This window comes from Zootoca vivipara, chromosome 14 (genome assembly GCF_963506605.1).
Source record: "Zootoca vivipara chromosome 14, rZooViv1.1, whole genome shotgun sequence".
NCBI classification, from domain to species: Eukaryota; Metazoa; Chordata; class Lepidosauria; order Squamata; family Lacertidae; genus Zootoca; species Zootoca vivipara.
The window spans coordinates 26,634,269-26,917,904 of NC_083289.1; the positions used below are offsets into that span (position 1 = coordinate 26,634,269).

Below are 283,636 nucleotides of genomic sequence, written 5' to 3' on the forward strand. Positions count from 1 at the left end.
ATTCTTTTTTCAGCCAGAACTCACCAGGACTGACTTTTGTCACCTCTTTGGTGCATTGCGTCACCTCTGTAGCTTTGCGACACTTTGGCACACCACTTTGTGTTGCATGATGGAGGTTGCGTCCAGGGGTGGCACGGCAATTGGTGTGGTGTAGTGTGGGGGTAGTGTGGTGGGTGCTCCCCTAAAAGAAGCTCAACAAGTTCTATCATCTCTTTTTCTAGAAAAAAAAGCCCATATGCTGCGAAGAGCCACAACCAATCAGGCTATACAGCTAGAACAGGCTTCCTCAACCTCGACCCTCCAGATGTTTCAAGACTACAATTCCCATCATTCCTGACCACTGGTCCTGCTACCTAGGGAGCATGGGAGTTGTGGGTCAAAAACATCTGGAGGGCCGAGGTTGAGGAAGCCTGTGCTAGAAGGACTAAACCTTTGACTCAGTATAAATCCATTTCATATGCTTGTGGAGCACTGTCCTTTTAGAAGCATGGCTGGTACAAACACATGGCTCTTCAACTAACTTCTACAGCTATTTTCTCACCCCTTGAAGGTGCTGATGTTGCGCCGATGTTTGACCTGGTTGCGGGCTACCTGGTTAGCCAGGCTTCTGCCTCTAGACCAGAATGTCATTCTGCACCAGCTAATGGGCTATGCAGTGGCGGTTCTAACAGCGATTCACACAGGGGCCCATGTGGCCAACTTTGGTAAGTGACAGTGTTCTAATTATTTTTAAATATATTATATACCCGGTATATATATGGCCTTTCAATCCTACCATGCCTCCTTTGAAGTAACAGGTAGGCCTCACTGCACCCAGTGGCAGGGGGTGTTTTGGGGGGAGAGGGGTGGAAGGAAACCCAGACACAAAAATGGAACCTTTTGACTGCTGAACCCCTCGAGTTACCCTAGTGGCAGGAGGGGACTCAGAGGGGGGCAGCATGAAGAAGGAGGAGGATTAAGTTAATATGATAAGAATAAGATTTTGAATTAGAACAGAAAACCCGCCATAATTAATTGAAGAAGTTAAGAAATCCAGGAGGAAGAGAACCGGGGAAGCCGCAAACAAACTGTGATGAGAATAAGATATTGAATTTATATATTTTTCTTTTCCCTTTTTCTTTTTTCATGTTTTTTCTTTTTTTTCCCTATCTGTTGTTTTGTTGTTAAGCAAAGTGATATTGAAGAATTAGCTGGGGGATAGACCAAACCCCAGAGATCCTCCGCCTATGTCCTCTCAGTGGCAGGGGGGGAGGAGGGAGGGGGGAGGTCAAACCCAGCTTAAAATGGACCCCTTTGTTTCCCAATGCCCATGGGTATCACTGGTGGCAGAAGTGGCCTTGTGGGGGGAGGGAAAATGAAGGGACTGGGCTTATTTTGTATGTGTTGTATGTTTTGTCTTTACAAAATTAATAAAAATTATTATAAAAAAAATGAAGTAACAGGTAGGCCTGGGGGCTCTGTGGACTTTCCACTTCCACCATAAGGACATAACAATGATTTTAGCCACCCATGGGCCGCTCTCCTGTGTTTTCCCTGTGGTGCTTGCATCTTTTTATAGGCTACAGAAAAATTGACTTTTTTAAAGAGTCCAATAGCACAATCTCCACAGGTGTAAATGACTTAGCACTAATTTCTCCCTTCCTTTTTTTAAAAAAAGAAGTGTGGTTTTTACTTGTGCAGTGATGCCTATTGCCATGCATATCCACATAGGCACACTTGAACTACTGCCTTTGCCCATGGTGTCATTTTATCAGCATGTTGCTCCCCCCCCCTTAATCAGGATTTTAATTTGCGCTAAAACACCTATTTTTGAAATCTGAAATATTCACACGCAATAGTGCGTAAATCAGAATTTGTGTATTTTTTTATTGCATACATTAATGTATCGTTGTGTTTTGTTTCTAAAGGCTGCCTGCTCTGGCATTTCTGGATGGTATCATTTTATCACCTCGTTCGCCTACTCCAATCTTCCAAGTTGCTCTAAAACTCTTTGAAACATCTGCTTCAAGTTTTTGAAGCAACTGTGCTATAGCAGTTGTCAGGGGGTTGTTGCGGCTACTCTCGAGGAACGACGCTCCAGTCTGTGTTGTCTTTAAGAGTTTTATTGTGCATACTATTTACAGTGCAGAGACATTAGAAAACATGACCGCCTAGTCACTTTCAGAACCCAGCAATGGCTTCCATCTGCTTTTCGGGCAGCATAAAAGCCTGGGCACCCCAAAACGCCGCCCCTTCGCCCTACGTGTGGGTGCGTGCCTCAATTCGGGCGCCGGAAGGCAAGGTCTCCCCTCTTGCTGGCTGGGGCGGCGCCTGGGCTCCGACGTCTCGCTGAGCCCCTCATCTGCTGACCCTCGACCAGAGCGGTGTCAAGGCTCGGGCATGTCTCTGAGCCCCTTCTGCACGCTCTAAAATGTGCTTTAGTGCATATCTGGACAGTTGTTTAAAATGGAATTGTTTAAAGGTCTAAAAGAGACATGCTCTGGTCCTTCTCCAACACCTTGCTCCTTGCTCACATGCTTTGATGTGGGCAGAACGGATCAGGATGTTCCCATACAAAAAGTGCTATCTGCTTGAAGAAAGTGTGTGCACTCCCTACATTCCCTGCCTACACAAACAGACATACTGTCTGCTCCAACATGCCAGGGGTTTATGGGAGTTGTAGTCCAACTCTCATCTGGATGATGCAAGTTTGGCGAAGGCTGTCTTAGAGCTTCACGGTTCATATCATAACACAGAATGCCGTTATTGCGGTGCTAGTCCACTGCACGACTTGAATTCTCTGAGTGGAGGTCTTTCTCTCCCCCCTGTAGTGAGAATGTCTCAGATCAAAGGCACTTATCAGCTTTGGGAATACCTCTTCACCACCCGGCCTGGGATTGGCTGGATTTATGGAACTGCCTCCCTCACAGGTCTCGTGCTGCAGCTCCTCATCGCCCTCATGCTGGTGTGCTCTAGCACTTTTGTCCGCAAGGGTGGCCATTTTGAGGTGATGTACTTGACTTCCTCCTCCTTTCTGTTGCTAACGTCAAATAATAATAATAATAATTTATACCTCGCCCATCTGGCTGGGTTTCTCCAGCCACTCAGGGCAGCTCCCAACAGAATATTAAAAACACAATAAAACATCAAACAAGTTCCCTAAACAGGGCTGCCTTCAGATGTCTTCTAAAAGTCAGATAGTTGTTTATTTCCTTGACATCTGACAGGAGGGCGTTCCACAGGGCGGGTGCCACTACCGAGAAGGCCCTCTGCCTGGTTCCCTGTAACCTCACTTCTCGCAGGGAGAGAACCGCCAGAAGGCCCTCGGAGCTGGACCTCAGTGTCCGGGCAGAACAATGGGGGTGGAGACGCTCCTTCAGGTATACAGGGCCAAGGCCATTTGCCTTTCAAGTCAAGCAACTCCAAGTGTCAGTAATCTCTTTTGAGCTTTATTTATTTTAAATTATTGATGTGCCCTTCATCTGATTTTAACTTTGGGCTCACCCACATTTCCTCTTGTCCAGTGGAAACTTCAACCCACAGAAAAAAAAAGATTGACATTTGAACTGATTCAGTGGTACACAGCGGGTTTTCCCAGGGAGAAGTGGTGGGACAAGCAGAAGTGTAGACAAGCCCTTAATCATTCAAAACACCTCCTTGCTCTCTTGAAAAAGGAATATGCTCTTCTTTGTCGCCAGCAGGTCTTCTACTGGACTCACCTTTCTTACATCTTCATTTGGGCTTTGCTAATTGTCCACGGTCCTAATTTTTGGAAGTGGTTTGTGGTGCCTGGATTTCTTTTCCTCTTAGAGAAGATCTTCGGTGTTGCCATGTCACACGTTGGAGGACTGTACATAGTAGAAATCAACCTCTTGCCCTCAAAGGTTTGCTTCCCAAACAATGGTGAATTAAACGGGGAAATGTGTGAAAATACCTAATTTTCCGAACAGAGTAGAGGTGGAAGTGGCTTGAGCATCTGATTTGATTTCCCCGAGCTTACAAATCATTCTGATTTGTTTCAGGGAGTTTTATAGGATGCTGTGTCAATCCCAGAGTTTTCCGTGCATTTTTAACATCAATTTCCTTACCCAAGAAATTCATAGCATCCTAGAATTGCAGCGTTGGAGTGGACTCCAAGGGTCATCTCTAGTCCAACCCCCTGCAATGCAGGAATCACAGCTCAAGAATCCCCGACAGATAGCCATCCATCCTCTGTTTAAAATCCTCAAATGAAGGAGAGTTCACCACCTTCCAAGGTAGTACATTTCACTGTCAAACAGCTATTGCCGTCAGAAAGTTCTTTCTAAGGTTTAATCGGAATCTCCTTTATGGACATTTGAATCGCTTGGTGTCAGGTCGTACCTTGTAGTGCAGGCGAAAACAAGCTGCTCCATCTTTCATGTGAATGCCTGTTCAGATATTTGAAGAGGGCACTCATATCACCTCTCATCCTTCTCTTCTCCAGCCTAAATGTACCTAACTCCCTCAATTGTTCCTCATAATAACAAACATTCTGAATAGAATTATTGTTGAATGGATTTGCATAGAACAGGCACGTCCAGCAGGTAGATCGTGACCTACCAGTAGATCACTGGACATCTGTGGTAGATCACTGGCAGATCACTGGCTCCCCTCAAAGAAGCTCAACAACTTTGGCTCCCCTTAAAAAAGCTCAATTTTCCCCCCTGCACCCACAAAAAGCACAACAACTTTGACCTGAACCCCAAAAAAGGGAGTAGGTCACTGCCAGTTTTTAACTCTGTAAGTAGATCGCAGTCTCTTGGGAGTTGGCCACCCCTGGCATAGAACATGCACAGCCTCATTGTGTAACCTGAATTTGCTGACATGCGACAGAATCCCAACCCGCTAAATAGTGACCATCTAGAAGCCTCCTATGAGCTGGGCATTGTTCTTCCAGGTCATATGCAAACAAGATGTTGCCTTAGTTGACAGCATTTCCCCTCTTCACATGTGCCCCATCTTGCTCTTTTTGATCCAGGTAACTCATCTGGTGATCAAGAGACCTCCGTTTTTCCACTACAAACCTGGTGACTACGTGTACCTGAATATTCCAGTCATAGCCAAGTATGAATGGCATCCATTCACCATCAGCAGTGCTCCAGAGCAAGCAGGTAGATCCCAAGCCAACCAGAAAGCAGCCTGGGCTGGGGTTTAAAGGCAAGGGCATCAGTCAACCCACACCAACCTGGCACCCTGCAGGTGTCGTGGGAATGGTTGCACTCAGGTCCTGTTTGCGTGTTTCCCATTGAGGCACCTGATTGGCCACTGTGAGGACAAGGCATTGGATTAGATGGATCCACTGGTTTGATCCAGCAGCCAGGGTATTCTTGTGTTATTATTATTATTATTATTATTATTATTATTATTTATTGAATTTATATACTGCCCTATGCCTGGGGGTCTCAAGGCAGTTCACAGAATAAAATCAAGATATAAAACCACAAAATACTTAATAAAAATAAAAACAGCAACCCAATACCCTCCCCCCACCCAAAAAAACCCCACATTTTTAAAGGGCATAGGATGTAAACTGATCAACAAAATGCCTGGTTAAAAGGAACGTTTTTGCCTGGCGCCTAAAGGTGAATGAAGGTGAACTTCTCTGGGGAGAGCATTCCGAAGATGGGGAGCCACTGCAGAGAAGGCCCGTTCTTGTGTTGCCACCCTCCGGACCTCTTGAGGAGGCGGCACATGAAGGAGGGCCTCAGAGGATGATCTCAGGGTCTGGGTAGGTTCATATGCAAAGAGGTGGTCCTTGAGGTATTGCGGTCCTGAGCCATTTAAGGCTTTGTAGGTTAAAACCAGCACTTATGCCAAGTCCTCCTATCAGTCCCAGCCAGACGCTATAGTTGAAAACATCTGGAGGGTATCAGGTTGGCAAAGGATGGCATAAAGGGTGTAAAAACCTTGATATGTAATCTGTCTGGTCCCACTGTCTGTCATGCCAGGAAGAAAGAGTCCCATGCTATTGTCCCAGAGCAGCAACTCAGGGCTGTGCAGATATAGTGAAGCAACCCCCGTCAATGCTGCAATGGATTTCTCTCTGTAGAAACATTGATAAAGTCACTTCTCTCCCTAATCCCCTTCTTGTGACCCAGGCTTGATATTCCCATTGGTCTGTATGTGCTATGGAATTAACATTGGTCCTGTTCCTCCTTTTTTTCAAAAATCAAGTTTGCAATATTCCAAAAGGCTTGCAAAGCTCAGATCAGGCTCAGCACGTTTCAGGTAGAATCCCTTTCCTGGTGTCTCCAGCCCACCCAAACCTTGACACATCATCCCTGAGGCTGCTGTAAGTAAGTGGTGAGTTCCTGCCTCTTAATTTGGGAAAGGTGGCCTTGAACTGCTTCTTGCTATGAGGTGTGTTAGCTCCTGGCTCTTGACTCAGTTTAACAAGGACTGCTAAGGATGCTTGTGTTCCTCACTGGGTAACCTTCTGCTTTCTCTCCAAAGGGACCATCTGGCTGCATATACGGTCCCTGGGACAGTGGACCAACAGGCTATATGAATACTTCTGGAATCAACAGGAGTGTCGTGGCCACAGGTCCGAATGGCTGGACAGAAAGGCAAAGAAGAAAAACAGGTCCCAGAAATGGGTGCAGGTTTGCTATTAAAACAACTCAGTAACCATGATTGTGGGGTCTTCTATAGCATTTTTAAAATCTTAATGGGTTGATTCTAAGTTAAATTCTTTGGCATTGCACTGGATGCAGACGGTACTGGGGGGTTATGGGGTGGGGGTAGAGGCAAAGCTGAGGCTCTGTGCATGCTTGGACATTCATTTTTAGAGAAATCATTTCCATATGGAGCAAGGTCTTTTGTGGGGAGGGGGGTTACAATTTGTGTGGGCAGAATACTGAGCACAACCCATCACGGACTCACCCAGCCCTTGTCAAGTTGTGGACAGCAACACAGAGCTGAAGCAAGGCCAAGAGGGCCGCAGGTCAGATCCTGCAGCTCACCATGAACTTTTGTTCCAGAAATGTCTCTTTGGCTCCTCTGACCTGGACCAGCCTGTGGCCAGCAGTTCCGACGAGATGGTTGAGATCTTATCTTACATGCCCATCAGGCATCCCAGCTGGGAGACTGCGAGTGTCGGAGCAGCCAGCCAGTGCAAGGAGGGGAACACACAACCCAGAAGAGGAAAGGTCTTGCTTCTCCTGGCAAATATGTATACATTCCATCCTTGATAGACCTGCCCCTCTCCTGCACCGAAAGGCATACTTCAGCTCTTGCTATATGGCAAGGAATCCAGAGGCTGTGCGGCAGGGTTTAGTTTCCTTCAGGAGTGAGGCTACAGGAGGCTTAGGTCCTTTCTTGAATCTTGACAAATGTGCAAGGAGAACAGAGCGGAAGCAAACAGACTCCTAAGACAGACATGAAAATTTTCACCAGTCCCCTTGTGCTTCCAGGCCAGCATCTATATAGCACTAAACTCACAGCCCTATTCCTCTGTTTCTGAATGAAAAAAGTGTGCATGCACACGAAAGCTCATACCAAAATAAAAACTTAGTTGGTCTTTAAGGTGCTACTGAAGGAATTTTTTTATTTTGAATGAAAAAAGTTCAGCTTCTTTCATCTCTCCTTACAGTGCTGGTTTCAGACTTGCAGGTGAATTGCCCTCTTAAGGAAACTTGCACAGTCATTAGGGAACATCAGCACTGTGAACTGGCAGGGTATATTGTTGGTGTGCTTTTTCTGTCCTTTAACATATGTTTCCTTATTCTTTGTTAAATAATAATAATAAAAAAGAGAAAGGGGAAAATGAGAAAGCAAAAGAAACAATAATTTACAGAGCCACCCACCCCTAAATAGGGCTCTTCTTTCTAATGGGCTATGGTGGAGCTTTTGCTAACAAGAACATATTTGTTAACAGATTCCTGGCAGGCTTATTGAGAATCAGAGACTCTGTAACATCAAGGTAAGATCTGCTGCTGCTCTATGAAATGCCCTGAGCACCCACAAGCAGGCTCTGTACAGGTTCTGTACAGAGTATAGAAACATCTCTTCCCCAGAGACATAAGGAGGCCCTATTTTGGGGGGTGGGGGTGCAGGAGGGAGCAACCAGGTATCAGGAGAAAGCAGGTAGGCAGTTGAGGGGAAAAGAGGTGGGAATGTGCCCTGGACAGAGACAGAAGCATATTAGCACCTCCAACACCACAGTTTTCTTAGCGTGTGCCAGGAGGTGATGCTAAGCTAAAATGTGGGAGAGGGCTTTGGGACAATGTCCCCCCTCTTAAAAAGATGTCCCCTCACTTTTGATGCAGTTTAAATCTCTCTCTCTCCCAGAGTGAGAGGAAAGTGAAAGCTTTGCTTGCCCTCTGTTCTGTCACGTAGCCAAATCTAAATAAATAGGCTATATCTGGTGCTGTGGTGACATCATGTTTGTTACACAATCCCTGATGGGCTGGGATCATGCAGGGAAGAAGCCCTTCCGAGAGAAAAGTTGGCAGCAAGACAGCAACCGACAAGAAAAGCGATGGCCACATAGAGGCATCCCAGAAGGGAGGGAAAGTGGCGGCTAGTGGCAATAGCAGGGGGGTGGTGAATCGCTAGGCAAGCCAGGCCCAAATGCAGGCCAGTGTTCTGAACTCCCACAGTTGTGAATTCTTCCTTATCACTAACTAAGAAGATTGTTCACTGAAAGCTCAGTTAACTCCTCTGCGGTCTCCGAGGACAAATGGTAACGTAACAGATTTACCACGAACAGGATCAAATGAGTGTCGTGCCGTTACCTCCCTAGTGTTACATCGATGGTCCTTATGGGACTCCCACGCGAAGGATCTTCACATCAGAGCATGCTGTTCTGATAGGAGCAGGAATTGGGATTACACCCTTTGCCTCCATTTTGCAAAGCATCATGTTCAGGTTGGTCTGCTGCAGATTAGAATCAATTCTTTTGTCAAAGTTGCAGAACCTGCATTCCCCCCCCCTTTCCAAAACTAGTTTTAGAATGTGCAATCTTTTATTTGATCAACATCTTCTGCAAGGGTGAGGAAACCTTTTCAGTCTGAGAGCTATATTCTCATATGGGTACCCCCTAAGGGTCAGGGCAAAAGCGGGTGTGTCTGTACCCTTGTACAGCAGATTAAATTCCAGCCCCCCCCCCAAAAGCCAGAGGTCACCACAGATGGTGCATCTCTACAGTCTTCATCCAAGTTAGCAAGAGGGAGTATCAAGGACACATTCCAGCCTTTCCTAAACATTCAGGAAGTGTAGCTCTGGGGAGGAAGTGTGGCTTACTGAGAATCTTCATGGATCTGCCTTTGGTTCTTGGAGGTCTGCATCCCACCCCAAACCCTCTCCTAGCCTGAGGTTTCCCAGGTCTACTGTCAAAAAGGCAGTATGATTCAAAACCTTGTCTACTTCTTGTAAATCAATACACGCAACTTTTAAAAATGGTTGCCACTTTTTAAAAATCACCATTGAACTTTCCAAGTAATAAGCAACAGCCATTCCTGGTTGTATTTGTTAATGCCAGCTGCTTAGAGAGGCTGGCAATTCTCTGCTCACCTCAAAAGATACCCTATAATTTTTCCTCCTTTCTAGACACCGTATGCGAAAGCAAACCTCTTCTAGCCAGGAAAACATGAAGCTCCTGAAGGTGAGGTGACGTCCTCAGCTGTGGCTTGGATGTTTGTGCAGAAAAGCATTTTTTGCTACAAAAACAATGAACAGCAGTAGCAGTAAGTAAAACCTTCTTGTCTTTAGGTTGACTTTATCTGGATCAACAGAGACCAAAAATCATTTGAATGGTTTGTAAGCCTGCTGACCCAGCTGGAAATCAATCAGGCCGAAGAAGACCCTAGCAGTAGGTGACCAATTTTTGTCCTTGTCTTTGTTTAACTGTGACCCAAACTGAACACCATCCTCAAGAGGATGAACCAGAATGGTGCCCCCTGATGCTTCCAAAGTGCTTAAACTGTAGGTTGGATATATTTTGATGGGAAAACTGGACTGAATTCACACATGAACCATTCTACACCCCCAGCACCCTCCCCCCCTCTCTCCCTTTCTCTTAGTGGGGTGCCAGAAAACCTGAACTGGCTCAAAACACAGAATTTCTCCATTCTAACATCCAGGCTTTTCCTTGTTGAAATTAATGTTAAAAAACCTACCATGTTTCAGTTGATCTCTCAATATGATTTCAGAGAAATGTGTGATGGATCATTGGGTGGAGTGGGGGGGGGCTGCGCAAGGTATGCCCACTGCCTGCCACCGCCAATGCTCCTGGCAGCCATGCCACCAGCATGTTCAGCATGCATGAGGTGGTCCTCTATGTGTGTACCAATGTACCAGCACAGAACTTCTCTACATGCGGTTAGATCCTGGGCCTACCGAAGTGGCGCATGCTCTAGTTATCTCCTGCTTGGACTACTGCAATGCACTCTATGTGGAGCTGCCTTTGAAGGTGACCCAGAAACAACAGTTAATCTGGAATGCGGCAGCTAGACTGGTGATTGGGAGCGGCCGCCGAGACCATATAACATTGGTCCTGAAAGACCTACATTGGCTCCCAGTATGTTTCTGAGCACAATTCAGTGTTGGTGCTGACCTTTAAAGCCCTAAATGACCTTGGCCCAGTAGACCTGAAAGAGCGTCTCCACCCCCATTGTTCAGCCCGGACACTGAGGTCTAGCGCTGAGGGCCTTCTGGCGGTTCCCTCACTGCGAGAAGTGAGGTTACAGGGAACCAGACAGAGGGCCTTCTCGGTAGTGGCGCCCGCCCTGTGGAATGCCCTCCCGCCAGATGTCAAGGAAATAAACAACTACCTGACTTTTAGAAGGCATCTGAAGGCAGCCCTGTTTAGGGAAGATTTTAATGCTTGATGTTTTATCCTGTTTTTAATATTCTGTTGGGAGCTGCCCAGAGTGGCTGGGGAAACCCAGCCAGATGGTCGGGGCATGTACCATATGTATGCATGTACGTATTATTATTATTATTATTATTATTATTATTATTATTATTACCAGGACCTCACCCACCTCTTATGTGGAGGAGCTTTATGCACATACAGTGGTACTTCGGGTTGCAGACCCAATCCGTTCCGGGGTGCCATTCGCACCCCGAAAAGTCCGCAACCAGAGCGGCAATAGAACACATGCATGAAAGCATGATAGAGCGCTTCTGCACATGCATGAAAGCACGCAAAACGCTTCTGCGCATGCGTGAAGTGTGCAGAATGCTTCTGTGCGTGCATGCGTGGCGGAACCCAGAAGTAAGCACTTCCGGGTCCGCCACGTTTGTATCCTGAAAGAATGCAACCCGCAGTGGATGCAACCCAAGGTATGACTGTATTTGTTGCCATGCCCGTGTTGAGCCACATCTCATGAGGGCCAAAGATGGGAAGAGGCTGTAGCTCAATAGAAGAACCCCTGCTTTGCAGTCCCCGATGGCATCTCCAGGCAGGGCTGGGAGAGGTTTCCTGAAGCCCTGGAGAGCCACTGCTGCCAGTCAGTGTAGACAATACTGAACTAGATGGACCCAAGGGTCTCGGTCCATATAAAGCAGTTTCCTCTGTTCCTATGCAGCTGGTGGATTGAGGGGAGGGTCACAAACACCTGAACCCACAACCCCCACGCTTCACCTATCTTTCCATGTTCTTTCTGATGTGCAGACTGCTTCTTGGAGATGCACTTGTACATGACCTCTGCGCTCGGCAAGAATGACATGAAGGCTATTGGCCTGCAGATGGCGTTAGATCTCCTAGCCAAAAAGGAGAAGAAAGACTCCATCACGGGCCTCAAGACAAGAACCCAGCCGGGGCGCCCAGATTGGAACAAGGTAGACTTCACAAAGCTACTTTTAACACAGTTTACAACAGCTTCCCACCCCCAAAACCCAGTGCCCCATGTACGTATTTGAGCTGCAGCTCTCACCAGTCCCTGACACCAAAACAGCTGCCTGGTACCAGGTTGGGAAGACTGATTCCCAAGCATCTTTGTGGCTGTGGTGTGAGCTGCTTTTAAAGAACAGATTCTAGGTCAGTATTTCGGGGACTCTGGGCTCATCCATACTTCTGCTTGTCGCAGAATCTTCTGATTCGAGAGCCCATAAATCTGAATCAGAAGAAACATCTATCGGGTTTTCTGTGGGTTGGTGGGTTTTCCCTGGTAAAGTGGTGGGGCAAATGGAAAATCACTCAGGCAGTGCTGGGAAAGCGGAAAACTTCTCGGATGCATGCTTTCTAGGCACCAGACAAGCAGAAGTGTGGACAAGCGCTGGTACAGGGGAGGGACCTCAGGTTCAAATGCCTGCTCAACCTGCTCAGTGGGTTCCCTTGGGCCAGGCAGCCTCAGCCTAACTGACCCCACAGAGCTTGTTGTGAAAATAAAATGGGTGCGGGCGGAACCTTTGGAGGAAGGGCAGAATAAAAATGCAATATTTTTTTTAATGCATTTGAGATGTATCGGGGGAGCCCAAGGTGAGGCCATTACCTTCTTCTGAAACTTGAAAAGAGAGTTGTTAGAATTCTGTCTTGTATCTCTTCCCGGTACCCCCAGCTTTTTCAGAAACTAGCGAAAGAAAACAAAGGCAAGGTCCACGTCTTCTTCTGTGGCTCTCCAGCTCTTGCCAAGGTCATCAAAGCTCATTGTGAGCAGTTCAACTTCCAGTTCTTCAAGGAGCACTTTTAAGCAGCATCCCCGGGGGCCATCCTGGACTGAGATGTTAAGGCTGCAAGTTATGCGTGAGTTAAGTAGGCATTTTGATTTGTGGGGGGGGGGGAACATTTGTGGAATAGTTCACCAAGACCCCCAGCAATTTTCAAGTGGTCATTAGAAATTTTTTTTGTTAACTGCTGTCCTAGAGATGCTTTGTGAATCAACCCTTCCTTTGTGTTTGAATGGGCCAAACAACACATTGTGGTTCATCATGTAGTTTACCATTGAATAAAAAGACCTTTCTTTTCTGAAATAGCCAGCATGAAAGGCAGTTGTCTGGATTGGGAGGGAGGTCAGCATGGGGAGGAGAGGGGGCTTGAACACTTTGTTCCCTGCTGTGATCCCAATCTGGATCCCTCTACACACGCACACACACACACCTGGGTTCTGGCCCTTTCTCTTCTCTCTTGCAACTGTATGCAAGGAGGAGGAGAAGGGAATGTCTCCTGCAGAGTCACGATTGCAATGGGAAAGGACAGTGGGGAAAGCTCAGCTGACCAGGCTCCTTAGGGGCAGAAGAACATAGAATCATAGAGTTGGAAGAGACCACAAGGGCCATCCAGTCCAACCCCCTGCCAAGCAGGAAACACCATCTGAACATGTTCAGTTCAGGGTGAGGAACAGCAGTTGGGCTGACTCGGGATGCTTTTGCCAGCTGCGTAGCGCAACCCGTCCCAGAATTCCTTGCAATGCCACAGAAGACACTCCGAGCTCACACATGCATGACTGGCTCATTTGAGAGCCCCCGCCCCCAATATTGCCACTCTAAGGCCCTGCTCTCTGTGTCTTTCCAGGGAGTCTTCTCTTCTCATGAGGTGGCCAAAGTATTGGAGCCTCAGCTTCAGGATCTGTCCTTCCAGTGAGCACTCAGGGCTGATTTCCTTCAGAATGGATAGGTTTGATCTTCTTGCAGTCCATGGGACTCTCTCAAGAGTCTCCTCCAGCACCATAATTCAAAAGCATCAATTCTTCGGCGATCAGCCTTCTTTATGGTTAGCTCTCACTTCCATACATCACTATTGGGAAACGCCTACTACCACCCAAAGACAATTTCATGTTTCCAGCTTATCTGCATCTATTTGCCCAGCGCTGGCACAGCGTCCTGAGTAAGACACTGGGAGGCAGATCAGGAAAGTGCCTGGTTCAAGTCTTTCCTTAGCTGTGACAGCACCAAGTGGCCTGGGCCAAACCTCCCCTCCCAGCCTGCAGCCTCAGCCTTCCTCTCTGTAATACAGGGAAAATAGAGATGGATAACAAGTGATGGCAGCAAGGCACTGGATGTGAAACACTTTGGACATTTGAAAGTGCCATATAAATGCAAAATACATTTTAAATAGACTTTTTAAGCACAAATGCCTCCAAAAGTGGTTTGCAACCATTTACAATACAAATCCACGAATTCCAGAATAAAATAAACATTTAAGTATTCAAAGTGCACATTACCAGCATTATATACAATTAAAATTTATCAATCGGTCCCCCTCAAAATACTATCTTTTTGAAAAACTGAGGCTTTAAGACCTGTTTAAAATTAAATTATTACTTCCCTGTGCCCCTTTCCACCTGCTCAAAATGTAAAAACGTTCAAGGTGTGTTTTAGCCCTCCTCCCTCTGCCAACATTAATTTTCTTCGCCACCAGAGGGAGCCAGCACCTCACCATCCAAAATATCCCTCCTTGAGAGAGAATTCATGTGGCTCTATCAGCAGATGTATGAATAATTGGAAGGAGATTTTGCTTCCAACCAGGGATTTTCACTGCTACTTTCACAGCATAAGAAGCAATTCTTCTGCAGAAGCAGATTGTGATTTCCCCCACCCCCCCAAAAAAGCAGGGGATGCAGAAACCAGGTCAGACAGCACATCTTGCCTGCCACTTTTACCTGTTCTTCCCATATTCTCATTGCAAGCAGCTGCCAGGGCTGGACTTTGATGGGTGCTGCTAGCACAAATCAAATTCTGTCCAGCTGTGCCAAACTTTCCAAGGAAGTACCAACATCTCCCTTTGTGAGCCACAGAACAAAGCGGGGGCCTTCTCTGCTTTTGGTCAAGTTAGCCAACCTTGGCCACAGTCTCTTCCGGCCAAGGGATCCATCCTGCCCTGTCTTCTTAGTTCAGAGGCCTCATATACCATGGCAGAAAAATCACAAGAACAGCTGGTTTCTGTGGCTCATAGAAGTAGCCAGGGGGGCACCCCCCATCAAGTGCATAAAGAAAATACTTAACTAAAAGTGGAAAGATTTTTCTGAACACTTGGGGTCAAAAGAAAGTACTGTACAGTCATACCATGGAAGTCGAATGGAATCCATTCCGGAAGTCCGTTCGACTTCCAAAACCAAAGTGTGGCTTCTGATTGGCTGCAGGAAGCTCCTGCAGCCAATCAGAAGCCGCAGAAGCCCCATCAGACGTTCGGGTTCCAAAGAACGTTCACAAACCGGAACACTCACTTCCGGGTTTCCAGCGTTCAGGAGCCAAAACATCCAAGTACCAAGGCGTTTGGGATGCAAGGTACGACTGTAATTTAAAACAACTGTTGTTGAGACATTTCATTCTGAATATGCTAGATAGAGCCAGACAGAGGATGATGGCAAGTGGGTGTCCTGCCCACTTCTAACATGAATCCCAGCTACGCACATGGGGCTGGCAGCTGTTTGTACTGTAATTAAATTGGTGTTAGATTAAATATCCCCCACCAAGAACACTGTGACTCTCTTGGTAAAAATTGGTTCAATGGCCTTGACAAACTTAACTTGGATGTCACAATCTTTTTGTTTGGGAGAATGGGCCTTTGCATAACCAAAGAGATGGTCAAGTACAAGTGATGTGTTGCCACAGAAACTAAATAGCTGGAGATTCTTCTGGAAGGGGAAGTATATTTTTATTCTTCCCTCACTTTCTGGAGGCGATGTCATCAAAATGCCTCCTGTTTGCAGGGCAGCCTTGAAACTGGGCCTGAGAGAGACATAACAAGAGGCTTGACTTGCTCTTGATAAGAATCATAGAATCATAGAATAGAATCATAGAGTTGGAAGAGACCACAAGGGCCATCCAGTCCAACCCCCTGCCAAGCAGGAAACACCATCAAAGCATTCCTGACATATGGCTGTCAAGCCTCTGCTTAAAGACCTCCAAAGAAGGAGACTCCACCACAATCCTTGGCAGCAAATTCCACTGAATTAAATAAAAATAATCCTTGCTCGTCCCCCAAGAAACCTAATGGGAGCAGGATCCACTGGAGTGTCGACACTGTGAACCTTCCTTCCCATGCTGAGCTTGTATAAATGGGTATATAAACCTCAAATCACAGAAATCTGCATTTCTGTCCTGAAGTCTGTTGGGTCATATGCAAATCCTACCCCACCTGTGGCCTTGCTGGCTGCTAGCTGTGGGGGAGAGAGAAAAGGGGGAACTTGCATTAGAATGCAAAACCCACAGACATTTTACATGAATGATTTGTGATCAGAAACAGCGTCCAGACCTCAGAGTTTCCATGCAGACTTCTCTGCAGGCCGCCTTTCATTGCAAAGAAAATAGTGGGCGGCTGGGCAAAGGGGTGGTGGAGAGCTGGGCTAATCTTTGCTTTTGTTTTTTTTAAGGAATTAAATAAAAATAAAATGAAGGCATCCACCCACCATATTCAGGAGAGCAACTCAATAACATGGGCACAGAAAACAGGGGCTCTGGGACTCTGGCTTCTCTACTCTGGCTGAGGTTCTCTTTTTATTATCAATTGCCCACAAGGGACCGATTGCATCCCTACACAAATACTCCTGCTAAACCACATTTCCCGGCAGATTTATATGCCGTTTTTATGATGGGCCTGTGCAATATGCTGACTCCTCTGTTTGCAAGAAGGGGGCAGAAAATCATTCAGAGGAGACGTTTATTTTATGGCAAAATCAGCCATGAGTAAAAAAAAGGGGGGGAGGGTTTGCAGGTTTGCATGTTATGAGAAAAAACTGCTCCTTTTCCTTTATGGGGTACCCAAGAGCTCATCTAGAGTCCTTTTGTAGGTTCTCCATCGGTAGGAGAAAACCAACCAGAGAATATTGAGAAGCAAAGCAGCTAGGAAACCTGATCTTTATTAAAGCTGTTGCAACAGGGTCCTCCCCTACACATACACAGGAGGAAGGGGGGACCCAGAACAAAGGTGTGCCCACCCTTATATAGACTTTTTATATTGCCCACCCTCAAACTCCAGAACACCCCCAGAAACATCATACCTACATCGCAGAAGGGGTGTATCCCAGGACCACCTCCCCCAATGCCTCATACATACATACATCACAGGAGGGGCGGACTACAACAGAAATCAGAGTGCGTTGCTTATTTCTCTTGTTTGCTAGGTTGCTTGGTTGGTTACCTGGGCATCCTGGCCACTCTTGTTATTCAATTCCTGAATCCAGGTCACAGGTCACAGGCTCATAGAATTCTTATAACACATGTGTACATGTATATCGAATAAATTGAAAATGAAAGCCTGCAAGGGGGAATGTGGTACAACCCGAACCTGCCCACCATGCTCCATTTGCCACACTGAAGGATACATGACTTCTGCTAATGGGCACATCCTTGTTGGTTCACAGTGGCTCTGCTTGGCAGGGCCTCCTTGGAGTGGAAAGAAGGTGGAATATCTACTGACAACCAGGGAGAGGGAGAGGGAGAGGGAGAGGGAGAGAGGGGGGGGAGAGAGAGAGAGAGAGAGAGAGAGAGAGAGAGAGATGGGCTTTTTAAGAACATAAGGAAAGCCCTGCGGGATTGGTCCAAAGGCCCATTTAGTTCAGCATCCTGTTCTTTCAGTGGCCAACCAGATGCCCCAAAGGGACCTGAGCACAAGGGCACTCTCCCCTCTTGTGCTCCTCAGCAACTGGTGTTCAGAGGCAAACTACCACCAACAGTGGAGGGAGAACATAGCCATTATGGCTAGCAGCCTATGAGAGCCCTCTCCTTCACAAATATGTCCAGTCATCTTTTAAAGCCAGCTAGGTTGGTGGTCATCACTGCCTCCTGTGGCAGCGAGTTCCAAAGTTTAACTATGCACTGCATGAAGGAGTACTTCCTTTTGTCTGTCCTGAATCTTTCAGCAGTTTTTATTACTTGGTATCTTTTTTAAAAGTTATTGACATGAATAAATTACATTCATCACACTGCCTGTTCTTCCATCATCATCATCATCATCATCATCATCATCATTGGGTGTTTGTTTTTTTTAGAAAAGTGAACTCAAATCACTTACAATGCAATGCAAAAATTAAAACCAGTACAAAATCAAACAAAATAAAAGCTAAAAAAACATTCATATACACTCCCTGCCCATCCTAAAGGAGGCTGCAGTATTTAAAACTCTGGCTGAAAAGAAATGTTTTCACCTGACACCTAATATGTTCAGCAGTCAGTCACTGAGAGATGATGTACCAAGGGATGTACATTCATGTGTGAACAAGTAACTTCAGGAAACCTAGCTAGCAAAAGCTTTTCGTCCTGGTGACGGTCTTGGGCAGAGGAACCCATCTCGCTACTCTTCCCAGGACATACCTGGGGCTGCGGTGGATGCATTTCTTTCTGCCTGCAACAATCCTGTTTTCCTGGGCTCTGTGTGGGCAGATAAAATAGGGCGAAAACTGATGCGTGAAACGGGCTGGCATTTCTTAAGGCTCTCCACGTACATCTGGCTCCAGTGACGCATCCGTCTTGCTCAATTGCTTCCCATTCTTGCTCACAGGGGAGCCCTGCTCTGTTCCTGGGACGGTAATTGGCAAAGCTGTGTGTGTGTGTGTGTGTGTGTGTGTGAGAGAGAGAGAGAGAGAGAGAGAGAGAGAGAGAGAGAGAGAGAGAGAGAGAGATGTGATTCCATGTGCATGGATTTGTCTGTCCCTTTCATCTCCAGAAGAACTGAAAAGTCCTTCCGCTCAACACACCTCACAGCAGCAGCAGCAAGATGGGAAGGAGCAATAAGAGGCCTTTTCCTTGCTGCACAAAATAGTGTTACATGCCACACCAAATCGCCAATTGGTGGGAGACTCCAGGGGTTCCAGACTCTTATTCAGGGTTCTGTTTCTTTGGAATGAGGGTCAGCGGAGACTGTGGTGTCTTTAGGATATATGGGCTGGATCTAGACACATCAAAAAAGTGTTTCGGGAAAACACGTTGCAAACCTCAAAGTGGGAAATCACATTGGCAAAAGATGGGAGTCCACAGTGCCATCTGGTGTCACAGTGTTATAACACATATAAAGCAGTTTTATTTACACATATATACAACCTGAGCATAAGATGGAGGGGCTCCCAGTGTTAACACCCCACAGATCTTGCTTCTCCTTTAGTTGCAGCTTTGGATCCAGCACAAAGCAAGCATGTATCTTGTGTATCCAGCTTCCAGGCTGCTTCCAGCTCAGCTCACATACTCTGCCTCTCCTACCTACTATTTTCCTCCTACCTAGCAGCTAGGTTCGTGGAGTCACCTTTCCCACTTGCTGAGTTAATGCTGTTGTTGTTTGGTTTTTTATTGTATTACCTTTATATATTGCCTACAAAATCTAATAAAAATACCTTTTAAAAAAATAATAGTCACTTGTGGAAAACCCGCTCTTTAGCGCTAAATCAGATCAAACGTCAATCTGGATAAAATCCAAATTGCCCTTTGCTCCGATCTAAAGCGAAGGAGCAGGGAAAGGAGTGGAGCAAGGGGGAAACTGCTCAAACCATGCCTAGAAACCGTGAGACGAGGAAATGTGAATGAGCCCTAACTGGAAGCAGAGACACATTTGCAGGCACAAACAGTATTGGAAGCGTATTTCCGTTCCAATATCACAATTCATGATCCAAAAATCACATAATCATGAACATACAATGAACACAACATCTAGAGGGTCCCCATGTCTGGTCTTTACTGAGCATTTGTTTTGATTTGTTTGCAGGACAACAATCATCCACCCAACCTTCATCCTGATTTGCTTGTGGGGTTTTCTTACAACTTCCTGCTAGCAATTTGTTCTTCCCACACTTTCCAATTCATTTCACTATCTCTTTCCAAACCGCAACAAGACGGACTCTTTTTAAAAGCGGATCTGGGCCCATTCATATCTCAGCTTGATGTGGGCTATAACGCCCTTGTGCCCCTCTTTAATTCCCCCTCATGCGGTGTTCTTCTCCAGCTAATTGCACAAACCTAAATTCCATGATACACACTTGAATCCTGCAAAATAACAAGAGCCTGGAGGTACCACAACATTTGCTCTCCAGTCCTAACAGAAGCTTCCTGGTGAAATATCTGCATACAGAGGTCCCAGGTTCAATCCACAGCCTCTCCAGGTAAGGCCGCCAGGATATACTCCTGTCTGAAACCCTGGAGAGCCACTGCCAGTCAGTGTATACGAGACTGAGCCAAATGGACCAAGGATATGTCACAGCATTCTACACTCTTTGTCACAGCATTTTACACTATGCTATAGGCATATTTAACTATTTACATATCCAGCCCTGAGTATTTACGGTGTGCATAAACTTCTAAAAAATTCCAAATCTCCAGGAGGGAGCAGTGGGAGGTGGGATCTGTCTCCATCCATCAGTCATATTTTGCCAGTGGGGCGGGAGGCACTCCCTGACAGGCTGTTGTGATGTGAGGAAGACTTGAGTTGTCGCTCCACAGACACAGCTGGGGGCAGATGAAGGCAGTGAGCTAAGTGGCTGATGCATAATTGATGCTAATTGATCTGCCGGCCTCCAAAGGGCCACACATGCAATGCAAGGCCAGGCAGCAGCCAGGCAGAGCAGCAGGGTCTGGGCTCACCTCCCTGCTCTTCAGCTGCAGCTGCCAGCCTTCTGAGCATGCTCCGGAGAGGGCCTGCAAAAGAGCATTGTGCCATAGCTCTCTTTTTTTGGAGGGGAGTGTTCAGACAAAAGTGCATTCCTGCTGCCGTGCTTTATTTAAGAATACAGAAGGCTGCCTTATACCAAGTCAAACCACTTGCCCATCTATTTCTAATTTTGCATTTAGATTCCACCTTTTTCTTTCCTCCAAGGAGCATACATGGTTCTCCCCCACCTCATTTAATCCCCACAGCAACCCTGTGAGGTAGGTATGGGTGACAGTCAAACAGCAACTGACCCAAGATCTCCCAGAAAGAGCTTCCTGGCCGAGTGGGGATTTGAGCCCTGGTCTTTCCCAGGTCCCCGCCTGACACTCTAACCACTGCGTCACATCTAGCTCAACAACACTGATTTCAGCCAAGGAGTCCTACCTGGAGGTGCTGCCCAGGGTTGAACCTGGCACCTCCCGCATGCAAAGCAGATGCTCAGCCACTGAGCTATGACCCTTGCCTTTCATTTATGAAGTTTTATTTCCCTTGAGAAAGTGTCACCCTCCAAATGGAACTGGGAATGCAGGGCACACACAGTGTCTTCATCTGTAGCTTAGGAGAGAGGAACCGCACTTCTCGTGTCAGAAGCTTTCACGGGCTGGAGGGAGTCCCTTGGTGAGATGAGGCTTTATGTGTTGGACTCAGCTGGCAGAGACAACTGGGCACCTGGGACTCCCATCAGCCCCAGACAGCACAGCTGGCATCCAGATGATCTTTAAGGCTGAGGTGGGTGGGTGTGGAACGGATGGAGAAATCCACATCACATGCCAGAAAGAGACTTTGCCTGCAGACAAATGGTCTGTGTTTACTTTCAGAGAGTTGAGGGTCTTCTGAAAGAGGGATCCTTCTGCTTAGATGTGGGCAGACTAAGCAATCAGGTCCGGCAGGTTTCTGTAAGGATTCAAAGGCCTGTAAAACTTGCTGGACCAGATAACAACAGCGGGGGGGGGGGGGGGGAAGGGAAAGGCATTCTTGCAGGATGGACAACAATGCCTTTGTTCATCTTACCACTTTTGACTCTTAAAAAAAAAGATTGTTTCTGTTGTGACGTGGGGTTTGTGATTTCAGCTCTCTTGACATAACATGCTGGAGACAGTTCTCTAGTAACAGCTCTTTATTAAAGTGAACAAGACTGAAGACTGAGGAGCGGAAAGCTACATTTATAGGGACAGGGGACTAGCTAGGAAGGGATACATTTTGGAGGGAACAATATCAAGCAATCACAGTGCTGCCTTTTGGAGGAAACCAATAAGACAGAGGATCCAAATACAGCAGCTTAAATGAACCAATAGTAGCTGTACCCTCTGGAACCAAAAGGCAGTTACTTTATCCTAATGCAAATACAGGCAATAATAATACAGATATAAAATCCTTTGACTCAATACACAACACCCCTCCCCCCCTAGTGAGCACAGCAGACGTAATCCCTCAGGTACTGTGGGGTCCTACAACTTCTACCTGATCTCCTGACAATAGGTGTTGCAGGTTCTGGATTGGGTGTTACCTGTGGTGGAGGGGCTGCTATAGGGGTTTCATCAGGAACAGATGGAGTCCCAGACATCTCAGGGTCCCCTACCTGTACCTCGTCATCCTGAGAACTAGCAGACCCTGGTTCATTTGCTGAAGCCCCTGGTGACTGCACCTCTGGGCCATCTTCACTCTGGTCTCGCAGCTGTGCGTCATTAGCCAGGGATGAATTATCTGGCTCCTCCCTGCTGAGCGCCCGGCGCCTCAGCTGATCTATATGTCTCTTCCAAACTTGCCCATTTTCCAAGGTCACATAATAGGACACAGGTCCACTAGCCCGGGTGATCACACCGGCCACCCACCGCGGACCTCGTGAATAGTTCCTCACCCAGACCAGATCTTCAGGGGCGAGATACCTTGTTGTGTCAGTCTCAGCCTGGGGGGTTGCTCTTGAATTACGGTTTGGCATTTTATCTGGGTGGACATAATCCAGCACCGTTACCAGTCTTCTACCTAAGAGCAGCTCGGCTGGCGACTTGCCCGTCGCAGTACACGGCGTCGCATGCTGCAAAAATAACATTCGCGCAATGCGAGCCGACCAGTTACCCTCCATTAAGCGCGCAATGGATTCTTTGGCTGTTCTTACCATGCGCTCAGCCTGCCCATTGGAGGATGGGTGAAAGGGCGCGGATGTGACCCCTCTTATAAAGTTATCAGCCAAGAATGCCCTGAATTCTTGGGATACAAAAGCTGCCCCATTATCTGATACAATGGTCTCAGGTAACCTGTGGGTAGCAAACAGCTGCCTCAACACCTTGATTACGGCAGCTGATGCCATGCTAGGGACCATCACCACTTCTAACCATTTGGAATATGCATCAACGATAACCAAAAAGACCTTCCCTTGGAATGGCCCAGCAAAATCTATGTGCAGCCGGCTCCAGGGAGTCCTGGACTGCTCCCACCAGTGGACTGGTGCTCTGGCCACTTCTGGCCGCACCTCTTGGCATGCCTTGCATGTTCGTACCCATTGTTCTATGTTCTGGTCCATTCCAGGCCACCACACATAACATCGGGCTAGCGACTTCATCCTGACCATTCCCGGGTGTCCCATGTGAAGCGTCTCAGAACCCTGTTTCTCAGTGGTGCTGGGATGATCACCCTATCTCCCCATAGGAGACAACCCTTATGCATGGACAATTCGTGCTGCCTTGTCGCATAAGGCCTGAATTTTTCTTCATGCGGACCACCTGGCCACCCCCTCCCCACCCAAGTGAGCACACGGGAGAGAACAGCATCTTTCCTAGTTTTCTCAGCTATATCCGTAGCTGTTACAGGAGCCCCCGGAAGTGTTTCTAGCATCATAATGTGCTCCGCCGGAGCAGGATCCTCATTGCTCCCGCCAGGAAGGGGCAATCGACTCAGTGCATCAGCATGGCACAACTGTTTCCCCGGCACATGGGTCAAGGTGTACTGGAACCCATTCAGGAATATTGACCAACGCAACATTCTGGGGGAGAGAATTTGTGGCGTTTGTTTGTTTGGGTTGAACAACCCTAACAGTGGTTTGTGGTCCGTTTCAATGGAGAAATGGCGACCGTACAAATAATCATAGAACCTTTTGATTCCGGACACAATAGCCAGTGCCTCTTTATCAATTTGAGCATAGTTGCGCTCTGTGGGCGACAACGTACGGGAATAGAAAGAGATGGGTTTTTCCGACCCATCCAGTTCCCTATGACTCAGCACAGCCCCCAGACCGTATTGAGAGGCATCACATGCCAGGACCAGCGGCTTTGACTCATCATAATGAGCAAGGACGCTCCTGCTACTCAGCATTCCTCGCAAGGAGTCAAAAGCCTTCTGCTGCTCCCGCCCCCATCGCCACACATTCTTTTTCTGCAATAGTCTATGTAATGGTTCAGCTACCGAAGCTTTCTGGGGTAAGAACGAATGATAAAAGTTAATAAGTCCCAGGAATGACTGCAACTCCGTCTTGTTCTGTGGTCGTGGTGCCTCGATGATGGCCTTAATCTTAGCATCTGTGGGGTGGATGCCTGATGCATCAATTTTAAACCCCAAGAAATCCACAGTTGGCACCCCAAAACTGCATTTTTCTTTTTTCAGTTGCAACCCCACCTCCTTGAACTTGAGCAACACTGCACGGACACGCGCAACCAGTTCCTGTGGGTCTTTTCCAGCAATCAAAACGTCATCAAAAAATGGCAAGACCCCAGGCAGACCTCTTAACAGGCGTTCCATGAGCCCTTGAAAAATCCCTGGGGCCACACAAACTCCGAACTGTAATCTGTTAACTCTGAACGCCCCTTTATGTGTGACAATAGTCTGTGCTTCCGCTGATTGTGGGGTTACTGGCAGCTGTTGGTAAGCTTGTGCCAGGTCAATTTTGGCGAACACCTTGCCCCCAGCCAGTTTAGCCAACAGATGTGATACGACTGGAATGGGGTATGAGTTTCCCCTGAGTGCCTTATTGATAGTACATTTGTAATCTGCACATATCCTGACTTCCCCATTTGCTTTAAGGGGCGTGACGATTGGAGTCTCCCACTTAGCAGAGTCCACGGGTGAGAGAACTCCCTGCTTGACCAATTTATCCAGCTCTGCCTCAATCTTGGGTTGCAGTGCAAATGGCACTCGCCTTGGTTTGAGTCGGATTGGGGCCACCCCGGGGTCCAACTCGAAGTCAACTGGGGGCCCTTTATAACAACCCAGTTTTCCATTAAAGAGACCAGCAAATTCCTTGCATAATGCCTCGCTCATCTCAGGGCAGGTTTGGATTGAATTAAGCCCTGAGATACTCAGTCCCAGGGCGGGGAACCAGTCAGTGCCCAGGAGACTGGGGCGACTGCCCTTCGCAATCACCAGTTTGAGTACAGCCTGTTTGTCCCGGAACTGTACTCTCACGGCACACATTCCCATAACATGGATGCGGCCTGCTGAGTACGACTGCAAGGTTGCCGGGAAGGGCTCCAGAGGGGGCAACTTACCCCTGAGGAAGAATGTCTTCGCGGTCTGGTCCGACACGATGGTGAATGCAGATCCGGAGTCCACCTCCATGTCGCACTGCTGACCCTCAATCTTCACCTTGACGTGTGCCTTGCCTTGCGCTGGAAACTGCACGGCCCTCCCGTTGATCTCCGTTACGTAGTGGCAGTCCTTTAGAAAACGAGTTGCTGTGGGCGGTCTGCGATGATCCAGTCTAGGTGCTCCTGTTGCTCCCGACACCGCCGATCTACAGACCCTGGCGATGTGACCCGTCTTTCCGCACGTCCGGCACATAGCATCCCTGAAACGACAACTCTTCCGCTCATGGTTTCCGCCACAACCTGGGCAACTGCCTCGGCGATCTTTGTGCACTGTGCAGGCCTGACGCACCAACTCGACCCCACGGACTGGGCTCTGGCTCGGAGTAGCCTCTAGCTCGTCCATGGCATGCGCAACTTCTATCTGTGGCTTAGTGGCCTTGCGACTGGCATCAAGCTCCTCTCTTTCATAATTCTCCGTGGCGGTGGCCTCCTTCAACGCTGAAGCAAGGGTAACCTCTTCTTTAGCCACGATGCGTCTTCTGGCTTTCTTGCTGCTCAGACCACCAATAAACCGATCCAGGAGAGTCTCTTCCAGATTTTGGAAGCCGCAGTGCTGAGCGAGCTTCCGGAGTTCAGCCAGAAATGTGGATACAGACTCCCCAGCATGCTGCTGCCTCTTATGGAACTCCATCCGCCGGGCCATCTTGGTCTCAGTAGGCGCCAAGTGGCTTGTTAGGCAGGCAATAATATCTTTGAGAGATGTCTCACTCAGCTTCGCTGGAGCAAGTAATGCCTTGGCCAGCTTGAAGGTCTCGGGCCCACAGTAGCTCAGGAATGTGGCCCTTCTTTTGCTGGCATCGGTGATCCCTTGAGCCACTGCAAAGAACTCGAAGCGTTCGACGTAGTCTTCCCATGTGTGGGGCTCTGATGGCTGGAAGGGCTCCAATACCCTTGGACTCTCCATTGTCCTAGCGGGCAGGGTCGTCTTCTCAGCTGGCCAGTGAGTCTTGTTCTAAGCTGCAATCCGGACTCTGAGGCAGGGCTGTGTTTAACCGCTCCTCAGCATTCCGGATCCCATCCTCGTCGCCAGTTGTTGTGACGTGGGGTTTGTGATTTCAGCTCTCTTGACATAACATGCTGGAGACAGTTCTCTAGTAACAGCTCTTTATTAAAGTGAACAAGACTGAAGACTGAGGAGCGGAAAGCTACATTTATAGGGACAGGGGACTAGCTAGGAAGGGATACATTTTGGAGGGAACAATATCAAGCAATCACAGTGCTGCCTTTTGGAGGAAACCAATAAGACAGAGGATCCAAATACAGCAGCTTAAATGAACCAATAGTAGCTGTACCCTCTGGAACCAAAAGGCAGTTACTTTATCCTAATGCAAATACAGGCAATAATAATACAGATATAAAATCCTTTGACTCAATACACAACAGTTTCTACTTTCCGCATCAAGATTTCCAAGCATGCCCGGATTGGTGACCCATTGCTGCTGCAATCCCATTTAGCACACCTCTTCCGCATTAACCTTGGCAGAGCAGCGCAGCAAAACAGCCGCTGGAACTCTCTGGAGAGCCAGCTAATGGACAAGGAAGGCAAAGGGCAATGGTTTTAACTGGGCCGCCTTTAACATTACCCTGAAGTCTTGGCTTTAAAACTTTTGCCTGGAGTCACGAATCCGTGCAGTTTCGGTTGACGGCACCCGACTCAGGGTGCTGGCATTGCTCTCTTTCCTGTAAGGTGCCAAGGGGGCAGGATCACACCAGGGCATCCAGTGGCCAGCCCTTTGGTGGCTCTCCGCTTGCGCCACCAGCAACTGTTGGGGGGGGGATTTGTAATTTAGAGAAAAGGGGACGAAGAGGGAACAGGATAGAACTGTAACAAAAACTGCATGGTGTTAAAAAAAAAAAGTGGCGAGAGAAACGTTTTTTCTCCCTTTCTCCCAACTCCTAGAACTCTTGGACTTACAGTGAAGCTGAACACTGGAAAACACACCCCAGTAATGGCCACCAACTTGGATGGCTTTAAAAGAGAATTGGAAAAAAAAATCTATGGATAATAATAACAACAACAACAACAACAACAACAACAACAACAACAACAACAACATTAATTTATTTTTAATACCCCACCCATCTGGCTGGCTTTCCCCAGCTACTCTGGGCAGCTCCCAACAGAATATTGATAATAATAAAGCGATAAAACATTAAAAACTACCCTAAACAGGGCTGCCTTCAGATGTCTTCTAAAAGTCAGATAGTTGTTTATTTCCTTGACATCTGATGGGAGGCCATTCCACAAGGCGGGCGCCACTACCGAGAAGGCCCTCTGCCTGGTTCCCTGTAACCTCACATCTCGCAGGGAGGGAACCACCAGAAGGCCCTTGGAGCTGGACCTCAGTGTCCGGGCTGAACGATGGGGGTGGAAACATTCCTTCAAGTATACTGGGCTGAGGCTGTTTAGGGCAGGGGTCAGCAAACTTTTTCAGCAAGGGGGCCGGTCCACTGTCCCTCAGACCTTCTGGGGGGGGCCGGACTATATTTTGAAAAAAAAATGAATGAATTCCTATGCCCCACAAATAACCCAGAGATGCATTTTAAATAAAAGGACACATTCTACTCATGTAAAAGCATGCTGATTCCCAGACCGTCCGTGGGCTGGATTTAGAAGGTGATTGGGCCTTAGTTTGGGACCCCCTGGTTTAGGGCTTTAAAGGATGGGGCTATTGATGGCTACAAGCCACGATAGATATGGGACCCAGGTGGCGCTGTGGTTAAACCACTGAGCCTAGGGCTTGCTGATCAGAAGGTCGGCGGTTCGAATCCCTGTGACGGGGTGAGCTCCCGTTGCTTGATCCCAGCTCCTGCCAACCTAGCAGTTCGAAAGCACGTCAAAATGCGCACGTCAAAATGCAAGTAGATAAATAGGAACCACTACAGTGGGAAGGTAAACGGCGTTTCCATGTGCTGCTCTGGTTTGCCAGAAGCGGCTTTGTCATGCTGGCCACATGACCTGGAAGCTATACGCCGGCTCCCTCGGCCAATAATGCGAGATGAGTGCGCAACCCCAGAGTCACTCACGACTGGACCTAATGGTCAGGGGTCCATTTACCTTTAGCCATGATAGATAGGCTCTGCCTCCACAGCTGGAGGTAGTGATACTCTTGAATACCAGTTGCCAGGAACTTCAGGTGAGCAGGCGGCTGTCATGCACTCATTTCCAGCTTGCAGGCTTCTGGTTGGCTACTCTGAGAAAGGACCCCAGGTTTTGGATCCCCCTCCCCACTTTCTCTCCCTGTCCAGGCCTCTTTTTACAATGTAAGGAAGCCATAAAGACTGAAGGGACTGTGAATGCCTTAGACTTGACAGAAGGTCTCCCCTTCCTCTTTGGGACACCCATCCAGACTAGCTTCAGGTATTGGATTTTTGGGTGGTTCCCTTGGGCTCTGCCAACATCCCAGAGGCTCTTTGCCAGTGCAGATCATCTGTGGGGGAGATGCATTTAGGCTCCCTCTTCCGCATCATTAGGGCGCACTGTGTGCAGCATTATGACACATGAATGGCTTCAATTATCTGAGAAGCGACACAATGGCCCCATAAGAAATGCATGTTGTGGGTGGCGCAGCTCTGCTCCAAAGCCCCGGTGCTCTCCGCATCATATTTTATTGATAAATCAAAACAGTCAGGCTAATAATAGCCGCTCTGAAGGACAGCTTCATTCTGAGCTGCCAAACCCATCCCCAGGAATCAGCTTTGAGCCCAAGCAGTGACACGGTCAGATTTCTAAATTCCCTTTTGCAATTTATATCTTTTCAGCATAGACCAATAATAGTTTCTGGGGTTTTTTGTTTGTTTGTTTTTGCCCTTGAACCTAGACAATCAACCCAAAGCGCCAAATAACGCATTGGTTATGGGACTCCAACATCAGTTTCACATCAGAATTGTGTATAAGCAGGATTATGGGTGATGGATGGGCAAAGGACTATGCTTGGACCACATCTGAGAAAGAACTCTAACTAATGAAGGGATCGAAACAAAAAAATAAAAGAAATTCCTTCCAGTAGCACCTTAGAGACCAACTAAGTTTGTCATAGGTATGAGCTTTCGTGTGCATGCACACTTCTTCAGATACACTGAAACAGAAGTCACCAGACCCTTATATATAGTGAGAGGGTGGGGAGGGGTGTTACTCGGAAGGGTGGTGGGAACGGGGTAATGAAGGGATCGAGAGATCTCAGAGGAAAGCGACGAGCGGAGGCAACAGTGATCCCTGGCGCCCAAAGTCAAATGTCAATTCTTCTTCCCCTTTGGCTAATGTACTTTCTTTGCCCGCTCCATTAACTGTAAGATAGAGACATAATACAAGCTATTTAATTGAGCCTGTGAGAAAGCATTGACTTTGTCAGGTAATTCCATTATTCTCTGCTTTTCACCAATTCCAGAGAAGAGAGTTATCAAACGGTGCACAGAAAGCTGCACAAAACATTGTCTATTAGTTCACCACCTACTCTGACCCACCCTAACCTATTCCAAAGAAGGGCAGTGCCAAAGAATGCTCAAACTACCGCACAATTGCGCTCATTTCACACGCTAGCAAGGTTATGCTTAAAATTCTACAAGGCAGGTTTAGGCAGTATGTGGATCGAGAACTCCCAGAAGTGCAAGCTGGATTTCGAAAGGGCAGAGGAACCAGAGACCAAATAGCAAACATGCGCTGGATTATGGAGAAAGCTAGAGAGTTCCAGAAAAACGTCTACTTCTGCTTCATTGACTAGCATTCTGCTTCATTGACTAGCATAAACTAGCATTTCATGGCAGAGGGCAGAGGAACCAGAGACCAAATAGCAAACATGCGCTGGATTATGGAGAAAGCTAGAGAGTTCCAGAAAAACGTCTACTTCTGCTTCATTGACTATGCAAAAGCCTTTGACTGTGTCGACCACAGCGAACTATGGCAAGTTCTTAAAGAAATGGGAGTGCCTGATCACCTCATCTGTCTCCTGAGAAATCTCTATGTGGGACAAGAAGCTACAGTTAGAACTGGATATGGAACAACTGATTGGTTCAAAATTGGGAAAGGAGTACGACAAGGTTGTATATTGTCTCCCTGCTTATTTAACTTATATGCAGAATTCATCATGCGAAAGGCTGGACTAGATGAATCCCAAACCGGAATTAAGATTGCCGGAAGAAATATCAACAACCTCAGATATGCAGATGACACAACCTTGATGGCAGAAAGTGAGGAGGAATTAAAGAACCTTTTAATGAGGGTGAAAGAGGAGAGCGCAAAATATGGTCTGAAGCTCAACATCAAAAAAACCAAGATCATGGCCACTGGTCCCATCACCTCCTGGCAAATAGAAGGGGAAGAAATGGAGGCAGTGAGAGATTTTACTTTCTTGGGCTCCTTGATCACTGCAGATGGTGACAGCAGTCACGAAATTAAAAGACGCCTGCTTCTTGGGAGAAAAGCAATGACAAACCTAGACAGCATCTTAAAAAGCAGAGACATCACCTTGCCGACAAAGGCCCGTATAGTTAAAGCTATGGTTTTCCCAGTAGTGATGTATGGAAGTGAGAGCTGGACCATAAAGAAGGCTGATCGCCGAAGAATTGATGCTTTTGAATTATGGAGGAGACTCTTGGGAGTCCCATGGACTGCTAGAAGATCAAACCTATCCATTCTTAAGGAAATCAGCCCTGAGTGCTCCCTGGAAGGACAGATCGTGAAGCTGAGGCTCCAATACTTTGGCCACCTCATGAGAAGAGAAGAATCCTTGGAAAAGACCCTGATGTTGGGAAAGATTGAGGGCACTAGGAGAAGGGGACGACAGAGGACAAGATGGTTGGACAGTGTTCTCGAAGCTACGAACATGAGTTTGACCAAACTGTGGGAGGCAGTGCAAGACAGGAGTGCCTGGCGTGCTATGGTCCATGGGGTCACGAAGAGTCGGACACGACTAAACGACTAAACAACAACAACAACCTGGGGCTCCACACCAGCCCCACCCACCATTAACAAAACTAACTGGGGCTGATGGGAGTGGTAGGCTAAAATATCTGGAGGGCACTATGTTGACAAAAGACAGATCTGAAACCGAGCTTTATGAGGAACAGGAGGAGGAGGTGGGTAAGAATGTCTAGCCTGAAGAAGAGAAGGCTGAAATATGATATGAGAGCCATCTTCCAATATCTGAAAGGCCCTCACGTGGAAGATGGAACAAGCTTGTTTTCTGCTGATCCAGAGGGGAAGACCCAAATCGGTGGGTTGAATGACAAGAAGGGAGAATCCAACTAAACATTAGGAAGAACTTCCTGGAGGTAAGAACAGTCAAAAGGATGATCGGGGAAGGTGGTGGACTCTCCTTCACTGTTCGTTTTTCAGCAGAGTTTGGATGGCCATCTGCCAGGGATTCTTTCGCATTGATTCCTCCATTGCTGGAGATGGACTTGATGACCCTTGAGGTCCCTTCCAACGCTACAATTCTACACTTCTAACGGACCCTCCAGACATTCTTTTTATTCTGCATCAATGAGTCAGGAGTCCAGGTTCCCAGCTTGATAACACAGTAAGTGTAGGTAATTAAAAAGGAGAATTTGTTGCAAAAACAAACAGATAACTCCGGACGGCTCTAACAAAGCCTCTGGCATCATTACTCAAGATGACCCTTCTGAAGATTCCTTCCAGTGTTTACAGAATATATTGAACTTTCGCACCTTACGTCTCTTGTTTTGCTTCCTGTCTAACAACCCTCCCATTTGCCGACTGTGTGAACTTATTGGATCAGCTCCAACCTCTTCCTGTTCTGAGCTGTCTCTGAGTCTATTCGCTTGTGTTTGTGCTTCCAGCAAGCCTGCTCTCAATTACTGCCTTATCAGCTTGCATGTCAAGGTCAGGAAGAGCCAAATTCTGCAGCTGCTGGCTCTCCCGTCTGACTAATATCTAAGCCTCTCTGTTCCTGGCTGCTTTCTGCTGTTGGCTGCAAACTTTCGCTTGGAATTGGCTCATTCCTGACACCATGATTATTGGTGCTCATGACGGCACATGGCACAGTTATCTACAATCCCACTTCCAATACTGCTTGTGCCTGCAAATGTTTTGTGGCAGGCCCACTCCTTTGCATCCAGCCAGGGTGCACCCCATCACCTCCTGTGGAAATCCCTTTTCCTACCACAAGTTTTCCAAGTTTGGGGTTTTTTTTGCCCTGCTTTTGTTACATTATAGCACTAGTGCACAGCCCACACCCTCCCCTGGGGCTTCCTGGATTCACCTTGTTGGCCTCTGTAGGTCTCAAGGTGCTGACCAAACTGGAACCACCTGGATCCTCTTGCACGAGAGCCGAGTAGGAACTTCACAGTCGTTGCCTGGAAAGACCCTTTGCAGGAGCCTAAGAACAAATATCCCAGGCAGCTGGGGTTTTGTTTTGCTAGGCATAGTCCGTGGGAAGATAATAGGGGTTCAAATGTGTGACAGGGAGTGGGGGCTGCAGCGGGTGGGGGAAGCCAGAGCCGCTCATCTCCGCTGGTGTGCAGAGTGCGTGGGAGTCCATAATTATGCTTCTCTTTATGTGTCAGAGAAATTACAAACAACATGAAACATTTATGTCTTTGCTGACCATGATTCCCCTAGAATTTCAGAGCTCGGCGTGGGCGACTTGGGGGTGGAATTCCAAGCAGCCAGATCTGCTGCAGATGCAATACTAAAAGCCACTTCTTAACTGTGGATGCAGGTGGAACACATTTTCCCAAACCTTCCCCAACCTGGTGCCCTCCATCCAGTGTCGTAGCAGGGGGGAGGGGCCAGGGGGTGGTTGCAAAATTGTTAGGGGGCGCAAAATTCCGACACCTGGTTCGACCTCCATACAGCCGCATGCTTCTGTCGCTGGGCTCCGTTGAAAACGGCTTCTCCATGCAAATCAGGAAGTGACCTCTCCAGACAGTGGAATGACTGATCTGTTCTCATCTCTGTGGCCACGATCTCCTAAGTGACACAGACGCCATTAGGCAGTTGAATACGCATGCATACCTCTGTTTCCCACTCTCCCATCCACCCCTCCACACTGCCCCGGACACTGGCAACCCATGCTATGCCACTGCCTCCAGCTCTTTTGGATTACAACTGCCTGCCTCTTCCTGACTGGAGTTGGGTCAACCTGCATCTGGTCTGCAGCCAATGAGGTACAAAATGGGGAGATGGGTTGAGTGGTGTCACTTCTACTTTCATGTAACAGTGCTGGTGGTGGAGAGCTCTGGATTTGATCGCAGCAGAGTGGAAGGTGGTGGCAGCATTGTGGGACTCGAACCAGGCACTCAAGCATCTTCTGCCCAGGGCCCCCAGGGCAGCTGAATTTGCAGGAGGAAGAAGCATACGACTTGATCGGTCCTGTCTGGCAGCAGAACCCATTGAGTGGCCGGAAAGATGGGGCTGCAGTTCACCCTTCCAGATGCAGCAGGAACACTTAGGAACCAGTCTTCAGATTGTCCACCACACCACAGGAAATCCATGTAGCTCTGCTGCAGAGCCACAGCCCTTCCAGGCCATCCTTTGACCAGAGAAGCTAATCTGTTTCTGGCTTTTGTAGGTTGTTCGGCTTTCTTCATTTTATTCATGTTTTTGAAACGTCGTTGTTGGCAGCCGCCTGTCTCGGGAGTCAATGCAGGAGTACGCTTTTGGGGGTGAAGTCAAATCGTTGGAGAGTTACAGCACTTGCTGTGGCTATAGAGACAGCAGCAGGAGCAAGCGTGGACAGTGTGTTATCTCCTACAATATTTTTTATTGTTTTTCATGTAAATAATAGAACAGGCATCCCCAAACTGCGGCCCTCCAGATGTTTTGGTCTACAAGTCCCATGATCCCTAGCTAACAGGACTAGTGGTCGGGGAAGATGGGAATTGTAGTCCAAAACATCTGGAGGGCTGAAGTTTGGGGATGCCTGTAATAAAACTACAGTAACTTCCTTTTCCAACAAGCCCTTTAAATGGAGAATATTATCATTTTTATCCCAGTCTGTACTGGACTTGAAATTGCCTTTAAATATTATTTTATTGTTTGTGTTTTCTGATTCTTAAATCACTTCAGGTCGTGCTTTATAGGCAGTGATTCATAAATAAAAAACAAGGAAACAAATAGTTCTCTTCCCACTGATTTCTGCAATCCCCTTTTCAAGCACCCAAGAAACAACAGGCTGTGCTTGGATTTCACGTCAATCTTGCTATTAGGACTGTAAACCAGAAATTTGAAATTGCAGCCCTCCAGAAAATGCAGCCTTTGCAGAAAGGTGCAAAGTTCTGTTTACCTCGTGCAGCACTCTGTGCCAACCCCCCCCCCCCCGGTTCAATTGCAGCTTTCTTCCCATGTGCTGTGAGCCTGTGTGGCTGAGTAGGTATGCCGGGTTGAATTGGAAGGGCCTGGGTTCAAATCCTTACTCGGCATCAAAGCTTCCTGGGTGGCCTTGGGAAGCCACCCTACCTGATAGAAAGAAAAGCTTGCCCACCCCAGGCTAGGGAGAGCAGGGATCTGTCTCCCAACGAGGCAGCTCCCCGGTTGATTTGCTTCGTTTTGTCAGACTGCCAGTAACGTAGCAACGGCTAATTTTGGGCTGGTGGCAAAGTGCAAAGCTTCCTTGCATGAAAATTTTATGGCAATCAAATTGGATTTGTCCTTCTGCCAACTCATTCCTGGATGTGCAGCTAGCTACGTCTCTCTCTTCCCCTGCCCACCCCTAACCTGCCCCCTGCTTCAGCCAATTTTTCCAAAGAAGGATCTATAAAAGGAAGCCGTGGAGACCACTTTAAATGCCAGTGTGAAATTCTGCAAAAGATCTTAAGGTGTCCAAATGAAACAAGCAGGAAAGGCCCATAGCAGAACATCTTCCTTGCATGCAGAAGGCCCCAGGTTCAACCTGAATAATAATAATAATAATAATAATAATAATAATAATAATAATAATAATAATATACACCCTGCCCATCTGGCTGAGTTTCCCCAGCCACTCTGGGTGGCTCCCAACAGAGTACTAAAAACACAAGAAACGATCAAACATAAAAAACTTCCCTAACTATCTCTGGGTAGGGCTGGGAGAGAATCCCTATTGGCAACATTGGAAAGCTTCTGCCAGTCAGTGTGGACAATACTGAGCTAGATGGACCTATAGTCTGACTCATTGCAAGACACCTTCCTCTGTTCCTTCACCGGTGTCAGTGAAGCTAACTCTTTACTCAAAGAAACCCAAACTACGCAGGCCTAGTGATCCCAGCAACTCTTCTCAGTACGTCCTGCCCCAATTGCAAGGACTGAAGGTCCCCTCACCACTTTCCAAGTCTCCTCCTCCCCTGGTTCCTTCCCTAGAAACCTGAGACTCTGCCACCTTGTCTGTCTCTGCTCTGCCCTCTTCATACCTCTGTGGGTGCTGGGAGACCAGCGGGAAGGGGAGTTGATTGCAGCAGGAGCAGGGGACCCCCTGGCTTCTTCAGCAGCCTGCCTCAACGCTGCCCCTTCTCCAGCCTCTGCTTCTCTGATTCTGGGCTTCTCTCTGTCACAGCCTCTTCCTGCTCGCTAAACCCTGTTACCTCCTCCCCCCAGGCTTCTGCCTCTGGCCACTCATCATCGCCCCACCACCAGTCCCCTGGCTCTGAGCCTTCTTTATCGGGAAGGTCCCATGTAACCCAGGACCCAGTGAGGACAGGACTCCAGTACAGCAAGACAAAAATACAATCCAGGCTGAAACAGCAGCTGAAACCCTCTTGTTAAAAAGGCAGCGCAATGGCACTCCTGTCCCTATTGTCTGTGAGCTGGTGCAGCCCAGCCAAAGCTATTCCTTTGTTCGTCTGAAAACTTAAATACATACATAATGAATTTCTCAATAAACCATATTCATTACCAGTGTGATCTCACATGACATATTCTATTACTAAGTGGTCCTGCTACATAGATATTATTCACTCAAGTGATCAATCACTGTCACCAAATTACAGGTTGCAGGGAATGAAATTAGCAAAATGAACTATGGACGTAAAATTCATTTGAAATTCAACTTAGAGGCTATATTAGCTTTCAATTAGCCTATCCAACAGTTTGAATGAGCTATTTTCCCTATTTTATTTTCATTTTTTAAAAAAGAAATGTCTTTAGCTTTTGAAGCAAAAATTTGTTATTTGCTTTTTTGGCATATCCTTCTGTTCAGCATATTCTTGTATTTATACTTGGAAGGCATTGGTTTAAGGTGGCAAGTTTGAATGAAGCAAAATGGATGTCTAGCCTTTACGTACAGTATCTTCATTATTCTGGTGCTTTGGAAGGGGAAGGAAGTCTGGGTCGGGGTCAAAAGAAGACAGTGCCACCTTTTTCTTGGATCATTGTGAGGCTGTTCTCCTGACCAAAGTGACCTTGCACTTTCCATGTCAAAACTTTGCCAACACTAGGGCAACCTTCTGTGTTCAACAGGGATCTATAACTTATGGACTATGCATACTGACACCAGATCCTGCACGACAGCGCTGTATTTTGCAGAATCTTGTACAGTATACCATTTTCCCAATAATAATAATAATAATAATAATAATAATAATAATAGAATGGAGGCTAAGCTGCCCACCACTTCTCTAAGTGAGGTTGTCGGGTATCTCCTCCCAGTCCTCCTCATGTGCATAATGGGTACAGTGGAACCTCGGTTGTCGAATGTAATCTGTTCCGGAAGACCATTCGACTTCCGAAATGTTCAACAACTGAGGCGCAGTGGGCTGTCAGGAAGTTCAATGGGGAAAATTGAGAAACGTGCCTTGAAAGCCGTTTGACTTCCGAGGCACCTTTGAAAATGGAAGCAATTACAGTGGTACCTCAGTTTATGAACACAATTGGTTCCGGAAGTCTGTTCCTAAACTGAAGCGTTCATAAACTGAAGCGAACTTTCCCATTGAAAATAATGGAAAGTGGATTAATCCGTTCCAGACGGGTCCGCGGAGTACTCAACCTGAAGCGTACTTAACCTGAAGCATGGGTGTAATTGGTTCCAGAAGTCTGTTCATAAACTGAAGCGTTCATAAACTGAAGCGAACTTTCCCATTGAAAGTAATGGAAAGTGAATTAATCCGTTCCAGATGGGTCCGCGGCATTCGTAAACCGAAAATTCGTAAACCGAGGTGTTCCTAAACCCAGGTTCCACTGTACTTCCCAGTTTTCGGCATTCAGGTTCTGAATCATTCGGCTTCCGAGATGCTCGAAAACAGAGGTTCCACTGTACTTGAAATGTCTAACTGAGGAACTTGCGGTACCTGGTCAGAAAGATCCAGGGGTCACACACACACACCCATGAAGCCAAGGTGGGAAGAGTTTTAGATAAGAAGCTGAACTGCTTTTTGCAGATTGTTTCTTTCCCAAAACCAGGGGATCTAGTCCTCTTTCCACCACTGGGGCTCCAAGAAGGGATCTTCTAAGAATCTGACCAGCCTTGCTGATTCCTTGTGAGTAAACATGGACAATGTGTATGGGGAAAAGGCCAGGATTGATGATGGTGGTCGTGATGAGGATGATTTTATTTTCCTGTCTAGTTGGAATCTTCTTTCCTGTAATTTGAATCCATTGGTTTGGATCCCGCCCTCTAGAGCAGCAGAAAACAGGCTTGCTCCGTCTTCCATGTGACAACCATCCAGATATTTGATGATGGCTATCATATCACCTCTCAGTCTTCCCTTCTCCAGTCCGAACATACAATCAAGTGGCTGCCCAGTGTGCAGATTTAACAGCAATGGGACCAAAATGTATTTCACAGGGCTGAGAGCATCAATAATTTTTTTCTTGGGGCTTCACTTCAAAAAGGCATCTGCCTCTCTTGGACCATGAACGCAGGGCAAGCTGGCTGGTTGGCCGGTGCATCTTAGAACACCAGGGATTGATTAGCTGTCTCGTTGACTTAAGTTTTGCTTCCTTGCCAACGATCCCTGTCAAATTGCGAAAGACGGTGTTGAATAAATGCAGGCCACTTAAAAGCTCCTGTCTGATGCTGGTGAGCTGGGACCTTCCACTGTCTCCGGTTATTACACCATTAGCCATGCTGTTTGAAAGGAACATCATAATATTTCGCTGAAGATCAATCTGGCCCTTCATCACTGCGCTTGTCTGCTCATTTGAATTAAGTCCGTCTCCCCCAGCCTGGCACCTTCCGGTGCTTCAGATTACGACTCCCATCAGCCCCTGTCAACACAACTGTGGAATGCTGGGTCGGATGGGAACATGGCTGTGCTGGCAGGGGCTGATGGGAGTTGTAGTCATTTTGGAGGTGCCAGGGGGCAGCTTCATTGGATGGCGCCTGAGTGATGTGTGATGATCATATAAAGTTTTTATCTTTGGAGAGACAGAGACAGTACAGTGATGACCATAAGTACATAAGAACAGCCTGCTGGATCAGGCCAATGGTCCATCTAGTCCAGCATCCTGTTCTCACAGTGGCCAACCAGGTGCTCCAATGGGAAGCCAGCAAGCAGGATCTCTGACCATGGAGGCAAAGCATAGTCACCCTGGCTAGTAGTCTTCAAAGCCCTCTCTTTCACAAATTTGTGGAATCCTCTTTTAAAGCCATCTAGATTGGTGGCCATCACTGCCTCCTGCAGGAGAGAGTTCTATAGTTTGATGTGCTGCATGAAAAACGACTTTCTTTTATCTGTCTGGAAGCTTCGAATATTCAGCCACAGGAGGGGAGCGTGTTCTTGTGTTCAGGTCCTGCTTCCGGGTCCCCCCCCCCCCGGTATCTGGTTGACCACTGTGAGGACTAGATGGCCAAGCAGGCTCTTATCTGTGTCCCTGGCCCAGAGTTGACATGTGCAAAACAGTGGCCTTAAATGTGTGGTGCGTGCTCATGTTCTCAGGGAGGATAATAGCCAGCCTCTGAGAATAAACCACAGGCAATAGCTATTACAATGTCCAGTTGGCGGACTGCTCACACCCTCCAAGGCTGGCTCTAGACATATCAAAAAAACGTTTCAGGAAAACGTGTTGTAAACGTCACAATGGGAAATCACATTGCCGAAAGACGGAACTCCACAGTGCCATCTGTGTCACAGGTGTCACAGTGTTATAATGCATTTTAACCTTTTTTTTTTAAAAAAAAACAACAACAACAAATATAGCTGAGTTCCAAATGTCCCTATTTTCCAGGGACAGTCTTGAATTCACAGAACCTGCCCCAGTTCCCGATTTGATCCTGGAATGTCCCGCTTTTCTTTTGTTGTTGTTGTTGTTTAATCGTTTAGTTGTGTCCGACTCTTCATGACCCCATGGACCAGCGCACGCTTTTCTTTAGGATGTCCCTATTTTCATTTGAGGGTATGGAGTTATGTGACCCTTGAGCCATGGAGATAAGTAATTCTACAACCTTTAGAAGACATCCAAAGGCAGCTCTGTAAAGAGAAGTTTTAAAATGTAGTGTGTGTGTGTGTGTGTGTGTGTGTGTGTGTGTAGAGCAAGATGAGCGCCGCAACCCCAGAGTTGTCTGCGACTGGACCTAATGGTCAGGGGTACCTTTACCACACACACACACACACACACACACACACACACACACACAGGAAGCCAACTAGAGTGACTGGGGCAACCCAGTCAGATAATAAAGTAGTAGTAGTAGTAGTACCAGTAGTAATGAATAGGATGTCTCTATTTTCATTGGAGAAATGTTGGAGGCTGGGCTCTTGACCACCCCGGCGCCCCATGGCATGTCAAACAGAAGGGTCTTCTTTGGTGCCTGCCCCAGCATAACCACCATGCAGCATGTCACCTTTTATTATGTTCTGCCTTCGCAGTCCAGCCCGGGAGGGCAAAGGGGGATTCGGCACGGTATTTCCACGTTTATTGCCGGAATAAAATATTAACTGCTCTATTATTCCTTTTATTGCTTGGCCTTGAAAGTCAGATCTTTTTTCCCCGGGCCAATCAATGGAGAGGCAGAGGCTCTTTATGGCAGCAGAATCAATTAGCAAGTCTGAAGTGTGCGGTGCCAGCCGGGAGAACCCAACAGGACTGGGCTTGGCTCCAAGCAGGCCTCTGCTCTGGAGCTGACTCCAGAGGAGGCGAGTTTGGGGTGTTCCTGCATTCCCTCCCTACGGCAGCTACAAAACGCATTGAACTTGCAAAACACAGATTTCCCTTTCAGACCCTCCAAGGAGGAAGCATTATCTGCCACGCAACTCTTGGCATTGTGCTGGGCAAGATGGCCTACTCTGGGGGCCTCCAGCAGAACAAGAGCCAGTCTCCGGGATATTCATTGGTTTGGAAAGGAATTGTCATCCCTCATTCAGCAGCTGTTGCCTCCCCATTCCCCCCTTTGGCTAGGACAGCCAGGAGCCACCTTCCATGGGAAGCAGACTCAGGATTGCCTCTTCATGGGTCAGTTGCCTGGAAGCAAAACTCCGGCAACATGGAGAGGAAGGGGAGCCTGTCATTCCCTCCACTTGGCATCTCTCCAGCTTCCCTTGCTGTGCTAAGCGCCAGTCCTGCTTGCCAACTGCTGCGAATCAGCTTCTTAGTGAGGCTCCCTTCCTTTCCTTTTCAGTGGTTTCAGTTGCTCAAGGACACGGGGTCTTCACTGAGCAGTGTCGAACAATCTTTTGAGAAAAGGTTTATTTCTGCCCCCCAACCTGGGGACCTCCACTTGTTTTGGACTCCCATCAGCCTCAGCCAGCATGGTCATTTGAGGCTGAGGATATTGGGAACTGCTCTAGAAGCTGGTGGTCTGGAAGTGACTGAAGTCAACGTTTCCTCTTTGTCACGCCACAAACCCTCCTGTTGACACACAGAGTCAGTGGCTGTTGACTGTTGACAACAGACCTTGCCTAAACCTTGTTGTTTCTTCAGGGTTTTTGGCAAATGGGTCTTATTTTTTTGTTCCCTCAGTTGGCTCTCTAGCTGTTTTTGGACTACAACTCTCATCATCCCCTAGCTAGCAAGACCAGTGGTCAGGGATGATGTGAATTGTAGTCTGAAAGCAGCTGGAGACCCAAGTTGGGGAAATAATGCCCTATAGTCTGTGGTGTCACAGAACTGATGCTGCAAAGACTCTCGCTGACTCTGCATAAATTTAATCAGAACATGTGAAATATATGCAAATTGGTGATGTGTAAGTGGGCAGGGCATAGTTGTGGGCATCCTTCAGCTGCTGAATAATGGTGCCAGAAGTGGGCTGGATTGTATCCCAGTGATCCTTTGTGTTTTCCTGGAGTGGGGTGATTGATGTCTGATACCCCAGCTGGGCGTAATCCAGGGCAGTCAATGGATGACAACTTGATCAGCCTCTGGCGGCAGGTTGCCCAGGAAGCCTGGAGGCTGCTTTGAGGGGGTTTTTGAGTTGCAAGTTGTTGAGCAGCAGAGCTTGGGGAAGGGGGGGTCAGTGCCAGGAAAACAGCTGATTCCCCTCCACCCCTTCTCTGCTTTGCCAAACCAAGGGCAGGGACAGATGGCAAGGAAGCCTGGGCTCTAGCATGCTTCCCATGGCACAGAAACACCCTCTCTCTCTGCAAAGAGAGCTCTGACCATCTCTCTGGCAACGGGGACCTAAGATCCTGCTGCAAATCTGCACATCACTAAGTGATTTGTAGGTTTGGCCATTTTTGCTTGGTGTAGCAGCTTATTCCACTAACCACAGGAGAATATCAAGAAAACAGTATCATCTCCAGCTAGCTGGATACAACCAAAACCTATTATCTATGTATATCCCAACCCCCCTGCCTCTTGTACAAATAAATACACCGGGTGCTGCTTCAGAGATAAGAGCCAGTTTACACATTATGAAAACCAAGCCAACAGAGTTCTGGATGCTCCCACTACAGTCGTATCTTGGTTGTCAAACGCCTTGGTACTCGTCCGTTTCGGCTCCCGAATGCCGCAAACCCGGAAGTGAGTGTTCCGGTTTGTGAATGTTTTTTGGAAGCCAAATGTCCGACGTGGCTTCCGCAGCTTCCGATTAAGTGCAGGAAGCTCCTGCAGCCAATCGGAAGCTGCGCCTTGGTTTTCGAACCGTGCCAGGAGTCAAATGGACTCCTGGAATGGATTAAGTTTGACAACCAAGGTAACACTGGATAGTCTTGCAGGTAGTGGAGGTGAACCCTGCTGAATCTGTCTGAAGGCTCATCCAATCCAGTATCCTATTCTGATGGTAACCAATTAGTGAGTTGCTAGGAATGTAATATGAAACTGGCTGCTGGATCAGGCCCAAGGGGGTACATGAAGTCCAGCATCCTGTTCTCACAGTGGCCAACCAGATACAGGGCCCAAGCACAGGAGCACTTCCCAGCCATCTTGGCGAGTAGCTGTTGAAAGCCTTGTCCTCCATGAAGTGGTCCACTCCTTTCTCTCCCCACCCCTTATCTTCCACTTGAGATGGGAATAGTAAGAAGTAACTTTTAACACATTATTAGGAGCGCACAGTAACTGCTTCCAATCCTGCCAACCTAGCAGTTCAAAAGCACGAAGTGCAAGTACCTAGATAAATAGGTAGGAAGGTAAACGGCATTTCCATGGGCTGCTTTGGTTCGCCGGAAGCGGCTGAGACATGTTGGTCACATGACCTGGAAGCTGTACGCCGGCTCCCTCAGCCAATAAAGCGAGAGGAGTGCCGCAACCCCAGAGTCGTCTGCAACTGGACCTCACGGTCAGGGGTCCCTTTACCTTTACCTTTACCTGCTTCCAAATGCCATGTTTGTTTTCCCCCTCTCCTTTCAAATTATACTGCTTTTCTTTTCTTCTGTATTTGTAGATCTATTATTTTTATTTTGCTGCTTTGTTCGATATATATGTGTGTTCATTCTTGATCAGCATTCTAATTTCCCTGCTTTCTGCTTTGCTTGAGGCGGAACATGAAGGTTAATAACAAATACCAGAGTCGGATGTGTTGAAAAACCGTGCTGCTGGTGCTGCTACATGTCACAAACCAGCAATTATAAACTCTTGCAGAATCCCAGGCTGCCTGGGCTGACAATCCTGTGGCTGAAGACCGGCCATAAGCTCTGTCCTTCATTCATCCTCTGACTGGCAGGGATGCAAAGACGGGCTGACCGACAGGAGGGTCTCTCCCAGCTTTACCACAGAAATAATAATCTACAGCACCAGAAAAACACCTTCACTGCGCTCAACGGGGGCCGTGGGTGCCATGCAGCGTGCATGGCCCTGGCACCGAAATTTGTGGGTGATCGGGCACCCAGGGCCTTGGCACCTCTATTGCTTGGTTGTGATAGGAAGCTGCCAGATGGAGTCAGCCCCGCCCACGCAAAAAAAACGTAGGCCCGCCATTGACCCCGCCTAGTCCTGGTATTTGCAATCAAGAAGCGTGGCCACCCAAGCGGGGGAGGAGCGTGTTGCTTCCCTCGCGGACGCGCTGAAGTTTTTCTTGGGGGCGTGGCTATGCAAACGAGGTGGCTTCCCGCGAGGGCTGCCGGGAAAACAGCTGACACTGCTCCCGCGTGAGCGAGCCGCGGCAGAACAAGCAGGTGAGGATCGCCTTCCCGGGCAGGGGGAGGGGGCTGGATCTGAGCGTTGCTCCGGCAGATCCTCGGGCTCCAGAAAGCGGAAGGAAGTGGCTGCGGGCTGCAATGGCCCGCAGCCCCTGCTAGGCAGTGGCGGACCTATGGGGGGGGGGGGGGGGCTGAAGCTCGAACTGGGCTGGGGGAGCCCTTAAGCAAAGAGGTCTCCCCTGTGACCTTCTTCAATGGGGTTGTTCCACGACAGATCGCTGCATTATTATTTTTTAAAATTAACTACAACATCTTAGATTTTGATTAAAATGGCTGTTCTGGATTATCTCACTCGCCAAAGTCACTGGGGTGAATGAAAGTTTTTAAGCCCCACGTTGGGCAAAAAGTTCCTGCCTTGAGGAGGTTGGACTAGATCAGGCATCCCCAAACTGCGGCCCTCCAGATGTTTTGGCCTACAACTCCTATGATCCCTAGCTAACAGGACCAGTGGTCAGGGATGATGGGAATTGTAGTCCAAAACATCTGGAGGGCCGAAGTTTGGGGATGCCTGGACTAAATGACCCTCGGGTCCCTTCCAACTTGACCATTCTATGATTCTACCATTCTTTTTTCTGCTTTTTCGAGCTGCTTTTTCACATCCTGATAGCTCCCTTGCAAAGTCATTTTTCTGGAGACAATATGCAGAAAGAATTTAAGCACTCTTCAGCACAATGGCCAACTTACCGCCTTTACGACATCTGTGCTACTGACTCTCAAACTTAGGGATTGTCCAAATAGATATCACCCAAAATTAATGGATTTGAGTCATGTGACTCAAATCGGGTCAGCTGGACCCACTTTTTAAAAGGAATGTGGACTCAAGTCGCTTCTGGGGCTCTTTCGGGATTCTAGGGCCTGCAGCTCAAGCTCCATTCGTTTTATAAAAGGTCTGCTCCTGCGACTTTACCTGGGAGGGAGGTCAGCTTCTATAACCAGGCACTTCTGTTTTCCTTATTGCTTCATACATGCGGCCCAAGGCTTGCTCAACGTCTCTCCGCCCCTCCCCTTATGCATTGCATTCTCACAACAGCCCTGTGAGGTGGGTTAGGCTGAGAGAGGCAACCACTCCCTCCCCCACACAACAAGGTCACCTAAGGAGCTTAAGGACTGGTTTTGGGGAGAGGGGGCAGGATCTGAACTCGGGTTACTCCCAAGTCCTAGTCCTCATTAAATTGTGAGTTAGGTTAGGCTCAGAGAAGGTGTCTGGAGCCCTAAGGTTCCAGGAGTTTGAACCCCCTGGGCTGGTTCCCTTTATAACATTTTCTGCAGAGAGCCGCTTTGTGCTCGTTGAACGTGAGATCAGCTCTCTTGCAATGCTCAAGCTCAGGGTTGAGCAGATCCGACTTGGTTCCAGGCACCCAAAGGAGGGACTTTTTTTTTACGCAACACAGTAGTGGCTTACAGAACTCCTTGCCACAATACCTGGTGACGGCCACTGCCTTAGGAGGCTTTGAAATGCACGGAGGAGGGGAGATCTGCCGTTACCTACCCTGACCGCTCAGTGAGACTTACATGCTCAAGTCCTTGTTACCTTTATGGCCTGCTTAGGGCTTCCTGGAAGCCCCTGGTTGGCGGATGTGTGGAAAGGGGGCCGGTGGGCTGCGTGGGCTTTTGGCCTGATAAACCTGCTGGGCTTTTACTGCCTCTTGAACTGAAGCCCAAAAAAGAGCCCTCCTCCACCGGGATTAGAGCCCTGGCTGCCTTTTTGCTCTTGCCTCTGGCAACCTGCCTCTCCTCCATGTCAAGCGTGGGCCAATTGCACCACCCAACCCGTTTCATCTTGCTACGGAGGAATTTGCCACCCTCACATGATAGATTATTAAGCGGCCTCTTCTCCCAGGCTTCAGGGTGCCAGGAGAGATATTGTCTTCCTCGTTTTCAGAACCACCGACAAAAATCCAAATACCCCTTCAAAGTAGAACCTCTGGTTTTTAATCCCTAAAGCAGGCATCCCCAAACTTCGGCCCTCCATATGTTTTGGACTACAATTCCCACCATCCCTGACCACTGGTCCTGTCAGCTAGGGATCATGGGAGTTGTAGGCCAAAACATCTGGAGGGCCGTAGTTTGGGGGTGCCTGCCCTAAAGCATGCTCTTTCATGAGAACACAGGAAAAGCCCCGAGGCTCTTTGGATCAGGCTGAAGAGGACCCACCTAGCCTAGCATCCAGTTCTACCAGGGGCCCCAAAGAACCTTATAAATCCAGATAGACTGCCTCTGCCCCTAGAGGTTCCATAAGAAGAGCCTGGCCCCAAAGGGACTCAACTCATCCAGCCTCCTGTTCTCACAGTTGGCAGGCCATGTGCTCATTATGGGAAACCCACAAGCAGGAACTGAGTGTAAGGGCAGCACTCTCCCCTCGTGCAGTTTCCAGCTGCTGGAACTTCAGATTTCCCTCTTAAGTTATGTTGTCCTTCCTTGCACCCAGTACCAGGCATACTCAGACCAATTGTGGCTGATCAGTGGGGTGGGATAGGGTTGCGCTCTGCACTTGCTTGACGTCACTCTCATTTCTTTGCATGGCGCTCACCAGGAGTTGGGCATGCATAGGGGGCATCTCCCAGAGTCCTCTGCGGTGCCTGGGCAGTGGCACCCCCGGCAGCATGAGAAGTCACCCCTCTAAAACTGCCGCTGCCTCTCTGCTTCCCAGAGCCCTTTCCTCCTGTGGCCCAGCGGCTGGCGAGACCTCGAGATGCAGGCCGAGTCCCTCTTGCACAGTGGCTACTTTCACCCCACCCTCCGCTTGTGGCAGGCGACGGCCGCTAGCTTCCGCGCAGCCAACCTCATCTACCCCATCTTTGTGACGTGAGTTTCTCGGCCATTTCCTAACTGGGGTGTCCGGCTTGGGTTAGTTGGGCCCTGCTGGGTCTGAGCCAGTTGGGTCTTTTCTGACGTCCTCAATATCCGCCTGGTATCTTTATGGTACACCTTTAGGCGCCAGGCAAAAATGTTCCTCTTTAAGCAGGCCTTTGGCTGACAGGCATCTGATGCCCTTTTAAATCTGTCATGGGAAAGGGATTATTGGTTTGCTTTTGTTCTTATTTTTATCATGCAGTTTGCATTTTCGTGTTGCAATTTGGTGTTGTGAACCCAACCTAGAAAACCCCCTATTCCTGGTTTGGGAGGCGATTGGCAACCCTCTGTTTTCCTGGGGGCTGCAGGGTTCCCACAACGATGGCACTGTCAGGTGATGGCAAAGGAATGTCCCTTGGCGCTGAGCCTGTCTCTGGCAGTCTCTGGCTGCCAGGATCCTCTCCAGCTCCCACTTCCCCTGTTTAACTCTTTCAGGGACAGCCCAGATGCCGTGGAGCCCATTGCCAGCCTGCCTGGTCAAGCCCGGTGAGTGAACACGTCGAAATGTAGGGAACTGCCTTACGCTGAGCCAACCCTGGATCTGTCCAGCCCAGCATTGTCGATTCCTGAAAGCGTCGTGGGGAGGCACCTCCCCAGTCCTACCCGAGAGCCCCTTTATGGAGGTGCTGGGGGCTGAAGTTGGCACTTTTTGTATACAAACCTCAGTTCATCTTTTTCTTCCCCATATTGCCTGCCTGAGTCAATGCAGCTCATTGCAGCTCGAACCCCAGCGGAAGGGCAGGCATGTGCTCCTGTTTCCAGCTGCCTTTGCCCCAGACTTCTCTGGGCCCCGCAAGATAAAAGCTCCCGATGGGCAGAGCCAGAAGCTGATGCTTGCCTCCACCCCACCGTGCCTTCCCAAGATAAAAGCACTTTTGTTGCGGTTGCAGCTTGGAGATGAGAGATAACAAGGTCCACCCCAGGCCTTGGCCCACTCATGGGGCTGGGGGGACAGAGTGCTGTGCCCGACCCGGCCTTCTCATGGCTTGGGAGCCTTTGCTGCTCTGTGGGGCTGTGGCTTTGACCTGAGAAAGTTTCTCCAAGGGAAGCAGCTGGTCTGACCAGGGGTGGACTTTGGTAATATGGTGCCCTGGAGGAGGACAAAATATGGTGCCTTCCCTCCCTTCCCTTTCTTATTTTCATACAATAATTCCTTTTGGTAGAGTTGTGTTTCTCCTCAGTAAAGGTAAAGGGACCCCTGACCATTAGGTCCAGTCGTGACTGACTCTGCGGTTGTGGTGCTCATCTCGCGTTATTGGCCGAGGGAGCCGGCGTATAGCTTCCAGGTCATGTGGCCAGCGTGACAAAGCCGCTTCTGGCAAACCAGAGCAGCACACGGAAACGCTGTTTACCTTCCCGCTGTACCTATTTATCTAATTGCACTTTGACGTGCTTTTGAACTGCAAGGTTGGCAGGAGCTGGGACCGAGCAATGGGAGCTCACCCCATCTCTGGGATTTGAACCGCCGACCTTCTGATCGGCAAGCCCTAGGCTCTGTGGTTTAACCCACAGCGCCACCCGCGTCCCTACCAGTAAGTCCCCTTATAAACATAGGTATTACTCAGTAAGTCCCCTTATAAACATAGGTATTACTGCTATTTTGATGGTGGTGGTTTTGCGCCCCCTTGGCTTATGTGGAGAACTGCCCTAAACCTCACACTGTCCTGAGGAGGAAGGGATTTTTGCTATAGTGGTTGTGTGTACCTTGAGGGGGGGACGGGACACAGCAGTGTAATGCAATGGAATTGGCCTACTTAAGCCAACGGACAACTTCTCTGCTTCTGCAGTTGCTTCTTCTTGAAAACCTAATACAAACTACCGTATTTTCAAAATGAAGAAAAAGAGAAGAATGCAAGGGGCTATCAGTCACTGCGTGACACAACTTGCAGCTTCAGGATCTGGGTTCCAGTGATGCCACTGGCTGAGGAGCGGGGAGCCCAGGGATGCCATGCTATCCTGCTTGCCAGGCTTCCCATCTGGTTGCCCCCTGGTGCCCCTCTTATCTGTTTGACCTGACATGCCTGATAAAAACTAAGTGGAACATCCACGTCCCGAGGCAGCATACCTTAAAACTGCCAGGTGGTGGAGGCAAATAACTGGGGTGGAGGGGGCTTCTGCCCTCATGTTCTGCTTTTGGGGATGGGGTTTGGACATCTGCCTGGCCTCCATGGCAGAACCAGACAGAGGACTAGATCAGGGGTCAGCAACCTTTTTCAGCCATGGGCCGGTCCACCGTCCCTCAGACCATGTGGTGGGCTGGACTATATATTTTTTTTGGGGGGGGGATGAATGAATTCCTGTGCCCCACAAATAACCCAGAGATACATTTTAAATAAAATGACACATTCTACTCATGTAAAAACATGCTGATTCCTGGACCGTCCATGGGCTGGATTGAGAAGGCTATTGGGCCGCATCCGGCCCTTGGGCCTTAGGTTGCCTACCCCTGGACTAGATGGAGCCACTTGGGGCTGATCCAGCAGCCTTGCTTTCCTTACTAAGGCAGTGGGCTTGATCCATGCCACATAGGGTCCCACCGGGGGTGGGGGGGAAGCAGCTTCTCAGTGCCTATGTGACCCTATTGCTTTGCTCATCAACCTCATTTGGTCTCTCTCTCTCTCTCTCTCTCTCTCTCTCTCCCCCCCCCCCCCCCGCACAGTTATGGGGTCAACAGGCTGGAGGAGATGCTGCGTCCCCTTGTGGCTGATGGCCTGAAGTGCATTCTGATTTTTGGGGTCCCAAGCCGAGCCATCAAGGTGGGTAAAGGGGGTGGAGGCACCTTGGCAGTTTCAGTCATATGTTAAATTAGATTAGCCTCCACCCGCGAATCGTGCACCTGGCTGCAGTTTAACCATGTTGACAGCTGCAGTTTAACCACCTTCCTCCTGCCTGCCTGCCTGCCCCCCCCCACCGCAGGACGAGCGTGGATCTGCGGCCGATGCCAAGGACACCCCCGTGATCCAGGCCATTGCCACGATCCGTGCCTTGTTCCCTGAGCTGCTGATCGCCTGCGACGTCTGCCTGTGCCCTTACACCTCCCACGGGCACTGTGGTAAGTGCTGCCGGAGGGGAGCAGGAGCTCTTCTTGTCACAGGGCCTAGGGGAGAGGGAGAGCCCCTCAAATTCTGCCGTGTATATTGCATTAAATCAGGGTTTCCCAAGCCTGGGTCTCCGGGGGTTTTTTTGTGGAATGTAAGGGAAGCAAGATCTTCTTCAGTGCATTGATGCTGTGCCTCTTGCAGGCTGTATCTCCTACTCAGGCTCCTAAGGCTCCCCCCCCCCCGCCTCTCTCTCACACGCACTTTTTCTCTCTTGAGACAGCAAACATTTTCAGCAAGGGGCCGTTCCACTGTCCCTCAGACCATGTGGGGGAACAGACTATATTTTGAAGGGGGGGGAATGAACGAATTCCTATGCCCCACAAATAACCCAGAGATGCATTTTAAATAAAAGGACACATTCTATTCATGTAAAATCACGCTGATTCCCAGACCGTCCGCAGGCCGGATTGAGAAGGTGATTGGGCCGGATCTGGCCCCTAGGCCTTGGGTTGCCTACCCATGCTCTTGAGCAGTCATCCCCAAACTTCGGCCCTCCAGATGTTTGGGACTACAATTCCCATCATCCTTGACCACTGGTCCTGTTAGCTAGGGATCATGGGAGTTGTAGGCCAAAACATCTGGAGGGCCGAAGTTTGGGGATGCCGCAGTTTGCGGAGGACTGGAAATATGGCTGCTATTATGTCACTACAGCATACTTTTTAAACAATGCATGGGTGAAACGAGGTTTTCCTGGTTTGCTTCTGGTGTTTGCTTCGAAGAGGCGTCGTGGACACCAGTGGAATTTGGGGGGCAGTGTGTGTGTGTGTTGGGGGGTGGAATAGGGAGAAATTGGACCCCCAGAATCTTGACCGCTGCCCTTGCCCTTTCAGGCATTCTTCGGGAAGATGGCACCCTCCAGAACGAGACCAGCTGCCAGAGACTGGCTGAGGTGGCTCTGGCCTATGCCGAGGCAGGTGAGAGCACAGGTGGCTGCCGAGCCCCATCAAAGGCACTGCACAGGTGCTGCAGGAATGACACTCCCGACGGACATGAGACTGAACGACAGATCTCTCTGCTGCAGGAAGTGGCAGTGGCTGCTTAGCTGAGGGAGTGTAAAAGTTGGATTAGTTAGGGCAAAACTCTGAGGGGGAGGCAACTCTTGGTTATGACATTAAGCAGAACCTCCAGGTTCAGGGGCAGTCTACCTCGGAATGGCAGCTGTTTGGGGGCTGTTGCTAGGTGAGGAGAGAGGCCTTTGCCCTGATTGAGCATGGCTCCTCTGAGGTTGCTTGGGCTGGGTGGCTCCTTTTGTGTGGTGGGTGGGCTCCTGGGGGAGCTGGCGGCCAAGGGAGTCCGCCTATCAGGGCTGGAGTCAGATGCAAGACACCAAGAAAAGATGCGGATCTCTGATGCCAATGAAGTTAACTCTTTATTCTAGGAAACGGCATACAGCAACCCTTTCCCAGCAGGTCTTGCCCCTATGGAGCAGGTGCCAGGACTGAAGGTCCCTGCCTTCTACCACCTTTAAGGCTCCTCCTCTCCCAGAAGTTTCCCAGGCAGTCTCAGACTGTGTTTGCACACCTCTGGCCTCTGTTCTGCCCTCCTGCATGCTATTGGAGACCAGCGGGAGGGGAGCTTGTTGCAGCAGGAGAGGGAGACTCCCTGGGTTCTTCAGCAACCTCTTGACGCCCCTCCTCTGCTTCAGCCTCAGAGTCTGAACTGCTCCCCGTCACCATCTCTCCCTGCTCACCAAACCTTGTTGCCCCTTCAGCTTCTGACACCTTCTCCCACCAATCTTCTCCCTCCGACCTCTCCTCCATGTCCCACCACCAATCCCCCTGCTCTGAGCCTTCCTTCTTTGGGGGTTCCCTGGCTGGTGGCTCCCACCACTCCTCTTTGCCAGCCCGTTTCCGGCGGTGGCCCACCCTCAGCTCCCCTGAGCCACCACCCGTCTTCCTCCTCCAGGATGCCATATTGTGGCCCCCTCGGATATGATGGACGGGCGCATCGGTGCCATCAAGCAGGCCTTGGTCTCCAACGACTTGGGCAACAAGGTGAGCCAGGGACGAGCCCGCACCCTCCCTTGGCAGACCTTCTTACAGAGCCCATTTGCAGTGCCCTAGAAGAGAATAATTAATTCACACGCAGTGGTGCCTCTGAGCATGGGCGGAGTGTTCCTGTGGCTCGGCATGCCTGTTGTCCAGCAGGTATAACCCTTGAGGGTCATGGTGCCATTACTAGGCCGACTGGAGGCCCTCTGAGGTTGCCATGGCAACGACTTTACCTTGATGGCCCTGCAGGGCCGCAGATTGGGGGGTGGAGGGGAATGGATGTGATTCCCTCCCTGTGCCCCCTCAGGAGAGATTGTGAGGGGCCTGGCAGGCAGGGGGCAGGCAACCCTGTGTGGGTTTTATTTATTTTTAAAGCCCTTTAGACAGCAAACCACCCTCAACTTTCCTCCGTGTCGGCTGCAGGTTTCCGTCTTGAGCTACAGCGCCAAGTTTGCTTCCTGCTTCTACGGCCCCTTCAGGTGAGAAAATGCGAAGAGCCGTGAGGCTGGGTCAGGCCAATGGCCCATCTAGTCCAGCATCCTGTTCTCACAGTGACTGAAACCCACAGGCAGGATTTGAACACCAGGACATACTCCCTACCCATGGTTTCCAGCAACTGGGATTCAGAAGCATGGCTGCATTCAGCTGCGGAGCCTGAGCTTGTAGCCATTAACAGCCCCCTCCTCCATGAATTTATTAATCCTCTTTTAAAGCTATCCATGTTGGTAGCCCTGGCTGCCTCCTGTGGGAGGGAGTTCCACAGACTAACTACGGAACTTTCCTTTTTCCGTCCTGAATCTTCCAATGTTCAGCTTTGCTGGATGTCCACCCATTCTAGCGCAAGGAGAGAGGGAGAAATAACTTCCCTCTGTCCACACCAGGCCTAGATTTGCAAAGTTCTGCCATATCACCTCTTCCCCGTTTTTTCTCCAAACTAAAAAATCCCAAAGGCTGCGGCCTTTCCTCTTAGGGGAGGCACTTCATCCCCTTGATTGTTTTGGCTGACCCTTTTCTCAGCCTTCTCCAGATCTGCAATATCCATTTTGAGGTGAGGCGACCAGAACCGTACGCTGTATCAGCCCTGGGGAGGGGAGAACAGGGCGAATTGCAGGAGTTTGTGGCCCAGCAGGTGTTGCTGGGCTGCAAGTCCCACCCACCCTGGCTAATGGGAGGTGTGTTCCAGTGTACATCACTACTTGGAGGTCTACTGGGTGATTTCACAGGCTCGATCCTTTTTGTCCTTCTTTCTGGTTCCACGCAGAGATGCAGCCCAGTCCAAGCCTGCTTTTGGAGACCGACGGTGTTACCAGCTCCCTCCGGGGTCGCGGGGCTTGGCCTTGCGGGCTGTGGTGAGTCGTCATCCCCCCCCCATTCCCTGAAAGAGGGAACAGACCCCCCCAGGAGGAGGTGAATGCTTCTTCCTTGGACGTTTTTAAGCAGAGGTCGGGTGGCCATTGCACAGGGTTGAACTCGGTCACCCTTTGGGGTCTTTTCCACTTCCCATTGTACGATTCTGTGCAAAATCACTAGCTGTGATTCCCTTTTTTCAGAGGGTTGGACTAGATGAACCTCAGGGTCCCCCCTAAAGACTCTATACAGCTTTGTGATTCTTACCGTCTTAGCTTCCAGCTGTGAGCACCAGGGGGAAGGCACTACTGGGGGTGGAAGAGGAGAAGGAGGCTGCTGGTGGGATGAACCCAGACTTCCCTGCAACTCAACACAGCGATCCTCTTAGTGGATTTAGTGTGTCTGAGAAACAAAGATTAAGGCTGAGCCTGCTGCTTAGGGGGCTCTACCTTGGCTCCAGCGACCTCCAGGCCTCTCTGCGTGTCCTTCGTTCCTCCCTGCCCTGCCCCAGTTCCTCAGGAACAGCCCACCCCGCCTCGAGGTGCCGCGGCAAAACCAGACGCTCGCCGGGCTCCGAAATAGCCTGTCCCTGGCTCCTTCCTCAGCGGTGGGCTGCGCTCTGGACCTGTTATCAAGTCCCAGGTTCGACCGAAGTTCCCTAGAGAGTGCCTGGAAGCCGGCCAGAGCGAGCCGCCCTTGGGCAGCCCAGTGCTCCGGCTTGATCTGCGTGCAGAATCCGCTTTGGAGGACAGTGGCTTGGCTTTCTTCTCCCGTGGCCCCTCTCTCCCTCCCCTGTGATCAAATGGTAGCAAATAAAAAGCTCCTTGGACTGTAGCCCCCAAAGCTGGCCTGCATCAGAGGTGCAGCACGGATGGCTCCAGGGTCTGACCTGGTTTGAAGCAGTTGCCAGCGAGGCCTCCATTCTCTGTCTGCCATAGCATAAGAAGAGCCTGCGGGATGAGGCCAGTGGCCCCTATACCCCAGCACCCTGTTCTCACAGGGGCCAATCAGGTACCTGCGCGAAAACCTGCAAGCAGGATCCGAGCACAAGAGCCTTCTCCCCTCACTGTGGTTTCCAGCAACTGGTACCATCTCATCCAACCCCCTGCAATGCAGATGGCCATCCAACCTCTGCTTAAAAACCTCCTGTGAAAGGAGAGTCCACCACCTTCCAAGGCTGTCCATTCAACTGTTAAACGGCTCTGTTTTTTCTCCATCAAAAGCTCATTTCTTGTCATTTGAACCCATTGGTTCAGGCCCTACCTTCTGGGGCAGCAGAAAACAAGCTTGCTCCATTTTCCATGTGACGGCCCTTCAGATATTTGAAGGTGGCCCTCGTATCTCATCTCAGACTCCTCTTTACCAGGCTAAACATCGCCAACTCCCACTTGGTTTCCAGACCCTTGTTCATTTTGGTTGCCCTCCTCTTCACATGCTCCAGCTTTTCTACCCTCCTTAAAGCCGTGTGCTTTTAAGTCATGTGATTTAAATGTAGAGTTTGTATGCAGGGCTGGAATGAACCGTGAACATACAGGAATGAGCTAGATCTATATCCTTGAAAATGTGTTTGGATGTAGCCAAATAAGCTTACTTTCCAATTCAAGATATTCTAATCCTAAACGTAATATGAAGCGTGGGGGATGGGGAGGTAACAGCCTTATTTGGAAACTCAAAAGGAGCTTTCCCCAAGCCATGTACAGTTTTGTAAAATTCTGTCATGTTGCCTCTTCCTTGCCTTTGCTCGAAACTCAGAAGTCCCCAGCACTGCAACCTGTTGATTGTTCGACCCCTCAATCATTTTCGTTTCCCTTTTCTGAAACTTTCCCAACTCCCTCTCTTGTGTGCTTTTTCTCTGGACATGGCCATCCCCTTCCAGGACCGAGACGTGCGGGAGGGAGCAGACATGCTGATGGTCAAGCCAGGAATGCCTTACCTTGACCTCGTGCGGGAGGTGAAGGACAAGGTAAGCTCCCTGCTCCCTGGAATGGGTGGGAGGGGAGACCCCCCACCCCCACTGGGTGGGCCTTGGCAGCACCTTGGAAAGGCATCTCTCTTGGCTGATGTGCACCTGTGTCTTCTCCAGCATCCCAACCACCCGCTGGCCGTCTACCACGTCTCTGGAGAGTTTGCCATGTTGTGGCACGGAGCGCAAGCTGGGGCCTTTGACTTGAAGGCTGTGGTGATGGAGGCCATGGCTGCGTTCAGGAGAGCAGGTGAGAGAGGAAGGGAAATGCCACAGGGAAAGACGTCCCCTGTGGCAAAAGGGGTCTTTTCCCTGGCCCTCCCTCCCAGGTCTCGAAACCTTCCATGGGACGCCCTTAAGCGATTTCCGTCAGATAGGGTTACAGAAAGTACTGAAATCAGGAGTGCTGGGCATATGGGTGCCATTGATTCCGCTCCATATTGATCCAGAGCAGACCCCAACGTACAGAGAGCAGAGTAAAAACTTAAAACACGTTGCAGGATTCCGAATAATAACTCAGAGGCAATGAACTTCATCCAGCAGAGTTTACTACTGAAGGCAAATGTGCATAACAGTCACAAATCCATACATCTTCAGCACAGTCAATAACAATCCAGTTGCAGCAGACTTAACTTAAACTTACAAAAAGATAAAACCTTAATACTTAGCATAGTATATAGAGAACACCACACCAGAAGGATAGAGAGACAGAAAGTGAAACCCAGGCTCCTTCTGGCCTTATTATTCTAGTCAGCATGACCTTGAGTGAAAGAGTTAACAGAACCACTTTAAACCAGCTGCTCAGCTTCTCTGAAGAAATAACCCAAACATCAGGGACCTTCTTCCTGTTTGCAGGCAGAATAGAAGCTTGCTTGTTAGCTAGAAACTTCCAGCTTGTATCACACAGAGAAGCTTGTCGAACCCTCTTGAATCAATTGGGATAAACCAATACTTTCTGTACCACAGAATGCAAAACTGACAGTAGGAAGGGCCCTGCAGCTGGATCAGGCCAAAGGTTCATCCGTGATCCAACCACATGCCTGCTTGGCGGGAAGCCCACCAGCACAATACAGCCTGTGCAGCAGCAATTTTGCCCCTTGTGGAACCGCCCCCGTCCCTGCAGCAAGTGGGACTCAGAGACCTGCTGCCCCTGATCCTGGAGGGACACACAGCCACCTCCAGTCACTTTGTGCTCCCTGGTGCCACAGAGCCTGTTCAGGAGCAAGTGGAGAAAATGGGCTCTCCATCGGATTTTTCGAAAGCAAAACCGCATCGTCCACAAATGCTCTTCATTTATAAGCTTGAGGGGAAAATATTCATACAGTATTCTGCAAATAGTTGCTTATGGGATACAGCAGCCACTCTCTCTTCCTGTGGTTTCTAGCAGAGCACAGCCATTGTGGCTACTAGCCACTGATAGATCGCCTTCCCCTCTACAACTTTTCTGATCCTCTTTTAAAGCCACCCAAGTTGGTGGCCATCACTGGCTCCTGGGGGAGCACATTCCAGAGTTTAACCCTGCCTTGCCTGAAGAAGCGCTTTCTCTTATCTGTCCCCAGTCTTCCAACTTTCAGCTTCATTGGATTTCCACATGCAGTAGCAGGAGGATAGAGAGAGGAAATGAAGGAGACTAAAAGCAGATGAGTTAAGGGGGGCTGCCCTCGGAACTTTGGGAGGCAAGCAGAATAAATTGAGGGAAGGCATTTGCAAATAAATTGTGGGTCCTTTTTTAAAGTAAGAAACTATTCTCTTTCCAGGGGCTGATATCATCATCACCTACTACGTGCCTCAGCTGCTCCAGTGGCTGAAGGAAGAGCAGGCCTGAGCAGTCTCTTCCCTGGGAACAAAGAATAAGAATCCCGGAAGTGTCTTGAAACATGTGGAACAGACCATGCAGATGGTTGTGTGGGGACAACTATAGTACCAACCCCCCTCACATGCTTTTACTCTAAGGGTGGCCATCTCCAAGAGCTGTTTCAACCGAATCCTTGGTCCCTTAGCATTCCAGGGCCGGAGCCAGGATTTCTTTTAATTCTCAACCAAGATGACTTTTAAAATATCTGTTGCTGGGTTGTTGTTTTTAAAAAAATGTTGCTGGAAAAGAATATTTGAACATAAATCAAGTTAGATATTCCATAAAACGATTTATGCTTTGGGAAAGAACACTTTGGTGAAAGATCCCCCAAGGAGGTACCCTGGAGCCCTAGGAGGTGACAGGGGGAAGAGGGAAGGGCTTGTTGGTGCTGCAAGGACCCTGGGACACTGTCCCAGCTGCTTCCCCACATTAATGCTGCGGGGTGGGGGTGATGTCATGCCGTCCCGCAACTGTAGGTGGGGGCGGGAACCAGCCACTACTCCCCATGCCTCTCCCAAAAGCCATGATGTATACCCCCCCACCTTCCCAGCAGCCTCAGCTTTTGTAGCTGGAGTCAGTCAGGATCCCCACCCTCCTGGGCCAGATGGAGACAGGCAGCAAGGCAACAGAGAGTGCAGATCCTCTGGGACTCTCAACCAAGGCGGCATCTTCTTTAACTTGATGCAGGACAGGTGAAATTCACAGGCAAATCTTTACGTGTATGCTTCCTTCCCATTCTGGAAATAGCAATGTGCCTATACCTTGTGGAGCTCTTTAGGGTGCAGGAGCCCCACCAGGAAAAAAAAAAGCAAAACAAGAAAGGAGCCTGGTTTGCAGTCTCCCCCCTCTCCTGATTTGCACAGGTAACAGTCACTAGCTGCTCAGGAAGAGTGGGGGGGGGAACCTGTGCTTTGGCATAACAGGAGGCTGTGCCACTTCCCGACGGAATGCTTCTCCTCTCCATCGCCCACGTCTTGCTGCTTTTATCAGCACAGGAGCCAGACCTGCTGACATGCATGGCAACCCTCCTGATTTTGACCCGTGAAGCTGGGAAGTAATCATCAGTACACCTCTTGGAGCATAAATAAACTTTCTGACGTTTCCTGGAAAGAAATGGTTACTTGGTGGTGCTGGAGGAGGGGGGAATATTAGAACAAAATACATTGGCTACAGAAGAAAGGGGGTTGCCTGAGGGGGGGACAAGCAGGGAGTGCTGCCAAGCTGGTGTTTTTAAAGGAATGTCCCCTTCAGTGTGCAAATATGTGTTGAATGTGTTTCAGCCACATGTTAGCCCTTGCCTTCCCTCTCTCTGTGGTCTGTGTTGTAGAGAGAGTCTACAAGGCGGCTGGCATGAAATCAGTTTGATATAAAGCAAGGTAGTAATGGCACAGGGAAAAGTAGACGGATGTTCAGGCAGGACGACCCCAGCAGCAGTTTTTAAGGAGGCAGCATTGGATGATAAACACAAGTTTGTACCCTGCCAGCTTTCAAGTGCTGAGCAAGCCAGAGAGCCTCACTGCAGAGAGGATCTGAAGGCAAGAGGACCCTGTTGCCGTGGGGGGGGGGGCATAACACATCGTTGTGGAATCCTGCCACTCCCCACACCCACCAGTGCTCTACATTAGAACATAGCAAATTTGAAGGAGGGGGGGTTTAATCTTTAAAATAATAATCTATTTTGAATAGCAAAAGAGGCTGAGCCAGGGGCATAAAGGTCACTGGCATAAACCACATTCACATGTGCACATGACATGACAGTCCTTAAAGCAGTTGTTCTCGAACTTTATCTGGGCCACAGAATAAAAATTTGCTTGCACCATACCCAATTTTGTATTGATAAGACATACATTGGAAAACAAAAAGAATGCCTAGCTGTGCTTGATTTTGGGGCGGGGGGGGGGGATTGCAAATAAAAATTGCATTTTGATACAGTACGACAATGCACTGAAATGTTTAAATGTTTCCTTGATTGTTCTTGAATCTTCCTGCCACACTTGCCATCCTCTCCTGCTGCACAGGTGCTGTATGCTGCAGAAGAGGGGAAATGCAACTCTGCACTTCTTCAGAGTCTCTTAATTACTTGACACGTTCCGGGCATGAAATAAGTATTCAAATTACTTTGTTTACTTTCTCTGGAAACTGAACTTTTTAAATAAAAGGAGATATGGTTTTGGCAGCTGCGTGACATAAGGCACTCCAAAGTGTGTGTTGGGGAGGAGTTGCACCTGCTGAATTTCTGGCTGCCTCACTGCTGCACTTTAACAAACCTCTGCTCCAGCCTCAGGCTGGTCGTTCAAAATCACTTTTCCAGAGCCAAGTCTTCATTCACAAATCGGTGGAGGGGGGGTAGGCTGCAAAAGACCCTCACCGCCTGCCCTGCAGCTGCTGTTGCTGCAACCAGTGCAGCGCCCAGAAAGCGGGCAAAGTGAGGGCGCAATTAGCTTCGGTAGGCATTTACTGAGCACGCGCATTCCCCCCACCCCCTGAGTTGCGCTTGCGCATTCAGTCCAGGTGAAGCTACGGAGAAGAGGTAAGGTGGCCGCTTTCTTCCCTTCCTCCTCCCCCCCCCAGCCTGAGCTCTGCACGACTTCGGGGGGGCCTCTCCGGCCACCAACACGCGCAACCAAAGTTGGGGGTGGGGAGCAGTTAGGGCTACGTTGGGCCATGGCCCCTCCCCTCTCTGTTTTTTATTATTATTGCAAAGCAGCTTCAAAGCCTGGAAATAAATAGCCAAAGCAGCGTGCAGTAAAATAAGATGAAATATAACATTCAAAAGTTTACAAGCACTGTAAACCAAAGACAATGAGGACAATTGTAGTTATTATTTTGAAAAATAGCTGGATCACAGTTTTGGAGAAGACTGTTTTTAATGTCTCCACTCGGTTCTCGTCTGGTTGCAGCTGAGACCTCGAGAAGAGGCTGGTTTCTGGTGCATAAGGACAACAGAGGGCATTGCTGGATCAGGCCGATGGCCCATTTAGTGCAGTATCCTACTTTCACAGCGGCCAACCAGATGTGGGAAACGAGCAAGCAGGACCACAGCACGAGAGCAAGGTTGTGGTTCCCAGCAACTGGCAGAGTCCCAAATACTCCCTCTTAGCAATGTCCTCTTAAGGAGTGAAGTTACTCTCTCGGATATATTGTGGGTGGGGAGTAACTGGGTCCCAAGTAAATGCTAAAAGCAAAATTAGAATGGGCAGCCAGTGCAGCTTGTCTGGCAGAGAAGTTACATGGGGCCCCAGCTGCTGCAGTGTGCCCCAGCTGCACCTTCTGGGTTACGTTTGAGGGGAGCACCCCCCCTCCCCAGTCCACACACACAGAGCTCATTGCATTAATCCTCTCCAGAGTTCCAGGATGCATAGCTGCCAATTTATCCCTTTTTAAAAGGGATTTTCCCTTATGCTGAATAGGCTTCCTCGCGAGAAAAGGGAAAACTTGGCAGCTATGCCAGGATGGCATGACATAGTAGGCGAAGGGCTCCTTCCTGGTCCAGGAACAGCTGCAGCTGCCTTGCCAACCACAGCTGGCCCAAAGGCACTCATAGCCACCTGGGCTTCTGGTGGCAGGAGTGGACCCAGGAACAATCCATTGTGTAGAAGATAGTCAGCTGTCTGGCACAGTTGGAGGTGGAAATTCCCTTGCCAGAGGAGGCTGCGGATGTGTTGTCTTGCTTGCCGGATTATGGCCGTTGGGTGACTCCTCCAAGATCCCCCCTTTGATAGCAACCCTACCGTATGTATTATACGAAGAATGTAAGGGGGGGGGTATTTTTCTGCAACAGTTTGGAGGAAGGAGTGCAACCCTGTTTGGAGCAAGCAACACACCTCCCACCTGGGCGTGGGTCTTGCTCACCTAGCAACTCACCACTGCACTCAGACTTTCCCGCAGCAAACACCAGGCAGGTGGCACAACGGGCAGCAGGGAGGGCAGGCGATTCCCAATCCCATTCCCTGGTACCCACTGCCAGGAAGGGGATCCTGTCGGCATCCTCCTCCTCTCCCCAGCCCAGCAGTGCCCCCCCCAACTGCCCACCCCATCCCCTCCAAGGGAGGTTGTTTCCTGGTGTGACACCCAGGAGAGGCAAGAGGAGGAATGCCCCCCCTTGCCAAGCCACTAACTCATCCTGCCCATCCATATGGATGGATGGATAGATGAGGTGCTGAGAGCACGTTACATGCTGAGAAGCTTTGTAAGCCGCTTTGAGGGCCTCTTGGGGCTCTGAAGCAGAATATAACAAGCATTCCAGATAATGCCCTTTAATCCTAGAAAAAGGGTGGAGAGAGAATTATCTACTCTCCAAGAGCAAAGCCAGAGAGCTAAATGACCCCAGGTAGTGCCTTTTGCTTTGAGGTCTCCAGTGAAGGGTGGCAGGCATGAAACCAACTGCACACCCGCCCCCAGCCGGGGTGGCCAATGACTTCTTATTCAGCACCCCCCCCCTGCCACGGGAAAGGCACAACCTGGCAGTGCCCGAAGGGGTGGGAGCTGGGCTGGATGGTTCCTTGTACAACATCACCCTTTGTGTTCATGTCGGAAGGCCAGCCAAGCCATGCCCACACCCAGTTCCACCTCTACCATGCCCCACCTGCCTCTCAACTTCCTGCCCAACTGGTTCTGCTGCCTTTTTCTACTCCTGCTGCCTCACAAGCAGGAAGAGGGGCAGCCAGGCACCAGGCAGGGAGAGCGGGGGGGGGGGGGGGGAGAGAACACAGGTTGTGTGTGGGAGTCTCGTAAAGCAAGGGAAATGGGCAGCAGGAAAGGGAAAGGGATCTGATGGTAGAGCTTTATTTGGCAGTGGATCTGCAATTGTGGGTTTCTGGACACACACCTGAACCCATCCTCTCCTCTCCCCCCCCCCCAAAAGCTGCTGGCCATATCTAGGAGTGCATTTTTTGCGTGAAAGGCTTGTGAGCTCAATTCTGGCACCAAAAGCAAATTCTCAGGCTGAGAACGTGCTGAATTTTAGGTGGGTCTCCCCCACTCCCCGCCTCACCCTGCCTGCCTGTCCATTTCTTTAAGCGTGTCTTTCAGATGCTCCTCGTAAAGCTCTGATCAGGGTGCACAGCCAAAGTTATGTTCCTGCCCTCTTTGCTTTCATTGTTTCAGGGTTTTGTAACTTCATTAGTTATTATCATCAGTTGGTGATTTATTTCTTTTTTAAGCGTGGGCCACGTTAGAAACCTTTGCAGAAAAGTGCGATGAAAACGGTTGAAAGCACTCAAAAGTCTCCCTCCTTCAGCCGCTGCTTTGCAGTACATCATCTGCGACCGCCTGGGATTAGTCATTAACCTGTTGCTAATTCTGCCTCCTGAAAGCACGCTGGTCAAAGGTGGCCGCTCTCATTTTCATTCTCTGGCCTTGGACGTCGGAGCAGCAAGTCCACCCCTCCAAGTGAAAGTACCATTTGCAGGGCAGCCGGAGTGGCAGATGACAAGATTTTCCTGTGGGGAAAAAGGACCTCCTCTGCTACAGCTTGGAGACACAGAAACCAATTTGCAGACCTGCCAGGACAGAGTTTGCAAGGTCACGCTGGCGGGAGGCTGCTGGGTCTCCCTCTCGAGACCTTGCTTGCATTGGGGAGCCATAAACCAAACTGCGCCAGTCAAGATTTTGCCCGTGATAAGATGTGTTGAGGCCTAGTTCCCCTCTCTTGTTCCCCTTGCTTTCTAGGCTAGCACTGGCAGCATGCTGAAGCTTCGGCTCTTGACGTGGGACGTGAAGGACACCCTCCTACGCCTCCGTGTCCCCGTGGGCGAGAGCTACTCTGCTGAGGCCCGGGCCTATGGCGTCCAGGTGCAGGCCGAAGCCCTCACCCAGTCTTTCCGCCAAGCCTACAGGGCCCAAAGCCTGCGTTTCCCCAACTATGGCTCAGACAGAGGCCTCAGCTCCAAGCAGTGGTGGATGGATGTTGTCATGGAGACGTTCCGGCTCTCCGGTGCCCACAGCGAGGAGGCCATCCAGCCCATTGCGGAGAAACTCTACCGGGATTACAGCAGCGCTCGCAACTGGGAGTTGCTCTCGGGCGCCAGGCACACTCTGCAGCAGTGCCAGAGGATGGGGGTCCCCATGGCCGTCATCTCCAACTTTGACCGGAGGCTGCAGGAAGTGCTGACCCACTGCGGCCTCCGCCAGCACTTCGAGTTTGTCCTGACCTCGGAAGAAGTGGGCTTTGCCAAGCCGGACAAGCGGATTTTCCTGGAGGCGCTCCACATCGCAGGGGTGTCTCCTCAGCTGGCAGCCCACGTGGGGGACGACTACGTGAACGACTACAAGGCAGCGAGGGAGGCAGGGATGCACAGTTTTCTGTATACAGCAGGTTGCCAGCCTCCCGAGAAGGATGCAGAGGTGCCCAGTGCCCACATCCTACCATCACTGATGCAGCTGCCGTCCCTTATAGAGAAGGGCTAAGAAGAGGAGTTTTGTCAGGGTTCAGCTAAATCACACATGGTGTCCCTCTTAGACTGTAGCACTTCAGTTGGCAGGTGGAAGGTGAGAGAGGGAGGAAATATTTTATGTCATTCTACATTAAAAATAGTAATTAAATCAATAATCTAATTTAATTTTTTTAAAATAAATAAAAAGAAAGGAGGTAGCAGGATTGGGGAGAAAGATCTTGGGCCTGCCCCCTGACACCCGCGAGTTATTTATGCATGTAATTACTTTTGAGTCGGTTTGTGGCCCCCAAAAAAGGACCTCTCCCAAGTTTAAAAACTTGAGCTTATATTATTTAGCACAATTTCATAACAAACAGATAATAAAACGTCCCTAGCTTAAATGCCTAAAGTATTTGTTTGTTTATTTATATACTTTTGTTTGTATGTGCCTTTTAAAAATAAATAAAAATGCTGTTAGAATGCATATCCTTGTGCCCCTGTTATATAGTCTTGGGAACAAATCAAATGTGCATGTGGAGGCCTGGCTGCTTTTAAAAAGGCAGCCTATTTCTGTTATATGATGCAGTAGAGAAAGACTGGTGAATGCTTTGTGATTCTTGCATTGCTGGGGGTTGGACTAGATGACCGTTGGGTCCCTTTCAAATTCTACCCTTCTATTACAGTATTCTAAGATCTCCCATTTTATTGCCCCGCGTTGTGTGTCTGCCACTCTGGCAGAAAAACAGGAATCCAATGCAACATTCTGCATGGTTCAGCTTCCTAAGAATAACACATTTTAAGAAGAAAAACAAGTTTCTACCCCTCATGGTCACAAAGGTATGCTAGAAAGTACCGGTATGTGGGAAGAGAACAAGGTTGCCAAAATCACTGAATGTGCTGGTGTCGGTTGGAGGAAGACTGAATGAGATTCTTAGTAAAGTGGACTGAGGTTCCCAGCAAAAACCAGGGGAAAATGTGCAAAACGGTAGCTTTAAATTATGCAGCTTTAAATTCACAATTCTAGTGTTTAAACAGTAGCTTTACATTCATAATTATAACAATCGGTGATGACAAAAGAGCAGCAACATGCTCCATACATTGTGTAATTTGCACAGGTTGCAGAATTCTGTTTTCCTAGTCAGATAATTTTTTTAATCGCCGGCTCTGTCCCTTTCCCCTCAGGGACTAGTACAGTGCAATTGTCTTTTCTGACTGGACTTGTGGTGGCGCAGTGCTAAGGCTAAATAAGACTGAGAATGGCCATCTTGGAGCAGGTGGTATGTCCCTCTCAAGCCAAGCCTTTCAGCCCCTGTCACTGACTCCTTCATGGCCTCCTCTGATAAGATCCTTAGCTCCCATCTGCTCTGAACGCAGAGCCAGCCCGTGAGTTGCCCCAGAGCAAAGCCCTCTCGCTTCCTGGCACAAGTTGGCATCGTCCTGCCAGAACCACAATGCTCATCTTGCTGGAATATAAGGTGGTCCAGCCCCGCTCAGCTTTAGGAAATAACAGCCTTGGTGAAGAAAGCTGCAACCTTGCAGTGCTGGCTCTCCTCACATCAGAGAGAGGCTCTGATCTGCCACGGCCAAGGCTGGGTAGATGGGGCCGGCAAAGGCTTCCTGGTGCATGTGCAGAATGGCGCAGGAATCCGGGTCAAAAAACAGCACCTCTCCAGCATCCAGGTCCACCAAGACTCCGATCTCAGCTGGGCACTTGAGCATCTCCACTGCCTGGTGTCGGCCATTGTGGGAAAACTGGAACTCGGTGCCATAGCGGGAGAAAACCCAGGAGGAAGCGTTGCAACCCAGGCGGGCTTCGGGCCCAGCCCCCTTGCGCTCCAGGGAGCCATAGGAGATGCCCAGCTTGTAAGCGCCGCTTTTGGCCACCCGGACTCTCCAGGCATGGACCCCTGAGCAGAATGATTCCTCGGCCAAGGCGTTGGGCCAGTGGTCAAACCGCGCCGGGCCACCAGGGTCAGGCCTGCTGGCTTTCCTGGGGCTAAAGGTCAACGTTCTCTTGTCCTCCGAGAGCCGCAAGAGGGGGCTCACTGTTTTCTCATCCACGTGGACTTCATCTGTTCTGGGTGGAGAAACAAACCGGTCACCACACACTCGGCAGAAAGGTGTTGAGAACGTAGCCGACTGAAAGGCAGCAAAAGCAAACCTGGAAGGCAGGTGGAGGTGGCCTGAATAGTGACCCCCACCCCACAAGGAAAAGACACTGACCTGAGGCCCGACAGAGAACAGCTAAGGCCCACAACCGGCTCACTAATGGACTCTGGAGGCACCATGGGTTAAAGTCCAGCTTTTCTGACTCCTGGGGCTTCAGTATTCCTTCAGCTTCCTCTGTCCTAAACCAACACAACAAAAGCAACTGGGGTCAGTTTTCAATTCATTCCCAGTAAAATACACTGTTACGTACGATATATATCAGTATCCTTAGCACTTTAGGGTATTTATTTTTATTTTACTTATTAAATTTGTAGACCGCCTTCTACCAGTAGATCTCAGGGCGGTTCACAACATATAATTACAATATAAAAAACAAACATGATAAAAATAAGAACAGAAAGGCGGCAAACAATAGATTTCTCACCAGGCCTGTGAACAAAAGCCTTGCCCAAAGGAGTAGAACAGAAAGAAACACAAACTTGCACACATAACACTGGGAGGAGGCAATGAGGAATGTGCTTTTAACAGCACAAAATGCATTTACCGCATTTTTTAAAAAACGCATCAGAAGCAGAAAGCCCACTAGGGAGGCAGTTGACCTGTTGGGTAGGAAGGGAATTAAAGGGCTGACAGAGGAGGGTATTGAGGTAGCAGAAAGGGAAAAAGGGGCAAGAGAGGACATCCTAGACAAATTAAAAACAAATAAATCATTCAATGTAGACAGTTTCCATCTGAAGAGTTCTTAAACAACTCAGAGGGTGAAATTGCTGTTGAGCCTAACAATATAAAACATTTTTTTTAAAAAAAAAAGGTATCAAAAAAAGTGCAGGCCAGTTGATATCATTTCTGGGTAAACTGGTGGAATGCATTATCAGCAGCAAAATTAGGAAGCATAGGGAAGAACAGGTCTTGCTGAAGGTAAATCAGCATGGCTTCTGCAAAAGCAAGTCCTGTCTGACTCCCCTTTAGAGTTATTTCAGAGTGTCAGTACAGTAGGCATCTAGACAGGGGTATCAAAACCACCAGAGGTGCCTGAGCAAACAGCTGTCCTGAAACAAGAGGACAGATCTTACATCTCAGCAGTTAGTTAAAGAACAAGAAGCAGAGAGTACGGTAGGAATAAACGGCCAGTTACAGGAAACCAGGCAAAGGGCCATCTTGGTAGTGGTGCCTGCCCAGCGGAATGCCTTCCCGTCAGATGTCAATAAGATAAATAACTATATGAATTTTAGAAGGCATCTGAAGGTAGTCCTGTACAGGGAAGTTTTTAATGGTTGATGTTTTACTGTGATGTTAATATTTTGTTGAGAGGGGCTGAGACTGGATGAAGCCCCTTTGGTCAGGCTCCTCAGGGCTATTACCATGTTCCTATGCTCCTATTTATTGCTTTTTTTATTGGTGGGGGAGGTAGAAGTAGGAATCAAAGATGTCTTCACTCACCTCTCAAAGATTTCCTCCTCTGCTTGCTAGACACAAAGAGAGAGAGAAAGTTACCAAAAAGACCTCTATGAAAACAGACAATTACGACTGCTAAATAGATGGAGGTCCATTTGACTCCATGGATGGGAGCCCCAGGGAAAGAGTGGAAAGGGGCCCTGGCTCAGCACCAGGGTCCCTGCAGTTAAAAGGGGGGGCTCAGGTTGATGGGGGCAGGGGAAAGACCCTCCTTGGTCTGAGAAACCCTGGAGAAGGGCTATCAGACAGAGCCCACCTGACTTCGACAGACACAAAGCCTGGCCTGGTACAGTTCAAATCTTGGTTGTCAAACGTAATCTGTTCCGGAAGCCTGTTCGGCTTCCGAAATGTTCAACAACCAAGGCGCCGCTTCTGACTGGTTGCAGGAGTGTTTGGCTTCCAAAAAACGTTAAAAAACTGGAGCATTTACTTCTGGGTTTTCGGCATTCAGGAGTCGAAACATTCCAAAATGGAGGCGTTTGGGAGCCGAGGTTTGACTGTACAAAGTTGCTTCTTATATATTGAAGCAAGGCAACTTTTTAATTTGTTAAGAAAGGCCCAACATGTTTTGTTTTATTTTTAGCTCTTGCAATTTGACCACAATCTCAAGACGTGTTTCAATATAAGCAGGCAGGAAGCTGGAGACTATGCTTGCCCTTTCGTTAACCACAGATGACTTCACTTCTTTCACCCACCCCACCACCCCACCCACTTTTCCCATAGCAAGACTGGCTAACTGTGGTGATGGGGGCTGCCCTTCCAACTTCAGCCTGTCCACCCGCCCCTGCCTGCTAGTCTTCTTTCTCCCATCCAGTCTAGCGGTGGGTGGTGGTGGGCCTCGCCTGTCAGCTCCTCTCTGCCTTCATGCTGATTCTTCAGACCTCAGCAGGGAACAGAAAAATGGAGAGGAGGGGACAAAATTAGAGTGAGCTGGCTCATCCTCCTCCTGGCTCTGGCTCCACCTACTGTTAACTCTGGCTCCGCCCACTGTGGGGCTCCCTGCTTTTTGCCCTACCACTTCTGTCAGGCACCAGCCACCACTGGCCTTAGCTATGGTTGGCCATCATGCTGTGCTATTCATGGATAAGGTGAAGCAGGGATTGCTCTTAACCAAGGTCTAGAACCAGATTTTAAAGGTTCACAGCCAACCTTGGTTCATATGGATATAGTAGGTGGGCTAAGTGCAGCCAACTGAAGCTGCCATGGGGGAAATCTCATACAACCGGCCTAGGGTATGTGTGTGCAGTTTCGTCCTACTCTCATAACCTAAAATCACTGTCAGAAACTATTTTGGTCAATTCCCCCCTCAATATTCATGCTTTATGCTTTGAGGTTGTTTCTGCAATCATTTTATTTATGAAATAAATAAACCAAATAAACAAAACGGTGGGAAGGGGCTTTTGGATGGGCATCAAAGGTTTAATTCTATCGCTGTTGAAAACGTCTCTGGGGAAATAGTTATATTTGGATGTATCTATTTATAATAACAACTCTGGGTGGCTTCCAACAAAATATTAAAATACAGTACAATGTTCTGTTGAACATTAAAAGCTTCCCTAAACAGGGAATTTGTTAAGCTCTTTCACCTTTTATAATTCAACGCAATTTTTTAAAATAAAGAAATATATTTTAAAATTGATTTCTGCTTTGATACTGCATTTTTAAGGGAGTGCTTGTGTAATTGTCATTTTGTTGGAGCTCCCCAAAATTCATTAGTTGCTTATGCCTGTCGACTAAGAGCCAAAGAACATTTATATCTCTGTCCATTTCACAGCTCTCCATAAGTGAGAGAAGAGACTAAACCGGAGCACATGCAAACTGAGAGGTGAGGGTGAGCCTCACCTGGGACCAATCGCCAATGCTTACCACCAGGCCACCATCATCTGTGCTGGTGATCATGGTCACCATGTAAGTCCGGAGGGCGTCCAGTTTCCGCAGTGATTCGTTCCAGTGGACCTGCTGGGTGAGGATGTTCTGGTGGGCACGCTCCTCCTCTGAGTGGGCCACATCCAGCAGCCGCTGCTCCTCGCTCTCACACACGCTCCTCACAAGGTTCAGGCGCTGGATCAGGACTTCCCGGGCACTGCTGGCCACAGTCTGAGAAAGGAGGACAAGGTGAAATGGGAAGCTGCATGACGCAAGGTTGGGACACCAGCAGGGCCGTCTTAGACGCCCCTGCCGCTGTGGTGCGCCGGATCTCTCCGGCGCCCTCCCGCCCCGTTTCCCAGCGCGGCGGGCGGGTGGGCGCCGCGCGCAGCGCGGCTCCCACAGGCGGTGCTGCGCGGCGGACCGGCCGGCCAGCGGACGGGCGCAGCTCGCGGTGCCTTTCTGGCGGGCCGGCGCCATGGTGGCCTGCGCCACCGGGGGTCTACCTAGAGCCGGGCCTGGACACCAGCCCACCCAAGCCCCATGTGGGGAGCAGCACTACAATTCCCATCATCCTCAACCATAGAATTGTAGCATTGGAAGGGACCAAGCGGGTTATCTAATCCAAACCCATGCAATGTAATAATCTTTGGCCCAATGTGGAACTCGAACCCACAACCCTGAGATTAACTGTCTCATGCTCTACTGACTGAGCTGTACCAGATCTTCTCTTTGGACTGGGTCTTTTCCAACCACCTGCTTTCTGACACCCCACTGGAGGTGCCATTGGGGATGGGGCCTGGGAAATGTCTGCATGTTCAGCCAGTCAGACTTTCCCATGGACTAAAATGGGCTGGAGAGCGTCAGGGCAGAGTTCCCAGAAAAGGAAACTTCCCACAAGAGAGTCATAGGCCACAAAGGCTGTGGTTATGCAGAGACAATGGGCTGCAGGAACTACCGTACTTTCCTTTTCGTAAGCCTGCTGGTGGTTCACTGACACATTTCAAGCATACAAAGGAAGACGAGCCCTGCCTTTGTTCACTGCTAAGGGCCGGCCCTCAGGTGGCAAGATCCACAGGGGCAGCAGATTTTTAAAAATTAATATCAAATATCTTTGTACCAAAAAGTCAATCTAAATAAAAACACAGGCCAGAAAAGGAGAGAGAGAAATAGATAGGGAGATAAAAGGTAAAGGGACCCCTGACCATTAGGTCCAGTTGTGACTGACTCTGGGGTTGCAGCGCTCATCTTGCGTTATTGGCCGAGGGAGCAGGTGTACAGCTTCCAGGTCATGTGGCCAGCATGACAAAGCCGCTTCTGGCGAACCAGAGCAGCACACGGAAACACCGTTTACTTTCCCACTGTAGTGGTACCTATTTATCTACTTGCACTTTGACATGCTTTCAAACTGCTAGGTTGGCAGGAGCTGGGACCGAGGAACGGGAGCTTACCCCGTCACGGGGATTCGAACAGCCGACCTTCTGATTGGCAAGCCCTAGGCTCTGTGGTTTAACTCACAGTGCCACCCGCGTCCCAGATAGGAAGATAGAGAAAGGATAAAGGGAAAAGAGGGGGAGGCCTGGGGAAAAGAAAAAAAGAGAGAACTTCCGAATCTTCATCTGTCATCTATATATGAAAAATATTCAACATATCCACTCCAAGATTACACCCAACAAATCCACTTTATACAAACCAACGTTATTGCCAATTTTCAAAACCAAATAGCATGAGTTCTTTTTCATACAAAAAGTCTGTAAGACATTTCCAGTCTTTAGTAAATGTTGACAAGGACTTTTCTCTGATTAAAAATTGTCGACTTCACCATCTCAGCTAAATCCAGTAATTTTAGCAACCACTCCTCCACGGTTCCTGACATAGATTTTCTCTTCCCCTTTCTTCTCTGGTGTGGGGGGGGGGGGCGTCATTTTGCGGTTCGCCTCAGGGGCGAGCAAATGTCTTGGTCTGGCCCTCCTGCTAAGGATTCCTGCATCTGCTCTCATGCTTAAGCACCAAGCAAGGTCCAGGAGGACAGCAAGGGGAAACCCAGCAACCAGCTTTAGTCTCCAGGCTCTGGCAGAAATCAAACATAAATTCCTGCCCCACATATACCCCGAATCATCTGGTCTCCATGCCAGAGGCAGGTTTCATCCCCTAAGTCACAGTCACAGGTTAGGAGGGGGCTCCGTAAGAAGAGACACCCCTCCAACTCAACTCCCACCTGTTAACCAAGGTAAGGGACAGGTTGAATCTGCCTGAGATGGTTGCTACCTTTTTCCTAGCAGGGCTCCCAAGCCTTTAACAGCTGTACCACATAATTCCAAGAATTAATGAACTACCGGTATGTCTCAAGACAACTTATTGACATTTAAAACAGTACAACCTCCCGCCACCGCCACACACGCAGAGGGAGAAAATGGGTTTAAAAACAAACTCAATACAAACACCTGAGACAGAGAGACCATTTCGTCCAGCAGGAAAAGCCAGTTGGAGCGAAAATATCTCCCATGGTTTCTGGAAAGCGCAGAGAGCTGGCGTATCTCAACAGGAATGCTGTTTCACACCGAAAGCGCTACTCTGAGTCACTGCACAGCAGGTAACTGGTTTTTTTGGGGGGGGGGCAGACAAACTTGAAGGAGGAACTTTCTCACAGATCACCTGTATTTCATGTATCCTGATCCTGACCTGTATAGGGCCTGTTAGCACCAAAGCCTTCAACATGGCCTGATTGATAGCCAGTACTGTACAGACCTCGCAAACCAGAATATCCAACACATGGAGCAATCCAGCAGGTGCAGTTTGCAGACAGAAATCCAACAGGTACAGGGTGAATCTAGATCAGGAGTCGGCAAGGGGTCCAGCGGAGATCCCTCTGTGGGCTGGATTGTGTGCGCGCATGAGAGCACACGCCCACAATTTTCGGCATCTGCGCCTGCGCATACGTGATTTTCGGTGCTGCGGAAGCGAGCCCCCGTACCACACTGTGCCAGTTTAGCACAGCGCGCGGGGACTCACTGAGCAGGTGGCTCGGTTCGGGGGCAGCTTGTGGGCCGGTTAAACGACCCTTGTGGGCTGCTTGTGGCCTATGGGCCTTAGGTTGTCGACCCCTGATCTAGACCTAGCGTATTTCTGCCTGTTCACCAGTTGCAAAAGGCACAAGAGCCCCACTAGATTGCACCTGTGAAAAATTGCTCCTGGACCAGAGGGAGATATCACACAGCAGCCTCTGCCAATATTGCGTCCTCCGATGTTGTTGGACTACAACCCACATCATCCCTGATCTAGCTTGCTGCTGGCAGTGGATGATGGAGTCTGTAGTCCAGGAATATCTGGGAACTCCAAGTTGGGGAAGGCTGTTATGGATGGGGCAAGAGACCCCAAAGTTATGTGCACTAGGGGGTTAATATTTCAAGCTGAACCCCAGCTGAAAATTCTCCCCAGACACATTATTACCACAACACGCTTCTTCTTCTCTGGCAACACCTCTGTGGCAAATTTGGCAATTGTGGCACTCTGGAGCTGAAGCTTTTCACACTCGTCCACTATTTTGTTCTGAAACAAAGAAAGAAAGAAAATGAGCAGGGGAAAAGTGGGATGCTGAAATCTCTTTTTTTTTCCTGCCTCTGAGTATGTGCATTCCCTGCCCAGCTCACCCCAAAACAGGTCTGGGGAGTTCTAGGAAAGAGTTTCTTGGCCAACTTTATAAGATGAACTCTGCCTCTCTCCACTCCAGGCTGGCACCAGCTCTAAAATACAAAACTCCACCGGGGCTCAAAGCTCTGAAATGGGGTCCCTGGGCCTCTGCCGGCATGCCCAGACTTCCCATTTGCTGACATTGGGGAGGTGGTGATGCAATGCAAAGGGAGTGCAGTTTGCATATGCTCAGATGCACTCTTAATAATTCTACGAATACCCGCCGGCAGGGCAATTCGACTGGGGGATGTGTGTGGAGAGGGCGAGGGCTTTACCACATTACCCCTAATAGAGCCACCCCGTCCCCAGCAGTGCCCTCCCCGTCGAGGCTCACCCTCCTCTCGGCTGCCTCCTCGGCCAACGGGCGCACCCTGTGGTCCTGGCAGCCGCCCTGGACGGGGCACTGGGCGCAGACGAGCCGCCTCTCGGTGCAACAGAACCAAGCCAGATCCTGGGCGTGCTCCGGGCAGGCGCCTCCAGCCTGGGGACGCCGCTCACCGGGGCTTGGGGTCTCCCCGAGGGGGCGGCGTTCCCCCGCTCCCGGTGCCTGAGCCATGGCGGAGAGGGAGGAAGGACGGAGGGCGCGCCGGGCCAGGCACCTGTTGCGGCTGCGGCTCAGGTGGGCGGGCCGCGCCGTCGGAGCCTCCCTGCCCTGGGGACGCCCCGCCCGCAGCAGCAGCAAGCAGCAGCGACGGGGAGCGCCCCTTCCGCCTCCATCCGGCTAGAGCCTCCACGGGCAGGGGCAGTCTACCGGCGCAATGCCCGCTTGCTGCTAAGGAGCTAGCTGGCTGTTCGACGGGTGCGGAGAGACACGACGGCGAGGGACAGGAAGGTATCAAACGGCTTGGCTCGACCCGGCTAAGCAGTTCCAAGGAATAGCGGCCACACTCCCGCCGGTCGTGTGGCTCAGGTGCTGAACTGCCATGGGCTTAATTGGAACTTAGCCCCCGGAGTCGATTTGGGACGGGAGGGGTTTGGGGAAGCAGGCAGAATAACAAGAGCGGCCCGAGCATGTGCAAAGCGCCACCCTCTCTCTCCAGCGCTAGAACAAACCCTCCACGGTACACGTGCACTTTGCTTTTGAGAAAATGGAACCTGCTCCAGTGGTTTTTTTGGGGGGGGTCTCCAGGAACGATGGCCAAGGGTCTCTCTGAGCATGTGAAGAGTCTCCGCCACTCTTCTCTGCAGGCGTATCACCTACCAATTCGTTTATCATGATGCAAGAACCGCTGCCTATGTCTCAGTATTGTCCTGGGTGGAGGATAATCTCCCCGGTAATCCCAGTCAAAGCTCCTCACCAGGAAGGGAACCACTCTGGAGACAGGGCTTTGCAACTGATTTTGTGCCACAGAAGCACTATTAATTAATGAATAGCACCACCACCACCACCACCACCACTACTACTAATAATAATAATAAAGGTAAAGGTAAGGGGACCCCTGACCATTAGGTCCAGTCGTGACTGACTCTGGGGTTGCGCGCTCATCTCACATTATTGGCAGCACATGGAAACGCCGTTTACCTTCCCGCTGTAGCGATCCCTATTTATCTACTTGCATTTTGACGTGCTTTCGAACTGCTAGGTTGGTAGGAGCTGGGACCGAGCAACGGGAGCTCACCCCGTCACAGAGATTCGAACCGCTGACCTTCTGATCAGCAAGCCCTAGGCTCAGTGGTTTAACCCACAGCGCCACCTGGGTCCCACTACTACTAATACTATGGTTTTATTATTGTTCCTGAGAATTTCACGGTGCCCTGACATTCATAAATTAAGCAGGCTAAACTTTCTCTGACATGTGCCTCTGAGCATGGACAGAGTATTTTCCTCCACAGGAGGCCGCTTCAGATTGGGCAGGAGAGATTTAATGGCTTTCAGGCTTTCAGGCTTGGGGGGCTTCTTAGGGGAATTTAGCCCCACCCATCTGCCCAGCCACGCTTCTCAATTTAGAAACTGACCCCTGGAAGCTCCAGGAGCCCCCAGCCAGACCACCCAGCTGCGAAGGTGGGAGACTCCCGGGGGGGGGGGAGGTGTCTCTGCACCCGGCAGGGTGGGGTGAGGGGCTGGACCGGAGCCAGGTGAGCTTAGCTCCAGACAGGGGCAGGTCCGAAGGGGCCCCAGAAGCGACTTGAGTCCATGTCGCTTTTTAAAAAATAGGTCCGGTCGACCCAATGAGTTGCACAACTCAAATTGATTAATTTTGACAATCTTGAAGTTCTGGAGTCAATAGCCACAGGTGTTGTAAAGGCGGTAAGTTGGCTGTTCTGCTGAAGAACGCCTAAATTCTTTCTGCGCGTTGTCTCCACAACATGACCTTGCAAGAAAGCTCTCGGGATGTGAATATGTTGCTCGAAAAACCAGAAAAATAATCACAGAATTGCAGAATGGTTTAGTTGGAAGGGACCCTGAGGGTCATCTCTAGCCAAATTCACTGCAATGCAGGAACTTTTTGCCCAACATGGAGCTCAAACCCAATGTCCTGAGATGAAGAGTCTCATGCTTTACCGTCAGAGCTATTATTCTGCAGACCAGGCAGGAGTCGGTGCTTTCTTTGCCCCCTTAGACAGGCATGGTGTGCCCCTGGAAGTTCTGGAGTCTCCCCACTCTCTGCTGTATGCCTGAAGGATCGTCTCCACCCCCATTGTTCAGCCCTGACACTGATGTCCAGCTCCGAGGGCCTTCTGGCAGTGCGCTCCCTGCGAGAAGTGAGGTTACAGGGAACCAGGCCGAGGGCCTTCTCAGTAGTGGCACCCACCCTGTGGAATGCCCTCCCGTCAGATGTCAAGGAAAAAAACAACGATCTGACTTTTAGAAGACATCTGAAGGCAGCCCTGTTTAGGGAAGTTGTTTAAAGTTTTTCATGTCTGATGTTTTATCGCTTTAATATCATCATTATTATTAGTGCTAGGGAAACCCAGCCAGATGTGTGAGAAATAAATAAATAAATATGATGATGATGATGATTGATTGATTATTATTATTATTATTGATGATGATGCTGTTCCCCCAGGGAACAGCACAGTCCTGAACTCATCAAGGGATAGGCATGAATAGTGGACCAACCCTAAGCCAACTACTGTACAGGTGAAACTTGGAAAATTAGAATATCGTCGAAAAGTACATTTATTTCAGCAATCCAACTTATTATTTTTTCTTTTTCTTTTAATTTTTACAAGTGTTTTCTTTTGGAAATTCCACAGTAATAAAACAAATAGATACAATAATACAAAAATAAACATCGCTATCACATTTCATTAATTCCATTCCATTTATAATTGACCCGCCTAATGACAAATAATTACAATTACAACAAATAAAGGCTTGACATATCTTGCTTTGCATGTCATGCATCTATCTCATATATTGGTTTCACCTTTTAAGTTGCATTACTGAAATGAATGCACTTTTCGACGATATTCTAATTTTCCGAGTTTCACCTGTATAATGGATGTGATAGCTTTTCTATATATAATCCTTATTTTTAATTTTACATCGGCCTGCGTTTCCTGCTGGTTTATAGCATCCCCCCCCCCAACAGCAACAATGGAAGATACGAGCAATGCTGTCACAGGTTTGGCATCTGCACTAGCATACTTCTGGAGCTAAGAGGCGGGAGGAGGCTGGGAAGGTGGCCAGCAGATGAGAGGGGCTTGATCAGAAGCTGCTGAGATGTGTGTAAACATAAGGCACTAAGTTCCTTCCTTTAATTCCTTCCCTGTCCTTCTGCCAGGCTAAGCGCTTTCGTCCAGCGAGTGCGTTTGAGATCATGGGGAAACTGCAGAGCAAAATTAGCCGAAACTCCTCCAAACGCAGGTAAGGGGTGGGGGTGGGGAACCAAAGTGGTGATTTGGTGGGAGAGCATTTCCCTTTTGTGGATTTAGATGCTGGCTTTTCATCTCGCTCTTCTCCCAGGGGGGCAGCCTGGCATTTCTGTCTCCTAGCAGCAATCCTGTGAGGTTGCCTGATGACAGAGAGAGGAAGAGGGCCGGCATAGCTTGCTGGGTGGAGGAGCAGCTGCCTTGGGTGCAAAGGGTCCCTGGTTCAATCCCTGCCAGCACCTCCAGCTAAAAGGAGCAGCAGGTGGTGGGAAGGACCCTCCCCTTCCTGAGACCCCAAAGAGGCTTGGAGGAGCCAGTTCTTGCTGAGCCGCTCTGGTGCTCTGAGCCAGGAGTTTCTTAATTAAAGGTGTCTTATAGACATGCAAGCAATTATTTTTTTAAAAAAAATGTCAACTTAGAAGGCTTGCTGGAAGAGGGAGCACCAAAAAGGCAAGAGATACAGCGCCTGTCTGATTTACGTAGTGGGAGGGAGTTCCAAAGGGTCACAGAAAGGATCACCTGGTGAGATGGTATCTGCAGCAAACCCTCTCTTGCAGAGCATAGTGACCGGTCGGTTGTAGCAAGGGGCGAGGTAATCTTTCAAGTCTCCTTAGCCCAGTGATTTAATTGGCAGCCAGTGCAATTCTTTCAGTACCACCGTCGTAGTGCCAGGGCATTATTCTGCCCCGGTGAGCAGTTGAGCATCTGCATTTTGCAGTAGCTGCACCTTCTGGGACATCCTCAGGGGCAGCCCCACGCCAAGCACATTGCAGCAGTTCAGCCTGAAGAGTAACAGTGCATGGATGACCGTGGTCAGGTTATCCTGGTCCAGAAACTGACATTGCTGTTTTACCAGCTGAAAGCTGGTTGATACAGAGGTCACTTGGCCCTCTAGCCACAAAGATGGATCTTGGAGCACCTCCAGAATATGAACCTGCTCCAGAAGTGGGAGAAGGTCCTTATCCAAAGCAGGCAAGTCTGGGCTTGGGAACCTGCTCATCCACAGTGCCTCTGTTTTGCCAGGATTCAGACAGGGGGCCTTCTCGGTAGTGGCGCCCTCCCATCACATGTCAAGGAAATAAGCAACTATCCTACTTTTAGAAGACATCTGAAGCCAGCCCTGTTGAGGGAAGTTTTAAATGTTTAATGCTGTATTGTGTTTTTAATATTCGATTGGGAGCTGCCCAGAGTGGCTGGGGAAACCCAGCCAGGTGGGCGGGGTATAAATAAATTATTATTATTATTATTATTATTATTATTATTATTATTATTATTATGGCATCTCAGCTCTGACTCTCCAGTCCCCCCTCTCTTTGCACCCCCTGCACCCCCTCAATAACTCTTCTCCCCATTGACCACCTTGTCCTTTCTCTCTCTCTCTCATCCTCCCCCTCCCCGTTCCTTTCTTCTTTAAATATAGCCTTCATTATTTGCAAGAATTGGAATAGCACTTGTTTCAAATGTGGCATTAGGCTGTCTTCCCATTTCTTTTTAATGTTTTTTATTAAAAGATTTCCGTGAGTATCAAAAGTACATTCAGTGTCTCTGCTTTCAAATTGTGGAGTCCTTCATGCAGGCCGGTTACCTTCAGTTTGAGACATTTTTTATTTCATTCCCTCCATAGCCACCAAGTTCCTGGCTTAAACTTTGGACCCTCCTGGCCAGAACAGACTCTGAAACAGGAAACGACCTGAACAGAACACAAAACGACGGAGCAGTCCCTGGCTCCATTCCCTATGAAATCTTTGCCACAGTGGAAAGTGGTTGTTGTAGTGGGGTGCAAGGTGGCTCCTTTGCCATATCCTGGGATCTAGTGTTAAGGAAACCCAAGTGGGTTTCAGTGCCTCATATCATTTCTGGCTGTTTACATTTGCCTTCTCCTTTCAGGGCTGACAGGTATGAGGAAGAGCCCTCTCCTGCCAAGGTGGTGCAGCAGCCCTGTCCGGCTCACTGCGGCGCTGTGGCTTCAGTGGCGTCCCTCACGGCTGACCTGTGCATGTCAGGCGGCAAAGACAAGGTAGCTTGCAGGAGAGCAGCTAGCTGCAGCTAGCGGGAGCATCTCACTGGTCCCAAGGGAAGGGAGTGTGGGGACTTCTTGGGTCCATCTCTCTCCCCCAACCCCCTCCCCACAATCCTGTGTTGCTGCCCCCCTGATTTCTAATGCCAGCTTCATGAAAGAGAAGCCAGGGCAGAACATCGCCTCCCTCTGTGGCCACATTGCGGCCCCTGGTGGTCTTTCAAGATGGCTGCCTTTAGGGGCAGGCAGCCCAGGTGAGCTGCTGGAGCGCAGAGCTCAGCAGGCAGCATGCCATGGATGCTCCAAAGAGTCCCCTTTCCTCCGAGAATCTGGAGCAACATTGAGGTCCATTTCTGAGGGCCTTCGGGCGGTTCCCTCACTGCAGGAAGTGAAGTTACAGGTAGCCAGGCAGAGGTCATTCTCTGTAGTGGTGCCCTCCCTGTGGAATGCCCTCCTGTCAGATGTCAAGGAGATGAGTAACTATACTGTATAACCTTTAGAAGACATCTGAAGGCAGTCTTGTCTAAGGAAGTTTTTAATATTTGATGTTTTATTGTGTTTTTAATACTTTGTTGGGAGCTGCCCAGAGTGGTTGGGGCAACCCGAGTCAGATGAGCGGTGGCATATTATTATTATTATTATTATTATTATTATTATTATTATTATTATGCATGGGTGGCTTTGTGTTAATACTGGTGGCTCCGCTTCTTGTTTTCGTTTGAGGGGAAACTTTCTATCATGGTGCAACCGCTATGGTGCATGTGAGTGACTGGGATATGATACCTGCATACAGGTTTATTGTCCTTTGACCAGAAATGGAGCATATGAGCAAATGGTGCTGCAAACTCAATTTAAAAATGAGGCCTCTGAAAAGTTGAACCAGTTCCCTGTCTAGTGCTGGCTGAGATATATGGAGTCGCAGACAAGCTCAGTTTTGATAGGCCCTTCCAGTTTAAAATTGTTTGAGAAAGAATGGAGAAAGGTTAAGATATATATGGATAAGTCAATTGGGTAATGAAAATATTGACAAACGAATACACCTCATAGTTGGAAATAAAAACTCTTTATTGGGCTAATTCCAGGAAAAGACAAAATACAATGTATATATAATAAAGAAAATAAGTGATAAAAGGACATATATTTACAAATTAGAACATAGTAAACAAAATATGAAAGAGACTATTGTAACAATGAAGAGTAACAAACTGCATAAAACTTAAAAATTTCTTTAAAAAACAGCAAAAGGTAGTGTGGAAGTCCACTATTTGTTGTTGTCCTTTTTTCCTTTGTTTGTTTTGTTTGTTTGTGTGTTTCCCCCCCCTCCCCCCCATTTTTCCTTCCCTAAGTAGCTATGGACATGTTGGAAATTTATATATGTATATTATGTGAAAAGGTGATATAATATTGTGGAAACTGTAAAAATGGCTATTTCTTTTAAATGTGGAAAATGAATAAAAATTATTGATTAAAAATAAAAATAAAAATGAGGCCTCTGAAATGTTGAACCAGTTCCCTGTCTAGTGCTGGCTGAGATATATGGAGTCGCAGACAAGCTCAGTTTTGATAGGCCCTTCCAGTTTAAAATTGCGCTCCCTTCCCGCTCTGTATTTTAACACAAAGTTTTCCCGCCAGAGGAACGCCACATCCAGACCCCATACTTTTAAAGCACTCCTATTCCACCTTAACATCCATGGGGTCTGTAGCTTGTTAAGGGTGCATCTGCTTTACTGCAGGGAAGAGTCGCAGGTAAACCATATGTGGAACGATCCTGCCCCTGCGGTATGTCGGAGGTAGAAACTGCCTCCCACGTTTCATTGCGCTGCTGTTTCTACAGTGACATACGCTGGGTTGTCATTTCCCCTATCCTGTTATGCAAAATTTCTCAAATGAATCCGAATCCCAATGCCTAAAATTCCTTGTAGAAGATAAGGACCCTGAGATTACGATAAAAGTAGCCAAATTTTGCGCGATTGCCATAAAACTCAGGGAACAAGCGGTGTCACCACAATGATTAAGGCCCCTAACGGCAATTTTAGGCTATATTTTAGCAACCCAGTTTTAATTTACATATTCTAAATGCTATAATATATGCACGTGTACTGTCCCTGCCGTGTAAATTTTAATGCTACATCATTGAGTTTTATGATTTTTGATTCTGTATGTGAGCTGGTCTGTGACCGTAAATAAAATAGAATTGTTAAGGGTGCCGAGAGTTGTTTTGAGACTCTTGGGAGCTTTAGTTCCCAGCGCCCTTAGCAAACTACTGTTCCCAGGAATCCTTGCACAGGTGGTGCTTTCTGCAGGGATCTGAAATATTACATGAAAGCTTTCCCCCACTTTCTCTTTCTCCAGACTGTTGTCGTGTACAACTGGTGTCGTGGCTCCTTGGTTAGGAGGTTCCTTGGTCACGAGCGTGAAGTTACTAAGGTAAAAACTGGTTTTGGCTGCAGAAATGTTTTCTTTCTGCCCCTCCCCTGGCAAGCATAGACAACAGAGACTAGGACCCCATCATGCACCACCAAGAGCTAAGCGACATGCAACCTTAAGAAAGGGAATGGGACATCTGGGAGGGTGTGAGAAGGCGCTAGGTTCAGTCTCTCAAGGAAATAAACAACTATCTGACTTTTAGCAGACATCCGAAACCAGCCCTGTATAGGGAAGTTTTTAATGCGTTTTACTGTGGTTTTATAACTGAGGTCCAGAGCTGAGGGCCTTCTGGCGGTTCCCTCGCTACAAGAAGCCAAGTTACAGGGAACCAGGCAGAGGGCCTTCTCGGTAGTGGCACCCACCCTGTGGAATGCCCTCCCACCAGAGGTCAAAGAGAACAACAACTACCAGACCTTTAGAAGGCATCTCAAGGCAGCCCTGTTTAGGGAAGCTTTTAATGTTTGATGGATTTCTGTATTTTAATATTTTGTTGGAAGCCGCCCAGAGTGGCTCGGGGAACCCGGCCAGATGGGCAAGGTATAAATAATAAATTGTTGTTGTTGTTGTTGTTGTTGTTGTTGTTGTTGTTGTTGTTGTTGTTGTTGTTGTTGTTGTTGTTGTAAGCCGCCCAGGATGGCTGGGGCAACCCAGTCAGATGGGTGGCATATAAATCATAAATTATTTTTATTTTATTTTATTTACATATTATATTTGTATACTGCTCTATACCCGTAGATCTCAGGGCAGTTCACAACATGAAATTACAGTATACAAAACACAAAATGCATAAGAAAAATAAAAAAGACAACCCAATAATTCATCATCATCATCATCATCGTCATCATCATGGGGGGACAGGACAGCCCTCTCTTTTTCTGCCAGAGACCTGGGAGGGTGGCCACTGCCAGTCAGAGTAGGCAGTGATGGGTGGAAAAACAGTCTGGGGCAGCTTCCATGTTTTTTGAACAACCGGTGTGGAAAAGGATGGTTGTCTGAATCCACTTCTCTTCTGTTCTGCCCCAGGTGACCTGCCTCCCGGCCTCCAACTGGCTCTTCAGTGCTTCCCGAGACAAGACAGTGCTGATGTGGGGGCTCCAGGGGGGCTCTGGGGCAGCCCAGGGCTTCTCAGGGCATGACCTGGTGGTCACTGGCTTGGCTGTCAGCCCAGGTGAGGCGGTGACTCTTGCTGGAGCAAGAAGTCTGTGTCTGGATTCCTGGTGGGTTTCTTCACGGACTCTCTCTTTCCTTGTTAAGTTTTCCAACAGCTTTGCACAGGCTCCCGTGACAACACTGTCTGCACCTGGGACATAGAGACAGGGGACTGTTTGCACAGAGCATCCATTTCCAGGAATCTGGTAAGGGCCAGAAGACCTTGGAAGGGAGAAGTCCTACTATATATCACAGATGCCAAAGGCACAAATCCCTCGCCCAGTTTTAAAGTGGCCTCTTAACCATTTATAGCTACGTGGAACTTCCATTTCTCTCTCTCTCTCTCTCTCTCTCTCTCTCTCTCTCTCTCTCTCTCTCTCTCTCTCTCTCTCTCTGTGTGTGTGTGTGTGTGTGTGTGCGTGCAAGCAAAAACAGAGTCTGGTTTATACTGGAAATAAAATACCTGCACCAAATGAAGGAAACAGGAGGTTGAAGCCCTTCCTATAATTTTGAAGGAAATGTAACCAATCCACTTTAAATTCTTTAATTACAATGCTTCAGCAACCACCCATTTTTAAAGGAAAGGTGTGGAATGTTTATTCCTGTATTGTAAATGGAGCCTTGCACTGTCTGCTCAGAAGTAAGTCCCACTGAATGCAACAGAGCTTAGTCTCTCAGGTAACTGGGTAAAGACTGGGCAGCCTTACACTGCAATCCAAATCATTTTTGCTCAGAGCTCAGGCCCACTGAGTTGAATAGGATTTACTCCTTGGTATGTTCCTTATCATTATTATTATTTCTTCTTCTTCTTCTTCTTCTTCTTCTTCTTCTTCTTCTTCTTCTTCTTCTTCTTCTTCTTCTATTATTATTATTATTATTATTATTATTATTATTATTATTTCCCGTCTTTTCCCTCTGACAGGTAGACAAGGCAGCTTACAGTTAAAAAAATTATTTCATTCCATTTATCTGTGGAAGGTGTTGTACACGATCCCTTCCCTCACACATTATTTCTTTACAACAATCCTTTGAGATAGGTTTGGTGTATATGACATCTATGTGTGCGGCGAGATCAAACGCCAGAGAAGCTTCTTGATGTAGAATAGGGTGTCCCTATTTTCATCAGAGACATGTTGGAGGTTATGATGTTTTTGGCTTTCTTATATACGTCTGAATGGCTTTTGTCAGAAAGTGGTCTGGATGAAAGCTTGGCCCCATTTCATGTGGGCTTCTCTGAAATTCTAAGGGCATTCTGAGCTGTGCTGATGTTGCTGAGACCGCAAATTAGGTTGTTTTAAAAACAATAGATGCTCATAAAATCCTCTGCTTTCCGTAATTTAACCTTGAAGGAGTAGGCTTTGGAACCTGGTTATCAGTTTTCACTGCACACACTGATATGGGACTGCCTTTTCCCCCCAGAGGAGATTATTTTGTTTTGGGTTCAAGAAGCTGTACCTCTCTGTTTTATTCTATCTTTTGTTGTTTTCATTTTTTAATAAGATTTTCATAATGTATTATAATAAAGAAAAACAAACTGATCTAAACAGAAACGAAGGAGGGAGAGAGAGAGAGGAGGAGTGAGAGACAGGGAGGGAGAGATAAAAGAAAGAAAGAAAGAAAGAAAGAAAGAAAGAAAGAAAGAAAGAAAGAAAGAAAGAAAGAAAGAAAGAGATAGGGATAGAGAAAGAGAAAGAAAGAAAGAAAACAAAGTCCTCTTTCACATGTAAATCTTAACTTGTCCCACACTGAGAAAGGTGATTCCTCACAGCTCTCACCTGGGAGCTTCCCTTTCTTCTCCCATCCTGGGAGATTTTCCCTTCCCTGCCTCTCACACAGGGGGACCGCTTTCTGATATGGCTAGATGAGCTGTCCATTAATTGTTCTCTCCCACAGGTAACTCATCTGTGCTGGGTTCCCGGAGAGCCGTATATAGTCCAAGCATCAGAGGATAAAACAATTAGGTATGTGAGCACATGGGAATGGAGACCAAATTGTGCACAAATCCAGCATTTCTGGCTCTGAACCCAACTTTCTGAAAATTTTGCTTTTGAAATTTGAGCTGCGGGATGGAGTTGTGTGTGTGTGTGTGTGTGCGCGCGCAGGAGAGGCTTTCCCTGTGCACACCTGGTGGGGCTAACCAGGGTCCCCAAACTAAGGCCCGGGAGCCAGATGCGGCCCAATCGCCTTCTAAATCCGGCCCACAGATGGTCCAGGAATCAGCATGTTTTTACATGAGTAGAATATGTCCTTTTATTTAAAATACATCTCTGGGTTATTTGTGGGGCCTGTCTGGTGTTTTTACATGAATAGAATGTGTGCTTTTATTTAAAATGCATCTCTGGGTTATTTATGGGGCATAGGAATTCGATCATATTTTTTTCCCAAAATATAGTCCAGCCCCACCCCCCCACAAGGTCTGAGGGACAGTGGACCGGCCCCCTGCTGAAAAAGTTTGCTGACCCCTGGTGGCTAACCTTTCCCCCTAGCAGAGCTGAGCCCCTGGACTACCACAAGATGTAGTGATGGAAAGAGTTTATTTGCTGCAGTGGAATACAGATGAATAAAAAACATATTTGTAGCTGAAAATTTCCCCATCCAAAACCTTTTTTACCTGTAGCCATCAGTTAAAATCTGTTTTGATTTCTTTAATGCCATAGTTTATGTTTGTAATTAACAAAAGCTTCCGTGTGTGTGTGTGTGATCCAAATCCCCAAGCATCCAACCATCAAATCCCACCAGGGAACTAAACACTTTTTGGGTACCAATAACCAAGCTCATCTATTCTGGCTAAGTAAAACTGAGCTGGTCCATAGGCTGCAAGGGTAGTTGTTGTTGTGGCGGTTGTGGTGGTTGTTACATGCCCCAAGCCTTCCACTGGCTTGTGCAAAAGTCTTTTTTTTTTAATTGCCAGAGGTTATACAGGGGAAGGAAGATAAGTTTTAAAATGAGAATAAAATAGCATCCCAGTCATTTTAATCTGTTTTGGTGCCACTCAGCATTGTAGGGCAGCGGGCAGCCTCTAGCCAGACATCTTGGGCCGCTTTGGTGGGACAAAATGTGTTTGGGCCAGCCGGCCACCTTGAGCCCTTTTCACATGCCCATAGCTGCACTTTTTGTTTGTGGCAGGATCTGGGACAGTCGGGAGCTCCGTGTGGCTCATGCCTTCCCTGCCAAGCAGCATATCCAGACGTCCTGCGATGTCAGCTCAGACGGGCGGTACTGCGTCAGTGGCAGCAGTGGCTGTGGCGGCGAAGGCTGTGAGGCCACGGTGAGGACACCACCAGCTGTGGGCTGAGGCGGGAGCGCTGAGCAGCAGTGGGGGGTGGCATAGCTTGAACTGTAGAACTGGAGAGGGGGACAGGACCCAAAGGGTCATCTTCCTAGCCCAGTCCCCCACCGAGCCTCCCTCTATGGGTCTATCGATATGGCAAACTTCCCAAACAACCCGCAATGTAGCCACCATCGCTTCCTCAAAAGTATCCTGCTCATTGGCGAGGATTCCGGTATCAGGGTTGGAGCCAGATGCACAAAAGAGTATAAATTTGTTGCATAGCTTCCAATAGCTGGCCTGGTCATTGTTTGTTTCAACACTTTCTCCCGTCAGTGAAAAGAGAGGGAGAGAATCCCCTCCCTTAGGCTTCCAAACATAAAAAGACAGGGCGGGCGCTGTCGGTGGGGAAATGGCTTGGCAGTGCCAGGCCAAAATGGGTGGCAAGGCTGAGTTTCCTCTGAGGAAGGGTGTTGCTGCTGCTGACCTGGTGATACTTTGCAACGCGCCGGTGTCTTTTCCCTTTTGTTGCATTGTGTTTTACTCATTAAAAGCCGCCTCGCAGGGGGGATGTCCCTAAAGGGCACCTTGAACATCTAATTTTTAAAGGTAAATATTGCCCCTCGGAGAGCGAAGTGGGTTTTCACTCCAGCTTTGCTGCCCCGGAGCAACAAGGGAATGCTCGGTGGAGACAGGAATGAGATTTGGGAGGGGTTTGCCTTCACCACTTTGCTCTTCCTTCCAGCTCTGGGACCTGCGGCAGGTCAAGTGCCGAGTGCGAGAGTTTTGGGGCCACTCCCAGACCACGGCATCCTGCATCTTCCTCCCTCGGGGCCTCGGGGCCTCCCCGGCCATTGCCACTTCGTCACATGACTGCACAGTGAGAGTCTGGAGCCAGGACTCTGGAGGTAGAGTGCTCAGCTCTTCTTGCTGGGGGAGAATTGGCTGCAAGGGCTGCCTTGCTAGAGCAGCAGAGCTTGGAGGGAGCAAACACGTTCTCTCACAGACACTTTGCTTCAAGAAGTGAAAGCCTGCAGTAATGGCGAGGTGGCGGAAAAAAATCTGTAATTCACATTCTCTATCTGTTAAGTCCATCTATATCTATGCTTTGATTTTTGAAATTTCCTATCTTGGATGGATGAAGATACTGGAAGGTGATGGATAGAAGAAAAAGGCCCCTTTGTGAGGGGCAGGGCAGAGAGGATCTCGCAGGGTGGGAGACTGAGGGAAGAAGGGGAAGCTGCCAGGGGAGAGCTCATTTTTCTGTGTGGAATAAGGGTTAAGATACGATATCATTGTGATAGAGGGCCTGGTACAGTGGTGCCTCACTAGACGAATTTAATTCATTCCACGGGTCTTTTCTTATAACGAAAAATTCGTCTAGCGAATCCCATAGGAATGCATTGAATTTTTTTTGAATTTTTTTTTGCCCATAGGAACACATTAATTGAATTTCAATGCATTCCTATGGGAAACCGCGATTCGCTAGACAAATTTTTCGTAAAACGAATTCGTCTAGCGAGGCAACCTCCGCTTGAAAAATCCTTTCGTTAAGCGGAAATTTCGTTAAGCAGGGCATTCGTTAAGCGAGGCACCACTGTATTTCTTTTATTTTCTTTTTTCTTCTTTATTTTCTTCTGCTTATTCTTGCTTCTTTCCTATTCGCCTTCTTTAGATTAGTTTGGCTTTTATTGTAGAGTATGTTCAAAACCCTTAATAAAATTGATAAAAAGGAACCAACCAAAAAACCAGCAACTAATGCGCAGACGGGGCGGGGGGGATTTGCACGAGGTATAGAGGAGGGTATGACTGAACCCTGCATAATTTTACCATGCACAATGTTACGCACTTCTATAATGCCCTCCCCTTACTTGCCTTTTCTTGAAATGAGAAAGTCACAAATGTTGCAAGCTTTCCTCACAGGGGAGTCTCTCCACCCCCTTGGTCTTTTCGGTCATACTTTTCTGTGCCTCCCCCAGATCTACAAAATCCTTCATGAGGTCAGGTGAGGTGACTAGAATTGGACACAGTATTCCTAGTGTGAATGGGGCGAGGGTGATCCCTGCACCTTTTGACAGTTCCCTGACTGGCCAGTCTTGAAGCCCCGCATCTCATCTCCACGCTGTGACAAATGTCACCTGTTGAATTTCCACTTTTGGGGTGGCTTTTTGCACAGCCCACCCAAACATTTTGTTTGGCATGTGAAGGAAAGCTGGCCTGACCCTCCACCGAGAGAGGACGAAGGCAGATATTCTCTCCCCAAACACCAACTGACTGCCTCTTTCTTTCTTCTCCTAGCCTGTGTGGCTACAGCCTGCCTTGAAGGAGCCGGGCCTCTGCCTTCGCTGGCCGCCTTCGAGAGCGGTTCGCTCCTCTGCGCCAGCTCCAACTCCGGGATTCACTTGCTGAAGTTTAGCTCTGCAAAAGGAACGGACCTCCAAGAGCTGGCCAAGTTCTGAGCCCCAGAGACCTGCTTCCATGGGGGTGGGGAGCAGCCTTCATGAGGCTATTTGGCTGAAAGCCTTCCGGGCCGCTGTGTCAGGGCAGAAGGAAATGGCACATAGATGGGGGTGCCTGACCGGAAGACTTTGCAGGAGCTGCAGCAAAAGGACACACCCAGGTGTATAAATGAGCAAGGAATGAACAGTGGAGCTCCTTTACTCACTATTGTGTGGAGAAGATGGACCAGATTTTGTAGAAGCACTTTGTGTTTGTGCATTTGTCATCTGAGCCAGTTTTATACACACACACACACACACACAGAGAGAGAGAGAGAGAGAGAGAGAGACATACACACACATGATTCCAGTAGTTCTCAGGGCAAGCACATGAGTGTTTATTTACCCACCCGCCAATTTTTATATATAAAAAAATCTCACTCTTCAGACCCCAAAGGTTCCCAGAACAGCTTATGGATCAGAACAAACAAAACAGTCACTGCCCCTCAGGCTTACAGTTCTTAAAGGCATGGTATAAAAGGAAAACAGATTTGGGAGGGAGGAGGAAAGAAGCAAGTTCAGTTCTTCTAACAACCCATGAGCGAAGGGAAAGCTCAAGGCCAGGAGGCAGAGCCGCAAATTGCTCCCTCCTCTTCCCTCCTTCAGACCATGCAAGTTGGCACCCATCTCTGGTGGCCACATGGTCCCTGCCTGCCTCCACCTCTCTGCAGCCTTGCCTGGACTCTTAAGAAAGGAACGAGGCATGTGTGTGGTGGCGAGGAAATGCTTTCTTCCAAGGTCTTTCTGTGCGAGGTCGCTGCCACAGTTTGCTATTGCAGCAGCAGGAAAGCTCTTGTAAATGTTGACCTGCAAACTTCTGTGGCTCAGGACCCCCAGTCACAGCTTGGTCTTTCCTCAGAGCCTGGAGCTGCAGGGAGGTGGAGGCAGCTACGTGGCCACCCAAGATGGGAGAAGCATTTGGCACCCATGGGTGTCTGCACGCCACTCCTAGGCAAGTGGCCCACACATGGAGGGAGAGGACACAGCAGCTCAAGGCAGGGAGGAGTCCTTTGGGCTGGTGGCTGCTGACTGGCCTGTTTCTAGCCCTCAGGGTGGAAAAGGCTTAAAACAAGTGGGAAGGAGGTGGAAAGACTGAAGAGGCTGGAGGGAGTGCTCTGAGCATAACTTCCAGGAGCCTGAGGTGAGGGGCCCAGGCTGGAGGGTCCTGGAGTTTTGACACCACCGCAGAATCACAGAAAAACACACAATCTGCCTGTTTCCACAGACTGCAGAATCCAGTGTTTTTGGGTAGATTTTTAAATGTGCCCCTTTTTGTTCCTCTGGTGCACTTGCATCTGTAGGGCAAAGTGTTCACTTAACCTGCTTAATCTTAAACTTCACCACTCACTTATAATGAGAGAGAGAGAGAGAGAGAGAGAGAGAGAGAGAGAGAGAGAGAGAGAGAGAGATGTGCTCATTTGCATATGCAAATGGCCACCCTACCCAAAGCAAGTGAGCAGCCTTGCACTGGAGCTGATAGAAGGCAGGCAGCCAAGCTCAGCTCAGCGCTGCAACCTCCAGCATTAGCGCTGCAATCCGAACATTAGGGCTGTGGACAGCAAGACCCCCAAGACCATCAGGGCAGCGGCACAGAAGAGTCCAGGGTAGTGGTCCCACAAGAGGCAGCACGTTTCCCAGCATCTGGATACGGGGTGGACGACAACGAGCTCCCTGGGGTCAGACCCTCGGGGCGCGGCAGCCTTGAGCAATTCCACGGTCACGAGCACCGCAAAGGCCTCTTCTTCTTTTGCATTCCCTGGCAGCTTCCTGCGCCAGCACAGATGGAAGCCGTCCAGCCAGACCTCCTGAACCTCCCTCATCCACGGGGGGAACTGCTGGATGATGTCCATGTTGACCGGAAGCCTGGGGACTCCTCCGTAGGGTAAGGGGACGCTCCCCCTGCAGAGCGGGCACTGGAATCTCTGGCTTGGCTTGAGGAAGACGCACAGCCTGGCCAGGCACTCCAAGCAGAAAGTGTGGGAGCAAGGCAGGAGGCGAGGGGCCCTGAAGACATCGTCAAAGGAGAGGTAGCAAATGGGACACTCCGCTGCAGATGCCCCTTCTTCCACTGTTCGGCTTGCAGCGGTAGGCGAAGGGTCCATGGCTTCCGCCTGCCCCTGGCTAGACCTGGAGCCACTTTCCAGAGAGTCCAGAACCTCCATAGGGATAGACTTCCCCACCACACAGGTCCGTGATTCCTGGCCTCCTTGCTGAGGGTGGCCTCACCAACCCTAGTTTGATGATGGGCTCAGATGAGAACTGGAGCCTCTGGAGTTTCTCATGTTGGTGGGACCCTGGCCACAAGAGTCCTCCAGGCTGCTTGAAATCCTGCAGCCACTCCAGACTCAGAGGCCGCCTCTGGGACCCTTTCGAGGGAGTTCTTAGCCCTCCTCCCAAGATGGGCTCTTGTGCATCTAGCCAGTGAGGCTGGGCAACCAGCCTTGTGTGTGGCACCTTTCCTTCCCTCCCTCTGTGTGGGCAGAGAGTCCTGCTTGCTTAGCAACTGGGGCTGGGCAGGGCTGGCCAGCCAACAGCAATGGGGGTATCCCTTTAAATGCTGGCACTCCCAGTATTTGTGTGTCCCTCCCAGCCATTCCACCTCTGATGCCAACCTGTTCCTATCTGCACACCTCCATGAACTACGTATGTTTAATCTGCAAACAAAAGCTTTGTCAAGGAAGTGACTGCATGCTTTCCAAGTTTCCCAGGGAGAGTCCCGGAATTATGAAAGCCAACCCAGCTTCTGATTTGATCCCAGAATGTCCCTATTCTCCCCTGCCAGCGCTGCCACTGCCAAAATCCAGGAGGAGGAGGAGGAGCTGGCGCTTATCCCAAGGGACAGTGGATGCAGCAGCAAGGGAACATCCCATGACCTCTCCATGGCTGCTGCTGTTGGCCTCCTTCCTGGGCAGCTCATAGTGGCTGCTGGAGAGCGGGCAAAGAGGAGAGGCTGCCCCTTTCTAAAATATATTTATTGGTGTGTGCTTTTCCTAGATTATCTCATGAGGACCATCTAGTCCAGGCTTCCCCAAACTTGGCCCTCCAGCTGTTTTGGGAGTACAATTCCCATCATCCCTAACCACTGGTCCTGTAAGCTAGGGATGATGGGAGTTGTAGTTCCAAAACAGCTGGAAAGCCGAGTTTGGGGATGCCTGATTCTACTCCAGCCCCCCTGCACTGCAGGAATCTTTTGCCCAATGCAGGGCTTAAAAACTATAAGGTATAAAGCATTTTTTCCACCCCCGTGACTTGGACAGGTGAGAAAATACACAACAGCCATTTTAATCAATATCTGAGATGTAGTAGTTAATAAAAAAACCATATGTGGCGATCTGTCATGGAACAACCCCATTGAAGAAGGTCACTGGGGCAACCCAAATCTTGTTGCTGGTTGCGAAGGGGCCCTCATAACAGTTCAAGCTTCTACTGACTCAGTAGAAAGCAGCTTCCTTTGCTCATATATTACTCTTGCATTAGGACACCTGCATTTTCTGGGATTGTGCTATGTAAAGAGTCTGAGAGGTTTTCTCAGGCGTTCTTTTTAAAACTTGAAATGATGGGGATTGAATTTGGGAACTTTAGCATGCAGAGCTGATGCTGTACCACAGAGCCAGCACCCCACCTAAATCCTAAAAGGGAGATTAAAATAAAATAAAATAAAGGCTTTCTAATATTTTGTGGCACCTGAGCTTTGCCATGTAACACTTCCTGAGAATTTTTTATGTGAAACGCACTGAGTACAAAGACTGCATTGTGTATGAACTCTTACATCTCGCAAGGAATGTAGAAGCATCATTATAGCTTTGAATCCATTTGCAATTGTAATTCATGGAAGTGACTTGCTGTGACAGCCGAGGTTATAAGTACCTTTTATGCTCTTAAAAACTGATTGCCTTTCATATCCCTAAATCTCTTTGGAGATTTTCCACAAGCATTTTATTCTTGCTGTGTGTGTGGCAAGTTCTTGACACTGCAATAGCATATGTCGCCATAGAAACCACCTGCGGGACAATTGGGGGGTATTTTTTATTTTTTATTTAGTGATGTGGACGTAGTTGCATTTGATCTTGTAGACCGCTTTTGGTTAATGAACAATGAAGAGAAACAGCCTATAATTAAAACACATTCACTGCGACATTTTAATGATGGCCAATTAAAATGATGGTTTAATTTTGGCTCACATTCATGTTAATTTGCTGTCCTATAAGGAAGGTCAGCGTGCCATTGGTTAAGACTGCGATCCTGCAGCCAGTGACCTAGGAGTAAAACCTACTAAACTTAAATGAGCTTAGTCTGGAGTAAATATGTGGAAGACTGTACTCTTGGTACGATACCAAGGGAGAAATACTACCCTGCAGCAAAAATTACTGGGAGATTTTGGATGCCAGGCACACCAAATTTGTGCAAGCAACCTTCTCCAATGCAGTGCCCTCCTTTTTTTTTTGAACTACAGCTCCCATCAGCCCCAGCAAGCATGGCTGTATGGCAGACGTTCCAAGTGACTCTATTTTCCAGGGAGAGTCTCGGATTTAAAGAAGCTGCCCCAGTTTCTGATTTGATCCCAGAATGTCCCGCTTTTCCTTTTGATGTCCCAATTTTCCTCAGAGAGATGTGGATATTATGGAGTTATCTGACCCCCAAGCCATCTGAAGGCAGCCCTGTATTGGGAAGTTTATTAATATTTAATATTTTATGTTTTTATATACGTTGGAAGCTGCCCAGAGTAGCCGTGGCAACCTATGGGCTGCAGCCAAAGTCAGCCGCACTCAGAGTAGCCCCACTGACATTAATGGATGTGGTTGACTTGGCTCAGCTCTGATTACCGCCCTATGCATTTGCTGTTTTTAGTTCCACATCTTCAGAACGAAGTAAAATGACACTTTTTGCATTAAGAAGGACTGCATGCCTGCTGCCTGCACCCCACATTTCGGCTGGTCCCTGACCCTTTAAACCCCCCTTTCCCCCCCAATCCCTCCCCCCTTTGCACAGGTGAAAATGAAGCAGAGCATCACTTTGCGGGCTCCAAATCAAGGCGAGAAAGAGAGAAAAGAAAAACGCGCAGACCTCCGCGTCATCCGATTGGCTAAAGCGCCTCCAACCGCTCTCACGATTGGTCGGCTGTCCTACCCTCGGCCCGCCTCTCTCCCCCCCTTTTGCCCTGGCAGAGGCGGAGCAACTCGTGATTGGCCAAGCGGGTTGGCGTGTTGTGATTGGGCTTCCGTGCAGAGGAGCTGCAGGGGAGGAGTAGAGAGCAACCCATCCCTCCATCCCTCCCATCCTTGCACACGTCAAATAGACGAGTGCCTTGGTTTGATTGACGGCGCGAGAGCTCTCGCTTGCGGCCCCGCCCTCTCCTTCCTTGCCTGTGTGGCTCTCGCGGGAAGTCGGAAGGGGGCGGCGTCTCCTCGCCGAGTCTGCTGCTGCTGCTGCTGCTACTACTCTCCCCGCGCGCTCATTCACTCTCTTTCTCTCCTGCTGAGTGGCTGCCTGGGCCGGGCTGCCCCAGAGGAGAACGGAGGGGAGCGGAAAAAACCCTGTGTTTCAAGGACCCGTCCGCGCAGGTAAGAGGGTGAGGCGGTAGGGCAGCCAGTCAAAAGTGGGGTGCTGTGTTTGTGGATGCGGCGCCCTTTTCTCCCCGGAAAGAGCCAAATGGGGTGGGTGGGTTGGAAGATGGAAAGGGGTGGGTCTCCCTGTTGCCTCCTGGGGGGTGTTTCCTCATTTGGGGGTGTTTGGGAAGGAAGGTCTTCTCAGTATTTGGGGGTGGGTTTAGAGGAGGCCAGCAAGTCCAGGAAAGGATTGGGGGTGTCTGTGGGTGACTTGCTCTCTCCCAATAACTTTCCTACCTTATGTATTTAAGGGACAGTCCCCCCTTTTTACTGTCGGTGGAAGTTATGGGGGTCCTCTTTCCATTCCCTCCCCTAAAATTATATATACAAATGAGGGAGGGAGAGGGGGGTACCTTTTCCTGAGAAAAGGGGGCTTTGTTGCTGAGGTGTGTTCTGTCCCCCCCCCACTTCATAACAGACAGGGTTAGGGTATGGCCTTACTTCAGGGACTGGGTTGAACCCATGGCTGCCCCCCAATGCACAACAAGCGCAGCTGGCCTTTGTTGAGCTCTTCCCTTTTCTTGCCCCAGGAGTCAGGGGTTTTGTTTTTTTGGGTACTTCTGGATAACACTTTTTCTTCCCCTCAGGCAACATGGTGGGTAACGGCTGTGTTAGTGTTGGCTGTGTCAATGTGCAGATAGCCCTTTGCAAATTGACTTTGGCAAAGGGAGGCAGGAGTCTTCCCCAAGAGGCTTACAATGTAAAACAACAACAACAACCCTGACTCTAGCACTGGGGCACCCCAGCTTTTCTCAACCTGTTGCCTGTTAGCAGTTTTGGACTACAACTCCCATCAGACGCTGTGTCATACGGCTGTGCTGGAATAGACCTTATGGCTGTGCAGGCTGACACTGATGGGAGTTGTAGTCTGCAACTGCTGGACAGCATCAGGTTGGGGAAGACTCGTCTAGTTGTGATTGTTCTGAGAAGGTGATCAGTGGCTACTAGCCATGATGGCTATGCTGTGCCTCCAAGGTTGGAGGCAGGAATGCTTCTGAATACAGTTGCTGGAAACCATAGGCGGGGACGGTGCTCAGGTCTTGCTTGCCGGTTTCCCTTTTGAGTCATCTGGTTGGCCACAGGATGCTGGACTGGAAGGGGCAATGACCTGATCTAGCAAAACTCTTACATTCTTAAGGTGACTGCAGAGATAACAGTTTGGTAACAGCCAAAAACTTGCAGGTTTTTTTGTGTGGTGTGTAGGAGTGCTAAAGAGAAGGAGATATGTCAGGGTTCAATATGTCTGAATGAGAAAATCCAATGGCTAGCAAGATTTCCATCCACTGAGTCCTGGCCTTGTATGATTCTAGCTGGAAGGAACACTTCAAAGTTTGAGGTTGCCTGGGACTTTTTTTTTTGTAGTCTCAGTTGCACCCATTGCACAGTCTTTGAGTAGATACTGTACTCTATCTGTTCCTTTCCTTTCGCATGTGAAGTTCACGTTTCTGTGGCTGCAGTCTCTGAGAATCTAGATTTGAAATGGAGAGCAGACTGTTTGGAATTTCACAGAGTGAAAAAGATGTTGTCCACTTGGGATGTTGATGCTCGCATCATTGTTAAACAGCTGGGTTTGTTGCTGGTGCATTGTGTGGCCTAAAGGATGAAAATTTAGCAACCCTGAGGAAGGTAATTAGCAAAGCATATGGAAGAATTTATGGTGCGTTAGTAAACTGGAGTGCAGATAATTTGCAAGCCTGACTTAACTAGGTATGAAGTGATGGGCACTTTCAGGGGGATGTTAACTTGCAGTCTCCAAGGTTGCCCACCTGGCCAAAAGAGCTGTGTCTTTGTGTTTGTTTCACTGCTGTGCAGGTGCAGTCTGGGCTTGGGAGCAAGTTTGTGAATAGCTCTTTGTGTGGTGCTAGCACCTGCACTCTCAGGACCGAGGCAGCAAAGCGAACCTTGTGGAAAAAATGGTGTTGCAAGAGTTAGCTGGAGAGGAGCTGTTTGAAAAACAAAGGCAGCTCTCCTGACCTTAAGTTAGCACCTATTACCAAAAACGATGCCAAGTATTCTTTGGGGAGCCATGGGTGTCACAATGTGGGGTGTGTGGGTGTGTGTGCTTTTATAAAGTGGCGCTGCTGTCATTTGACGTAACCAGTGTTGGAAATGCTGTGAATAGTCTGCATTGTAGGTGACGGCAAGGTGTGCTTAGGTCTTGCGTCTTTCCAGACTCCTATGGGGAAAGTATTTCTGTGTAGGAATAAGAATTCCTAGAACTGGTTTGGCGTGGAACAGTCTTCATCAACCTGGAGCCCTCAAGATGTTTTGAATGACAACTCCTATTAGATGCAGCTCAGCACATCCATGTTCCCGTCAGATGCAACATCATACAGCTATGCTGACTGGTGGTGTTAGAAACTCAGATATATAAGCTAATTGCCAAATGGCACTTTAAACCTAAGTTATGGTCACCACAATGAAATGTCTAGACACCTTTTTTTCCTGTGGAATGTGTTGTTATTATTTCTATACCACTTCGTATTTTAAAGAAGAAAATCTCAAAGCAAAACAAAAACAAAACAAATTCAATCTTCAAGAAAAATATTTTAGACCCTTTTTAAAGTGACATTTTGCTTTCCCCATATTTATTTACCTACTTAATTTATATAGCTGCCCCATAGCGGAAGTACTCTAGGAAGCCAGTATGGTGTAACAGTTAGAGTGTTGCACTAGGATATTGGAGATCAGGTTTAAATCTCAACTGAGTCAGGAAGCTCACTGGGTGACCTTGGGCCAGTCACAGCCTCTTAACCTACCTCACAGGATCGTTGTAGGGATTGATGGGTGTGGGTGTGGGTGAACCATGTACTCGGAGAAAATGATGGGATATGAATGCAGTAAATACGCTCTTCTGCTTACCTAGGGTTGCCATATTTCAAGAAGTGAAAATCTGGACACAAAAGTTTTTGTTTTTATTTTATTTTTAGCCAAAGTTGCTTCCCCCCCTTCTTTTTCAAAATCTCAAATTCAAATTTCTGACTGCTGTACTCCGGCTATGTCTGGATGTATGGCAGCCTTAGCTGAAAGGGCCAGCCAGATGGAGATGTCAGTCGCCAGCACAGCATCCAGAGATCCAGTTGGGCCCATGCCCATTGCAAAATGTGCCTGGCAGCTAGCTAATTTCTAACCAAGATACTGACAGGGGAACCTTAAGGATCCCTAGTTGAAATCTTGCCTCTTGCATTCATGAGCTTACTAGGTTTATGAGAATAGTAATGCCTGCAGTACTCTTGAGGTCACATGTGATAATATACACACAGCACTTTGAACATGTTCAACTGCTGTATAAATGCCGAGTACGATTAATAATGTGGCACCTATGTGTTGATGGCAGCGCATTATCATTCTGCACCAGAGAATCTCTGAATTTGGGCATTTGTGGCTTCTCAACACATGTGCGAAACAGCAAGACTAATCAGAGGCAGTTTCATTAATATTTCTTACACGAAATTGCCGCTGCAATTTGAGAGTCAGTGTGGTGTAGTGGTTGGAGTGCCAGACTATGACCTGGCAGACCAGAGTTCAAATCCCTGCTCAGCTACAAAGCTCACTGAGTGACCCTGGGCCAGTCACTGCCTCTCAGCCTCACCTACCTCACAGGGGTTTGTGCGGATTAAATGAGGACTTGGAGAAAGAACCATGTATGCCACCTTGAGCTCCTTGGAGAAGAAGGTGGGATATAAATGTAGTCAATAAATTTGCTTAAGCAGTTTGCTCACATATTGAGCGGAGCCCGAATCCTTATCCTGGATGGTGGGAAGCACATCCTGAAGAATTCAGGTCTCCTCTTCCTCCAGCCAAAATGGGTCAGTGTTGCTTTGGTATTTCTGGAAATACTTGCTGCTGTGTTCTTCTTGCACAGCTGATTGATAAATGCAGGGCTTTGTCCTGGAGAGAACTGACAGCAAGCAGTCTATTCTCTTGTCGCTGGCTTGAGAACTGAACAGAGCACCTTAAGAAATATATAAAATTTTGTGCTAGGTGTGATGTCGTTTGCCGTGATGCTAGTCTAGAATCCTGGCCGAAAAAGACAATCTCCTTTAACTAGGCATGAAGTGAACAGTGGTTTGATGACTGATTTAGCCCATTGATTGGCAGCAAATCATGCTTTTTATAGGGCGAAGAAACAGCGCCACAATACTGCATTATGATAAATGTGTTGTGCTAGAATTGCACTGCCTTGTGGCACCCAGCATTAACTCCAAGGTTCTTACCCCAGATGTTACAGCCCATCGTCCCCTATATTTCTGATTCAAGTCTTACTGTGTTCACATTGTAACGCAGCCAAAACTACATCACCCTAACACAAGGGAGGCAGCACTGAAGACTCTGGTTAACCTCAAGGTTTCCTTAATAAGGAAAGTCTATAAGGGGGAACCCCAAAACAGCAGCATAAGGCAGGGTAGACAATGTGAAGCCCTCCAGGTTGTTTGGACAACAGCGCCCATCAGGCTCAACCAGCACAGCCAATGGGCAAGGATGATAGGAGATGTAGTCCAAAATCTCTAGAGGGCAGGACCACCTATGGCATAAGGACTCCATGACGTGGAACATTGGCTGACTGAGAGGGTAAAAGATGGGAACTGGGTAGGAGGGAGATGTAGTGGAGTAGGCTGGAAAAAGGAGGAGAGAAGTTACCTGGATATTAAACGGATAAAATAGACCCCCTTTATTGTCTAGATAGGTGAACTCTTCCAGAGGTGGAAGTAATCTAAATATTTTAATATAGCTTGGGCTGGGCATAAGGCTCAACCTCACAACTTAAAGCCTCCCACCAACCAATGAGTACCAGCTCTGTCCCATGGGTATAGAATATTGACTGACTGTGGGGAGGAGCAGGGATGCAATGAGGCAACTGGGTCTCTGAACAAAATTATGGCATGCTGCAACATTTTGTTGCAGGATCCAGCTTCACTTCTGTTTCCCCAGTGTATGTGGTGCAGTGTCCCTCCTTAGCAACCCTCCTTGTTCCCTCTACTGCACACAGACTCCATGACTGCCTTTTGACATTACAGTGGTGCCTCGACTTACAAATTTAATACGTTCCGAAGGCACCTTCGTAAGTTGAAAAATTCGTTAGTCGAAAAACGCCATTGGAAACGCGATTTCCCATAGGAATGCATTGAAAACAGAAAAATTCGTAAGTTGAAGCAACCCTATCTAAAAATTCGTAAGTCGAAAAATCCCTATCTAAAACCGCCACGGTTTTTTTCCGGATGTCGAGACATTCGTAAGTGCGCGGCTATTACCCCCATTCATAAGTCGAAAAATTTGGTTGTCGAATCGTTCGTAAGTCGAGGTACCACTGTATTTATTATGATGATGCATTTATTTCCAAGGAGTTCAAGGTGGCATACATGGTTCTCCGCCTCCTCCTTTAATCCCCACAACGACCCTGCGAGGTAGGTTAGGCTGAGAGGCAGTGACTGGCCCCCAAGATCACCCAAGTATGGCTTTGACCACTGCACCACACCAGATCTCACTCTGCTTCTCATTCTGACCATGTTGCTTGTATTTGAGTCACCCCCCCCCAAATAGTTCCCAAACTGCTTCTTTTTCCTTCTCACTTCTTGAACCAGTCCTTTTATGAGCCACACTCACACTTCTGTTTCTGGGCCTCCTGTGACACCTGATTCTCTCTTACCACTGTGGACCACTCTCTCCATTCATCTCTCTGTCTGGCTAACATAGACTGTGAGTTCTCTTCCGCCCTTCACTGCAAGGCTTGTGTGTGTCTTATGCACAGTGTGTAGCACATGGTGCTGTATAAATGTTAAACTGCAGCAGCATTAGAAGGTTAGCAAATGGGCTTCTTAGTCTCTTAATCTGCGCTCCGTTTTCTGCCCGTGGCGTGAGATGCGAGACAAAATTAATGTACTGCCTTCCGTTTTTCAGGAGGAAAATACACACCAGTCGTGTTAACAGGTGTGTCTGGTGAAGCTTCAGTGGCTCCTTGATGTTTGCATTAATATTGCAGCCTCTGTGGACAAGCTGTAGGTTAGCTAAAGCACACAGCAGGGTTTAATAAGACGTAGTAGGAGAGAACTTTGCGCAGGCCATGGTGTTGTGCAGTTTATTTGCAGAGCTCAAAATTAGCCAAGGCCCTATAATGATTAGCAGCTGGCCGATAGCCCAGAAAGACGCACAGAGCCTGGATCTGGCAGCCCTTGGCAGTAATTTTCTGCAAGACAATTGTCCCTTAGCTCTTTTTATTATCGGATCGATTCTTTGACAATAGCACTTCTGTTTACAATGCTGATTCTATCAGGGTGCTTTCTGTAGTGTGGCCGGGTGTGACCTGGTTGCTCTCGTTGCTGCACATCTGTTTTCAAACCTGGCCACTTACCTTTCTCTTATTAGACTCCCCTTTCTCAACAGTCCCCACCCCCACCCCCTGCAACCCATCTGAGCTGAAATGGAATGTGGAGCTGTGTCAGTTTGCTATGTTCCATATCCACTTGCAGGCAGACGTTCTCTGGGTCATCCACTCTGCTGCAAACAGTGCACTGCCCCCTCTAATCAATTTGGAGTCCTCTAGGCGCTGGTGGAAACAAAGCCTTGCATGATGCAAAACAAGCAGAAGGGTTGGCTATACTGGACTGGATCAAGTGCCCATCAGGTTCAGCACTCTGCTTCCCAACAGTGTCTAGCTAAGGATACTCCTGGAGAGCTCTCAAGGAGAGCATGATGGAGATAGGCACTTACTGTGAGTTCCTAATAAGGCTGGGTGATACCTGGTTTTCAACAGCATGATATATCACCAGCTAAAAGGTAAAGGTAAAGGGACCCCTGACCATTAGGTCCAGTTGTGACCGACTCTGGGGTTGCGCGCTCATCTCGCATTATTGGCCGAGGGAGCCGGCGTATAGCTTCCAGGTCATGTGGCCAGCATGACAAAGCCGCTTCTGGCAAACCAGAGGTATCACGATATACTGATATATCGCCATGTCTGAAATAAGGATGGAACGATGTAGAGGCATTGGCTGGCTTCATAGTTTTCCCCACATTGTGTTTTTTTTGCACCGCGTGTGCATGCACACACTGTCCCCCATGATTTGCAATATTGCCAGGTCAAAAATAATGAAACTGATATCACGATTTGGGACGATACCCAGCCCTAGCCCCTAACATCCATTGGGCAGGGGTGTACTACCTCATATCTGGGAGTTCTGCCTTGCTATAGTGGCTAATTACTAGACTGCTTTTGTGCTTGAATCCTGCTTTTGGTTTCCTACAGGCAGCTCGTCTGCCACTGTAAGAACATGATGCTGGACTAAATGGGTCATTGGCTTGATTGTAAAATAAAATAATAAAAAAACCTTCAAAGTGGTTTACAAAAGATAAAACAATAAATCAAGAAAAAATTACAACCCTGCTTTAGATTGATAAACTCAGAGGAATCGGTTTGCTAGCTTCAGTTTTGTCCAGTAGCCAGTCAAGAGAACCTGTGACCAACCAGATGTTGTTGTTCAAGGTACCAGGTGTGTTTTGCTGCTAGAGGGCTGTGTTCAGTTGGCGGTCTCAAGTTGTGTTCTGCAGTAACTCTTCTTTTTGTAGTCATAATTTCTGCAGGAATAATAAGGTCAAAAGAAAAACTCTGCAGAGAATGGAATTACAAACTAAGCCAAGTAGCAGAAATAATAAGTGATTACTTTTCTGGTGGATTTTCCTTTAGTGCAGTAAGCATGCCTAAGAATCTGTGCTAAAGATAGCCTTCCACAATCCTTTTGGATGGAGATAATACATACCGGTATATTAATGATTGCAAGGATTATGTACGTGAGGAGCTGGTGGGGGAATACAGGGAAAACCAAATAAATTGGATGTACAGTGTGATCACAACTTACGCACATTTAACTTGTGCGATTGCAACCTTGCACGGTAGAAGGCCAGCTGGTTGAAATTGTGAAAATTAAGTGCACACAATACAGAAACCTTAAGAGCTAGTTACAGGTAGGTAGCCGTGTTGGTCTGACGTCGAAACAAAATACTGTAAAAAAATTCCTTCCAGTAGCACCTTAGAGACCAACTAAGTTTGTCATTGGTATGAGCTTTCATGTGCACGCACACGAAAGCTCATACCAATGACAAACTTAGTTGGTCTCTAAGGTGCTACTGGAAGGATTTTTTTTGGTTTTTTTGTTTCAACCTTAAGAGCTGTTTTGTGTTGGGTGCAGAAAGAGCTTTTAAGCTCTCTGGAGGTTCCAAGGGGAAGGGCCCTCTCTACAGATTAGATGGCTTCCAGTGGCTCCCTCTTCTCTCCTCCTCTAGAGATGAACCAGCAACAGTGGACAGGGGACAGTGCTGGTGCAGTGGACAATGATGATAAGCCCTCTTTATCAGCCTTCTGGAAGTTCCAATCCTTCAAAACAAAGACAGTTTTTGGCACCCAACCGATCTCCCCAAAACAGCTTTAGCAAATAGCTTCTTGGTTATACTGTAATGCCTTAATGCTTCCCTTTCCCACTTCCCTTTCTCCTTTCTGTTTAGTCCTATCCGGAAGTCTGTGTTATCTGCCCTCCACATCTCAATCTATGGGACTAATCTCCTGCTGCTCTCTGCCCAGCATTGTCTTTGAATTGTAAGAAGCTTTTCTCCTTTTTAAGGCATAAATCTCCTCTTTATGTTACCTTCTCAGATGAGGATGCTTTTCCAAACAACATGCAAGGAGAATAAAATGCGAGAATCATTTTCTTACCTCTGTGTTTTCCACTCTCTTGCCAATAGAGAAGCGAAACCACTTTATTTTACAAGGAACAACTAGGCTTCATGGAACCGTAGAGTTGGAAGGTACCCCAAGGGTCATCTATTTCAACCCCTTTCAATGCAGGAATCTCGACTAAAGCATCCAAGACAGATGGCCATCCAACCTCTGCTTAAACACCTCCAGTGAAGGAGAGTCCACTCCACAGCCTCCCGAGGGAGTTGGTTCCACTGTTGAACAGCTCTTACTGTCCTTCAGGTTAACTGTCTGTGAATTGTAATCAAGAGCTAAATCTGCCCTCTTTCCCACTACAGATATTAAGGGACACCAACTCTCCTGGTTAAGGATAGGTGATTCTGTGTAGATTTGTCATAATGAATGTGAATCTTGGCCAGACTGAACACTTTACAAATCTGCTTTCTTCCATATACCGTGAGTACTCTCAGAGCCTTGGAAAGCTCAGAGAGTTGAAAGAAGTGGGAAAGAGCATCACTCTTCCAGCTTTCTCTTTCAATCCCACATACAGTTCAAGGGAGAATAATGTAACTACTCTCCCCACCTCAAGACCAAGAGGATTAGGGGGAGAGAGCGAGTAGGGGGAGCTTAGAGGCTTCTTGGACATCAGAAGGAGCCTTCAAAGGTGCTGTTGCACCCACAGAATCCACAGTGGTGGCCTTGGGCTCTGGATTTGAAGCAAGCAAAGATCATGCATTAGTCAGCTCTTGCAATTTCTCTTAAATCTCTGTGCAACCAAACGGTGACTGTTAGAAAGAGCTGCCTTGTTAGTGGAGCTTTGCTAGAGCCTTTCATTGAGGTTGGGTGACTTGTGGAAATTTGTTTGGGCCAACCTTTATGGTGGCATGTCCTGCTGTCACACTTGCCCAAGCCCTGCTTTTTAATTATAGATGCTTGGGACATCTTTATGCTTGGACAAAATTCATAACGCTAAACCTATTTGATATCTTACAAAACTGAATGCCGGAAGATCCAAGGCAGACAAAATTCATGCAGAACATAGTTAAACTATGGAACTCACTTCCACAGGAGACGGTGATGGCCACCAACTTGGATGGCTTTGAAAGAGGATTAGACAAATTCACAAGAGAAGGCTATCATTGGTGACTAGCTATGATGGCTATGCTCTGGCCACAGCCATGCTTCTGAATAGCAATTGTTGCAAACCACTACTGTACTGTATAGGGGAAGAGTGTTCTTGTGCTCAAATTTTGCCACAGGCACCGTGCTGGTGAGAACCGGATGCCGAACCAGATGGGCAATCTACAGCAAGCCCCAATTATATTCTTACAAGCGTGTGTTTCTGACTTCTGTATGCCTGGAGTTGCCACTTCATTATTAATTATTATTAGTATTTCTAACTGTCAGGTAAGAGTCAAACTCCTAATCTGCAGCAACCTCTTCTTTAGTATCCTGGGGATTCTTCACTGTGTTCTTGCCCCTCTAGCTACGGCAAACCCGAGAAGCCCCCTGGCTGGTACTCAAAAGAAGTGCTAAGCTCCATTCCAACACAGATGCTGCCGCAGCTTTTTATGAATTAAATAGTAACATGTCTGCGATGGGCTTGGACAGCTGGCTCTGGGCTTAGTTGGGTTTGTGAAGCTGCCTTAGCAAGTGAGGAGGAGCGAACTCCCAGCCTGCCACGGGGGGCATGTCCTGTTGGCGCAATGATTAATGCACGATGGTGGATGCCAGCGCATCTTGAGTCCTAGGTGGCTGTATAAAGTAGGTCAGCTATTTTTTAAGTCATGATTATTTTATCAATGTTCCTTTGTAAGGGGGGGATAGTGTGTGTGTGTGTTTGAAAATGGCAACTTCATTAGCGATCAGCACAACAGCAGCGCTGCTTAAATGGGAAATGGGTGCTTTCCTGTCGCTCCATTTCCACCTGTGCTACCCAAGCATTTATTTTATTTATTTGCTGCATTTAAAGCCCACCTATTCCTCTTAGGGGTTCAAAGTGGCATACCTTTTTTCCACACCCATACACCCCACAACTACACTGAGAGGTAGTGACTGGCCCAGGGTCACAAAGTGAGCTTCATTGCCAAGTAGGGGTTTGAACCCTGGTCTCCCAGGTCCTAGTCCAGCATTCTAACCTGTACGCAACACTGTGGAGCTTGGCACTGAAGTCTTAGAATCACAGAATCATTATTGTAGAGTTGGAAGGGACCACAAGGGTCATCTAGCCCAACCCCCTGCAATGCAGGAATCTTTTGCCCAATGTGGGGCTCAAACCTATGACCCCGAGATTAAGAGTCAAGCTCTGATTGAGCTATTCATGAGCCATCTTACGCCTGTTTACTCAGAAGCAGGTCCCCACTGTGCACAGCATCAACCACAGCAAACATGGCCAATGGCTAGGGATGATGGGAGCTGTAGTTCAGCAACACCTGGAGGGCCAAAGTTTCCCCACACCTGGTGCGTAGGATTGCAGCCTTAACCTCCAAAAGCCTTTGAACAATTCAGTATTTATTATTATTATTATTATTATTATTATTATTATTATTATTTATTTAGAGCCTCTGTATCCCATTCTTCAGCTGGAAAATTGGCTCCTGGTATGATTTACATCAGGCACCCCCAAACTGTGGCCCTCCAGATGTTTTGGCCTACAACTCCCATGATCGCTAGCTAACAGGACCAGTGGTCGGGGAAGATGGGAATTGTAGTCCAAAACATCTGGAGGGCCGAAGTTTGGGGATGCCTGATTTACATGCATGGTTTGTGGAAACAATACAGTCTCTACGCACCGGCTTAACAGTCTAAAAGACATGGCATACAAGGTAAGAGGGACAGGGAGGGAAGAGGGGAAGAAAAACGCTGGTATCAGTCCTTAAAAGCTAGATGGTTCTTATAATCAGCAGGAATGGAAACCGTTCAGTGGCAAGAAGCCCAGCATGATTGAGCGGGCCTTTCAGTGGCACAGATGGAGGTCAGCCCTGCTTCCAATCCTTCCCATTGAAGGCAGCCTGCTGGGATGGCAGCTACCAGCTCCTGCCACCACAACCCTCTGCCTCCGATTTCGGGAGGCTTTCTCGCTGAATTTTCAGCAGGCAATTTCATTCTCTCACCCTGCCCTGAAACCTCCTCCTCCTTCTGGGCTATGTTTAGAGGAGTGGTTTTCTCCCCCCCTCCCCCATTTGAGGCAGAGGACTCATTAAAAATGCAGCGTTTTCTAGGCCACGAAGCTTGCTGTTTTACTCTGGAATTAGGCTTCTCAAAGCAAATCCTTTTATCTGTTCCAGCTCAGCAGAACAAGGAACGTTGGGTGCTCTCATATTTTGGGAGTGCTCAGGACTCTCCCCCCCCCCCGCCCTCCACTTTTTCAGATGGCAATGAGATTTGCTCAGCTTGGAGATCAGCTGATGCCTTGTCAGGCTTGGTATTTAAACTAGACAGCAGCCTGGCATCTGACTGGCTTCCACACCTCCTGCTTCTGTCTGTCATGTGTGAACCTGGACACATTTCCTGTTTAATAGATGCACTACTTAAGCGATTAATTCTCAGGAGTGACTGGGTATGTTTCCATTCGTTTTCTTTCCCCAGACTCTGGAGGACACTGACTTTTCGGTTGTCTGCTCAAAACCTTATATTCAGGGCTCAGTGCAGAGTTCTACATTTTATTCAAGAGCTTTTGGTTCTTGTGGCTGTACCAGGGGGCTGAGGCATCCGCTTCATGGAGGAAGAGGGCTATCAATGGCTACCAGCGACAATGGCTATCCTCTGCCTCCACAGTTGGAGGCAGCAATGCTTTTGAATACCAGTTGCTAGAAACCGCAGGAGAGAAGGGTGCTTTCTGCTCAAATCCAAAATGAGCCACCTAGTCCAGCATCCCTTTCAGGTGTCCATTATGAGAAAGCAGGACCTGAGCACAAGAAAAACTCTCCCCTCCTGTGGTTTCCGGCAACTGGTATTTAGACGTTTTTAGATAGATGCATTACTGCTTCCCAGCTGTGGAGGCAAAGCATAGCCATCATGGCTAGTAGCCATCAATAGCCATCTCCTCTATGAATTTGTCCAATCCTTTTTAAAAGCCCAGTTAGGTTGGTAGCCATCACTGCCTCCTGTGGGAGGGAGTTCCATAGTTTAGCTATGCACTGCATGAAGAAGGACTTCCTTTTATCTGTGCCGAGTCTTCCAACTTTTGGGGAAGCTGTTTTGGGTGGGTTTTAAGTAGGCAGTGTTCGTCAGCTGTGAGGATCTTTTTCCGCGGACGTTTATCGACTATGTTTTTACAGAATTTGTTGGTGTTCTTTGGGAGCGCGCGCAGAAACACACCCCCTCTTTAACTCTGTTGGTGTCCTCTTTATTTTAATACGTAAGCTGCCTTGGAGGAATTTTCATCTGGAAAGGTGGCATAGGATTGTATTAGATCTGAGCCATGAATATTTGTGCAGGGTTTTGCAGAAAATTCTTGAGATGGGCTTTATGGCTTATTTGAATGCATAATCCTGGGCTGCAGATGTAAACTCTCCCCCCGCCCCCACTTCCTCTGTTCTAGAAGACATTAATGGGCTGGCCTTTAGCCTCTGGTAGCTTTTAAGAAGTTTGGAAGGTATTAGCTCCTCCAGTTCTTTTTAATGGTGTTACACTTTGAATTGCAAAAAAAAAAGTGCATTCTTTAAGTCTTAACTGAGACCCGAGCTTCCATTTAAAAAAGTAAGTCTATTGTCTTCCTAGGAAGGAAGTTGTGGGGTTTTTTGTTAGTGATTTTTATGGTGCATTCTTACTAGATTTGATTTTTGATGAATTTTCCTTTTATCATTACTTAGCTTGAGGAACATTCTGTTGGAATGGCAGGATATAAATATTCTAAATAATCCTTTGTGTGCCCTTGCATGCTGGCACGGAGCTTGGTAGATTCTACATTCTACTTCAGTGTGTTGTAGAGCCAGTGTGCTGTAGTGGTTAAGAGTAGTAGACTCATAATCTGGTGAACCGGGTTCGCTCCTCCACATGCAGCTGCTGGGTGACCTTGGGCTAGTCACACTTCTTTGAAGTCTCTCAGCCCCACTCACCTCACAGAGTGTTTGTTGTGGGGGAGGAAGGGAAAGGAGAATGTTAGCCGCTTTGAGACTCCTTTGGGTAGTGATAAAGTGGGATATCAAATCCAAACTCTTCTTCTTCTTCTTCTTCTTCTTCTTCTTCTTCTTCTTCTTCTTCTTCTTCTTCTTCTTCTTCTTCTTCTTCTTCTTCTTCTTCTTCTTCCTCCTCCTCCTCCTCCTCCTCCTCCTCCTCCTCCTCCTCCTCCTCCTCCTCCTCCTCCTCCTCCTCCTCCTCCTCCTCCTCCTCCTCCTCCTCCTCCTCCTCCTCCTCCTTCTTCTTCTTCTTCTTCTTCTTCTTCTTCTTCTTCCTAGAAATAGCCTAGATGCATTTTTGTGGCTAACGTCATTACTGTGTTATCTCATGCTTACTAATTTAAAGCAGGTTGTATTTCAGTTGATTGCTTGAACAACCAGATAGCTCTGCTGTGCTATACTGCCCTGTTAGAATTCTGGAGCCTTTCCAATCTAGGTTCAGGCCCAATTGAGACAGCCTTGGACAGGTGGAGTGTGCCGGTTTCTGCTGGACCCTTCAATAGCTTTTTAAAAAATGGCTCCTCAGTTGGCAATGGGGGCCAATGGCCCTGAGAAATGGGGAAGCAAATTTTGGACCCGCATTAGAAAATACAGCTGGTGCCAAATGTGTTTGCTTCATAGACCATTGCATTCCAGATCTGTATCATTTGCAATGGCTTCCTGTTCATTTCTGGGTTCTATTAAAAGCATCAGGACAAGGAAATTTGGAGCACCTGCTTCCTCCCACATTGTTGCGTGTGGCCCTTATTGACGTAATGTTTTACTCTGAAGATCAGTGGGGGGCACAGGCAGAGCCTGACCAGCCATGGGTGCCCTGCTGCCTCCACCAATGGCGAAGAAGTGCTGCACATTTTGGGCATGTTCATGTCCATTTGGAGCAAGATATCACCCCAAATCTGTGCAATTTACCCAAAACCTCTTCCAATGGCAGTGCTGCTTCTCCAGTGGTGGGTGCAGCAAGGGCTCGCAGCAATGGCAGGAGCAGGTAGGTGGCAACACTTTGTTTCACTTCCAGTGGTGAAATGGGAAACACTTCTCCAGGGCACAGGAGTGGGTCTTTTGGTTGGCCTTTTTCTAGAGCCTTGGTATTAGTTGCATCCATTGAAACTTTTCTGTAAGCCATCTTCTGTGCTCTTATAAGAGCTAAAAGGGCACGGGGTATGTCATTTAAACAATTGCACAGGTTTCTCCTCGTGCCTTAGTCTGGAATCCAAGCAGAATTAATGCTCCCTGAAAACTCATTGGCCATTTCATGAATTGCTCAAGAGGAACAATAATTACAACTCCTTGGGGTTGATATATGATTCAACCATTAAGGGATGACAAGGATTCTCTCCCCTAAGAACATAAGACAAGCGTGCTGGATCAGACCAGCAGTCCATCCAGTCCTGTTCTTACAGTAGGCCACCACAGTATTAGAAATTAGCCAGGCGCCAGGCACATTTTGCTTCTGGTGCTGCTACAATTGTGACTACGTGGAGATTTCTGGGCACCAGGTTGGCAACCACAGTTCAAAAACCTCTGCCTTAGTCCATAGTTAATTCCATTTCCACTGTATGTTTCTTCTCCTTGCGTACAAGGACAAGTGAATTGTTGTCAGAACAAGCTACAGTCAAGCAATGTAGTTCAGACCATTGAATCGTAGCGTTGGAAGGGACCCCGAGGATCATCTGGCCCAAGCCCCCTGGCAAATAGGCATTCCATTATGGCAACCATAACCTAGATTTAAGCTGCCATTTGGCACCATACCTTATTTTCTAACACTGCCCACCGAATGCCAATTATGGGAAACCTACAGGAAGGATCAGAGGGCAGTGGCATGCAACTGGCATGTAGAGGCATAATGGCTCCAACTTGGAGGCTGGACATAGCCATTGTAGCTAGTAGTCACTAATAGCCATATGGACCCTGAATTTGTCTCTTCTTCTTAAGTCATCCAGGTTGGTGACTGTGACTGCCTACTCTTGGAGAGACTTCCGGAGTTTAACTGGGCAGAGCGTTCAGCTTCATTGGATAGCCCTGAGTTTTAGCATTATGAAAGAGAGATGAATTTTTGTTTTTGTTTTTTGGCACTTCTATCGTGTCTCCTTTGACTCTCAGAAGATCCCTTCCTCCTCCCAATAGGGCCCCTTTTTAAAGATCTTTGACATTTCTCTTACAAATGGAGTGGTTTTAGTTTAGATGGGAAATGCAGGCAGGGGGAAAACAACTCCAGTTGCATTTTGCTGTACTGTATTAAAATTTAAAGCGCTTTTTGGGTTCTTACGGTTGGAAGGATGCTAATTAATTCATGATTTCACTAACAGCTAAAGTGTTCGAAAAGTCAGCATGTTTATAGTTTCTAAAACCTCATAGACTGTAAGAAGTTGAGTGTCAATTGCAGCATGAAGTTGCAAGTGGTAAAAACTAGTTGAGGCTTTGGGGCACTTCAGTTTCTGACTTAAAATAAATACCGACCCATGATTTGTTTTTAAAACTACGTTTCTGGATTATGGGGAAAGAAGGTTGCTGGAGAATGTCTCCTCCAAAAAAGTAAAGGAGCTGGATTTCTGGAAAGTGTCAGCTGTTTCTGAGAATGATGTATGTGCAGCTTTTAAAGCCATTTCTAACACATCTTGGAATGCCTCGCTTAAGTGTGATATATGTGGTGAACTCTTCTCTTAAAAGCCTTGCGCAACGTGGCATTCACACCAGTAACAGGCACGACCTCCATTTCAACTCCAGCTGATTTTCAGGCACTCAGACAAAATGTCTTTTAATTATTGCGCTTTCTACCCTGGTGCTGGGGACATTTTGGATCTCCAGATGTTGCTGGACTACAACTCCCATCATCCCTGACTATTGGCTGTGCTTGCTAAGCCTGATGGGAGTTGTAGTCTGGCTGGCAGCATCTGGGGGTCCAGAGGTTCTCCACCCCTGCTCTGTACCAAATTGGGTTCCATGATGGATGAAAGGTGACGTATTAATGTACGGAAATAAGACATTTTTGAAAACCAGCTCCCTCTGATACGTTTAACGTTCACATTGTGGCACTGTATTTTCAGGTTATATGCCGCCTTGTGATGTTTTATATGAAAGCATGGCTTTAAAATATTAAAATAAATAAAATTTTGCTGGATTCGATCTGGCCCAAGGGTAAGCTGTGACTAGTACCAACTTGGGCAAGCAAATTGGGGAGTAGTTTTTCCTATCACATGCCTGTGATTCCTGCGTTGGTCTAGATGACCCTTTGTGACCCTTCCAACTCTACCATTCTATTATCCTATGCCCAAATCCACCCAAGCCTGCTTAACTTGTCTTTCCACAAGTCTTGTCTACTCTAAAGAGTTTCTGACCCCTGCCTCACAGCTGGTCAACCAGAGCTGAGTAATGTAACAGTGGAATCATATCACATTAACTCTCCCAACAATGCCTAGGAGCTACCTACATTGGGCACTGCGGATCCAGATGGAATTTATCTTCAGATTTCGCCCCGAGTCTCCCATTGTTAACACGAGAGTATAAAGAGCCTAGCCGAGGCATAAAGGAAACCAGGGCTTACAAGATCAAGGGAAATGAATGTTCTTCTTGGTAGAGAAGCCATCTTTGCTGGATGAATATCCAAGCAATTATGAACTCTGCTTCTCCCTTTGATATATTTTTCATGGGTGTGAAAGCTACCTTCTACTTAGAAGATTTAATTGGATTCTGTCCATACAGACTGCTTGAAACTGAACTCTCTAGTTGAAAAGAAACACATCGTTGCCCGTGTAATAAAATAAAATAAAACCAATGTATTTCAAAGTAAGCTAAAACCAGTAACCTCCTGGCTTTATCTACCACGCTGTGATCTGATAAGTAGATCTTAATCTTTAGCTGCACAATTGATTGGGAACTTGGTTCCTTTGCAGGGCCTTTTAAACGGACGGGACGTGTGCAGGAGATGTTCCTGATGGATTATGGGCACAGTCTTTCCGTGTCCTGTCCCTTGCCTTGTAGATGAAAGGCTTTCCCTCTCTCTCTTGCAAAGTTTCTTCCTTCTAACAGAAAAATGCTGGGGACTGGACCAGCAGACAGAGTCACTCTTTGCTTCTGATGGCTTCACAAAGCGAATTGTTTCTTCTGGTCTATGTGCGTATCTTCCGACAAAGCAAATCCTAAATTGGATTAGACCCGAAATACTGCCTTTCCCCTCATTTTCAGGGAGAAATAGAATAGGCAGAATCAAGCTGAACATGGAGAAATTGTCCTCTTTCCTTTCCCAGTCTGCCACCCAGCCATTAATGGAAACTGTCCCAAGGCACCTAAAACATTATTTCTATTTTTTCAGCTGCTTGAAGGCAGAGGGAGCCTAAAGGTTTTGATTCTAGTTGTTTGGAGTCTTCTAGCTCAGTATTTTCAACTCTGCCTGGCAGCAACTCTCCAGGGTTTCAGACAAGGTTCTCCCACATTTCCCTACCTGGAGATGCCAGGGAACATTTTGCATGCAATGCAGGCACTCTAGGACTGAGCTCCCCCCACTGAAAAAAAGGGGGGGAAAGCCTTCAGGTAGGGAAAATCTGTGGCCCTCCAGAGGTTTTTTGACCCCTATCATTCCCGGCCAACCAGACTGGTGGTCAGCAATGCTGGAAGTTGGAGTCCATCACTATCTGGAGGGGCCACAGATTAGCTAGGGAATTCAGGTAATCTTGGTTTAAGGTGTCTTTTTTGGAGATGGTAGCAATTGATGATGTGCTTCTCTAGTGATGAATTTTTCACTGAAAGCTAAAGATGGTTGAAAGAATGGGAGCATGTTGGAGGAATGCTTTCTTAGGCAATGGAAAGAGGACTCCTTTTTAAAAAAAATAACATTAATCACAATTGTGTGTCTTTGGGGAAGATGTTATACTGCTGGGCTGTAATCATTAAAAGCCCACATATCAGTGTTTACAGCAGCTGAAGCCTCTTTTTCATTGGTTCTGTTTCTTTGCTCCAAATTATATAAGAAATGCTGTAAAAAAAAGTACAAAAAACAAACCACCAAACACTTGGTTGTGAGGTTTTGTTTTTTTTAATGGCTGTAGCTTTTTCTTTTCTCCAGCCCTGGAAGAGAAACTTACCGTAACAATTTAATGGTGCCTGATGCACTAATAAAGATGCCTGCGTGGTTACATTTAATCCTTTAAAGAGCAGAAAAGAACACTGAAGTTATCAGCATTCCAAAAGCAAGACACACAAACTTAAATATATGCAAAGCCTCAGAGAGGCTGGAGAAATGTACTGTGTTGCAGAAAGATCCTGACAGCCCGTTGCATCTTTTTGCAAAGTGAGATCTGAATTATTAAAGCTGCCTTTGTTTATTAAATTGAGCCTCTAGCAAAAGGGTTAAAGCAGAGAAATGGCACATAGACTTTGACTGTATCAGGCATAATTTTTAATGGGTGTTACACTTCCCCCCCCATCTATTACTACCTTAGGGATGTTTCAACAAGATTAGAAGAATGCATTTTGCATATTGGAAAATGGCAGCAATTTTGCCGCCTCGAGTGGGGCAAGATGGTGAAAAAAGACTAAAAAAAGAGGAGGTTTTGTGAAAAATGCGCAAACCCATCCAGGTTTTTGGAATGACATTACTGAAAGTTTGTTTTCCAGTTCTGTGCTACTTTAGAGCACTGGGCTGCCTTCATTTTCCTGTAGTTTCAACACTGGAGCATGGAACTCTCTTTTTGCAGTCGTGACATACAATTTTTCCTCTCTGCTTTGCACCCACCCCCTTCAGTTTTCTGCCCTTATGCCTGGTATTTATGAGAAATATGCAGATGATGGAAAATCTTGGCCAATGCAGGGGCAGAGGAGGGACCTCTCCTTTACTTGGGATCTGCAAACCAAACTTTTTCAGGCTCCATCTGTTCCTGTGCTCAGAAGTATAAGAGATGAGGATAACTTGTTCCAAGAGCAGAGAGCTTGGCCCGACAGGCTTGTGTTAGTTTTTTCTTTGGCTTTTAAATCTCTCTTCCCCACCACCCACCCTTTTTTAAAAATAAAAAATGTAGACTTTTGAGTGGAACTCTGTAACTGTTTACTTAAAGCAAGAATCCTTTAAATATGGTGGGGGATTTGAATCCAGTGTCTCCCAAAACGTTTAATGAAAGCCCTGCCTTTTATGACACCACCAGGCAGCTGCTGGGATTAAATCTTCAATTAGGTAGGATTGCGGCAGGCCAAGCAGATTAAACTCCTTTGCAGCTGAAGCAGCTGCCTTGAGGAAATGACATTTATGCGCTTGATCCCTTTTTGAGTTCCCCGTGTCAAGCCTTGAAACATATCAGCGGGGCTGCCTTTGAGAGCAGAAGGGAGCCGCCGCTGTTGCCGAGGAGGAGCTGTTGCAGACAGCAAAACACATATTCGGGGGATCTTAACTATCTTTATTTATTTTTATTCCCCAGATGGTTACTGGAAACCTTCTTAAAAGCTTGGATTCAGAGATGCATTAGCGTTTAGAGGCCTCCTTTTGACTTAAGGTAAGATGGTCTTAATCAAATCATCCTCTGGTCGTCTCGTTTTTTGTCTGAACTCCCCACCACCACCACCAGAAGGGACTGGAGATGCTCTGAAATCACATAGGATGCCCCCTCCTGCTGCTTGGCATTTAAACAGTTAATGTTCATTCCATGTTAATAAAACTTTCCAGCTGCTCAGGTCATGTGAGAAAGGAGCTTGTGGTGGAAGGAAGGGCATGCTGATGATCCACAAGGAGTTATAATAATGTGATGATACTTTTGAGTTGGGGGTCCGTTGTGCATATAATTCGGAATCGTCTTGTTTGCTCAGTAAGCAGATTTGCAGCAGGGAGGGAGAGAAGCACGGTTTGCAACCCCCCCCCCTTTTTACATCTGCTAACTGGTGAAACTGAGGGTCTAGGCAGGTAAGCAACAATTACAGGTACGTTGCAACATGCAATTCCTGATTTCCCTCTTGCGACCTGAGAGCCTCCCTGAACCAAACGTGAATCTACTTGTTCAGGTTAATAAGTGTTAACTGTCCAAAATCTCAATTTAATTGCTGCAAGGCTAGCATTGGGATTGCAAGGTAATGTTCCCTTTTAAAAGTTGAAAATTTTGTAGGGCCATCTGTATTAAAATACCACCAAATTAAACAAAGCTAAATGTAACAAAGCATGAAGATTCTTGAAAGCGTATGAGCTGTGATTACCATTTCTAGAGAATTAGTCGTCTTTGGCAGTTTTTTAACCACAGGGCTTAACTTGAGAGATCTGCTCATAATGGTGTGTGGAGGAACCTTCCCCAGAAGAGTCTAGGAAGCAAAATTAAAACACTGAAAACTAGGCAGTGTAGTTACAGATGTCAGTTCAATTCCCTTCCATGTTTATAGCTTAATCGGAGGATGGGGTTGGAAGCAGGAATTAAGACTGACAAAGAAACTCTTTAATCTAGTGTCCCATATGATAGCTGTGTCATTTTCTGTTTAAAATCTCCCATGTGTTTATTTTTCTTTTCAAAATGGAATATTATAACTTTTTAACAGGGCATTTTAAATAGTTGACCTTGCGTGGGCAGAATCTATACACTTTCTGTGCCCCGTGAAGCTGTATAGAATTGCCAGATAACTTAGGTTTTTTAATGTTCCAAATTCCTTATTTTCAAAAGGAGAAAAGTGTGATACATTTGTTCATCTTAACTGCTTGGCTAAAAAAGGAAGGTTGAAGTTTTTTCCTGGAAAAACAGTAAATCGTTGTTAGAATTAGAATTATGGTGTTCACCTGCATTCCATACCTGAACAATTCAGCCAATATTTTGGAATTTTTCACCAGGTACTTGCTATGTTCTTTACGGAAGAATCTGTTTAGGTTCAGACTTAGAATAGTTCCAAAACATCAACTGATCATAGGCTTCATATTAACCTGCAACAAACGAAATTCCAGTATGTGTATTTAATCTGCAGACAAGCTCCCCGCTCCCTTCTGCTGTAGGTTTAAAATGCATCCTATAAATTCATTTTGTAGCCTGCTTATGGAGCCTCAATTCTGAGGTGTCTTTTGTGGATGAAAGTGCTTGCTGATCTGAATTTCGAAGGTTGATGAAATTAAACTGCAGGAGGACTGATGGCAATCTACAGAGCTTTAATGTTATGGCATTATACATATTTAGAAGCGGATTGGATTGAATCCCACTGAGGGAAAGCAGTCTTATTCATAGACCCCTGTCCTGGGCATGCTTTTTTTTAAATAAAAAAGCCTGATGGATATGCTCAACATTATGACGAACGTGTTGCTTGCTGAAAATCATTTTGCTGTCAAAAGGACCATATCAGAGACTTGATTGCCTTAAGTGTAGTCTTGCGGGGCTTCTTTGAGGGTGGGGGAAAGAGAGAGGGGAGGGGAGGGATGATTGCAAAATAGCAATGCTTTGTGTAAACTGTTCTTGCCTTCATGAATTATTCATTTAACCCCCACCCCGAAGCATCAGACTGCTTGCTATATTGCAGAATTTAATACATCTTAAGTGACACTGAATTTGTTAATATGGTGAAGGACGAGATCACGGGCTAGTTAAAAGTATCTGTGCTGCAGCAGGGAAGAAGGGGTTGTTGACTTGAACCAAAAAGGGTATAAATATGTACTATATTTGTGTGTGTGTGTGTGTGTGTGTGTGTGTGTGTGTGTGTGTGTATGATATATCTGCATGCCTAATATTTTGCCACAAGCAAAAGGATAGATTGGATGCTGTTCTTGAAAGCTTTGAACAGACCACTTGGATGGCTTTAAAAGAGGATTGGGCAGATTCATGGGAAGACAAGGCTACCCATGACTATTGTTTGGCTCATGGCTTCCCAAAGGCATCTGGGTGGCCACTGTGAGAACAGGATGCTGGCCTGGACAGGCCTCTTATAGCCTCGTCTTTGGCAAGGCCAGTGCTTCAGTGAGGCGAGGTGAATAAATTTGCCTCAGGCGGCAGATCCCATCCCCGCTGTTGTGCCGTTGCCAGCTCTACCAGGGCTTTACCTGTGCCGCAGATCCCTTGCCCTCGCTGCTGCTGCTGAGCCCTCACCGTTGGCATGGCAGCAGTGTGAGCACAGCTGTGTGGGCAAGGATGCAATGGGAGGTACAGAGCTGGCAGCAGGGAGGGAGCCCGGATCTACTGGGTGAGGGGGCTGGCAGGGCATTTTGCCTGTCCTGGGAAGGCACCCCTGGTCTTATGTGATGGTACAAGTGCTTGATGGATGGGGGGGGGGGGAGTCAGCACTGTCCTCATCAATGTGGCCTTGGTCAGACCACACCTGGAATATTGTGTCCAGTTCTGGGTGCCGCAGTTTAAGGAGGATATTGACAAGCTGGAACATGTGCGGATGAGGGTAAGAAAATCATAGGTCTGGAAACCAAGCCTGATGAGGGACGGTGGAAGGAACTGGGTATGTTTAGCCTGGAGAAGAGGAGGCTGAGAGGAGATAGGATACCCACTTTCAAATATATCAAGAGCTTTCACATGGAAGAGGGAACAAGCTTGTTTTCTCCTACTCTGGAGGGTGGGACTCAAACCAATGGCTTCTAAGTTACAAGAAAGGAGATTCCGATGAAACATCAGGAAGAACTTTCTGACAGTAAGAGCTGTTTGACAGTGGGACAGGCTCCCTTGGGAGGTTGTGGACTCTCCTTCACTGGATGTTTTTAAGCAGAGGCTGGATGGCCACCTGTCCTAGATGCTTTAGTTGAGATTCCTGCATTGCAAGCGGTTGGACTAGATGACCCTATATGATCCTGTGTTTTCAGAGTACCACGCTCCCCATCCTTGATGTTGAGTCCAAGTACAGAGAAATGGGTCTCCTTGCCTCTTGGGTGCCTTCATGTTGCAGCTGTTACAGTCAGCCAGAGGCTTCTCATGGCGTGGGGTGCCATTCACAGACTTCTGTGTCAAATGGGGCTTAGGAAACAAGCAGCTGTTGATGTGCCAACTTGCAGCTTGTCATTAGAATTGCCACTGGAGGGAAGGTTATCAAATGACTTTTCTTCTGCCCCCAAATGGGTAGTGAAGAATCTTCGCTGGGTGTTTTTAGTCCTAGTTGCATTTCAGTGGTTAATCCACACTTTCCCGTGCACTGTGAAATTCATGCTTTGCTTAGGCTTGTGTGCAGGGGATGTCTAAATCCCTTCCGATTGGCTCCAAAGCCCGGAACGTCCTGTGGGTGGGGCGGCTGGGTTGGCGCTTAACCTGTTTGATCCTGTTTTGGAGTTCCGAGATTCCAATCTTGGTGTCCCAATTAAAAATAGATTTATTGGAAGAATCTATTAGCATTGGTGGCATAAGTTTCTAAATAAGCTCGCCCACCTGTCACGAGAGCAGAACAGACTGGTAACTGGGCAGTTGGCCTGGATAGGAAGGCTGCTTCACCAGGAAAAGCTGTGCTTTGAGTCGGGTGGCCAAGGGGTCGGGAGTCCATCACAATCCTCCTTAAAAGGGAAGGATTTCACAAAGGTAGGAATATAAGAAGCTGCCTTATTCCAAGTCATGCCAGTGATTCATCAGATGTGTCTTATACCCGTGATTCCCATGTGAGCAGTACTGACCCACAGGGGTCACCCAGAGAGGCATTAAAAAGCAAGCGGGTAGCAGGTGGGCTCCAGAGGTATGACCCACTGAGTGCATTGTGCACTTTTTTACAATTGACCAAGCTAGAGCCTAGAGCAGGCATCCCCAAACTTTGGCCCTCCAGATGCTTTGGACTACAATTCCCATCTTCCCCGACCACTGGCCCTGTTAGCTAGGGATCATGGGAGTTGTAGGCCAAAACATTTGGAGGGCCGCAGTTTGGGGATGCCTGGCCTAGAGCGAAACACATCCCTTGCTTCATATTTAAAGTTTTAGTGCTGTTGGCAATTTCCAGGCTACAGTATTTCCTTTGGTCACACATTTGTTTGCATTCACAATTCTGAGTTTGTTGCAATTCACAGCGAGGTCACAAGATAGGGTAGTGGAGGACGAACTACCGGTAATTGAGCTACAAAATGACATTGAGCTGAAGCCAAGGTTTAAGAGTTTTTGTTGCAGAAGGGGAATTTCTGAATGCAATCCCGCACTATGGTTAAGAAGCTCCTTGTTGCATTTCCAACATCATATCTGATGAAATGTGGTTTTCGTGTGGTCATCTGACTTCTCTTTAAGCAAAGAACTCAGCTGCCAATTACTAAACATGGTGATTTAAGACTCCTGCTAAGTTACTTTAAACCAGACGTAGGGAAACCCTTTATCACTTCAACAAGCCAATCCTGCACATTAAGAATTTACTGAAGTAGTTACTAAATGTGGTATCTAAGATTCTTGCTAAATAACTATCAGACTTGGAAATGCTGGTATCACTTGATCAAGTTCATCAGTTTTGTTGAATTCAGTAAACCAAATACTTTCAACTGGATTTTAAATAAATGTGCAATTAATTGTTACTCTTCTGAATGGTATTGTGTATTATCTTCTTAATGGGTTGTGCCAACCACTATTTTGAATGATGTTTTTTATAGGGTAGGGCAGGAACTGTTTATGGAACCAAGGGTGACAGGGTTGCCCTTAAAAGTTTGGGAACCGCTGCACTAAATTACAGTGGCTTTTCAAGATTTCGGGCAGGAAGCATTCTTACCCCTACCTGTTGATGCTGGAGATTGAACCTCTGCCACTGAGCTGCAGCCAGGTGCAGATGGGGAGGATAGACAGGTGCAGGTGAAACAGTACTGGCGATGTCTGAACAAGTACAGGCCAAGGAGTTAGCTGTGTGCCAAGAGGAAGTGTGCTGTATGGGGCAAAAGCAATTGGCAGTTGTCAGCCCCACCTGCCCTATAAATGTAAACCAGTATCATATCACTCTAAACAGCCATGGTTTTCCCCCTATATAAAATCCTGGGAACTGTAGTTTGCTAAAGATGCTGAGAGTTGTTGCGAAGCCCCTGTTCCCCTCACAAGAGTGACAATTCCCAGAGTGGTTTAACAATCAGTCCTCTTCCCCAGGAAACTCTTGAGAACTGTAGCTCTGGGAAGGAGGAAGAGTGCCCTGCTAACAACTCTCAGCATAAGATAGTCCGGAGAATTGCAGAAATGAGGCTCGTCTCCGTGAGCTCAGCTTCCGTTTCCAGCAACCCCTCACTCTTCTTCTCACTTTCCTCATCCTACATTGTGAAATCCCCGCTTCTCTCCCTGCCACACTCTTAAAAAACGGTTGTTTCTTTTCCAGGCTTGCAGATCGACTCTTTGCAAACGGTTTAGAACACATCACTCATTTTCTTTCCTTCAGCATAAAAAACAAGTCTAAGCAAGACTGTTCCAACATGTGTGCCTGGAAATTTCCACAGAGACTAACTCCTCGTCTTGCCTCATGGCTTTGGCTCAGCGGTTTCCCTGCGAAGGTGGGAGCCTGTCTGGATTTGCAGGGGCAGCGTCCAGGCTGACGCTCCTCCTGCAGTTCTTCTGGAAACTGCCACGCCACTATATTTCTGGGCCCTGTTGTAGGAACGAGAGATTCATAGCACAAAGACCCTGAAAAGAGCAGTATTTGAATTGGGGTGGGGAATCCTGCCTTGGTAATGTAAGGCAGCGCTGCTTCTCTGAGAAGAATGGAAGCTCTTGCAGTTAGTCAGAGACTGGGGTGAGGACCAAAGTCCTCTGCATTATCAGCCCACGTAATGGGGGCACCTAACAGTTCAGACGCTTTTAAGAATGGAGGCCCTGTTGTAATGCTGTAGAATTTCAAAGGAAACAAAATATAGCTGATCCTATTAGGAAAGACCAAACATTTGCTATGATGGTGGTCCTATATGGAAGGACCAAAGGTTCGCCCACACATAACTATGGTGGTGATGGTTCCTAACACCAAGGGGAGAGGAGGGAGGGAGAACCAACTGATGAAAAGCTCCCTTGGCTGGAGGCTATTATTAACTTTCTGCATAGCAGCCGTTTGCAGGTTCGTTGTCACTTGTCGGAAGGCAGGACACATTTTGAAAGCAACTCTGCTAATATTAACTCCCCAACCCCAATATCATTTCAAGGCTCTTCAAAGTAGTCCCCCCCCCACGGGTACATTATGAAATGAAAATATTTATGTATTTATGCTTTCTGAGTTGTCAGCAACTCTCTCCATGCAGTTCTTTTTTCTTTTTCTTTTAACAATCAGCATTTTTCTCTTTTGGAAGGGTCATCGAGGCCAGCATATTTATTCACACTTCCCTAAGGACTTGAAACTTATCTGCCCCGTTTTGGAAAACCTAGTTTGTTTTGCTGGACCAGGCAAAGCTCAAGCCAAATCCTGCATCTTCCATAGGAGTCGCCATTGACTGCCAAGTGCAGCAGGTAGTGGTGTCCAGCATTTCATTTATTTATTTATACATACATAGCATATTTTTTGTACCACGCCCTTTCTGGCATAGAATCGCAGATGGCCTAAAAATACTTTTTAAAATTAAAATAAAGCAGCTGCACAAATAACCATAGTTTAAAAACATATCAGATGCCATCGAACAATTTCATAGTAGCAGCAGTGGCAGCAGAAACTATACAGTACTGGAACTGCTGACGTTCTGTTTGGTAGACAGGAGCTGGCTTCTCTCTCTCTTAGGAACATAAGGTGAGGTTGGCTGCTAGAACCAGGGGCGTCTCTAGGCCCAGGCTGGGTGGCACAAGGCGCCAGGGCAGCTGGCCACCAGGGGTGCTGAACGGCTGGTGTCTGGGAGCAGCTGCTGCCGGCGCCCCCCATCCCCCACGGTGGCAGTAGCGTGCGGCCATTGAGCTCCCTCCATGAAGCAGAATCAGTGAGACACCTGCCTAGAGTGGCACCATGCACCTGCTGCCACTCTAGGCAGGGGTCTCGCTGATTCTGCTTCATGGAGGAAGCTCAATGGCCGCGCGCCACCGCCGCGTCCCGGAGCAGCCGCTGGAGGGAAGCACCAAGGCGGGGCCGGTCCAGGGCGGGAGGCCGAGCAGCCTCCCCTGTGGGAGGTGGGGTCTGCGCCCAGGCCAGTCCCCTGCAAGGTGGTGCGCACCGTCCAGGCTCCACCCCCCTCCATCTCCACCCCTCAGCCGCGCGCTACTGCCGCCGTGGGTGCCGGAGGATTCTTGCACCACAGCGCTGGGTACCTCTAATGTTACTGGCTAGAACAGACCAATGGCCCATCTAGTCCAGCATTCTCTTCTCAGAGAGGCCAACCAGATGCCCCAATGGGAAACCCACAAGCAGGACCTGAGTGAAACAGCCGTCTCCCCTCCTGTGGTTTCCAGCAGTTAGTATTCAGAAGCATTGCTGTCTCCAACTGTGGAGGCAGAGCATAGCCATCGTGGCTAGCAGCCTTTGATAGCCATCTCCTCTGGGAATTTGCCTGGTCCTCTTTTAAAACTGTCCAAATTGGTGGCCATTGCTGCCTCCTGCGGGAATGAGTCCCATAGTTTAACTGAGTTGCATGATTAAGTCCTTTCTTTTATCCTTTCTGAATCTTCAGCTTCACTGGATGTTTCTGATTTTTGGTGTTATTTGGGGGCGGGGGAACCTTGCCTTTCTCCACGCCGTGCATAATTTTACAAACTTCTGCCATGTCTCCTCTTCTCAAACTAACAAGTCCCAATCGCTGCAACCTTTCTTCGTCAGGTCCTTTAGGTCGCCCTTTTCTGAACTTCCTTCTCCTTCTGCATGCCTCCTGCCACAGAGATCTGCCTGTGGCTCTGCGGTTTGAGCCTCGCCCACAACAATCTGAGCTCCAAAGGGCTCGTTCTCAGCAAGTGGTTAAACTTTAAACTGCTAAATTTTAATGCTCCCAGATTCTTTTCAGCTGCACAGAGGAGCTGTTCCTACAAAGTCTGGGTGTGTCAGCGGGCTGGAGCTCAGCTTACTCCAAGTTTGGTGCACCTTGTCATGGTTGTGGTAATGTAGAGTTCATGACTAAATTCTCCTTTTAACCAGTTGGCAGTTGATCAAGACCCCCCCCCCCCTGTATGTGTGTGTCTGTGTCCCAACCCTTGCTTAATTTCATAGTTATTCCTGGAAGTAGTCCTTTGGCGTTTGCATAACTCCATGTGTGTCGCTGGTGGGCATATTTGCTAAACGGCAAGGCAAGCCTCTTACTAACTTTCTTAGCTGGAGGAGTTTTAATTAAAAGCTGCACACAGTGATGGATATGGTGCATGCACGATGGATAAACTCCTGTATAATTTCTGAGAAGTTTTTGGGCTCTCCTGCCAACAGGCGCATTTATAATTTCCCTCTTCCTTTCTTTTTTGCCCAAAGTAATATTTATGTGATCAAGATTATCGGATGGAGACGTCGTGTTGTCTGTTCCAGCACATATTTTTGGATGTATTTTTGTTAGGCTAATGATGCTCTTGCGGGGGACTATAGGCTTGTCTGTAGAGCGGTCGTTAGGCATTGGTTTCCGACACGCTTGCAATCCCCTCCAAGCTTGCAAATCGATGAGCACTAAATACAGTGCAACACTTTGCCTCCTCGGGGGGGGGGAAAGGGCAGCAGGCTTAGAAGTGATCAGGTTAGCTCTTTTTCTTTTTTGCCAGTAAGCAGTGGTAGTCAGGAGCAGGGTGCCAGTTGTTCTGGGAAGAGGCATCGTACTGTGAGCAAGTGTGTTGGCACAAGCTCTCGAGTTCTTCCTCCCCTCTGCATCATTTAATATAGATTATCCACAAGACAAATAAAACTGCCTTCTTTCGTTGACAGGAAACCTACCTTAGCTTGGCACTGATCTCTGCAGATGCAAGTGGGTGGGGCACGTCTGGATTTTGCTTTTTCTCCACCATTTTGCCAGTCCTAAGTTCAGTTCTCCATACTGCCACATCAGTTTGCATTAAAAAAAACTCACAAAAATTCATCGGTGCCAATTTTCCCAAGTAGAATTTCCCTATCAACATTTCAGTGCAAATTATCCTAATAAATTTTTTATATGCAGCTTTGCCTAATATTCACATTGTTGCACAGCAATTTCCACCCAACATTTCTGCATGTTATTTTCACTAATATTTGCATTTTGTGCACAGTTTTCCCCCCAATTTATTTGCATTTTTGAACTATATTGAATAAAAATTGAAAGTGTGAATTCTGAAGGATGGCAGTGTTTAGGGTTGCATAGTGATTCAGAAAATGTGAATGCAGACTGAATCTGTTTTTTTTCTCCCATCCCTACTTTGTAACAGAAGCATTCAGTGACAAATAGCACTCAATCTCTTTCAAGTAGAGTTCCTACAGGTGTCAGAGATGCTGGAGAAGGACCATACAGTAACTCAGAGCACCTGCTTTGCGTGCAGAATGTCCCCAGCGTCTCCAGGTAGGGCTGGGAGAGACCTTGCATAAAACTCCGGAGAGCTGCTGCCGGTCAGTGTAGACAACACTGAGCTAGATGGACTAGTGGCCTGACTCAGTAAAAAACAGCTTCCTGTCTTCTACATTAACCTTGGCACCTTAACCTATGTGAACTCTTGGCTACTGTGTCATTTACGGAATTTCTGTACTCACCCTTCAACAGTGTGTGTATTTTTGTAAAATGCCTCGGAAACAAACGATCATGATTTCATTGCAATGATTTAAAATGGTTAGGAGGTTGGGAAGGCACTCACACCAAAAAATTACAGCGGATGCCCATGCCTTTCTCCACCCTTGAGGTGTCTGGATACTCAGTGGTCATCCAGGAGTAACTGAATGCCTACCATCGGTTTCAGCACCTTGCCCTAAAATAGGCATCCCCAAACTTTGGCCCTCCAGATGTTTTGGACTACAATTCCCATCTTCCCCGACCACTGGTCCTATTAGCTAGGGATCATGGGAGTTGCAGGCCAAAACATCTGGAGGGCCGCAGTTTGGGGATGCCTGCCCTAAAAAGAGGATATTGGGATCCTCGCAAAATCTTCTGGGTCTAGAGATGGCTTTTTCAGGAATGGCCTCCCAGTGCCCCCTGTTTCAAGGTACCTGGGACCCCACTATCCCTCCCATTTTAGCAGAGACTCCTGGACCAGATCTTATCCCGCTCCACCCCTGCCCAGCGAAATAAAGCAAGCCACGATTTACAAGGTTCTTTATACTGGCTGTAAATATGTATTTAGAATTCTTAAACAGCTACAGTATTTTAAAAGATCTGCTGCCTGGCAAAGAGAGACGGCTCTTGGATGCTCTGCCTTATGGCTAATTTCTGGATGTATTGGCCTATAACGGATAGTGGTAATTATTTGCAAGTTCCAGCGGTATGAATTATAGCAGCTCTTTTTATTAAAATGACACTTCAGTCATGAAAAATAATCATTCCATTGCTGGTGGAAAATTTGGAACGCTTTTAATTGTTCCCGAAACCTCTGCGATTACTGCAGAAGCAAATCTCACCGTAATGTAAAAATCAATAAAAATAATGCAATTTGTATCTGAGCGGAGTGCTTTAAGAATTCTTGATGCGCAGAGCACTTACCCACGGGGCTCTGAATTAAGCGAAATCCATGGGCTTCGGAGGAAAAGGGGGCCTGAAATGTATCAATTCTTCCAGCAGTTCTCTTTCTCGTGCCTCTTCTCTTCCCCCCCAGCAAAAAAAAATACTTTCTTAAAAAAAACCTCCCAGAGTGCAAACAGTGTAAAGAAGTCTGCAGGAAGAGATAATTAAATGCATTGGTATGAAACGGTGGATTATTTTTCTTTTAAAAGATTGGCTTGCTTAGGCTTCGTAACCCTTCCTTCTCCAAAATCCTCACGGCGGGTAACAGTGCCTAAAAGAAGGTTTTAAAACATCAGATTTGAAAATTAACCAGACCATAATAACAAATTGACCGGGTGGTTTTAGCTCACCCGCTTAAAGTATTTTGGAGAGGATATTATGAATGCTTCTCCTACAGCCCTGTAATGTAGCCCAATATTATCCCCATCCTTCTGGGTGGCAGGAGGATGCAGTTGGGAGGCAAGCCTTGTTCAAATGACCACTCCTTCCCTCCAACCCGTATGGGGTGGGACACAAGATTGCCCCTATCAGTGCAATGTCAGAACGTGTATAGCTGCTTGTGTGTAGTTCCTCCCTATTTTCTGAAATTGTACCAAATGTGCAGGTGTTGTGAATGGGCCTGAAAGGTGCTGCCTTGCTTCCTTCTCTCCCCCGCCCCCTTTACCGACTACATGCAAGCAGTCCTTGGCTGCATCAATAGCAGTCTAGTGTCCAGATCAAGGGAAGTAATAGTTTCACTTTATTCTACCTTGATCGGACCGCATCTGGAATGCCGTGTCCAGTTTTGCGTGCCACAGTTTAAGAAGGATATTGACAAGCGGGAATGTGTGCAGAGAAGGCTCACCGGTTGGAGGCTTTTAAACAGAGATCGGCTGGTCATCTATCAGGGCTTTTTTAGTTGTGATTCCTGCATTGCAGGGGGTTGGACTAGATCATGCATAGGCAACCTTGGCTTTTCAGATGTTTTGGAACTACAACTCCCATGATCCCTGACTACTGGCCCTGTTAGCTAGGGATCATGGGAGTTGTAGTTCCAAAACGTCTGGAGAGCCAAGGTTGCCTATGGCTGGACTAGATTGACCTTTCTGGTCCCTTCTACTCAACAATCCTATGATTCTGTGCTTTGTCTCCTGGGCCACTCACAGGCTGCTGGTGGTGGGAAAGGGATCTCATTGTGATTTTATTGGTATAGCACACAGATGATTACAGGGAGTATCCAACAAAGTACAGCCGTACCTTGGTTCTCAAATGTAAACCATTCCGGAGGTCCGTTCAACTTCCAAAACATTCAAAAACCAAGGTGCGGCTTCTGATTGGCTGCAGGAGCTTCCTGCATTCAAGCAGAAGCTGCGTCGGACGTTCGACTTCCGAAAAACGTTCAAAAACCAGAACACTTACCTCCGGGTTTTCGGCATTCAAGAACCAAAGTCTGACTGTACCTCTGTTAGCACAAACATTTCTGTTTATGTTGCTGCCTCTCCTCTCCCTGTGTGCCCCTCCTCAGATTTGTTGGTGGGACAACCTAGAACAGATTTTGAGGTTGTGCAGCAAGAGAGAACGGGGCATTCCTTTGTGTTAACAGAACTACTTCTGTGGGATCCTGCCCTTCTTAATCTCCACTTTATTATTTTATTACTTAATGCATTGATATCCCACCACTGTCTCCAAGGAGCTCAAGGCTATGTGCATGGTTCTCCCCCTCCTCATTTAATCCCTAAGACAACCCTGTGATGTCGGTCGAATGAGAGGTAATGAATGACCCAGGGTCACCCAGTGAGCTTTGGAGCTGAGGGGGGATTTGAACCCTGGTCTGTCCCAGGTCTTAGTCCAGTCCTCTAATTGCTACAACACAGTGACTCTCACGCTTGCACAGCCGTGGGTGAGGAGGTACTGTGCCTTGGTGGCAGAGTACAGTACAGGATTTGCACAGAGAATGTTCCAGGCTAAAATGTCTACATTGCTAGCAGGGGAAGACTTTGCTCAAGACCCTGGGAGAGAGCAGATGCTGTTCTGACACAGGAGGGATTTGCATATGAAAGGTCTGAAGCTTGCTCCGCAGCATCTCCAGGTAGACCTGCCAAAGTCCCTTTTCTTAAACCCTGAGAGTGGCCGCCACTCAGTGTACACAGTACTGAGCTAGGTGAACAGAGATTCAGTAGAAGGCAGCTTCATCTGAATGTCATTTTTCAGCGGACTTCAGAGGGGCCCTTAACGCTGGACCAGCTGCTCTTCAAGGAGTTTGTCTCCCCATCTCTCTCCAATGGGCAATGGAAATTGCCACAATGGAGGTGACTCCACCCTGTAGTTTACGGTACTCATTCTTAGGAGGCTTCTGTAACCTCAGACACGGGGCTGGTTATTGATTGCTTTTGATGCTGTCTCTCCCTCTCCCCCCCCCCACCTCAAATGCAGCAGGACGTGCTGCAGTATCACAGCTGAGCATCTTTTGAGCAGCCTGTAAACAAGCCTTTTGTTTCCAGAGATTTCCAGGCAACTTCAAGGTTAAGATATTGAGCTGCTTAAGTAACTCCCACACATTCGATAAATGCCACCTGTGTAATATTCCTGGAGGCAGGCTGGAACCTCCAGTAACGTATTCATTCCCCTTCCTTTCTGTTTAAGTGACAGCTGTCATTGCAGGGTGTGTGTGCCCATCCCAAGCAAGCCCATGATGCGTTGAGGTTACCTGAGGCCACAATGCTATTCCCCCACCCCCACCCATCGTAGCGGCTGGCTGTTGCTCCTTGAGTAATTCTTGGCGCTTTGGCAGCTGCTGCACAGAGAATGTAGTGGCCTTATTGTTTGCAAGTGACTAGATCCCCATGGAGGTGTTTAGAGCATGGGGTGAACTTAATCAGAATGTAAGGAGAGCCCTGCTGGGTCAGGTCAGTATCCCATCTAGTCCAGCATCCTGTTCTCATACTGGCCCACCAGATGCCCCAATGGGAAGCCCATAAGCAGGATTCGTGCACAAGAGCCCTCTCCCCTCCTTTTGGTTTCCAGCAACTGGTATTCAGGGGCGCTGCTGCCTCCAGCTGTGGAGGCAGAGCATAGCCATCCTGGCTAGTAGCCATTGATTTGCCTTCTCCCCCCTGAATTTATCCAATCCTCTTTCAGAGCCATCCAAGTTGGTGGCCACTGTGTGAGTGAGTTCCATCATTTAACTCTATGCTACGTGAAGGGTTTTCTCTTTTGTATTATTATCTGTCCTGAATCTTCAAACATTCAGCTTCATTGGATATCCACGAGTTCCAGCGTTAAGAGAGGAGAATAACTTTCTCTGTGCAGTGCATATTTTTAATAGATTTCTTGCATGTTGCCTCTTGCCCTTTTCTCTCATGCAAAAACTCCCCAACGCTGCAACCTTTCTTCACAGGGAAGTTGCTCCACCCCCTTGGTCGTGTTGGCTGCCCTTTCCTGAGCCTTTTCCAACTCGACAATATCCTTTTTCTGAGGTATGGCAAAAGGAATTTCTTCCCATCAGCTGTTGTTTAGATAAACCTGGAATGAAGCCAGCCTTGCCCCTTGCTGAAGAGGAACATACACCAATGTGTAATGCCCTCGAAATGCTTTGATTTACCATTCCTGTTACCCCAGCTGCCCTATGGGTTGGGGGGCTTGAATCTGAGCTCCCTCAATGGGCCATTTTGGCAGGCGAATGGAACACCCCACTCCTCAGTCACGTGATGTCATGACGACGCCCCCTTAGGTTCCACCTTGAAAGGCAGGTGGTATGGTATACGTTGAAGAAAGCACAGCTTTATAAATAGGAATAATAGGTGCAGCTTTGCACCCCTTGGAGGGCAGTTAATGAGGTTTACCAAGGCGGCTGTTTGGGGACTTGCGCCTGGTCTATAAATAGGGGTGCAGCGAAGCTGACGAAACAGCGCTAAGGTCTTTCATTCTGTTGCAGAGACTTCCTTCATCAATCTCTGAAGCAACAATGTGGTGCTTTGCCGGCTTCAAGGGGGCCTTGTAATGCATTTGCAAGCAGCTGGCAGAGTTTGGCGTTCTTGTTTGTGCCATTAGCAAAAGGGGGTGGGGGGCTTAATAGTCTAATCCATCTGGAGAGCAAGTAGATTTATTAGGCTCCACACTAAATGGGCTCATAATTACGACAGCCATTTCCGCTCACTCCCATTTCCCCCACCCCCCAGTACAGGAACCAACATGGTTCAGAATCCCAAAACAAGGAGAAAATTGTACATACTGTAATCTGCCATTTTGACAAGGATTAGAACCTCCAGCCACTTTTTATATGATTTGGCTTTTTTTTATGACATATACAATGGAGCCATCATTTTCAAGACGGCCCTGGAAAATCTGGAACCATATTTGCTAGCCAGATAACACTGATACCGTGTTTCTCCTAAAATAAGACGTGCCTCTAAAATAAGCCATGGCACGATCTTTTACAAGCAAAAAAATATAAGACATCCCCCGAAAATAAGACGTCTTGGGGGGGGGGGTACCTACCAGACCCAGCAGGAGCTGGCAAACGCAGCAGCGCGCCCCGCGCCGCGCCCCAGCCCAGCGGGAGCCCCAGCACAGCGACGCACCGAGCTCCGGCTGAACGGGCCCCAGGACCTGGCAGCGGGCGGTGCGCGAAGCCGCAGCAGCCGGCAGGAGCCGGCAGCAGCCCCAGTCGCGCCGCGCCGCACTGCGTCAAGCCCAGGGCCCCAGCAGTGGGCTCAGCGGGCAGCGCGCGAAGCTGCAACAGCCGGCAGGAGCCGGCAGCAGCCCCAGCCGCGCCGCGTCAAGCCCAGGGCCCCAGCAGTGGGCTCAGCGGGCGGCGCGCGAAGTCGCAGCTGCCGGCAAGAGCCGGCAGCAGCCCCAGTCGCACCGCGCCGCGCCGCGTCAAGCCCAGGGACTCAGCAGTGGGCTCAGCGGGCGGCGCGCGAAGCAGCCGGCAGCAGCCGGCAGCAGCCCCAGTCGCGCCGCACCGCGCCGCACCGCGCCGCACCGCGTCAAGCCCAGGGTCCCAGCTGTGGGCTCAGCGGGCGGCGCGCGAAGCCGCAACAGCCGGCAGGAGCCGGCAGCAGCCCCAGCCGCGCCGCGTCAAGCCCAGGGACCCAGCAGTGGGCTCAGCGGGCGGCGCGCGAAGCCGCAGCAGCCGGCAGGAGCCGGCAGCAGCCCCAGTCGCGCCGCACCGCACCGCGCCGCGCCGCACCGCGTCAAGCCCAGGGTCCCAGCTGTGGGCTCAGCGGGCGGCGCGCGAAGTCGCAGCAGCTGGCAAGAGCCGGCAGCAGCCCCAGTCGCGCCGCGCCGCGTCAAGCCCAGGGACCCAGCAGTGGGCTCAGCGGGCGGCGCGCGAAGTCGCAGCAGCTGGCAGGAGCCGGCAGCAGCCCCAGTCGCGCCGCACCGCGCCGCGTCAAGCCCAGGGACCCAGCAGTGGGCTCAGCGGGCGGCGCAAGAAAGCCCCGTACCATACTTACCGGTAACAATGCTGTACCATGCTTAATAAAAAATAAGACATCCCCCGAAAATAAGCCGCGATGTGTTTTTTTATAGGAAAAATAAATATAAGACGTGTCTTATTTTAGGAGAAACACGGTACGCTTTACTTGAACTTTATTCTTTTAACCCATGTGCAACTGTACTCATTCTGTGTGCTTACAGTTTTGTTTTTCACCTTTTAATTTTCACCTGTTGTTATCCCTGTCCTCTTCTGTTTTCTATACGTTATAAAACAAAATAAGAAAAACTCGCAACATAAATAAATAAATCTCACAGCATGTTAGATAGGCAGCTACTGAGTTCTAATAAAGGAGTCTCCCATTTGTCTGAATACATTGTGCCTCTGTCTGCACAGAGGTCCAGTTTTTTGAGCTGGGGTAGCTGTTGGGCACCCCCGTTTTGCACTTTGTGTTTCTCAAGGTGGCTGGATTCTAGCTGTGGTGGTTTAGAATTGTTCACGTTCAGTTTTAGCAATAGCTCAAACCACCCCTTGAGATCTAGACTCTGGGAAAAGAGCATTTCAATAGCATTGCAGATTAAAAAAAATTTTTTTTTAAGATGCCTCAGACAGGAGTTGGCAACATTTCACTGGCCCTGAATTTATACACCTCGGGCCTAATGTCTGTTGCAGTGCAATCTTAGTGCAGTGTTAATGTGTCCCATGCTGGCTCTGCGTGTGTGTGTGAATGAATGAATGGGCTCGAAATGGGCATTCGGCAGAGTGCTTTGACAGAGCAGGTGGAGGTTTGCCAAAGGAGCAAAATGGGTCTACCTGGGAGGAGGGAATTTTTCGCTGTGGAACAAGGTTGGGCAGTTTTGCATCTTATGCAGGGGCTCCATTCCCAGGGTTTTGCATATATGTAAAAATTTGCATATATGTAAAAATTTGTGTAATCAAACCACCCCTGGGCAAGCATCCCTCGCCTTCCAGAGCCAGCCACTGAGTGGGCCTTGCCCCCCCCCAGCAAGGCAGAGAGTTTAAAAGCTCTTTTTTTGTGTGCACTGGGTGTTGTTGTTGTTGTTGTTTAGTCGTGACCAACTTTTCGTGCACTGGGTAGCCCTGGCACAAAAATAGCTTTTAAGCTTTCTGCCTTGCTTGCATTTAACTTGCAGAATTTCAGCCAGCCTTCCACCACATATGGTTGAAAGTACACGAGTTAAATGCATGTTAGAGGCGATCGTACTGTACTCTTTATTTCTGGCAAAGCAGTCTCAGTTCAGTCTTAGATCTATGGTCTCGTTTGCCAAACTTCTGCCGCCCAGATGTTTAGGAGTACAACTCCTAGCAGCGCCAGCATCAACGGAGTGTGCTGGCTGGGGCGGGGGGGCTGATGAGAGTTGCAGTTCAAAACATCTGGAGGGCACCGGGTTGGGAAAGTGGCATGATTCAGTTCAGTTTTCTGAGGTTAGTCCTTCCACACTGAGTGCCAGGCACACCAGCCCGGGTCACATTTCTCTTCCTGCAGCCCCTTCTGTGCCCATCAGTCCGCCCCCTCCAAGCTTGCAAAAAGAGACCAGATTATTCAGAAGGAGAGGAGGGTGAACAGAATCACCAGGGACTGATCAAGATCAGCTTGAGTTGCTCCTCTTGGGTTTTCTAGTACAGTATTTAGCAGAAGGGTTTAGAGAAAGCCAAGATTTTTCTGACAAATCGGCATCTGACTTTAGGAAGCTGCGTGTATGGCTAGGTCACCAGCAACAAAGTCTGGGTACTTGGGAAAAAATAAAAAATGAAGCCCACACTCGCCTGCTGCTTGTTGATAACTTGTGATGTAGGGACTCAGTATTGAAATTCACAATGATTTCTATTAAGGGGGGAAATTCAATATTTGGTAGAGATCTGCTGATGTTTCACTTTTAAATTAGGTGCTCGAAGGGACCTCTTGCTAACGACTGCGTTGGATTGCCATCACAAAATCGCAGAACCATTCCTGGGCACTCTGTCATTCTGCTAAACAACTTATGGGTGTTTCTTTCAAATGCTACACAGATGGAATATGGCTAACAGCCGTAATTAAATAGTAAATCTGTTCTAAAGAGTCAGGCAGCACAGAAAGCCTCTACGTAGATTCAATTATCGTAACACTGTTCATTTGTATTTGTATGGTATTATAACTTTTTTTCTTCCTCCACTGCACAAAGAAAATCAGTGCATTGTTTAAAATTCTGCTCTGGGTCTTTATCAAGTCAAGATGCATTTAAAATGCTAGCTGCATAAAGATTAAAAGGCAGATTAATTGTAAATAAGCCATTAATTAGGCATTTGCATTCAAATCAGCGTTTTTTCCTTTGCAGAGAGAAACAGCTGAACACTATTTGGATATTTTAATGCCGCGGGAGTTCATGCGAAATCATTACATAATCTTGCCTCCTTTCTCAAGCTCTGGGCCAAGCTGCCCCAAGACACTTTGGTACCTGAGCAGGACCCCAAAATAGTGCCCCCCTCCCTACCAGGGAAGAAGGAGGCAGGGAAGAGCTACCTCAGGAAAAGGGGACAGAAAAATCTGCTGCTGGGGGCATTGGTCTCACCTTGTCTCAAGGGTGGGTTGGTCCTTGCCCCGGGGCACTGCTTCCAGTTAGTGTGAACCAGGGTGGGGAATGTTTGGCCTGCCTGATGCTGAATTACAATTCCTATCAGCCACACCAAATGTGGCCAGGGATGATGGGTTTTGTAATACAGCAACCCCCGGGAAGTCAAAGATTTCCCATAGAATCATAGAGTTGGAAGAGACCACAAGGGCCATCCAGTCCAACCCCCTGCCAAGCAGGAAACACCATCAAAGCATTCCTGACAGATGGCTGTCAAGCCTCTGCTTAAAGACCTCCAAAGAAGGAGACTCCACCACACTCCTTGGCAGCAAATTCCACTGTCGAACAGCTCTTACTGTCAGGAAGTTCTTCCTAATGTTTAGGTGGAATCTTCTTTCTTGTAGTTTGAATCCATTGTTCCGTGTCCGCTTCTCTGGAGCAGCAGAAAACAACCTTTCTCCCTCCTCTATATGGCATCCTTTAATATATTTGAACATGGCTATCATATCACCCCTTAACCTTCTCTTCTCCAGGCTAAACATACCCAGCTCCCTAAGCCGTTCCTCATAAGGCATCATTTCCAGGCCTTTGACCATTTTGGTTGCCCTCCCCTGGATACGTTCCAGCTTGTCAGTATCCTTCTTGAACTGTGGTGCCCAGAACTGGTCACAGTATTCCAGGTGAGGTCTGACCAGAGCGGAATACAGTGGTACTATTACTTCCCTTGATCGAGATGCTATACTCCTATTGATGCAGCCCAGAATTGCATTGGCTTTTTTAGCTGCTGCATCACACTGTTGACTCATGTCAAGTTTGTGGTCTACCAAGACTCCTAGATCCTTTTCACATGTCAAGCCAGGTGTCACCCATCCTGTATTTGTGCCTTTTATTTATTTTTTGCCCAAGTGTAGTACTTGGGCACTACCACCCCTGGTGTAGACAGTTCTACTGAGCTAGCATTTCTTTATTGTGTTTATATCCCACCATTTCCTCCAAGGAGCTCAAGGGTGGTGTACAAGGTCCCCCCACTTCTCATTTAATCCCCACAACAACCCTGTGAGGTAGGTTGAGATAGCAGTGACCAACCCGAGATCGATCACATGATGAGCTTCGTAGCCAAGTGGGGATTAGAACCCTGATCTCCCCAAGTCCTGGTGCAGCCCTCTAATCATGATGCTGCATTGGCTCTTTATGGGGAGACACACACACACACACACACACACACACACACACACACACAGGAAAAGCACAGGGAGGGAAGAGGGAAATTGCAAACTCAGATGCCAATTCTTGAAATGACCAGCTGGCACAGTTCAGGGGTGGGAAATGCCTGATGGAGCTGGGCTTTCTGCAGAGCTGATGGTAGGAGCCCTGCATTGTGGTGCTTCCAAAATCCAGTTGCAAATAACTTGGGAGCATTTCTAGGTGCTGGTGTAAAATGAGTCCCTTTCTGTACAGTGGTACCTCGGGTTACAGACGCTTCAGGTTACAGACTCCACTAACCCAGAAATAGTACCTCAGGTTAAGAACTTCACTTCAGCATCAGAACAGAAATTTCGCGGCGGTGGCACAGTGGCAGCAGGAGGCCCCATTAGCTAAAGTGGTACCTCAGGTTAAGAACTGTTTCAGGTTAAGAACGGACCTCCAGAACGAATTAAGTTTTTAACTCGAGGTACCACTGTACTCGTTTTTTGTTTAAATCATCCATGCATGTGCGAGTTGCTTGGCGAATCCCTTAATACTCAGGCTTGCTGAGAGCAGTGCAGATAGTGGGAAGATGAGGAAGGAAACGCTGCTTTGGACAGACCCTCCAAGTGCCAATCTCCTGTTCCTGGGGCTTATAAAAACACTGCTTCTGCATGTATCTCTCCTTTGCCAAGCCCCCGGCTTGGTGGCCTCTGTGTTCATTTCCAAGCCAGATTAGACTGGCCCAGATTCTGGAGAGTAAACAAGGGCCTTATCTAGGTGTAGCAGAAATCCCTGATCTTTATGTTTAAAGGCTGGTTTTTCCCCCTCCCTGCATCCAAAAGAACATTGTGGTGAGGTGCCTGCAGAAACGTAGACTCTTTTGGCTGTTCATTTTGGAAACATGTTTTAATGTCTCCCTTTATTTTTAGTCTTGAGAAGCTGCTCTGGTGTTTTGCATCACCTGAATTGCCTCCAGTGGATCACTGATAGGTGATGAGGGGAGTGGAATCTTTTTGCCCAATCTGTATAGCCCACTGTGATCTGTAGGGGAGCAGAAGAGTTTTACAAGGCGGAGTGCATCTAACATTCATTCTACTCACAGTAAGTCTATTGAAATTAACTGATCTACAGGTGAAACTCGGAAAATTAGAATATCGTCAAAAAGTGCATTTATTTCAGTAACACAACTTAAAAGGTGAAACCAATATATGAGATAGATGCATGACATGCAAAGCAAGAAATGTCAAGCCTTTATTTGTTGTAATTATTTGTTGTTAGGCGGGTCAATTATAAATGGAATGTAATTAATGAAATGTAATAGCGATGTCCAGTGAGAGCTGGACCATAAAGAAGGTTGATTGCCGAAGGATTGATGTTTTTGAATTATGGTGCTAGAGGAGACTCTTGAGAGTCTCATGGACTGCAAGAAGATCAAACCTATCCATTCTTAAGGAAATCAGCCCTGAGTGCTCACTGGAAGGACAGATCCTGAAGCTGAGGCTCCAATACTTTGGCCACCTTATGAAAAGAGAAGACTCCCTGGAAAAGACCCTGATGATGCTGGGAAAGATTAATGGCACAAGGAGAAGGTGACGACAGAGGACAAAATGGTTGGACAGTGTTTTCAAAGCTACCAACATGAGTTTGACCAAACTGCGGGAGGCAGTGGAAGACAGGAGTGCCTGACGTGCTCTGGTCCATGGGGTCACGAAGAGTCGGACATGACAACAACAAAATAGCGATGTTTATTTTTGTTTATTTTGTATTATTGTATCTATTTGTTTTATTACTGTGGAATTTCCAAAAGAAAGCATTTGTAAAAATTAAAAGAAAAATAAAAAATAATAAGATGCATTACTGAAATAAATGCACTTTTCAATGATATTCTAATTTTACGAGTTTCACCTGTAAGTTAGAAGCGAGACCCCGTCAGCATGTAACACCTCTGCTCAGAGATCTGAACTAGTTACCTGTTTGCTACCAACCCATGTTCAGGGTGTTATTATTAGTATACAAAGCCCTTAACTTGGAGCCGAGATCTCCTTACCCCAGACAGGCTCACTTGACCACTCTGATAAAGGCAACTGTCACTGTTCCAGGTACCTCATAATATTGGTTCCTCATTTGTAAGAAACCAATCTTGTTACTGGGGCAGTGCAAAGACCTTGGAACTCCCTGCTTGCTGACATCAAACAAGTGTCTTCATTGCACACTTTCAGGAAAAGCAACTACCGGTACCCGGAGTCTGCAAGTTGATTTTGAAAATGGAGGCACTGGTTCAGCTATAACCAGGCACATCGCCCAAAGGCCAACATCTCCTTTTCTAAGTTAATTTCTGGTAAATTCAGCATTAAAAAACCCAAAACCCTTGCACAGCTTTTGCTGACTAAACACCTTTGCCTACAATTCTGGCATGGCTGTGACATACACACAACCTGGTGATGAACTTATAAATTCAGCAAGCTCGCTCTCTGTCTGTGATATATGCTAAGGAGAGCAATTGCCTCTTTCTTTGAAGTGCTAATGTAATTCTGACAGTGGCCGCACATTGTACAAGCTGTTCACCATCTCATTTGCCATTAAGGATGCAGGTGAATGAGCCTTAAAAAAGAAAGGGGAAAAGCAGGGTGAATTGTCACTGGCGTGGGTGGGATGGTGGCAATAAGCCTGGAGTTGTTGGATCTGGAACTAGATGAGAGCAGAAAGCCAGCTGCAGCAGTGAAACACGGAGGTGTGGCAGGGGCTCCTCTCCCTACCTGTGCCGAGTGCCCCTGCGTTGTAGCAGCCTTGTACCTGCAGACTGCTGGTCCATTGACTAGTGTCTCCTACTCTGAAGGGCAGCACCTGTCCTGCATTTCAGACAGGAAGTATTTCCCAGCTGAACCTTGAGATGCTGGAAGCTGAACCTGGGACCTTGTGCATGCAGAGCAGATGCCCAGTGATGACCCTTCCTGCCGAAGGAGTCCTAGTTCATCTCCTTCTTGTTGTTCATGTATATAGCACCATCTGTGCACATTACTCTGTACACAACTGGAATAAGACATTCTGTCCTAAAGGTCATGCAGTCTGCATAAGAAACTAAGAAGAACCTGCTGGATCAGGCCAATGGCCCATCTAGGCCAGCATCATGTTCTCGCAGGGGCCAACCAGGTGCCTCAATGGGAAGTCTGCAAGCCCTCTCTCCTCCTGTGGTTTCCAGCAACTGGCATTCAAAAGCATTTATGGCTCCAACTGTGGAGGCATAATGTAGCCATCAGTAGCCCCCTCTGCCATTTGTATAACCCTCTTTTAAAGCCATCTAGCTTGGTGGCCATCACTGCCTCTTGTGGGAGTGAGTTCCATAGGTTAGCTACATGCTGTGTGAAGATGGGCTTTCTTTTTTATCTGTCTTGAACCTTCCAACATGCAGCTTCATTGGATGCTTCCACCGGTTTCTATGTCTAAAACAGTTGATCTTGAGTTCTAGGGAAATGCACTGGCCACAGAACCGTAGAGATGGAAGGGACCATGAGGGTCATCTAGCCCAACCCCCTGCGATGCAGAAATCTTTTCCCCCAACGTGGGTCTCAAACCCACAGCCCTGAGATTAAGAGTCTTATGCTTTATCGACTGAGTTAACCATGCTGTCAGTGCATTCTGGGTTTTTTCTTCTTGATTAAAGACTGCTAATGCCTGGAACGTATTAGGATAGCCTTGCCTGGCTGGTGGGAATTATAGTCCAAAACATATGGAGGGCACCAGGTTGGGGAAACCTGCTCAGAACCCTTCCAGGCTCCTCCAGGAAACCTAGAAGTCATATTTCTTATTCCTTGAGTGTCTGAATTTTTTTTTTATATGTGAGCATACAGTCACATGAATGTGGAAGGACATCCATTGCCCTTATATATTATACATTAAAAGAGAAGACTCTGAAAGTGCTATTCTGATGCCTGTCTCTCTGAGTGCTTTCCCTGTTCCTTCAGTTCTTCATCTGTGTTTACACTGCAAGGGTCTTAACTTATTTAGGGGTGGAGCGAAGCCAGTGGAGAAACAGTGGGCTGTTTGTTGCCTGCGTGTAGCTGTTTCCTGCAAACAGAATAGTTAAAGAGGATCTGTTCCTCCTCCTCCTCCCTTGAGCACCACACCACACACCTCCAAACAAGAACATTTCTCATCTCTCTTCAGCAGTCATCACAGCTGGATGCTGGAAAACAAACAAAATCCCAGAAGCCCGGGCCTCTAAGTGGGATAAGTAACAAAAAACAACAACTCAAGCAGTCTTCAATATTTTAAAAGCAAGCCCTGGGAAAGAAAGAGCAGGGCGGGGGAGAGAGAGGGAGAACAGGCCAACTCTAATGGAGAAATCATGAGGGAATCAACTTAGGGAAGCTTTGTCAAAGTTTTTTCTGCTTCCCGTCTCTCTCTTTTTATCTTCTCATGTGAGCAACGAGGTTATAGAGAATTGCACTCAAGGCAAGATGTGTCGTAAAAGGCACATAACGATATATAGAAATCTGACAGTGCTCTCTCCTATAATGTAGCTCATGTAACTAAATTCAAAATGTGTTTTATATTTTCTTTTCCTTCTCTGGAGGTGGGATGAGAGACAGCAGCAAATTTTTGAGTGTTTTTAATTTTGCAGAAAATGTGTTTATTCTTGTTGGCATTTCCATAAGTGTGAAATTGGTGGTTTTTGTTGTTGTTTAAAGAATTAGATGTACCCTGTATTCTTCAACAATATGGGACGTTTTCCTTGTTAAGACAGTTAAGTGTGAAAAGGCCGGGTGGGAGCCAACAAAGTGTGGAATTGTGAAATGAATGAAGGGTAAACCAAGGTCCCATCAACTTGAGGCTGGCAAGATGTTACCTGTCCAATGGGGGCAGGTATATATCTACTGATGTCATAGCCCGAACTTCTCCTCTTCCTTTGAGGGGAAAGGATAGCATGTAGATGGTCACTTTCATCACTTTCTGTCTTGGGTAGCAGGTGGTATCAAACCTGGCTTCAGTGTCCTAGCTGAGACAGTGTAGAGTAGTGGTTAGAACCCAAAGTAGGTGGTACTGCCCCCTGGCCCTGGCAGGCAGTGGGATTAGGGGGCAGTAAGAGGCAAGGGGATGGCAGCACACAGACACAGAGGGGGGGGGGAGAGCGCAAATTATGCAATAGCCAGCTTGCCTGAAGCAGTGCATTTTCTTCCAACACCTCCTTCGTCACCCTTTCCAAAATAGCTTGCCAAGTTGTGTCCCAAGTACATATTTTATAGCTTGTGTTGAGTTGATGATGTCCAATTGAACCTTATTTGATACCACCTGCTACCTATTTAAGTCTCTAGTGCCTGCACTGAGACAGGCCAAATGGGTCAAGTGGGGAGATTTAGTTGTCGGCATGGCAGAGCTCAAACAAGGCTCCGTCCAGAGGGGCTCTGGTTCCTTTCTCAACTCAAGGCCACCAGCACAAGAGTCCCTCTTGACCTGCCCAGCATCCTTGGTGTGAATTGGCAAAAGCACAAGCCAGCTAAGTCCCCTCTCCCCCCCCAGATGACTGCGAAAACTCAAGGCTGGAGAAACTATTTTCATTGCGGGAATGGCATTGAGGACAATGGCGTTTCTGTCCAAGCAGCCTTCTTGTTTGCCAAAGAGAGGGAGCTTTTCTGGGCATGCTATCGTTTGGTTCAGCCAGTTACGGTGTGTATCGGTGCTTTTCAAATTCCCTGTGCTTGAGGAACCTTTTCTGCCTTGATGTGCCTGCCATGTTTGTTTGCCATGGAACATCTGTGCATTTCTCTTCCGCCGATAGCCAGCTGTGCTATAGCCTTTTTAGAGTCTTGTAATGAGACCTGGGAGAGACCAGGGTTCAAATCCCTACTCGGCCACGGAGCTCACTAGGTGACCGTGGGCCATTCATTCACTCTAGCGCTAACCTACCTCGCAGGGTTGTTGTGATGATAATTGGGGGGGGGGCTATGTACACCACTTTGTGTTCCTTGGAGGAAAAGTGGGGTATAAATGCAGTAAATAAATACTGAATTTAGGGTCAGGTTCTAGGCTTCATGGACTACTTGTGCAGAAAACTGGACACATACACACTCATGCATCCCTAGTACAACTCCAGCTCACTTTGCAAGGGAAGTTGGGTAACAGCAAGCTGCCTCTTTCCTAGATAAGCTTCCCTAATAAATTTCCTGTTAGGAGCATAATAAGTGCCCTGTTAGATCAGGCCAACAGCCCATCTAGTCCAGCATCCTGCTCTCACAGTGGCCACTCAGATGCCCATGCGAAACTTGCAAAAAGGACTTGAGTTGTTTCCAGCAACTGGTATTCAGACGTTTTGCTGCCTCTGGCTGTGGAGGGTAGGACATCGTGGTTAGCAGTTGCTGATAGGCCTCTTCTCCTCCATGAATTTGCCTATTCCTTTATCAAAGCCATCCGAGTGGGTGGTCACCCCTGTCTCCTGCAGGAACACTATGTGATAGCTCTCTTGGTTAGAGCGTGGTGCACATAACGCCAAGGTTGTGGGTTCAATCCCCGTATGGGACAGCTGCATATTCGGGTTGGGACTAGATGGTCCGCAGGGTCCCTTCCAACTCTATGATTCTGTGAATCTGTGGAGGAGCAAGTTCCATAGTTTTAGTTACACACTGTAGCTCTGTTGTCCCTCTCCTTCAAAACGTTCAAAGTAAGTGACCTTATATGTACTGGCTGTGGCTCCCCTTTGTCCTTACCAAATATCGGGGAGGTGTCTAGGTCCCCGTTGGCAAGTCCTCAGAATGTAGGGTTGCCATATTTCAAAAAGTAAAATTCCTGACACTTGCAGAATTTGTTGAAAACATCAAAATTGTTGAGCTTTTTTTTTGAAAACCTACCCCCCAAATAGTAGGTTTTAAGCTGTTTCCGCTGCTTTTTCCATCATGTTGCCAAATACCTGGGTTTTCCCTGACATTTTGCTGGTTCGACAAAATTCCCCCCAAAGCCATTTTTGAACCTCAAAACCAGGACATGTCTGGAGTTTTCCTGACACATGGCAAGCCTATCGGAATGAAACCTCTGACCCTTCTTTCTTTGTTTCAGGTATGGTGTGAATATGCGCTGCTTGGCGACCCGGGTCAACTATAAGACTTTGATCGTCATCTGCGTTCTGTTCACCCTGGTCACAGTCCTGCTGTGGAATAGATGCTCCAGCAACAGGGCAGCCCCACCCTTCCTGCGTAGCCCTAGCAGCGCCTTCCGAGCGGACGGACCGGAGAAGCGAGTGGCCGCTTCGGAGAGCAACAAGGATGTGAACGGCCTGGCCAAGCAGCAGCAGCAGCAGAGCGAAGAGGCCTCCCCACAAGAGCAGCAGAAGGCACCCCCTGTGGTCGGGGGCTTCCATGGGAACAAGGCACTGGGGCTGAAGTACGAGGAGATCGACTGCCTGATCAACGATGAGCACACCATCAAAGGCAGGAGGGAAGGGAATGAGGTCTTCCTGCCCTTCTCCTGGGTGGAGAAGTACTTTGAGGTCTACGGGAAGGTTGCCCAGTACGATGGGTACGACAGATTTGAGTTCTCCCACAGCTACTCCAAAGTGTACGCGCAGAGGGCGCCTTACCACCCGGATGGCGTCTTCATGTCTTTCGAGGGCTACAATGTGGAGGTCCGGGACAGAGTGAAGTGCATCAGTGGCGTTGAAGGTGGGTCTTTTATTGCTCTTCTTCTTTGCAGGGTGGGGGGGAGGGGAGCTTGTGGCCCTATAGATGTTGGACTGCAATTTCCATCATTCTTGATGATTGGCTCTGCTGGCTGGGGCTTATGAGCGATACTACACGGTTACTCCACAGTTACTACATAGTTACTACATATCTGTGAGTAGTAGAACCTGACATTTCAGGACATGATTCAACTCGGCCAAAAAAATTCACATGGTTCCGATTATGTTGCTTTTCTGAAAACAAGCAAACAAAACAGATAATATCTATCTTTCCTATTACCTAATAGCATTCCTAGACGATAAAGCCTATCTTGTGCTTTAGTAAATTGTTTTAAATCATTTTCCAAATCTGTTGCCTTTAGGGGGGATGTCTTAAGATCCTCTTTCATCAGGTCCTTTTCAATGTAGCCTGTTATCTGTCCTGCTTATTATTATGAATCTCCTTTTGCTTACATGTCTCAAGGCAATTTGCAGACATATCTTAGGGACCTGGGAAGCTGCCTTGTACTGAGCCCAGACCATTGGTGCTCTTAGCTCAGTATGGCCTACACTGACTGGCAGCGGCTCTCCAGGGTTTAAGGGTTCTCTTTCCGCCCTACTTGGAAATGCCAGCAAGAACTGAACATGGGGTTTTCTGCAGGCAAAGCAGATGCTCCTATCACTAAGCCAGGGTTATTACCAGTAACATAAAATGATGCTGAAAATAGGTTTAAAAACTACACAGAATGAACACCTGATCTTAAAAAGCTTGTTGAATCAAAAAGTTTTCACTTCCCCCCCCTCCTAGAAATTAGAGATAGAGGGTGCCTGTTATATCTCATTAAGTGTATAGCTAATAGATAGGATTTTACACCGGGAACCTCTTAGAAGCTAGCTTGGCAATTAAGTAGTACTGTATATAGTTTTATTATTATCAATATTAATGTATATAGCCATAAATAACTAAAGAGCAAACTTTTCCAATAAAAAAATTAAAAATTCCTGGCCTGGTTGCCTGCAGGAGATTTCTTATTCACCCCAGGCGACTACTTGCAAGCCTGGTCTGGTGGGATCACTTCTTCAGCGGAGAGCCTCTCCTGTCAAGTAGATTGGAAGGCAGTGAAAGAGTTCATTTTAGGTTTCCTCCTGTCTCATTCCCGCAATGTCATTGTGTTGTCTGGTGTCCTGTGACCTGGAGAATTTAATCATGTCATCTTTCTAAATTAACAGCTGCAAGCGAAGCTTTTATAGCAGGCGTAGGGCTGGTGCCTCTCTCCCGGATCCCGAGGCCTGCGCCTCTCGTAGAGACCCCTCTTCATTAATAAGCAAAGCATCTTTTAGCATTTGAGATATTACATAGCGCTCTTTAAATAGTTCCCCTGGCGCTTTTGCCCTTCAGGCAAACACATCCATCAAGTGACTATCACAGACACTTATCGGCATTATGAAGTGCGGATGATACGTGGAAATGCATTTTCTTTAATTTTGTTTCGGTAATCTTTCTGTCACGCTCGGTTTGAGACATAACCGCTCTCCAAGCTAGACGCTGCTGTGTTAAGGGGAGAAGCCATTGTTAGGCCTAAGCCTGCAAGCGGGTCCAGCTGGTGGAGCTGACAGTGGGTGACACTAGATCTGCCTTGAGGGGAAAGGTCTTCGTTCCTCTGCAGTAGACCACCTGCTCTGCATGCAGAAGGTCCCAGGTTCAGCCCTGGCAGCATCTCCAGGTGGGGCTGGGGAGAGACTCTTGCCTGAAATCCTGGAGTGCTGCTGCTGGTCAGTGTAGACAATACAAAGCTGGATGAACTAATGGCAACAGAAGGGTAAATTGTGTGGGGTTGACTCCTGAGTAGGCCTAGAATCATAGAATCATAGAGTTGGAAGAGACCACAAGGGCCATCCAGTCCAACCCCCTGCCAAGCAGGAAACGGCATCAAAGCATTCCTGACAGATGGCTGTCAAGCCTCCGCTTAAAGACCTCCAAAGAAGGAGACTCCGCCACACTCCTTGGCAGCAAATTCCACTGTCGAACAGCTCTTACTGTCGGGAAGTTCTGTCTTGCTGTTTTGGGTTCCAGATTAATTGGCACTCACTTGCTATTTTATCAAGCAAGCTGGGCAGGATTCTTCCCACCGGACTATATTTTATTGTTTATTGCATTTCTATCCCACCTTTTTTCCAGAGATACAATTTAAATAAAAGGACACATTCTACTCATGTAAAAACACCAGGCAGGCCCCACAAATAACCCAGAGATGCATTTTAAAGAAAAAGACACATTCTACTCATGCAAAAACATGCTGATTCCTGGACCGTCAGCGGGCCGGATATAGAAGGCGATTGGGCTGCATCCGGCCCCCGGGCCTTAGTTTGGGGACCCCTGGTCTAGTGGAGTGGTGGTGGTGGTAGGATTCTCTAGGGGACCACTCAGAGGCAAGGGGGTGGCGGTGTGTGTGTGTGTGTGTGTGTGTGTGTGTGTGCTGGAGGTGTAATTGTCAACAAAATGTGAAAATCTGGTATCACCGGATCCAGCTCATCAGTTTTGTTGAATTAATTAAACTAAATGGTTTTAATTGGTTACAGGTAGGTAGCCGTGTTGGTCTGGATCGAAGTAAAATAAAAAAATTCCTTCAGTAGCACCTTAAAGACCAACTAAGTTTTTATTTTGGTATGAGCTTTCGTGTGCATGCACACTTCTTCAGATACCAAAATAAAAACTTAGTTGGTCTTTAAGGTGCTACTGAAGGAATTTTTTTATTTTGGTATCTGAAGAAGTGTGCATGCACACGAAAGCTCATACCAAAATAAAAACTTAGTTGGTCTTTAAGGTGCTACTGAAGGAATTTTTTTATTTGGTTTTAATTGGATTTTGAATAAATGTGCAATTAATTGTGGGTTGTGCAGACCTCTATTCTGAGTAGTGCTTTTTATAGAGTAGGGTAGGGGGGCACAAAGGATGGGTTTATGGAACCAAGTGGCCTGAGAAAATTGGGAACCACTTTGAAAGAGGGGAAATAAATGGGAGGCAGGACTAAATCTCAGGATCAACAGAATCCCACATGTTTTTAGTTGGTAGCCTTCAATGGGGCTTATTCCCAGGAAAGTTTGTACAGAACTGCCCAGTTCTTGGGTGCAGTTCTATATTTGTGGATCGTGGAAACCACTGCTCTGAATTAAGATTTAAGTAGGGTGAGGGGCACTGGGGATTAGAGCTGGGCGATATATTGGTAAATTGTCTGAAACCGGTATGGCGTTCAGGTCGCGATGTATTCCCAGCTCAGATTGCCTGCAGACAGCCAAAGGCGCAGGCAGGCAGACGGAGGAAGAAGCAGCCGAGACACATTCCAGAACATTGTGATAGATCAGCATACCGTGGTATTTAGCTGCTGATATATCACAGTGTTGAAAACCAGATATCACTGGCCCTACTGGGGATGAGTTTATGGAGCCGATTGTGGGAATGTTAGGGATGTGGATTAGGATATATTATTAGATAGATCCTATCCAAGCTTGTGTTAGCAAGCTTCCAATATCAGCAGAGTGACATTCCCCTTTTGTGCGCAGCAAAGCATGTGCGTTAGGTTCGCTAGAACCTCTATAACAATATTACACTCCCTGGCAAAAGTCCCCTTTGTCCCTCTTAAAAGATATACACAACACAGTGTTTATAAAATAAGATAGAGTTTACTTACAGTTTCATCCTGAGTTACAGCATAATCTCAGAAAGGCAGGCTTGTTTAGAAAAGTTACAAATATATACATGTGGAGACTACTTGCTAAAGTAAGGCTCCATTTGGTCTCACTCTTGGCTGCAGGCCAAGAGGGAGAACCATCCTATCTGTAGATTCTCTGAAGATGTGTCCTCATCGAAGGAGGAAGTAGCTAAGAGAGCAAGTGATTGCAGGCTAGGGGCTTAAATCCCAGCTAATCTCATCTGCATATCAGGAGGGGACAGGAACTGACCTGTAGTCAGGTGTCCCTCCAGGTGAGTTCCTGTTAGTGGACACTCTAGGAACTGTTGTGACTTGTCTGCCCCAGTGTTCCATCCCACACCGAAGGGGTGGTGGCCCAAAAAACATTGGGAGCCACAGGGTTAGTCTGACCCCACAGGGCTCTTCTGCTGTCCTCACATTCATATGCTGTGTCTTCTGCCCCCGTGTCACAGGCGTGCCGCTCTCGACGCAGTGGGGGCCGCAGGGCTACTTCTACCCCATCCAGATTGCCCAATATGGGCTCAGCCATTACAGCAAGAACCTGACGGAGAAGCCTCCTCACGTGGAGGTGTACGAGACGGGCGAGGAGAAGGACCAAAACAGCCACACTGCGGACTGGACGGTACCCAAAGGCAGCTCTGTCACGACGGTGCTGGACAAGTCCAGGTTCACAAACGTCAAGGAATTTGTTGTCCCAGGTGGGTCAGTTCAAAGGGAGGCGGTAGGTCTGGCTGGATCCTGCAGGGCTTTTCTTACATTCCCGTCACATAGGGTGTGGCTTTATATAAATACACACAATCACTTCTCCTTTATCCCATTTCTTTTCATGCTGAAAGGTGTGTGCGGGGGAAAACATCCCCCCCCCACCCAGAAAATTAATGATTATATGCAACATTTCTTCTCTTTCCCCCACACCTAGAAAATTAATGATTATATGCAACATTTCTTCTCTTTCCCCCACCCCCCACCACCCCCGGTTTGCTTTGTATGAAGACAGCCTCATTAATAGGGGCATAATGTATTTCCCCCAACTAATCAATAGCCATTAGAATTAATGAGTCCATTACTTTAAAAGGCAACGAAGTAATTTTGGTCAGCGCCTTAGGCTGGGGTCTCTAAGGCGAAAGCTGTAAAAGTCTCCCCTGGTGGTGTATCCAGGAAGGCTAGATCTCTAAGGTGTGCTCCTCTCCCGCTTCATCAGCCGCGGAGTAATCCTTGGGCTTCCCAGAGGCCAGTGTGGGAGCAGGATGCTGGACTTGCGGAGGATCCAACCCAGCAACCAAGCTGGACTCGATGGGCCACTTGCCTGATACAGCAGGCTCTTATTCGCCAGTAACATCTAACTGGTTGTTGTGGGGAACAGGACCTTGACCTGGACAGAGCTCTGGCTTGATCCAGGATGCCCGTACTTGCATTTGTTACTAATTAATAATGAACGGATTCCGAGATGAAATGCTAATTTCATGCTATTGATTTGAATGTCCTTGGCAGTGCATGAGAACGGGCGTTGTGGCTGGCAAGCTGCTTTCTTGATGCCTGTCTGTCAATACTCAGGGGAAAAAGAAAGATCCGCCCTGTGTTGTAGTTTTGCTCGGTAACCAACCCCTTACCCTTTTTATTCCCTTGTCAGAAAACTCCGAGGGCGCCTCTCTGCAGCTGGGGGACACGAGGGACTTCATTATTTCCTTCGACCTCAAGTTCATCACCAACGGAAGCATCTCGGTGGTCCTGGAGACCACAGAGAAGAGCCAGCTGTTCCGCGTGCACTACATCTCCAACACCCAGCTGATAGCTTTCAAGGATAGAGACATTTACTATGGCATCGGGCCCAGGACTAGCTGGAGCACGGTCACCCGAGACCTTGTGACTGACCTGAGGAAGGGGGTCGGCCTCTCCAACACGAAGGCCGTCAAGCAGACTAAGATCATGCCCAAGAGGGTGGTCCGCTTGGTGGTGAAAGGGCACGGCTTCATCGACAACGTCACCATCTCTGCCACGGCCCACATGGCGGCCTTTTTCGCCGCTAGCGACTGGCTGGTGAGGAACCAGGATGAGAAGGGCGGTTGGCCGATCATGGTGACCCGGAAGCTGGGGGAAGGCTTCAAGTCCCTGGACCCCGGGTGGTACTCTGCCATGGCGCAGGGCCAGGCCATTTCCACCTTGGTTCGGGCCTACCTCTTGACGAAAGACCACACGTTCCTCAGTGCGGCTCTGCGGGCCACGGCGCCTTACAAGCTCTCCTCAGAGCAACGTGGCGTGAAGGCCGTCTTCATGAACAAGCACGACTGGTACGAGGAGTACCCCACGTCGCCTAGCTCCTTCGTCCTGAACGGGTTCATGTATTCCCTCATTGGGCTGTACGACTTGAAGGAGACGGCGGGAGAGAAGCTGGGGAAGGAGGCCAAGCTCCTGTACGAGCGGGGCATGGAGTCCCTCAAGGCCATGCTCCCTCTCTACGACACGGGCTCAGGAACCATCTATGACCTCCGCCACTTCATGCTTGGGGCAGCCCCGAACTTGGCCCGGTGGGACTATCACACCACCCACATCAACCAGCTCCAGCTCCTCAGCACCATCGACGAGACGCCCCTGTTCAAAGATTTCGTCAAGAGGTGGAAGAGCTACCTGCGAGGAGGCAGGGCGAAGCACAATTGAGCCCAGCTCACAACCAAAATGGAGTTTCCCCCCGTCTGCGGTGCTTGGCAGCCGCCATCTTTGAAGCAGAGCAAAGGTGGTGCCCAAACCCTCTGGGTGTGTGCGTGTGTGTGTGTGCGTACTTGTGTTTTGTTTTTTCGAACAGACTCTGTTTTCAAAGAAGTGATCCTTAAAACTCATCTTTTTTAAACAATTGCATTCCAGCGGATGAATCCTTTATAGAGTGGGGAGGTAAAATTACGAAGCAAGCATCTGATCAAAGGACAAAGTTTAGCAAACTTGTTTACTTTTCCACAGTGGTCCGTTATGGTACTTGTGCATAATATAAAATGTTTTCTGGGGGGTGGCGGGAAATCACGAAAGCTATAATGGTTTTCATAGCCCAGTATTGGTCAGAAAAAAGTAGAATATGGCCTCTCTCTCTCTCTTTTTTAAATGGATGGGTGCAGAAATGGGATTTTCACTTGGGGGTGGAGTGGAAAATAGTGTGCCATGCCAGAAATCTCTCTTAACTCTTATCCCAGAGAGTGGGTGACGTCTTTATTTCATTCTACATACATTTCCCTTTGGTGGGAAATTTCAGAGCTGTTTGTGTTGAAATTCTGTATATTGCGAAATACTTCAAATGTCCAGTTTCTTTGAAGGTGTACAAATGGGATTAAAAACAACAGCACCGCACTTAGTGGTGAGGATTCACTGGGAATTTCTGTGAAAACTCCGTGGCTACTCGGGAGAGCTGGTGCAGGGGATGTCTATGCCTCGGTGCCACCCCCATTTCCTTGCACAGGGACCTCCCAGTGGGCAAGTTCAAATGTGTGTTTTGCTAACTCTGTTCCGTAAGCAACCTACCATTACAAGCAGGACCAGCTGTCAGCACAAAAACGTGGCCACCTTCTCTCAAACTGGTTCTACTGCCACCTTTTCGAGCTTGGCCAATCCCTTTCCTTGCTTCCAGGTGAGCTGAGACCTCTTTTGGTGGGAGCAGGAGGGTCTTTCCCTCCTGATCATTTACATCAGGTGCGGGGATCCTTTGGCCCTCTGGGTGCTGCCAAACTACAACTCCCATCAGCCACAGCAAGCATGGCCAGCGGCTCAGGGACGACGGAAGCTGTCGTTCAGCAACATCTGGATGGCCGAAGGTTCCCCACATCTGGTTTTTGCAGGGTTTCCTTTCCATGTAAGCCATTCTGTCCCTTGCGGAGGGGTTCAGGCCCTGCCCTTCTGGTGCTTGGGGTGCCACCCCCCCACCATCCCCAAGCATAGGTTGTGCTGGCTGGAGGTTTTACCCCAAAACATTTGGAGGGCACCAAGCTGAAGAAAACTAGTCTAGGGTACTGTTGAAACCAGGTACAATTCATGTGGGTGAGGGGGGCCGGAAATAGCCCTTTTTAAATGGCATTATGTTTGAACACTCTGTAAGTTTTTCTGCAGCAACTTGCTTTTGAAACTGCTACTGGTGGTGGGAGGGGAGGGCTTGTTTTTTTAAGGTTTATTTTGTTTTGAGGAAGTGAAATGAGAATGTATTTATATTTGTCTGTCTATAAGTCATTCCACTTCTGCCGGCACCATGGTCAACAGCACTTGTTTTGAAAAAGTCATTTCCCCCCCCGTTGGGATCACGGATATTTGTTTCGCATTTTTTCACCATTGTAACAGGCACAGTCTGCTGGGAAGCTGCACTTGAGAGAGATGGGAATAGATGCCTTTTTCTCCATGGACCAGCCCTCTCTTTCCAATCCTACTGTATCTTGCAGACTTGTTCAGTGGAGCTTCCATTAAGGTGAGCTCTTGGAGGCTCAGGAAGAGCTCTAATGAGGTGGTGGCTTGATTCTGGCTTGGAAATCCCCTTCCCAGGCTTAGAAACTACGTCTCTCGCAAATGTCTTGTGCTGTGTGGTAGACCCTGCCTTTGGCAAACCACACTCCCGGTTTCCAATTGCTGAGAAGTTGGTAGTTGGTAGATATCCAAGCAGGGGAACCTGCAGATTAGGGAGGTCTAAAACAATGGGAAGGGATCCTTCCAAGGATGGTCCAGACCAGAGGTAGCCACTATTGGACTCCAGTTCCCATCAGCCCCAGCCAGCATGGCCCAATGGCCAGTGATGATGGGAGTCAGAGTCCCAACAATACTCAGAGGGCACCACGTTGGCTACCCTGGATCCAGAGGGGCCATGCCTTACCAACCCTGCTGTGGCTTTTCATTTCAGTAGGCACAATTGCCGCTGGTAGATGCTTTGGCAGACTGCCTGAACTTGCCCAGAATCCCATGTCATTGGCAGCTTGCCCCTCTGCTCCTAATGCTGCCCTTGGATATTCAAATCCCACACTTGTGCATTTCAAGGAAACCAGGCATTGTTTCAGCTTGGCCATTTTTCTTTGCTCGCCTTGCAGTGTATACAAAAGCACGGAAGCCTGCACTGTCACTTTACTGGGGAGAGATGTGGGGCGTGGTGCTCTCAGATGTTCTGGGCTGTAACTCTCCCCCCAAAAAACGTCTGCATGGCACCAGGTTGGTGAAGCTTGCCCTGGGGCACGCTGGTCTATTGGTACATTAGAAGAACATTTGAATTCCTAGGTGCTGGCAACACAGTTTTAAGAGCGAGGGCTCCTACATATGTCCTGCTCCACTTCCACTGATCTTGGTAAGAAGTGGTTCTAGAGGGGCCCCCGGGTTCTTACAGAGCAAAAGTTTGGGTACAGCAGTTGCCGACTGCATGTGTTTCTGAAGTGGGGGCGGTCTGGAGCATATGCAAACTACCAAGAGAAAAATAGGGGCATCTGAGGAGTCAGGAGTTAAGTGGGGAGGGAGTAAATTCAAGTCCCAGAAGAGAGAAGCCTTGGAATTCCAGTTCTCTTTGAGAGCGTTGCTTTCTGTGCTGATAGCCAGCATATTGAACTGCGCTCCCCAAACCAGTCTCCTCCAGATGTTTTGGACTACAGACAGCCTCAGCATCATATGACTGTGCTGGCTGGGGCTGATGGGAGTTGTAGTCCCTAACCTCTGGAGAGCACCAAGTTGTGGAAGGGCTGGTCTGTGTTGCGATGATACCAAAGTGGTCGATTCCAGGACCTTTTTCCTCTCTAGCAATTGCTTCTGGATGTGAGAGTGTGACTCAAACTGTGGCCAGCCAGATTTGGAGCAGCCAGCGCAGACACCTTTGGGGTACTGTTTGGGTGGAGCGTTAGTGCCTTGACCATGTGGCCATAACTTCCTCTTGCAATAGGTAATGAGTATACTTTGTGGCTGGTTGATGGTTCTGTGCTTACGACTCACTGCGGCACTCCCAGGGCTTCCAGATTTGTGTAGGCTTGTGTTCGTTGGCCTGAGATCTGCAAGTGGAGCAAGCTGGTATTTGGGAAACGAGTGCTGTTCTAGTCCGCACTCAAATTGGCAACTGCCTGCTTTCCCCATGACGGACCCCTTCACCAGCTGCTCACGGTGGGTGTGATAGAGGTCGGTGAAGCAGAATCACAGGTAGGCTGTGTTTAGTGGGAATTGGCTCCTGAGAAATAGGGATCTTGATTATTTTAGTACATTGTCTTTGGCCCAGTATGGACAAAGCGGGTTGTATCCAACTATGTCATACTCAAGAGTAGACCCTTTAAAATCAATGAACTTAAGTGAATCATGCCTGCTGCTTTCAGTGGGTCTCCTCTTGTCGCTCAGTTGGATACAACCCAATCCTCCTGAGCATCTAAGCATGGCCAGGTGTACCTCTCCCCAACCCCTCAAAATGCAGAGTGGTCTTCATTTCCTTTTTCAGAGCCATGAGCAGCTCGGCTTCTGAACATACAAAGATTTATTTCAAACCAGAGTTTGGAGCTGATCAGCAAACTCATTCAAGATTATGTGCTAGTTTTGGTGCCGATCCAACATACTGCACCATGGTTAGCTCTCAAAAGGGAAAAGTGTTCACGCATCAGGGTGGGAAGTTCGCAAGAGAGCAGGGAAGGGGATTACAAGAGCCCCATCAGCCTCCCAGTTTCCTTCCTTTGCAGGTGCCACATCTGCATTGGGCCCCCGGGCTATTTCCTCCCCTCATTTGTATAGGGTGGTGGTGGATGTCCAAGTTGCTGTGTCTGGAGGCCAACTGTGAGCGACGAGGGAATTCCAAGGAGGCAAAACCGAAGTTTAGTATTGCAAGTTCTCTATTTTTTAATTTTAAAAAGGTAGGGGACAAGAGATGTCATGAATATGGAGGCTAGTGTGTTGCAGTTCACAGAGCGAAGCCAATGCCTTTTGTTCCCGAGTAGACACGACCCTTCCCCCCCCCCTTTGCATTATTGTGCGACACACAAGCACAACTGGTGTCAATTTTTTCTTTCCATCCTTTTGAGGCTTCCACTGAAAATTGCTGCTTTTCGTCCACCTTGCAATTGTATTTCTGACCCCCCCTTTTCTTTTCCTTTTCCTTTTCTTCTCTTCCCTTCTTACATGCGGGGTTTGAACCATGGGTTTAAATATGCAATAAATTGTTTACAGGATGCCCTTTGGAGGGCGACGAGTCCTTTGTAAAGCTGTACAGACTTTGTGGGTTAAGCACAATGTGCACAGGTTAGTTTTATATGGGGCAAGACATGATTTTTTGCAGTGGGAATGGTCCTATTATGTTTATATATACATATACATATATATATATATATTAAAAAGTAAACCGATCAACTTTGTGCTTCATGTAAAGCTGCTTTATAAAATTGTAAAATAAAGAGTTTTTAATCTTATGCTGTCACTTGGTGTGCATTAGTTGCGTCAAGAGAGGCAAAAGCCCCAGACTCAATAGAGTCTTAACGGGAAAGCAGACTTCGGAACCAGACGCTCCAACCTTTATTAAAGGGGTGCATTTAAAATCCCGTCATATTTTGCAGCATAAAAGGGCTTTTTGCTAGACTCAAGAGAATGTCTTGTGTAGACACAGATATCTTAATTCTAACCCACTGGGTCTTGATTGTTTGTAGCAGTCTGAGGTTGCAGCGGTTCAAATATGGGTTGTTATATCTGCAGCAGGGTCTCTGTCTCCAGTGTCCTAGAGCCAGACGTCTTCTCACCCTTGGTGCTGATGGCTGCCAATCACAGTCAAAGGAGGTACTGTATATTCCGGCGTATAAGACGACTGGGCATATAAGACGACCCCCAACTTTTCCAGTTAAAATATAGAGTTTGGGATATACTCTCCATATAAGAAATACGACCCAACGTATAAGATGACCCCTGACTTTTGAGAAGATTTTCCTGGGTTAAAAAGTAGTCTTATACACAGGAACATACAGTAAGTCTGAGGATCAACTCCTAGGATCACCCTGGAGAAAGCACATGGGAAGATATCACCGAGGAGGAGTTGTGCATCCTCCAAAGCTAAGCCTTTAGGAACAATGAACACTGAAAACATGGTGCTTCCACTTCAAGAGAATGGCATGCAAGCTCTGTTATGTGCAGAGGAACTTCAGGGAAAACACAAATCAAGTCATTCCAAAGTAAGATATTTGAACACGCCCAATCAGTTGCCCATGTATGTGCAGAGTGAATGGTTGATCTACTCAAAGGCAACGCAGGCAGATCTGCGTTGATCGAAACAAAATTTTTAAAAAATCCTTCCAGTAGCACCTTAGAGACCAACTAAGTTTGTCATTGGTATGAGCTTAAGTGTGCATGCACACTTCTTCAGATACAGTGACCGATCGATGCAGTGCAACCCTAATTATTATTGCATAATTAAAAGATTACAGTAATCTTAAAAGGTCATATAATCTTATAAAGGGGGCATGGCAGTGAGGGTGTGCGGCTGACTATTGTGAAGGGACCCTGCATTTCTGAACTTGACACTAGGCTACTGACCACGGGATCGTACTTGAGTAGCATTGTGGATTGGCTTGGGTGCTGGACTATGACCAGAAACATGCATTTGGCCCTGAAACTCACCTAGTGGCCTTAGGCCAGTCACTATCCTTAGCTTAACGTCTTCTCAGGAGCAGCCAAAGTGGTGTCAGGGTACTTGGGACTACAATTCCCATCAGCCTCAGCCAGCACGCCCAATGGTCAGAGATCATAGGACTTGTAGCCCGCAACACCTGGCAGATCCAATAATGTTGGCTACCTCTGCTCCATAGGGTGGTTTCGAAGATAAAATGGGGGTAGAGAGCCATTGCGTGCTGGTTGCACTGAACTCTTTGGAGGAAGGGTGCAGATAAAAATTTAAACCCCAAATATTTAGGAGTTCTTTGCTCTGCACAATGGAGCTGACAAAGTGAGCATTGTACTTTGGAGGGGCCGCCATTCTGCTTTGTCTGAAACCTGCCTCCACGACGAGAACACAAATGCCTCTGCCTCTCTGGGTGACAATATTGATTTTCATCACTCTTGGCAATTTGTTAAGGTCTGCATGGAAAATTGAAGAGAATTTAAATATGTTGTCTTGGTGATGAATCTGAATGTTTGCTGCTCAATTTGTGGTGAAAGGAGATACATTTGCCATCTGCTGGGAATGATTGATGGCTTCCATGACTAGCTTTGGTGCTGCCAGCATGTTAAGCAGCTTGTCTGTTTAATGAATTGCTGCCCCAACTGGAAAAATGGGAGGACTTCTTTAACAGAGAAGAAGAAGAAGAAGAGTCCTCATGCTTAGGATTTGGGCACGGCTAGTTTTATGCACACGTTTTCAACACATCTGCCCAAGCTTTTCCATATCTTGTTCAGATGTGCCCTAAAAATGTAGTAACTACCCAGGTTCCCCTAGGGTGGGAAATTTGCAATGTAGGGTGAAGCAAATCATAGAGTCAGAATTGTAGAGCTGGAAGGGACCCTGAGGATCATTGATCTAACAATGCAAAAATATGCAACTGTCCCATAATGAGGATCGAAACTGCTACCTTGGTTATAATCAGCACCATGCTCTAACCAACTGAGCTATCCAGATGATGGATTTAAAGTGGTTTAATGATCTCCCTTCCCAGAGAACTGGAGGTTTTCTGTGAGGTTGATAGGAGGGGTCTCCTAACAGCTCGGCCTGAGAGAGCATGAGACTTCAATTTCAGGCTCGTGGGTTCGAGCCCCACACCAGGCAAAAAGATGCATGCATTGTAGGGGGTTGGAATAGATGACCCTTGTGGTCCCTCCCAACTGCCACTCTAGGAATTCCCATCACATGAGCCTAAGGGTCTCTTCCAATTCTATGATTCTATGATTCTATAGTTCCCAGGGATTTTTTTGGGGGGGGGAACCTGAGCGTTAAATCACCCTTCACTTTTGCCCACCTGGCTTGCAATGTTGGTGGCAGAGGCCAGCGAAAGGAATATTGGAAGCTTCCATTATACTGAATCAGAACTTCATTCCAGTAGTTTCATTCATTCCAGTTCAGTAGTTTCTACACTGGCTGGCAGCAGCTCTCCAGGGATTTGCACAGGAGCCTCCCCCAGCCATACCCGGAGGCGGGGATTGAACCTTGGACCTTCTGCATTCCAGGCAGTGAGCTGTGTCCCTTCCCTAATGGCTCTACCTGGATTTCACTGCCGGAGGCGGTATGCTTTGGAACGCAAGCTGCCGGGAACGGCAAGCGGGGAGAGATGTTTCACTGTGGGCATCTGGTTGGCCACTCTGGGAACAGGATGGTGGGCTAGATGGGCCTCTTTGGGACTGATCCAGTAGCCAGGCTCTCCAGTTCTTACCAGGGAGGACAGCAAAGCCCCTCCAAGGAGCAGCCGGATTATGTACATTGGTTGCTTCTGGTCAGGTCATCGTCTTGGCCAGTCTTCCCCAAACTGGTGTCCTCCAGCTCCCATCAGCTCTGCATGGTGCCATGGCTGGTGGGAGCATGGCATGGCCCACTGGCACCTGGAGTCTGCCACACTGGCTACCCTTGCAATGCATTGCCCCTTTTTGCCAGCATAACCTTATGCTGTCATCGGTGGCAGGACCAGGGGCTGCAAGCGTTTAGCATCTTGCCAAGCTTTCTTCACCTTTGATGCTGCCTACTTTGGTCTCCTCTCCCTGGCAGAGTTGTGCCGGTGATATGCCGGCGTAGCGTCGTTCTCCACCCCACCCCTCAAGAATGGCACCTCTTCAAGACTCGTTGGCACCAGACACGACTTTGCCAGCTGGGATCCTGGAGCTCCCCAGCTGGGTGAAATGCAGCACACGGTTTTCTTTCTTTATTGGTCGCTCAAAATTTATATCCTGCCTGAACCATGAATAGAATTAAAGAACCACCAGTGTTCTGTTTGCTTCCAGCTCGGGGAGCTGAGCCAGTTTGTTTATCTATCTATCTATCTATCCATCTATCTATCTATCTATCTATCCATCTATCCATCTATCCATCTATCCATCTATCTATCTATCTATCTATCTATCTATCTATCTATCTATCTATCATCTATCTATCTATCTATCTATCTACCCTGTTTCCCCTTTTTTAATACATAGTCATAAAGTAAGCCATGGCAGGGTTTTTAAGGATTTGAGAAATATAAGACATACCCCGAAAATAAGCCATACTTCTGCTCCGCGGAAACCAACCCCCACAGGCACCTCCACTCACAGAGTCACTCCATGCGGCCGGCACTGCAGGAGCGCGATCAGCTGTGAAGCGGCGCTCCAAGAGCGTCGCTTAACAGCTGATCGCGCTCCCGCCTTGCTGGCTGCATCCCCGCGCTCCGCCTTCTCATCCACCGCCGTCCCTACTGCTTCCGTGCTTGCCGCCACCGCTGGGCTCACTGCTTCTTCCTTGCCTGGCCCAGCCAAGGAGCTTGGAGCACTCTGCAGCAGCGGGCCGAGTGCCTGAGCCAGCGGCCTCCGCCTGGCCTGGTCAAGGACGCCTGCCGCCCCGCCACCCGGAACCAGTGGCTGCTGCAGCACCGAGCACTCAAGAGAGCCCAGCGGCGCCCTGAGCCATAAATACCATACCGGCAATAAAAAAAATAAGACACCCCACCGAAAGTAAGCCACCCTGTGTTTTTTTGAGGAAAAAAGTTATAAGACGGTGTCTTAAAAAAGGGGAAACACGGTATCTATCATTTAGCATCTTTTAGGTTTGCCACATCTTGAATGAAGGACATCAGTGGGTTTCTCTTTGCAGGGGTGGGGGGTGGGGGGAGAGAAGGGATTGACATAACTGGCGATTTTCCAGGCCATTTGAAGTTTACAAAACCAGTTTAGGAAGCGACTCCTTCTCTCTCCTCACCCACCCCAACTTTCTCATCTGCCTTGGATTAAAACAGCTGCGCAAGCAGACTGAAGCCAAATGTATTAAATGCATCTTTCCATAATATTTTTAATACGTCACCATCAATGTGTGCAAGCAAAAGAGATGGGTTTGGGTTGCATTTATGGAATTATGGAATTGTAGAGTTGGAAGGGAACCCAGTGGCCATCTAGCCCAACCCCCCGTCATACAGGAATCGCAACTAAACAATCCCTGACAGATGGCCATCTAAGGCCTGTTGAAATTCACGATCCTAAGTTGGTTGTGGTTAGCGACTTCAGTGGGCCTGTTCTGAATAGGACTGGCCTTGAATAAGCACTCTTAGGAGCTTGAAATCTAAAGTTTGACAGCAAGGAGAAGCGAAGCCATTGCAGCCACCTGTGGGATGGAGTTCCACAGTTTAACTATGTGAAGAAAGACTTTCTTTTCTTTGTCCTGAATCTTCAAGTGTTCAACTTCCATTGGCTGTCCACAACCTCTAGTGTTGGGAGAATGGGAGGAAAGCTTTTCACTTTCTCCATGCCACGTATAGTTTTACTCTCATGTCGCCTCTCACTTGCCATTTCTCTAAACTAGAAAGTCTTGAATGCTGCAACTTTCTTCTTTTTTGGCCATATAATATTTTATTAATTTTTTACATTACAATGATCATATTCATCTCCTTATTTTCCATATTTTATCACTTTGGCTTTTTCAAGCCTTGACTTCCATCAAACCCTTCTTAATGATTTTCTAACATTTATCTCTAATATCTATATTTCTCTTTATCAATCATTATTACAAAAAATTATCACTAAAATCCAAATTAAAATGACTTTCCTATTTTATAATTTACAAAGCTTCTTGCAATCCTACCAACGTCTTTATTTGAATGCAATTGTCTTTCAAATAGTCTGTAAATTTAATCCAATCTTTGATGACCTTCTGGTCCCGCTGTTCTCGGATTCTTCCCGTCATCTTATCCAGTTCCGCATGCTGCAACTTTCTGCCTTCTGAGGGCAGGGGAATCGTTCTAAGGTAAGCACCTGTCTTCAAAGCATAAGTGATGCCCTTTCAGCTTTTGCTTGGGGCCCAACAGAGACTGCCTGGCCCTAAATGTCAGGAGCTGGTTGCGTTCCATGCCCTTTCCCTCCAGATGCCACAGGGCAGAACTCTGAGCTACCAGACCTGGAAGCTACCCAAGGAAAACTGGACCACGCGGATGTCATTGCTGCTCAACCCTTCAGGTCAGGAATGGGTGTGGTCAGCACACCTTTTTTAAAAAAAGTCGTGGTTATTGAGTTTTCAAAAAACAACATGCAAACAAGACAAACAGTAACAAGAAAACTTAGCTGGGATTCCTTCATTGCAAGGGGCTGGACTGGATGAGCCTTTGGGTCCCATTCCAATGATGTTATGACCTGATGCAGAATATTACTGCAGTTGGGATAAAACAAGCAGAAGCTGCAGCACACTCTTGCAGGCATCAAAATGGAATAGATTCAGGTAAGGGGCATCGGTAACGTTGCCTTGCCAGGCAGCACCCAACCCAATTTATATATACAGGTGAAACTCGGAAAATTAGAATATCATCGAAAAGTGCATTTATTTCAGTAATGCAACTTATTTTTTATTTTTATTTTAATTTTTACAAATGCTTTCTTTTGGAAATTCCACAGAAATAAAACAAATAGTTACAATAATACAAAAATAAGCATCGCTGTTAAAGGTAAAGGGACCCCTGACCATTAGGTCCAGTCGTGACCGGCTCTGGGGTTGTGGCACTCATCTCGCTTTATTGGCCGAGGGAGCCCATGTACAGCTTCCAGGTCATGTGGCCAGCATGACGAAACCGCTTCTGGCGAACCAGAGCAGCGCACGGAAACGCTGTTTACCTTCCCACATGGAGCGGTACCTATTTATCTACTTGCACTTTGATGTGCTTTTGAACTGCTAGATGGGCAGGAGCTGGGATCGAACCACGGAGCTCACCCCGTTGTAGGGATTTGAATCGTCGACCTTCCGATTGGCAAGCCCTAGGCTCTGTGGTTTAACCCACAGCGCCACCCACATCCCAACATCACTATTACACGTCATTAATTACATTCCATTTATAATTGACCCGCCTAATGACAAATAATTACAATTACAACAAATAAAGGCTTGACATATCTTGCTTTGCATGTCATGCATCTATCTCATATATTGGTTTCGCCTTTTAAGTTGCATTACTGAAATAAATGCACTTTTCGACGATATTCTAATTTTCCAAGTTTCACCTGTATAAGGCATGTAAATGGAGGCCATGCAACAACAAAATGGCTTCATTTGGTAACCCCTCTTGGAACTCTGGGAGAAATGTTCAGGCAAGGCAACGTCCCAAATTGTGGTCAGCTCATCTTGAACTAGCCCATGCCCAGAGCCCCCAGCCAATCTGGGTACGCAGTCGGGAGCAAAAATGGCCCCTGCAGGCCAGGCAACTTTGGCAAAGACCAAGAGGGAGAGTTGTTCTCAACCCCTCTGGCCCTGATGTAGAAACCAGCTCCTGTTTCAGTATTTGAGGCAAACGAAAGGATCTATTTTTAAAAGGCCCCTGAATTGCTTGGGGGGGGGTCAGAGGTTTTTGACTCCTATACTTGGCATGCCCAGTCTTTTAGGCTCAGTGTTTCCTGCCTCTTGCCCCCACCCACCCCAGCCAAAAAATAAAATCCAACCTGGGGGGGGGGGGCACAGTTCATTTGACAAATCTCCACCCTCCCCTAGTTCTGTCCTCCCATCTTCGACACCTCCCCTCCCACCAAACCTGTCCTCAGCTTTTTATCTCTGGCAAACTCTGAGCGTGACAAAGAGATTGCTGGCAAACAGCAGTTGCGGGTATTTATAGGCCCTTGTTGGTTGCTTGTCTCACTTTGGCTTAGTCATGCTGGCCACATGACCTGGAAGCTGTACGCCGGCTCCCTCGGCCAGTAAAGTGAGATGAGCAAAGCAACCCCAGAGTCGTCCGCAACTGGACCCTAGCGGTCAGGGGTCCCTTTACCTTTAAGAGCCAAACCAATCTTGGAGCTTTGCTGCCCACAACGAGGAGGATGACTGTCTCATTTTCACCAAATTCATTGGAACCTTCTTGTTGGAAGATTCCAGACGCAGAGAAAGGAAAATGCTTCTTTACACAGCAGATAGTTGAACTGTGGAATTCCCTCCCACAGAAGGCAGTGATGATCACCAAGCTGGGTGGCTTTAGAAGAGAAGTTGACAAATTCCTGGAGGAGAAGGCTAGTCCATGACGGCTGTGCTCAGCCTCCACAGTGGGAGGCAGCAGTGTTCCAAATCCCAGTTGCTGGAAACCACAGGAGGGAAAAGGGCTCTTGTGCTCGAATCCTGCTTGCGAGCTTCCCATGGGGGCATCTGGTTAGCCACTGTGAGAACAGGATGCTGGGCTCGATGGACCACTGGCCTGATCCGAGCACAATTCAAAGTGTTAGTGCTGACCTTTAAAGCTCTAAACGGCCTGGGTCACCTGAAGGAGCGTCTCCACCCCCATCGTTCAGCCTGGACACTGAGGTCCAGCACCGAGGGCCTTCTGGTGGTTCCCTCACTACGAGAAGCCAAGTTACAGGGAACCAGGCAGAGGGCCTTCTCGGTAGTGGCACCCACCCTGTGGAACGCCCTCCCATCAGATGTCAAGACAATAAACAACTATCTGACTTTTAGAAGACATCTGAAGGCAGCCCTGTTTAGGGAAGCTTTTAATGTTTAATAGATTATTGCATTTTAATGTTCTGTTGGAAGCCGCCCAGAGTGGCTGGGGAAACTCAGCCAGATGGGCGGGGTATAAATAAATAAATAAATATTATTATTATTATTATTATTATTTATTTATTTGTTAGTTTATTTGTTTATTTATTATCCATAATAAATAATATTTTATCCTTTTTTCCCCATATAGGAAGTTACATTTGTTACTCAACAATTATATTCCAATTCAACAAAACTAGTGGCTTCCTGTTCACCCAACGTCAACGTTTATAAATCACATACAATTGCTTTTTAAGGTTCCATCTTATCTAATTTCACCCTCTCTAGCGTGTCTCTTAATATATTCTGCTATTTTCTTATACTTCAAACCCGGCTGTGATCTTCTCATATGGGAAATAACTTTCTTTAATAGGCTAGAAAGGGTTTTCCAGTCTTCTTTAAAAGATTCGGAGTTTGTGTCTTTTATCAGTGCCGTCAAATTTTTGCCATCGCTGCATATTCCAAGATCCTTCTTGCCCAGCGATACTAGACAGCAAAATCCCAAAGGAAGCTTCAACCGTATTCATGTATGGGACTACAGCGGCCCGGTTTCTCTGTGCACAAAAATGGAAGGAAGAATGGTTGATGAAAATCTAGCAATATGCAGCAGGAGTCTTGTTATGTTGTCCTGAGGATGCAGGAGATTTTTTTTTAATAAAAAAAGTGAAATATTTCTACTTTTTCAAGAGGTGAGCTGGCCTGGACCTCCTACATAAACCTCCAGGCTGTGGTTGGGGTCGGCTTGCCGCTCTTCCTGGGCGACTGGCCAGCTGTTGGTAAGCGAAGACCACCTTTGGGCTCCCTGTTTGTGTCTATCCCAATCAAAGCACCAGGCAGGCGTGCTAATCTTCCCCCTTTGCCTCTGCACCGCCGTTGCCGAGGGACCTTCTGCATCGCCTGCCGGGTGCTTAAGCAAGAGATGAGCTGCTTAGAGCAAATTAAACATTAATGCTGTGTCTCTGGCTCCCTTGTGCAGCAAACCCCATTGATGCCGTGCAAAGTGCCAAGCAGATGCGTCCCCCCCCCCCTTCCTGGGGAATGCTCTACATCAGCCACAGAGGGTTGGGAGGGGGGCTGGGGGGGGAAGGTGGCTTTTCCAGGAGACAAAGGGGATTGTGGTCAAAGTTGAGCACACCCCAAAGGGCCTGGGGAGGGGGGAATCTGCCAAGAAGTTCTTCCCCACAAGCTCCAAGGACACTAAGAGATCCTGTTGCTCTAGAGGGGAAGGAGAAAGTTTGTTCATTTCACATTTTAATGCAAAACGCAGGTATCCTTTGAAATTCATACTTCTCTAAATTTTGCAACGCAGTTCCCCAAGCAAAAAGTGTGCACCAATTGCATATATTAGGGGGAAATGTTGTGCATAAATGCAAATGTGTATTATAATAGGGGGAAATGCTTGTGAAAATATATATATCAAAACACTAGCTAAAATGCTGGGGGATTTTCATGAGCGTGTGTGTGGGTCTGAAACTGATGCAAAAACATGGTAAGCAGAAGGTTAGAAAAATGAGGAAATTGGAGAAACTGAAACAGACAGAGGTGACACGATAGAAGTGAATAAAATGATTAAACGGTATGGAGAAAAAAGACAGTGGAAAGCTTTTCTTTCTTTCTCATAGCGCTAGAACTTGAGGATGTTGAATGAAGCTGAACGATGAAGGATTCAAGACAGACTAAAGCAAGAAGTACTACTCACAGCACAGTTAAACCGTGGAACTCCCTCCCACAGGATGTCCAACAACTTGGCTTTCAAAGAGGATTAGACAAATTATTGGAGGATCAAGTTATCAATGGCTACTAGCCACAACGGCTATGTTCTACTTCCACTGCCGGACATAGTATGCATTGGAAACACCAGTTGATGGGAATCCTGAGTGGGGAATGTCCTTTTCAAACTGCTCTTACGCTTGAGTCCTGCTTGCGGGCTTCCCTTTGGGGCATCTGGTTGGCCCCTGTGAGAACAGGATGTTGGCTTAGATGGGCCACTGGCCTGATCCAGCAGGCTCTTCTCTATGTCCGTAGGCTTCATGTTCCATTTTGCTCACTAGAATGTTTCTGCTTTTATTCATGGACATGAATTAAAAGCGGCTCGCAGTTCGCACTACAGAGGAGAAGCCTTCCGAACAACCAAAATCAGTTCTGTACTTTAATCACCTGCAAAGGAAATTGAGCATAAAAACAGGGGAATCTGAAGCCCCACAATAAAGAGATTTTGTTGGGCGGAAAGGGTCTCAGCAGCTTGCCCTGAGGGGCTACAAGGTTCCTTGCTTTGGTGGTGGTCCGTGGGCTGGCAAAGGGCCATAGCCCAGTGGCAGAGCATCTGCCTTGCAAGCAGAAGGTTGCAGGTTCAAGCCCAACGGCAACAGAGATGGATTTAGGGCAGGCACAGGCAAACTCGGCCCTCCAGATGTTTTGGGACTACAACTCCCATCATCCCTGACCACTGGTCCTGTTAGCTAGGGATGATGGGAGTTGCAGTCCCAAAACAGCTGGAGGGCTGAGTTTGCCTATGCCTGATTTAGGGCATCTCTACTGGTCCCCCTGCACTGGATGCAGAAGCCAAGGGAGGATGCCTTCCTACTTCCTTCCCAAAGCCTATTTAGTGCTTGCTCCGCTTTGGAAAGGAAGAGGGGGAACTCTAGAACCTTTCCAGGTTCAATTCCCTGGCAGCATCTCCAGGTAGGGTTAGACTCCTGCCCGAAATCCCGGACAGCTGCTGCTGCCAGTCAGTGTAGACAATACTGAGCTAGATGGACCAACAGTCTGACTTGGTGTAAGGCAGCTTTCTCTGTTCCTAGGAAGGAGACTCCCCTCCAGCGAGCAGCTCGGGTGCCTGCTGAATACCAGGCCAGGACAAAAGAAAACGCCTCTGCCGATCCCCCCCCCACCCATGGAGGAATGACAAGAGGGAGAAGTGGGGAGGGGGAGAGGCTATTTCAGGGTCGCTCTGCATCCAAACTGCTGGCCTGTGCCTTTTTTGGAAGCTGAATCAAACTGCTGACTGGGCAGGAGCCGGCAGCCCTCGCCTCAGCAACCGGGCAGCCATGCAGCAGCAGCTCTCAGAGAGGAGAAGAGGGCCAGCAGGCAGGTCTGCAAAGCAGCCTACCCTGGGCATCTGGGACACGACAGGAAGGGGCTGCTCCGGAGGATGGGAGGTAAGGGGGCACAGGGGGCCTAGGGATTGGAGAAGCACCACAGGCCTCTCCCAGGACTCAGCTGGAGGGGATGGGGGAACCCCAGCCAGGGCCCATGTCACCAGTGCATGAGAGGCAGCGTGGTGCAGTGGTTAGAGTGTCAGGCTAGAACCTGGGAGAGACCAAGGTTTGAATCCCCGCTCAGCCATGAAGCTCACTGGGTGCGATCTTGGGCAGGCCAGCCATGGCCTTGCTCAGCTTAACCTACCTCACAGGGCTGTTGTTGTGGGGATTAAATGAGGAAGAGAGAACCATGTACAGCCCCTTGAGCTCCTTGGAGAATAAGGAGGGATATAAATGCAAGGAAAAAAAACAAATAACTAGGGAAAAAGCCCCCCCTCCACCTGCAAAGAGAGCTGAGACGCCCCCTCCCATCATGACGTTTCCCTGCTTCTTTGAGGCTTCCCTCTGCATAGGCTGTAAACCTCCTTAGAGTTATTTATTAAATTTATATGCAACCTGTGTCACCAAGAGACCACAGGAAGAAGGCAGAAATTCTGGAAGTGAGGTGTGCAAAAAACTTCACCCCACCCTCGCATATCTGGGGGGGTGAGATATGGATCTTCAACTTGTCAGCTGGTTTGAATGAAACCAGGGCCCTGCACTGTCATTTAGGGCTGTTGCTAGGGATTTGCAAGACTCAGGTCTGGGGGGGGGAGGAGCACATGCCCACCAGGCCTATTTACATAACATATGCCTATGCTGATTTCTATGTATAGATGCAAATTTCAGCCAATTTCCAGAAGAGTTGGGGGGGGACCCCAAGCTGTGGCTCTTAGTGCTGGGTATCATTCAGAGAAGCATAGAAGCATATTGTTGAGCTATGAGCTATTAATGTTTAATAGATTATTGTGTTTTATCTTTCTGTTGGAAGCCGCCCAGAGTGGCTGGGGAAACCCAGCCAGATGGGCGGGGTATAAATAATATATTATTATTATTATTATTATTATTATTATTATTATTATTATTATTATTATTATTATTATTATATACTATGAGGTGTCAGCCAGGTTCTCTGGGGCCAACACCCTTTATGCGGATTGGACATCCACAAAGTAAGATGTTGGGTGGGTCGCTGGGGGTCTTACCAGCCCTGCACTTTATAGCGTCTATCTCTCAAAAAAGGAGGAGGAGGAGGAGGAGGAGGAGGAGAAGAAGAAGAAGAAGTTGAAGAAGAAGAAGAAGAAGAAGAAGAAGAAGAAGAAGAAGAAGAAGAAGAAGAAGAAGAAGAAGAAGAAGAAGAAGAAGAAGAAGAAGAAGAAGAAGAAGAAGAAGAAGAAGAAGAAGATTTAAAAGCAGGGGAGGAAGGAGCAAGCAAGTGATATGGGGGCCAGAGACATCTGCTAGGGGTGCTTGGGCCTGCTGAACCCCTCCCCAGCCATGCACCCCTGTTGGCTCAATGGCACAAACGGGAGAGTGGGCAGGGGCGCAAATGTCGCTTGGCACCAGCTCAGAATTTTTGTACACAACACCTGAGTTGTGCAAGTGGTTGCTTTAGATTAGAACCACAGAATCGCCGAGTTGGAAGGGTCATCTGTACCCACCCACCAACCCATCCCCGCCCGCAAAAGTTGTTGCACCACCGGGGGGGGGGGAGCGGAATGACGCAATGGGCAGCTGCCCCTCCTGCTTGAAAGAGCCAGATCAGCGTTGGAAGCTAATGCAGTCCTGCAAAGCCCCGCGATGCCCCCCAAACTCCACTCTCTTTGGGGTGGGAAGGGAATGTGCTGCGCAACGGCGCCACCTGGAGGGCGCCTGGGTGGCGACACGGTCCCAGAGCTAGGATTGCAAACGGGGAAAGAGCCGGAGTCTGTGGCAATGCGTGATGGGTGGGCAGGCTGGTGGTGTGGGTGTCACGTGAGCAGACCCCCCCCCTTTGCAATGCCGCGGGGTATTTTTTAACAGAAAGGTGGCATAATAATTTAAGAATAAATATTGAATGGCAAGGGCGCACAGGGGAGATTTGTTAGGCTTTGAAGCGGGCACCCCCTTGCCATTACTGCCCGTGGGTCAGTCCAAGGCTCTCTCTCTCCATCACCTTGAGGACCAAACTAGGAACAACAGGAAGCTGCCCTATACCTGTTGGTCCACCTGTTGGTCCTTCCCGAGTTTGTTTGTTATTTATTACATTCAGGGCCAGCCCACCCATGAGGCAAGGTGCCTCGGGCAGCAGGATTCACCAGGGTAGCAGATTCTGATGTCAGTCTTTCTTCCCTCCTTGTTCCAGATGCAGATCTTCACTCACCCCTTCTGTCCTGCCAGGGAGGGGTGTGTGTGTGCATTTTGGAATCTGCCTCAGGTGCCAAAATGCCTTGGTTGGGCTGGCCCTGATTACATTTATATTCCACCTGTTCTTCCAAGGAGCTCAATGTGATGCATAAGGTTCTCCAACTCCCCATTTTATCCCCATAACGACCCTGTGAGGTAGGTTAGGCTGAGAGTGAGTGACTGGCCCCAAGCATCACCCAGGGAGCTTCCTGGCCGAGTGGGCGTTCAAATCCTGGTTGCCCAGGTCCTAGTTCAACACTCTAACCATTACACTACACTGGTGTGATGTTGGTGGTCTACATTTGACAACAAGAAGAAACCAAGCCTTCGGTGTCATCAGCCTGGCCCTGTGGAACTCTCTGCCACTAGAGATTCAGCAGGTGCATCTTCTGCTTCTACTTTTAGGAACCTGCTGAAATGTTTTCTATTCCATCAGGCTTAGGCAAGCAGGCAATGGAGAATACATCTCTCCATAAGCTTTAGCCGGTTTCTGATTTAAACTTTGTTATATCTAAACTAAAAGTCCTGCATGGATCTCCTTGGGAAACCAGTTTCAAGCAGCTTCAGAGAGGCCCCCATGGCTGTTGTGGAGCAGGATCGGTCCAGGCCAGCCTGGTCTGGCACAACCGAGTCTAGCTGAGCTCAGCTGGGGACTATGATGCTTTGCCTCAGGGTAAATGATTGATTTGGCCTCCCTCTTATGACTTTTCTCCCAGGTACCCGACAGGTAGAGGCTGTTTCTGGGTGCACTTGGAGGGGGTCACTCTAGGGACAAACACAAAAAAAACCACAAGATCACTGAATATGGATTAGAAGCTCTTCAGGCCCTTACCCTGGGCACACACCGAGTAGAGGCTTCAATACCTTGCAGAATTCCTTATTCTTCCCCACAAAGGAGAAGGTTGTGTGTTTGCTAGCCTATATTTCTTATTCGGATTGCAGAATTTGAATTTTCCCTGACATAACCTTGGTATGTAATGTAATGGAGACCACAAGCTGCCAATTAGCAGCGGTGGTGTCCGTCCCCCCGCAAAAGAGTGAAGTTGATCCCTGTAGGGTGACCTCAAATTCTCAGCAGCTGAGATTGAACCTGCAAAGATGTCAAGTCATTAATCCCTCCTAAAAATATAGGTGTTTTTTCTTTGGCTATGAGAAAACAAACTCGCAACCGAACTGGGTATTGGGGTTACAATCTCACATTTGCAAAAGCATCTTGTTTATTGATTTCAAAACATTTGCCTATCATGGGATTGTAATAAAACCTCTAAGCGCTTTACAAAACAAAAAACACCCCAAACTTTAAAACTATCAAGGAAACACAGTTCAAAACAAGCATTTATAAAGTTTCAAAAGATAATTAAAATCCATAGCAAACGGAAAGGATTGAAATGCATGCCTGCATTCTCCATGCATGGACGGGGTTTGCTAAATGAAAATGCTTTTAGCAGGCACTGAAAAGAGTACAGTAAAAGCACCTGCCTGGTGTCAAGAGGCAGGGAGTTCCAGAGGCTATGTGCTGCTACACTAAAAGAACAATTCCTTGCAGGTGTGCTATATGCCTGAGAGCCTCTCCCTCTTGAGAGTGAGCATACTCATCATGCTGGCCGATGGGTGGTGCGGCTGGCAGATATAACAGCAGCGGTCTACCCTGCAATGTTTTCATTTGCCACCGTGACTAGTTGCACAAAGCAGTCCAGAATCAAGGTTCAAATAATCCTGAGCAATGTCACCAATATCAATGCAGGGGTCCATTGCTCTGATTGTTGCAGGGCATGTGGGTAGGGAGAAGTGGCCTCCACCTGAGCTGAGCCGAATAAGACACGACCACTCCACCACCACCACCCCGCTTTGTTTCATGATACCTATGATGCCAACTGTTGCTGCTGCCTCTAATTGCTTCCTGTGGATTTGTCTTGAGTCCTGCTGATCCAAACAGCCTCAGGTGTTTTGCTTTAATTGAACCATCCTGAAATCCTGCGCAGGTTGCAGAAGTCTACGAGCCACGCTTTGCACCCCACTTGGGGTTAGGACGAACAAAGTGGCTGGCTTGCCAGGAGACGGACCAGGAAGACAGCCTGTAATTGGCAGCACCTGATCCCTTGCTTTGGCGAAGGTGGAGGGATCTGAAGGGAGATGCAGAGGGGAGAGAAATATCTACTCCTGGATTTCTCCAAAATAGATGACTGGGATCTCAAATGCATAGAGATTTCTACCCACCCACCCACCCACCCACCGCAGCTGATGCCTCCCTAGCCATGTTCCCATAGAAGCAATTACCACTCTCTCTTTATATATATATATTCATTTTTATTGTTTTTCCGTTTACAAAGCAAAACACCCGGAAAAAAGTATCACAAAAATTCCAAAACATAAACAAGTCCATTTTGTACAAATATTATCATAATAGTACAATCAAATATATACAAATGTTCTGCCGAACATGACTTCCTTCCTTCCTCTCACTTGGTTTTCCATTTTCTTCTCATCCTTTATGCGCTTTCTCCATTTTCTCTTAAATAGGTCTTATTTTATTCAAAGACATGGTTTTCTGTCTTCTATGTTGCAGTTTTTATGTTAATCCTACCAGTGTTTTCACATTTTTACAATGTTCCTTTAAATAATCTACAAATTTGCTCCATTCCTTTTGGAACCTCTGGTCTTTTTGTTCCCTTATTTTTCCCGTCAACCTTGCCAATTCTGAGTATTCCATCAATTTAGCCCGCCACTCATCTACTGTTGGAATTTCTGTTGTTTTCCACCTTTGAGCTAATATCATCCTAGCAGTGTTAGTGGCATACATAAATCATAGCTGCCAAGTTATCCCTTTTTTTAAGGGATTTTCCCTTATGCTGAATAGGCTTCCTCGCGAGAAAAGGGGAAACTTGGCAGCTATGTCATAAATAATCTTTGATCATTTTTGTTAATTTCACTTCCCATTAGCCCCGCAATTACCACTCTCAAGTGCATTCCCTAGTAGAATCATGGAATTGTAGAGTTGGAAGGGACATCAAGGGTCATCTAGTACAACCCCCCTGGCAAAGCAGGAATCTCAGCTCAAGAATCCCTGACAGATGGCTATCCAACATCTGCTTTGAAAAGTGCTGCACCAACAAGCACAAAACAACCCCTCTGCAAGCGCCACAAATCCAACTTATTGTTGGAAAATGTTGATCACTTCTACCTGGGCAGCTATCTTTCCACAAGGGCTGACATTAATGCCGAAATCCACTGGTTGCGCTCCCCGAAATCTGCCTCTGGTGGGGCATGGAGAGGGGGGTATGTCCAGATTCTCTTTTCTACACCACTCTTTGGGGTGCAGCGACAGTAGCAGCAACAGGAAAGGACTCCCTTTGCAGCTGGAGGATACTGTTGTGAGGTGAGCAGTGATTTATGGCATCATATGCAAGGCGGGGGTTGGGGGGAGATATTTTCCAGCCCGAGCAGCCTACTGAGAGCCGCACTCCAGTGATGTCTAGAGCCAGAAGCAAGAGGTGCGACTCAGAACTTTGTTCAGCTAAAAAGCCAGAGGCTTCCAGTGCATACACAACTCTCCATCTTCAGTTCAGGCAGGACAGAAGCATGAGTGCAAAAAGGCCTGGGTGTGCCCTGGGAAGGGCCCCGGGGACCAGGTAAAGAGGTTTGGAGGGCCACAGTCAGCTCCCATTCCTGAGCTTTCCCACCTCATATGTAAAGATCCAGCACCGAGGGCCTTCCTGGCGGTTGCCTCATTGCGAGAAGCGAGGTTACAGGGAACCAGACAGAGGGCCTTCTCGGTAGTGGCACCCGCCCTGTGGAACGCCCTCCCAGCAGATGTCAAGGCAATAAGCAACTATTTTACTATTAAAAGACAACTGAAGGCGGCCCTGTTTAGGGAAATTTCTAATGTCTGATGCTGTACTGTTTTTAATATTCAGTTGGAAGCCGCCCAGAGTGGCTGGGGAAACCCAGCCAGATGGGCAGGGTATAAATAATAAATTATTATTATTATTATTATTATTATTATTATTATTATTATTAAGGGTTCTGCTGCTATCCTAAGCCCACTTACTTGGGAGTAAGCCTCATTCAGTTCAATAGGACTTGCTTCTGAGAAGAAATGGTTGGATTAATGCCCCAGTTTCTATTTGTGGTGAGTGAGGTGGGAGGATCCTTGAAATACGTTTAGGTAGCTCTGACTTTTTTTTTAAAAAAACCAAACAAGCCACAACCATAACCAGGAGCAAACCCTCTGCTTTTGCAGCTTAGCATGAGACATCCCATCTCCCCACTTCTTGTGAGGCCAAACCAACTGGTTTTCAGCTCTGAACTGGAAAGACTTGCTTTCGCTTGTTTACGCCCTGAATGCAAGTCCTACCGCTGCAAGCTTTGGCTAATTTGCTGGCCTGGGGACTCTTTAACGGAAGGAGCATTTGGGGTGGGGAAACCCCAGCACGCTTTTTTTTAAAAACCAACCCAACCCCAAAAGCTGTCTCTTTCCTTTAATTGCAAATGCAACCAGAAGAAAGGAGTGGCTTCTGGAAAGATCTGGTCACATTCTTCAACCTGTGGAGATGCCCCAGCTGCTGCCAAGCCTCCCTCCCCTGTCTAGGCTAAGACGTGGGGACTGACTTTCCTTTCCATCCCACGAGAGCATCCCTCTGAAGCTGGAAGCCAGAGAAGGAGCAGCGGTAGCAGCAGCAACAGAAGCAGCCTCACCTCTCTCTCTCTCTCCATGCCTTTGACAGAGCTTGGCTGGCAGAGGTAAGTACTGGACTCTTAAATTTCTAAACTGGGATTATGACCTCCCAATCTCGTTCCTCCTAACCCTAGATTTGTGGGGGTTCGGTAGGGGGTCTACTTAGGGTCACCAGATGCAGCGGTGAGGAGGAAGTGATAGTCTGCACTTGCCTTCCTGCAGATACTGCACTGGAAGCATTGCACAGGAGCCAGCTCCTAGGAATTGAGGTTCCTTCACCCTCACCCCAATAAAATATTTGACGGGGGCAGCCTCCTCCAAAGTTGATGGCCATTGCCATTCAAATGGTGTGCATACACTGTGTCTTGTGATCATTTATGCAGGGCTGCCCCCCCAAATATTTTATTCAAGTTGGCACCCCTGAGGCATTGCAAAGTGCTTAAAGAACTCAGAGCACAAATCCAGGAATGTGAATTTATGCAGGGGTGGCCAACTCCCAAGAGACTGTGATCTACTCACGGAGTTAAAGATTGGCAGTGATCTACCCCCCTTTTTGAGGTTCAGGTCAAAGTTGTTGAGCTTTTATTGAGCTTTTAGGGAGGAGGAAAGCCCTGTTTTTGGGGGGCTGCAGGGCAATAATGTTGAGCTTTTCTTAGGGGAGCCAAAGTTGTTGAGCTTCTTTGAGGTGAGCCAGTGATCTACCACAGATGTCCAGTGATCTACTGGTAGATCACGATCTACCTGTTGGACGTGCCTGCTATATGTATAGATGCTTCTGGGGAAATGAAGGTGGTGAGTCAGTGACTGGGGTCACCGATGTTTTGCGGTCTGTCCAGTTTACAAAAAGGGGTAGGAGACATGAAGCCCAGGGAGTAAGACCTGGGTCTTGATGCCCTCTTAACAACACCCATATATACCACACCTGCTGAAGTTCCTGTTTCACCTGTCGAAGGCACCTGTTCCCCTCTTCTGCTATACTGACGATTCACCTGGTGCCTTCATTAGATTGTTACAAAAGTTGGGTGCCTCTCTCGGCCAAGCGGTGGCAAAAGCCCATGGCGTCCCAGGCACAGGGTCCGTGTCCCTTTGGAGACTGTTGTGCTTTAAGAAAGAGGGTTTGTTCACCTATTTACAACTTCAGTCTGCATGGAGGAAGTCCAGAGGCAGCAGCGCAGGTAAACCTTCAGGCTGCCTCTCTCCAAGATGGATCCCCCCCTCTCCTTCCTCCTTCCTCCTCCCAGAAAACCTCTGCCCAAAACACACACCATCATCTTGGCAACCCTTTAAACCCCTATCTCTCTTCACACCTCAGGGCAGGGGGGGGGGAGTTCTCTTGCAGTACCGCTCAGTGGGCCCCTGTTGTTCTCTTAAGGCAGCCATGTCCAAAGCCCGTTTTGGGGGTGTAATCCGGCCCGCTAGGTGGTTTAATCAATCCTAAAAAAAGCTCAACAACTTTGGTTGGCTCTCACGCAGGTTCACTTCATCAAATCTGGCCCTCTTTGGAAAAAAACTTTGGGCACCCCTGCCTTAAGGGACCTAGCTTGGCCAGGCTGGTTTGCATAAGCCAGCCCAGGAATCTACTGTCCGGCACAGCTCTGCAATTTGTGTTTTAATCCGTATCCCACAATCAAAATCTTAGCATTTATGTATTCCTATGGTTTAGGGGGACCCCCTCTACCAATCTATAACACCATACTTTAGGTGCCAGGCAAAAATGTTCCTCTTCAACCAAGCTTTTGGCTGATTAATATTCTACAGGCTTTTGAATGTGTCTGTGGGAAGGAGGGGGAGTTATTGTTTTGCTGTTTTGTTTTAATTATTTACTTGTTTCATCCTGTATTTTATTCAGGGAACCACCCTGAAATCTTACGATGGAGGGGGCAGTATATAATTATTATTATCATTATCATTATCATTATTACTACTACTACTACTATAGGAAGAACCCTTCTGTAAATTGGGGCTAGCCCGTATCATACTGCAGTTATACAAATCTATGGCACAACAACAATTGGCATACCAGTCACCTCAGCTGAAAAAGGATATTGCGGAGTTGGGGAAGGTTCAGAAAAGCGCAACCAAAATGATCGAGGGGAGGGGGTGACTCCCCAATGAAGAATGTTTGCAGCGTTTGGGGTTTTTTAATTTAGAGAAGAGGCGACATGATAGAAGTTTTTAACATAATGCATGATACAGTATTGATAAAGCTGAGACAGGAAAGTTTCCCTCCCTCTCTCCTAACACTAGGACTCGCAGACATCACGCAAAGCTGAGTGTTGGAAGATTCAGGGCAGATTACAGGAAGGACTTCTTCACGCAGCGGATAGTGGAACTATGAAACTCTCTCCCACTGGAGGCAGTGTTGGCTGCCAGCCTAGATGGCTTTAAAAGAGAACTGGACAAATTCATAGAGCCAAAGGGCTATTGATGGCTTCTAGCCACGATGGCTGTGCTCTGTGTCCACCACCAAGCCAGATTTGAGATTGTAAGCTCCTTGGGAGCAGAGACCTGTGCTCTGGTATTGTTTAAAGTGGCAGGCATGTTGTAGGTTCTCTATAAATAATCAAGGACAAGAGAGGCTAAACAGGAAAGAGCGTGTAGCAGACTGTTTGCGGGGAGAGGAGAAAGAGAGTCAGCAACAGCAGACAAGAGAAAGAGACAGAGGAGAATGAAAAGGAGAGGCGCCTCAGCATCAGCACAGCCGTCCCTCACCTGGTGCCCTGTTTTGGACTACAATTGGGGGGGCTGATGGGAATTGTAGTCCTAAACATCCACAGGATACCAGGTTGGTGAAGGCTGCTCCAGAGTCTCTCAAAACCCTGCTGTGAGTCACCTTAGAATCATAGAATTGTGGAGGTGGGAGGGACCCAAGGGTCATCTAGTCCATCCCCTTGCAGTGGTGATAAGGGCAGGTTCAGACATGCAGGCCACTGTTTGATGATGGCTCGACCCTAAGTGTGTGAACGGACTCGACTGAATGAGCCTGAGAATATTCTTGGTGGTGGTGGATTCTTAAATCACGTAAGTCGCCCCAAGCAGGCAGTCCTCAAGGGACAAGCGTGAAGGTGTGAACCAGCCCCGAGTCCCTTGGGTGTCCGGAACAGAGGCTGAGGGTTCCAGCCTGAGGCTCCCTATCTCTGGCTAGTGGAAATGCAGTTCCTCATTCCTTTGGCATGCTTAATCATTGGTGTTGCCTGGGCAAAGAGGACAGGAACAAAAGTAGCCTTTTTTCTTTCTTTTTGGAAAAAGTTTCAGTCTGCGGTGCTTTAATTGGGCTGTCCGTCTTGTTTTCACTGCATGTTAATTTCGTGCTGTTCTTGTTTTGCAACTTGCGGAATGGTTAAAAAATAAATATTGAGCTGTCTTTTCACAGCATCTGTAAATTTCCACTTCCTTAGACTAGCCAGGCCAGTTGCTGCAGTATCTGAAGGCTGGTCAGGGAGCGGGGCTGCCTCTGTGGCTTCCAAGTAGCTCCTTAATTCCAAAGAGGACTTTCGAAAAGTTAAAATAACAATAGACTAAAAACAGATCAAAACTCTCCTCAACTTTTGAAACATCTGGACAGACTGAGCTAAACAAAACATTTTTAGCAGGGGTGGGTGGGTGGGGAAGAGTCCAATTGAAGGCGCCTGCCTGATATCAATAGGCAGGGAGTTCCAAAGTTCCACCACTCTAAAAGATCAAGTCCTTAGAAATGTGGAATGGGTAATATTGTGACAGTGCCAGTTGTGTTGATTAAAGTGGTCATAGAATCACAGAATTGTAGAGTTGGAAGGGACCCTGGGGGTCATCTATTCCAACCCCCTGCAAGGCAGGAACCAGGTGGGCATAATTGGTGTAATGCCACCTCTCCCCTGTTTCTGGGGAAAGCTGCACTTAGGACTCAGCTAGATTGGTAAAGAAAAAGTGTTTTATATGCATTGTATTTGCAGTATAACACTGTGACACCAGATGGTGCTGTGGAGTCCCATCTTTCCCAACTGGATTTCCCTGTATGAATTTACAATGCATTTAACTGACATGCCTCTTTGATGTGTCTCGATCTAGCCAGGGCGAATCCCCTTCAAACAATGAAATTTCATAGGGACTTCCATGTATTGAGTTAGACCTTTGGCTCATCTAGCTCAGTATTGTCTGCACTGACTGGCAGCGGCTGTTCAGGATTTAAGATTGGGGACATTCCCAGCCCTACTTGGAGATGCCATGGGGAATGGAGCCTGGGACTTTCTGCAAGCAAAAGCAGAAAGCTCTAAGCGCTGGTCCTCAGCCCCTTCCAGAGGGACCTTGGGCCAGAGAAGCAGATCCTGTTCTGTTGAGCCATGCCAGGGAGCCTCAGGTTCAAATCCCCACCCGGCCATGATTCTCACTAGGTGATCTTGGGGCAGTCACACTATCAAGCAAACCTACCTCAGAGGGTTGTTGTGGGGATTAAATGAAGACTAGGAGCTTGGAGACCTGGGTTCAAATCCCCCACTTGGCCATGAAGTTCCCTGGGTGACCTTTGCAGCTGGTCACTGCATCTCAGCCTCACCTACCTCACAGGGCTGTTGGGGAGGAAGAGACCTATGTATATCACCTTGGAGGTAAGATGCAATATACAAAAAGTACATTCCTTTTTCTCAACAAGAGATAAGATACCCATGTTTTTACTACACCCCAAACATTATCTGGTAAGGCTGCTGGTGGCTGGCCAGTCCACACCAGATCCAGTCTGTGGGAATTAGGATGCCAGTCTGGATAGAACTGATCTGTTCTTCTGTAATCCTTGTAATTCCTAGGGGTCTGGATTATGACCCTTTGGGTCCCTCTCAGCTCTACAATTCTATGATACTCATTGACAGTTGCTTGGGGAAATCACTTAAGGTCAAACCTAGGCAAGGACTCTTTTTAAGGTTTTGCAAACCCTTGCAGTTGCAGAAAGTTCTGATGCAACCAGAATCCTATGGGTCTACTAAGACTTGGTTAATCCAGGAAGGAACAAACTGTTTACGGGGCAGCCGAGAGCAACTCATCTCTGGCCTGTTGTTTTCCTGGCTCCTTCTGCCTGTTGAATAATATCCCCGAGAGAGCGAGGGGATATTGCTAAATAACCTGCATTATGAAAACCTGCATTATGAAAACGGGGTTAGACTGTGTAACTTGGCAGAAGGGACAGCAGTTCTGAGCAACGCGAGCTGGCTGGGAAAGTATGTCTCCATAAAGCGGCCTTCCCCAAACAGGCGCCCGCCAGATGTTTTGGATTTGCAACGCCATCAGTCCTAGTCAGCTGATGGAGCTGCTGTTCAAAACATCTGGAAGGCACCAGGTTTTTTTTTTTGCATCCGAGCATGGATGGAGGGAGAAATTCACAGCAGTTTGCCTTGTACAGCGAACCTTTCTGAAACAATACATGAAGCAAAACACAGCCACTTCTCTGAATTTTGCAAGGCGGTTTTCCAGCCAAGCCATGTGAGCAGAACAGTGCATCTTCGAGGATAATGTTCATAAAAATGCATGTACGCTACGTGGGCAGCATCAGTGGAAAATGGTGATAGGCCTCCAAGAACACATGGCAGATTATGGGATGATATCTTTGTACAAAAACCAAAATGGCATAAAAGTGAAATGTAATTAAATAGACATTTGGTGCTTCTGCTGGGGGCGGGAAGGATTGTTGAATATTGATCTTTGCTTCTCGTATAAATAAGTGAAAACAATAAAACAAATTTTGGGGGGGATTGCATATATATCATAAAGATAGCATACCTGAATGCAATATATTTTGGGAAATTGCTTTGCCAAAATGTGGACATTAGGAGACGGTAGAAGGGAAATGCTGGTGCCTTTACAAGAGGGCTTAAGAAAAAATGACAGACTGGTGTGGAAAGGGAAGAACTCAGCTTGAGATTGCAAAAACTGAGAAACCGGAGTGGACAGCTTTACCTGGAGGGGCTTAACCCTGGCAGCGCCAGCAGAAGGCTGCGAGGTATACATAGTTCTGTCCTTGAACCACCTCGAAGCAGCCGCGCCCTGAGAAGTTGCCCCAGAGCTCTTCCTGGTTTCTTTCTTTCCTCCCTGCCCTTCCTCTCTCCTGCCATTCAGGGAGGCATTTGTAACCAACAATGTTTAAACTCCTTAACCAGACTCTCTGCAAACTGCTGCTGGAGGGGAGCGCATCTCAGGGAGCCTTGCCAGGAGTGACTCAGATCGCCCAGGAGTACAGTGTTTTCAGCGGCGTTTGGGAGCCCATCTGGTGGCTTGCAGCATAACTCAAGAGAAGATCTAAGGGGCTGCTGGATTTGCAGAGCTGGATTTGCACAACGGCACACAGCATCGTCAAGTAAGACGTAACCTGGTGGATTTGGGCAGGTGCCTGGCAGTGGCCTCGATCAGCTTTCAGGCAGGCCTCGGAAACATTCTTGTTTCCGACTGTGTTTAATTGAGGGGGGGGGGTTTAGCTTAAAATGCCATGAGGTTGTTCTTTTTCCTCATAAAATTGAGGAACTGGAAGGGACTCAAAGGTGCATTTCGTCCAACCCTGCCCCTGCGAGGGTGGTAAGGAAGTTACCTTTCATTGTCAGCCTTATTTATATATCCCGTAAAATCACAGACTGTAGGAATGTAGAGTTGGAATAATAATGATGATAATATTATTTATACCCCACCCATCTGGCTGGGTTTCCCCAGCCACTCTGCGTGGCTCCTAGCAGAATATTATTATTATTAATAATAAGAAGAAAGTGATAAAACACCAAACTTTAAAAACTTCCCTAAACAGGGCTGCCTTCAGATGTCTTCTAAAAGTCAGATCGTTGTTTATTTCCTGGACATCTGATGGGAGGCCGTTCCACAAGGTGGGCGCCACTACCGAGAAGGCCCTCTGCCTGGTTCCCTGCAATCTCACTTCTCACAGTGAGGGAACCTCCAAAAGGCCCTTCGACCTGGACCTAAGTGTCCAGACTGAATGATGGGGGTGAAGACACTCCTTCAGGTATACTGGGATCCCGAGGGTCATTTAGTCCAACCCCCTGAAAAGCATATTTTTTGCAAAGAAATTTCTCCTCAATGTGATGCATTCCTCTGTTCCCCCCATTATATGCATCTTTATGCATGCTTTACCCAAGCAAGTATATGGTTGCATATATAGGGAGAACTGTGCTACAAAATTTGGAGAGCTGTGAATTTTGAAGGAGTGCGGGGTTTCTATTCTGATATCGTTTTGCAAATTGGGGAACTTTGTCTTTACATGCAAACTGAATCGAATCCCTACCAGCAGTCAACCTAGATGATGTTCTTCTGCACCAGCCTCTTTGGAATCACAGGGAGTTGTGTGAGATTGCGACTGCTTTTTCCCCTGCTTTGCAAACCATTTTAAGCAGCCTTCCCCACCTTGGCACAGCTGTTTGACGTTGTTTGGCATTGGTGGGAGTGCAGCTGTCCTTGCTGGAGCTGATGGGAGTCCAGAACATCTGGAAGGGCACCAGGTTGGGGAAGGCTGCCTTTGAGGGTGTGCACAGCAGGGTTTGGTCCAAGGCTGGTTCTCCGCTTGAACAATCTCATCTTTGGTGCCACATGGGGGAAGTCGTAAAAAGTTACTCATTAACAGCTCCATTATTTACCCAGAAATGTTGAACCTCCTTGCAGGTGCATAACATTCTCCTCTGGTTGGGGTGGGGGGGATGGATGCCTGAATCCTTGGTTTATCCTTGCAGGGCAGGCAGGCAGGCAGGCAGGCAGGCAAGCGATCCTGTGTCCTGAACGACCTGGCGGAAATATTTAGCATCCAGAAGGGGTGGGGAAGGCGGTGTGCTTCAGCAGTCGGGTGGGGCTTTGTGTTGCTGTGTGTTTTGCAAGATTCACACACTCTCTTGGAGACGGGGCGTACGCTGCCATGTTGAGATAAGCCGGGAGGGGGCAGCTGCACGGTCCCAAGCCAAACATGAACACAATGACCTGCAGGGATGTCTCTTGCCAAATGCGGCAGGGAAGGTATGTGGCTGTGCCAGGTAGAAGCTCCTGCAATTTATTGGGGAAGGGGACAGGAGCCCATCGCGGTGCAAAGATCCAGACTTTTGCCAGAGTTGGGGTGGGGCAGAAAATTTAAGGAGCGGTGGTGGCCTTGCTCCAGACCTCTGTTGCCTGGCCAGGAAGGAGTTAAGCCGGGAAAGGAGTTAATTTATTTCATGAAATTTATACATCACTGGATTGTTAAAATAAAAAAAGCTAAAAAAGAGAGAGAAAGATAAAGCAAGACAATATCCACAAGAAAAAATAACATTAAGGATTTAAAACTTTCAGAAAGTTAAAATAACAAAAGGCTGAAAACATTGTGTGGGCTAAACAAGAACGTTTTTTAGCAGCTATTGAAGAGAGGACAGTGAAGGCCTGATATCAATAGGCAGGGAGTTCCAAAGCCTAGGTCAGGCATAGGCAACCTTAGCTCTCCAGATGTTTTGGAACTACAACTCCCATGATCCCTAGCTAACAGGGCCAGTGGTCAGGGATCATGGGAGTTGTAGTTCCAAAACATCTGGAGAGCCAAGGTTGCCTATGCCTGGCCTAGGTGCTGCCACATTTCAGTTGCAGTCTCCTGTCTGTGTGATAGGGGGCTTGTCTCACTCCTTATACAGGCGTCCCACCCCCTTACGGGTGATTGATTCATGTGCGACCGTGTATATGCAGGGCGCTGGGGAATAGATAGATAATTCAATTCAAACCTGGGAATGGCAGGAGAGAGCTGGAGAGTCCTCGTGGCTTGCAAGGAGACCCTTCCAATAATAATAATAATAATAATAATAATAATAATAATAATAATAATAATAATAATAAATTTACCCCACCCATCTGGCTGGGTTTCCCTAGCCACTCTGGGCAGCTTCCAACACAACATTAAAATACAATAATCTATTAAACATTAAAACCTTCCCTAAACAGGGCTACCTTCAGATGTCTTCTAAAAACCAGATAGTTGTTTATTTCCTTGACATCTGACAGGAGGGCGGGTGCCACTACGGAGAAGGCTCTCTGCCTGGTTCCCTGTAACTTGGCTTCTCGCAGCGAGGGAACTGCCAGAAGGCCCTCGGCACTGGACCGAGTGTCTGGGCTGAACGATGGGGGTGGAGACATCAGTGAGGGCAGAGCAAGCCCTGAAGAGACCCGAGGTGCAGCGCAGCTTTGTTTAGGCTGCTCAGCCACCCCGCCTAATAGCTGCTTTCCCATGCATCCTCCAGCCTCCTGGGGTATTTTTGGTTACGAATTGGAGAGGGATCGGCAGAGAGGGTGCTCTCCACTTACGCGATTTCTGCTTATGGGGGGGGGGGGTCCAGAACGCAATCCCCTTGTATATCCATCTGATCACTTTGCTCTGCAGGAGAGACTCTCTTAACAGGGACTATCTCACCAGGAAGCCTAGTCTGTGGTGGCTCCTTACCTTTTGGGCCTCTCTCCTGGCATATATCCAACAGGGTCCATTTTTACTGTCCTTTTTGCACCTGGTAAAGATGTTCCTCTTTCAATGAACCATTTAAGTGGATTTTTTAAATAAAGAAAACCCTCTCTCTTGGTCTTGGTCTTAAAATTGTTATATATAAAATCATTTCAACAGTCCAAGTTCAAGGTGTTGCTATTAGGATATCAGCCCTTAACAACTTTGGACCAGTTTACCTGTGAGATCACCTTACACCCACTTGACCACTGGTGGAACTAGCTCTGTTCCGCATTTGTAAGAACTTAGTATTTGCTGCAGCACCTACACTTTGCAACTCCCTGCCTGTTGATATCAGGTTAGTGCCTTCGCTGTCCTGCTAAAAACGCTTTTGTTCAGACAAGCTGACCCAGATGTTTAGAAAGTCGATGTGAGTTTTAATCTGTTTTTAGTTTAACTCTTCCATTTCTTAGCGATAATTTTATTGCATCTTTTTTGTAAGCCGCTTTCAGGATTTATTTCTCTTTTCTTATTTTACAATCAAGCAGTATATAACTTGTACGAAATACTGTCGTACCTTGGAAGTCGAACGGAATCCATTCCGGAAGTCCGTTTGACTTCCAAAACGTTTGGAAGCCAAAGCACGGCTTCTGATTGGCTGCAGGAAGCCCCTGCAGCCAATCGGAAGCCCCGTCAGACATTCAGCTACCAAAAATAGTTTGCAAACCGGAGCAGTCACTTCTGGGTTTGCGACATTCGGAAGCCAAAACGTTCGAGAACTAAGCTGTTCAAAAATCAAGGTATTACTGTACTAAAATGAATAGAATTTGCTGTTATCGTGCAATTGCTTTGAAGTGGTTGGTTGTTTTTAAGTCAGCGATTTTTAAATGAAATAAATATTAATGCTGACCTACTTTCCTGGCCTGAGGTGGGATTGAGATGCACCTCGAACTTGGCTGCCAAAATACTGGCATCTGCTCAGGCTCAGGTTACTCAGGAAATTCTTGACTGGTCACACTTACAAGAAGAGAGGTGGGGTAAATGGGTGCAGGCGGCCATTATAGAAAATGGGGGCGGGAGAAGAGGAAGGAAGTGGGTTAAAAGAAATAAAAGAGCTGAAGGATAATAGCAGGCTGAGAAAAGGTGTGGCCAAGTTATGCATTTTGTGGATTCTTTCTGCAGTGAATCAACACCTCCCTTTTTAAATAGTCCACTTCTGCAAGGAATTTCTCATTGCCTAAGGAGAGTTCAATGCAGACTTCAAGGGCTCATCCAGGCTGCGTTTTGGTCGCTGTATGTGAGAGAGAAGAGTGACTCGTATTGCTCCTTAGCATCCTGGGGTAGTAGCTTGCCAGGCAGTGAGCTAGAGCAAGAGGAATCCATTTCTACAGCAAATCGCAGCTCATGTGCTACAGAAATTCAGGGTAGGTAAGAAGGCTGAGCTAGGTTTTCACTTATGGAAATTTTGGGCAGGCAAAAAGAAGGGATGGGGGGGGGATAGATTTTCCACATGCTTTTTGCAACTAGTTCTTGGGAGTCACCACCCAGCCTTCAACATACAGCTTTGATGTCATTTTCTTCTTTAAAGATGGGCTTCCTCTTGAGATGATCCCAGACGATCAGGAATCCTGTTGGCAATAAAATACCAATAATAATAATAATAATAATAATAATAATAATAATAATAATAATAATAATAATGTATTATTTATACCCCGCCCATCTGGCTGGGTTTCCCCAGCCACTCTGGGTGGCTTCCAACAGAAAAAGAAAACACAGTAATTTATTAAACATTAAAAGCCTCCCTAAACAGGGCTGCCTTCAGATATCTTCTAAAAGTCTGGTGGTTGTTTTTCTCTTTGACATCTGATGGGAGGGCGCCACTACCGAGAAGGCCAGCACAGAGCAAGGGCAGTTCTTCCCGCCCTCATTCTGAATAGCCTTTTAAACCCAGTTTTTCTGGCTCTTCTCTAAAAATCAATCTAAGGAGCGGTGGGTGGGAAATGCATTTTGCACCGGGTGTTTTGATTTGATTGTTTCTGCATCTCGTGCACCCGGCGCTGTTTCCATTCTGCTGCAGTTCATCTTCTACCCAAAAAACTACATTAGTCCGTCTGCTGCGGTGAAATTATGTAACTTCAGCCCCCTTTTCCATTTTTGTCAGAATTCTCCGACATCTGTACTGTGACTGAGGGCACGTATTTGTATCTCTAAAGAGGCTCAGTGATGTCAGGATATATAGCCCCATCTGAACGCCTCTCGCAACAGGAGAGTGGTGAGAAGTGAAGGAAGACTGGTTTGAGAAAGGGTGGTTTTATTGTTTTCCTTTGTAAATAAGGATTTGGGGGATTCTCAGGCTCTCACAATCCCAAACGCCTCATTTTGGAGGGGCTATACAGTGAAGTCCTGACAGCAGTAGGCAGGAAGTTCCAAAGTGTAGGTGACGCCACACTACAAGTTCAAGTTCTTACGGATGTGGAAATGGGTATTAAAAGTGCCAGTTTCGCAGATTGAATCGGCAACCTGTGCAGGTCTTTAATAACCCCACAGACGAACTGGCAACGACTCTTCTGAGATAATAAAATAATTTGCTGTGACCTGACCTAACTCTGGACCTGGTACACTATAGGCCATGTCTGTAACTGGATTCTGTTACGTAGGTTGACTTGAGGTTCATAATTTTTTTTTATATTGTATATACAAACAGAATTCTGTGACATGAAAGCATGTGTTTGTACCTTTCCTTCTGTGTAAAGCCATGCCTTCAGACTGTGAGTGTTCATGGAGCTCCACTCCCTGAATCTAAGCCTGAGGAGAAGCTGCCATGTTTGCAGAGGGTCAAAATATGGAGTCTAGAAATTCTCTGGGAGCCTCTGGGGCTGCGTGCAGATCGTGTTTGGAACACATTGCAATGTGCTAGTTGGGGAGAGCTACCCAGTAGCTTGAACCCCCTCTTTAAGTAGTGGGGCTGCTGCCACTTGAGTTTTCTGCCTGGGGCAGTGACTTTTGGGGGGGCACCAATCCCGACCCTCGTGGGTTCCTGTACACTTGCTGAGGCCCACCCCTGGATCATTTTCATTCCCATAGCAACCCTCATGCGCTGTTTCTTTCCTTAAAAAACGCCCCAGGTACCTGTGGCAAGTCTGAACGGAGGCGCCGATGAAGACTTAATCCAATCTGCCTGTCCCTCAAGCGGGAAAGTTCTTCCCGAGGAACACTCTCCGCCCAGATCAGCTCGTGACCATGAATACCACCCTGAGTTTGAAGCTTCCTCGGCTGCTCAACACTGACCAGGTTCCCAAAGTGAGTAAAGGGGGTCTTTGCAACATGGGTCTCGTGCAAGGCGAATGCCATGCTGGGTTCGAAACCCCTCGCTCGGCCCTGAAGTTTGCTGGGTGTGTGACCTCGGGCCAATCACTGCCAGTCTAATTATTATTATGATAGGGTTTTTTTTATTAGAATTGAGTGTGATAAATAATAATTATAATGTTATTATTTGTACCCTGCCCATCTGACCGTGTTGCCCAAGCCGCCTACACCACAGGGTAGTTGTGGAGATTAAATGATGGGGGAAAGAACTATGTGTTCCGCTTCAAGCTGCTTAGTTGAGTGGGCTCCTATGGGGCAAGGCGACCTCAACAGTCTTGGGCCAGTCGTGAGAGGAGGGGCACCTTCTGACCATCATGTCTGAACACATGCTGTGCTCACTGAAGGTCACAGCCCTCACTTGAAGGAAGGTGGGCGGCAGGAAGACTGGGCTGGACCTCTGCCCAGGAACCTGGCCCAAATACTGCCGGAGCAGGCCCTCCAAGTGTGCCTTTTTACAGGGACAGCCCCAGATTTACAGAAGCCATCCCGGTTCCTGATTTGATCCTGGAATGCCCTGGTTTTTCTTAGGATGCCTCTATTTCCATTGGGAAAATGTCGGAGAATATGGAGTTATGCGACCCCCGAGCCAAGGAGATAAGTAACTATACAGTGGTACTTTGGTTCTCAAACTTAATCCATCCCGGGAGTCTGTTCGACTCCTGAAACCATTCGAAAACGAAGGCATGGCTTCCAATTGGCTGCAGGTGCTTCACTCAGGCGCAGGAGGCAGCAACCTTTTTCAGCCGTGGGCCGGTCCACCGTCCCTCAGACCATGTGGTGGGCCAGACTATTTTTTTTTTGGGGGGGGGAAATGAACGAATTCCTATGCCCCACAAATAACCCAGAGATGCATTTTTAATAAAAGCACACATTCTACTCATGTAAAAACACCAGGCAGGCCCCACAAATAACCCCGAGATGCATTTTAAATAAAAGGACACATTCTATTCATGTAAAAACACACTGATTCGCAGACTGTCCGCAGGCCGGATTGAGGAGGCGATTGGGCCGCATCTGGCCCCCAGGCCTTAGGTTGCCTACCCCTGCTCAAGTAGAAGCCACAGAAGCCGCGTCGGACGTTCGGCTTCCTAAAAGCGTTCGCAAACCGCAACACTTACTTCTGAGTTTGCGGTGTCTGGCAGCCGATTTGTTCAACAACTAAGCCGTTCGGGAACTGTGCAGCCTTTAGAAGACATCTGAAGGCAGCCCTGTTTAGGGAAGTTTTTAAAAAATGTTTAATGTTTTATTGTGTTTTTATATATGTTGGAAGTCACCCAGAGTGGCTAGGGCAACCCAGTCAGATGGGTGGAGTATAATCATAATAATAATGCTGTAATAATAATAATAATAAATTTTTAATTATTATTAATTTAGGATGTCCCTTGTTTCATCAGAGAAATGTTGGCACATATGCCAGAGCAGGCTGTTCCAGGCCAGAAGGAACCCTGGTTTGGACATAGGAAGCTGCCTTGCATGGAATCAGACCATTGTGTCTATTTGGCTCAATATTGTCTGCACTGACTGGCAGCAGCTCTCCAGTGTTCCAGGCAGGAGTCTCCCCCAGCCCTACCTGGAGCTGATGAAGATTGAACTTGGGGCCCTTCTGCACGTGAGGCAGATGCTCCATGACTGAGATACTGCTCTTCCCATGACTACGTGAATATTAAGATCAATGAGCGGTAACTCTTGGAAGAATTTCAACCTCCCAGGACTTTTGGAGGCTGACATGAAAGTCACTGCAGTCCACCCAAGCAAGTTCCAGCATGAAGCGAAGTTGGCACTGTAGGCCTTAGGTCCCAGCTAATCCTGGGAGCGGCTTGCTCGTGACAGAAAAGACCTCTTGAGGTGTTAGTCTAGCTAGCCTATTGAACTTGCTTTGCTTATTCATCGGGGGTTGCTAGGCAGGAGAGTCTCACACCCATACAGACTGAATTCTGTACAGTGGTACCTCAGGTTAAGTACTTACGTAATTGGTTCCGGAAGTCCGTACTTAACCTGAAGCATACTTAACCTGAAGCAAACTTTCCCATTGAAAGTAATGGAAAGTGGATTAATCTGTTCCAGACGATGAAAAGCACCCCTTGAACAGCAATTTATCATGAATTTTACTGTCTAACGAGACCATTGATCCATAAAATGAAGGCAATAATCAATGTACTGTACTATAAAATAAATAAGGCAGTATTGTAGATGAAAAAATTAACATTTACAGTGGTACCTCGGGTTAAGTACTTAATTGGTTCCTGGGTGCCATTCTCACCCCGAAAAGTACTTAACCCGAGTGGCAATAGCGCGTGTGCGTGAAGCGCCAATAGAGCGTTTCTGCACATGTGCGAAGCACGCAGATCGCTTCTGTACATGTGCGCACGGCGGAACCCAGAAGTAAACACTTCCGGGTCCACGGAGTACTTAACCTGAAAGTACTCAACCTGAAGCGTACTTAACTCGAGGTATGACTGTATTCTCCATTTCTGTTCTGCAGAGTACTAGCTGCCACTCAGATTTGCATTTGCCGTGGCTTTATAAACAACGCCTTTCTTCTTCTGAGGGTCTCATGAGGGCACACAGCATGCCTACAGACCTGGGTGGCTCCTTTGTAACTGAAAGTAGGGTCTGGAGAGGAATGGACACATCTGTCCTTTTCAATTTTAAGTTGATATTATCTCATTTTTGAATGATGATGATGATGATGATAATATACCATAAATTATTTATACCCTGCCCATCAGGCTGAGTTGCCCAAGCCACTCTGGGTGGCTTGCAAAACTTAAAAACTTAGGAAAACATCAAACATTACTAGTAACAATCTAATCCAACATAAAAGTCACCATAACTTTAAAATAAACAACTTATATCAAACAAAGCAACATTCAACAATCCATCAGAATCTAACAGTAAACAGTAAAATTAAACATCAGCAAATAATAATTAAACAGTTCAAACACAGTAAAGAATTACCTATCTATAATCAATAAAAGTAACAGCAAATCACAATGCAAAAAAATACCACAAAACATACAAAACCATGTAAAAGGATCAAATTGAGAAACAAAAAAGCACAACTTATAAAACTACATACCCCTGGTATCTGAAGAAGTGTGCATGCACATGAAAGCTCATACCAATGACAAACTCAGTTGGTCTCTAAAAGGTGCTACTGGAAGGAATTTTTATATTTTTATACATCCCTGAACTCTTTCCTCCTGCTCCTCCTCCTCCTGCTGCTCTTAAAGTCATAGTCTGGGAAAGGCTAGGTGGGGCAAGGCAGGGGGGACGCCATTGCCTGATGAGGAACAGAAAGTCTCTCTCCCCTCACAAGTTGGCAAACTTGCCTTTTTAAAGCCTACGTGGAAAATGGTGCAGATTTCTGCATGTATTTCCCCTGATCCAATGCATTTTTTTCAAAGTCATTTTCACTAATGCACTTTCCCTCTAATACTTGCTGTTTAAAATATTTTAATGGCTTGTGGATTGCATTGTTCAAAGTGTTGGTGCTGACCTTTAAAGCCCTAAACGGCCTCGGTCAAGTATACCTGAAGGAGCGTCTCCACCCCCATTGTTCTGCCCGGACACTGAGGTCCAGTACCGAGGACTTTCTAGCGGTTCCCTCGTTGCGAGAAGCCAAGTTGCAGGGAACCAGGCAGAGGGCCTTCTCGGTGGTGGCGCCCGCCCTGTGGAACGCCCTCCCATCAGATATCAAAGAGAAAAACAGCTACAGATTTTTAGAAGACATCTGAAGGCAGCCCTGCTTAGGGAGGCTTTTAATGTTTAATAGATTATTTTATTTCATTTTTCTGTTGGAAGCCGCCCAGAGTGGCTGGGGAAACCCAACCAGATGGGCAGGGTATAAATAATAATAAGAATAATATGTTGTTGTTGTTGTTGTTTGTTGTTGTAACATTTGGATAGCTTGAGACTTCAGAAGAAAGCTACATTTTGGTTCAGGAAGCACAGATGAGTAGATTGCTATTAAAAATGTGAGCCCAGAAAATGCCACCCAACTGCATGTTGGCCCACAAAATTTTATGCTGTGAACAACGTGCCAGACTTTTCATGTGCCAGGAGACTCTTTGCTGTGTTTTCTTCAACAGAACTAAAGGAATCCCTCTCAGGGATTAAGTGCCCCCCCCCCCCGGAAATCTACAGCACTTACCTGTGAATACCACTACGGTCTTAATGAGCGATCACTGAGTCCAGCAAACAGAAAGAACTTTTATTATAAGTTGTGTTCATAATTGTGGTGGTGGAGACATCTGGTGGACATTTCCAAAGCAAAACCACAGCAGCAAGCTTGAAACACCTGGCCTGCATTTTCTAGGCTCTTTACATCGGTGGTTCCCAAAGAGGGTGATACCGCCCCCTAGCAGATGCTGGGATTCCCCTGGGGGGGCTGAGGCGGGTTGTGCTAAGAGGCAAGGGGGCGACGGGGGGGGGGGGAGGCACTGGAGGTATAAATGACAATCAGATTTCAAAAAGCTGGTATGACTGGGTCAAGTTTATTTTGTTGAAATTAAAGTAGTTTTAACTGGGTTTTGGAAAAAAATGTGCAATGAATTGTTACTCTTTTGACTTTTATTGTGTTGTTATCTTCCTTGAAGGGTTATGCAAACCACTATTCTGAAGAGTGCTTTTTGTGGAGAAGGGTAGGAGTACAGTTTATGGGACGGGGGGGGGGGGGGAATTTGGGAACCACTGATCTGCACTGCCCTGTTCACTCTGCATGCAGGGCACTGGTTACACAATGTAAGCAGCAATCTGGATCTATTCTGTTGTTTCTTACGAAATGCTGCATTTTCATGTGTTTCTACCCAAACCAGCTGTGATCCAAATTGAGACAAAGGATGCCCAGGCTGCATCTTAAGTTGGGAATGAGTGCACAGTCCTAGTTTATGTTCTTTGAAAGCTTTTAACCAGCCTTCAAGAACCCATGAAAGTTTCAGAATTAATCTCCTGAGGTCCTGTTTGCAAAGCAGGCATCACAGTGCCCTTGCCGTTGTTGCTGGAGCTCCCTAGCCCTCCTCTCCCGTTTAGGACTATCGAGGTTGGCTGTGAACGATGCAAGTTGTAGTAAATTTGGTTCATCTCCAGTTTGTTGGCTGTCCTCCTGCAGGTTTTCCGTGAGAAGGGCATTCTTTTTGGGTACCGTCACCCGAGAAGTTCCGCAACAGATTGCATCGTCAGCCTTTTCCAAATGACAAATGAAACTGTGAATATTTGGACGCATTTTCTGCCTGCCTGGTATGGGATTATCTGTATGTGCACTTGAAATATATAAAAGAAGGAACTGCCTTCCTTGACAATGGCCTCAAAGGAGCTGTGGGCTTTTGATTTAAGGCTGTGTACCATTTCATAAACTCATAGAATCATAGGATTGTAGAGTTGGAAGGGACCCTGGAGTTCATCTAGTCCAACCCCCTGCAGTGCAGGAATCACAGCTTAAAGAATCCCTGACAGATGAGCCTCTAACCTTTGTTTAAAAACAAACCACCACCTTCCATGGGGCTCCACTCCACTGTCAAACAGCTCTTACCGCCAGAAAGTTCTTAATGTGTAGTTGGATTCTCTGTAATTTTAATCCATTGCTTTGGGTCCTCCCCTTTGGAGCAGCAGAAAGCAAGCTTGCTCCATCTTCCGTGGGACAGCCCTGCAGATATTTGGAGATAGCTATCATTTCTTAGGACTCATCCACACTTCCTTTTGTGCCGTGCTAGGCACAGCTCTGGGATTTCCAGGTCAGTGTCTGAGCGGGGGTTCCCCCTCCCTCGCCACTTTCCCCCAGAGACCCCATGTTTTACTGCTGAATCGGAGAACCACTGAACTTTGCTCCATTCAGTGGCAAAACATGGGTTTTCCTGGGGAAGGCAGCGGAAGAAAAAACCCTGCTCGGACACAGAATTATAAAATCCCGGACTTGTGTCTAGAAACGCAGGACAGAATGCAGCTGCCCCCCTATCAAGTAAATCAGTACAAATATTTAACTAACTGAGATTCCACCCCCACAACATACACCCATGTGGATGAGCTCTTAAAAGGTAACCCGCAGTGGCATCTCTCTGGGCCCCTCCGGATGATGAAACCTCCTAATTATGGACAAAGTGCATGGAGAAAAGTTGCTTTCTCTCTTTCATAGCACTAGAACTTGTGGACACCCTATGAAGCTGAATGTCGGAAGATTCAGGCAGAGGAAAAAAAGAAAGGTTGTCCCCACACAGCACAGAATTAAACTATGGAACTCTCTCCCACTGGAGGCAGTGATGGCCACAAACCTAGATGCCTTTACAAGAGGATTGGACAAAATCACAGGGCTATTGAAGCTGCTAGCCATGATGGTTGGCAGCGATGCTTCTGAATGCCAGTTGCTGGTAACTGCAGAAGGGGAGAGGGCTCTTGGGCTCAGATCCTGCTTGCTGGTTTCCCACCGGCATCTGGGTGAGCATTGGGAGAACAGGATGCTGGACTAGATGGGACATTGGCCTGAGCCAGCAGACGGCTCTTATCTTCTTAAGGTAAGCTGCAAGACTGTTGCCACTAGCTGATTGGCTTGTCTGCCTTCCAGGTACTTCCTATGGAAGCTTTTGGCCTTAATCTACGCCTTGGATGTCTGGAGGGACTCGTACACCTGGCCCTTTCTGGCTTACATGGTCACCTGCTGCATCTACCCGCTGACGTCCAGCATCGCTCACACATTCAGCACCATGTCCAGCAGGGCCAGGCACATCTGCTACTTCTTTGATTACGGTGCCCTCACCCTGTACAGCTTAGGTGAGGGTGCTATCCAATGTATCAGAGCCTTAACTTGAGGTGTGTTCCTTTTGCAGCAGGGAGATTATTGCATTTTTCCGAACGTGCAAACCGCAGCGTTTTGCCACCAAGAAAATGTGTCGTCCCCCGCAGAGGGCACCACAGCTATGGCGCCGAGTGCTGCGGGGGATGTGGTTGCCTGTGGATCATAGGAACAGGGAAGTGACCTTGTAAGGAATCAAAGTACTGTAATTCGGGTTTGTCCACACTTAGAAAGCACGGGGCCGAGTGGATTCCTTTTTGCCCCGCTCACTCCCCAGGGAAAAGCCATTCTTTGGTGGTAAGTCAGAGCAAACATCAATCTGGACAAAACCCAAATTGCTGTTTGTTTCAATTGAGCTCTAAAGAGTGGTTTTTCCTGGAGGAAAGCAGCGGGACAAGAAGAAGTGAGGGCAAGCCTTTAGTCCATCTAGCTTGGGACTGTCTGACTGGCAGCAGCTCTCTAAGGTTTCAGGCTGGGGTCTCTCCTAGAAATGCTGCTGAATTGAACCTGGGACTTTTTAGTTTGTGAGTGGTCCCATTTTGGTTAGAAAATGATTGTCATGCACCACACAAGTTTAGCATTGGGGGGGAAGCGGTGAGGTTTCCGTGGAAACGCAGGTTGTCTGATAAAGTTGCGGGGTCTGCTTTATCCCTTTAGGCTCCGCCATTGCTTATTCTGCCTACGTTTTCCCCGAAGAATGGATTGGCAGCACATTCCACCATTACTACGTCTCCACTGCTGTGCTCAACACAGTCGTGGGCACAAGCCTCTCCTGCTATTCCAGGTATTGACGGCTTCCTCTCTGCGATGGGAATGCAGTTTGGAATGTGCGATCCTGGGTTGGGGAGAATAATATTGATTCTGGAACTGAGTCAATCACACTAGAAAGCAGCCCCCCCCCAAAAAAATATTGTTTTCTATTTCAATAGCACTCTAAATATCAGACCACAATTCCGATCAGCCTGAGCCAGCAACCTTTGCCAACCTGGTGCCCTCCAGATGGCATTGGCCTCCCATCAACCCTGATGGGCTAGAGCTGAAGGGAGTTGGAGACCAACAACATCCGGAGGTGTCATGTTAGCTAACCCTTATGTAGATGGTGATTTCCTGAGCAACACAAGGAAATAAATATAGGGCGCCCACCTCAAGGGATTTTATGATATGCGAGTAGTGAGGGAGGGTGGTACCTGAATAAATTCAACATTTTGGGCTGGACTTGATGCTGCCTCTCCCTGATCCACGTCATACATGTCAGGGGAATGACAATCAGCTTCTCCCCACATCGTCTAGTGTGCACACCACATCTCTGATACACCCGGTTGAGGGTGATGGAAGTAGCATTCAAACACAGGGAGGGAGAGAGATCTCGGCCTGGTGGTGAGCATACTGAGTCAGGTGATGCTTTGTTAAGATTGGATCAGGGAGAAGCACTGATATATAGTCATTTTCAAAATGCTGAGGCTGATTTGCAGGTGGTTGGAATAGATGGTGCTTTGGGTTCCTTCCAACTCTCCAATTCTATCATTTTAAATAAGGGGAATGTACCTTTTTTAAAAAAAGAAAAAAGTCAATACTTGTGGACATTGTCTGCATAATCAGAACATTAAAGCCAACTAGATGGCTTTAAAAGGGGATTAGACCCATTCATGCATGGGGTGCCAAAATATGGGGGGAAGGTAAGCCCCACCCTGCATAACTGATCACATTACATGGTGCACACACCCCATTTGAATGGCAATGTTCATCAACTTTTTGAGGGCCTGGTCCCCTCAAATATTTTATGGGGGGTGGGGAGCCTATAGGAGTTGGCTCCTACGTTCACGGAGAAAGCTGTTGATGGCTATTAGCTGCAATAACTATGCCTCCACAATTGGAGGCAGCAGTGCTTCTGAATACCAGTTGCTGGAAACCGCAGGAGGGGAGAGGGCTCTTGTGCTCAGATTCCACCTCTGGGCTTCCCACTAGAGCCTCTAGTTGGCCGCTGTGAGAACAGGATGCTGGACAAGGTGGGTCATTGGCCAGATCTGGCAGACTCTCCTTACGTATGTTCTTATTCAAAGCGCTGAGTTAGGCTAGACTGGCAATAAGATACATGCCGTTTATACTGTGAAGTCAGGCAAGCATGTCCAAGTATTTATTTCTGTATCCAAGCGTTTTTCTCATGTGAACTTACTGTGTGTAACCAACAGGCTCGGCCTTCCCTATTTCCATTATAACAGTGGCGGCATAGAAAGGTAACATGGGCCTCTCAATTGAGGTGTAGATTGGAAAGCAGGCAGGAGACACTAACAACCAAAACAGTGATTCCACCTACGTAATTGATGACACTTGGTGGCCAATAGACAATATGTCACCCATGTCAATACGGACTTTGAATTGGGAACAAATCAGTCTTCTTCCGATACTAACCCGGGTGCCTAACCAGTGATCACAGCGGTGGTGGTGATAGCTAACATCAGCAGCTGCTTAAAGGTGCAAAGGGAAAATTTGACGTTGATAATGATACATTTTGGAAGGCTTCCTTTTGGTCCAAGGGTCAGCTGGCTTTGCTACATCCTCTTGGCATGTGCTTTTCACTTCAATTTTCACATTCTTTGCCCACATCCTGCTGGTGACGCTCTCTTCAGTGTTTTCCATGCATTCTGCCAAACAGATGACCTAAATCAGGACGAAGAGGCCTTGGTTCAAAATTCAGGCTTCATAAAGCAATGTCCAAGCTTGCATTAAAGAGAACAGTGAAGTGAGGATTTTTCTGATGCTACATGACTTTTGGACCACCCTCAGTGTGGGGTGGGGGGTGGGGTTTGGATACATCCTGTAATGTAACATGTTTGGGCAATTCATCAGTTGGGAAACTGCTCACAAGTTCCGTGATATGCCAAAATCGCACAATTGAAGTGGCTGTAGGGTTCTTGCACAATAAACCCACTTTTTCTTTTATTAAAAAAAACAACCATAATTTTTTTGGCTAAGAAAAGTGTCAGGAGACCACACTAGAAAGTGTGGTATAACAGCAAGATCATTTAACTTCTGTGCAATAAGATCAGAATTAACGTTAGATTGACAGTGTTGTTGTATAACCTCCACACAAATTTTATACAAAAGAAATCTGGGCAAAGGCTCAACAAATGGGTCATCTGTAAGAGCTCAGTGTAAAATGAAAACAACCAACCGCGCCCACCAAGAATTAAAATTATTTATTTGAGTTCCAAGTATTTTCTTGTGCTTTAATTCTTCCCTTCTATAAGCTTGAATCAGTTGAGTTGAACTAAGGTTTCCTAACCACCTGAGGGGGGGGGTCATTGGGTCTGTGCACAGTATGGATTGGTCTGTGCCTAGGCAATGCCATTCTGGCCCCAAAGCATGCAGGTCTTGGTGGGATACACATCTAAGTATAAGTAAATTGCAGAAATTCCCTCTGTGTCATGTGAGGATATGGAAAGCTTTGATAAGAATGGGAGACAAAGCCAAGACCCCACCCACCATGCCTTACACACTCTGTGTTCTGCAAACCAGACTTGTGCACTGTGCTTATTCACATACTGTATATTTTTTGAAAATTTATGCAGGTTCAATGAAATGGAGCAGCCAAAGTTCAGCAAAACAATTCGCACAATCGCCTTTGCTCATCCTTACGTGTTCGACAGCATCCCTCTCTTCTACAGGGTATGTATGGCTTTAAGAACAGTTTCCCTCAGTCTGCTGTGTTTTTCATAACATACAATAATGTATGGCTGCTGTATAGGTGTTCTAGGCTGCCACCCTTTCCTGGGAATAAGGGGACTTCCTCATTATTTCCCATTTAATCTGAATTTGTCCTTTCCATGGAGAATCTGATAAGAAAACAAGTTAAGAAGCACACATACAGAAACAGTAAATCCAGATTAAAAGAATAAAAATACTGTATGGAATGACCTTTCAGAGAGAACAACATTATGTGGGTGCTGGGAACGACTTCCATGCATGAACAGTCAGCACTAAATCCACAATAAGCTTAGTCGTTTAGTCGTGTCCAACTCTTCATGACCCCGTGGACCAGAGCACGCCAGGCACTCCTGTCTTCCACTGCCTCCCGCAGTTTGGTCAAACTCATGTTCGTAGCTTCGAGAACACTGTCCAACCATTTCGTCCTCTGTCGTCCCCTTCTCCTAGTGCCCTCAATCTTTCCCAAAATCAGGGTCTTTTCCAGGGAGTCTTCTCTTCTCATGAGGTGGCCAAAGTATTGGAGCCTCAGCTTCAGGATCTGTCCTTCCAGTGAGCACTCAGGGCTGATTTCCTTCAGAATGGATAGGTTTGATCTTCTTGCAGTCCATGGGACTCTCAAGAGTCTCCTCCAGCACCATAATTCAAAAGCATCAATTATTGGGCGACCAGCCTTATTTATGGTCCAGCTCTCACTTCCACACATCACGACTGGAAAAACTATACGGTTTGTCGGCAAGGTGATGTCTCTGCTTTTTAAGATACTGTCTAGGTTTGTCATTGCTTTCCTCCCAAGAAGCAGGCTGCTGTGCCCCAATTCCTATTAAATTCAGTGGGGTTTACATTGTGAGTAGACAAATATAGATTTGTGATTATGCTGGAACTTCGACTTTCCTATAGTGTCTGGAGGGAGGGTACCATGTTGGCTATAACTGGGCTAAACAAGGAGTTTATATTGGCCCTTCCACAACTTGGTGTTCTCCAGATGTTTTGGGCTACAATTCCCATCAGCAACTGCACCTTATGGCTGTATTAGCAGGGGCTGAAGAGAGCTGTAGTCCAAAAAGCCTGGAGGAAACCAGGTTGAGAAAGGTTATCTTCTATGTATTCCCCCCCCCCTTTCTTCAGCATCTAAATGCTTTCCTTTCTATGCCACAGCTGTACTTATGCGCTGCAAGAAGTTGCACGGAGAGCGTTATTCCAATCCACCTCAAGCACACTGTCTTTGCCTGGCTCACCTGTTTCCTTTTTGCGACACACTTGCCGGAGCGGCTGGCCCCTGGACTCTTTGACTACATTGGTGAGAACAACAAGGGGCTGCTCTCCCCCTTGCAGGCCCCGCTGAAATGAACGGGGTGGGTGGGTTGCGCAGCATCAGAATTTTGGTGGATTCCAGCAGATATTGGCAACTGATAACATAAATGTGGCTGTTTTAATCAGCTGTTGTGGCCACACCTTAAAAAAGGAATAACAGCTGCAAGGAATTGAGAGCTGCCCTGTTGGAGGAGGGCAACTTGTTCTGGATTCAGAGAAACAAAGGAACCACTTCAGAGTCATTAGGATGCTTGGTTTGTAATCTCCCATCCATGGGCAAGTGCAAAACCCCAGGGTTGGGCAGCAAGACACTTTGTATAATAATCCTAATTATTACAGAACAACCACCACCACCACCAGCAGCAGCGCAATGCATTATTAAATCTATTACCTGCCCTTCGGCAGTAGGGCATGTTACAACAATTTAAAATTCAGTAATAACAACTGTAAAAACAAGCTGCAGTCACAGGAATAAGTCATACCCTCCAACATTTCTCTGATGAAAATAGGGATGTCACATTCCATAATGATATTTTTACCATTTATACCCCACACATCTTTTTGGGTTGCCCCAGCCACTCTGGGTGGCTTCCAACATATATAACAACATAATAAAACATTAAACATTTAAACAACTCCCCTATACAAGGCTGCCTTCAGACGGTTTGGGGGTTGGACAACCCCATACCCTCCAACATTTCTACATTGAAAATAGGGACATCCTAATGAAATGCGGGACATTCTGGGATCAAATCAGAAACTGGGATGACTTCTGTAAATCAGGGATGTCCCTGAAAAATAGGGATACTTGGAGGGCCTGCTGCAATTCACAGTAACACTGCATGCATCTGATGAAGTAGCCTGTAGTAGCCCACAAAAGCTTATTCCATAATAAACTTTGAGGGACCATAAGACTCCTTGTTGATTTTACTGCACAGGAGGGATTGTGCTCCCCCTATGGAAATACTGAGTGTTGTATTCTTTTGATCTCTCACAGGGCACAGTCACCAGCTCTTCCACATCTGTGGTATCATTGGGACCCACTTCCAAATGGAAGCCCTTCTGGTTGACATGGCCAACCGCCATGAGTGGCTGCTGGCTCCATCCTTCTCTCAAACCTTTGGGTCCCTTGCAGCTGCCATCATTGTCAATCTTATCATCATTGCTGCTTTCTCAACGACGCTCTATTCCATGCCAAAATTCTGCAGGAAAGGAAGCAAGCACAAGGACTAACGTCTGTTAAAATTGAAATGAAATGAAATGAGATTATATTGCAGTTAACAGTAGCAGTACAACACAAATTAGAAACTACTTCAAATGAGGCTTGGTGAATATTATTTGAGAAGTGACTTAAATGATTCTTTTTTATTATGAATATGATTTTGTACTGTGGTTTTTCTACAACTTGAGCTGGAAGACTTAACCAATTTTGGATGTAGCTTTTCATTTGTTGATCCTGATTGACCATTTAGAATACCAGGCTGCAATTCTGAGGACTCTGTGAGAACTCTAAATAACTTCAGCCACTTAAGTTTGTGCCAGATTATTATTATTTAAATAGTGAATGCAATTTAACTTGATGTGCCAGTTTGCACTGATAACATAGAAATGTTGGCCACCTTTCATGCCAAAGCAGCCACAGTGGCCTTTTAACATAATTCCATGCCTTTTTATGCTTTATTTGAAATGCCAAGCACATGTAACATTTCTAGCACAAAATACTAATGTACATACCTTTCTAATTCAGAAACTTGCAATGAAATAATATGAGGTTTCTTTGAAATTATATATATTAAGAAGTTTATATTTTTGTAAATAGCATCTGCTGGGGTATCACACGAGCACTTTTTGGTAACAGTAAACAAAGTTATTGTGGAATAAATGCCCTTTTGAAAGGTACATTCAACTTGCACCCAAAGATTTTGCTCTTTATTTTAAAGCATCCTTTACCAAGCTAGTACAGATGAAACATTTAGAGCAGGCATCCCCAAACTGCGGCTCTCCAGATGTTTTGGCCTACAACTCCCATGATCCCTAGCTAACAGGACCAGTGGTCGAGGAAGATGGGAATTGTAGTCCGAAACATCTGGAGGGCCAAAGTTTGGGGATGCCTGATTGAGAGGGTTCCATATCAGCAAAGTTGGGAGCTCACTTTAAGCTCCTGATTGTCCCTGTGCAGCTGTTTCTATACCCGTGTCACATGTGATGTTACATATGATGTCAGGTATGAGACTGGTGGATTTGTGGCAATGACCTCACAGGCAGAATTTAAGCTTAAGGTGGAAAATTATTTAGCTGATAACAACATGGAACAAGTGTGGCGAGGACTGCAGCACCTAACCAACTACAAGGGCAATACGAGGAACATGGTTAACACTGATGATTCATTGGCAGAGAAGCTGAACATCTTCTTTGCTCACTATGAGGTTAAAAAATTGAACACTTTAGCTCCTGCCTGCCAGCCTTCAAACTCTCTGCCCCTCATTCTATATAATCTTCAAGTGAAAGTTGCATTGAAGTCAGTGAATCCCAGTAAAGCGGCTGGCCCAGATGGGGTGCTGAGGATAGTGGTCAAAAATGGTGCTGATCAAGTTAACAGGGGTCCTGATAAGGATTTTTAACATCTCCCTGCAAACGGCTTGTGTTCCATCATGCTTAAAAGCAGCTACTATTGTCCCAGTTCCAAAGAAAACGGCAATTACCTGCCTGAATGACTACAGACCCATTGCATTAACATCTGTAGTGATGAAATGCTTTGATGTGCTTTCGAACTGCTAGGTTGGCAGGAGCTGGGACTGAACAACGGGAGCTCACCCCGTCACAGGGATTCGAACCGCTCGGCAAGCCCTAGGCTCTGTGGTTTAACCCGCAGCGCCACCTGCGTCCCATGCTTTTCCTTAGGATGCCCCTATTTTCATTGGCGAAATGTTGGAGGGCCTTATCTGATCATAGCTGTCAAGTTTTCCCTTTTCTTGCGAGGAAGCCTATTCAGCATAAGGGCATTTCCCTTTTTTAAAAAAAGGGAGAACTTGACAGCTATATATCTGATCCCCAAGCCATCTGAAGGCAATCCTGTATAGGGAAGTATGTTTTATGCTTTTATATATGCTGGAAGCTGCCCAGAGTGGCTGAGACAAACCAGTAGGAATGTGTGGGTTTTAAAAAGTAAAGTTATCATTGAGACATCCCTATTTTCATCGGGAGAAATGTTGTTTATATAAGATGGAGGGAGTTGACTTCTTCATCGTGGCAGCAGTCCCTACTGTTCATAACCAGATTTGCACATCTGGGGCCTAGCCCGCTTCGTTAAGGCCTGAGCTCGCTTGGCTTTCCCGTTTCCATAGAGACGGGGCGGTTGGTCTCCCTCCCTTCCCGCGCGCTGCTTTGTGAGGTAAAAAACTCGCGCCACGACGCACACAAAGAAACGGGCCAATAAGCAAGGAGGCGGTGAGAGCAGAGGAGTGAAGACTGAAGGCGGCGAAGGGCTGCTATCCTGTCCCCGCCCCTTCCCTCCCTAGCTCTATTCTGATTGGTTGGATTTGAATAACAGCGGGCCGCGCAATGGATGCTGGGAAGCGGGAGGGAACGTTCAAAACGAACCTTCGCCAAAAGGGCTGCGAGAGGGAGAAAAAGAAGGACGAGCGGGGCTGCCTCGGCGAGATGAAGGCGGCCGCGTGAGTGACCCGGGGCGGGGTGGAGTGGCGCCTAGTTAGAGGGTCCCCCAGCCCTCCCTTTAAAGTTCTCCCTCACTTGCTCTTTCCCTTCCTATTTTCCTCGAACAAAAGCGCCCTTATATCGTGCAGATTCATGTCTGAGATACTGTACTTATCTGCATTTATTATCTCTCTCTCTCTCTCTCTCTCTCTCTCTCTCTGTATCTATATTTATGTCATAAAATGTATATGCTGCTTGATTGCAAACTTTGTGAAACGATCTACAAAAAGAACAAAACAAAAAATGGGTATAAACAGTTAAACAACTACTGTATTTAAAACGTTGAAAAAAATTAAAAAGCAGCCACAAACAGATTAGAATACAGACCACTGTTTTATGTATCTGGGTAGACTTGTCTAAATTAAGATGTTTTAACATATACACACATAAGATTATATAGATATTTGCCTATTATTATTGTAATTAATTAATTGCCTTCTAAAGCACTGTCTCAGTGAGATTTACAGATATGATGGCTAGCAGCAATTTGAAACACAAAATAATGAACACATTTAAAAGGCTAAAAATTGTGTGTATATAAAATCTCGTGTGTGTGTGTGTGTGTGTGTGTGTGTGAGAGAGAGAGAGAGAGAGAGAGATACCCAGCTGCTATCTGTTTTAGATTTGAATTGATTTATATACCGTATGCAGTTATTTTAGCACTATTACCTATGTAACTGTTCTGCTTAATTATATTGAAAATTGCTTTGGGATGCCTTGTGAGAAGTGCTTCATAAATGAAATAACACTGAAAAAAATTCTCAGATGCGTATGCATATAATCTCTCCCACCTTCTTTATAACCTGTATATCAGTTTATATAAATAGGGTAGATTATATATGAGAGATTCTCTCTCTTGTATTTGTATTGCTATATTGCTTGGTAGCGGGCTGTCTTAACAGGAGAGATTGGAAGCTGGGCTGTATCTGGCCCTGAAGTGTTTCTGTTCTAGCTAGCCATAGTAGGAGCTGCTAATAGACTTATAAGAATTGGTGCCTGAGTTTGTTTTATTTCCTCTCCTGTCTTTGTTCCTCAGTTCCTTTTGTGACATGTATTTAATACTGTAAGCTTATAGGCAGAGACTCTTGTGTTTTCGGTTGACCATGTAAGCTGCTGTAGGAGCATTTTTGGCTGAAGAGCAGGGTACAAATGCTCTAAACAAACAACTATATATTCTATGCGTGCTACTTAACAAAATCAGGGGCATATCTCTAAACTGTGTTACAAAAAATGTTACTAGCTTTTTCCACAGTGACAAATGGCAAAGGAAAAGAAGGTTAGATTCTTATACAGTACAGTATTTGTTGGGTTTTTAGTGTCTACAGTGGTACCTCTACTTACGAATTTAATGCGTTCCGAACACACATTTGTAAGTCGAAAAAAATTGTAAGTCGAATCCCATAGGAATGCATTGGGAGAAAAAGTTCATAAGTCAAAGCAACCCTATCTAAAAATTCGTACAGTAAGTAGAAAAAATCCTATCTAAACCACATCCAAGATGGCGGACAGAGCTCCATTCGTAAGTAGAGTTATTCGTAAGTAGAGGTACCACTGTACATGCAATTCTGCAGCTACTCACATTGAACACTTAAGAGTTGGCTTACAGCCGAGAAAAAGTAGGTCAATACAAACTCATGGGTTGATAGTGGTTGGAGAAGGTTGTATAGAGAGAGATAGTAATAGGAAAAGTGCTGGTTTATGTACTGTTTGTTGTTTTTGCAAAGATCCAAAGTCTGTATATAGTCTGGAGACTGCTGTATATAAATAAAGCTGTATATAGTCCAGTTTCTAGTGGCAGTGAGTTCCTGCGTCTATTCTACTTGTCAACGCTTTGCAGCCAAGAAGCTTCCTGTGTATGTGCGCATACTCTGCTGTGTCCAACTGGATTTAGTTGGCACTTTACATCAGGTTCAGCCTTGCTGGCCTCAACAGTAATGACCTTCAACTTTATGCACTTTTATCATTTATTAACTGGCCAGGCCACGCGTTGCTGTGGCTCATCGCTGTGATTCCCCCCACCCTGTCCCAATCCCGTCCCCTCCTCCCCCCAACCCACACCCGGGCGAGTCTCCACCTCCATTCGGACTAGTCTGTAAAGGCGAGCCTCCATTCGCCTAGTACCGTAGCTGCAGTACCAGTGTAGCCTCCGATAGAGGGCCAAGGTTTTCTAGCTGTACAGTGGTGCCTCGCTAGACGAATGCCCTGTAAGACGAATTTTCCGCTATACGAATAGGTTTTGCGATCGGAGGTTGCCTCGCAAGACGATGAGGTTTTTTATGGCCACCGCTTCGTCTTGCTCCGAAACTGCACCCCATGCCGGCTTTGCGCTGCGAGAAGCGGCGGCAGAGGAAGCTTCTCCCGCCTGCCTTCTCTGGTGTGGGGTGCAGTTTCAGAGGCTTCCGAAACTGCACCCCATGCCGACTTTGCGCCGTGAGAAGCGGCGGCAGGAGAAGCTTCCTCCGCCGCCGCTTCTCGCAGCGCAAAGCCGGCATGGGGTGCAGTATCGGAGGCTTCCGAAGCTGCACCCCACACCGGAGAAGGCAGGCGGGAGGCGGCGGCGGGAGAAGAGAGCTTCTCCCCCAGCCGCCTCACACACAGCCGGCATCGGACGGGGCTTCGGAGACCTTCTCCGAAGCCCTGTCGCTTGCCGCCGCCAGTCCCCCAGAGCCTATAGGAACACATTGATTAAGTTTCAATGCATTCCTATGGGAAACTGGGACTCGCTAGACGAAAAATTCGTTACACGAATTGACCCGTGGAACGAATTAATTTCATCTAGCGAGGCACCACTGTAGTACCAGTGTAGCTGCCGCTAGAGGACGCTGTGTTGCAACCTCTTCTGCCCTCTATATCCCAGCCCTCTGAGTTCAGCGTTCCAAAACAGTGGGTTTGACCTGGTTTTCCTGCCACAGATGTGAGATGTAGGCAATCTAAGCGCATGGAAACTGTGAGGGACAAGGGATACAGGGAAGTCCCTCCCATCTTAAGTTCCAGCCCATCCCCAAGCGCTGGAGAGAGTAAGGAGAGCTCTGCCTCCAGCGGAGAGTCAGGAAGTGGTGTCCGAGGCTCAGGCAGGGTTGTGGAGCCCATGCCTCAGGTGGGACAGGAAGTTGGACGCACGGGGGGGAGGCCAATCCCCCCAACTCCCGAATTGCGACGCAAACGTAGGGGGAAGAGGTTGGGTCTGCCAAAGCTTTGGTGCTGGAAGAAAACGCGCCAATCGCCATTCGGAGGTTCTGACACCTCACCTTAAGGATGCATTTTTACTGCTCTGAACACTGTAAATAATCAGCACTTAATAAAAGCCTTAAAAGACCATGCTGGAGTCGTTACTCTAGAGTAGCCATATCAGGCCCTCTGACAGCAACCTCCGAATCTTTTTTTGGCTACTTTGGAGTGCAGCGATGAGCGCTCAAGAGGCTGAGCAGTGGAGGCTGGAGGCCGAAGCAGGAGCTACGGAACCTCACAGCGCAGGCACAGCAGCAATTGCATGCCGCTCAGGAGGAAGCGCGAGGGGCGCAGGAGGAGCTGAACAAGCTGGTGGACCAGGTGAGGACAAAAGAGGAGACTGAGAAACAGCTAAGGGTGATGGTATTGGACCTGCAGAAAAAGTTGGAAGAGGAGAAAGCCGCTAGAGGTGGGGGGGCGCCCCAGCCGCAGCTAGTCCAAGTGAGAAGGGGACAGAGCCTAGTCACCAAGTTTAGCGGCGACCCTAGGGAGTACCTAGGATTCGAGACAGAAATAAATTATGCGCTGGAATTGCATGCAGCAGAATTCCCAGATGACGCGCACAGAGTCTCCTTTATCATAGAGCATTTGACGGGGGCCGCCCGGGAATGGGTAAGACCGCTCATCGCGCAAAAAAATCCTTGCATGAAGAACGCAAAATTATTTCTAGAAGCTTTAAAAATAATGTACGCTAGTGACAGTGAAATGGAGGCCACTAAACAGGAGCTTCATAACTTAACACAAGGAAAATCGACAGTGAGGGACTACTGGGCGAGATTCACCATGCTGGTGCACAAACTGGGGTGGGATCTGCAAAGTGAGCCAGTGAAATCAGCCTTCTACCTGGGTTTGCATGCAGATGTTAAGGATGAGCTGGCAAGAGGTCCTAGACCGCGGACTATGGATGAGTTAAGCAAAGCGGCGCTAGCGGTGGGGGTGAGACAGGAATCCAGATGGTATGACAAACAGGCGACGCGCGCAGCAAAACCTTGGTTCCCACGCTCCCAGGACAGACCACATCACCAAACCCCACCCCAGGGACCACCCCCAGACCCGCCCAGACCAAGCCCAGAGCCAGAACCGATGGAGATCGGTGGAGAGAGCGCGCGGGCTTTTCAAACCCCGGCGGCGCCAAGACGCAAGGAGGGAAGGGGCGGGAATTGCTTTCTCTGCAACTCCCCCCGGCATCGCGTCAGAGACTGCCCTCATCGCAGAGAGTGGCAAGGAAAGGCGGGAACGGTTGTACCTTCCCCCACTGAAGCAGCACCACAGCAGGGAAACGAGACAGCCTGGCTGCAGGAGACAAGGGGCAGCAGCCAGGCACAGTCAGCAGACAACAGCCCCAGCCCGCCCACCCGCACAGAGAGGAGCAGAGCCAGCCCACCCCTCCCAGAGCAGGAGTGGTTCTAGAAGTCACGCTAACGCTCCCAAATGGCTATCCCCTGACTGTCCTCGCCTTAATTGACAGTGGTGCCTCAGCCAACTTCTCGAGAAACTTTGCAGAAGAGCACCAGATCCAGCTTCTGCAGCTGGATTTTCCCCTGCACGTAGCCACCATTGACGGCAGAGAGTTGCTGGGAGGGGCCATCACTCATCAAACCCCCCCCCCATGAGAATGACGGTGGGAAGGCACTCAGAGACACTGGCTTTCAACGTCACAACCATCTCAGACCCCCCCATCGTTTTGGGAATGAGCTGGCTGGCGCGCCACGACCCCTCCATAAGTTGGCACCAGAGATGCATCACGTTTGGGTCGGACTTTTGTCTGGAACATTGCATGCAGCACCAACCAGGGGAGGGGCCTCCAATAGCCACGGTGGCCACCATGCATGTCAAAGGGGGTGAGGCGATACCCAAGCAGCACTGGGACCTGCAGGAGGTCTTCAGCGAAGCGGAGTCCGACCACCTACCCCCACACAGGTCTTTTGACTGCCAGATCAACCTGGTACCAGGGGCAACGATACCCCCAGCCAAGCTGTACGCCATGTCAGATCAGGAACTCGAGGATTTGCGTGCGTTCATAGACAAGAACCTCAAACGGGGGTTCATCAGAGAAAGCAAGGCAGCAGGAGGCAGCCCGGTCTTCTGGGTGGACAAGAAAGACACGCAACAGCGCCGTCTTGTGGTGGATTTCAGACGGCTCAACTCAGTGACAGAGCCAGTGGCTTTCCCCATGCCCAGAGTGGACGATCTCCTGACAGCGGCACGCAGGGGCAAGATTTTCACCAAGCTAGACCTGAGGGGGGCGTACAACTTGATCAGGATCCGGGAAGGCGATGAGTGGAAAACCACGATGTTCACGCCTCTGGGCTCTTTTGAATATCTGGTGATGCCCTTCGGGTTGCAAGGGGGCTCAGCATGCTTCCAGGCCTTCATGCACCACGTCCTGGGGTCCCTTCTCTTCAAGAACTGCCTGGTCTTCCTGGATGACATCCTTATCTATTCCGCTGACCCAGTGCAACATGTGAAGGATGTCAGGGAGGTGTTGCAACGCCTGAAGGAGAACCACCTGTATGTGAAGCTGGAGAAGTGCAAGTTCCACACCAGGGAAGTGGACTTCCTGGGCTACAAGCTGTCAGACAAGGGGCTGGCGATGGACAAGGACAAGGTGCAGGCCATCCTGGACTGGCACAGCCCCAGGACGCGCAAAGATGCCCAACGCCTCCTAGGATTCGCCAACTTCTACAGGAAATTCATCAAGAACTTCTCGCGGGTTACGGCTCCCATCACGGACTGCCTGAGAGGCAAGCAGAAGTTCAGGTGGACGCCAGAGGCGCAAGCAGCGTTCGAAAGCCTCAAAAGGGTGTTCGCGTCCGACCAGAACCTGTTCCACGTAGTGCAGGATGCGCCCCTACGCATTGAGACCGATGCTTCGGACCGGGCTTTGGGAGCGATCCTGTTGCAACTGGACGCCAACAGAGAGTGGAGACCTTGTGCCTTCTTCTCCAGGAAGCTGACACAGCCTGAACGCAACTACACGGTGTTTGATAGGGAACTTCTTGCGATCCACGCTGCTTTCCAGCACTGGCGACACTTCCTGGTGGGCGCCAAGCACCCCATCCAGGTGTGCACAGACCACAAGAACCTGGAGTTCTGGAGAACGGCCAGGGTGCTCAACCAGCGACAGATACGGTGGGCAGAGTTCTTCTCGAACTTCAACTTCTCCATCCACTACATCCCGGGGGAGCAGAATGTCAGGGCGGATGCCCTCTCCCGCAAACCAGAGTACATGGAGCAGGAGTTGCCACCAGCGCCCAGGCACATTTTCCCCCCATCAGCATGGTCCTGCGGAGCAGCAGTGGTGAGCGAGGCAGAACTCACCGCACTGACGGCAGCAGATGAGTTTGCCTCCCGCATCTTCAGAGAGCTGCGAGGGGGGAGGGAGCAGGCTAAAGACTTTGAGGAAAGGAGGGGTTTGCTTTTTTACAGGGGAGCCCTGTACCTGCCCACCAAACAGCTGAGAGGTAAGGTCCTCAAGCAGATGCACGACAACCCAACGGCGGGTCATTTCGGAAGGGACAAAACCACTCACCTAGTTATGAGACACTTCTGGTGGCCAGGGGTGCGGGAGGATGTGAGGGATTATGTAAGGGGCTGTGACACCTGCCAGCGAGCAAAGGTGGTCAGAGCGCCACCAGCAGGTTTGCTGGAGCCCTTAGCCACACCGCACAGGCCGTGGGAAGTAGTGTCCATGGACTTCATCACAGACCTGCCGTCGTCCAGGGGCAAGACCGCAGTGTTGGTGGTGGTGGACCTCATGTCCAAAATGTGCCACTTTATACCGTGTGCCAGGGCGGTCTCGGCAGAAGAGACGGCCAAACTGTTTGTTGACCACGTATTCAGACTGCATGGATTGCCTTTAAGAGTTATTTCGGATCGTGGCCGCCAATTTGTTTCCAGGTTCTGGAGGCGGCTAATGAACCTCCTGCAGGTGGAGGTCAGTTTGTCTACGGCTCGGCACCCGCAGACCAAAGGACAGGCGGAGCGGGTCAACGCCATTCTGCAGCAGTACCTGAGATGTTACGTCAGCCAGAGGCAAACGGACTGGGTGGATCGCCTGCCACTGGCAGAATTTGCCTACAACAATGCGGTGCACGTCTCCACAGGGGTGTCGCCCTTTAAGGCCAACTACGGGCGCGACCTCAGATCTTTCCCGGAGATGGAGGGGGAGGAGGAGGAAGAGGGCCCACAGGCAGAGGATTGGGCAGAGGACCTGGAGACGGTGCACCAGCAGCTCAGAGAACACTTGGAGAGGGCCAAGGAAGCGTACAAGAAGGGGGCAGATCGCCACAGGCGACCGGGAGAGGTCATCAGGGTGGGGGACAAGGTTTGGTTATCCTCGGAAGGTCTTCCCACCAGGGGGCGATGCAAGAAGTTAGCACCCAGGAGGCTGGGCCCCTTCACGGTCACGCAACAGGTCAACCCGGTAGCCTTCAGGCTAGCACTGCCTGAGGACATGAGAGTGCACCCAGTGTTTCATAGATCGCTGCTGTCGCTGTACAGAGAAAGTACTAGGTTCAGGGACAGCGATCAGCCTCCAGAGGGAGGGGGGGAGACGGGAAACGCCCGTCAGCTCAATGAGGCAACTGAGATTTTAGACTCAAGGAGAGGGGTGAGAGGGCTGGAGTACCTGATAGCATGGGAGGACACTCCGCCGTCCCACAATGAGTGGATACCAGCCACGGAAGTACCTGAGGAATTTTTAGTAGAAGAGTTCCACGCCCTGTTCCCCCACAGGCCCAAGCCCTGGCACATGGAAAGGGAGGAAGAGGGGGAGGGGCGGGAGGAAGGGATCGCAGGCAGCAGCTCTCCATGGAGATGGGAAGCGGAATTTGAGGATACGGAAGAAGAGGTGTGGGTTTCACCGAGGTCGACGACGTCAGAGGCAGGAGAGGACTGGCAGAACATTTTTACTCCCACCAGCTCTGACGCCACTGACTTCTTGGGATTCCCGTCTTCTCAGGGGGAGGGGGAAAGATCGCCGCATTGGGGGGAAATTTTTACACCCACAGGCTCGGATGCCACAGACTTCTTGGGGTTTCACTCGTCCCCAGCAAGCAGAGAGCCCCTAGGGAGGGGGGGGAGGAGCCTGGGAGGGGGTGGATGTGAGGGACAAGGGATACAGGGAAGTCCCTCCCATCTTAAGTTCCAGCCCATCCCCAAGCGCTGGAGAGAGTAAGGAGAGCTCTGCCTCCAGCGGAGAGTCAGGAAGTGGTGTCCGAGGCTCAGGCAGGGTTGTGGAGCCCATGCCTCAGGTGGGACAGGAAGTTGGACGCACGGGGGGGAGGCCAATCCCCCCAACTCCCGAATTGCGACGCAAACGTAGGGGGAAGAGGTTGGGTCTGCCAAAGCTTTGGTGCTGGAAGAAAACGCGCCAATCGCCATTCGGAGGTTCTGACACCTCACCTTAAGGATGCATTTTTACTGCTCTGAACACTGTAAATAATCAGCACTTAATAAAAGCCTTAAAAGACCATGCTGGAGTCGTTACTCTAGAGTAGCCATATCAGGCCCTCTGACAGAAACAAATTTGGCTGTGGCCAAATTTGAACATGATCGGGCAAGCGGTTTCGGAGAAGCGCATGGAAACAAATTTGGCTGTGGCCAAATTTGAACGCAATCGGGCAAGCTGTTTCGGAGAACGTTGCGGCCTAACAAACTTCTACATTGATAGATAGATAGATAGATAGATAGATAGATAGATAGATAGATAGATAGATAGATAGATAAGCACTGTGATACTAGGATCATACAATAATTAAAAGCAACAGGTTCCTGCCATGAAATGCTAGTTTAAAATAAATGATGCTTCTCTCCAGGCATAATCTGTGTCATATGAAGGCAGAAACATTCCAGAGTCTGACTTCTTTCCTCTGTGCAACAAAACTGGGAGCTGGGGAGGAACAAAGCTTTAACATGGACTTCAACTCTAGCAGAGCATTTAAGACTGGCCTGAAGTCCATTCTAGATTGCTATTAGCTGAAAGCAACAATATTGGAGAAGCAGGGGTATGTGGGATTGCATATCTTCTAAACTGAAATGCTCTGCATGTGGTATTTTGTTTAAGTAGCATTAGTAGTGCAGTGCCTTTCTGCCTTAGCTGTTCTTATCAATGAAAACTATTTCACATGGCTTGGGGATGACATGGTGACTTGAATCGCGCTCCTGCATTGTTGTCACACTGATCCCAGAGCAGTCAGGTTATTTTTCCCCTGTGTGCCTTGGTTCTTGGTTGACTTGCCTCATGATTTTTCCTTACTGTTCTGTTCTGTCTTTCTTTTTTGTTTTGTTTTGTTTCCAGGAAAACCAAAACTCCAAGGAAGCCTGGGCAGAAAAATGGATCCAGCAACAATTTGAAGGACCCTGTTGGGGTAAGTGGCTGATGTAGGGGGATGGGCATGGGATGTAAAGGCAAACCTCATATGATGTGTATTTTTCTAGATGAATAGGTGAGATGCTCTGACAGCAGACAAGCATAGGCAGAGTCTGTAAGCAAATAAGGGCACAACTTCATGTTTCCCATGAATATTCTCTCTTCCTCCCACTCCTTATCTTCTATGAAAATTAATTGGGGTCTCAGTCAGAGGTTCCCTTCACAGCTTTGCTACTTTTATTTACTTTTATTTCTATCCCACATTTTCTCCAAGATACTCAAGGTGGCATTCTTGGTTCTCCCACTCTCCATATTGTCTGCACGTCTACCATATGGGGTAGGGTAGGCTGAGAGGCAGTGACTGGCCTAAGGTCACCCATTGCATTTCCTGATCAGGTGGGAATTTGAACTTTGTTCTCCTAGGTCAGGGAGATCCCACCTTGGATCCTTTCACATAAATACATCAATGGTTAGACTGGTTTAGGTATATAAACATTTGCTAAAAGAATAATGGCCTGTGATGACAGCTGACCTTTAACTTGGCTGATCTTTCTGATGCTACAAGATGCTCGCTAGTTTTGTCACACAGTCCTTTGTGAGAGCAATAAGTGGAAATATGTTTTAGGTTTTTTGCCTGTGGTAGAGACTGATTCCCAGCTACATTAAAAATCTTGGATTTCTGTCTGTCTCTGTGGGAAGTCCTCACTTCCAGCCCTGAGGGCAAATTTATTGGGTCACTGAAAGAAGTTATTTTAATGATAGATCCAAGGAAGTCGGTTTTGCTGTTGCCTCTTCTCTTTCCAGCATTTTCTGATTTCTCGTATTTGGTTGTCAGTTCGATGTCTGTCAGTCAACATTACATGTCCTTCAAGCTGTTGGAAGCTATTTTTGTGTGGTCCTCTTTAGGGTTCTTTCAGAAACACCTTTTATATTTCTGGAAACCTTGGGTGTCCCCTGCCCCCCCCGCCCCACTGCCAGCCTGCTGATACCTTCAGCCTTCTGTGTTGGTGCTTCTGTTTTGGTTACCTAGTGGTGGGCTCTTTTCCTCCTAAAATGGGGGCTAGTGGTGGATGTTTCATGTATCTCACCTGCTAGGCTTATTAAGACTTGGAATCTGCAAGCTGACATTTCTAAGCACTTTTTCTTCAGGTGTACTGCCGGCTGCGCCCACTCAGTGTCCCAGACCAAGAATGCTGCGTAAAAGTGATCAATACCACGACAGTCCAGGTTCACCCACCAGATGGATACCGAATTTTCCGCAATGGGGAGTATAAGGAGGTAAAGCCTGCTGGAAAGTGGCCAGCAACCAGAAGCTGAAAACTGAGGTTCTGTTGAGTTTAGGTTTGGATCTGCTTTATCCTTTAACGTTCGCAGGGAACTTTCTTCCTGTATGTTATTACAGAGGAGGACAAATTAAAGCTTTGTAAGAGGCAAAATTTGTGCCCCTTTCATGGGATATAACAAAGAGCTCTTCTGGACCAGACCAAAGGATGTCCTAGTCCAGTAGCCCACAGTGTACAACCAGATGCCCCTGGGAAGCCTGCAAGCCATGCCTGAGAACAATAGTAGTCTACCGCTTTTCCCCTGCAGCTGTAGCCAGAGGCTTACTGCTTCCCTTGACTGCTCCACTACTGCTTGAGATGGGGAGCTAATAAGATCTTGGGGGAAATTAAGAGTAAAATGTGGAATTAATATGCTGAAGAAAGGTCAGACATCCTCTATCAGACATTAGGCAGGAGCCCCTAGTATCTATTTTTAGATGTCTACTGAAAACCTTTTTTTAGTTCAGCAAGCCTATCTAGATATAAATTATGTGTATTTATTTTTAAACATTTTACTGCTTTTATCTCTGTGTTATTGAAGGTTATTTTAGGTTTGCTTGTTTTTCAAAGAGTTTTGTTGATTTTATCTGCATTTTAGTGATACTTTTATTACATACTGTGCTTAGAGTTTTCTGAGTAAGCAATCAATACTTTTTTTTCTAAATTAATAGAAGCAAGACATAATTTGAGGTCTAGAAACAGCAGCAAAGTGCTTGCTTGTTGCTTCCTAACAGCTTGTTTTCTTCCTCTTCAGGTTCAATATTCATTCAAAGAGGTTTTTAATGTCGGCGGGACTCAGAAACATGTGTTTGAAGTTGTTGCCAAACCTCTAGTGGATGATCTGATTCATGGGAAAAATGGTACGACAGGATAAAACATTTCATGCTCTAGCTGATATCTAACCACTGATCTCTCTTTTTCTGAACTTGCTTCATTTTCTCCTGCAGGTTCTGCTATAACTGCCCAAATATTGATTAGGACCTAATTTATTTTGTACTTTATTTAGAGAGCCAGCATGGTGTAGTGGTTCAGAGCAGTGGACTCAAAATCTGGTGAACTGGGTTCTCCGCTCCTCCACATGCAGCTGCTGGGTGACCTTGGGCTAGTCACACTTCTCTGAAGTCTCTCAGCCTCACTCATCTCACAGAGTGTTTGTTGTGGGGGAGGAGGGGAAAGGAGATTGTTAGCCGCTTTGAGACTCCTTCGGGTAGTGATAAAGCGGGATATCAAATCCAAACTCTTCTCTTCTGATTAAAAGCATATGTGGTTTGGAGTATCTTCAGCCCAAGTACAACTTTAATAGATCATCCAATCCTAATTGAATAAAATACTTCATTTTGTGGAGGTCGATGAAGTTTAAAAGGCTTTCTCCATAGCTGCACCTAGATTGAGGAAATCTTTATTTGAAATTGTCATCTGTTAAGTTTGTGTTTTTCTGTTCTGCCTGCCTCTGTTGTATTGTTTGGATAGTATGCACTTTTGGTACAGTTTGATTCATTGTTTTTTTGTGTGAAACAGAAGGATGAGGTAGACATTTGCCTATAAAATATGTTCTCTTTGACTCCTAGGCCTCCTTTTTACATATGGTGTCACTGGGAGTGGGAAAACTTACACCATGACTGGTTCTCCTGGTGATGGTGGCCTGCTTCCTCGCTGCTTAGACATGATCTTCAACAGCATAGGATCTCTGCAGGCCAAACGATACGTAAGTCTCTTCCTACCAAGTCTTGGTGTGTAAACCGTTTTGTTACCATTGCCAAATGCTTAACTTATAAATCATTGAATGAACAGGTTGGGATGCATTGCATTTAAAGACACGGTAAAAAGGTAAAGGGACCCCTGACCATTAGGTCCAGTTGTGACCAACTCTGGAGTTGCGGCGCTCATCTCGCGTTATTGGCCAAGGGAGCTGGCGTACAGCTTCCAGGTCATGTGGCCAGCATGACAAAGCTGCTTCTGGGGTAGCCCCCTGCAAACCGCTTGGGTGGAGTTCAAAGGGTCTTTTTTGGACTTACTGCTTACTCTGTAGCTAATAGAGTTTGTGCTTCTTTTGGTAAAGGTCAAACTGAGATGAAGGGGAAACAATCAACAGCAAAAGTTCAATGTGTAGATCTCAACATATTTTCTGACGAGTTCTGAATCAGTGCTCCCCATCATGAATGTTAGAAACTTTCATTGTTAGTTGGACAGGCTTGATTATTAAATTTCTATCTTGCCCTTCATCATAAATGTGAAGATGAGAGCCAGCACAGGGTAAGCCACGGCTCAAATACCTCAGCTACTTGAAGCTCACTGGGGAACCTTGGGCAGTTGCTATCTCTTACCCTAACCTTCCTCACAAAGGGAGGAGTCAATGTATGCTGCCTTGAGCTCTTTGAAGGAAAAGTGGGACCTAAATGTAACAGATAAACATCAAATCAATGAGCTTGGGATTTGTAACAACAATTTAAATAAAATGCAGTAAGATCAACTCTTCCCATTCCCAACTCTTCCCACTTTTAACCCATAATTTAAATATAAAACTACCAATATCTCACATACCTGCCTCTGTGCAGACCCAACAGAATGACAAAGTATGACAGAAGTGTTCCAAAGGTGTGGGGCAGGGCCACCACTGTGGTGGGTCATAGCCCCCTGGCGTCCTTCAGAGACTGAATCAGCATTGCCCTTCCCCACCCCAGCTGATCTTAAGGTCCAGGCATGTGAATTTTGAAGGATGTGAGTTTGAGTAGAAATCTTCAGGTGGTGTTGGCTGTCCTTCCTGCTTCTCAGGTTGAGAAGGTCTGGTCTGAGATAGCAGAGACCACTGGCCAATAGCCTAATTGTGACACTATTAGTAAAATAAAGTTGCTGCTTTCCTCTTGGAAAGACTCGCCTTATTTCTGAAAACCTTTTACCTCAGGTGTTCAAGCTGGATGATAAGAATGGGGTTGAGGTGCAGTGTGATGTCGATGCTTTACTTGAACGTCAGAAACGAGAAGCTTTTCAGCCTCCAAAAACTCCATCTAGCAAGTAAGTAGCAATGGGCGGCTGGGACACCCTCATCCCATCATGGACTGCCATAGATCCGTTGTTGGAATATATCAAAATTTCAATTGGCTGTGCTATTTTTTTTTATTTTAAAAGCAGGCGGCAAATTGACCCTGAAATAGCTGATATGATCAATGTCCAAAACAACTGCAAAGTGGAAGAAGTTGATGAAGACAATGTTTACAGTGTGTTTGTCTCCTACATTGAGATCTATAACAACTACATCTATGACCTTTTGGATGAAGGCCCCTATGACCCCGTCAAACCAAAGTGAGTAAACTTCCTTCAACCTGTCTCTCTGAATCTGACAGCTAACCAGATTATAGCTATGTGGAATGTAAGTGGCAGAATTGTGGCCTGGTGTTTCAGATTCCAAAAAGTAAAGTGCGAAATAGATTCCAGATCTGGTGGTTTATGCCTTGGGGAACAAATGGATTGTGTCTGTTTCCAGGACATTGGGCTGAGGTGGTATCGAGGAAATGTTTCTGTAATCGTGAACATTACTGTGAAGCAGTGTCATGCTTACAGATGCATTGCAGAAGTCAGCTTTAGTACCAAGGTGGGTCAGACCTAGCCTTGGCGTAGGCACTATTCTCTTCGTCAACTTTTATTCAACATCTTTGGTCCAGGGTTATGCGGAAGCATCACTGAACACACTCCTTTTTTTTCTGAGGCTGGAATTGCCCACAAACAAAATGTCTTCCAAACTCTGGTGTTTGCTGGCTTGCCTACATAGGAAGTAGCCTCCAAACAGACTTTTAAGAATGTTCCAAAAACATACAAATTCTGCCACAACTTCACCTAAAAGTCACAGACATACCTTCCAAAAGCAGAAATGTTGTCACAACGTATCTTGGAAAAATGCTCTGAAAAGGATTGTGTAGTGGGAGAAAGGCGGTGTGGGCTTGTAACACTTGTAATTTCTTTGCTAGGTGGAGCAGCTGTGGCACTCCAGTGCGAAGTACTGACTTTATGTATGTGCACAGGTTATATTTTCCTCTTGATAATGTGCAGTTGGCTGTTTTGCACTTAGTGAAACTGGTGTGATGTCTCCCATTGGCTTTTCTTCCCTACAGCTTGTTGATAGCTGACATGTACCTGAGTGTTTCCCTCCCTATATGAAGTCTGAATGGCCTGACCTTCCCTCTCTTTCCCTTCTTGCCTGAATAAGCTAATCCTGCATGGCAGCTTGTGCTGTAGCTGACCTTGGCGTGGTTAGTTTTTGACTTCCCCTTGCTAGCAGTAAGTATGTTGGTGCTGGTCGACTCTCATTGACACCCTCACTCTTACAGACTTCCCCAGTCCAAAATTCTCCGCGAGGATCAGAACCACAACATGTATGTTGCAGGATGCACGGAGGTGGAAGTCAAATCCACAGAGGAAGCTTTTGAAGTCTTCTGGAGAGGTAGGAAACTCCCTGGGCTCCTCCAAAGAGCTGCCCTTGTGGCAGAGGACTGCCACAGAGGAAAACATCTGGCACAGAGCTTCCTGTTCCTGTCTGTTAGAGCCCTGATAGGACAGAGGATTCATAATGTCCAGTTCTTTGTCTTCTAACAGCAGCCAGGCAGGTGCCTATAGGAAGCCCAAGCAGCAGGGCACAAATGCAACAGGACAAGCCCCCCCCCCCAAAAAAAATTGGTTGCAGAGGGTGGGGGACAATACCCAGTCCTTGTGAAAGCACAGTTGGCATAACTAATTGCCATTGATTGCATTATCCCATGAATTTGTCTCACACCTTTTAAAAACCACTTGAGCTAATTGCTCTGTTTTGTGTTCATGCATATTCCATAAGTCTCACATTGTGTCTAGCACTTCCTTTTTTCTGTTCTGTATTGACTGCCATGGAAATTCATTGATTTACCCCAACTTCCTGATACAGGAGAGGGCAAAAATCGTTTCCATGTCATTTGCAACTTGATAAATCCCCCATGTCCTCCTTAAGCTGTCACTCACACAAACAAAACACCCCTCCCCAAATATACAGTATTGACTTTTTCTCCTGGGGAAAAAGGGTGCTCCAAGTCTTGCCCCTTTTGGCTTCCTCTTCCTGTATGTTTTTCTAGCTTGGAACACCTTGAGCTATGGCTTCCAGAACTGTGTACACACCACAATGCAGCAACACCTGGAATGCTATTGATTGCTATGTGTTCAGTCTCTGCTAGATTAAAGGACTTTTTCCTGCTTTCTATCAAACAGGCCAAAAGAAGAGGCGTATTGCAAACACTCAGCTCAATCGTGAATCCAGCCGTTCCCACAGTGTGTTCCTGATAAAACTGGCCCAGGCGCCCCTTGATGCCAGTGGGGATAATGTTCTACAGGTAAAATCGAGAGGGGCAAAGGAGAGCACAGCTTCTCTTTTCTCTCCCCCAACCCATTCCCCAAAGGTAGATCCGTTAAATGACTCCCATCTGATAGCCAAGGTATGGGATGTGGAGCTGGTTGCAGGTCTCCCAACCAAGGCCTTGAAAGAGCTACTGCTCTTTCCAACTTGTGGAGGAAGATTCTTTTCTCTCATTGTGGTTGTTTCTTTATTAAAACTACGACTCCTTCCCTTCTATTGCAGGACAGAGAACTGATAACCTTCAGCCAGTTATCTTTGGTTGATTTAGCAGGGAGTGAGAGAACAAACAGAACGAAAGCAGAAGGGAACAGACTACGGGAAGCAGGTAGGGGTTGTGACTTCCTTGTCCAAGCTTTGCCACCGTTTTCGGGCATGAAAACAAAATCTAGACCCATTCATTAAAGCTTTCCATTGAAGCCCGGTGGGAAACTATTCTCTGATAGAACAAGGAGGGCATTTCAGTTCCTTTGGGGTTGCCCTTCCCACCAGGAGTTGTTGTTGTTGTTTAGTCATTCAGTCGTGTCCGACTCTTTGTGACCCCATGGACCATAGCATGCCAGGCACTCCCGCAGTTTGGTCAAACTCATGTTCGTAGCTTTGAGAACACTGTTCAACCATCTCACCCTCTGTCGTCACTTTCTAGTGCCCTCCATCTTTCCCAACATCAGGGTCTTTTCCAGGGAGTCTTCTCTTCTCATGAGGTGGCCAAAGTATTGGAGCCTCAGCTTCACGATCTGTCCTTCCAGGGAGCACTCAGGGCTGATTTCCTTAAGAATGGATAGGTTTGATCTTCTAGCAGTCCATGGGACTCTCAAGAGTCTCCTCCAGCACCATAATTCAAAAGCATCAATTATTTGGCGATCAGCCTTCTTTATGGTTCAGCTCTCACTTCCATACATCACTACTGGGAAAACCATAGCTTTAACTATATGGACCTTTGTCGGCAAGGTGATGTCTCTGCTTTTTAAGATGCTGTCTAGGTTTGTCATTGCTTTTCTCCCAAGAAGCAGGCGTCTTAATTTCGTGACTGCTGTCACCATCTGCAGTGATCAAGGAGCCCAACTAGTAGGCGTAGTAGTAGTAGGAGTAGGTGGGGCTAACTTGGCCCAGACTGGTCCTGCCTTGTGACTACAATGGAGGGTCTCTGTTCCCCCCACCTTTTCTCTCTAGTTCCCCTCCTTTAGCAGGGATTTGGGTCATTTTCACAATCAGGGGGTGGGGATTGTTTCCTACCCTCTTATCAGGAAGAGAAACGGCAGCCTCTGCTGCAATGGCTTTAAACCATGAGCACTGTCTCTAGTGCCGGTGGGCTGGCTCTCTTCAGATGTCCCAAGCAACAACTAGAGTGAGGCTTGCGTGTGTCAGCCCCACTGAAAGCGCTTCTAAATCCCCAATAAATGTCTTCCTTACTCTGCCAGAGAAAACAGGCTTTTCTTACTGTGCTTAGGAGAGTGAGCAGAGCATTTGACCCACCCTGCTAACCTCTGATTCTGCTTTGTCCTCTTGGATGATTGGCAGGTGGCAATGATGGGCAGGTTAAGGCCATCAGGGACGTTTTTCCTTATGCCTTTCTTAAATGGAGTTTAACCAGAATAATGGCTTGTCACAATAGCAGCCTGTGATAGATTTTCTGTCTTGGAGAAGGAGCTGATAAAAGGTTTTCCAGTGAACTTGAGATCCCACACCCTCTGAGGGGAAACACTTGGACAATAACAATGGACTGAAATAAATGAAACTGGGCTTTGATATATTGGCTGATTAATGCTATACAAAAGGTTCACTTCTGAGTTTCAGGAAGAGGAAGCTGACAGTTCAATCCCCTGAACTGGGTGTATTTAAGAAGACAGCGGGGGCTGGTTCAGGACAGACAGATTGTGGGGCAGTTCCACATTTGCCCAAACTGGCTAGCCTCCACTGCAGTCCAGTCTGAGAGGGCCTCCTGGTGGGCAAAATACATAGAAAGTGCCCTTTCCTGCTCTCCCAAGAGCAGGAAATTTACAGTACAAAAATGTCCTTGTTTCTTCAAACCATGTCTTGTGACCAAGGCATGGTTTGGGGTGAATAATGGGCTACATCTTTCCCTCTCCCCTCCAGGCAATATTAACCAGTCCCTAATGACGTTGAGGACCTGTATTGAAGCTCTGCGGGAGAACCAAACTTATGGGACCAACAAGGTGTGTGGTTGCTCCCCATTTCTGTGGGTCTCCCTCTCCCCTGGCAGTCTTTCTTCCTGATAACTTTTTTCTTCTTTAGAACTTAATGACTTTTTTCTTCTTTAGATGGTCCCTTACCGAGACTCTAAACTAACCCATCTCTTCAAGAACTACTTTGATGGAGAAGGCAAAGTGCGCATGATAGTCTGTGTGAACCCAAAGGCTGAAGACTACGATGAGAGTTTGGTAATCTAAATCATCTTTGAGCTTCCTTGCTCTCATCTAGCTGAAACTGGGATGGAGGGGAGGACTACCTTTGTTTATAAGAGCTTTACATCTGAGGAGGCTGATAGACCCAAACAATGAAGCACAAACCTGCTCTGTAGTCAAACTACCTTTTAGAGCAGAATTAACTTGCGCTGCATGTTACCGGGTGGGTGGGAGGGAGAGAAAATAATGTGAAATCCTTAGATCTTGCATACACAAATCTGTTGGTGTGTAATTAGGCTTGACTAATGTATCCATTTCCTGTTTAATTGTGTTGTAAAGTACCAGATCCTACATACTCCCATTTATCTTTATTTTGTAGCAAGTCCTGCGATTTGCAGAGCTCACCCAAGAAGTAGAGGTAGCGAGGCCTGCTGAGAAGCCAGTCTGCGGCTTAATCCCTGGTCGACGGTTTAAGAACCAGGCCTTTCGGGAGGAGCTCTCACGGCAGCTGGAAATCCGAGGGGGACCGATTGATGGAGGTAAATCACAAGAGGCTACTTAGAGTTCCCAAAGCGGCATTTATCAAGCAACCAGCAACATAGACTTCTCATTCTAGCTTATTCACCTGTCTTAACCCTTCCTGCTTTGTACACACATACACAGAACTGCCTGAACACGGTGTTCTGGACCTGGGTTCTCACGTTCAATGTTAGCTGGGTAAGAGGAGCAGGAGGTGTGTTGGAAGGGAAAGGGTTAAACCACTGCCCTTTTCTCCCCCTCCTCTGCTGCAAAGCCAGTCCCTTTTCACAGGAGGCATCAGGGTATTGTTGCACTTCAGCCATTGTATAATATGAAGTTTGGCCCAGAATGTGTGTGTATTAACCATTAAGGTCTTTTTGTGGTTATCTTGATAGGCGTGCATTTGAATTAAGAGTGCCCTGTTCTAGCAACCCTCCATGCACCTGGGATCCAGCCTCTGTACAGAGCATCCTGGCAGCTGTTCCTCCTGTTGGGAGCTTGGCAGAGCCCTGGCCAAGACATGTTCTTGAAACAGCTGCTTCATTGTCTCTTGCAGATCGGGAGCGGTCTATCACAGAGGTGCTGCTGCAGAATTTCCCCCCAATGCCTTCCTGCGAGCTTCTGGACATCAATGATGACCAGACACTTCCTCGACTGATCGAAGTGCTTGAGAAACGGCATCGCATCCGGCAGATGCTGTCGGAAGAGTTCACCAAAAATGGTGAGCCGTATGACTCTCCTGGCCAAAAGTAGTTATGCAGGCAGCTCGGGCTGCTTCTGCCTTGGAGGTAACTGACCTGGTGCCCTCCTGTTGCTGCTGAAGTCCACTTTTTATCCACCCTGGCCGCTGGCTGGAGTTGAAGGGAGTTGGAGTCCAATAATAGCTGGGGGGGCACCACACCTCAGCTATTCCATTTTAAAGAAATTTCATCTTGTGAACACAAGAAAGGGCCTGCTGGATCAGGCCAATTACTCACCAGGTCCAGTAGCCTTTTCTCACAGTGGCCCAACCAGATGAGTGTGGGAAACACTCAAGGAAGATCTGAGCCCAACAGCACTCTCCCTTTCCCTGGTTTCGCAACAACTAGTATTCAGAAGCATAGCCATCATGGCTTATTTCCATTCATAGCCTCCTCCATGAATTTGTCTAATCTTCTTTTAAAGTCATATAGGTTGGTGGCCATCACTGCCTCCTGTCTGAGTTCCGTAGTTTAACTGTGTGTTGAAACACTTTATTTAATCTTTCCCGAATCATCCAACACTCAGCTTCACTGGATATTTACGCATTGTAGTCTTCTTGCTTATACAGTCGTACCTTGGTTCTTGAATTTAATCAGTTCTGGGAGTCCGTTCGACTTCCAAAACGGTTTGAAAACCAAGGTGCGGCTTCCGATTGGCTACAGGAGCTTCCTGCAGCCAATTGAAAGCTGCTTCCAAAAAAAGTCCGCAAACCGGAACACTCACTTCCAGGTTTGCGACATTTGGGAACCAGTTTGTTTGACAACTAAGACATTTGACTACCAAGGTACGACTGTAGTTGTAATGCATCAGATTCTAAGCAGGAATGCCTTATTTTCTGATCAGAAGATGCAACTGGTAGTGAATTATCCTAGTATCTACCACCTGAAGCACTTTGATATTTTCTTCTCTTCTGGTTTCTGTTGCATGATGATTTCCACATACAGTGGTGCCTCGCTAGACGAATTTAATTCGTTCCACGGGTCTTTTCTTATAACGAAAAATTCGTCTAGCGAATCCCATAGGAATGCATTGAATTTTTTTTAAAAAAAAATTTTGCCCATAGGAACGCATTAATTGAATTTCAATGCATTCCTATGGGAAACCGCGATGAGCTAGATGAATTTTTCATAAAACGAATTCGTCTAGCGAGGCAACCTCCACTAGAAAAAACCTTTCGTTAAGCGGAAATTTAGTTAAGCAGGGCATTCGTTAAGCGAGGCACCACTGTAATTCCGATTTTACAGCTGTGCTTCCATATCCTTGGAGAGATTCCTTCATTTTATTAGCATGCCGCTTTTCCACAAATAAATCATTTTCAAAGCATTTTACAACAAAGAAAACAGGGCATTTTGAAGCAAACACTGCATTTCATAATAACATGGCAAAATATAACAGTGGCACATAAAACGCACACGCACACACACACAAATAAATAAACAAATAAATCTATAACAAGATTATATAAACAACATCCATCCTCCAAGGGCAACAATGGTAAGGGAGCCTTACACTTTTACTCTGGTCCTAGAAACACACCTCCCATGACGTTGCTCCTATGGGACCCAGGCCTAATCCAGCTGGTAACACAGACTGCTTTTTCTTTTGTTGCAGTGCATTCTGTCAAGGGGATGCTTCAGGAGCTTGACTCCAGCATCATCTCCAAGGAGAACTATGCGCAAGTTAAAATGGCCGAGAGAGACAAATTTATAGCAGTCCAGAAGACTGAGATCGAGCGCCTAGAAAAGAAAGCAAAAACTCTGGAATACAAGGTTTGGGTTCTGTGCCTTTATGTTATTTAAGCATGTGGCCTATTTCACATAAGTCTAGTGCGCATAAATCTCAGGCCCAGGGGCCAAATGCAGCCCTCCAGCATTCTCCATCTGGCCCATAGGATGCTACCCAGGACACACCCCTGTTAACTGCTCCTTGAGGGTGTTTGCCTGGCTGGGATGTGTCCTTAAAACTTGAGAATGCCGGGGGGGGGAATAGAGAGAGAGAGAGAGCTCTCTGGTTTTTGTATGGCTGAAGTGTGGCCTGTGCATAAGAGTCTCTGGTTCTGCCCACCACTGACTGCAGCCCTGCTGCCCACAGGATGGAGTGGCTCTCGGCCTGCAAAAGGATTCCCGTTCTTCTCTCCCAACCCCAGTGCAAGTGGAACTCTTGTAACTTGCTGAGCACTGTGCTAACCTAGAAGTTGCAAGTATGACAGCTTTTTTGACTTGCTGTCCAGTGGCAAGCATTTTTGAGGCTGTCTTGAAACGGGTGTTCTCTTAGCACCTGCCTGACAGCTGCAAATTATGCATGTTATGCATGTTTTGACATTCATTTGTAGACATTCTTTCTTTGCCCAAAACCTCCCCTCTATTTTGGATGTAAGGGTGGGTATGTGGATATGGAAGCATGTGGGTGTGAAAATGAAGTTTTTGGAACAGAAAGTGGACTTTGTCTTCCCAGATTGACATCTTGGAGAAAACGACAACAATTTACGAAGAGGAGAAGCGCAACTTGCAGCAGGAGCTGGAAAACAAGAGCCAGAAACTGCAGAGACAAGTTTCCGACAAGCGCCGCCTTGAAGCACGGTTGCAAGGCATGGTGACGGAGACAACAATGAAGTGGGAGAAGGAATGTGTAAGTGTTGTGTGTGCCCACACACTGGGGTAAATACTGTTTTGGAGGCAAGCTGCTTGAGGCACAGTCCAAATGCTTCCAGGCAGAAGTTCCTAGGACACTTCATATTGAGTCAGACCATCGGTCCATCTAACTAAGTACCGTCTACACTGACTGCCAGCAGCTCTCCAGGGTTTCAGTCTTTCCCAGCCCTACCTGGACATGCCAGGGGCGGAAGCCATGACCTTTTGTACGCAAGGCAGATGCTATGCTACCCCCTGCTGCCTGTTGTTTTACCATGAGGCAGTGCTGGAGATCATTTGAGCCATTCCCTGCTACTCATGCAGTTGTATGAGAGCTGGCAGGAAAGGGTTAATGCAGTCCTCCTAGTTCTCTGCTCTGCCTCCTATGCAGAAGGAATTGAGCTGTTGGACTCCTGGCTAATTCGGGAAGCCCCTGCTGATCTATGTGGTCCTCTGCTTATTTATGTGCATGAGATATATTGATTTTTGTTCCTAGTTTTTGTGTTTGTGTGTGTTTCCCCCCTCAAACCTGACCAGGAGAAAGGTACTTCTTTGGGTGCCCATGGCATGTTGAGGACTTTTGTTCATTCGTTCTCTTCCTCTCTACCATGGCTGCAAAGGCACCCCACAGTCTCTTCTCTACTGGGACAGTATGCAAGGGATAGGAGGAGGTCTGCATGTCTGTATGCCCAAAAAGCTTTGATGACTTGAACTCTCTGGTCCAGGCAAAAGGGGATCCTATCTACCCCCACCAAGGGCCCAGGGAATCATTCATCTGTGTGATTGTGGTGTCCACCCCACAGGAAAGACAGTCTTTGTGCTGCTGCTCAATACTTGAAAGGCTCCTGGAGGGGGGGTAGCATGTCCTCTTCCATGGGCACATAGCATCTTCTCTTCCTGTGGTCCTGTCTGGAGCCCTTCCACTTGGCTCTCTCTCGCAGGAGCGGCGGGTGGCAGCCAAGCAGCTGGAGATGCAGAACAAGCTCTGGGTGAAAGATGAAAAACTGAAGCAGCTGAAAGCCATCGTCACAGAACCCAAGGGCAGCAAACCGGAGCGGCCTTCTCGGGAGAAGGATCGGGAGAAGCCCCTGCAGAGGTCCCTGTCGCCTCCCCCAGTCCCTGTAGGTTGTTTTTAAGTGTCTCTTATGTGTGTTTATCTGTGCGTCGGGTAGAAGCATCAGAGAAGCTGAACTGTTCAGCCTGGATGGCTTTCTGGGGCTAAGGGATTTTGTAGTCCAGCATGGGAATTTGAGTGCGAGTGCGCCAAGTCCCCTGCCTCTGTTCCCTACTTTTGTTCTTTCCCCCACACCCACTGTAAATCTGCTTAATCCAGACCAGTAGATCTGGGGACAACGGTGGGTGGATGTCTGCCTGTGCCGGAATCTGTGGGCTGACTGACTCTCTCTTCCCTCTCCTTGTTTGCTAACTGCACCTCTCTTCAGTTTTCTAGTCACTGTGTCACTCAGCTCCCTAACACCACCAACTTGCCTGCTGCAAGCCAGCCACAGCTGCACAGGCGTTCTAACTCCTGCAGCAGCATTTCGGTGGCCTCCTGCGTCTCGGAATGGGAGCAGAGGACGCCTACTCAGAGCAGCAAGCACCCCGGCGGTGGTGGCAGTGGCGTGCCCAAAGGCAGGAGTAGACATCAGGAGCTGCAGCAAGCTAGGCACTGTGCCATGTCAGACAGAAGGCGAGGCATGTGCTGGACCGGCGCCCTTGAGGTCCCCAGCGGTAGAGAGGCTCTAGAGGTAGAAGAGGACCTGTGCTGCAGGGTTAGTGCTGCTCCTCCTAGATGGGGCTTGACGTTGGGGTGAGCCTGGCATAGTGGCTCAAAGGTTGCCTTTCCCCATCCCCTGAAAGCCATGGAGAGCGCAGCAAAAGCAAAATTGTGAGAATGCAATATATAAGAATTAAAAGAAGCAGTAAAAATAAAATTTTAAAAATCAACATGAATAGTTAAAATTTGCTACCTCCCACCTTCAGCTGCACCACAGACACACTGTGGACCACCTGAATTAAGCTTGTGGACCAGTTTGGAACTTAATTTTGGAGCCCAAACAAAACCTTTCTAGGAGATGGATTCTAGCCAGACTCTGCTTGTCCCATGGCTGTAAGCTTTCCTGCATCTGGGGCTGGGTAGTTACTTTCAATTGACTCTCCATAATAAAGATCTGAAATATGTTGTATGCTAGACTTCTCAACATGTAAAACCTGCATCTTTTTTGCTCTAAATTGCTATGAGGTAGCTTTCCAAATAGTCGAAATCTCTTTCAGTTGTTGCCAGCCAGTGCCAAACACACTGTCAGCTTGCTTAAACTTCTTCAAATAGTGAGATCAGTCTGCTGATGCAAATCTGCTGTAAATCAGAAAACCTATACTGTACTTGCCTCCAATCAAGAGTTCTTGATTTTCTTTCTCTGCGTCAATCAAGGGCAATCAAAACTTGGGAAAGTGCATCTGACAGGCTGCGGTGGTGTTTGGGTCACACTATGTGACTCTGTGCCTGTCTTTCCCGTTAGCCGTGCTGATGAGAGTTGTAGTCCAGAAGGCTAGGGGGCACCAGGTTGGGAAAGGTTCTTCTAGAGCCCTGGGGTGCTGTGTGGACCAGTATAACTAACAGGCCAGTTCCATGGAATGGGACAATGGACAATGAGGGCAACAAGGCTGCTACAATGCATTGTTGTAGGCTAAGCATAGGTGACTATGGAAGGCAAAGTTCATGGGCTGTAGCCGATGCTACTACTCAGAGTAGGCCCATTGGCATTAATAAGCTTCAGTGAGTTATGCCCAATAACTTTGATGAGTCTACTCTGAGTAGGACAAGCATTGGATGCACCCCTATGAAATCTTACTACTGTACTTAGGTTTTCATGAAAGTGGGGATGTGAGGAATGTGGGGTTGTCCCATGGTTGAGCCGCCTGCCCCATCAGTCCTGACCATTGGCTATGTAGGTTGGAGTTGATGGGACTTGTAGTCCAACAATGTGGAAGGCCGGAGGTCCCCCATCCCTTGCCTTCCCCTCTGCACCTGCATCAAGGGATTCATAAGAAAGGAATTATAAGTGCCCAGGCTTTTTGTCCCTCTAGCCCATAATGTGCTCTAGTATGAGGGGGGCCTTTCCTGTCGCTTCTAGTTTGACCCATCCAACAACCAATACCATAGATGCAATCCTGGGCCTTCTGCATCCAAAGCTCTTGAGCTACATGGTCCCTTCCCAAGCTGGTCTTCTAGGTTCCTGTTGCTCTATAGCCACATTACACAGCTGCTTATGGTGGCTCCCACTGAGCACATGTCCAGCAGTCATGCTAATGGGAGCTGTAGTCCAAAGCACTGGAAGATTCACAAGTGGGTAAGGACTGTCCTGGGAAAACCTGGTGGCCAGGGCAGCTTGTTGGACCTTATAATGGTGAGCAGGCCTGCTTGAGAGCAAAGGTTACCTTGTCCCAACATTTCTCCCCACTCCCTGTGTGGCTGTGAAACAGCATTTAACCTCTGGAGAATTTAATCTCAGAGTATCCATCGGCAGGGCAAAAGGCAACAGTGCTTGATGCTCGGCCAACTTAGGAAATCTTTGCAGGTGTGCGTACTTGATTTTGTGTGCAGAGTATTCCCCATGGACTGACCCCAGCCTCCTTGCCCCCAGCCTGGTAATGTGCCTACGTTCAACACTTTTGCTCTAAATTCAAGACTACTGTTATCCTTTGCTCTTCCTTTTCCATCTCATCCACCCTCCCCAAAATACCAGGATTGCACCTGTAAGATTTATGCATGACACTGAAGGGAAATCTTAAGTGTTGGGGATGGGAATAAAGTGATTAAAGATTTTGAATTGCTTTGTTGACTTGGCTCTCCGAAGATAAGCTTGGGTGAAATTTGCTGCTCATGCCCTCTGAATCTCTCTCTTCCTTTTGGGACCCACTTAGAATGCTCCGCCAGTTCGCATCCGGCACAGGCGCTCTCGTTCGGCCGGGGAGAGATGGGTGGACCACAAGCCTGCCTCCAATGTCCAGACCGAGACAGTCATGCAGCCCCACGTCCCCCACTCCATCACAGTGGCGTCTGCCAACGAGAAGGCCCTGGCCAAGTGCGACAAGTACATGCTGACCCACCAGGAGCTGGCTTCCGACGGGGAGATTGAGACAAAGCTCATCAAGGTAAAGGGGGCCAGCGATCAAGCAGGCAGGCTAGGGAGATTTCCCAAGTGGGTTTCCCAGGTGTGTGCCTGTTTTCTAACAAAGACCTCCAAGCAAACTTTGAGGCTTGTTGGGCTGCAAAGCAGCTGAACTCTCGTGGGGCCATTAGAATTCTATACATTTAGAGCAGAGGGCCGTATGAAGAGATGCATACAAATGACAGTCGCATATTGCGCAACATTAACTTGCATGATTTCAACCATGGGCGGTTGAAAGCTGGCCGGTTGAAATCCCAGAAATTAATTGCATGCAGGGCAGAGAGCTCCAAAGCTCCTTTTGCACTGGGGTTTCCTGGCATGGAAAGTGCTTTTTAATCTCTCATACTTGCTTACTGGGCTCGGAGAGGCTCTTGTGAGATTTCACGGAAACTCAGGTGGCCCTGCGAGATCTTGTGACAGCATCCCAGAGCTTGGCAAGAAAGGCAGGGATGGTTGCTTGGGGACAGTTTAGGCGTATGTTTTTAGCATATTCACACACTTACTGGAATGCAGCCCGCCCCGCCCCCAAGACGTGATTCTACTGCATCAATTTATATTTTCACTGCCTTCAAACCCAGGCTGGGCTTCCTAGGCTGGTCTGGCCTGATCTATATATCTGTAAAAATGGAGCACAGTTAAAACAATGCAAGAGTGGGAACCTCAGGTGCCCCCCTCACCATGCAAAGAGCTTCTTCACTGTTCCTATCTTATAGGGTGATGTTTACAAGACCAGAGGAGGTGGCCAGGCAGTCCAGTTCACAGAGATAGAGACCCTGAAGCAAGAGTCTCCAACAGGGTGAGTTTTCTAGCCCAGTTTTCTTGCCCTCTTAAACGCACAGAACCAAGATGTCCATTCATGGGGCTTTTCTTGCTCCTGGGAGTAGGAGGAGGGCCCAGTGAGACTGCTGTAACTTAGTATCATGACATAAAGTATTTATGTTTATAAATATGTTGTAAGCCACTTGGAGAACTCTGTGTACCCAAGACTACGGTAGTAAATAATATGAGGCAGGTTCCTTCTGGAAGGCCAAGAAGTGCATCTCCCAGTGGATTTGATCAGACTTGAAGTTTTCAGGGCAGGAAGAACTTTCTCGAATCAGGTTTGATGAGCAATCGTTTAAACCAGGCATAGGCAACCTTGGCTCTCCAGATGTTTTGGAACTGCAACTCCTATGATCGCTGACCACTGGCCCTGTTAGTTAGGGATCATGGGAGTTGTAGTTCCAAAACCTCTGGAGAGCCAAGGTTGCCTATGGCTGCTTTAAACTAACCATTTGCTTTTTCCAGATGAGTAGCCATAAAATGCAATACAAACATGGAACTATCCTTAAAACAAGATCCATTTCAGATCAAGGTATAAAAATACTCAGTAAACAAACAAAAAACAGGGTTTTCAGAAAATGATGGCAGTCTTGATGTGGGGGGCAGGTATTGCTTCCCCCCTTAATCTGTGACTAGTTCACCTAACCTCTGGACAGGGGGTTGGACCTTGAAGGCCTTGGCTTGTGAACCAGCCAGGCGCCCTATTGTGGCTTGCTTCTATCAGCTGGACTCAGCTTCCCCTCAACTGATGCTCCTTTGCTTCTTCCAGCCGCAAGCGAAGATCGTCTCCCTCCAGTCGTTCACCTGCAGAGGAGGGTACAGAGTCTGAGTGGACAGATGTAGAAACAAGAGTAAGTTCCAGGGAGGCCCTTCTTTGTGTGCCTCCTCCACGAGAGATCCGGAGTGTGGCAATGCAAGAACGGGCCTTTTCTGCAATGGCTCCCTGTTTGTGGAATGCTCTCCCCGGGGAGGTTCGGCTGGCACCTTCATTATACACCTTTAGGTGCCAGGCGAAAATTTTCCTCTTTAACCAGGTCTTTGGCTGATTGCCATCTGGTGCCCTTTTAAAATGTGCTGTGGAAGGGTGGATTATGCCTGTATTTTGTGATTTTATGTTGTGAACTGCCCTGAGATCTACAGGTATAGAGTGATATACAATTTTATTTGTGTGTGTGTGTGTGTGTGTGTGTTATTGTTGGTGGTATTATTATTATTATTATTATTATTATTATTATTATTATTATTATTATTAGGCCTGGTGTAACCCAGGGTGGGGGTCAGCAGCAAAGACTGCTGCTGAGTTGCCTCTTGATCCCATGTGGTCTCTCTCTGTGTTTCTCTGTCCAGTGTTCTGTCGCAGTGGAGATGAAGGCAGGCTCTCAGCTGGGGCCTGGATACCAGCACCACGCTCAGCCCAAGTATGTTTCTCTCTCCTCCTCACCCGTCACTCCTAAATACTGAACAAGGCTTTCTGCTTCCCTAAGCTTGTAGCTTTGTGTTCTTGAGAAAGCTGGGTTTGGAACCAGAACCAGGCTTTCTGCTTAGGGCCTGAAGACAAACAGGAGCTGTGCTTGGGTGATGCTGGCTTGGGGGGGGGCAGGGGTAGCAGAGTTTATTATTGAGGTTTGGCCTCTTGCAGATAGGTGCCGACCAAGCTGTGGAAGTGATCTCTTCAGCTCAGGGACGAAAACATGGCAGTTTTACAAGACATGTTAACAGGCAGGAAAGAGGGCATCAGAGGTAAAAAAGAAAGAAAGAAAAAGTTACTGAAAGTTCCGAGCGGGGGGAAAGCTATCATCAGGATCTGGAGAAACCTGTAAGGTAGCGCTGTGTTTGCATTACAGAGAAGGCCATAGGACAAGGCCTGCTCATACTCCGCACACCCTCCCCTCAGTGGCTTCTGGATTTTCTTGCTGGGTGTTGCTCACATATATTTTACAGCCGCCCAGGCTAGAATCCTTTTTTGTCCTCTGTGGGGTGCCAAATCCTGCCCTGCCTTGGGCAGTTGCTGTTTCTTGCGTCAACCCCTCCTGACCAATTGGCTCAACTGCAGAAAGCTTTTCTTGAAGGTTTTGTCGGATGGGGTGGGGGATATGTTGGGGGCTGAAGGCAGCTCCTGGGAGCCAAAGGGCCGGAAATATCCTCTTGCAGGAGTCACTGCGGGGGCACCAGGAGGTTTTGGGGGCTGCCTCACCGCAAGAGGCTCTGCTTGTGCACTGAGAATTTTACATCGATCATGACCTTCCAACTTTGGTGTGTGAGAGGGATGATCACAAACCTTTCTTTCCTTTGCAGGCGCAGAAAACCATGAACCTGTTGGAGATTCCTCCTAGGACTTCTTTGGCAAAGGGATTATTTGCAGGCCTACACATGCTAGGCAAGAAAAGAGCCAAATATATAATAAAAGTACATTTTTTTTTCCTTTGGCTCTCTTCTGTTATGGCATTGAAGAAGACAACCTTGTTTTGTTCTGTTACCTCTTGACTGGATATAAGACTCCCTTGCATAGGGCTCAGTCAGCTGTGCTCCTTGCCACCTTTTTTGGGGGGTCTTCTTATGGGTATTTTTGTGAGACTGTATTAAAAATGTGCTGCTATTTATTTAGCTGTCCTGATGCACTTTAGAATGATCTTGACGCCTGTTTAGAATGGCAGTCCTGCCCAAGCTTTCAGCTGGGAATGGCTTTGTCCTTGGACTGGGAGCATCTGTGCCCCTGCAAACCGGCAGAGAAGGCCTTCTTCTGCCAATGTATTCTGAGCAGTGGGAAGGATGGGGCTCTCGGCGCTGGCTACCTTCTCTCTTTGTTTTGTTTGCTATGCATGATTGTAACGGGGCAGAATGAGGACACATCTGTGTAGGAAGGAGACTATATTCACGTGTGTGAATGTGTATTTTAAAGGGCTGAATTTTCCAATAAATTTTCACAGCATCTTGCATTCTGTGGTCTTCCTCGTCTACTTCTAACATATCTGGCAGTACTTTAAAAAAAAGCTTTCTCCCCTCCCGTGGACATCATCGAGAGGGAAATGGCCACAGCCCGTCATCTGGGGTGAAGTTTGTCTGTGTGTTGATAAAATGAAGGGTCATTTGATGTGGCATGACTTTGTTCTCCCTGTGACATATCCTGGATTGGCCCCAGCTGCCGGAGGAACTTGTAAAGCTGGAATGGAAAAGGTTCAGAAAAGGACAACCGATACAATCAAGGGGATGGACATTCCCTGATGAGGAATAATTAAAATATCTGGGGTGTTTTAGTGTAAAAAGGCGAGTACAAGCTAGAAGTGTATAAAAATTACTGGTGGTGTGGAGCAGATAGATTTTGTTCTCCATTTTTCATACTACTTGGACTCCCAATGGGCTCATCCAGCGAAGCTGAATGTTGGGAGACTGGGGACAGACACAAGGTAGCCCTTCCTTCACACATTATGTATTGCATTACAATTTCGTCTTGTGCTGGAGTTCTGTTCCAGGTATGGTGTGTAACTGCCACCATACCAGCATGCTCCTGGGGCTAGTGCACCGAGTGGTACTTGCCTCCCCAGGTAAGACTGTTAAACACTACCTTGCTTCCTGGGTAAGTCCTGCTCAGTGCGTGGCCTCTGGGATGCTCTTGAGGCCACCCAAGTTCCTGCAAGATCTTGTGCGAGCATCCTAGAGCCCGTGTGCCGAGCAGGACTTGCCCGGTAAGCAAGGCAGACAGCTTAAAAGTGCTTTCCACATAGGGGAAACCCAGCACAAAAAGAGTTTTTAAGCTCTCTGCCTTCCATGCATTTAATTTACACAATTTTATCCATTTGGTTTTCAATTGTGCATAAGATGCAACTGTGCTGTATTTGCTCATTGAATTCATATCCCACTCTTAGGCTCTGGAAAGGAGCCTATGGCAGATAACCAATACACAGTTTGAAAAGGAAAATAAAAACAGTTATGACATTCTAAAAGCAGTTACAGTTAAAAACATTCTTCCACTCAGTGATCTTGGGTTTGCCAGGAGTAGTCTTCTTCAGCCACCCAAATCCTAGGTGAACAGGAATGCTTCCAAATTCCTTCTGAAAGTGAATAATGATGGAGACAGGGGCACCTCACTGGGGAGAGCATTCCACAACTGGGAAGCTGTTGTAAGCCAGCCACCACTGAAAAGGCCCTGTCATAAGTCAGCACTAACTAGGCATTCCTGCCCCTTGCGTAAAATGAATTTGCTACCATAAAATACGGTGCTAGTCACTAACCCTGATGGCTTTAAAAGGGCATTAAATTCACGGAGCATAAGACTATCAATGTTGTGACAGTAAGCTGAATATAGGCAAGAGAGTGCCGTTGTGCTCAGGTCCAGCTTTTGGGCTTCCCAGGGGCATCAGGATGCTGGGCTTTTGTTTGATCCAGCCAGAGCTGCTCTTGGGATTTACCCCGTGACCAAGGCAGGGGAAGAAATGAGTTTTTCCTTTCCTGCTTCCGCTAACCTCTCAACCCTTGCTGATGCTATTTGCATTTTTTTTTATTGCAATTGTAAAAACATATTTCACTTCATGCCTAGTTTAGGTTCCTCTGCTGCCGTCTGAATAATAATATCCTAAAGTAGGTTGGAGATGCTGCCTAATGAATTGAGCAGAAGAGACCGTATGAGCTTGCCTAGTAGATTCCACTAGAGGACAGCATCCACCTAAAAATGAATTGAACAAAGCTAGGTTGGTTTCCTGCTTTGGGTGGTGTATGTCGCATGTGTGTTTAGGCAAGGTGCTGTTCAGGTCTCTGCATCTGAAGGCTCTCTTACTCTTCACACAGACTTCACCAACCTGGCGCCCTCCAGATGTTTTGGACTTCAGCTCCCATTAGCTCAAATAAGCTGTCTTAGGTTGATGGAAAGTGTATACTGTACTCCAAAACATCTGGAGGGTGCCAGTTGGTGAAGGCTGAATTGGCATATGCAGACTGGTGTCTGTTTCCTCACCTGAAAAAAGATCAGCGGAGTTTCAAAAAAAGGGCAACCAAGATGATTAAGAGGAGGGATCAAGTCCCCTTTGAAGAAAGGTTGCAGTGTTTTGGGCTTGTTAGTTTAGCAAAAAGATGAGTAAGAGGCAACATGATAGAAGTTTATAAAATAAGGCATGGCATGGAGAAAATGGATTGAGAAAGGCGTTTTTACCTCCTAACACTATAACTTAACTTTTTTCTTAAAAAATGTTTAGAGGTACTCTCATTTCCCTACTCATTGAAATACTGCCCCTTAATGAGGCCAACCTTAGATTCACAAAATGTTTAGGGGTATGCGTACTCTTGCATCGTTCTCTCCCCCCCCCCCCCCCCGGAAAAAGCACTGCTTACGGACATCCAGTGAAGCTTGAATGCTGGAAGATTCAGGCCAAATAAAAGAAAGTGCTCCATGTAACACATAAAACCATGGAACTCACTCCCACAGGAGGCATTGATGACCACCAACTTAAAAAATGGATCAGGCAAATTTATGGAGGGGTGCTATTGATGGCTACTAGCAATGGTGGCTATGCTCTGCCTCCAGAGCTGGAGGCAGCAATGCTTCTGAATATCAGTTGCTAGGAACCATAGGAAAGGAGAGGGCTCTTGTGCTCAAGTCCTCCTTGAAGGTTTCCCACAGGCACCTGGGTGGTCTCTGAGAACAGGATGCTGGACTGGATGGGTCATTGGCGTGATCCAATAGGCTCTTCTCATTTGTCATGGACCTCCCTGTGCCCTTGTCAGTACTTAGCAACCCTCCTGCCCCCACTCTCAACATGTCCTGCCTTCCTCTTCTTTCTTTTTGAGGAATGCCGGCCAGGGTGCCTTCCACTCAATTAGAAAACAGCAAATAAAGTAAGAGCCATTCTCTCTGCTTCCTACCTGGGAAGGTTAGAGTGCAGCCTCTGCCCCTATAGCAGCGTTTCTCAACCGCTGTTCCGCGGCACACTAGTGTGCCGCGAGACGCTGGCTGGTGTGCCGCGACGTGCGGCGGCGAGAAGGGCGATTTGCATTGTCACGTGCCTGGCGGCCGCCAATACACAGCACTGACCCGCCGGAAAGCAATATTTGGCAAGTGTTTCTTACAGTCATAATTATAATATAGGGCGGCACAGAGTTAATTTTTAAAACTTTTTTAATGGTGGTGTGCCTCGTGATTTTTTTCACGGAACAAGTGTGCTGTGGCCCAAAAAAGGTTGAGAAACACTGCCCTATAGGTTGCATCACACAGCAGCCTCCTGGGCGCCTGCTCCTTTGCCTGTCTTGTTCATCCTTGCAAACAGCAGCAGCAAAAGTGTTTACCCAACAAAGATTCCTCTTAAGACGCACAATTTACTCTGCTAACAATGTTGCACATTGGTTATGGGAATAGCTGTTTGTTGTTGTTTCTACTGACATTGGAGGGTGGGGAATATGAAAGCCAACACGTGTGTGTGTGTGTGTTTTCTGCATGCAGTGTATTGTAGGGATGGTGCTAAGTGGCTGCATGTCCTGACCTCCCTTGGCTAGAGGGGAGCTGCGTGGAAATTTGCAATTTTTCATAATTTGCTTCCTTTGCAAAAGAGGCTTCCAATTTTCCTGTCTGATTCTCAGGGACCTTAAGAATGTCTTTTAAATAATTTTGCTGATACCACCTGTATTTGCAGTAGCTGATATATGGGAACCAGACCTTGTCGAAATGATGGCGATTCAGCCTGATCTCTAACAATCCTTCTGTGTTGCATTAGATGCCCAGAAGAGCCAGGTGGGCCTTTTCAATGGGAGACAGTCTCTAAGTGATAAGCAGCCTGTCAGGTGGGTCCTTGTGTGTAAGGGAAGGCATCTAGTGACAGAAGGGCCAGATCAGGGTTTGGGTTCAATGCCTGACCAAATTATACCAGAAGCAACAGCAAAAATCCTTTGCCAAACCCCCATGGGCTCACCACACTCCCTTCGATTACATTGCTCTAACATCCCTGCCTGCTGGCACTTCCTGGTCCTGATCTGAACTACTGCATTATGTCCCCCCCCCAATTGGAAAGTGGACACCTGGGCAGGCTGCAGAGTTTGGGAACTCCTTGGGTATTCTTGTAACCAATGGAAAAGCAGAGGGGGGGTGTCTTCTTATTAATAGTTGAGAGCATAAATGGCCAAAAGCATCTGTGTAGGAGGTACTATTCATTGTTTTGTCCATGTGGTCAAAGCACAACAAGCTGTTTCAAGGTGGCGGTGTGATCTCTCTCCAAGAGGTACCCAGACTGCGGAGTCACGCATGATACTTTTCCACCACGGAAGTCATTGCTCTGGGTGTCTTCCATATGGGGGCTGCAGAGAGGACCACCCCGCCCTAAACCCCTTAAAGCTACAAGTACATGGACTGCTCCCCCCATTGCTGTATTGTTTTTTTTTTGCATAATATTCCGTACACACACGCACACACACACACACACACAGCAGTTAAAAAGCTTCTGCTTTTAAAACCCCAACACGCCATTGAAGGTGAGGCAATCTCTGCTTATTAATCATTTCAACCTCCAAAGCAAACGGGATCCCAAATAATATAAGTAATTAACTTTATCTTGTTGACATGGCTGTTTATAACACAATGTCAACACTGGCTCTGCCAACATGGCGGAGTTGCTATTTACATAAATGGAGGGCTGGAGACAAGAGGCAGGCGGGGCCGGGGCAGAAGGAGACTGTCTGCTTTATGGGAAGGATCAGGCAGCAAGCGCGACTTACCTGGTGCCTTGCAAAGTTCTGGTGGGCAGATTTCTTCAGGGTGTCAATTTTTTTTGATGCTGCTGATCTGATGGATCTCATTCATTTTTGCATGTTGGGATGCTTTTTCTGTCTAACAGCCTCAGTTGGGGATTCCCCTGCCTGCCTGTGGAGGTGGGGGGGGGGGAGAGAGACAACATAATTAATATTTGTGTGGTCCCTGAGGAGGGAGTTTGGCAGCCACCAGGAATGACTCTTCAGGGGATTGAACCTGGAAGTTTCTGCATGCGGTACATTTCTGAGCACAATTCAAAGTGTTGGTGCTGGCCGTTAAAGCCCTAAATGGCCTTGGCCCTGTATACCTGACATAGCTTCTCCACTCCCATCGTTCAGCCCAGACACTGAGGTCCAGGATTGAGGGCCTTCCGGTGGCTCCCTCACTGCGAGAAGTGAAGCTACAGGGAACCCAGGCAGAGGGCCTTCTCAGTAGTGGCCCTCCTGTCAGATGTCAAGGAGATAAGTAACTACAACCTTTAAAAGACATATAAAGGCAGCCCTATGGCAACCAGGTATGTGGGGTACTACTACTACTACTACTAGTACTGGTACTATTTTATATTATAGTGGAATAGGAAGGACACTCTGCTTATGTACCAAGACCATCTTTTCTTTTCTTTTTGCTTTTTGCATTTGAGGCCTGTGTCCTGCAATTTTTTAAAAGCCTTATTTACAGTACGATGAGCATCTATTCCAAAGTGGATCCCTCAAGTCCCCAGAACCTTCTTTTGTATACTGAGGCCTCAAGATGGTGCAAGACTTTGTTGTTTTTTGCTACAATGGACAAACCCTTCTGGAAATCATGGACTGTTTCTATCTCTCCCCCCCCCCCCATTTTCCCATTGCATTTATCTTCCAAAGCAACTACAGTCATACCTCAGTTTAAGTATGCTTCGGTTTGAGTACTTTCAGTTTAAGTATTCTGCGGACCCATCTGGAACGGATTAATCCACTTTCCATTACTTTCAATGGGAAAGTTCGCTTCAGTTTAAGTATGCTTCAGGTTAAGTACAGCCTTCTGGAACCAATTGTGTTTGTAAACCAAGGTACCACTGTACTCTATTCCAAACTTAAAAATGGAAAGCGTAATGCTGGTGGTCAACAAAAGAGGTTTAAAGACTGTCTCAAGGCAAATTTTTAAAAATGTAGTATAAACACAGACAACTGGGAAGCATTGGCCTGCGAGCACTGCAGTTGGAGAACAGCCTTTACCAAAGGTATCATGGGCTTTGAAGACGCTTGAACTCAGGACGCAAGGGAGAAACATGCTAAGAGGAAGGCACGCTTGGCAAATCCACACCGTGATCAACTCCCATTTGGAAACCAATGTCCCCACTGTGGAAAGACGTGTGGATCCAGAATTGGCCTCCACAATCACTTACGGACTGATTGTTAAAACTGTGTTCATGGAAGACAATCTTACTTGGCTACGAGTGATTGCCAAAGAAGAAGAAAGAAGAAGAATATCCCACCCTTTTCTCCATGGAGCTCAACTTGACTTTCATGGTTCTTCCCCTCCTTATTTACCATAATCCTCACAGCACCCCTGTGAGGTAGATTAGGAAGTGAGTGGCCCCAAATCACCCAGTGAGCTTCAGGGCCAAGTGAGAATTTGAACCCTGGTCTCCGACGCCCTAGTATGCCACTCTAATCACTACATCACACTGGTAAGGGTTCTTGTGTTAGCGGTTGAGTGAGATTGAATGTTGTGCAAGAAAGGAATCTAGTGCAACAACCACGCTAGTGGAAGCTCCTTGCACAAATGATTGAGCCATCTATCACACTACAAACTTACCAGCAACCTGCTTGTGCATTCTCTTGTGCAACAACACCCTGCTTGTGCAAAACCTTTCACCAGTGGAAGATGGGTACCGCTAAGTGACTTTAAGTTAGAACACCATTACACACAACCTGGTATCCCCTCCCCTTATAACTTGCTCAGCCAAGAAAGGCTTTCCAAGAGCATTGTGGTGAGAGTTGAGCTTTCCAATCAATTTTGCTTTTATTGGTGGGTGAAGGGCTCAAACCAAGCATCATCTCCTTAAGTGATGAGGGTGTCTTCACTAAGGCCATTGCTGGAAGTCATCATCACGGTCCTCTTTCAGGGAAAGGGAATCTCTGCAGCTCCCATTGCCACAGACCATTGGCCATGCTGGCTGCAGCAGCTGGCTGCAGTTGGGAGTCGAGCAACATGCTGCGTTCGCCCCTTTGGGAGGAAGGGCAGGATATAAATTAATGGAGGCCACCCCCTGCACCCAAAAAGCTGGGTGTCATTTCCCAGAATAAAACTCTAAACTTGGCCTAAGCTCTGTAAACTGATGCTTGAAGAGGCTTTACATTCACCAGAGCTCCCTGGACCTTTGTCCCTGCCTGTGAAAATATTGACTTTGCTAACACCTCCGTTTTGTTCTCTTGTTCATGCAGACAGCAGCTAAGTGCTTTGAAAACAAAGATTGCATGTTTCGGGGAGGCGGCAGGGAGAATTGGACAAGGCCTGAAATCAAACACTCTCCAATAACAGAGTAACTCTCCTCCACTTTGTCCTTCATGTTTGCCCAGCCAGGGGTGTGTTTGTTGGCTGCCTTGGAATTTATTAGGTTCTTGCAAGGGAGGAAGTGGTAGCAAGTCACGGAGATTGGAACACCACATTTCCTGTTAAAAGCCTTCTTTGCCTTCCTCGCCTGTCTTCCAAGGCTCTTTCTGCACCGGTGTTGTTTTGGCGGGCAAATTCACTCCTGGTTAAATTATTGCGAGTAATTTGTCATGGCTCCGGACCAGGACTCCTTGGAAGTGGGGTCCTCTGGAACCTGCAGCTCATAGAATTATGGAATTATAGAATTGTTAAACCAGAGGATCATCTGGTCCAACCCCCTGCAATGCTAAAGAATCCCAGACAGAAGGCCATCCAACCACTGTTTCAAGACCTCCAGTGGAGAGTCTACCACCTTCTAAGAAAGTCTGTTCTACTGCTCTTACTGTTAGAAAGTTATTCCTTTTTTATTGTTAATGTTTTATTGAAAATATTTCAGTTAAACAAAATAAAGTGAAAAACAAATAAAAAGGAACAAAAAGTGCATTGGAAACAAACAACTGTAATTCTATACATATCTAATACAATGGTATATAAATGTAATTATTACATATGCAAATATTTATAGTTTACAGTGCATTTTATAAATGTTTTCCAAATATATTTGTCTATACGCAGTGTATAAGCTATCCATTCATAAATTGCAAGAGTTGCCATGTCTTCTATCCATTGATTAAAGGGGGCCATATATTTATCATTCCAGTGGATCAATACAGTGGTACCTCAACTTACGAACGACTTGACAACTGAATTTTTCGACTTATGAATGGGGCAAATGGCTGCACGCTTACGAATTTCTCAACATTCGAACAGAAACTGCGGCGGTTTTTGATAGGGTTTTTTCAACTTATGAATTTTTAGATGGGGTTGCTTCGACTTACGAATTTTTCCGTTTCCAATGCATTCCTATGGGAAATCACGTTTCCAATGGCGCTTTTCAACTTACAAATTTTTCGACCTACGAAGGTGCCTTCGGAACAAGGCACCACTGTATCAGTCTTTTAGCTGTAGTGAGGATGCAAATAATACATTTATGTTTACCAGTTGTCAAATGCCATGTTGTAGGTAGATAATTTAAAATAATACTATCCTCTGACAATATTAGCTTCCCCCCAAAGTAATATTTATACAATCTAGTACTTTCTCCCAAAGCTTCATAAGCGTTACACATTGCATAAACATATGTTGCAAAGAAGTATCCAGTAACATGTTGTCATAGATAGTCCCTTTCTATACAAACTCCAAAAAATTATAAATATTATTTTTTGTTGTTTAAGATGCCATTTAAAATCCATTAACACCTTTCTTACAGAAGCGAAAACATACTACATTGTCTAGGTAATATGGGAACCTCCAATTCATTATGTTGTAATAATTAATTAATTAATTAATTAATTAATTAATTTGTACCCTGCCCATCTGACTGGGTTGCCCCAGCCACTCTGGGCAACTTCCAGCATATATAAAAAACATGGAAAAACCTTAAACCTTAAAGAGCTTCCCTATAAATGGCTGCTTTCAGATGTTTCCTAAATGTTATAGAATTACTCATCTCCTTAACATCTGATGGGAGGGCATTCCACAGGGTGGACACCACTACAGATAAGGTCCTGTGCCTGGTTATTCCTCTTGTTTAGTTGGAATCTCCTTCTTTGTCACTTGGTCAAGTCCTCCCCACAGGAGCAGCAAAACACAAGCTTGCTCCATTTCCAGATGATACGCCTTCAGATATTTGAAGATGGCTACCATATCTCCTCTCAGTCTTCAGGCTCAACACACCCAACTTCCTCAACTGTTCCTCAAAAGGCTTGGTTTCCAGACCCCGTACCGTTCTGTGTGTGGGTCTGTGAGCACTACTAGTCTGCCTTATGTCCCCTGAGCCTCAAGGAGACACCTCTGCCACCAGACTCTGGTGGATGGTCCACGGACTCTTCAAAAGAGTTCCTGAGGAGGGGTCCCCACACCTGACAACCCTACTACACTGAACGTAAGAACAGCCTGCTGGATCAAGCCAATGGCCCATCTAGACCAGCATCCAGGACCATGGATAGCATTCCTGCAGCAGAAGCCAAACATCCAAGTTGTCTCAGCAGAGTCTTGTGGAATTAATTGATTGAGTTGTATCAGAGGGCTATAAAACCAGGTGCTCACGAGAAACCCTCAAGCAAAGTCAGAGCAGAAGAGCCTTCTCCCCTCCCACAATTTCCAGCAGCTGACATCAGAAGAAGGCACTGGCCCTTTCACTGGTCAGGAGGCAGCACTCAGGGGTGGGGGCTCCATGCCACCTACCTAGACTTGCATTTATTGATTGGTTGGTTGATTGGTTGGTTGGTTGGTTGATTTCCCGTCCTTCACCCTAAGGTCCCAAGGCAGGTCACAGCATTAAAAATAATATTGAAAATAATTTAAAACAACATATAAATATCAGCCTGTTTCTCCAGGTAACTTGGACGCTTGGCCTACAGCTGCAAGAGTGCTACCCATGGTCTTGAACAGGCATCCCCAAACTGCGGCCCTCCAGATGTTTTGGCCTACAACTCCCATGATCCCTAGCTAAGAGGACCAGTGGTCAGGGGTGATGGGAATTGTAGTCCAAAACATATGGAGGGCCAAAGTTTGGGGATGCCTGGTCTTGAACCTTAACTGTCTTCCCCAAAGCTGGCCTTTGCCTTGCCTTCCTGCCTGCTAGGGACCAGGGATTACCTGAGTCCATCTAACTCAGTATTGTCTACACTGACTGGCAGCAGCTCTCCAGCATTTCAGATTGAGTTCCTTCCCAACCCTACCTGGAAATACCAGGAACGGAACCTGGGATCTTCTGCTTGCAAGGTAGATGCTTTTCGACCGAGCTATGGCCGTTGCCCACTACTAACTCCCCCTTGCACAGGCCATTGGCTCTGCTCTGTGGTTGCCATCCCCGTACACCACAACACAATTTTGGTAGCCCACATTTCACCCCCTAGCCTGCCATCCACCAATGTGCTTCTGACTCAGTGCAGACGCAGAGACTCTTCTGAACCATTGCTCTCCTTTGATGGGGGCTACTGCTCTTCCCATCTTCCCATGCTCAAAATGGCTCAGCCACCCGCAACCTTCCCTCTCCTGCAGCAGTGCCAAAAGGACGCAGGGTGGCCGCTTGGCTGTGCTTGGGGTTTCCTCCACCGCCTTGGTCTCCCCGCAATCCGAGCCGTTTATAGCAAATGTGTTTGCTTTGTTGCCGAGTTGCTTGCAACGCCTGCCAGCAACTGACACACCAGCTGCTAATTAGAGCTTAGCTTTTATTGCCCGAGTCTGCTGTGTTGATACGGAAAATTGGAATAAAAAAGTCATTTTGCTCATTGTGATGTGAAAATAAACGATGCCTCGTTGGTTTGATTAAACAATCTATTTATCCAGCCTGTCAAGTAGTCTGAGTGTAGGCAAGAGCGTTGGCTTCGTCTCCTGGCATGAAGGGTCAGAGAGAAGGAGATGGACTCTGGGGCAGCAACACTGGGAGCTCCTATACCCACATCCAGAAGTACTTTTTCCTGAAGTCCCTTGCTGGGCAGGATATGCCCTGTTTACAGCAACTCCTCAACTGGATCAGAGAGGACAAGGGCATCAGAAGACACTGGTTTCTGGATCAGACCAAAGAGGGTCCATCTAGTTCAGCACTTTATTGTCACCATGGCCAACCAGCAGGACATTATGGTGGCATCACCCTCCTCTTTTTGCAATTCCAAACCACTGCACTTCCATTGCAAGCGATGCTGAGTTTGGGGAAGCTTTTAATGTTTGATGTTTTGTTGAGTTCCTTTATATTTTGTGGGAAACCTCCCAGAGTGGCTGAGGCAATTCAGTCTGATTGGCAGGGTACAAGAAAATTATTATTATTATTAACATTATTAACTATGGAACTCACTTCCACAGGAGGCAGTGTGATGACCACCACCAACCTGGATGGCTTTACAAGAGGATTAGATGAATCCATGGAGGAGAGGACTATCAAGGGCTACTAGCCACGATGGCTGTGCTCTGCCTCCACAGTCAGAGGCAGCAATGCTTCTGAATACCAGTTGCTGGAAACCAGAGAGAGGAAGATTGTTCTTGTGCTTGAATCCTGCTTGCAAGTTTCCCACAGGCCTCTGGTTGGCCACTGTGAGAACAGGATGCTGGACTAGATGGGCTTGATCCAGCAGACTCTCCTTACGTTCTTACATGTACCAGCGGTAGCACTCTCCCCACTTGCAATTTCAGCTGCCTCCAACACCACCATGGATAACCTTGTCCTCGGTGAATTTGTACAATTCTTCTAAGTCATCCCAGCTGGTTGCCATCAGATATCCTTCAGGAGGGGGGCAGTCCATTGGAAGGACAAGCAAACCCTGAAGCCTGGGAGAACATCTTCCAGTGCACACTAGCTCCAGATTCATCAGTCAACCTCAACCATGGCTCTGGTGGGACATCATCTGAAGGGGAGATAGATGGACTCTGCAGAGCTACCCCAGACCCTGTTGAAGAGACCCCCCCTTGCTTGCCTTCCCACCCACTCGGCAACCCCATAGCCAACAGCTGGATCTCATCCCAATTCCACACACTTCCCCTTCATCCTGGAGGACCCTGAATGTTGTCTGTGCCAGCAAGTGAGGAGAAGAGAGGCTTTCATGAGGACATTCTGGGGAGGAGGAAAGCGAACTGAATGTGCCAACCTGAATTTAGAATTGGAAAATGGGGAACAGAATTAACAGATCCATCCACACCTGGTGTCTCCTCTGTGATGATGATGATGATGACGATAAACAATAATAATTTATAATTTATACACCACCCACCTGGCTGGGCTTCTCCAGCCACTCTGGGCGACTCCCAACAGAATATTAAAAACACGATAAAACATCAAACTTTAAAAAACTTCCCTCAACAGGGCTGCCTTCAGATGTCTTCTAAAAGTAATAGAATCATAGAGTTGGAAGAGACCACAAGGGCCATCCAGTCCAACCCTCTGCCAAACAGGAAACACCACCAAAAGCATTCTTGACATATGGCTGTCAAGCCTCTGCTTAAAGACCTCCAAAGAAGGAGACTCCACCACACTCCTTGGTAGCAAATTCCACTGCCGAACAGCTCTTACGGTCAGGAAGTTCTTCCTAATGTTTAGGTGGAATCTTCTTTCTTGTAGTTTGAATCCATTGCTCCGTGTCCGCTTCTCTGGAGCAGCAGAAAACAACCTTTCTCCCTCCTCTATATGACATCCTTTTATATAGTTGAACATAGCTATCATATCACCCCTTAACCTTCTCTTCTCCAGGCTAAACATACCCAGCTCCCTAAGCCGTTCCTCATAAGGCATTGTTTCCAGGCCTTTGACCATTTTGGTTGCCCTCTTCTGGACACGTTCCAGCTTGTCAGTATCCTTCTTGAACTGTGGTGCCCAGAACTGGACACAGTGCTCCAGGTGAGGTTGTTGTTTATTTCCTTGACATCTGATGGGAGGGTGTTCCACAGGGCGGGTACCACTATCGAGAAGGCCCTCTGCCTGGTTCCCTGCAACCTCGCTTCTTGCAGGGAGGGAACTGCCAGAAGGCCCTTGGAGCTGGACCTCAGTGTCTGGGCTGAATGATGGGGGTGGAGACGCTCCTTCAGGTATACTGCGCCGAGGCCGTTTATGGCTTTACACATCTTGCCTCTTTAGCTCCCTTCATGCAGTTCATACACTTCTGCACCAGAAGATGTCAGTGTGGTTTTTCAAATGTGTGTTTGTGGATAGTTCTCATAGTGGTTTCTTTTGGCCCTGCTTCCTGGAAGGCTGAGGGCATTGATGCCTCCAGATCTGAGCTCACTAAGGGAGTGTCTGTGATTTGGCCAAGCACGAAAGTTGGTGTGTCTCTGCAAGGATCCTGGCAATGTGCTGATATTTATTGTTTATTTATTTTATTGTGTGTCTATCCCACTTTTTCCTCCAAGGAGCCCAAGCTTGTATATGTGGTTCACCTCTCCTCATTTAATCCCCACAACAGCCCTGTGAGGTAGGGTTAGTCTGAGCGGCAGTGACTGGCCCAAGGTCAGCCAGTGAGCTTCGTGACTGATTTGAACCCTGGCCTCTCAGGAGCTAGCCCAACACTTTAACCATTACACCGCACACTGTTTCAGTTTGTTGTGGGTCTGTTTGTTTTTAAAGTACTTCAGGTTAATTGCAAGCCACATTGGAAGGATTCACATCTTGAAAGGCAGGCGAGAATTAATTGTAATAAGCAACAATAATAATTACTCAGTTTCCCCTTTTTTCCTTCCTTGACCCTTGTTCTCGTCTCACTGAGATCTTCTCCAGCTTTATTTGTCTGATCACCTCATGATATGGAAATATCATTTCTTTTATCACCCATCCATCCATTAACTAATTTTTGTACTGTACATTGCTGCACAATATCTGACACGGGGGGATATTTTCTGCTCCAAGATGGTGTGACTGTTACACAGCCAGGAAAATGTTTTAAGAAAACCACATGTGTTCTGGAGCTTGGACATATTTCTCTTCCTTGCCTTCTCGCAGGCATACTTGCCATGCAAAACCTGTAATGAAGATCTCCTTACGGTGACATTTCCGTTAGTTACAGTCCTGCAAGTTGGACTTGTTTAGCTGTAAAGTTGGACTGGATGACCCTGTGGGTCCCTTCCATCTCTACAATTCTATAATTCTGAAATTGTAAAAAAAAGGTAAAGCTAAAGGTCCCCTGACAGTTAAGCCCAGTCACAGACGACTTTGAGGTTGTGGCACTCATCTCGCTTTACAGGCCAAGGGAACCAGCGTTTGTCCGCAGACAGTTTTTCCGGGTCATGTGGCCAGCATGACTAAGCTGCTTCTGGCTCAACGGAATGCCGAAACCAGAGCAGTGCAAGGAAATGCCATTTACCTTCCCACCAGAGTGGTACCTATTTATCTACTTGCACTTTGACGTGCTTTCGAACTGCTAGGTTGGCAGGAGCTGGGACTAAGCAATGGGAGCTCACCCCGTCGCGGGGATTCGAACCTCCAACGTTCTGATCGGTAAGCCCAAGAGGCTCAGTGGTTTAGACCAATGGTCCTCAACCTTGGGCCTCCAGATGTTTTGAGACTACAATTCCCATCATCCCCGACCATTCGTCCTGCTAGCTAGGGATCATGGGAGTTGTAGGCCAAAAACATCTGGAGGCCCAAGGTTGAGGACCACTGGTTTAGACCACAGTGCCACCCGCGTCCTTCTGTGATTGCAGGGACTAACTAAAGGGCAGAGGCCTGGAGCCTGATGTTTCACAGGTCCTGAGTCCTTTGCAGAGCTAGGATTTCCAAGGCCAGGCCAACCAGCACCAAGATTGCCCATTTTAAAAACAATATTGGGCCTTTCTTCTGAGTCTGGGCATCTGTGAACTCACATTGGACCCCTAGTCCACTTGGCAAACATTCTTCCTTAGCATATCCTAGAGCTGCTCGTTCGGCACTCAATTTAAGTGAAAATTATTGTTTTCCCAAACTTTCTGCAAAGTGGGGCACCGACACCCAGTTAGACTTTTTTGCCTTCTGGTCTTGCTGATGAGAGTTTTATCTCACTGGAGATTCGAGACTTTGGCAGTTTATTATCAGGTGAAACATGCTTGATGCAACTAACAGATTAATAGAGAGGAGTTGGGGAGTGCATGTGTGTGGGGGATGTTTAGCAACTGACTGTGCATGTCAAATATTAATTATGTTTCATTTCATATGTAGATGAAGCAATCAGCTGTATAGCGCCGAGATAATGCCTGCGTCTGGACTTGTTTTTTGACCTTGAAAAGGCTGCATGGCTCAGAAATCAGAATTCATATCTTAATTATACTATGTGACCGGAGTTAACACAAACCCTTCCAGGAGATAACAGGGTCCATGGTACTGTACAGACTTTGCCTTGAGATCATAGCTTTCCGCTGAGCACCCTGTAATCTGTTTGACCTCAGTGCTGACAACAGCAATGTTTTTCTCAGCCTCGTGTTTTTTTTGTTTTTGTTTTTGGAAAAATGGGCGGGAGGAGAGCCAGGACAACTTCATTAAAGTTGCACTTTGCATGTGGAAGGTCCCTGACTCCATCCCTGGCATTTCCAAGTGGGGACTAGGAATGTCCCTTGCCTGGAACCCGGGAGAGCTAGAGCTGCTGCCAGTCAGTGTTGGAACACAGAAAGGAGATGTAGACCAGGCACCCCCAAACTTCGGCCCTCCAGATGTTTTGGACTACAGTTCCCATCTTCCCCAACCACTGGTCCTGTTAGCTAGGGATTGTGGGAATTGTAGGCCAAAACATCTGGAGGGCCGCAGTTTGGGGATGCCTGATGTAGACCAAAACCTCTGGAGAGCACCAGGTCAAGGAAGGCTAGCCTATGCAGTAGCAAGGCTGACCCAATGAAAAGTTTAATTATAGCTGATGCCCGCCCACTAGGTAATCCCACCATCCCTTTTGGGAACCACTGGTGTAGAGAGTAGGGACAGGGAACCTTTCCCCAGCCATTTCTGGCAAACCAGAGCAGTGTACGGAAACGCCATTTACCTTCCCGCCAGAGCGGTACCTATTTATCTACTTGCACTTTGACGTGCTTTCAAACTGCTAGGTGGGCAGGAGCTGGGACCGAACAATGGGAGCTCACCCCGTCGCAGGGATTTGAACCGCCAACATTCCGATCGGCAAGCCCAAGGCTCAGTCGTTTAGACCACAGCGCCACCCGCGTCCTTGCAGCTGTAGTAGTATACATAAATTATTATTTTCTTTTTTTCTGGGTTTTTTTAATAACAAAAGTTACCTTCAACATTTTTTCCCCAACTCATTATAAATCATTTTCCAGAAAGCTTTTGCTATCTTACATGAGCATCAAAATGTCCTCAATGAAAGCCTCTCTTCTTTTTACAGGCTAGGTAGCACTGGAGATGAGCTTAGGGAACCCAGGAAGTGGGGCCCAAAATTTTTTGTGAACCACTGATCCAATGCTCTAACCACGACATTGCACTGGCTTAAAAGGGCGATGCTGTATGAGGCATGGTAAGAGTCTGGCAGTCGTCCTTGCAGTTTAAAATAAAATATGAGGCCGAGGGTTTGTGCATCCGCTTCCATCCTCACCGATTACATGGTGTGACCAGGTAACGCTTGCAAGACGTCTGGAAGGTAACTTTACCTAGCAGGTCACGGGGATGGCTGCAATTCCAAGGCATAAGGTAAGCCTGCCTTTAATTACCTTGGAGAAAGCATTTTGATCCACGCACCATTAAATATTCATTCTGTGTAACTAGACGGTTTCGGTGGATGCAAAGCCATATGAAATTTAGTTGGCACGCAGCCGTACCACCCAACACATCTAATAAATTCTTTGCAGGGCCTTGTGGCTTGGAACCAATCTTCTCTCTCTCCCCACCCCCCCGCCTCCAACCTTCTTTCTCGATCTTATTTAATTTTGATAAATTCGTGTGTCTCTCTCTCCCCCCCACTCTGTGCCTCCTTCACCTTTATGTCTGAACAAGCAGGGCACATATGGGATTTTTTAGTCAAGGGGAAATGACGGAATCTGGGCTAGGCCTGGGAAAAATAAACAACCAAATTGTTCAGCGAGGAATAGAGGCAAGAGGAAAATGTGATTCTCTCTCATTCTCTCGTTTTCACAAGCGTTGCCAGCTAACTACTTTGGCAGCCAGAGCCACGGATAATAATAATCAAACCTCTTTTTAAAGTCAAGGCAGAGCTGAGGTAAATATTTGTATAATATTTTATTACAATCTGAATTTGTTCCTTGATTGAGAACATTTCCTACGGACGGGCCCACTGGAAAATCAAATTGATATGTAATTGAAGTAGCTGGGATTTGTATTTGTTTTTTAAGAAGGGATTCTAGCTGGGCTGCCTGCAGAATAGTGGCCGAGCCTCTGTGAGCATCAGGACAGATTTCAAATTGCACTGCTCTTGGAATGAGAGGCAAAGAAGTGGGGGAAAGCCCAGGTAGCTCAGCAGATGAAAATCTCATTCTATACTGTTGTGGGTTCGAGGGCTCAGTCTGGAGGATGCCCCAAGCCCCCTTCCAATTCTAGGGGTCCTGTACCCAGTGAGGGTTAGAATTTAACTGAAGATTCTATTGTTTGAACTAGTCAGTTTCTTTGTAAGACAGTGATCTGAGCTGGCCATCTGAGTTGGCACCCCAAAAGAATTAGCTAGGCTGTGAGAGCTGCAACTGAGTGATGGTGCCCTTCAGGCTAAAGGGTGGGCCTTTCCTCCACCCCCCTCACCTAGCTGCTAGCTAGGTAGAAGAAGAACAAGTATCAGAGTAGATGTGAGTGAGTTGAAGACGGCTTGGAAGCTAGAGTTGTAGAGACATGCTTGCTTTGTGTTGGATCGTAATGGAGAAGCAAGTTCTGCTGGGGGGTTAGTGCTATATGAGCCCCTCCAGCTTAGTCTCAGGTTGTATATAACTGAGCCTAGGGCTTGCCGATCAGAAGGTTGGCGGTTCGAATCCCCGCGACGGGGTGAGCTCCCGTTGCTTGGTCCCAGCTCCTGCCAACCTAGCAGTTTGAAAGCACATCAAAGTGCAAGTAGATAAATAGGTACCGCTACAGCGGGAAGGCAAACGGAGTTTCCATGTGCTGCTCTGGTTCGCCGGAAGCGGCTTTGTCATGCTGGCCACATGACCTGGAAGCTGTACGCCGGCTCCCTCGGCCAATAATGTGAAATGAGCGCCGCAACCCCAGAGTCGGTCACGACTGGACCTAATGGTCAGGGGTCCCTTTACCTTTACCTTTAAAATCATATACTGTATCCTAAAGACACCACAGTTTCCTCATTCCAAGGAAACCGAACCGGGGTAAGTGCCTGGAACACCTGGGCTCTCTCGCCACTCAGAGAGTGGGGTGGCATGTACCAATATAAGAAGGTCCCAGAGTGGACCCCGATGGCATCACTGGGTAGGACTGGGGAGGACCTGCTGGAGAGCTACTGCCCAGTCAGTGTGGACAGTAGCTTGTTCCTGTGAGGAAAGACTGTGACAACCCACTGGTTTTTCTTCTCTGTAGGAAATTATGTTCATGTAGGCTTGCCATACGTCAGGAAAATTCCTGACGTGACCTGGTTTTCAGGTGTAAAAATGGCGTTGGGAATTTTGCCGAATTGGCAAAATGTCAGGGAAAACCCGGATGTATGGCAACGTGATGGAAAAAGCAGTGGAAACAGCTCAAAAAAGCTTTAAATCACTATTTTGGGGTTAGGTTTCCCGAAGAAAGCCCAACAATTTTCGGGGCTTCTTAAAAAAAAAGTTCGGGAGTTTTACTTTTTGAAATATGGCAACCCTAGTTCATGGCAAAGCAAGCCTGTCTCTTTTTGAAAAATTCTGCACAGGCAGAGACCCTGGGAGATGAAAGCTAAGTGGAATATCTCCATGTGACCTTGATCCTAAGGTAATGAAGATGACTTCTTCAAATTTCTACACCACCTTTCGTTCTTCCCTGCCTCATTTAATCCCCACAGCAACCCTGCCATGTAGGTTAGGCGAGAGGCAGTGACTGGCCCAAGGGTCACCCAGTGAGCTTCAGGGCCAAGCGGGGATTTGAACCCTGGTCTCTGAGGTCCCCGTTCGACCACTACGCCACACTGGCTCTCATCAATTCTGCCAGGAGGCTGCAGCAAGAATGATGGGCAGATTTCGGAGAGCTGGTCCACGGAGTCTAGGCAGACTTCAGCCTTGGCGGATTAACTGTTGGGCGTGGGCTCTAGGCGTTATATGTAGGGCCATAGCTGCCAAGTTTTCCCTTTTCTCGCGAGGAAGCCTATTCAGCATAAGGGAAAATCCCTTAAAAAAAGGGATAACTTGGCAGCTATGTGTAGGGCTGCCTTTGAAGATGGTTCTGAAACTGCAGAGAGGACCAAGGTGTTGTGATACCACCTCTAATGGTCTGCCTCTCCCCCATTTCATACTAACTAATCTAACCACTACACCACCCACTGGCTCTCCTATGGCCTCTGGTTGGGTTTCTAGTGTGTGTTAATGAGCCTGCCTCTCTCACATCTCCTGGTTGGCAGTGAGAGGCTCCTGCGAGCTCCATCAAAAATAATTTGCTTTTCAGAGGGGTGGGAAGTGCTTGGGAAGCATTATATTTTTACTGGTGTGTGTGTGTGTGTGTCCCTGTCCCTTGGAAGTGAGCACACACATCCACCTGAAGCAAAGCAGCTTCCTTTTGAATTTGCTTACGTGCAAATTGAGGCGTCCTTAATGAGGCAGCCAAGGCTGGCGGATAAAGCACAAAGCCAATTAGCTGTCTTGGAAAAAAAAGAAAAAGAAAAAAACCCGACGTGTTCATTATCATGAAAATAAAGCTAAACTTTTAGAAGATAATTGCATCTCCCTTAAAAAAAAAAGTATTCTTGATCTATGACAGTCTCATAAATATGCATTCTTATATAAATACTCTTCCCGAAGGCAGGAATATGTGCCCTAGAAATATTCGAACCATTTCAGACAGTGACAAAACCAAACCAAAAGGAATTCTTCCTTTCCTATACCTCCCTCCCAATATGACAAAATCATCGGCAACACAATCGTGTCCTTGAGTACCAAGCATGGGGAAGGGCTGCAGCTCGGTGGGAGAGCATCTGCTTGGCATGCAGAAGGTCCCAGGTTCAATCCCTGATGCCATGCAGTCAGTGCAGGCAATACCGAGCTAGATAGGCCTGACTCAGGAGGACTCAGCAGCTTCCTATATATGCCCATTTTAGACTTCATACAGCACCCTCCAGCCTCTGCAGGAGAACCTGTGTGGTGGGCCTGGGAGACCTGGGTTCAAATTCCCCATGCAGCCATGAAGCCCACCCTGGGCTTCATGCTATCTCTAGCCTAGTCGGTAGAGTAAAGGTAAAGGGACCCCTGACCATTAGGTCCAGTTGTGACCGACTCTGGGGTTGCGCGCTCATCTCGCATTATTGGCCGAGGGAGCCGGCGTATAGCTTCCAGGTCATGTGGCCAGCATGACAAAGCCGCTTCTGGTAAACCAGAGCAGCACATGGAAACGCCATTTACCTTCCCGCTGTAGCGGTTCCTATTTATCTACTTGCATTTTGACGTGCTTTCGAACTGCTAGGTTGGCAGGAGCTGGGACCAAGCAACGGGAGCTCACCCCATTGCAGGGATTCAAACCGCCGACCTTCTGATCAGCAAGCCCTAGGCTCAGTGGTTTAACCACAGCGCCACCTGGGTCCCTGGGTCGGTAGAGTAGGAGACTTTTAATCCCAGGTGTCATGAGTTCGGACCCTCAAGGCCCCTTACAGCTCTACGATTCTAGTCTGTGCCTAACTTACCTCACAAAGTTGTTGTGCAGATAAATGGGTGAAGTGTGTACACGCTGCCTTGAGCTCCTTGGAGAAAAGGTGGGTAATAATAATAATAATAATAATAATAATAATAATAATAATATTTATATCTGGCTGGGTTTCCCTAGCCACTCTGGGTGGCTTCCAACAAAGATTTAAAATACATTAAAATGTCACACATTAAAAACTTCCCTGAAAAGGGCTGCCTTCAGATGTCTTCTAAATGTCAGGTAGTTATTTATCTCTTTGACATCTGATGGGAGGGCGGGTGCCACTACCGAGAAGGCCCTCTGCCTGGTTCCCTGTAGCTTTGCTTCTTGCAGTGAGTGAGGGAGAAGGCCCTCAGTGCTGGACCTCAGTGTCCGGGCAGAACAATAGGGGTGGAGACGCTCCTTCAGGTTTACTGGACCGAGGCTGTTTAGGGCTTTAAAGGTCAACACCAGGCATCCCCAAACTTTGGCCCTCCAGATGTTTTGGACTGCAATTCCCATCTTCCCCGACCATTGGTCCTGTTAGCTAGGGATCATGGGAGTTGTAGGCCAAAACATCTGGAGGGCCAAAGTTTGGGGGTGCCTGGTCAACACCAACACTTTGAATTGTGCTCGGAAACGTACTGGGAGCCAATGTAGGTCTTTCAGGACCGGTGTTATATGGTCTCGGCGGCCGCCCCCAGTCCCCAGTCTAGCTGCCGCATTCTGGATTAGTTGTAGTTTCCAGGTCACCTTCAATAAAATCTTGCGCTTTCTATAGAGTTCCATGGGCTGGCTGTTGTCTCACCCTGAGCCGAATTGGGCTGACTGTTTTCTCGACTCCCTCACGACGCTGTGCTGCATCAGGAAGGTCTTGAAAAAAGAGAGGCAGTGTGTCTAGGGCGCTGGAGACCAGGGTTCGAATCTTCCCACTGGGCCATGAAGCTCTCTGGGTGAGCTTGGGCCTCTCAGCCTGACTTCACAGGGTGGTTGTGGGGATTAAATGAGGAGAGGTGAACTGTGGATGCCACCTTGAGCTCCTTGGCGGAGAAGGTGGGATATAAATGCTAAAAATGACGATGACGATGATGTCAATAGAAGGGGGCTGATGGGAAATGAAATCCAAAACATCTGTAAGATGCCAGGTGGGCAAACGTTTTCCTAGAGAGTAGATGTTAAGATGTCTGGCTTGGTAGCCCATAATAAGACCCCCCCCCTCCCAGCTTGTTTCCATATATTTCCCAGCTTCAATCTCATCTTTTAGCTGTGGGTGTCAACACCAACACAGATGCTAAATCAGAAGTGCTTAAATAGGCTTTCCAAGCGAGGGGCGGAAAGCCATCCTGCAGTTCTCTTTCCTCTTAAGGTGTTAAGTGCTGAATTCTCCGACTCCTTTGCAGAACCCAAACACTTAAAAGATTAATCCGGGAGAAGATCTGGGCATGAGAAATTGACATCTTCTGTTGTGAGCAGCACACCAAGGAAAAAAAAATAACTTAGCTTTCCCCTGGGGCTTTGGGCATGATGTGTGAGAGAATTGGCCTGTCAGACACAGAGTGGGAGTGGGATGAATATACCAACAGCAGGAAGAACCCTAGATGGATATTGGGATGGCTGCTTAGGAAATGCTAGGAGATGGGCATTTGCTTGCTGAAAACGGTGGCATAGGGCAGGATGGGATGGGAAGGGAAGAAGGAAATCATGGACTCATAAAATGGTAGGGTTGGAAGAGATCACGGGGGGGGTCATCTAGCCTGACCCCTGCAATGCAGGATGTCCCTTGTCTTAGACCTCATTGAAGAACATCATTTTCACCCCCTCACTGTTGGCTTGCTTGCTGGCACTCTCCTCCCAAGTATTGTAAGGGGTGAAGTAGATGACCCTTTGAGCCCCTTCCAGCTCTACAATTCTATGGTGCTAAGTAGTGACGAGGAGTCGCAACATGTGCACGTCTGACAGGCGGGGCCTTCTTTGCTCAGGCCCCCTGCCACTTGGAAAGCATATGCCAACATTATCTCAGAAGCAGAGGTAAGAATACGCTGCAAGGTGCTCAAAACACAGTTGATCAACAGCCGTATGTATGAACTGAGCAACTGTTTCTTGCAAGGATCTCAGGCTGTGCACACACCGTAAGTCCATACACCCAAGGATCCTGGGAACTGTAGTTTACCCCTCGCAGAGCTACAATTCCCAGCACCCTTAAACTACAGTTTCCAGGATTCTCTGCAGAGCAATGGGAGTCTTTATTCCCCGCCTCTTTGGTGTTCAGGGTGCTGCCTCTCTCTTCACAGACATAATTGGGTTTGGCAGCTAAATATAATAGCCAAGCACCTGTTCCCCGCAGCTGTCATGAAAGCCACTGCTAATGGCACCAAAGAGAGGCCTGAGGGATTGGTTGCAAATACTCTTTGGGCAGCAGGTGCCGGGAGCGAAGGCCGGCCTGCTTGAGCACTCTGAAATACAAGCAGCTAATGGGTAACCCAGGATGAGGGAGCTTGGAAGACCTAATGGAGGGGATTAGCAAGGACCCGGGCTGGGAAAGGCCACAGTCAGGCCTTCTTCTGAGGCTGTGACGGCCATTTTGGAAAGTGATCAAAGGCCGGTCTCTCTCTGACAAGGGTCTGTCATCAGGAAATCACTGTCAACAGCCAGCCAGCTGGGTGTTAGGGACTGTTCTGTATGGGTTACGGATGGGAAGAGCTACTCAGAGCTCCTCTCTCTCTCTCCCTCTCTCATGCACACACACAAACACACACACATCTCTTGTCTCATCAAGCAGATTTATAGCAAAATTCCTTGAGTTTATGCATTTGAGAAGAGAATGAACCTTTAGCTGACCAGACAGAGCTCTAGCAGTGGCGTTGCAACGGGGGGACGACGACACGCCGTGGGGGCGGTGCGCTCCCGGTGCCACGTCTCTGGGGGTGACAAAGTAGCGCCCCACCACGGTGGCGTGAGCAGCCATCACGCCGCTGCAGCCTCATGCGGAGGATCCTCCATTCGCAGCTGAAGCCGCAAGCAGAGGATCCTGGCACCGTCCGTACGGCGCTGGAGCAGCGCTGCCAGCAAACTGCCCCCGGGTGCACATCATGTTTGCTGCTCCGGGTGCTCAAGCAGCTTCCTCCGCCACTGAGTTCTAGCACTCTCCCGCCCTGGTCCTGCTACCACGGTAGAGACTACCTCCGTATTATTATTGGACACTTGGGAAATAGTACATATCAAGCCCTATGCCTGGTGCTTCCCCATCATAATAACATAAGCATAGCCTGCTGGATCAGTCCAGCATCCTGTTCCCACCGAGATGCCTGTGGGAAATGAGCAATGGTGGAAGCAGAGGATAGCATAGCCAATAGCCCTCTCCTCCATGAATTTGTCTCATCCTCTTTTGAAGCCATCCAGATTGGTGGCAGCACTGCCTCCTGGGGCAGCGAGTTCCATAGTTCAACTTTGCACTGTGTAAAGAAGAATTAAAAAATAATAATCTGTATTGAATTTTTCAAAGGTCATCTTCAAGAGATGCCCACAAATCCTGGTGTTATGAGAGATGAAAACTTTTCTCCATCTGCTTTCCCCATGCCATGCGTAATTTTGAAAACTTCTATTATGTTGTCTCCTTCTTACCTTTTCTCTATACAGTGGTACCTCTGGTTGCAAACGGGATCCGTTCTGGAGCCCTGTTTGCAACACGAGCAGTACGCAACCCGCGTCTGTGCTTCTGCGCACGCACGGGTTGTGATTTGGTGCTTCTGCGCATGCGCATGGCGTCATTCGATGCTTCTGTGCATGCGCGAACCACTGAACCCGGAAGTAACCCGTTCCGTTACTTCCGGGTTCAGCAAGTTCGTAACCCATGTTGTACGCAACCTGCAGCATTCTTATTCAGAGGTATGACTGTACTGAAAAGACCCAATTGCTGAAACCTTTAGCCACAGGGCAGTTATTCCACCCCCTTGATCATGACTGGAAGAGCCAATTTTGCCTGGCTCACTGGCTGTTCAGGGCTCCACCACAACATGAAGGATGTGCCACAGGGGCAGTGTGGGGAGGCGTCCCAAGGGCTGTTTAGAATAATATAGTTGTAGAGTTAGAAGGGACCCCAAGGGTCAACGAGTCCACACACCCACCCCTGCCAGCCTCTCCCTTCATCCCATCTTCCCTGCCCTGAAAAAACAACTTGGTAGAGGAGTTGGGATAAGTCAGTTTTGATTTCTCTCTGTTTTCTGTTTCTCCTATTTCCAGACTTAGGCTCTACACACCAGCTTGTGAGTTATTTATTTTTTAAAATAAGTTCTCATGGAAGTTATTCATCATTTTAGCACCAATTTCTCCTGATTTGTATGCAATTTTGTTTACTGCGTGCATTTTTGCAAAAACAATTTCTCCTGGTATAGTGCATGTTGATATTTTCACTAATGCGTATATGCATTTTATTCCTACGCATTGTTTGGCCGAAGAACTGCCTTGCAAAATTCAAAGAATTGTGAATTTTGAAGGAAGGCGTTTTGATTTGCATAATTAGGCAGATTAGATCACCTCTCATTTAAACGCAAACTTCGTGGAACTTTTGTCCCACCCATCCTCACAACTCCTTCTTGGCCACCTCAAAAGTAAGGTAAGCATGAGGTACCCTGCCAATGAGAATTTCATTGAAATGTTCTTTCCCTTTTGATCGTTTTGGAAGGCAGTTTCTTTTCTCATTAGTTGACGGAGAACAGTTTAAAAAATCACAAGAGGGATTTTTCAGAATGTGGTGCTTCTAAAGACAATTTAAAAAGCAATATGTTAAAATGCAAATATTTATGTATTGGCAACTCCTGGAAGATTAACATGAAACTCCGAGGTAATCTTGCAGGTATTTCTGTAACATCGCCCTCTTTTGCGTGAATACTCCCAGACCCTGCTGCATCCTGCATTTATCTCTGTGCCTTTGAAAAGGAGATGGGTGGCTGGGAAACTGAGCTCGGAGGACACAGGGTGAACTCTGTTGCTCCGATATAAAGTGCCCTGTAATTCTATATGTGGACAGGATGTTGGCTTAACTTCGTATTGGCAAGATGGGCCTTCTGTGGGGGCCGTGGCTTTTAACATGCTGCTGACAGAGAGCAAACAGGCTGCCCTCTTGATCCAGGGGGGCTTGGGTTTCTCCCCCATCTATCACTCCCATAATAGCACCGAGGACAAAAAGGGTTCAAAGACACCCAATCCCCAAATCTTGGGATAAACTGCAGGCACAGGGGGATGAATTCCAAGATTTAAATGTTCCTTAAAAATGAGTGAAAGTGATCTCAATCTGGAATTATAATGAATGCTGGTGACATTTAAGGGCCGGGGAATGAGTATTTACACCGTAGTTCCCTGAGGGTCTTCATCAGTTACCACAGCCTTAAAAAGATTCATAGGATATATTATGTGTAGCTTATAAGAATCAGTGCCTGAATTTGTTTGTTTTTCTGTTCTTGGCATCTGTGAATTTCAGTTTCAGCTAGTTTCCCATTTTTCCCCCATTGGAAAAAAAAGGAATATTGTGCAGATAAACAAACAAACCAAAGAGTGATGGAGGAGTGGGGGAGAGAGAGTCTTTGCCAGCCATATCAGCAAAATTCAAAGGCTCCTTTCCACAGTAGCTGTAGTCAAGAGGTAATGTGCCCAAAGCTGGACACAATGTGCTTAAAATGTCATTATCCCTCTTAACAGGAGTAACGGTGTTCTGTTGAGTAAACCATCTGTTTGCTTTGGAGTCAATACAATGGCTGGCCGGCGGGTTTGATGAATGGTTCAACGTACATATAAGTCACTTATTAATCCACTGTGACAATGCAGACCGGCACTTTTCCCATGTTCATTGTCTAGGGGGCATCATGCTACCACACACACACACACACACACACACACACACACACACACACCCCTCCCATGGCATGTTTCATAAACAGATCCCTCGGATTACGATCAGATAATTTTGGTTTGAATGCTATTTGGACAATGGGACCATGTGATGATATTGTATGCTCTCATCCATCTCGACTGGCTGCCTGCAGCGGCACCTGAACCTGACTGGCTTGTGCCTCCTAAGTAGGAGGAACTTCAGGGCAGCGTGGGAGGGGTTGGTTAAGGAAGATCTCGCCCCACCCCCCAAAAAAACACTCTGGAGTGGCTGCTGGCACATGAGACCACACGGCACAATACATTTGTCAGTCTTTAAGATCCGAGAACCGTAGTTGAGTTGGAAGGAACCCCAAAGCTCATCCAGTCCAATCTCCTCTACAATGCAATGAATTGCAGCTAAAGAATCCTCAACAGATGACCGTCCGACATTTGTTTAAAATCCTCCAATGCCATCATCGCATTCTTGGTTCTTCAAACATTATCTTGACCCGTTGTAATCTGTCCTTGTTTTAGCACCAAAACAAGAGCAATCTACCTGTGTTCTCATGAACCAGACCTTTGGATTTAGTAACTTAAGCATTTAAAACTTACTTAACAGTGTGTGGTCTGTTCATTACGAGAGGGGTAAAGGGAGGGAGACAAGAGCTTTAAAGCAGACTAAGTGGGATATGCAAACCTATTTTCCACTCTGAAAGTGATTTTTCACTCTGCTGGAGGCTCTCTCCTAGAGAGTGTGCAGAGCCCTGCCTTTTGAATCTAGGCACTCACATTTTCATATGTTAATTACACACATGTGGGTCAGATCTATTTTCCACCTCCAGGGACCCCGCACCACTTTCCTAACAACACTCCTGCAAGCTATTGAGTTTGTGTAATGCTGCTGCTGCTGCTGCTAGGGTTGCCAGACTCAATAGAGGACAGGACTTCTGTGCCTTTAATTGCCCTGCTCTCTTTTGAGTCTGGAAACTCAGACCCTTTGGGGTCTGCTGGTTTCTCTTTAAGGTTTCCAGACTCAAAAGAGAGCAGGGCAATTAAAGGCACAGAAGTCCTGTCCCCTATTGAGTCTGGCAACCCTAGCTGCTGCTGCTGCTGCTGCTGCTGCTGCTGTTTTTTGAAGGGTGGGATTTGCCTGAAATTGGAAATTAGTTTGGTAGATTTCAATAAGGGACCACCTACCTTCCTTCCCTCCTCATTTCAGTAACTCTTTGAGAGGTGAAGAGCACATAATTAAACTATGGAACTCACTGCCACAGGAGGAAGTGATGGTTACCAACTTAGATGGCTTTAAAAGACAAATTCATGGAAGAGAGGTCTATTGATGACTACGAACCACAATGGCTATGCCCAGCCTCTACAGTAGGAGGCAGCAATGCTTCTGAATCCCAGTTGCTGGAAACTACAGGAGGGGAGAAGGTTCTTGTGCACAGAACCTGCTTGCAGGCTTCCCACAGGTCACGACCCCCCCCACTGGACTAGATGGGCCATTGGCCTGATCCAGCAGGCTGTTTTTGTACTAGCCTGAAAAAAGGACACCTATTCACTATCTCAAAGATTATTCATTTAAATGTTAACCTCTTGACTAATCTTCCTCATTCTCACTGGAGACCTTTTTTGCTATCTGCATTGCAATGTTTATCCCCTGCAATTTCTGAAAGGATAAGATGACCATCAAGCTTTTCCTAGTTAAAGGCAACCCTGACATTTCAGGTAATCTAGGCTCTGGCCTCAAGCTGCTCTTTGCCCGCTCTCCTCTCTTCTTCCCTCACAATGATTAACTTTGCTCTCCACACAACAAGGCCTGGCTAATCTCTGCACTGCAAATACGATTGTTAGCAAAAGCAATCTATAATGAGTGCAAAATGCAACCCTTCCATTTACAATGCAGCCTATCTGTAAGCTCAGGATGAAGACCAAGAATGTTCGATGCTTTAAGAGGACTTCTGGGAATGGAGATGGCAGGGATTGAACCTGCAACCTTCTGCATGCAGGGCAGATACCGGTAGATGCTCTACCCCTGAGCAATTCTCTTCCCAGAAAATGGTACAGCCCCTGGCAATTTTTCTGCATGAGTGAGCTAATCCTAATGTCTGTAGTGCATCCCCTGCTCACTGTCACCACTGGTGTGCTGCATCCCCTGCTGGACTCGCTTCCCTTGGGTTGAGACCACTGGCGCAGGTCTGCAGGGTCTGCTCAAAATTGGGTGGGTGGCATTTGGAAAGTAGCTTTGCTTTAGGACATAAGAAGAACCTGCTGGGTCAGGCCAGACCAGCCTCCTGTTCTCACAGTGGCCAGCCGGAAGACCTGACAGTTAAGTCCAACCATGAACGACTCTGGGGTATCGGCGATCATCTTGCTTTATTGGTCAAGGGAGCCGACGTTTGTCCAAGACAGTTTTTCCGGGTCATGTGGCCAGCATGACTAAGCCGCTTCTGGCGAAACAAGAGCAGTGCACGGAAACACTGTTTACCTTCCCACTGGAGGGGTACCTATTTATCTACTTGCACTTTGACGTGATTTCAAACTGCTAGCTTGGCAGGAGCAGGGACCAAACAACGGGAGCTCACCACATCGCGGGGATTCGAACTGCCGACCTTCCGATCGGCAAGCCCACAGCTCAGTGGCAGGGCAGTCTCGAGCAGGTTGGGCGCCCTGGCACTGAGGGGCGGAGATCGCTCCGGCGCCCCCGCCCTCGCAGCGCGCAGCATGGCTTCGATGCACAGAGCCCCGCCTACCGGCCTGGCGCCCTAGCGCCCCGTGCCACCGGGACTCTACCTAGAGCCGGCCCTGCTCAGTGGTTTACACCACAGTGCCACCCTCCTCTCCAGAATTTATTAGCAACCTCCAAAATTGTTCAAGGTGACAACAGGCCTTTCATGTGTTGCTTTCACCAAACTGCCATATTAGAGATAAACCCCTGCCCTCTTGAAGGAAGAGGTCCCAAGTTCTAGCACTGCCCCCTTTCCAGGAGCATTCCTTATTCCCTTACAACAGGGGTGGCCAACTCCCAAGAGACTGTGATCTACTTTCAGAATTAAAATCTGGTGGTGATCTACCCCCATTTTTGGGGGTTCGGCTCAAAGTTGTTGAGCTTTTTTTAGGGAGAAGGAAAGGGGGGTGACCAGATTTGGTAACCTTTTGGGGGGGAGCACTGCCCAAATACTTTTCTTACGGGGGACAACAGAAACTTTTAGAGATTTCTTGGGAGAGAATTGCATAAAAGCACTCACAAAAATGTACGCCGCACAAACCATTCTGTGCAATGCACTAACACAGTCACACACATACTGGTAAGCTCAGTATCGGAAAGAGGGAAGGAGCTCTCCCTGCAATTGCTCACGGTTATTGAGCTTTTTTGTGGAGGAGAGACAAGAGTTCTTGAGGTTTTTTTTAAGGGGGAGAGCTCTTTATTTTCTTTTATGCTGGCGATCACAAAGGAACCAACAATCTACCCGTGATCTACCAGAAACTTCCTGGGGATCTACCGGTAGATCCCGATCTACCTGTTGGCCGTGCCTGCCTTACAACTTAGCCTCATTCAGCCCTCTCTTGGCATGGTGAAGAGCTTGGCTTGGCCTTGGAAGAGGCCCAAAGGCAAGTAAGAGCTGACATGATAGACACTGATAACCAATTTTGATAACAAACATTGGACAAATTCATGGATGAGAGGGCTATCAATGGCAACTAGCCAGGATGGCATACCCGCCAACATTTCTCCGATGAAAATAAGGACACCTGGTGGTTATGCTCTTCCCCCGCAATTTGAGGCAGTAATGCCTCGTTGCTGGAAAGTACAGGGAGCGAGAGGGCCTTTGTGGTCAGGTCCTGCCTGTGGGTTTCCCAGGGGCACCTGGTTGGGCAATGTGAGAACATGATGTTGGACTAGATGGGCCACTGGCCTGATCCAGCAGGCTCTTCTCATGTGGTTTACACTGGGATGACTCAGGGAGGTGGGCAGCCTCTCAGGAAGCCTCAGTTGATTTTTATTGCTTCATGGATTTAAGGATTTAGAGGAAGATAAATTCCAAGGAGCCCTCCACTGCCAGCTCACCCGGATAACATTTGCATGCTCTGGGTGTTTGCTGCCTTGCTGATCCCTCTCAAATTCCGCTCCCTGATCAAACTCCCCCCCCCTCCACCTTGCGAAGGATCAGTGGCTACATCAAAGGTTACGTGAAGGTTGTCCACATTCCTTCCGAGCTGTTTGCACAGCCCTCCAGTTTGCTCTGCTAACACCCCAGGCAGCTCTCCTTGCAATCGCTCTGTTTGCCCAGCATTAGGCCCCTGTTTGCCCAAACACCTCAGAGAATCCGGGGGCGGGGCAGCGGGCTTTCTAAACATTGGGTCCCATCTGTCAATCAATAACACCAATCAGTTTCCTGATACAAACAGCAAACTCTGCCAAAGTCAATATTTGCCCAACTTTTACTAACTCTTTGTGTGTCATTGGGTTTGGCTTTTTTTTTTAAAAAAAAAAAAGTGTAAAATGCATCTGAGCGGACGTTTTGTACACAGAATTGTCCTCACTTAATGGTTAACTCTGGGCAAACAGAATGTATGATTTCAGTTAACGGAAGGGGCAAAAAAAAAAAGAAGGGGGAAAAAACAACCGGCATTTTTATTGCCACCTTTTAAAGAGGAGAAGAAAGGACTGGGGGAGGCGATTTGCATAAATACAGGAGTTGTTATCTGTTACCATAGGCAGTTATTAAAAAGAGCGAGATACTGGCTCCATTGAGTCAGCCATGTACACACCCAGCCCCACAAGCTCACCTTTGACTGGTGTGTGTTTCAGGTGATGTTTATGTAGGCTACAGACCCATAAACCCACTGATGTCATTATTGTGGAATGGGAACAGCCTGACACTATAAGACCCATGTACACAGCCTGCAAGGGACAAAGTGCTCCATGGTCTGTCTTGGGAGTCCAGGGGTGCCAACTTGAAAAAAAAAATTGGGGGGGGGGGGAGTTCCAGATAAGCCATGCCCTACCCAATCAATCACAAGACGATTAATTGGAGGTTTTAAGCTGAGGCTCGGTGGCCACCTTTCAAGAATTCTTGAGCTGTGATTCCTGCATTGCAGGGGGTTGGACTAGATGACTCCTGGGGTTCCCTTTCAACTCCACGGTTCTATGATTCTGTGACTTGTTTACAGGCTGTGCTTCAGTCTTTGGCTTTCTTCCTCCTTGCCCCCTTTTAAGTTCTTAACATTTCTTCCGTGCCTTTTCAATATCCCTCCTGGAGCTCGGCTTGCGTCAAAGCGATTAGATCTCACAGCCCTCCTAAGGATGACAATACTGCTTGTCTTGTAAAGGTATTTCTTTATTATATCATTTTTTAAATTTTTGCTGGAGGTTTGTTCAGAGAGAGAGAGAGAGCGCTTCTAGCAGCTCAGTTCATGTTTAATTCATTATGTTTTGCCAAGAAAAGGAAAACCCAGGAAGAACTGGGCCAGATAATGATCTGCCAAGAGGTGTGTGTGTGTGTGTGTGTGTGTGTGTGTGTGTGTGTGTGTTAATATACCACATTTTGGTAATCAAATAAATCTCCTTTTGAGATAAATGTCAGAAGTATTTTAAAAGCTTTTCTTCACAGGGAAGGAGCCTTTCGCTCAAAGGGGCATCAAATAGTCATTTTCACAAGGAAAATATCCCTTAATTGGGTCTGACAAGTATGGAGAGAGGAAAGAAGAGATACCTGAACAGCAGCCTTCCCCAAGCTGGTGCTCGCCAGATGTTTTGGGCTGGGGTTTCCATCAGTCCCAGCCAGCTGCTTTCTTCCCCCCTTGTCTAAATGCCAGAACTTGAACTGTCCTGTGATCACCCTCTTAAATTTTGTAGGGAAGGTAAAATCAACAGGAGGCAAACAGGTTGAATCATAGAACTGGGGCTTCCTGTTTCCAGCGGTGAGAAATGGCTGACTCCCATACGATCAGACCTCAGCCCGTGCCAGTAATTCAGGGCTGATATGGGAGTAATTAGCCCTGGCAGACTCCCCAGGGTGGGGTAGGACTGTCTCATAGACCCGCAGATTGTCCAAGATTGTCAGCTTGCATCAAGGTGCAAGCGGCAGGACACTGGGTCCCAGAGCACAACACGGCTGGCACTCTCCGAAGCCACTCTCATAGCCGGAAATATCTGTTTGATAAAATAATTAGATTTGGAGAATAAACAGACATAGTCTGGACCGAAGAAGACTGACAAAAAAACTGCAGAATTGCACAGCCCCTGGTGTTTAAGCTTGGACTTCAAAGAGATTCTCATCATGGTGTTTGGATTACGGAGGTGAGCGGTACGTTCTTTTTTTCTTCTCAAGACCTATAATTGTTTTTCTATGCCAAGCCTCATTAAGAAACCTTTTTTTTTTTGAAAAGTACAGCTGGACTCCTGTTTATAATTGAGTATTCAATTGCACAGCTTTACTTAGATTTGAAAGACTTGATAAAGATAAGAGAAGAAGCAAGATGGCACTTGTTAATATGATGCAGCACAGAAAAATGAGAGTTCCTCCCTTTTTTGAGGGAAGTGGGAGATGCTTGCTGGCTGACTTTGTAGTGACTTGAGACAAGAATTTGGGATAACATACAGTGCATCTGTTTGCAGAATTTCTTCATTATGAGTGAGAGAGAAGGCTAAATGGATGTCTAGCAGCCCTCCTTCAATCGGCAGAAGGGGTGATTGTGTGGTCTCCGAAAGTTGATCAATCGGCAAATGACATATCTGTGGAATACAGTTCATTAAATTGCAGTACAGTGGAACCTCGGTTTATGAACACCTCGGTTTATGAATTTTCGGTTTATGAACGCCGCGGACCCATCTGGAACGGATTAATTCACTTTCCATTACTTTTAATGGGAAAGTTCGCTTCAGTTTATGAACGCTTCAGTTTATGAACAGACTTCTGGAACCAATTACACCCATGTTTCAGTTTATGAACACTTCAGTTTAAGTACTTCGCGGACCTGTCTGGAACGGATTAATCCACTTTCCATTACTTTCAATGGGAAAGTTCACTTCAGTTTATGAACGCTTCAGTTTATGAACAGACTTCCGGAACCAATTGTGTTCATAAACCGAGGTACCACTGTATTGTGGACAGTATGCTTAATATCAAACGATAGGCTTGGACAACAGCCCGGATTGGAATAACTTAACAACATGGGAGTTGCTGCATCATTAAACTCTAAACGTTAGACTTGAACAACAGCCTGGATTGGAAGTTTGGAATGAAGTAAGGAAAAGCTGTGCTGGCAAATAGACATTTGGAAAAATACATATTTACAAATAAAGCTGTATTCGATGGATGAAAGGATATATGATTTCTGACATGATTGAGAATCGCATAGCCAGGGATGGAGAACTTTAAAGCGTTAAGATCGGAAAGTGGAAAATATGAGAACAACAAAAAGCAGGAACAAAGATATTGGAGATATACTTCAAGAGGTCCAGACTATAGGGAGCCCGGAAAAATTAATACACTAATTAATAATTTGGAATGTAATTTGGTTTTTTATTTATTTTAGTTTATTGTTTTTAATTGGATTATGATTATGATTATGATTGTGGATATGTTATTTGGCTGTTTTTATTGGAAAATTAATAAAAATGATTTTAAAAAAGAATCATAGAACTACAGAGTTGGAAGGTACATCAGGGGTTGTTTAGTCTAACACCCTGCAATGCAGGGATTTTAACTAAAGCATCCATCTGTGACAGAACAGCCATCCAACCTCCACCTTAAAAACCTCCAATGAAGGAGAGTCTACCACCTCCTGAGGGAGTCAAACAGCTCTTACCATCAGGGCCGACGCCTTCATTTAGGCAAACTAGGCCATGGCCTAGGGCGCTGAAATGGAGGGGGCGCTGTCGAGCCTGCCTGCCGCCCGCCGCCTGCCGCCTGCCTGCGCCTCCACGCGCGTCGATGGAGCCTGGCAGGCGGCTGCTCGGCTCTGCCCCTGAAATGGAGGGGGCGCTGGCGAGCCTGCCCGCTGGCCGCCCGCGCTGCCGCCCGCGCCGGGAGCAACGAGCGAGTGGTGGCGGCAGCGCCCGTAGCTGAAGCCTTCAGCTATGGCCGCTGTTCCTGCCGCCACCGCCGCTCGCTCACTGCCGCGGACGCTGAAGAACTCACAGCGTCCCCTCCATAGGTGGGAGGCGCGCGAGCCAAAATGAGAGCTCAGCGCCCTCCCGCCTATGGAGGGGACACAGCGGCGTCATGACGCACGACGCACGCGTCATGACGCATGTGCCAGGGGGAGGCGCCAGAAGGTGATTTCGCCTAGGGTGCAAAAAGCCCTAGCACCGGCGCTGCTTACCATCATAAAGTTATTTAATCCACTGTTTCCTAAACATAGGTCTCCAGCTGTTTTTGGACTAAAACTCCCATCATCCCTAGCTAGCAGGACCAGTGGTCAGGGATGATGGGAACTGTAGTCCAAAAACAGCTCTATTATATTACATTTATGTCCAACCTTCTCCCCAAAGAGCCCAAGGTGGCATACATAACTTGCCCTCCTCCTCATTTTATCCTTACAAAAGCCATGTGCGGCAAGTTAGGCCAGGCATCCCCAAACGTCGGCCCTCCAGATGTTTTGGACTACAATTCCCATCATCCCTGACCACTGGTCCTGTTAGCTAGGGATCATGGGAGTTGTAGGCCAAAACATCTGGAGGGCCGACGTTTGGGGATGCCTGGGTTAGGCTAAGAGACAGCAACTGGCCCAAGCTCACACAATGAGCTTCACAGCTCATTCAGTGATCCCAGGCTGGGGGTTATAACCATTTTAGAACACAATGGGCAGTATCCAGCTAGTGTATCCCATCATCTCAAGGATTTCCCCTTGTGCAATGGAACTCCCCCCTCTCCTCCCCTTGCATGTGCCTCTGTGGCCTTCCCCAGATCTGCTCTGGAGGTTTGGGGGGGGGAACCCCTAGAATAAATTTAGTCCGTGCATAGGAGGAGGAGGAAGAATGGGGAAAGAATATTTGCAAATTCTTGTGTTGATGAGACATGATAGTTGGGTGCCACCCAATATTAAAATCCTATTAGAATGGGACTCAGTGCTGCTGCTGTGACCAGAAATTGGCCAGGAGGGTACCAGCAGGCGCTCACACCTCACTGGTAAACTGTGGGGATTCTCTTGGTTCCCCCCCAAAAGCCAATACCTAAATTCAAACAGAAGATGGCGCTAGATGAAAAATGATGGCTTTTTGCCCTCCCCACCCCCAACTTCATGTTCCTTCTTTATTGGCAGCAAAGATTGTTGTACTTCTGATACCATCAGAATGGCTCACGTAGAGGGGGTGGGGGGTGGGGATATGCAGTGGTAGGAAGAAGAATATTTGTGCAGGGAACATCCCCCCCACCCACCCACCAACTTAGAGTGGTGGGCCATTATTTATTCCAGCCTTGCCCTCTCCAAAGGCTGGCAAGCACATTTATTTATTAGAATCGTAGAGTTGAGAGGCGCCCCAAGGGTCATTTAGTCCAGCCCCCTGCAATGCAGGAATCCCGGCTATCAGTTTACTCAAACTATTTATTAGCAATGCCCCTCATTTCCCCTGAAGCCAGGAAATGTTGCCGCTGCTGGCGATGCAAAGAAATAAGGAAGTCCAGAGGCTCCCAAAATCTTACTGGGTTTTATGGCAAGCCAAATGTATTGCTTATTTATTCAGAAGTGAACCCTGTTTAAATCAGCGGGGCTTTCGGCCATGAAATATTGAAATGCACAAACATCATTGACAGGCCAGTGCCGTCGAATGAATCCAAATATGTAGAGTAATGCAGTGATTGCTACTTTGCCACTAAATAACCTACGAATATATGGTCTCTAATCTACAGTGCTTGGGAAGGGAGATTCTCTTCTTTCCATTCAGGGTGCCTCTGCTTTGTGTGCAGAACGTCCCAGATTTGGTTCCTGGCATCTCCAGGGAAAGTGGCTGGGAAAAGCTTCCACTGGATATCCTGGAAAGCCACTCCCAGCTGGTGTCAACATTGTTGGTTGACATCCATCTGTCTCGGGAGACAGTGGAGGAACGAGCCTTTGGAACTGTATATATTTTGTTAAGAATTACATAACATACCCTCCAACATTTATCTGATGAAAATAGAGTTGTTATTGATGATGATGATACTATTTATATCCCCCATGGTGACTGGATTGGCCCAGCCACTATGGGTGGCTTCCAACATGTATAAAAACATAATAAAACATTAAACGTTTTTTAAAAAACCTTCCCTATATAGGGCTGCCTTCAGATGGCTCCGGAGTCAGATAACTCCATAACCCTCCAACATTTCTCCAATGAAAATAGGACGCGCCAAGGGAATGTGGGACATTCCGGGATCAAATCAGAAACTGGGGTGGCTTCTGTAAATCTGGGACTGTCCCTGGAAAATAGGGACACTTGGAAGTTCTGAAAACATATACTGTAGAACAGGCATCCCCAAACTTCGGCCCTCCAGATGTTTTGGACTACAATTCCCATCATCCCTGAACACTGGTCCTGTTAGCTAGGGATCATGGGAGTTGTAGGCCAAAACATCTGGAGGGCCGCAGTTTGGGGATGCCTGCTGTAGAAGGTTTTGGGGCTCAAAGCCTCCTTCTGGACTGCTTGTTCCCAGTAATCTGTACTGTGTCTCCCCACCCACACCCTCCCCATCATCGGCCCTGAAGATAGATATTGGTTGTGGCTAGTACTGTATTGTGTGTTGATTTCTGGCTGTTTGTGTTGCATGGGTACGCAGGGTGCCACTACAACCTGTGGTTGTTTGAACTAGCGGGGAGTGTCAATGCCAGCATGAAACCCAACAGCTGTACTTGAGCAAGTCCCACCCCTGTGCTGCACCGCTCTCTCACCCCCCTCCCCATCCTAAGTACCATTATGGCACCATATCCTACATGGGCTTGATGGATTGGTTTCCCTGCTGCGCTCCGTGTTATCGCAGCCCTGTTCTAATGCTAGTCAAACATCATGGTGAATAGTCCAACTCAATGGCAGCCGCGTCGGGCTGGAGAGTCAATATTAGCTGAGCAAACAGCGCAAACAAAGAGTTGCTATTTGCGTAGCTATGAGTAGCTGTGTGCTTTTGTCACCAAACAGGCCACTTGGAAATTTCGTGAAAAGGAAAGCTCAGAATTCTCTTGCTCAGCAAATGCTCTCCGTCAGGGTTAAAAACAGGCTGCGTTTTTTGTTGTTGTTATTGTTGTTGTTAAGCAAGTATACTCAAGATCAAGATTGGTTCCCATGCTTTCATAAGAGCCTGCTGGATCAGGCCAATGGGCATCTTGTCCGGCATCCTGTTCTCACAGTGGCCAACCAGATAACTGTGGGAAACCCGCAACCAGGATTCAAACACAAGCGCCCTCTCCCCTGCTGTGGTTTCCAGCAGCTGTTCATCGGGAGCATTGCTTGCTTGGTAGAACACGAGACTCTTAATCTCAGGGTCGTGGGTTCGAGCCCCACATCGGGCAAAAGATTCCTGCATTTGCAGGGGGTTGGACTAGATGACCCTCGTGGTCCCTTCCAACTCTAAAATTCTATGATTCCATGATTCCAACTGTGGAGGAAGAGCCTAGGCATCATGGCCAGTACGAACAGAAACAAATAACAAGAAAGGAGACTCCAACTAAGCATTAGGAAGAGCTGTTTGACAGCGGAGTCACCTCTTCATTGAAAGTTTTTAAACAGAGTTTAGATTCTTTAGCTGCAATTGCAGGGGGTTGGACTAGATGTCCCTTGGGGTTCCCTTCCAACTCCACAGTTCTATGATTCTATGCCCATCTGACACATTGTTCCCTGGGTCCCCATATGGGTGGCAGAAGGGCTGTCAGGCTTCCTGATATTCAGTCTTACACACATGCAAACACACACACACACGCGTGTGAATCAGCAGCTCTACAAATGTGCACATTTCAGCTTCAGAATTCCAGTGCGGTGGCCTTGTCACCGAGGAAGCTCATTTACGGTGCAATTATGGCAGGAGTCGGAGGCTGTTTGGAATAACGAAGCCCCCGTGGCAGACGCCGTTGCATTAATTTTATTTATCTCGAGTGGGTGAGTGGGAACGAGTGGCAGAGGCAGAAAAATAATTGTTTTGCTTCTAGGTCACTGGGATTGCTTATCGGAAGGGATCTCGGAGGCGCTGCTTTCCCCGGCAGAGAAGAGCGCGATATGAAATGCATGAGGCACAGCCGCGGTGCATAAATAGGAACATAATTTCTGAAAAATGGAATTAATGAGGCAATGAGGTTGTCTTAATGAGTGCAAGGTCTGCTGTAAATGTCACCGCGCCAATGTCTTCATTGTAAATTACCGTATGAATTTCTGAACACCATTTCGAGAGGCAGAAATGAGTCGTGGGGTGGGAAAGAGGAAGGAGAGGCTGTGAGCGCATTGGGGTCAGTTTCCAGGAGAGGGACAGGCAAATGTGCTGTGTAATTGGGCTCACTCGCCAGCCCAGCAGGATGTGTGTGCTGTGTGTAGTTAGCCCAGGCATAGGCAACCTGGGCTCTCCAGATGTTTTGGAACTACAACTGACCACTGGCTCTGTTAGCTAGGGATCATGGGAGTTGTAGTTCCAAAACATCTGGAGAGCCAAGGTTGCCTATGCCTGAGTTAGCCTGTCCCAAACAGACACAACACATAAGGAAAAAGGGATGGGGAGGGAGAAGGGGGGAAATGCAAGCTTAGGCACTGGTTCTTAAAAGTTACACAGTTCTTATTAGAAGCAGCTGGGATGGAAATTGTTTGTGCAACCTATGTTTCTACTGCTTTTCATTGCAAATTTTAATTTTTAACCTGTCCTGTGACCTGCTGGTGAAAGGCGAGTAATAAAGTTAAGGATGATGTTAATGCTGCCAGGTAGGGTGATTGATAGGCAGTCAGGAGATCCACGCAGAGCTGCAATGGGCTTGCGCTTTCCACCCAAACGTTGGGGATGGAGGATGCAGGATCAGGGTGAGGCAAGGAGTCGAATATGGCTAGGAAGTGCACACCTTCCACTTGTTCAGTGGTAGCTCATTTCCTTGCATGGGAGCTGTTGGATAGGGGCCAAGGGGTATCACCTGGTTTGCTGTGACCTACTGGGATAAAGAGGAATACCTACGGTAGGTGCATAGCCTATGTTGGGCCAGAACCATGGGGTGCCAGATCGAGAGCGGTTGCAGGGATTTTCCCCATTTCATTTATTTCATTTGCTATATTAATATCCCACCTTTCCTTCAAGTTGTTCAAGGTGGTTGCATGGTTCTCCCTTGCCCCGTTTTATCATCACAACAACCCTGCTAGGCAGACTAGGCTGAGAGTGACTGGCCATTTATCTCATTGTTCGCTGTAGGAAAATCAGGCCACTTACATAAGGTAGTGGACTCTCCTTCATTGGAGGTTTTTCTACAAAGATTGGATGGCCATCTGTCAGGGATTCTTTAGCTGTGATTCCTACGTTGCAGGGGGTTGGACTAGATGACCCTTGGGGATCCCTTCCAACTCTACAATTCTATGATCTTATGATAATTTATGCAATTAGTGGTGTAAATTACATTATCCCACCCCAATCCTTTTAGTGCAAGGGAAATGGAATGCAAAAGAATGAGTGGGCAGGGGGGAGATAAAATATTTTGTATTGTTTGTGGACTGGAAGCAACAACTGGGCTTATTTCCGTTTTCGATGGGAAACGAATAAGCGAATATTGACAATTTGAATATGGAGTCTCATGGGGAGAAAGGGCAGGCTGCAGAGCAGCATAGATTAAGTTTGCTCGCCCTATTGATCTGAACTAAAACTCCCGTTTTCCAAAGCCAGTCCCATACCTGTTCAAGGACCCAGTACAACCTGACTTGGGGGAGGACAGCACAAGTTGCTGCATCTGGATTCGCACTTGCCAATAATAATAATAATAATAATAATAATAATATATTATTATTATTATTATTATTATTATTATTATTATTATTATTATTATTTATACCCCGCCCATCTGCCTGGGTTTCCCTAGCCACTCTGGGCGGCTTCCAACAGAAAAAATAAAATACAATAATCTATTAAACATTAAAAGCCTCCCTAAACAGGGCTGCCTTCAGATGTCTTCTAAAAGTCAGGTAGTTGTTGTTCTCTTTGACATCTGATGGGAGGGCGTTCCACAGGGTGGGCGCCACTACCGAGAAGGCCCTCTGCCTGGTTCCCTGTAACTTGGCTTCTCTCAGTGAGGGAACCGCCAGAAGGCCCTCGGCGCTAGACCTCAGTGTCTGGGCAGAACGATGGAGGTGGAGACGCTCCTTCAGGTATACTGGGCTGAAGCCATTTAGGGCTTTAAAGGTCAGCACCAACCAACACTTTGAATTGTGCTCTTCAGTTAGCACTCCAAAGGAGCATGTGCTCATTTGACTGATGCTCTCTATCTCTGGAGCTGCTCCTGTGAACAGTGGCTGTGCTTCTAAGGAAGTCAAGATCTTCCTTTGGGTGCCAAAATCTTCTCTGATGCAGCTATAAAGCAGACAAGACTCCTTGGGCTCTCTCCTCCTCTTACCCGTTCAACAAACAGCCTGAGTCAATGTTGGCACTTCTGCCACCTTCAGATGCGTAAGATGGCTGTACTGTAGCTTCCTTTTCGGATAGAAAGGGCGCCCGCCAACGCCCTGAAAACAAGCCAGGAAGATGTTGATTCTTTTCTTTTTTCCAGGCAGGTGTGGTCTAATCAAAACATGTAACTGTTTAATTCCTCTCATGCAGTTGAAGAAGGCAAATGCCAGGCCTGGCACACTGCACCTCCTCTGCTCTGACAAGCCCAGTGAATTCCCACTGTGCTTCCGGTGAGTGACTGGCCATTTCTGGGTTCCCTAAGCAGAAGGAGGGGCTGATGGCTCTGGGCAGCTAAAGCACTGCCCTGCATCCAATTGACATGCTTCTATTATTATTATTATTATTATTATTATTATTATTATTATTATTATTATTACACTGCCCATCTGGCTGAACTTCCCCAGCCACTCTGGGCAGCTCACAGAATATACTGTATAGATGTTACATACTAAAACATCAAACATTAAAAACTTCCCAATACAGGGCTGCCTTCAGATGTCTGATCCCTATGGATTAGGGGTGCCTGAATCTGTCCATTTTGAGTTTTCTCAGTTTCTCATTTTTCTGACTTTAAATTCAGGTCTTCACATTGCCAAATAGTTAACAATTAAAAAAGATCCCCATTAAAACCAGTGTTTTAGTGCAATTTTAATAAAATCATAAAATTGTAGAGCTGGAAGGGACCTCAGGGGTCATCTAGACCAACCCTTGCAATATTTATCTGAATGTACATGCTATTCTGCCTAACAGATACATATATATTTTTGCAAAGCATATTGGATGGAATACAACTCAGTTTTACTCAGAGCAGACTCGTTGAAATTAATGGACCTAACTTAGTTAAGACCTTAATTAAGTCAGTTTGAATCCCCGAAACAGGGTGAGCTCCCCTTGCTCGGTCCCACCTACCGTAGCAGTTCGAAAGCACGTCAAACTGCTAGTAGATAAATAGGTACCGCCCCGGCATGAAGGTAAACGGCGTTTCCGTGCGCTGCTCTGCTTCGCCAGAAGCAGCTCAGTCATGATGGCCATATGACCCGAAAGCTGTCTGCGAACAAACGCTGGCTCCCTCGGCCTATAGAGCAAGATGAGCGCCACAACCCCAGAGTCATCCGCGACTGGGGTACCTTTACCTTTTAAGTAAAGCTTAGTTGAATATCACCAAATTTCTCCTAAAAAATTTTTTGTATATTATCTTCACAATTATATATATTTTAATGCACACTTTAAGTGTATGTATTTTTGCACGCATTACTTGAAATGCATTGCAAAACTCAGAGCACTGGGGCTGTTAAAGGATAGCTGCGTTTCAATTTTCATATTGCATACATGCAAATTAGATAGTTTACAAGCAAAGTGAATGGAATTTCTCCCCCATCCAGGTGTTGCTGGACTACAACTCCCATCATCCATGGAGACTGGCCATGCTGGCTGAGGCTGTTGGGAATTGGAGTCCAACAACATAGGAGGGCACTAGAAGCCTGAAATAGCATCATGGGGTGGTGGGGGTTTCCTTCACCACATTCATCGTCATAAAAAGAAATGCTTCTTTCACATTCATTTATTCATTCATTTTATCTAACAGAATTTGGATGCTGCTTAACTGTGAAAAACCTCCGAGCAGTTGACATAAAATACGCACGAAACCTATAGATAAAAGTCAGAAATTAAAAACAAGATAAAATCAGCCTTGAGGTTTTTAAACTGCTTTGAGGTTAAAATTATCATTGTTATTTAATAAACAAATCATGCATATGAGGTTTCACTTTTCCTGAAGATGCTTTTAAAAAAAAAAACACCAGCAAGGAACTTCTGTTGCTTGCAAACAAAGGTTTTGCAACTTCCAGACATCTCTCTGTGGCCGCCCCCTTCTCTTAGGCCAATTAGGAGGTGCCATCTGCCCAGCGTCTGTTTGCTTTCTGAAGAAGGAAATGGGGTAAAAAATTGACAAAGGGCTCTCTCTCCCCCATCAAGAAGTGTCAGCCTTTTGTGAAGATGTTTGCACTCAGCTTACATGTCAACAAACTCTTAATCTGCCTGGTCTGGCAGAGGGAAAGACAAATATTGATTCTCCAGGCTCACAAGATGGCCTCGCCATTGTTTGCATGTCAGCGTGATCTCAGGAGGTTAAGGAAAGATTTTGGAGGTTCTCTGATTTGGGCTTGTAGCCAACCAACTAAGTTCTACTCAGAGAAGACCCATAGGGTAGAATCATAAAATCCCTAGGGTCCACTAGGCTCATCTTGTCCAGCCTCCTGCAATGCAAGAATCTTTTGCAAAAGGAGACAAAGGAGACAAAGTTCCACCCAGAAAGGAATGGCTGATGAAGATGATGGACTATGGCAAAATGGCGAAACTGACTGGGAAAATCAGAAACCAGGAAGAGAAGGATTTTAAGAAGGAATGGGGAAAATTTATAGTGTACTTAAGAGATCACTATAAACAACTGAAAACTTTGGCAGGATTGGAGAAATGTTTGTAATGTATGAAAAACTATGGGAAAATGGACTGTTTTTCAAATTAGAGAAAATAAGATAAGCATCTTAAAAAGCAGAGACATCACCTTGTCTACAAAGGTCCGTATAGTTAAAGCTATGGTTTTCCCAGTAGTGATGTATGGAAGTGAGAGCTGGACCATAAAGAAGGCTGATCGCCAAAGAATTGATGCTTTTGAATTATGGTGCTGGAGGAGACTCTTGAGAGTCCCATGGACTGCAAGAAGATCAAACCTATCCATTCTGAAGGAAATCAGCCCTGAGTGCTCACTGGAAGGACAGATCCTGAAGCTGAGGCTCCAGTACTTTGGCCACCTCATGAGAAGAGAAGAATCCTTGGAAAAGAGCCTGATGTTGGGAAAGATTGAGGGCACTAGGAGAAGGGGAGGACAGAGGACGAGATGGTTGGACAGTGTTCTCGAAGCTACGAACACTGCGGTAGGCAGTGCAAGACAGGAGTGCCTGGTGTGCTCTGGTCCATGGGGTCATGAAGAGTCAGACACGACTAAACGACTAAACAACAACAACAAGAAAAGCAGATAAAAAAAGAATGACAATGGTAACCATCGAAGGGCGGAGAGGAGTCAAGGGATTCAGAGAATCCTAAATGAAGAGGTGAAATGTTTGAATTTAAAATTTGTTATGTAAAACTTAATAAAATTATTATTATTATTATTATTAAAAAGAATATTTTGCCCGACATGGGAAACGCTAAATTAAAGTCATTTAGCAGGATACTTCTTTCCCTGACTGGTATTTTCCAAGATGGCGCAGAGGTAAGACGCTCTTATCAGAGCTCGTAGAAATCCTTTTAACTACAAGCCTTTGCTACCGGCCTCCCCTCCTTGCTTTTTTTTCGGTTTTTCTTTTCTTTTCTTTTTTTCCCCCTACCCTTTTACCTCCTTTCAACTAAGGCGAAGTTGTTGCATCCTTTTTTATCTTTTTCTTATCGTAACCACTGCCGTCCTGAGATCTAATTTTAATGAAGTTAAATAGCCTCATAGGCACTGCCTCCGGATTTTCTGACTTTTTTTTTTTTGCCGACTCTGCGCCAAACTGTGTTAAATTCTTTCCAAGGATTTCTTCCATTGCACCAATTCACCCTCGCCAGTCCCCTTGCGCCAGTGGGCAAAGAATGTGGGATACAGCACATTGAATTTAATGGACCTAAATTAGTCATTCCATTATTTTATTAAATATCACCCTTAAGCCGAAGATCACAGGCGGTTTACAATATAAAAGCAACAAAAATACATGCCATAGAAACAAACAAAAGCAATACCTCCCCCCCCCCCAACAGTTTAAAAGGCCAAAGTTTGGTTAACTAGCCAAAGGCACCAGGGAGAAGAGCAATGTTTTTGCCTGGCACCTCAAGATATGTCATGAAGGTGCCAGGTGAGCCTCTCTGGGGAGAGCATTCCACAAACAGGGAGCCACTGCAGAAAAGGCCCGTTCTCCTAATGCTGGCCTCCAGACCTCTTGTGGAGGAGGCACACAATGGAGGGCCTTAGAGGATGGTTGCAAGGTGTAGGTAGGTTCATTCATTCCAATGGGTTTAGTCTGGGAAGGACTAAGATGGGATACAAGGCTTGATTCTTGTTCATCTTGGTTCTCATGGAAGAGTGCTTCCATAAGAATATCAGAAGTGCCCTTTGGATTAGGCCAATGGCCCATCTAGTCCAGCACCCTATTCTCACAGAGGCCAACCAGATGCCCCAAGGGGAAACCCACAAACTAGACCTGAGCATAAGAGCACAAGCATTCCTGATGCTGACAGTGGAAGCAGAGCATAGCTATCATGGCTAGGAGCCACCCATAGCCCTCCCCTCCATGAATTTGTCTTATCCTCTTTTAAAGCCATTCAGGTTGATGGCCATCTCTGCCTCCTGTGGGAGGGAGTTCCATGGTTTAACTCTGTGATACGTGAAGAAGGACTTTCTTTCCCTCGCTGTCCCCCAAACCCGGGGCCGAGCTGGAGGATGCGCATTTGCACTGAGATGGTGGGGCTTTGGAAAAAGGAATTGTGCATCTCTATGCATTTTCCAGCGCCTGAACTCCAGGGATGGCGGCTGCGAGCGCAGCTCACCTTGGCATCATCTTGCCTCGCAGAACTGGCTTGGCAATGGTGCCAACCCCACAGCTGCCAAGTTGGGACTTGATGGGCAGGCGCAGCACGACGAGTGCCTGCTGAGAGAGAAACTTGGCAGCGGGCGAGAGGCCTTCTGAGTGGCGTCTCTCGGGTATGTTTAGCCTCCCTGCCTGAGAAAGCGAAGAAGCCCCAAGTCGGCAAATGTGCAATCTTTCCTGGAGCTATTTATAGAAGGAGATGATGAGAGACAAGCATCACTCAAGGAGTGAGGGTGCGGGGGGGGGGGAGGAGAGAGAAAGAGAAGATGAGGGAGGAGTGCGAAAGTCTGGCAGCTTCCTTATGGCTCAGCCCAAGTTGCCATCAGCCATCGAGACACCTCAGCTGTCAGACCGCATCTGCTATCTGCCAGGAAGCAGGGTGGGGCTTCAGAGATTGGCATGGAATGAATTTAAATATGAATATGAATTTAAATATAAATATAAATAAATATATATGCATATATATATAAGAAAGGGCATGTGCTTCAATGTCACACATGAAGAAAGAAAGAGAAAGAAAGAAAGAAAGAAAGAAAGAAAGAAAGAAAGAAAGAAAGAAAGAAAGAAAGAAAGAAAGAAAGGGAAAGGAAAGGAAGGGAAAGGAAAGGAAAGGAGGAAGGAAGGAAGGAAGGAAGGAAGGAAGGAAGGAAGGAAGGAAGGAAGGAAGGAAGGAAGGAAGGAAGGAAGGAAGGAAGGAAGGAAGGAAGGAAGGAAGGTTTGGGTTGTTTTGGTCACAATTCCTGAAAGAATTATGATTACTGGTATTGGGGGCAGGGCTAGCATACCCTCCAAGTGTCCCGATTTTCCAGGGACAATACCGGAATAACGAAAGCCACCCCAGCTTCTGATTTGATCCAGGGATGTCCCTGTTTCCTCCACCAGCGCCATCAGTGCTGAGCTCAGGGAGGAGGATGAGCCAGTGCTTGTCCCAAGCGACGCTGACAGCACTGGCAGAGGCTGCCAGGAAGCATCCTATTGCCTCTTTCAAATGACAAGTAAGGAGACCCCGGCAAAATCTTAGCAAGAACTTCCTGATGGCAAGAGCCGTTCGACAGCGGAACGGACTACATCAGAAGATGTGGACTTTGCTACCTTGGAGGTTTTTCAACAGAGGTTGGGTGCCCATCTGTCAGGGATTCTTTAGATGTGATCCCTGTTTTGTTGGGGACTTGGACTAGATTGGGATCCCTTTGAAATCTATGGTTCTATGGAAGCTGGCTTTTGCTTATGAAATGCCCTCCTTTGACGTCACAACCTGGCTTGTAAGACAAACAATTCACACTCCTTGGTGAGAAAAGACTTCAGATGCAGTCATTGTGGCCTAGAGTTGGTTGTTGAGATGTGGAGTTTGGGAGGGGAAGATAGGCAGAACATGTGAAGGCTATTGATCTCAGAGCATCCGTGAACATGCTCTTATTAACCAACAGTAAATCTCAGCTGCTTTATAATTAGGTTGCTTCCTTCCCTTTGAACTCTCATTGCAAAGAACCATTACTTAATTCGGCTGCCGTGATTTATATCTGAGAGGAAATACTGGGTTTGCTGGCATCACCGCTTACGCTTGAAAGGGTGTTCTCGTTCGTTGGGGTTTTCTTCCCCAGGGAATTGTGTTTCTCTCTGAAGCTTTTGTTGTGTAACCTGTGTGGGATCACACAAACATACCCATCGCTGCCCCGGGGGCTATATATTGTCAGTAGTGGTTGCCTTTGGTGGAACAGAACGCTGTCTCCCAGGATCAGAGCTGTGATCCAGGGCACATCTACTCTGCAAATACAAACTGGTTTCAGATGCGTATCACTATCACGCCAGTGCCATCGGAACAAACTGCAACCATGTTAATGTTTGCATTGCATTGCTCCTTTCTGCCTATGTTGGATTTCTGGCAATATGGCTGAAAGCAGGGGTTGCCAGAATTGGATGTGGTAGTGGGGAAGCTGAGGCTCATTTGGGTAAACGGGTTGCAAAGGTATATGAGGGTAGGATGGAAAGGCAGTGTGGTGGAGTGGTTAGAGTCTTGGCGTCGGACGTGGAAGAGCCAGGTTCAAATCCCCACTTGGATATGAAGCTCACTGGGTGACTTGGGTCCAGTCACTGCCTCTCTCAGCCTAATTTACTTCACAGGGCCATTGTGGAGATTAACTGAGGAGGAGGAGGATAATCAGGTGTGCTACCTTGAACTTCTTGGAGGAAAAGGTGGGATGTGAATACAGTGGTACCTCGCAAGACGAAATTAATTCATTCCACAAGTCGTTTCGTGTTGCGATAATTTCGTCTTGCGAAGCGCGGTTTCCCATAGGAATGCATTGAAATTTAATTAATGCGTTCCTATGGGAAAAAAGGAAGCTTAAAAAAAAAAGGCGCTGACTCACCCGCCATGGCCGGAAGTCTTCAAGGCTCTGGGGAGGGGGAAGCAAGAGGAGGGCCAGGGGTCTCCTCCCATCCCACCGCAGACTCCGCTCCTTCAGGTGCTGCCGTTGTTCCCGCCAAGGGCCGGCTGGCGATCCCCGCTGCTGCTCCTGCCGGATCCCGCCAGCCCGCCACGGAGGAGCCGCCATGGCCGCCATGGCCGCCGCGGAGGGCAAGGCCGGAGCTGCGGAGGCCGCCATGAGCGCCATGCCGCCGCAGGAGGCAGAAGCGGCGGCCGTGGACGTCACCGGTGGAGTCCTAAAGGTAAGCGGCGGCGGTGGCTTCCCTTCCCCTCTCAAGGCTGCTTTGTCTTGTGAAGCATGGCCATAGACGGCTTCGTTTTACGAGTCGTCCAAATATTTTTTCCGTTGCGTGAGGCGTTCGTCTTGCGGGGTACCGCTGTACATAAATAAGGTGAGGAAAGAAGCCTTCTTCTTCATACCAGAATGGTCAAAGGGCTGAAGCAAGTCCCCTAGGAGGAAAGAGCACAACCTTTGGGCCTTTGTAGTTTGGGCAGGGGAAGTCAACAACAACAACAACAACAACAACATTAATAATAATTTATATGCTGGCCATCTGACTGGGTTGCCCCAGCCAGTCTAGACAGCTCCCAGTCAAGTAAGGAGGGGACATAATAAAGATGTCTAAAATTATGTGGAGACTTCCTGTGGGCATCTGGCTGGCCACTGTGGCTACATTCACACTACACACTTAAAGCATCACTTTGAACAGTCATGGCTTCCAACCAAGGAATTCTGGGAACTGCAGTTCATCAAGTTGTTAGGAGGCCCCCTGTTCTTCCTCACAGAGCTACAATTCCCAGAGTTCCCTGTGAAGAGGAATCAAATGTTGAACCACTCTGTGGAATTGGGTTTCCTGACAACTCTATTTATTTATTTATTTATTTATTTATTTATTTATTTATTTATTTTATACCCCACTTCCCTCCCCCCCACACCCCAAGGAGCTCAAGGTGATGTACATGAATCTTTCCCTCATTTAATCCCCTCAACAACCCTGTGAGGTAGGCTAGGCTGAGAGTAAATGGGCTAGGCCCAAGGTGAGCTCCATGGTTGAGTGGGGTTTGAACCCTCGACTGTCCCAGGTCCTAGTCTGAAAGTCAGGAGGCACTTCTTTCGGTGCCACTCTCTCACAGGAGGCAGTTGAGTTTCGTGAGAGCATGGCATCACAGCAAACTCCAGCGCCAGCTGCAAGCGTCGGCTAATCCTCTTCCCCAAGTTCGGCAGTGAAGGCGGTGCTGGAGAGGGGGAAATGGGACATTCTGGGATCCAATCAGAAGCCGGGATGGCTTCTTTAATTCCAGGGTGTCCCGGAGAAAACAGGATGGTTGAGGAGTATGTACCACACTAGCCCTTAACAAACAACAGTTCCCAGAATCCTTTGGGGGAAGCCATGACTGTTCAAAGTGGTACCACATAGTCCTTTAAATGTATGTTGCGAATGGGGCCACTGTGAGACTAGGATGCTTGACTAAAAGGGGTTCTGTTTACATCCTGCAGCCAGGTTTTTCTCCTCTTCTTATCCATGCACTTGCAAACAGAACTGAAAGGAGTTTGGGGAGGGTTTGAGGTCACGGCCTTGCTGGGAAAAAGTTCAAATGGATCATCTCTCGAGCCAGGCGTGACTGGCTGGGGGCCTCCCGCAGCTCTTCACACTTGAAGAAAAGAGCCTCAGGCATGGCTGGCTCCAGGAGTCTCTCAGATGTTTGTTTTAAAATTTCAACGCTGCCTTTTCCACTTCAGTCGAGATGCTCATGGAAACTAAGGGATGGGATTAGAACAAAATTAAGAGTAAAAAAAAAAGTAACATAAACAATAAAACAGAGCTGGTGCGGTGTAGGTGTTAAAGTGTCGAACTAGGGCCTAGGAAAGACCAGGGTTCAAATCCCCACTTGGCCAGGAAGCTCGCTGCGTGACTTTGGGCCAGTCACTGCCCCTTGCAGCCTAACCTACCTTGCAGGGCTGTTGTGGAGATAAAATAAAGCATACCTTCCAACATTTCTCTGATGAAAATAGGGACGTCCCCTTCCATAATGATAATTTATACCCCACATGTATAGCGCAGCCACTCTGGGCAGCTTCTAACATATATATATAAACATAATAAAACATCAAACATTTGGAAACTTCCCTATACAGGATTGCCCTCAGATGGCTCGGGCGTTGGATAACTCCATACCCTCCAATATTTCTCTGATGAAAATAGGGACGTCCTAAGTAAAAGCAGCACATTTCGGGATCAAATCAGGAACAGGGACATCCCTGGAAAATAGAGACACTGGGAGGGTCTGATAAAGGAGGCAGGAGATGACTATGTTCCCAACCTTGTGCTCCTTGGAGGAAAGGAGGAATATACTGTAGGTGGGAAACAGATGCAATAAAATAAAATGAAAGTAAATAAGTTATGACTCTAAGCAGACCACCCAACCCAAGCCTCTTGACACCCTAATCTTTCCTCCATCTTAACCAGGATTATTTTTTCTTCCTTGTTAGAATTAATTGTGTGTGGTTGTAATAGACCTCGGTTGCCCTTGGCAACTTTGTCGGAGTTCACTTGTCTGTTCACTTCTCTTTAAATCTTCCTTTTTCTCCCCATCGGGCTCTTTCCTGCCAGGTCACAGCCGAGGAAAAAGTAAACAGAGAAGAGAAAGAGCAACAACCCTGTAGCTGACACAAGAAGGGCTTGGTTTCGCCAGGTGCCCCTGAGGATTCTCGCATCACCTCTGCTGTTGACAGATGGCTTTTGCTTTTTGCTTTTGAATTTTGTGTCAATGACTTTCCAGTGACTGGAATACATTATGTTCTCGGGTCCCGCCCTGGCTCTCGAGATGCTTTTAATTTGTAGGTTTAAGCTTAAATTCCTCGACGGGTGCCAACTTTTCTGTTTGTTTTCCTCGGGAGCGCTTTGCACTATGGGTTTCGGTAACTGTTAACCATTGGGGGGGGCATTAATTGTAGCTCCCGAGGTCATCTTTCAGAGCTGACTTATATTTCTGTCGACACCAGAGTTGCTCCTCGACGACCTGCCTTTCTTCTGTGGCGCAGCTTTTTTTGACTCCTGTAATTACCCTCTAAATTTAAGCTGATTATGTCGACTTTGGAGGCTGCGTGTTTGTTTAATTCATCCATTGCTTGGTGTCTGCACAGCAGCTCTACGAGTAAACACAAAATTGATTGCGCATCTCTCAGGAAAAAAAAGCGGGTTTGCCCGATGGCTGTTTCCCCAAAGATACAGTCAAGTAAACAGGATGAGTTTCTCCAGAGCCGGCTGGTATCTGCTCTCTTTCACAGCCGTGTGAAATGTCAAATCATGCAGGCTTTCTGCAAATGTTTCCAAATGGAATCACCTAAAAACCAGCTACTGCCTCCTATGAGCCACCTCCTGCTGTTGACCAAACCACTTTTGATGCCAAGGAATATTGTTTGATGGAGGAAGGAGCCGTGCTCTTGGAATGTTGGCAAACAGTTCAGCTTCTGTGTGTGAAGTGAAAGGTCCATTTGGCAAGAAGAAAATGCCTTCAAGCAGGGCTGTGCTGAAACAGGACCTCTCATTTCTTGACAGTTTTGCTCCCTGCACCCAGAAAGAAGCTTCTGCTTTTTCTCCTCATTCTCAGAGACTTTGAAAATGTATCATACCCTCCAACATTTATCCAATAAAAATAGGGACACCCTGCTTAATAATAATAATAATAATAATAATAATAATAATAATAATAATAATATTTATACCCCACCCATCTGTCTACAGTAGGTTGCCCCAGCCACTCTGGGCAGCTACCAACATACAGTCATACCTCGGGTTACGGACGCTTCAGGTTGTGTATTTTCGGGTTGCGCACCACACCAAACCCAGAAGTACTGGAACAGGTTACTTCCGGGTTTCGGCGCTCGTGCATGTGCAGAACCACTAAATCGCACTTTGTGCATGTGCAGAAGCACCCACGCGTGCGCAAACACGGCTCTGCAGGTTGCAAACGTGCCTCCCGCACGGATCACGTTCGCAACCCGAGTGTCTACTGTATAAACATAACAAAACATTAAACATTTAAAAACTTCCCTGTACGGGACTGCCTTCAGATGTATTCTAAAGTTTGTGTGGTTGCTTATCTCCTTGGCTTGGGGGTCGCATAAAAGCTCTTTACATGCTGGGTAACCCCAAGCAGACCTGGCACAAGAAGAGCTTTTGTCTCCACCTTGCTTGGATTTAACTCAATTTCAACCAGCCCACTTTCAACCATGTATGGTTGAAATCACACAAATTAAGTCGCACATAAGCTGTAATCATACTGGGTATTATTTAAGACTATCAAATACTAAAAAAGTAATAAGCAGTTTGGTCCAATGATCATCAGTTGGGAAATGCCTGGACCAAGAAGGAGATGTGTTTAGTAAGTTTCTGAAACATGCTGGAGATAGAACCTCCTGAATGGCAGAGCAGAGAACATTCCAGAGCTAGGGGCCACCACAGAGAAAGCCCTGCATGCCATAGCAAGGTCAGCAGAGCCTCCTCAGATTATCTCGGTGATTGCACAGGTATGTATCAGGGAAGGGAATCCGCTAGAATGTATTCTGTGCAATTGGTATCTCTCTCTGTGCGGGGATATGATTTTGCCCCTTCTTCTGGGTTGATGTCTCACTCTCCGGAGGGGGATATTACAGCACACCGGCAGTGCATCATAAGGATGCCACAGGTTTGAAGTCCTGTAATAGCACCTCTGCAAGCAAACTCAACAAAGCTTTGATGTATTGCGATAATGCATTATTGGGACAATGGCAGTTTGATGCATTGCATTAAAGCATCATCAGAACAAAGGCACTTTGATATATTGTGGAAGCGTCTTGGCGTATTATCTTCCTCTGCTGCCGACGGGATGGCCTCTTAATGTATTTTCAATAATACATCATTATAGAGACAGACAGTGCTTAGTTTCTAGGAGAGCAGCTGGGATTGAGTCTCCTGGAACAGAGTCGAATAGTGTTTCTCCAAAATAATGGTGATCTCTTGCTCCTCTGATTCATTTGCCCCCTTAATTAAGGGGTGGGGGACCATTTGGCTCTGGGGGCCTGTTCTTTATCTGCCCCACCCTGTTGCACCAACTTTGAGCTATATTACCTTGTTGTTGTTGTTTAGTCGTGTCCGACTCTTCGTGACCCCATGGACCAGAGCACGCCAGGCACTCCTGTCTTGCACTGCCTCCCGCAGTTTGGTCAAACTCATGTTCGTAGCTTCGAGAACACTGTCCAACCATCTCGTCCTCTGTCGTCCCCTTCTCCTAGTGCCCTCAATCTTTCCCAACATCAGGGTCTTTTCCAGAGAGTCTTCTGGAAAGATCCATGACCCCTTCATGGATCAATGCCTTGTCATGGCGAAGGGGCTTGAATAACTCAGAGAAGCTATGAGCTATGCCATGCAGGGCCACCCAAGATGGACAGGTCATAGTGGAGAGTTTTGACTAAACGTGATCCATCTGGAGAAGGAACTGGCAAGCCACTCCAGTATCCCTGCCAAGAAAACTCCATGGACAAAGACAACAGGCATATATTACCTATAAAGTCCTATATGGCTCGCACCCAGGCTCCCTGAAATTTTGTATCTCCCTATACAAAGCTGCCCAGGTGTTAAAGAGCCCCAGGTGAGCACCTTCTCTTGGTCCCATCACCATCAGAGGCATGTCTGGTGGTGACATGAGAGAGAGCCTTTTCTGTGTCTGCTCCTATGCTATGGAATTGTAGAGTTGGAAGGGACCTTGGGGGACATCTAGTCCAACCCCTTGCATGGTAGAAATCAAAGCTAAACAATCCCTGCCATCCAACCTTCAGTGAAGGAGAGTCCTTCCTAAATTGCCTTTTCCACAGCTGAACAGCTTACACCGGAAAGTTCTTCCTAATGTTTAGGCTTCGGGCACACCCCAGGAACATGAAGCACAGATAATTTGTGCTTTGTGGGTCTCTCTCTGAAAAGGTCTAGCATGGCCTGGAAAGTTATCAGAATTGATGGGACCTGTCAAGGAGGTTTCAGGGAGACCCTGCTCCTGAAAGTGGCAAAATGCAAAGTCACTGCTGAAATACAGTTCAAACTGGACCTATCTGACTGGGATCTGCTGCTGTAGAGTGTAGACACTCCAAGCTCTTTTGGACACCCTTTGCCAGCTTGGTACCCTCCTTTGAGATGACTTTGTAGGGTTTTGCCAAAAGTTGTTGAACT

The 283,636-nt window shown here is 47.5% G+C and overlaps 9 protein-coding genes across 26 annotated transcripts in view; 7 read left to right on the forward strand and 2 right to left on the reverse strand.

The window, feature by feature from the left end:
• The window catches only part of NOX5 (NADPH oxidase 5), a 20,441-nt gene extending 7,758 nt beyond the window's left edge, over positions 1-12,683 (forward strand). Inside the window, exons 5-15 of the mRNA XM_035131716.2 lie at positions 551-704; positions 2,811-2,986; positions 3,681-3,863; positions 4,979-5,111; positions 6,454-6,602; positions 7,877-7,921; positions 8,744-8,868; positions 9,550-9,604; positions 9,712-9,811; positions 11,618-11,784; positions 12,504-12,683. Coding sequence (XP_034987607.2) covers positions 551-704; positions 2,811-2,986; positions 3,681-3,863; positions 4,979-5,111; positions 6,454-6,602; positions 7,877-7,921; positions 8,744-8,868; positions 9,550-9,604; positions 9,712-9,811; positions 11,618-11,784; positions 12,504-12,635 — 1,419 coding nt within the window. The 3' untranslated portion in view covers positions 12,636-12,683. The remainder of the gene's footprint in view (positions 1-550; positions 705-2,810; positions 2,987-3,680; positions 3,864-4,978; positions 5,112-6,453; positions 6,603-7,876; positions 7,922-8,743; positions 8,869-9,549; positions 9,605-9,711; positions 9,812-11,617; positions 11,785-12,503) is intronic.
• A 30,737-nt stretch (positions 12,684-43,420) lies between these two features.
• On the forward strand, positions 43,421-58,793 carry ALAD (aminolevulinate dehydratase). 2 transcript variants are annotated; one of them, XM_035132040.2, is made up of 12 exons: positions 43,421-43,509; positions 46,184-46,338; positions 46,822-46,872; positions 49,046-49,142; positions 49,303-49,438; positions 50,318-50,401; positions 51,393-51,481; positions 51,902-51,957; positions 52,740-52,827; positions 54,702-54,788; positions 54,909-55,038; positions 56,546-58,793. In XM_035132040.2, exons 2-12 carry the CDS (start codon positions 46,226-46,228, stop codon positions 56,611-56,613), a joined length of 999 nt encoding a protein of 332 aa, XP_034987931.1. In that variant the 5' UTR covers positions 43,421-43,509; positions 46,184-46,225; the 3' UTR covers positions 56,614-58,793. The 2 variants fall into 2 exon arrangements, with proteins under 2 accessions (XP_034987931.1, XP_060138937.1); XM_060282954.1 differs by having other exon boundaries at positions 43,486-43,509; positions 46,067-46,338.
• A 3,535-nt stretch (positions 58,794-62,328) lies between these two features.
• On the forward strand, positions 62,329-63,208 carry HDHD3 (haloacid dehalogenase like hydrolase domain containing 3). Its single transcript, XM_060282955.1, has one exon. The coding sequence runs from the start codon at positions 62,329-62,331 to the stop codon at positions 63,049-63,051; it is 723 nt and encodes a 240-aa protein (XP_060138938.1). The 3' UTR covers positions 63,052-63,208.
• Positions 63,209-63,258: 50 nt separating this feature from the next.
• BSPRY (B-box and SPRY domain containing) lies at positions 63,259-72,855 on the reverse strand. Of its 2 annotated transcripts, none has more exons than XM_035131718.2 (6): positions 72,532-72,855; positions 71,958-72,056; positions 68,508-68,738; positions 66,627-66,652; positions 65,241-65,365; positions 63,259-65,089 (listed from the first exon to the last, which is right to left on the reverse strand). In XM_035131718.2, the coding sequence occupies exons 1-6, from the start codon at positions 72,751-72,753 to the stop codon at positions 64,569-64,571; spliced, it is 1,224 nt and encodes a 407-aa protein (XP_034987609.2). In that variant the 5' UTR covers positions 72,754-72,855; the 3' UTR covers positions 63,259-64,568. The 2 variants fall into 2 exon arrangements, with proteins under 2 accessions (XP_034987609.2, XP_060138935.1); XM_060282952.1 differs by having other exon boundaries at positions 64,918-65,094.
• A 12-nt stretch (positions 72,856-72,867) lies between these two features.
• Positions 72,868-87,657, forward strand: WDR31 (WD repeat domain 31). 2 transcript variants are annotated; one of them, XM_060282953.1, is made up of 10 exons: positions 72,868-73,029; positions 75,926-76,008; positions 77,901-78,030; positions 80,383-80,457; positions 81,481-81,625; positions 81,712-81,812; positions 83,500-83,567; positions 84,733-84,874; positions 85,620-85,782; positions 87,173-87,657. In XM_060282953.1, exons 2-10 carry the CDS (start codon positions 75,962-75,964, stop codon positions 87,331-87,333), a joined length of 1,032 nt encoding a protein of 343 aa, XP_060138936.1. In that variant the 5' UTR covers positions 72,868-73,029; positions 75,926-75,961; the 3' UTR covers positions 87,334-87,657. The 2 variants fall into 2 exon arrangements, with proteins under 2 accessions (XP_060138936.1, XP_034988194.1); XM_035132303.2 differs by having other exon boundaries at positions 72,930-73,107.
• A 63-nt stretch (positions 87,658-87,720) lies between these two features.
• On the reverse strand, positions 87,721-89,821 carry LOC132593217 (RING finger protein 223-like). Its single transcript, XM_060282957.1, has one exon. The coding sequence runs from the start codon at positions 89,532-89,534 to the stop codon at positions 88,896-88,898; it is 639 nt and encodes a 212-aa protein (XP_060138940.1). The 5' UTR covers positions 89,535-89,821; the 3' UTR covers positions 87,721-88,895.
• Positions 89,822-92,781: 2,960 nt separating this feature from the next.
• Positions 92,782-152,116, forward strand: GLCE (glucuronic acid epimerase). 3 transcript variants are annotated; one of them, XM_035130646.2, is made up of 5 exons: positions 92,809-92,933; positions 113,186-113,664; positions 140,425-141,026; positions 145,185-145,430; positions 146,363-152,116. In XM_035130646.2, the coding sequence occupies exons 2-5, from the start codon at positions 113,510-113,512 to the stop codon at positions 147,385-147,387; spliced, it is 2,028 nt and encodes a 675-aa protein (XP_034986537.2). In that variant the 5' UTR covers positions 92,809-92,933; positions 113,186-113,509; the 3' UTR covers positions 147,388-152,116. The 3 variants fall into 3 exon arrangements, with proteins under 3 accessions (XP_034986542.2, XP_034986537.2, XP_034986540.2); XM_035130649.2 differs by having other exon boundaries at positions 113,186-113,260; XM_035130651.2 differs by lacking the exon at positions 113,186-113,664 and having other exon boundaries at positions 92,782-92,933.
• Positions 152,117-170,127: 18,011 nt separating this feature from the next.
• Positions 170,128-196,960, forward strand: PAQR5 (progestin and adipoQ receptor family member 5). 7 transcript variants are annotated; one of them, XM_035130653.2, is made up of 10 exons: positions 170,128-170,556; positions 176,614-176,810; positions 183,023-183,197; positions 188,374-188,501; positions 189,820-190,025; positions 190,705-190,831; positions 192,237-192,281; positions 193,617-193,713; positions 194,908-195,049; positions 196,061-196,959. In XM_035130653.2, the coding sequence occupies exons 3-10, from the start codon at positions 183,138-183,140 to the stop codon at positions 196,294-196,296; spliced, it is 1,041 nt and encodes a 346-aa protein (XP_034986544.1). In that variant the 5' UTR covers positions 170,128-170,556; positions 176,614-176,810; positions 183,023-183,137; the 3' UTR covers positions 196,297-196,959. The 7 variants fall into 7 exon arrangements, with proteins under 7 accessions (XP_034986544.1, XP_034986547.1, XP_034986543.1 ...); XM_035130656.2 differs by lacking the exon at positions 176,614-176,810 and having other exon boundaries at positions 196,061-196,960; XM_035130652.2 differs by lacking the exon at positions 170,128-170,556 and having other exon boundaries at positions 175,189-176,810.
• Positions 196,961-198,436: 1,476 nt separating this feature from the next.
• KIF23 (kinesin family member 23) lies at positions 198,437-229,246 on the forward strand. Of its 7 annotated transcripts, none has more exons than XM_060282569.1 (24): positions 198,437-198,737; positions 208,307-208,376; positions 209,528-209,656; positions 210,455-210,560; positions 211,269-211,405; positions 212,603-212,712; positions 212,830-213,000; positions 213,663-213,704; positions 214,023-214,135; positions 214,927-215,048; positions 215,294-215,396; positions 217,166-217,245; positions 217,351-217,470; positions 217,814-217,973; positions 218,510-218,674; positions 220,306-220,463; positions 221,149-221,322; positions 222,266-222,445; positions 222,767-223,096; positions 225,249-225,479; positions 226,210-226,292; positions 227,088-227,169; positions 227,666-227,736; positions 228,614-229,246. In XM_060282569.1, exons 1-24 carry the CDS (start codon positions 198,625-198,627, stop codon positions 228,627-228,629), a joined length of 3,066 nt encoding a protein of 1,021 aa, XP_060138552.1. In that variant the 5' UTR covers positions 198,437-198,624; the 3' UTR covers positions 228,630-229,246. The 7 variants fall into 7 exon arrangements, with proteins under 7 accessions (XP_060138552.1, XP_060138553.1, XP_034987124.2 ...); XM_035131233.2 differs by having other exon boundaries at positions 198,496-198,737; positions 212,827-213,000; XM_060282570.1 differs by lacking the exon at positions 213,663-213,704.
• The last annotated feature ends 54,390 nt before the right edge of the window (positions 229,247-283,636 follow it).

Bases quoted from the DNA above. Each gene is read 5' to 3' on its own strand.
- ALAD (XM_035132040.2), top strand. From the start codon at position 46,226: ATGCAGGCCGAGTCCCTCTTGCACAGTGGCTACTTTCACCCCACCCTC. The intron at 51,482-51,901 runs GTGAGCCAGGGA...TGTCGGCTGCAG, and splicing joins CCAACGACTTGGGCAACAAG to GTTTCCGTCTTGAGCTACAG. The intron at 55,039-56,545 runs GTGAGAGAGGAA...TTCTCTTTCCAG, and splicing joins GGCTGCGTTCAGGAGAGCAG to GGGCTGATATCATCATCACC.
- HDHD3 (XM_060282955.1), top strand. From the start codon at position 62,329: ATGCTGAAGCTTCGGCTCTTGACGTGGGACGTGAAGGACACCCTCCTA.
- BSPRY (XM_035131718.2), bottom strand. From the start codon at position 72,753: ATGGCTCAGGCACCGGGAGCGGGGGAACGCCGCCCCCTCGGGGAGACC. The intron at 66,653-68,507 runs GTAAGCATTGGC...CTTTGTGTCTAG, and splicing joins CAGATGATGGTGGCCTGGTG to CAAGCAGAGGAGGAAATCTT. The intron at 65,090-65,240 runs GTCAGTGTCTTT...CACCCAGAACAG, and splicing joins TGTTCTCTGTCGGGCCTCAG to ATGAAGTCCACGTGGATGAG.
- WDR31 (XM_060282953.1), top strand. From the start codon at position 75,962: ATGGGGAAACTGCAGAGCAAAATTAGCCGAAACTCCTCCAAACGCAG. The intron at 78,031-80,382 runs GTAGCTTGCAGG...CTCTTTCTCCAG, and splicing joins TGTCAGGCGGCAAAGACAAG to ACTGTTGTCGTGTACAACTG. The intron at 80,458-81,480 runs GTAAAAACTGGT...GTTCTGCCCCAG, and splicing joins ACGAGCGTGAAGTTACTAAG to GTGACCTGCCTCCCGGCCTC.
- LOC132593217 (XM_060282957.1), bottom strand. From the start codon at position 89,534: ATGGAGGTTCTGGACTCTCTGGAAAGTGGCTCCAGGTCTAGCCAGGGG.
- GLCE (XM_035130646.2), top strand. From the start codon at position 113,510: ATGATACTTTTGAGTTGGGGGTCCGTTGTGCATATAATTCGGAATCGT. The intron at 141,027-145,184 runs GTGGGTCTTTTA...CCCGTGTCACAG, and splicing joins GTGCATCAGTGGCGTTGAAG to GCGTGCCGCTCTCGACGCAG. The intron at 145,431-146,362 runs GTGGGTCAGTTC...TTCCCTTGTCAG, and splicing joins CAAGGAATTTGTTGTCCCAG to AAAACTCCGAGGGCGCCTCT.
- PAQR5 (XM_035130656.2), top strand. From the start codon at position 183,138: ATGAATACCACCCTGAGTTTGAAGCTTCCTCGGCTGCTCAACACTGAC. The intron at 193,714-194,907 runs GTATGTATGGCT...TCTATGCCACAG, and splicing joins GCATCCCTCTCTTCTACAGG to CTGTACTTATGCGCTGCAAG. The intron at 195,050-196,060 runs GTGAGAACAACA...GATCTCTCACAG, and splicing joins TGGACTCTTTGACTACATTG to GGCACAGTCACCAGCTCTTC.
- KIF23 (XM_035131233.2), top strand. From the start codon at position 198,625: ATGGATGCTGGGAAGCGGGAGGGAACGTTCAAAACGAACCTTCGCCAA. The intron at 214,136-214,926 runs GTAGGAAACTCC...TCTATCAAACAG, and splicing joins TTTTGAAGTCTTCTGGAGAG to GCCAAAAGAAGAGGCGTATT. The intron at 222,446-222,766 runs GTAGGTTGTTTT...ACCTCTCTTCAG, and splicing joins TGTCGCCTCCCCCAGTCCCT to TTTTCTAGTCACTGTGTCAC.